This window comes from Cnephaeus nilssonii (genome assembly GCF_951640355.1).
Source record: "Cnephaeus nilssonii genome assembly, chromosome: 8".
NCBI classification, from domain to species: domain Eukaryota; kingdom Metazoa; phylum Chordata; class Mammalia; order Chiroptera; family Vespertilionidae; genus Cnephaeus; species Cnephaeus nilssonii.
In genome coordinates this window covers 84,983,926-85,272,283 of record NC_137079.1, presented here as the reverse complement: position 1 = coordinate 85,272,283, position 288,358 = coordinate 84,983,926, and the positions used below count along the sequence as shown (strand labels likewise).

Below are 288,358 nucleotides of genomic sequence, written 5' to 3'. Positions count from 1 at the left end.
GGTGCAAATGGGAGGCAACCGATGGATGTTTCTGTCTCACATTGATGTTTCACTCTCTCCCTTCCTCTCTCTCTCTAAAATCAATAAACATATTCTCGGGTGAGGATTTAAAAAAAAAAAAAAGGACACTCTGAACTTGTTGACATAAATTCCGTGGGTGAAAAAAACAAACACCAGATATTTTTCTTGAATTTCGTGTTTTTAATCACTAGTGTGGTTTTGATCACCCTTTTTTTTTTTTCTTTGCCAGTCATGCTCTGTCTTACCAAGACATTCTTTGAAACATCACCCCAATGTCCTCTGGGTTTCAATATTAGAGAACATTACCCTAAGATTATATTAGCTGTGACCCACCTTTCAGGCTGTGCTTGCTAAGGGGACTGAGCCATATCTACTTCAACTCTCTATCCTGCATTGGGCCAACAAGGGCTTTGAACATAGTAAATGCTCAATAGTTGTAATCTAGAATTTTGAAGTTGAGCTAAACTAGGTCTGGTCATCATCAATTTATAATTAAAACAAGATTCAGATTAGGGCTTTTTCCTTCCCAAACTCAGCCTCCACAACCCAACTCCCAGCCTACCATGGAAGTTCTACGGCCTCATCCCGGCTCATCTCCCTACTCTGTACCTTCCTGAGTCTCCCAGCTCCACTCCCCACTCAGGTCTTTTCCTAGGCAAGCAGCAACAGCCACCCATGCCTTCCTCCTCCCCTCCACCTGTCTTCCCTGCTCAGCCTCTGCTGCCCTGGGCTCTGGGTACTGCTTTTAAGAAGGGTCAGAGCATAAAAGTCAGGGTTTTTGGTATTTCATGACATCTATAAATAATAGTCATTATAGAGCTACCTTTTACTAAGGACCTCCTATGTACCCAGATAATACGCTTAACACATACCTCAAACGTGTTGTTTACTTAGCCCCATGACAGAGAACCATTCCTTTTGCTAATTAATTTGCTTAAAAGCTATCTAATGAACAGCACAGTGAAGAGCCTTGCTCTGATGGAGCTTCTGTTCCTATGGAAAGAGAGAGACTAAACAAGTAAACAAGGTAATTTCAGATAGTGACTGCACCAGGAAAGAACCGACACTGGGTAATGATGTAGTGGTGCTGCTTTAAATAGCAAGTTCAGGGACACGCTCTCCAAGGGGGTGACATTAGTGCTGAAACCCAAATGAGGTAAAGGAGGCTGGTGGTGTAAAGAGCATTCATGCACAGGGACCAGCATGGGCAAAGGCCCTGAGGAGGGTATGGGCTTATCACATTACTAAGGTTTCTGTGGGTCTGTCTGCTTTCTCTGCTAGAATTTGAGTAATACTATAGATCCCTTACATACTTGCTGGAAACTGGACTTTCTATACCCAGTATTCTCCAGGCTCAGCTGGACACTCTAGTGTACCCATAAGCATTTTCTTTAGCCTACAAGATGCAGTCAAAACTCCACCTCTGCTTGGCCTATATCTTGGTATCCAATAGACTCATTTTGTATTTGTTTTCTCCTAGCTTATTTTTCCATCATCATATCTGCCCTGGCACCTCCTGGCACTTGCGATGCTCAGAAGAGGTCATTCATTCAACAGATATTCCAAGCATCGACCTTATGCAGGCACTGCGATAGGGCTTGGGACCCACCAATTAATGTTTACAACTCTGTGTAGAATTTCCATTTTGAAAATGAGAAAAACTGGAGTCACGGGAAATTAAGTGAATTACTCAAGGCTAAGTGGCATAATTTTAACCCAAGCATTTTGATTCCAAATCCAATGTGTTTTCCAGTGCCTGATTGCAAGATTAAGGTGGGATATATGTTAACAATTTGGTCTTTTACCCTTTGGGTGAATGGTTTTCAAAATTATTACACTTACAAGCTTTAAAAATACAGATTCCTTGGCCCCACCATCAGAGATTCTGACTCAGTTTTTTGGGGGGGGTGGGTGCTGGAACTCTGTAGCACCCTTGGGTGACGTAAGGAAAGGGGCTTGTAGACCACACTTTGAAAACTGGTACTGCTATGGCTCCTCGTTTGTTTTCCCAATTCTCATGCATAGGCAACACCGAACATGGACAATTGTTTTGTAAGTACATTTTATGGTGATTTAAAAATGGACATAGATTTTAAAAAACTGGTGTTTGTGTCATCTTTTCTAATCTGGACAGCATTAACAAACTTTGCTTTGAAACAATTTTTGCTGTTTAATAAACTGACTTGTCCCTCTTTTCTCCTGTCCTGTTTGAAGCCTCTCTGTGGTCACTGTTTCATGCCCTTGGCCTTCTGTCTGTGGCTTCCCGGCAGCAGGCCTCCCGGCCACAAGGATGGCAGTGGCCTCCAGGCCTCCCTGGCTCAGCCCAGCGGCTCCGGCCATGCTCACAGCAGGCTCAGAGCATGACTTTTTGCAGCCGTGGGGAAAAGGGGCTGAGAGAGGCTGGTTTTGGTATTTTCCCATCCTAAAGCATTCTAGCCAAACTGCAGGTTATGACTTCAGTGTACTTGTCATTCTTCCTTTAAGAAAAGAGCTACGGTGTCCATAATCACTCCTCGTCTTTTTTTTTTTTTTTTTTTTTTCGGAATAATGGATTTTCTTTCCATTTTGTTTAGCTTTCTGGCACATCTAAAATCAGATGTAATTCTTTATGTAATTGCTTTGTGTTACTACTCTATTCAAAAGTCACCTAAGGCATGTGATTCACTGTTTATGAATTTTAACAATTTTCAATCACTACATAAAAATACATACCCGTGCACTTGCAGCTCAAGTTACAAAAGAGAGGCCCTGGCTGATGCGGTTTAGGTGCTTTGAAGAGCAAAACTGCAGTGACCCATCCATGTTTTATTCCCACCCAGTTTGCCTCGGCCTCCACGGCCCACTTTCCCCTCACTGTCCACAGGAATGTTTCCCTGGAAACCAGGGGGGAGAAGCAGGGAACCAAGAGAAAACTCTCCTCTCCACGTGATCATGGCTTCTCAGAGTCTCCCCAGAGGCAAGACCTCAGCAGGTCTGAGTGAGGTGCCCCTCTCTCCACCTCAGCTGCACGTTCTGTGGTGGGTGGGCGCTGTGAGTGTTTATTGAGTGCCTACTATGCACCTGGCGCCTCGGAATTGTTTTGATCCGTTACAAACATCTCTTTCTTCAAGCAGATGGGCCGCACGTGCCGATCGTCATCGGCAGCTGTCTTGGTGACTGGGACTCTCTGGGACCCCTCAGCCTCAGGGAGCACCCACCCCACAACCTGGGCTTGCAGGGTTCCCTGATGGGCCCCCAAAGATGACAATTCCTTCTGGCCGTGCCCATTGGTGGGGGCCCCTGGAAACGCTCCCTACAGCCCCAACAGATCCATCCCCCTGCTCCCCACCTCTGTCTGATTTATCTAAGAACTGACCGCAGAGGCTTATCAGCAAGCCTCTCAGCGTCGGAAATGTTCCAGTTCTTTCGCAGGCACTTAAAGGGTCGGTCTGGAGGGGACCTTATCCCTGAATTTCCCTCTAAGCCGGTGGTCATGGATCTTAGTCTCTCTACAGCAGCATGACCAGGGGAAGCCAGCAAACCTTGTTTACTCCAATGCAATGAGGGAACTTTGGATCCTTGGAATCCCTCCCAATTTTGCTTGTGGGGTTGAGGATCAGCCCCCGTCCAGTCACTATCCCACAAACACCCGCGATATTAGGGAGTGGCCTACTTTCTAGGGAAGATGAGACCTCATTCTGGTTTCATAACCTTTCCATTCAGTGGATGGGTGGGGAGAGGGAAGAATCCGGGATTGGTGTGAGCTGGCTTCTAAGGAGGACACCCTGGAATCTACATCATGACTTCCCTGGGGTTTGGTGAACGTGGCTGTACGCCTCCAGGGTGTTTAATTAGAGAGGTGGCGGCAGGGTTGTTAGGGTTTCTGGACAGAGGGACATTTACAACAGGCAAGTAGCTTCATGACACTGGGGCCTGTCTGGGCCTTCGGGGCCAAGCAGGACCCCTTGCAGCAGCCAAGGCAAGGGTACGAGGAGAAGTTCCAGCTCCTGAGAGAGAGAGAAAGAGAGAGAGAGAGAGAGAGAGAGAGAGAGAGAGAGAGAGAGAGAGAAAGAGAGAGCGTATTCTGGCAAGGAGTGGGCAGAGTGTCAGGCGCCAAGCCAGGCAGCTGTGGTTTGGGGCAGGGTTCCAGGGCCAGGAGGGAACTGGAGTGCCAAATGGAAGCTGAGCAGGCGCCCAGTCATATGCTAGACTTGGCCCACAGGGTGAGTTTACACAGAAATGCTCTGGCTGCAGGGCACCTGGGTGCCAAAGAGCTTTCCTCGGGCACTTGGATGCTGGGCTTAGGGCAGCAAGACTGACTGATCCCTCTCCCACTAGCAGCCAAGGTCCCGGATTATGAGACAATAGGCTTGTGTAGGATCCGCTCAGCTACCTAGCAGGGCAGAGTAAATGTGCAGATGTTCCAGGGATATGAGATTACCTTTACCTTCATCCTTCCCACCAGATGCTTTTCCAGGAGGGGCAGCCACTCCTGCAAACTGAAACAGATGAGGTCTTGCAACTGTTCCTGACAGATTTTTTTTAAAAAAATTTTATTGATTTCAGAGAGGAAGGAAGAGGGAGAGAGGGATTGAAACATCAATGATGAGAATTGATCGGCTGCCTCCTGCACGCCACCTCCGGGGACCGAGCCTGCAACCCAGGCATGTGCCCTTGACTAGAATCGAACCCAGACCCTTCAGTCCCCAGGCTGACACTCTATCCACTGAGCCAAACCAGCCAGGGCTAAATTTTTATTTTTATCTCTAAAATACATAGACACACAAAGAGACTGTAGGTGACAGATAGATATGTACATCTATATGTATACAGAGACACACACATATAGATAGGCCTTAAATACAGAGCAGATGAATTCCTTAAATTCAATTTTTGAAAATAATTTCTGCTTGAAACTTATCAAGGCAACATCTCCTGATGGATCTGTATGCTCTCTTTAATTGAATAACAGGATATACCTTTACCACACCCCTCTTTCCTATTTTATTATCAGGAAGCTCAGAGCTAAACTTCATACTTAATTTCATTACTTCCTTAGTTTAAATCTTCTAATTTAATTGTTGTCTTTTTTCAACTAATTTTAGTACTTGTCTTCTATATATATATAGTTCTTTGACATAATAATTTTATGGATATTTATCAAGTGCAATTTTGAATGATTTTAAAAGTGAATAATGAGTAAGTAATAAACAAATGAGTTGAATTTTCTAGAATCTTAAAAATATGCACCAGGAAAGTTGACCAATTGATGAATTATTAAGTTCTGGAAAGGCAGGATTCTATTGTAATAAGCAGTATCCTATCATAGAACCACCTGGCTAGAGTTTGATTATAGGACTCACCCTCTGAGGCTGAGTGTGAAAGTGTGTCCTCTGGTGAGGAATGGATTCCTCAGAAGCACCTGCGGCGGGAGGCACTCCATCGTGGTCTGCTCTGGCAGCGTGGCGCACTTTGTGCCTACGGCCTCAGCTGTATTTACAAACACACCTCGGAATGCTGGCCACATCCTTGCCGGGCAGTTGGGACAATGCTTTTGCAGTCCTTTATCTGATCCACTAGGTCAACGCGGCGCCTCGCCTCAAAGATATCAAGGCAGAGGAAGGCCTGCAGTGTCTCTGCGTCCATTCCTCAGGGTGGGGCAGGAGCGGGAAGCAACCTGATCTGCCCCTTCTACCTCCGGGGAGAAGCATGTGGTGAACTCTCTTTATGCCCAGAGCGAGCCATTGGCACTGGCCATCTCAGGACTACCCAAGCTCGTTTCTCATTTTGGCATCTCTCCTTTACTTATCTTCATCCTCACTGCATTTTTGGAGATCACTTGCTGAGGCAGGAATGTGTGTTCAGAAAACCTTCCACAAACATTTCATGGGGCCAGTAGCTGATGGGCTCCCTAGCTTCATTAACACTAGTCTGAGGGTGCAAGGTGAAGCTCTGCTCTTCTTAGGAGGGGCAGGCATCTGGGGAGTTCTGCTGACCCTCTGTGCTATAGGGTGAGTATGGAGGACAGTACTGCCCCCCAGAAGACTGCCAAGATGAGCCATCCTCTTGCCAAGTTCTCCAGGCAGCGGGCTATTGGGGTGGAGTGAAGGCTTTCAGATCCCAGTCACCTCGGGTCTATCTCCCCTCTGCGCAGCTCGTCAAGCACTGAGTGCTTGTTCTCAGGCCTCATCTCATTGGCCAGAGAAACGTTCTAGAGACAACCTGAGATTGTCTTAAAATAAGTAGAGAACTGAAAGGGGGAAAAGGGATCCAACTTATTTTGTGTAACTTTGGAGGGACAGAGCTAGGATCCATAAACATAACTTACTAGTAGAAGGAAGCAGAATTAGGTTCAAAATAAGGAAGGCTTTTCTATCCCTTAGAGTTGTTCAAAAGTGGATTGAGGCCATGCACAGACCAATGGATAAAGAAAACGTGCTCTCTATATACAATCAAGTATTTTTCAGCCTTAAAAGGAGGAAACTACAATGTGGATAAACCTGGAGGACATTATGCGAAGTGACGTATGCCAGTCACAAATCCTGTATGATTCCATTTATACAAAGTGTCTGGAGTAATCAAATTCATAGAGATAGAAAGTAGAATGGTGATTGTCAGGGGCTAGGGGGTTGGGGGATTGGGCAGTTATTGTTTAATGGGTACAGAGTTATCGTTTAATGGGATGATGTAGAGATCTGTGAACCAATGGTGGTAATGACTGCACAATAATGCGAAGGTACTTAATGCTACAGAACTGTGCACTTAGAAATGATTAAAAGGAAAAATTTTGTTATACATATTATCACAATAAAAAATTAAATAGATAGCATTGGAGATTAAATGGCCCTGTGTGTGACAGTGAAAGAAAAGTGGCTATTAAGCAGCTTATCACATTAGTATGGGCATGCCTCTATGGTAGTTGCTGCTGGTTTAGTTTGGTGAAATAGTGCCAGACACCACAATCTTATTGAAGGAAGAGGCTCATTACTCAGTTGTTGTTATTGTTTTTAATATTTTTATTGATTTCAGAGAGGAAGGAAAGGAACGAGAGAGATGGAAACATCAATGATGAGAGAGCATCATTGATTGGCTGCCTCCTGCACACACCCCACTGGAGATGGAGCTCATAACCCTGGCATTTACCTTGCCTGAGAATCAAACCCATGACCTCCTGGTTCATAGGTGAACACTCAACCACTGAGCCATACCTGGCTGAGCTCATTACTCATTTTTAAAGACAACTAGAAAATAGGGCAGAGGGTTAAGATCCCATAGGAAAGGAGTCTCATTTGCTGCCTTCTGGTATTTATGTGTGAGTGGCAGGGGTGGGGTACTCATTAGCTGCTGGGAGGTTGCATGGTGTAGCAAGAGGCACTGTGGTGTTGAAGAAAGATTATTTCTAGATATTCTAGGTTCTAGTTTTGTAGTTTTTCAACCTTCTGGAGCCTCACTTTCTGTATCTGTAAAATGGGAATAATATCTTTCTTAAAGAAATAGAGAAGTAGTCTATATCTATGAAAATACCTAACACATAGTGATTACCCACAAAAATGTTCATTAATATTGGTCTCCTACAATATTCATTTTTAAAACTTTTTACTCTTAAAACATATTTTGCCATGATTTGTCTGTCAGTGATGTGGTTCCTGCCAAATACATCTTAGCAACCAGGAAATGAAGTTAACACTGCAAAATACATTTTTCTTGTTCTGCATTGACATGTAACCCCACACTATTTTGGATATCCTGGAGTGTTTTACAAAAGGAAGGGTGATTACTTCTTGCTTTGGTTTTATTGAGACCTCTCCCCCACCCCCAACTCCATCAGTAGCAGAGCTGAGACTTGACCTCTTGACCCAAGAGACCCTTGGCACCACTGCATGGCTCACTAAAGTTTCTTGCAGCTCTCATGTAATTACCTCCATCAGAGACTCTTATGGAAGGGGTCCAAGACATACCTCATGAGCATTCTACACACTTGCCAGAGGACAATTTGGAAAAGAAGGCCAAAGCCAACCAGGGGAAGTAAAGGAAGCAATCACCAACACTTAGATTCTGTGGGGTATTCTCCTCTCCTACACATACCTGCCTGTAGTTACCCAGGGCTTGAACTGATAAACTGGTAGCACACAGAATCTTCCATAAAAACTTAAGGAATAGAAACACTGAAATGTGAAACCACTGTTCCCCCTTGTCCACAGATCTCTGGGGCCATGAGGTGCATGCCACCACATAAAAAGGAAAATTTTGGTGTGTGTTGGAGCCAGCATGAAGTACCTCTGCCCACTTCCCACGCTCACTGAGTACAGTTGGCAGCACCTGAAAGTGACCAGATCCCATAGGTTAGGGCTGTCCAGCCTTGCCCACCAGTGCTCCAGGTTTGGATTTACCTGCTCCCCCCTCTGCCTGCTGCCTCTTAGATGGGGAGAGTGATGCTACACTGTAAGTCCCTAATTGTCTTGACATGTAACTCACCATTTTCCTTATACTTCACCCACAGCTTGATGTCTAATATAAAAGGTTGCTTAAACCCATTGGTGATAAAAACCCAATTTGAAGTAATTTAAGCAAAAATGGGGAAATATAGGCTCTTGGGATATCTAAGGGTGAATCTAGGTAGCTAACCTGAGTTCAGGAGCCTTAATCATATCATGATAACATTTTACACTTTCTTTTTTTAAAAAAAATATATTTTATTGATTTTTTACAGAGAGGAAGAGAGAGGAATAGAGAGTTAGAAACATCGATGATAGAGAAACATCAATCAGCTGCCTCTTGCACACCCCCTACTGGGGATGTGCCCGCAACCAAGGTACATGCCCTTGACCGGAATCGAACCTGGGACCTTTCAGTCCGCAGGCCGACGCTCTATCCACTGAGCCAAACCGGTTTTGGCTACACTTTCTTTTTTTCTATATTTCTTATATTTTCCTTCATTTTCATTCTCCCTACTTGGTGACAATGATGGCCATCAATATATTCAGTTTTATATTGTTAATGTAAGAAACATTCAAACCTGTAAAAAATTTTTTTGTGAGTTTGAGCCAAACTCAACGATTTCCAAGAAGCAGAATCTGAATGTATTGAGATAATGCTTTGGAGAATGGTGGTTTTTCACCTATTTTTATAAATTAGCATCAAAGGAGGAGACATAAGTGGGTTACATGAAATCCACTGGCAATAGATTAGGGAGGTGGGAGAAAGCAAAGAGGGGGAACCTCTAGGATTGGATGAAAAATAAAATGATAAGACACACGCTTCTTTTACACAGGTGGGTACAGGACAGTTAACAGTCAACAAAGAACACCATAACAATAACAATGAGGGAATTTGTGGTCTCCACCCTGGTGCCCTGATGCATTGGTTGTTCCCTGAGGGGGACTAGGGGGGGGGAAGGAAAGTTACAAGTTACCCTGACATTCCAAAGGTATGGTATCAAAGATGCAAAAAGATAATAGGCTCAGTTAAGATAAAAGTTGATCTTTGTTAGGAGATGTACCAGCCTAGGACATGACTACCCACCATAGACTGCTTTTTAATTAATAAGTTTTAATTTGTCCTAACCGGTTTGGCTCAGTAGATAGAGCGTTGGCCTGCGGACTGAAGGGTCCCAGGTTCGATTCTGGTCAAGGGCATGTACCTTGGTTGTAGGCACATACCCAGTAGGTAGCATGCAGGAGGCAGCTGATCAATGTTTCTAACTATCCCTCTCCCTTCCTCTCTGTAAAAAATCAATAAAATATATTTTAAAAAAATAAGTTTTAATTTCAGACCATGTTTTGTGGTGACTTTAGATCTCTGAGTTTGCAAGACCTCCATGCAGGCCTTCCCTGAGTTAGTCAGGTTAGCATGTGGCCCCCTTTTCATCCACAATATTATTTTCACAGCTGTCATAAACACTAAGCATGCAGTGTTTAAAAAACTTTTGCCATTGTCAGATGAAGTTCTACAGGCTGATGAAATACCAAAAATAAGATTTAGTTTAAGTTTTCAAGCTTCTTATAGTGAACTAGAAGCCCGGTGCACGAAATTCGTGCACGGCGGGGGGTTGTCCCTCAGCCCAGCCTGTACCCTCTCCAATCTGGGACTCCTGGAGGGATGTGCGACTGCCCATTTAGGCCCAATCCTGGTGGGATCGGGCCTAAACGGGAAGTCGGACATCCCTCTTACAATCCAGGACTGCTGGCTCCCAACTGCTTGCCTGCCTGCCTTCCTGATTGCCCCTAACCGCCTCTGCCTGCCAGCCTGATCACCCCCTAACCACTCCGCTGCCAGCCTGGTTGATGCTTAACTGCTCCCCTGCCAGCCTGTTTGCCCCCAACTTCCCTCCTCTGCCAGCCTGGTCACCCCTAACTGCCCTCTCCTGCAGGGTTGATCACCTCCAACTGCCCTCCCTTGCAGGCCTGGTCCCTCACAACTGCCCTCCCTTGCAGGCCGGGTGCCTCCCAACTGCCCTCCCTTGCAGGCCGGGTGCCTCCCAACTTCCCTCTCCTGCTGGCCATCTTGTAGTGGCCATCTTGTGTCCACATGGGGACAGGATCTTTGACCACATGGGGGCAGCTATATTGTGTGTTGCAGTGATGATCAATCTGTATATTACTCTTTTATTAGATAGGATAGAGGCCTGGTACAGGGGTGGGGGCCAGCTGGTTTGCCCTGAAGGGTGTCCCGGATCAGGGTGGGGTTCCCTTGGGGCGTGGGGAGGCCTGAGCGAGGGGCCTGTGGTGGTTTGCAGGCTGGCCACGCCCCCTGGCAACCCAAGGGGAGGCCCTGGTATCTGAAATTTATTTTCCTTCTACAATTGAAACTTTGTAGCCTGGAGCAGAGCCAAGCCTGGGGCTCCCTCCGAGGCCCGAAGCCATTTGTGTTGGGGTTATAATTGAAACTTTGTTGCCTTAAGCGGGTGAGCCCGGCCAGGGTGTGTGGAAAGCTTTGCTTCCCCTGTTGCCGCCAGCAACCCTGGCCTGCTCTCTCAAGCTCCATTCTGCCGCCATTTGTTTGAATTTGTTTACCTTCTATAATTGAAACTTTGTAGCTTGAGTGGAGGCTTAGGCCTGCAACGGCTATGGAAAGCTTGGCTTACTCTGTTACCTGGGAAACCTTGCTCTCTGTGGCTGTAGCCATCTTGGATTGGGGTTAATTTGCATGCTCGCCCTGATTGGCTGGTGGGCGTGGCTTATGTAGCGGAGTGATGGTTAATTTGCATATTACCGTTTTATTAGAGAGGATGGCTTAAGCCCCTGAGGTAACTGGAGTTTGACTGTTAGAAGAAAGAAAAGATCATTTTGAAACAGGATGTGTCTGTATGTGAGGCCTCTAGAAGGAATTTGGAGAGTCAGGGGACTAATTGAATGCCATTGAATGCCTAAAATAAAGAAATATGGGCTCCAAGACAAGGGAAAAAAAGAAAAGAAGGGCACTTGAGAATTGTTGCAACTTTGACTAGGGCTCTGAGGATAACCACCTTTTCTATGTCATTTCCAGTAACTGTAGTTGGTACCTGGGCTCCAGATAACCATGATGCATGGCAATTTAAACATAAAAACTCTGTCACCACTAAAGTGTATGCAAATGAATTGGCAAGACTCAAACCTGGGAAACCAAGGGTTTGACTCTCTCGTAGGAATCTGGCAGGTCTCAGAAAAGGGAATAGAAAAAGGAGCCTACTGATAATGTGACCAAAATGAAGTTTACAGCATAATTAATTATAATTAAAACACCTCCAAACTTGGTAAGGAACTGTAGAATTACAAGGGAAAGTTGTAGAAAAAGCATTTTTCTAACAAAACACATTCATTGTAGGAAATAAAAAATTTCTGCTCTGGCCAAGATGGAGTAACAGGAAATAGATTTACCCTTCTACCTTTAATACCTGAAAAACTGGACAAAATATATGAAATATAGCTTTCAGATATCTACACTAACAAAAGAGAAAGATGCAAATTGACTGTACCTTTGCGATGCCCACCAGCCAATCAGGAGTGAGTATGCAAATTAACCAAACAAAGATGGTGGGTTAATTTGCATATGCAGGCGCCCAGCGGCTAGGGGCGGGATGCTTGTGCAGGCATTCAGCACCGCCCCAGAAGCTCAGGGCCTCTGGGCAGCGTGGGAAGGCGGGAAGGCAGCTCTGGCTGGAGCGAAGGCGGTGCCGGCAGCCAGGGGAAGGAAGGCCTATTCTTGAATGAATCTTTGTGCATCGGGCCTCTAGTTTTCACATAAAACTATGACCCTTTGAGGAAGGTGGGGGAAAAGAGGTGAATCAGCATTGCTCCAGCTTGCTGACTAGAGGCAATTTCCAGACTGTAGTGTAAGGAGGGAGAAACAGAACTCAACACTCTCATTGCAATGAAGGAGCTAGAACACTCTCAGGTAAAGGGAGATTGGATTTACTAAAACTTCCTGGGGAGCTTCAGGAGAAACAAGCTCCAGAGGTTTGCAGAGGAGGCACTTCAAAACTTTGACTGAGTACTGATCTATGTGCACACGAGAGTAATGTATCTGAGGAGAAAGAATCAGTCAAAAAGCAGCAGGCTGAACATTTTCCAGGGCTCACAGTCAGCTGAGAATAGTTTATGTTCCCACCGCCCGAGTAGAAAGACCTCTTAGTAGAGTCTTCAGAAGGACTCTTCTTACTTAGTCCTGTGTTAGTAGTGAGACTAAATAAGCCCTGGACTAAAAAACTGCTCTGGACCCACCATAAATAGCTTAAAATCAAGCCTTGAAAGGATCTAATTGATCCCAGGTAACTGAACCTATTACCATAATAAAGTTCAACACTGTTCAAAGAAATACAACAAAATCCCGCAAAAGCAATGTAGAATTACAGTGTCAAGCATCTAGTCAAAATTTACCAGCATCCAAAGAAGCAGAAAAATATTACTCATAAATAGGAGAAAAATTGATCAGTAGAAACAGACCCAGAAATTATCGAAATAATAAATTAGCTGATAAGAACATTAAAACAGTTATTTTAAATGTGCAAGAAAGTGAAAGTAAAGGAAAACATGAATGTGATGAGAAGATAAATTGATAATATAAGAAAGACCTTGATGGGGCATATGAAGATGAAAAATACAATATCTAAACTGAAAAAAACTGGATGGAATAATAATTAACCAGACACTGCAGCAGGAAAGGTAAGTGAGGCTGAAGGCAGCGCCATGTGAACTACCCACAATGAAGCACAGAGAGAAAAAAAAAACCCTGAAAAATTAATAAAGTATTACTGAATTTCAGACTACACATCCAAGTGGACTACATATATATATATAATTAAAGTGCCAAGAAAATGGTGTGGAGGTGGGGAAGGAAATATTTGAAGAAATAAAAAAAAGTTATAACTTCGATGAAAAATATAAACTGAGAGATTCAAGGAGCTCAACAAACATCCAGCAGAATAAACATTAAGAAAATCATGTCAAGACACATGATAATCAAATTATTGAAAATGAGTGGTAAAAAGAAAATCTTAAAAACAGTCAGATGAAAAGGGACACATACCTGGGAGCCAAAATATGACAATGACAGCAGATTTCTTGTCAGAAATTCTGTAACCCAGAAGGCAATGGAGCAACATCTTCAAAGTAATTTACAACATATGTTGAAGCAAAATGTATGACAATAACACAAAGACAAGAAGGAATAGAAATATGCTGTTATAAGATTCTTATACTTAAAGTGGAATAACATTATTTGAAGTTCAACTGTTATAAATTAAAAAGCATGATATATACCCCATAGAGGACCAAAATTTATGACAGATCACATTCTGTAAAAAACAGACTTTGAAGTGTTAGTTCAATAATTTTATCCTTCTCAAATTTGTGTCTTTCATTCTGGCTTTAATTAGTTATAATGACATTTATAATTTTAAAATTTAACCTATCTCTATAGTTCAACATCTGCTCCTTTTTTATTAAACATTGCAAAGTAGCAGCAAAAAAAGTATTTTCAGCATCATGTTGGCCTCACCAAGCTAAATTTGGCACTGTGGAATTTGTTGATGAGGATAAACTATGTGAGAATTCCTATGCTTGAAGTAATGCTGGCTTTGAGCCATTTCTATTTAAATGACGGGTTTGGAGAAAAAATGTGTTTACAAAATGATCCTGCTATTTACAAACTGTACTACCTTCCATTTGAGAAAATAAGTAAGGTCTCTATGACTTGGAAGTCACAAACGTTGCACATAGCAAAGAAAAGAACATACACTTCTCTGGTGACCTTATTCATTGTGGAATAAATAAGACTTTTGGAAACCATGATGGAAAACTTGCTTACTTAATAAACTAACCATTCTTGTCAGATATGTAGAAAATAATACTGACCTCATTGATTTTTCCACCATTGCATCTCTCTGTTCAGAGCTACAAGTGAGTCATAGTTGGAACTATGAGCTTTAAACAATGTCAGTTGGGGGCTAGAAATTTGATAGTGGTATAACATGTTAAGTGGTAGTGGGTAGCTTAGAGAGTAAAGTATATAGTTGATGAATACATCTAGCTAGAGGCCCAGGCAGCCTGGCTTAGTGGTAAAAAACAACTGTGGTTAAAAGTCTGTTTAGGAAGGAGTAGGGATCCAAAGAATATCTTAGTTGTGTCATTGACTAAACTTCAAGCAAAGCCATGTAGCTTCCCTGGACCTTAGTTTCTACTTTAGACCAGAGTAGTATTTCCCTAAGTACAGTGCATACCACTAGTTGTATGCCAGTATTTTTTTTCTTCTTAACATAAATTAATGTATTTTTTAAAATATTTAGAACCTCAGAAAGGCCTAGGAATTTGTAGCTTCTGTCACCTCTGGAAGCAGAGGTGGGGAGCTAAGGTTAAAAACAAAACAACTAACCTAGTTGGTTTGGCTCAGTGGGTAGAGTGTTGGCCTATGGACTGAGGGGTTCTGGGTTCAGTTCCAGTCAAGGGCACATACCTCGGTTTTGGGCTCTATCCCTAGCTTTGGTCAGGACATGTGCAGGAGGCAGCCAATAGATGTGTCTCTCTCACATTGATATTTCTCTCTGTGTGTCTCTCCCTCTCCATCCACTCTCTCTAAAAATCAACAGAAAAATATCCTCCAGTGAGGATTAACAAAAAACAAAATAAAACAAACAAACAAACAAACAAACAAAAAACAACAACAACTGTGGTTAAAAGTCTGTTTAGGAAGGAGTAGGATACCCTCAGTGTCCACACAGCCATAAATCTGCCCCTCCTCACCCAGCTAGGCAGAAGACTCCAGAAAAGAATTCTGGAGAAGATAAACCTGTTGGAATACCAAGGGCATGTATGCTGAAAGACACCTATGCAAATAGGGAACATTTGGAAATATATTAGTGACAAGTGTATTAAAAAGTCTTATCAAACCATAGTACTATGATTAACTCTGCAAAGAGTTTTCCAAAAACAAAGAGCTGTGCAGAAAAGGAGAAGTCATCACAATGTCAATAGTGGTTTCATCATTAAAGTAATGTCAACTAAATATTGAGTTTACCCAAATGTCTATATTGGAAGAATGGGAAGATGGGAAATGGAAGTGAGAGCTGAGTAAGGAATATTGAAATTAAGCTAAATCTGAATCTTTCAGAGTAGAAAGTCAATAAATAATGCTAACATTAAAAAACCAAGTAGAAATATTAGGACTTGTTTTTGAAAATAAAAAATTGGAGGCAAATATGAACATAATTTAGAAGCACTGAGAATAGATATATATTTTAAAAATATTTTTATTGACTTTAGAGAGGAAGGGAGAGGGAGAGATAGAAACATCAATGATGAGAGAGAATCATTGATCGCTGCCTCCTGCACACCCCACACTGGGAATCAAGCCTGCAGCATGTGCCCTGACCAGGAATCGAATCGTGACCTCCTGGTTCATAGGTCAATACTCAACCACTGAGCCATGCTGGCTGGGCTAGCCTAGAAAACTTTTAAGCTGTGACTTTTAAAGACAGTCTCTAAATTGATCTAAAGAAACAATGAATTACCACTCTGTTGACATTTGTTTGTTGTCATAATACCCAGACAGCTTAAGTCACATACATTATTATTTAAATTATAGTGAATTATTTAGGAGCTGGTGGTCTAGAGGATTATAACATGGAGACATTACAGGGTTTCATAAACCACAGCTGGAAGATACCTGAGACATTTGAAAACTCTAAGTGCTCATTTATAAAGTTGTATTCCTAAGTTTTTGCTTAGGAACTACTTCTTCCCTCCCTTCCCCTTTAAAATGAATGGTGATTTCTGAAATGGCTGGGACCAGGCTGTGTGTACCACAGTTGCAGGCTTTACTAGTTCCATTGCATGATCCTTGTTAAATTGAAAATATGAGAGGAATTGGTAGGCATCTATTAAGTGAGAAAAATACCAGGTATGGAATGAATCTTTGCTATGTCCTTTCTCACCTTCCCCCACAGGAAAGGAGATTAACTGGCAATCTCACAAATCATGACTGGTCATTTCATGGGTTCCTGGAATCTGGGACCAGAGTGATGGCTGGGAAGTAAAGCAGAATCTGAGGGCTGGAAGAATCTAGAATTATATCAGGAGAAAGGAAAAATTAATGGAAAAATGACTAGATTTTAATCCAATGGTTTGGAACATTCCAGAACCAAGAGAAGGTCTTTATAATAATTAGGGCCAGCTGTGCCTGGGAAATTCAGGTCAAGCCAGATGCCAAACCCCAACTCAAACGCTTACAGGAACATCCTCATCATCAAGAGTTTCCAAACATCCTGTACAAAAATCAAAAGAAGGTAAATTATGTTATCTTTTCCCATTCCGCCCAAATGTTTTTCTCTTGCGTATTGATAACCTCTATGGTTTTCACTGGTGCTTCATATCTGAAGACAGTGCTACTGATGCTGTTATATTGTGCATAATGGAAGAATTCTTTAAAAAGAAAAAAAAAAGAGGCTTCATTAACAACTTTCCATTCTGCTGGAATTTGTTCTTGGATAACTGCCCTTACCCATAAACCACACCAACGCACCCATAAGTCACATATTTTTGGCCAATAAAGAACTATCCCAGCATCTCTCTGAATTGAAGAGGAACTGAGTAGCTGGGGGGAAGAGGGAGAAAAAAGGGAGATTTTTACTGTATTCTCTGTTGTAACTTTTGAATTTAAATGAAAAAATATTTGAGAATTTCCTGCTCAAATATTAAGTACTTTTTTTTTTTTTTCAGTAGAACAATATATTTGTTTGCTGACTGGCTCACCTTAGCTGTAGAAGTTCTAGTGGACATAAACTATACTTCAGAGACTGGAAATTTTTTTTCCCTTCAGGCCATTTATTATTTTCTTTCTGTTGAATTATAAATTTCTCAAACTATATTAAATTGCAGGTCCTTTCATCTCAGGTTTCTTTCACTTCTACTTCAGAACTATTTTCTTAAAGCTACAGCTGAGAGAGAGGAGATTCCCAATAAAGCCATACTGCGTTTTGCTTCAGTAGTAGAAAGCAGTGTAGGGGTTTGCCTGGATCCAGAACTCCCCTCTTAACTCAAGCTGGCCTGCTCCTTCTCCAGGCCAGTTTCCACTGGTCACAGTTGCAGCTCAGAAGGAGGTGGAACAAGACTATGGCCTTGCTGCTATTTGCCATGGTGACTAACTTGGGGATAAATGTAGAATTCATTGCATTCCTAAATTTGACTCACTTCTATCCAAAACCCTTGGGTTGAGGTTGGTACTCAGCTCAAGTTCCCAGGGGCTGCTCCTGTGAGCTTGCCTTGGATGATCTTATCTGGACCAGCCCAGGATTGTTCTCCATCGTGGACATCTAAACCCAGCTTGTTCTGAAACAAGTTGATTTAAAAAAGAAAAGAAAAAAAAAAAGGCTTAGATGTCCTGAGAGAGGAAAAAGAATTCAGAGAAAAATATTCTGAATGAATCTTAGATTCATCTGGGTTCCTTGACCAGAAGAAACTCCAAAAAATAGTCTTCCTCCATCTGTCCTAGGACTGACTCAATGTCCAAGGTAGAGCAGGAAACAGGCCATGTTCAGAAGTGCAGGGAGCTCACACTTAATTTGATTCCTTTCAGTTACATTCCTAGATTTTCTCAATTTCTGTAGCAAGATTAATTTAGAGATACAATAATATTTTTCTTAAGGACATTTTGGCCTTTTTTTAACTTTTTATTTTTATTTTTTTCTTTATTTATTAAGGTATTACATGCACTTTAGCCTTTTTATCAAATTATTCAACAAGGAATAATGAGACTCATACCATTGACCCCTAAGTTTTCCTTAGTGGGGGAAACATATACTTATTTTATTGATTATTGGGCTCCAAAATGAAGTATTTGTACCTAGTGAATATGCAAGAAAATCTTTTGGAGTACAGGAAGAAAATACTTGAACTTAGATTTATTTTTATAGAAAAAAAAGCACAGCAGTTATGATTTACTAGTCCTATCTAATAAAAGAGTAATGTGCAAATTAACCATCACTCTGCTACACCCACAAGCCATGCCCACAAGCCACGCCCACTAGCCAATCAGGAGCAAGTATGCAAATTAAACCCCAACCAAGATGGCTATGGCCATGAAGAGAGCAGGAGGGAGGCTTGGGTTTCCCCGGCGATGGAGGAACCCAAGCTTTCCGCACACCCTGCCAGCCCAGGCCTCCGCTTAAGGCTACAAAGTTTCAATTATAGAAGATAAATAAATCCCAACAGAAATGGCTGCTGCCACCGAGGGAGCAGAAGGCTTGGCTCCGCTCCAGGCTACAAAGTTTCAATTGTAGAAGATAAATAAATCCCAGATACCAGGGGCTCTACTTGGGTCGTCGGGGTGTGTGGCCGGCCTGCAAACCACCACAGGCCCCTCGCCCAGGCCGCCCCAAGCCCCAAGGGAACCCCCACCCTGAACTGGGACACCCTTCAGGGCAAACCAGCTGGCCCCCACCCATGCACCAGGCCTCTATCTTATCTAATAAAAGAGTAATATGCAGATTGACCATCACTCTAACACACAAGATGGCTGCCCCCATGTGGTCAAAGATCCTACTCCCATGTGGACACAAGATGGCTGCCACAGATGGCCAGCAGGGGAGGGCAGTTGGGAGGGACCAGGCCTGCAAGGGAGGGCAGTTGGGGGAAATCAAGCCTGCAGGGGAAGGCAGTTAGGGGTGACCAGGCCAGCAGAGGAGGGAAGTTGGGGGCAAACAAGCTGGCAGGGGAGCAGTTAGACATCAATCTGGCTGGCAGCGGAGTGGTTAGGGGGTGATCAGGCTGGCAGGCAGAAGCGGTTAGGGGCAATCAGGAAGGCAGGCAGGCAAGCAGTTGGGAGCCAGCAGTCCTGGATTGTGAGAGGGATGTCCGACTGCCCGTTTAGGCCCGATCCCACTGGACATCCCTTGAGTGGTCCCAGATTGGAGAGGGTGCAGGCTGGGCTGAGGGTCACCCCCCCATGCACAAATTTCGTGCACCGGGCCTCTAGTATTTAATAAATAGATTGACACTGGTCTCCTCTCTCAGCCCACATGTCAGAAGGTCAGTTGCTTTGAATGACAGAGGAGAAAACCTGAGGAAATCCCATAATTTAGAGAGGTTAACAGCATCACCATCATTTATTTGTTTTTAGTGTACTAGGACACACGGTAGTTTATGTGTGACAGGTTGCATGGATTTACAGGTTTTATAATCTACTTTTGATAAAACAAACCCTAATAAAAATGGGCTAATGGCAGGAAAACATTTCTTGAATGGAATCAGAAAGTAAAGCTAATAACAAAATATAAGCATACGTGCATAACAAGATATGGGAGAGCAGACACCTTTCTCACTCATCAGTCACATGAGGCAAAAATAAGGACAATCTAATTTATCACATGGTCTCAACTAAAAATACTAGTGAAAGCAGAGTTATGGTTATTTTATCTTTGTCTCAACCTTTTGAAATTTCTATTTTTGTAGTTTTTTAACCTACATAGTATGTTAATGGAGTTTTATATGTATATAATTTACAAATAAAAATTTCATGAGCGAGCATGCTCAAACATTTTTTACTGATGGGTTTTGCAATCAAAATAGTTTGGAGACCACTGTCAAAGAGAGGCAAACTAAAACAAAAGAATATTCAATTATTTCTCCAAATTTACAAAACAAATGAGTGAGAGCCAAAAATAAGTTCTGTCCTCAGGTCCCAATCACAGCAGGCTCCCACCTCTCAGGTCTCTATGGTTCTCAAAACTGCTGCCTTTTAACCCTTTGCACTCGCTTGCTTTTTTCTCGATTCCTGCTACCAATGCTAACCATGTCGAGTCACACTCGACATCCGAGTGCAAAAGGTTAAAAATATTATCTATATATATAAACCCCTAATATGCAAATAGACCAAACGGCAGAACAACCGGTTGCTATGATGTGCGCTGACCACCAGGGAGTGTGCGCGGAACATGGCGGGCATTGGCCTTGGCAGGATGGTGGAGCAGGTGAGCGGGGGCATCAGACAAAGGCGGGGCAGGGCAAGCTTCTAGTGTTTACTGAAAATTGTTTGATCCTGTGCACCACAGTCCCACCGGCGCTCGCACCCGCTGCTGGTGACAAAGGAGCCACTCTCACCTGCTGCCAGCACCTGGCACCAGCCTTGGTCGCTTGGCGCTGTCAGCAGGTGCGGGCAGTGGCTGCTGGCCCCAATTGCCCCTGAGAGCTTCTCCACCTTCCCCTGCTCCTGAGGGGCAATTGGGGCAGCAGCTGCTGCTCGCACCCACTGCTGGCGCCAGCCCCCATGGCTCTGCGCTGTCAGCAGGTACGAACAGGGCCAGTGCCATCAGCACATAGGAGTGGCGGCAGTGGGAGCGGGGCTGCCAGCAGACAGGGCACCGGGGGCCACAGCAGGAGGGGCCAGGCAGGGGTGTGGAAGATGGGCTGAGACCCACCCCTGTGTCCACCGCAGCCTTGGGGCCCACAGTTCTTTTCAAGGTGCACAAATTCGTGCACTGAGCCCCTAGTTTCTAATATGCATGAATTAAATTGTGAGGCAGTAAAATAATGCTGTGTGAAGAATGCAAGTTCTGGAGTCAGACAGCCGTGGGATGTGGCCCTGGCCGGCCCTGCACTGACTAGCTCTGTAACTCTCCCACTTTCAGTTTTCTCACCTGTCAAATGGAGGGAAATGATGTCTCAGAGTTGTTGTGAGGGTTGTGTGAATTAATAATTGCAAAGTCTCTGGCACATGGTAAGCTTCCCTCTATCTCCCTCCCTCCCAACCCCCCAGCCATAGTATTTTAATTGTAATTCATTAAATTTAACTCCAGAGAGTGAGGTTGATCTAAATACTTACATAAATTAGCAGTCCTATAGAAAGAAATCATTCCCTTCATCCCAACATACTCACACAATACACCTTACTCTACCTGAGACACCAGCACTGAAATTCTCCCAGCACTCAACACTGGGTTCCTCTAGGATGCTTCATGCTGCGAAAGAGCAAGTCCAACTTCCATAACTCTCTTGGCAATACAGGTTGACCACGTCACTGGGAGACTGAATATTGAAACCATATCCCCCAGGGAGTCATAGCAGAATCTTTTTTAAAAATAAATATATATTTTACTGATTTTAGAGAGGAAGGGAGAGGGAAAGAGAGATAGAAACATCAATGATGAGAGAGGATCATTGATCGGCTGCCTTCTGCCCGCCCCCTACTGGAAATCAAGCCCACAAACCCAGGTATGTGCCCTTGACTGGAATTGAACCCAGGATCCTTCAGTCTGCATGTTGACGCTCTATCCACTGAGCCAAACCAGCTAGGGCCATAGCAGAATCTTAGATGTTGTGGTTTGACAAAGTAGATCAATAAAATTAAAAGTATAATTTTATTTATTTATTTATTTATTTATTTATTTATTTATTTATTGGTTAATCCTTGCCCAAGGATATGTTTTTTTTTTAAAGATGAGAATAATGGAAGTATCCTTCTGCATGATACCCTCAGTCCAATCACAACACATAAATTATACTCCAAATGCTATCTGAATAAATTTTCTGAAAATGGCTACCATACATACCTTGAGGTAATTAAGAAACTGAGAACCTGTCTACCATTTGTTCTTTGGTACAAATTACTTCCAAGGAATATAATGTTTAATCCTATTTTTTTATAGACCCATAAAATATTCCATTTTTTTTCTTACAAATTGAAAGTTTTATATAGCTTAAAAAAGATTGTATGAGGAAGGAAGCAGTGAAGCCCAATGGTCAGGAGCACAGGATTGGACTCTCTCTGACATGACTTGAGCCCCATCTCTTTAAAACTTACCTGCTATGTGACAATGGTCAACTTACCTTTCTGAGCCTCTGATTCCCCATCTGTAAAACGGGTCAAAATTATGAAACAGATCTTGTCACTCCTCTACTCAAAACCCTTCAGTGGTGTCTGATCATACCCAGAACAAAATCCCCAAACCTACAAGGCCCCATATGATCTGGCCCCTGGGTCCTACCCAACCTCTCATACTACTTCTTGTTCATGTTGCTCTAGCCATAGTGGCCTCCTTGATTTTTTTCCTGTACTTGTTCGGTCTCACCTCATTAGATAGTTTTGAAGACTAGTATTCAGATAGCCTTGCAATAGATGTTGCCTCTGCCTGGAATGCTCCTTTCCCAGATTTGTGCATAGTTCATGCCTTCATTCATCCAGGGCTCTGTTCAGAGGGTCTTTCCCTGTCCACCCTCCCCTCTCTCCCATTACCCTTTTCTCCCCTATATCCCCTTCCTCTGTTTCTTTTTCCCACCTAGTCCTCACCACCACCTGACCCAGTGCATTTATTTGCTATTGTCTTTATATTTCACTTGAAGGTCAGCTCAGCTCCATGAAAACAGTGACTTTGTAATTTTTTAAATCATTGTATTCCCTATGCCTATCTTATAACAGGTTCTAAACTAATTGATGAATGAATGGATGGTGCCTTTCTTGTAACACTGTTGTGGAAAATAAAATTTGATCATGCGTGTAAAATACTTGTTAGCACTCAATATTAAAGGGCAAGAGAACAGACTACAGATGTCGTTTGCTTCTGGCTGAATATGGGGTAAGAAAACTAGGAATATAGGGAATTCCTTACCTGTTGTCATGATAAGTAACATAGACACCAATTTAAAAATTCATTATTATGGAATTCTAGAAAAGTCACAATGCCACATAAAGAGGAATGGTGACTCTGACTGCAGAGATTAGACATTTGATAATATGAAAACAGGCCAAACATTCCCCTTTTTTATAGTGCTCATACTATAACCAAACACTCTCCAAATTGTGCCACATCTTCATTTTCATTGATAGCAGCACAAGAAATTCTTCATGCATTGGTACATATGACCCATCTAATTTCCAGGAGCTGGTATTTGAAACTCAACTCTGACACGAATGGACAAATCTACTTCTCAGAGGATCCGAGCTAGCACATCATTCTCCTCCTGGGTTATTGCAAAAATATCTCTCAACTGTGTGCCTATAATTTCTTGCTTGTCATAATAATCCATCTCATATTATCTTCCCAAAGCATGGGAGGGAGCATATTCCTACACATGCTGTGGGACACCATCGCCTGCCAAAGTAGCACAGACTCCTTGCTTTCTGTTCATGGACTTCAACAACTGACTGTAAGTGTCATTCCTGTCTTGTACTAGCCTCTAGTTTCCAGACATAGAGTATCATTCTTTCTGTTCACTGCTCCCTACACAGTTATTTGCATTGGCACCTGCGTGCTAATTCCTTAACCCAAAACTTCTCTCCACCACTCACCCCACCATCAGAATTCCACTCAAGAAAAAAAAAAGGGGGGGGTGGGGAGAGAGAACTCATGGACATGGAGGACAACAGTGTGGTGATGGCGGGGGTGGGGGGTGGAAGAGGGCAGAGAGGGGATAAATGATGATGAGGGGAAAATTCAGCTCAAGGTCTGTTCAAACACACCTTCTTGTAATTTCCCTTTTGAATGCAAAGCTATCCTATGTCCTGCTCCTGCCCTTTGCTTGTTCTTCAGTCGTACACTTAATTCATTTTGCAGCGTTTTAGTTGGTGTTTTTGTGTCTTTCTCTTCTACCATAGCTGAGGTTCTCGAGGGCAGAGACTGTGTTTCAGTTCTTTTTGGTTAAACCTCTGGGTTTTGTATAAAGTGGGAGGAGATCCATGGGGTCTGATGAACACATGTTCCCTCTGCAGCTCAGCTTAGCCTCTCTGGTTGGTTTAATATTTATAGGGAATCCGCTCCGAGGTAGACACTGGACAGAGCTCAGCAGAATCTACCCTCCCATCCTCAGTGAAATGTGTAACCAAACTAATTACATGAACTTGTTTTTGACAAAAATATAGGTAGCAGCTGTGTGGGGAAAGAAATAAACCAAAACACCAGACAAGCCCATATATAACAAATGGTGGTATTAATCCTTTAATAACTTTTGATGTTATGAACTTCTAAAGCTCATATTCTTTCCTTAATGTGCAGTTTCTTAACTAGCACTGAATTGAACTGTCATTGTTTAAAATGGGATTGGGATATGGTGGTGCACTTATATAATCGAGCTTAAAGCAGTGGGGGGAAGAAAATAACTAAGAAAGTTACCAAATGTTAATTGAAGGCTATTTTAAAAAGTAAAGAATTAGAAACTATCTAAATGTTTATGAATTGGGCACTCATTAAATAATTTGGAGTATATCCATACCTTGTAACATGTAGCATCATGGGAAAATATGCATAATATTTAGTTTAGTGAAAAGGGCAAGTTGCAAAACAATATATATGGTATGGTATAGTTTATGTTAAAACAGTTCTATATAAGTGCACAAAAGGGAAATAAAAATATAAGTTGTATGTGTATATGCATATATACATACATACTGTATATAATGTATTTTTTTTTTCACTGAAAGAATATGCACATTAAATTGTTAACAGCAGTTACCTCTAAGAAAAGGAATTAGAGGAGAAGCACAAAGGGAAGGAAAGGGGGTTCCTATTTTTCACATGTCTATGTTATTTGAATTTGTTATAAGTGCTCATTATGTTTGAGATGTAAAAAACAGCAGGCAATCATTAAAAGGAAAAGCAAGTTTTCTGGGCAGAAGTATGTCAAGACTGCAGTGAACACACGGAGGGACTCGGGAACCTGGAGAGGGGAGTGGTCGGGGCCGCACCCGCAATGGGTGCTGAGGCCGCTGCCATGGAACGTGAGCTCAGCATCACCGACCCCAGAACACAGTCCTCCCCAGGAGCCTGCGCTTCCCCGGCCTGCTCACCGCCTGTGGTTTTCTCTCCTGTTGGAAGCATCGAGGACTGGAGGGCCCCCCGGGGGCGTGCAGGCTGGAATTCACGTACCGTTCTCCCCCACGTCTATTCCAGGCCAGTCAGGCAGTGTTTCAATGTGTCTAATCCTCATTTGAATTCTCCTTCAACTCACATTCCAGAAGGGACATCTAAACAAGACCCTTGTTTCTATAAGCATTCATAAAAAACTCGAGGATATCCTTACGTTACTCTTTTGTTCTGTTTTTGTTTGTTTGTTTTGTTTTTGTTTTTCAGATAAAGTTGTCTAAATTCAGTTTTTCTCCTAACACATATCTATTGACTCTCAAATAGTTCTTGCTCAAAGCAAGATTCCATTGGTTGTTTTGTGCAGAGTTGGTACAGAGGACAGAGCCCTGGGGGCTGGCGTTGCCCCAACTGTCTGTACAACCTCGGACAGAGCGGCTTTCTTCTCTGCACTTCAGTGTCCTCATCTGTTAAGTAAAAGGGCTGGAGCAGATGATCTCCAGGGGCTTTATAAGTACTAACATTTGTATTTCAGTCTATGAGCCTCGGAATGGACATACGCTGCCTTCCCAGAACTGTGTGGAGTGTTATGAGACCCACCAATGTGTACGGTATAAATGATTGTTTAAACCCTTTTTTCTCTTGATTGTTCCTTTGTCCTTCTTCCAAAGCAAAAAGCTAACACTTCACGGTGCTCTAAACTGCTGCGGAATCTGACCCGGTGGCAAGTGCAGAAGGCAGCAAAAAGCGATTTGAGGACAAACACCCATTGTGCTGTGCTCAGAGATGGAGGCCAGCACCACATCTGGCACCAAAAAGGTGTGCAGGTTTTTGAGCAAATAAATTATGTCACCAGCTGAGAGAAAAGGCCAATTGGATTAGAGAAAAGCCTGCCTGACATGGACTCTGCTGGCCAGCTTACAGGGTTTCCTGGGACCACGGCACTGGGCAGCCTCGGATTGCCTTCTCGTCCTGGGAAGAGCTCCCTGATTGACTACGACTTCCCTAAGGTGCAGCACGTGAGGAGGCGAGCACCCTCTGAGCCTGGTACCCCCAGCCACAGAATGTTCAAGGAGGGCCGTTTAAATCCATCGCCAAATAGCGCCCTGTGTTTGTCACTTTCAGTTGGGAGGCGAACTAACACTACGGAACAGATGCAAACAAAGCTTTTTCTGTTTAGCAAGTAGATGCTACTAATTTAAAGGCAACACATTGCATTAAACAATGTTTGAACAATCTCAGAAAGTTATTTTGTTGTCTTAAACTAATTTGTCCATACTTTTGTTTATCCTTTAATTGGCTTAATAAGTTCTTTCTTCACAGACACCACAAAAATAAACTTCGGCCAACTTGATCACAGGTGCCCGAATGCAGTCATTCAAATTAATTTGTAATGGGGAAATTATCTTCTTAACTTTCACATGCTATGCTTCTAAAGGTATTAGTCTTCCTTGTTAACTCATATTTTGCTGTAATTTCTTCGATTTCCAATTCTTTTCTTTTTGTGCTGATCCTTTGCTCTTGCTAGACTTTCTAGTTTTAACTCCTCATACTATCTCATTGCCAAATGGCACCAAGCTTGGGTGTCGCTGATATTTCTAAAATGTTGAGCTTTTCCCCTAAATGCGTGTGCTCTCAGCAAATCAACACACGTGAACAAGGATCCAAGTGTGGTTTGTTTTCTTTTTAATGTCTCTTTTTTTTCCTCACCAAAGTAGTATCAGACTGGCCACGCTGAGTCATAGTCAAAGTAAGAAAGAAGTAAGCTGCAAGATGGCATGGCTAGGATGGGAAGAAAGCCTGACAATGGTCAGTGGACCAGGCCTGTGGTTTAGGGAACATTGGTTCACCTTTCTGGGCCTCCGTTTCTCATTGGCAAAAGGAGGCTTTCGAAGCCAACTGGTCTCTGTGTTTCTAGTTCTGTCTTTCCATGTGTTGTGAGAGGCAGCATTTGGGATAGTTGGTATGATTTATAAGCCATTTTAGGTCAACCAGAAAAGGACAATGTAAATCTTGAGAAATACAACTACTACCAGAGTGCCATGAGACTCGTGTATCTGTTTTCTTGGAGAGGTCAGGAAATTGTGGTTTTTAAACAAAGAGCCCTAAATTGTAGTCCTGCACTGATTGATTGACAAAAAAAAAGCTATGCCAGTATTTTTATTTAAAAAAAAACCTATAAACAGCAAGTTTTGAGGTGAAGGAAAACTAAACAAAAATGAAAAATGTTTATTAAAATTATAATTTTTCAGTCACATGATTGTCTCAGGACATAAAAGCCTTCCCTGTTTTTGTTACTAAGTGGCCTGTGATTTAAAGCTGCTGACAATACCAGCCGCTCACAATGACACTGTCCCCCTTTCTTCCCCACACAGCCCTAGCAGACACTCATTTGTATGTACGGTTTCAGCCTGTCTGCAGTGTCTGGCCAAAGGGACAGATACTAATAGCATATGTTAATTACTATCCAACAACTTCCTTTCATTAGAGTGTTTATTACCATTCTCACTTCTGTCCATTGAACCAGCTGGTGCGAAGGTGCGCTGGCAGCCCCGAGTCCACGTGCTGCTTTCCCTCTGGGCTCACAGGACGAAGTAGACTTTTCCTTTTGGATAGTGAAACTCCTTCTGTTTCCTTCTCAGCTGAGAGCTTTCTGAGATGCCCAGGGAAGACACCAAAATAGTAACTTGGACAGAAATGACTTGCTGTTGTGGTCCATCTTCGGAGTTGTTCTAGATGTGTTTTAGTACCATAACATGCTCGGTATCCATCCATTTGTTTAGTTATCTCTTGTCATTAGCAAGCAGCACACACTCCTCATTCTAACCGTGTACATCCAGAAGCTATGAAATAGTTGGTGTATTGGAGAGAGTATAAACTGTTTTTGGAGGAACACCAACCTTCTCTAACTACAACTCTAGACTAGATTTCTCAGAAGCACAAGACACAGTTCACTAAAATTTAGGAGGACAGGGACTGGGAAGAAGGAGGAGAGTAAGACAGACAGAGAAAAGGTCTGAAAAGCCAAAACTTTATCCAGCACAACAAACTATGAATGGACATGTTTTCATCTTTAACACTAACAACACAATTAACCATAAAGAAGTCTTCAGATTTTTCTATTCCGTTGGTTGTACAGGTCCCTTTAAGGTACCCTAAGGAGGGAAACGGATGAGTCACCACCAGAATGACAAAGCAGGAATGACATGGCAAACAAGTGTGTTGCAGTGTTTTCACCCAGCGACATCCTGCAGCAGTCACTTGTCGCAGAATATCAGATGCAGGAGGGAGGTAGAGCAGCATGCTAACGAGGCAGTTCTTAGACAGCTGCTTTGTTGGGAAATCACAGTAGATCCCACTTTCAAGGGGATCCGAAGTTTTGTTCTCATCTGATCAGGCTGCCTTGACACATATATTAGAGTAATGGATTTTTACTTTCATATTAGAACACAGCTTTCAAATACCATGCAAAGTACAGTGATTTTGCCAAGGGAGTTTCAGAGTTGTAAAAGACCTAAGGCTTTTGTAACATCTTTTAAAACTAAAGCAGGACTGAGCTTTGTATTCTTAATCCTGTGAGGAGGCCACATTCCTTTCTCTTCTCACCCCTCATGTCCCAGCTGCCAGACGCAACCGGCTCCCAAGGATTTGTGATGTAAAGCTAACTCCATGCTTAGTTACACTCTCTGCATGGGTCTGGTGTCAAGGAGGTCTGGGAAAGAAAGTCTTTGACAACTGCTGTGATGGACAGATATCACCAGTCAAGGGAAGGGTGCTCTAGTGAGGGCTGTTCATTTCATCAACAAATATGTGTTACCTACAGCAAAGCTGGCATTCAGCTGTTATGCACCAATAATGTCATCACAACTAGTTTTTAAGATATCAAAATACTTCTGTACTGATTGGTAGCACATCACTGCCTTGAGCCTTCCTAGTCCCCGCTTTGCCCCAGATATACCAATCCCTTCCCCAGCCTCTCCTGAATTCCCTAAGGCCAAGTACCTACAAGATTCACACCTGGCCACAGGGACATCCAGGACTCTGTTTCAGTACCAGGGCGTGCATTGTGCAGAAAGGGCAGTGCCGCTGACAAAGGTGTAAATATTTAGACAATGACCCTTGACTATAATGTCCCAGCACTAAGCTGGGTATCAGTGAGAAACAAAAGCATAAAACATTTATGTCTGCCTTCCAGGATCTCTCGGCCTGGTAGAGGACTGCCATGAAAAGGGCTCTGTGCTAAGCTCCAGATTTTGGGATGGTACCACTTAGGTGAAATTGATTTGTAGACTTGGAAACTGAACATTATCATCATGCTAGAGTGGATCAGGTTCTCAGAGACAGATTCATAACAGTCAAGCTCTCAAGAGACCACTATGTAAACCAAAATGACAATTTATTAATTTACAGCGAGAAACAAGAACTTCCGAGCAGCGGTGACATTTGTGTCCCCTTGACTAACACATGCTTTCCCAGTAGGAAACTAAATAGGAAGACAAATCAGTAGTAGGCTAAGTACATAGCCTTAATGGGATATTAAAGGGATGGTTTTAATGCCATAGGGTGTCAGATTTTCTTATGCTCATGCCTTCACCTCCTTTTGGGGGGATGGACTTGCCAAACAGATAGGACTGGATGTTCCTGTGAGCTCACCCAGGTACATCCCCCCACCCACCCTCAGGTTGGAAAATCCTTCCTCTCTGACTTCCGCTTTCTCTTTCTGAGCAGATACCATCCTTTGCTTGATGTGTTCTGTCTTTGGATTTGTTAGTACCACCAACTGGACTCCAACCAAACTTTGCTTGTTTCCTGTCCCTGGCTTGGAAGCCCAAACTCAAATCCTGCGGATTGGATTGGATTGTTATCATTTAACTCATTGGTTCTCAGATTTGGTTAAACTTTGACAGCATCTGAAAAATCTTTAAAAATACTGATGCCTGGTTCCTTCTCCCAGAAATTCTGATTTAATCGACACAAGGTGCAGTTTGGGCATTAGACTTTTTTAAAGCCCCCCAAAATGTGCAACCAGAATCTAGGGCTCCTCCTGAAGAATTGAAATTCAAAGAAAAGAGCTTTGATTTTTAGCAGAGCGTGAGAGCCACTGATTTAATTCTCCGACGTGGAAGATACCTTGACCTGCACAAGCTTTTAATACATGCCAGTGCTCTGGTCCCACTTAAGATGTTGATTTATTTGGTCTGGGTGGGAGCCAGGAGTGGGGCATTTTTACAAACCTCCCCAGATGATTCAGATTGCAGCCAGGATTGAGAGTCAATGGTCTAAACATTAATTTACTAAGCTTATTGTATCAACTAGTAGCCCATTTGCAGGAAGAATCCTGCAAGCGGCCGCTGCGGCCGCGTGTGCTGCTGCTGCCACCGCCGCTGCCCTTGCGGCTGCCATGCCTGCACCCGTGTGCCGCTGCCGCCCGCCCCGCTCCGCCCTGCCCGGGCTTTCCCTCTGGCAGCCACCTTGCTTTCCGCTTTTCCTTCCTCTTCCTTCTAAGTTGTCTTCAGTCTTCACTCCTCCCTCCCTCAGCGTATGCAAATTAACCACCATCTTTGTTGGGTAATTTGCATACTCACCCTGATTGGCTGGTGGGCGTTGCTTTGGCTGGTGGGTGTGGCTCGGGCGTAGCGAAGGTGCGGTCAATTTGCATATTACTATTTTATTAGGTAGGATTCCTCCTTGGACATGGCATTGCACAGAGGGGAACATAGGAGCTACATTGAGAGAAAGGTCTGTAGAGATTGTTCCAGGGGGACAGCAGGCATCTGTGCGTGTAAGGCTTGTGGCATCAGCAGGAAGGAGACCTGGACAGGATGTAGTAGAGGAGCTCAGAGCACGTATCTTTATGTCCATATCAAATTTATGATCTCCTTGCCACGGACAAGGTTTGGGATATATAATCTCAGGGCCATTTTCTACTGTAGCTTAGAGTTACTTCAATAGAAGTCAATGAAGTCACTGAGTGTGCTTGAGGAACCTGGCCTGCTGCATACTTTTCTATAAGGAACCTGACTTCCCTGGCTTCTTTGAGTACTCTTTTGGCCCATCCTCTGCACCCCTCCACTTGAGTCCCCTGCTTTCTGAAGGTTGCTGTCTTGAAAGAGGCTGGGCTACATTTTGGAACATATTCTCTTTAGCAGTATCCATGGTTAGCAGAGACGTGAGAGACTGGAGCGTTCCAGCCTGTCATCTTTCTAAATAAGTTAAGGTTTTTCCATTTTTTTTTCATAATTCCCTAATTTCCTGTTGTCATTTCTAATGTTTCCAATATGCATTAAAATCCATTTGAGCTTTCCAGGTGTTTGCAGCCTTGTCTGATTGCAGGGCATCTGGGAAAGCCATCAGCTCCACTTTGTAAGCAATCTAAAATAAAATGCATTCCTAGGAAAGGAAAAGGCAGTGGGCGGGGCCGTGGGCTACTCCAGTGCCTCCGCCCTCTTTCTCCTGGGACTGCCAGGCACAGGACTGGGAACTAAGTGATTTTGACAAGGGGAATAGAGCAGGGCTACCATGTATGGCTGGGCAGGTGACACACAATTCCAGGGGAGTCACTGACACAGCATTCTGCGGTCATGGCACCTCTGCCACCGCCCCCCACCGCCCTATTCAGCAGTCCTTGCAAAGCACGGTTCTGAAAGAACTTCAGCTGCTTGGTGGCCCCGGATGTCAGTTGCATTTGTGCCTCTGAGACAGCAGCACCGGAAGAGGCCCTTGTTTTCTCTGGGCTTATTGTTCATCTAGGAATTAATAGGTGCTTTCCAGGTCTCAGCAGGATTCCAAAGTCACTTCATCTAGGCCTCTGGGAGCCCAGCTGTTTGGATGATTGAAACAATTTCTATATCCTCTCTCTGATAGAATAAAGGGAACATTAATTTAAAGGTTTCACTAGCCAGATCTGAGGCTGACTTCTCTCTGGCCCTCTGATTTTAAAAATTACAGATTTGGTGATGCCTTGGAGCTATTTCCCAGCTTATTCAAATAAAGATCCAGTATCTCTCAGAAAACAACTATGAAAGAAACCCCCACTATAAGGCATCTCTCTATATGTCATGCAAAGAGCCGCCCTGTTCAGCTGATGATGATCATATAAATATCCGTAATTCAAAATGGTCATATAAAATATCCCTCTTTCTCACTGTAACTGATAAACTTCAAATGAGGATTGTCTTTGTCTTCAAAACCATTAGTCTGTGTGAACACTGGATTTACTGCATCCGCAGGGTCATATATGTATCATTGCCTCATAGATCTCATCTTTAATTGGTCACAAGCAAGATGCTTCCTCACATTTCCAGTTGCTACACTGAAAGATAAGCCCCAATCAAAGAGAATCGGATTCTTATTCTATTTGTAGATATCCGGTACAGTGGACCTGTGAGAGATACTTCAGGTCCTTATTTGATGATATTTATTTGCTGTTTATTGAAACTAACAAAATTTTTCAGGAGGCAACTGTGTTAGCTCTTTGTTCTTGCCTTTCTTTAACATGCATCCCCCTCCCCTTTAAAAAAGACAATCTCTTCTAATTTCTTGATGTTCCCCTGGAAGGTCCATGAAGATTTTCATTTAGAACCATAGACTCTTAGAGCTATCAGACACTCTAGAGACCATCCACCTGACACCAGAACCTACGGTAACACAGCAAGTCTGTGGCAGGGAACACCCAGGTGCCCTTGACTATGTTACCCCTGAGGACCCCCTAACTGTCCACCCTGCCATTACAAACAACCCTAGTTTCCCCATGCCTCCCCTACCTGAAGCTGGACCACATTTTGAGTAATACCCCGAGTTTCACTAGTCCGTGCCCAAACCAGCTAAGCCAGGACCTCCTCGTCCTCTACAATCTGTCTCCCTGGTATTTCTGAAGTCTCCACGTCCTCACGGACAATGTCCTCCTACAGTGCTGCTGTCTGTGCCACGGCCTGGGAAGCAGTGGGGCGCTCAGGGTGCTACGGTTGCCCTGACTCTGCCCCCCCCCCACCTCCCCCTCCTCAGAAAGGGCCTCACTCACCTTACAGTTGTACTGGAAGCTGCCTTCTCAGAGGCTCTCCGATCTTCTCTGTAAAGGACTCACACAAGAGTCTTGTGTGAGTAGTGAGTGATTAAATGTGAATGTGTTGTCCATAAGACAAAAGCGAGTGGCAAGCACTCTGCTATACTCAGAACTTGGATGACAAGGTGCATGCAAGCGCCTGCTTCCCTTAGAATGAGTTCTTTCCAGAAGGCTTCTCAGTTCTTCACTTGGATAAACATCTTCTAGGCCCACCCCAGCAGCTGACAGTTGAACCCCAAGCTAGATGCAAGGTGGGTCCCTATTATACTAATAATTTCCTTCTTCTACATCATGATAATTGGGTGCAGAAGAGTCCAGTTGGCTTGTGAGGTGGGATTGTGATCTGACCTTTGTTATGAGTGCGAGCTAAAATAAGACTCTTGCTCTCTATCCCTTGATTTTCCATCCTGGTAGCTTTCCCCAATCTGTTCCACTGGTAGACAGGTGCAGACCCAGGCTTCATGGGGCCTAATGCTTGTATAATTTTTGGTACCATCTTTAGTAAAAAAATATATATATATATACAAAATGTCAAATATAAAGTCAGTACAAAAATTAATATTAGTTTAGAATGAGAAAAGGCATCACAACAAATTTTAAAGTTTAAAAATCTGAGCAATAATGAAAGCACTCTAAAAATTATAATATATATATTGATTGATTTCAGAGAGGAAAGGAGAGAGAGATAGAAACATCAATGATGAGAGAGAATCATTGATTGGCTGCCTCCTGCACGCCCCTCACTGGGGATTGAGCCTGCAACCCAGGCATGTGCCCTGACCAGGAATCAAACTGTGACCTCCTGGTTTATAGGTCGACACTCAGCCATTGAGCCACGCTGGCCAGGCAGCTGCATATTTTTTCATTGCTTCTTTATAGTGCCATGATTTTGTACTGTCATTTTCTACAGTGATAATAGATAATTCCATCTTTCCCTTAGCATGGTTGATGGAAAAAAAATTTATTGATAGTTAGAAAAGTTTCTTTTGCTCTCACATTAATTGGTCATGTCATGTAAACTTTTAGGATTGGGAGAACCTCTAACACATTTCTTTCATACATAAGCTGTAAGATTTCAGGACAGTTCAAGTTTGCACAGTAACTAATCTTCAATACTCTTGGGATTGGTGACACTCATTAATTGGGGTTATGGGAAAGTTCCATGCAAATGGAGATGGGGTCCTAAAGCTCAAGCCTCCTTTACCTCCTACCCTGGCTGCTCTAGAAAATCAGTAGAAAAATGTCCACCAAATTCCTTCTCCTCCCTGACCCTTCCCCACCATTCTGCTGCGGCCAGGGCTGCAGCCATTGCTCAGATAGAACGAAAGTAGCTCAGAATGTGTGAGTACATGGCAGCTGTGGCAGCAATAAAGAAACTGGAATCAAGCTGAGTTTTTTTTACTGATGCTTAAAGCACTTCCAGTTAATAAGTAGATACATTTATGATGAATCAAGTCACTAAGCAAATGTTAGGAATGAATTAAAGTTCTTATGGCCTCATGTCACTATGTCTTTTCTTCCTGAATTGAGCAGTTTCCAAACCATGCTGCACGGACCTCTGTTTCCAAGAGGTTCCTTGCGTGCTCCCTAGAGTGAAGTGAGGGTGGTGGGGAGGTAGTAGAGTGGCAAGGGAGGGTGGAGGCTCAGTGGCAGGGCTCTGGGCCCCCAATCCCCAGCCAGATTCAATCAGATTCAACTGCTTTATATATTGAGGCTTATGAAAGATTTCTAGTAAATAAAAGTGTTTGGCTTAAAACATGTTTGACATTTTTTTCCCAATCAGTTTATTTTCATAAGAAACAAGCATTATGTACCCTAGATTTTTATTCTTTGCCTTTTTAAAAAATTGTCAATTTATTTGCCAATAATTACTAATTAAAGCCCTTGCATAAATGCAATTAAATGATTTTTCCTGTTTTGCTTTCACTACTTTATGTTCATATACTAGGATGTCAGTTTGTTTCAGGACTGCATTATTTCTGCTTTACTTTTACTTTTCCTTTCAAAGTGCAATTGTTTGAATAAAAACTGTTTTGTTTCATTACTTAACACAGATACTCTGGGAACATCAAAATTTCTTAGTTCAGCAGGGACACATCCACTGGCTGGCATATAATAAGTTGTTGTTTTTTTTAACTTTCCTTTTTAGCTCAAAGAGTTATTCCTGTATTCACTTGAGGTTTGCCCTAGTATTTTCTCTGGATTTCTTTATCAAGCTCTACATTTTGCCAACTCTTCCATTTAAGTGTTTACTTTTGTAAAGTAATTTGCGAATGAGAAATGATTAGCAGTTTTCAGATTTTGTTGGTTTCTCTTTTTTTAAAGGTCATAGGACATGTATTACCTTTCGCTCTTTCTTCTTTCTTATCTTCAAGAACCAGTCAGGAATTACATACCTTAGGCAATTAGTAAGTCAATTTATACTTCAACAAGTAGATACTTGGACAACGTGGTACTTCTGATTCCAAGTTTTCCTTCCTGTTTTTTTGTTTTTTACCCCTCTTCTATGGGTTCCTTAGAGGCTGATTTTGGTTCCTTCTCTTATTCTACATGTTCTACCTGGGAAATCCCAACCACTACCATTGGTCCAGCATTATATGTGCAAGAACATCTGTTTATTTCTGAAGCTGTGTCTATTTTCTTGAGTTCGAGACCCATATTTTTTTATTATTATTATTGTCTAAAATTTTACATATGTCTTCTTTTTTCCCCAATTGACTCCCCACCCCCTCAGCCATTCCCATCCTGGGCAAGCCCTCACCGCCCCAGTGTCTGAGACCCATATTTTTAATGACTAATGAGTTCACCAAGAAGTCCCCAATGACTCAAACACAACATGTCCATATTAAACCACTCTTTGCAATAAAGAATAAATTTGCTGCCACATAATGTGATAAACCATTGTGTTTACTCTATAACATTATTTTAGGAGGGTGAAATATAATACTAATTTATTTAATCTATATATATAAAAGCATAATATGCAAATCGACCAGATGGCAGAATGACTGGTTGGCTATGATGCACACTGACCACCAGGGAGCAGACATTCAATGCAGGAGCTGCCCCTAGCTCACAGGCCCCAATTGCCCAACCAGGGGTGGGTGGTGGCAGATGCAGGTGGTGCCACCAGGGCCCCGATCATTCCACTGGTCACCTCACACACAGGGGGTGGGGTCGGCTGCCGGCAGCCTGGGAAGATCAGCCCTGATCTCAGAACAGGCCAAGGGACCCTACCCATGCATGAATTTTGTGTGCTTGGACTCTAGTATTCTAATAACTATTTTTCAAAGTCAGACAAATTCATAATAGTAAGAGCAGGTCTAAAAGAAAACAGCTATTAATAGAAATAATTTGTTATACTTTAATTGAGGTAGTCAAACCAAGCAATTGGTCATTGTGATAAAGGTTTGTCAGCCCTCTGAGGGTCCAATAGTCAATCCTCTGGTAGGGATCCAGGTACATGTCTAACCTGTGTCATGAATCATATTTATAATACTATTAGAGGCCCGGTGCATGAAATTCGTGCATGGGGGGGGGGGAGTGGGGGATGTCCCTCAGCCCAGCCTGCACCCTCTTCAATCTGGGATCCCTCTCACAATCCAGGACTGCTGGCTCCCAACTGCTTGCCTGCCTGCCTTCCTGATTGCCCCTAACTGCTTCTGCCTTCCAGCCTGATCACCCCCTAACCACTCCCCTGCCAGCCTGATTGATGCCTAACTGCTCCCCTGCCAGCCTGTTTGCCCCTAACTGCCCTCCCCTGCAGGCCTGGTCACCCCTAACTGCTCTCCCCTGCAGGCCTGGGTCCCACCCAACTGCCCTTCCCTGCAGGCCCGGTCACCCCCAACTTCCCTCCTCTGCCAGCCTGCTCACCCCTAACTGCCCTCCCCTGCTGGCCTGATCGCCCACAACTGCCCTCCTTTGCAGGCCTGGTCCCTCCCAACTGCCCTCCCCTGCTGGCCATCTTGTGGTGGCCATCTTGTGTCCACATGGGGGCAGGATCTTTGACCACATGGGGGCAGCCATCTTGTGTGTTGGAGTGATGGTCAATCTGCATATTACTCTTTTATTAGATAGGATAGAGGCCTGGTGCATGGATGGGGGCCAGCTGGTTTGCCCTGAAGGGTGTCCCGGATCAGGGTGGAGGTTCCCTTGGGGTGTGGGGCGGCCTGGGCAAAGGGCCTGTGGTGGTTTGCAGGCCAGCCACGCCCCCCGGTGACCCAAGCGGAGGCCCTGGTACCTGGGATTTATTTATCTTCTATAATTGAAACTTTGTAGCTTGGAGTGGAGCCAAGCCTCCTGCTTGCTCTGTGGCGGCAGCCATTTCTGTTGAGATTTATGTATCTTCTATAATTGAAATGAAACTTTGTAGTCTGGAGTGGAGGCCTAGGCCAGCCAGGGATGCAGAAGCTTGGCTTCCTCCAACACAAGGGGCAACCCTGGCCTCCTGCTCTTCCAGCTCCATGGCTGCCACCATTTCTGTTGGAATTTATTTACCTTCTATAATTGAAACTTTGTAGCATTGAGTGGAGGTCTAGGCCGGCAAGGGCAGGCGGAAAGCTTGGCTTCCTCCATTGCCAGGGAAACCCAAGCCTCCCTCCTGCTCTCTGTGGCCACAGCCATCTTGGTTGGGTTTATTTGCATATTTTGCTCCTGATTGGCTGGTGGGTGTGGCTTGTGGGTGTAGCGGAGGTACGGTCAGTTTGCATATTACTCTTTTATTAGATTGGATAAAAATGGAACATATTTCCCCTGTTAGAGATCCCAGTTTTTAAAAAATTTGAAAACCTAGAGAAACATCTCTTTTGATTAAAATTTGGAACAAAATATCTCTTCACAGGAGACATACTTCATGTGTCTAAAAGTCTAGATTGCGTTCATCCCTTTATAGGCATTCACTTATCCCACAGATATTTGCCACGTGCTTTTTTGTACCAGGCCCAGTTCTAGATACTGGGATACCTTGGAGAATAAGGCAGACAAGGGAGCCTACCTTCAGGAAGCCAGTAAACTACATAAACACATAAGCAGCATGACTTCAAAGAATAGTCAGTAAGGTGGGGAGACAAAGCAGAACAAAGGAAGGAATGTGATGGGTGGGTGGGCTGCTGTTCTACCTAGGGAAGTGAGGGAAGGACTCTCTGAGAAAGCAACCTTTGGACAGAAGCTTGAGTGAAATGAGAGTGAGCTACACAGCGGTCTGGAGGAAGAGCATTCAAATTTATCATAGGTATGAGAGCTGTTAATGAAGAAGCACATATTTTACTGTATCACAAATTTGATTTTTAATATTCTAATAACTATATTTTAATGTCCTTGTATCCTTTGTAATCTTATGTATTTTATATTATGCATTTAAAAACTTTCTTCTGCAGAAACTTCATTAGATTTCCAAGTACCTGGGGAAGACAGATTGATAAAAATGTCTGTCTGCACTTGCTGGGAATTCAAAAAAAGTAAATAAATGTGTTGTGTATTCTTGAACTAAAAACAAAAAAAAACAGCAACAACAAAAAATCCCACTTTTCTTCTGAAAGGGTATCCATAGGCTATACCAAACTGCTGAAGGGATCCGTGGCACAGAAAAGATTAGAGAAAAGCAAGAAGGCAGAATGACTGGAGTGAAGCAATTTAGTCAATGACCTTGGCAAGGTAGGTGGGGCCAGATATTCAGGGTTGGATAGGCCATGCTAGAGAGTTGAGGTTTTACATTAAGGGCAATGGGAAGTTATTAGAGGCTTTTGAACAGGGAGGCAATATGATCCAATTTAAGTATTAGGTCACCCTCACCGCTGTATGGGGAAAAGATTGTTAAGGTTAAAAGTGATATCCTGGAAACTATAAGAAGGCCAGCCCAGTTGAAAGATGGTGGTAGAGGTGGAGGTGGTGATAGATGTCACAGTTATGAGTGTATTTTGAAGGTAGACCTGACACAACTTGCTGATAAACTGGATGTGGATGTGTGAAGACAAAGACTTTTAGCTTTATAGGGTGCCACTTACTAAGGTAGAGAAGACTGGAGAAGAATCAGTTTGGGAGGGGGAAAAGTGGTTATAGAACCCGGAGATCTTTTTTGAACATGTGAAATTTGAAATGCCTACTAGCCATCCACATGGAGCTAGTGAGTAGAGAGCTGGGTCTGAGTATGGAGCTTGGAAAGGGGATAAGGGCTGGAGAACTAAAGTTTGGGGTCCTAGCTCTACAGGAGATATATGGGCCAGAAGGAGATCACCTGGGGAGAGAATATATCCAGTGCTCTGGAGGGCAACATTTAGAGGTCAGGAAGAGAAGGAAGGAGCGGGCAAAGCTGATAGAAAAGCAGCAGCTAGTGAGATGGGAAGATAGCATGGATGTTTAAAGACATATTGAGAAAGAAAGAAGTCATTTGAATTATAAAACATGCCTTAGCACAATGCTACAAAATATTTTCAGAACACAAACAATAATAGGGGAACAGAGTAGTATGCCACGACTTCTGGAACTCCACCTGAAGCTATGACTTAGCCACGGACTGGGTCCTAGATTTAAGGGATTGATATTTGTGACAGGTCGACTGCGGTTGGCCTTTGAGCCTTTTATGTTCTTGGGTACGTTGTTTGGCCACTTTGCTCTTTCTTCTTTTTTTCTGTCTATAAATTGAAATACGCACTGTTGACCTATTTTACAGGAAGATTGTGAAAAATCTCACACATCCAAAGAGGGAAAATGGACCAGAATTTGCTTTACAATATCAAGGTGTTAAACATCAGGGTGGAACTTTACCCAGTTCTGTATTCAGTATGGCTCACATTGGGACCCTAAGATAACAGGTCTGAGTCTATTATATGACTCTAACAGGCTCTGTTCTAGACAAAAATGTGGGAGAGCAATTAGTTGTTAGCTGCTCCAGGGTCTTTTTTAGGCACTTTTATTTATTTTATTTTTTAAATTAATCTTTATTGTTGAAAGTATTACAGATGTCCCCTTTGTTTGTTTATGGTTGTGTTTTTTTTCCCATTGACCCCCTCCACCCCACACACACCCCTCCCAGGCCTTCACCACTCTATTGTCTGTGTCCATGGGCTATGCATATATGCATATAAGTTCCCCGGTTAATCACTCTCCACCTACCCCAACTAACCCTGCCTTCCCTCTGAAATTCGTTAGTCTGTTCCATGCTTCTATGTCTCTGGATCTATTTTGTTCATCAGTTTGTTTTGTTCATTAGATTCCACATATGAGTGAGATCATGTGTACTTATCTTTCTCTGTTTTTTAGGCACTTTTAGCTTTACTTTGTCAGGCCCCATATGGATCTCCCAAGTCTGCCTTCTCCAAGGGTCCCACATGCTGACCACCTTTTCCAAAACTCATCCCTCAATATATAGTTAGGCTTCTATTTCTCATTCCCTGAGGGCTGTGCTTTAGAAATGTACCAACTCCTTGTCCCTACATCCCTCACCAATAGGCACAGAGCCTGTGGGAGTTGTGGGAACAATCCAGTGCTTAATAGGTAGAAATGAGAGTTCTGATCTTGTTTCTCATGCCTCCCATTGAATGTAACTCAGTGTGTTCTCCCTGGTCCCCCTCCCTGTTGTATGGCTGGTACCAGATCCCAGTCTCTTCCACTAAACTTTCCCAAGTCATAAGACACAGATATGGGAAGATCTTTGGACTAGGAGGCAGTGACTTGGGCTTTGGCTCTGCCACTACAAACCTAGAGCAGGTCACTTAAATGCAGTCTAACCTTCCACTTTGGAAAAACTCACAGACTAGGTGAGCTCTAAAGCTCTTCTCACTCAACAATACCGCAGTCTAATATGAGGGACTAAACCTTGGTAAAATGTCAGTGGGTGTTAACTGGGCTAATATATGTTTCCACTTCCGAGTCACATATTTGAATTTTAACCCGAGGAATTTTGTCTTCCTTTATTCCAAAAGTTTTTTGGTGTTGTTTTTTGTTTTTTGTTTTCTTTGTGTGTTGTTCCCCCCCCCCCCCCCCCCAGTATTGATAGCATATGAATTTTGGGGCAGGCCGATGGCAGTATGTTACCTCAGGTAGTTGAGAGCTTTAGTAGCCTTAAACCTTCTCCACTTACATCCATGGACAGTCCTAACTATGAGGACGGTTGTTTCAATGGAAAGAATTTGGGGATTGTTCAGTAAAGAACAATATAATAAAAAAGCATGAGGTTTCAGACCCACAGAGTACATTTCATTCCAGAGGGATCAATTGATGAAAAGGATGAAAGACTGCAGATAACCAATTGTGACCCCTTCTTCCCGTCCCCCACCTGCCTAGGGATGAGCAGATGTGGAGAATCAAGATAATAGGAAAGTCGTCACCAAACATTGCAGTGATCTTGCTCTCAGAGGGCAGAAAGAATCCTCAGGTCTCTGAAAAATTCAGAGGGAAATCTTACTTTTCAGAGTCTGCTTGTCTCAGTGTAGTGATGGTAGGCATGGAAACATATTAAGAGCAAGGATTTGCAGATGCCACCATTATCCTTCTTTCTGAATCTCCAAAACCGTTCAGGCTCCACTTGGGCATAGGCTGACTCCTGTAATCTTTTTAAAGCTGGATCTTGGTGCCATTGCCAAATATATGAAAGGTCTAGTGAGAAGTCCCATTTAGGAGAATGGAGAGGAAAATGCCAACCCATTTCCAGTCCTCAAGGCCCGGAAAAGGAATAGCAAATGGAATTGTAGAACACTGAGTAGTCTCCTTGGGTAGAAGAAAGACATTCACTATCTGCTTGGTTTTGGACATTGTGGGGAGAGACCAAGATCAGACAAAGGGTACCTGAGATATCAGATATGTCACTTAAATATTCAGCTCTCCAAAATGTCTACAATTTAATTAAATGATAGGGTTGATCTTCTAACTCTTGAAGAGCTCTTTTTAATTAAACTTTGCATCTTCTCTCTCTGCTCTGTGGGGGCCTTCCAGGGTGGCATTTGGCTTTGCATGCACTGTCATTTTGGCCACCCATGATGGTTTGGAAAAGTCCCATTGCTGAGTTAATAGAATTCTTAATACTAATATCATTGACTCTTCATTTTTTTACTGATATTCAGAAACTTTCATTAGTGTTAATGAAACTCATGTGTTATTTTATTTAGTCTTTTGCAAGCTGTCTGCAAAATATCTGACTCTACAAAGACTCAGATGTGCATCAAATTCCAGATCAAATTTCAGTTTTTCCATCTATTAAATGGTGTCACAATTCTCATTCTTAATACAAAATTATTTTACACTTTAGGTTAAGATTTAAAAGCTCATAATAATGTGTGTGGCAAGATATCTAAAGCATAGTAGCTAGAATTCATGAGTAACCAGGATACCAATCACCTCACATTATTGTGAGGAAGCTGCCACTACAGATATTGCTTGAGTCTAAGTATTTTTTAATCTTTTGTTAATCCTCACAATGGAAAAATCCATTTTTCCATGGATTTTTAGAGAGTGGAAGGGAGAGGGAGAGACACAGAGAGAAACATCAATTGGTTGCCTCCCACACAGGGGGGCCAGAATCAGGCCTGCAACTGCGATATGTGCCCTTGACCGGAATCAAACCCGGCACCTTTCAGTGCATGGGCCGATGTTTTATCCACTGAGCCAAACTGGCCAAGGTGAGTCTCAAGTACTAATGTTAATGCTTAGAGTGGAGATAATCCATCTAGGGTAAAAAGGAAATCAAATTATAATGTAGACATTAACCTTATAAACTACTCAGGTTTTAACTGAAAGAGGGCTTTGTACACATTGAAGGAAAGTGATTAACAGGTAAGAATGAGCAAACTGATTGGCAGATAAGAGAGAAAAGAATGAGATCAGGAAAGTTGGATGAATGATGTGGTAACTGCCTTCTTATAACATTGACTGTTAATTTGAAATTATGTGGCCATTTTCTGCTCTGTAGAAATGTACTTCACCAAAACACACACACACACACACACACACACACACACACACACACACACACCATGTTTCCACTGAATTCTCTACACAGACATACATAATCCAAATATTTCCATCTAAACTCTTAGAAAAAATTGGTCAGAACAGCATAGATTTCAAATTGGAAACAAAATATGCCAAAATAATTCAGATTTTTAAAATCCAAGATTGACCTTGATGGACTGGTGTTAAAAAATATTGCCATAACCTTCCCAACAAATTTTGTTTTAAACTGTTAGAGTGTGGCAAACAAACTCTTAAACCTTATCATTGGAATTTTAAAGAAAAACAATTTTCAGTATGAGATCTCTGATAATTTATTTTATAGCAAATGCTAAGTCAGAAATAATTTCATTGTAATGTACATATAAGAAACAGGAAATTTAATTTTGAAAGAGTTCAAGAAGTTTTTGAAGGTTTTACTCTCTTCTTTTCATTACAATCATATGATGCATTTGACTTTTTCCTTCACATAAAAGTAGAGTAATTCTGGTTGCTCTGTTTTGCTGTTTTTAAGGGTTTGCTTCTAATAACTTGTAAGCAATTTGAAAATAATTATTTTTATTCCTCTGGGAAAGTAATGGTCTCTCTAATGCATGCTTTGCTTCAAAACTGACTAATGTAAAAATTATTTACATCATTAATTAACACAAGTGGCTTGAAATATTATACTGGGAAATCTGTTCCTCCTAAGAGCAGGATCAGAAACACCTTGACAGGGAAGATAAATCCACTCATAATAACAATTGAACAACCATGGAAGGAAATTGCTGAGATCATTTTCTAGCAAAAAACAAGGAACTACACTATTAAAGGAAAAGAACTATTGTTAGTCTTATAATCCAAAATGTAAACTGGATCCTGAGTCTCACTTTCACTGTAATTTTCCAAGCCTTTGAAAAATTGACCTAAGCTAGGCATGCTGAATACATAAACATAATGGACTTCACTAGGCAGATGTAATAGATGTTATGATTACTCATCAACATCTTCAGCTAGTGGAGGATTTGGGTAGCATTATTTTATACAAATCCAAGCCCATTAAAAATAAACTCCAAGGTCAAATGAAAAAAAATTAGGAGGCTTAAAATGCAATGCCAATCTAAGAAAGTATTGTTTTATATCAAATATAGGGAGTACATATAGCATAGGCTTGGGACTAATTTTTAGATGGAAATTTCAACGATATGTATTGAAATATTTATTTTAAAGAATTAGCTCATGTGATTATGGATGCTAATAAGTCCAGAATCTGTAGGATCAGGCACACAGGGTGGGGGAGGGAGCACATGCTCTCCCCTTCCCCACTGCTGCCACCGCCTCCTTGTGCCACCCCTGGTGCTGCTTGTGTGCTTGTTTGGTTGGGACCTGGAACCTCTGTTGTGAAGTGGCAGCTGAGGAGACTGAGTGCTCGCCTACGAAAAGCCCTAGGAAGGAGTCAAGACTGAGAACAACAATCAGATTAATTTGAAGGCGGCGGCAGGATGGTTCCTGGTGCAGTTGAAGATGAAGAGGCAGGCAGCACTTAGCAAACTAATGAAAGCCTATTGGGAAGGGCAGGGTGTGTCGATGAGGCAGGCCAGATTCTGATTTGACGGGCAGCCAATCACTGACATAGACACACCTGCGCAGCTGGAAATGAGGATGAAGATCCCGCTGGTGTGTTCCAGCAGCAGACAGCAGGTGTCTACTAAAAGGGGAACCTGCTACTTACCCAGAACTCTGTTCCTCCAGACCAAGAAGACATTCCCAGTTAGAAAACCGCCATTTGGTTTCACAAGCCCAGACAGTATAGTTTTCTCTCTTCCTTCATTTCCTCCTTCCCCTTTCCTTCATTGTACATTAAGTAATTTATGTGCACAAGCATTTTCACTTTTAAAAACTAAATGGTCATGGTATGTCTTGATGGACATCAAATGGAGATGGGATGGGGAAAAGCACTGGTACTACGGGAATACCCCTTTGTCCATTAGTGGCATGCTCATGCGGCTCTTATGTTTGAATTCCAGTAAGTTATTTTGCTCACCGTTTAACAAAAAAAAAGAACAATATAAAAATCTTTGCATTAATTGGAGAATTTTAATGCTTTTCATTTATTGTTGTAAAACCAAGAACAATTTTACAACTTTTTTGTACATAGCTGTTATATGTAGAGCAATCTGTCTTTTAAGTAGGGATAAATTACTCTAAAAGAAATAAATCCTAAATAGTTTCCCCTCAAGTCAAGCATCTTGTTGTTTAAATAAACTTCTGTTTAAAATTAAAAAAAAAACGAAAACACCAAAAAAACCCAAAACTATAAAATTACAGTGTCAGTCTTTTTCTATTCAGGCCTCCAACTAATTGGAGGAGTCCCACCCATATTATGGGGGCGATCTGATTTACTCATCTACCTGTTGAATATTAATATTATCCAAAACACCCTCACAAAAACTTCTAGAATAATGTTTGACCCTATATCTGGGCACCGTGATCCAGGCAACTTGGCACATAAAAGAACATCACAGGTGGCTTTCCACAATTCCAGGCCCCAGCATTCCAAATTAGCAAAACATACAGAGAAAGCAAGCTTTTTTTCCCTTGAATCCATATACCAATCCCAAGGAAAGATCTTGATTAGGCACTCTTTTATCCCATGACCATCCTGAGCCCAGAAATGCCCACTACTGTGGTTGATAGACCCAGTAGAACTTCATGAAATGGCAAAGGGACATCGCAAGCCCTTTGTAACTGTTCTGCCACGTTATCCTAAGCCATTTTGTAGGTGGGTTGGTGCTATGTAAATTCCCATCCTGTGCAGTCACATTTTGGGTAAAGGTATTTGTGGCTAAAGTCTGTGGGATAAGAGATAGGTGACAGGGTAGGCAGGGAAGAGCCCATCTAAGTATGAGGGAAGGAAATGTGTTTCCATTATATAATCTATAACCATTCATTGCTCACCAGCTAAGTTTATCCTTTTACAAACACACTTGACAACAAGGACTGCCCTGCCCAAATTAGGTAAAATTGTCTGGCATCTTCTTAATAAAGGATAGGGCTCCCCAGGTGTCAGTATGGGGGTATAAGTTGGGATGTACTATAATAATTTGTTCTTATTTCACTAGCTATAAATATTGGTGTATTTGGAGAGACATTTAAATTTAGTCCTTGATTTCTATTTAAGAGTGATACAAACATTATTTCCAGTTATTTGTATTTAATCTCTAAACTATATTTATGCTTAAGTCAATTATATTAAAAACTAGTGGCCCGGTGCACGAAATTCGTGCATGGGGGGGTGTCCCTCAGTCCAGCGTGCACCCTCTCCAATCTCGGACCTGCATGAGCCCCCGCCAATGGCCACTTCCACCGGGGACCACTCCCAGGCCAGGCGACGTGGCGTGCCTGCTTGCAACCCCTGGCCAGGCGGCCTCCAGGCTGGGCGGTGCCGCAGGCCTGCACGTGCCTCCTCCAGTGGCCGCTTCCGCCGGGGGGCCACTCCTGGGCCACCCCTGACTGGTCATGACTATTACGCACCTGATTGGTCGTGACTGTTACGGCATCCAGGCTAATTAGCATATACCTCTATTATTATATAGGATATACACTGAGTGGCCAGATTATTATGATCTCTGAACACATAATAATCTGGCCACTCAGTGTATATCCTATATAATAAAAGGCTAATATGCAAATTGTCCCCTTGACCAGAAGTTCGACCAGCAGGCAGACCGGCCAACTGCCCATGTCCCCTTCCCCTGGCCAGGCTGGCCGGACCCCATCCATGCACGAATTCATGCACTGGGCCTCTAATACACACACACACACACACACACACACACACACACACACACACATATATATATATATATATATATATATATATATATATATATATATATTGAGTGGACAGATTATTATGCGTTCAGAGATCATAATAATCTGACCACTCAGTGTATACCTAGTTACCCATAGGAAAAATTTTCCCTCTCAATTTCAGATATACATCTGCTGAATAATTGATATATTTCTGGCTTAATTTGTAGTTTATTGTTTCCCTTCTTCCTGTTGTGACTCACCTTTTTGATTCACTGATTGATTCATTCATTTATTAAATACTTACAATGTACCAGGCTCTGTCAGGGATGCCAGGCTAAACAAGACAGGCATGCTTCTTATAGGTCCTATTAAGACAGCTGATTGGAACAAGCCATTCTCTACGTGATATTGGAACCTCAGGGCATGTATTTGTGTACAAACTGCACTCAGGCTCCCTCTGACTCTCATACTCTTATTTTCTTTTGCTCTACTTCCCTCATCGATTTCACTTTTCTTTTATCTTGCAATGTTTTGTTTATATTTGAAAACCACTTAAATCCTTTTTGGAAGAAGTCAACATATACATGAACTAACAGTTCTTATTTGACAGCATGTGTTCAGCTATTTTGTTATCGTAATAAAATGCCCCATTAAAAAACCTTTTCAAGGCATATTATACATAGATAGGTGCACTTGGTAAAACCTGCGTGACTCTTCAGTCTAGATTCTAGTTCCGAAGTGGGCAAAATCAGATAAGAAGCCCTCTTACAAGAATGTTTGTCAAATTTAAATAATGGACACCTCTCTTTTTATTACCATAAGCCTTGATTGTTATTTTTATTATAATATTGTTTAAACATGTAAAGTCATACAATGAAATATAAGCTCCTTATATATATATAGTTATTACATGAATATAAAGCCAAAACAAATTTACTAATTAATTAAATGCAATCCTATCTACTTAACCACAGGGATACTTTCTTAAATGCATCAGTAAGCAATTTTGTCCTTGTGCAAACATCATAGAGTGCACTTACACAAACCGAGATGGAATAGCCTACTACACACCTAGGCTATATGGTATAGCCTCTTGCTCCGAGGCCATAAGCCTGCACAGCACGTCACTGTACAAAACAACATGAGATTAAATCAAGCACAAGAGAAAATGAATGCAATCAAGAGACACTACTAGTAAATACCATATGTATGAGACTGCTGCCAGAGTACCGTGGCAAAGTGTTATATGGCAAACTTTGCAAACTTTTTTTGTAAGTAGAAAGAGTACACTCTAAAATAACAATACAAGGCATAGTATAGTAAATACAGAAACCAGTAACCTAGTCCTTTATCATCATTATCAAGTATTATGTACTGTATATAACTGTATGTGCTGTACTTTTATACAACTGGCAGCACAGGCTTGTTTATACCAGGATCACCACAAACACAGGAGTAATGTATTGTGCTATGAGGTTATAATGGCTGCAATGTCGCTAGGCAATACAAAATTTTCAGTTCCATTATAACCTGACTAGAGGCCCGGTGCACGAAATTCGTGCATGGGGGAGCGGGGTGTGTCCCTCAGCCCAGCCTGCACCCTCTCCAATCTGGGACCCCTTGAGGGATATCCGACTGCCTGTTTAGGCCCGGTCCCAGTAAGATTGGGCCTAAACGGGCAGTTGGACATCTCTCTCACAATCCAGGACTGCTGGCTCCCAACCGCTCGCCTGCCTGCCTGCCTGATTGCCCCTAACTGCTTCTGCCTGCCAGCCTGATCACCCCCAACCACTCCCCTGCCAGCCTTATTGATGCCTAACTGCTCCCCTGCCAGTCTGATTGCCCCTAATTGCCCTCCCCTGCCAGCCTGGTCACCTCTAACTGCCCTCCCCTGCCAGCCTGGTCGCCCCTAACTGTTCTCCCCTGCAGGCCTGGTCACCCCTAACTGCCCTCCCCTGCCAGCCTGGTTCCCCCCAACTGCCCTCCCCTGCAGGCCTGGTCCCCCCCAACTGCCCTCCCCTGCAGGCCTGTTACACCCCCTAAATGCCCTCCACCGCAGGCCTGGTCCCCCCACCCCCAACTGCCCTCCTCTGCTGGCCTGATCGCCCACAACTGCCCTCCCCTGCTGGCCATCTTGTAGCAGCCATCTTGTGTCCACATGGGGGCAGCCATCTTTGACCACATGGGGGCGGCCATCTTGTGTGTTGGAATGATGGTCAATTTGAATATTATCTCTTTATTATATAGGATGGGACCACCGTCATATATGCAGTCCATTGTTGAATGAAACATCGTTATTTGGCACATGGCTATGCAAGCAAAGCTATAAAACTAAAATATTAACAATTTTAATGTGATGAAGAACACTATTTTGCAGAAATTGAATTTCAAGTGCATCTTTATGTCAGACTTTATGTATCTTTTGGTTTCCTTTTTGTGACTTCTATACTGTTAATGGCTTCAGTAGTACTACTGCTAACACTTTTCAAGACAGTATTAACATTTTCAAGACTGTTTTTTTTTTTTTTTTTTTTGCTCAATAAAAGCTTAGCTCATACATAAGCAAAACTGTGAGCAAGAAATCCATGAATGTTAAATTTAAAAGTAGCTCTGTAAAAATGTCTTGTTCTCTCAAAGATAAAGTTAACATCACAATGTCATTGGAATATGCATTACATAGATAACAAATCCAATTACTGCTTAAATGAGGAACCAGAAAATGCTTCACTGTATATTTACTATTATGCTTGTTGCTAATAAATTTTTGCAAGTAGGTACATACAACGACCTTTGTTTGCAGAAGGAATACATACCGACTGCAGAAGAGCAGATTCTTTTGAATGTAAAACTTTGACCATGGGATTAGGGATTTAACTCTCCCAGCACTTTCCTCTTTTCAAACTCTTGCAAAATTTTTGTCTGCATAGTATCCTCATTGGAAGCACAAGTATTGCCTGTATATACTTAGAGTCCCACGTGATTCTGATAATAGTAATTCTCTTTGAAGATTATTGTTGAAATTAAAATGCAATGTTAAAAAAAAACACACCCGGACCCTGAGAAAACATGTGCCATATAGGATGCTTCTGTATCAGGTCTTCCCCTGTGAGATAGAACAGCAGCTTTATAGGGTTGGGAAAGAGAGGCCACCCTCAAGCCCCAAGTCCAAGCTTTCTCTTCTTTCCTTTTCATCACTTGTTACCATTTGTCCCCATCTGTGGATGGACCAATCCATGACCCATTAGCTCCTGTCCTGGATGCAAAGGGGTTACTGTCCACCTTTACCAGATGGTCTGACAAAAGGAAGGCCGTGGAACTCTAGCGTGGTGCTTCTCACACTTTAACATGCACACAAATCCCTGTATATCTTGGTCAAATGCAGATCCTAACTCATTAGTCTTGTGCGGTCCCAAACTGCATTTCTAACGAGCTCCCAGGATCCTTCTGATGCCCCTGGTGTGTGGCCTGGCCCACACTTCGTGAAGCATGGGTCTAAGACCTATTGGTTCTCTTCTAAAATGCACCTGAGAGGAGGCAAACTTTCCATCTTTTGCCCTAACTTACTGGAAAATTGCCTTAACCCTGTGTTTTGCTTGGGACTATGGCATTTTGGCTTCTGGGAAATAGAGCACAGGACTATTAAGTAGATTCAACAGATTACAAAAGTTTTATTTCAATCTGAGAGAAAGCAAAGTTTCAGCAGACCCAAAGGATCTTTATACTTTAGGAATAAAATCTAAAATAACAGCATCCTATACAGCACTGCCTAAAGTACAACTAAACTGAGATATCCATATAACAGCAGCTATCCCAAATATTAGTTTTGTAAAACGTAAGAAATGCATTATATTATGAGAAATTTTATACCATTGGTTGGTATGCAATGACTGTAAGATTCACAATCAAAGTATTAATGTATCAAACTCTAGAAACCCTGGATTACTTACAATTTTATTTGGTGGTAAGTCAATAAATTGAATAATTTAGAAATGAATTGGGTGATTTTATTTTCCTTTTGGGTTGAATTTCACTGACTGACATATAGCTTAATGTTTCATTATATAAGCCTGTTCCCAGACTGATATTCATGGTTAGGAAATATTTTGATTTTTAATTAAATGCTATTATTGAAAGAAACTCAAGATAAAGCTATCTCCATTCTGTGAAACCTATGAAAATCACCCCGTATCAGTTATAAATGCAGTTGGCTGTGAGTAACAGGGAATCCAAATCACTGTGGTTTCAGCAGATGGTAGATTACTCTCTTTACATAGCAAGAAGCTGCAGGTAGGTGGCCTAGTATTAGTTCAGTGATGTCAGGGTCACTATCTTGACAATTCTCTTGGTCTTTTCCTCATCATTACAGAATGGCGGCCTCATTTTTAGATCTCATATCTGCATTTTAGACAAATTTGGAGTTTTTAAAAGGAGAGCTTCCAGAAATAGTGTAATGCAGTAGGCCAGCGCTCCGCTCTCTCAGTTCCTGTGTCCTTCCCTAGTCTGACCCAGCAGGTCATTGCTCCCAGAGGGTCCCACACTGCCGAGACCACAGCAGCATTCCCCTTCCTGCACGCCCTGGGTAAGACCACCTCTATTACGCAGCTAAGAAGACTATTGCAAGGATTCCAGCACTTGTTCAGTCTTTGATTCCTTGACTTCTTTATTTTGATATAATACAATAATTCTTAGCATTAAACTTTGCATATCCTATATAATAAAAAACTAATATGCAAATTGTCCCCACGGGCCCCAATGAAAGTGATATCACGTCAGGATGGTAGAGCAGGTGAGCGGGTGGTGCCAGGCCAAGGTAGGAGCGAGTGGGAGTCTCAATCACCCCGCCAGTCGCCCCACAGATGGCGACCTGCAGGGGAGGGGGGGGGCAGGGCCGGCAAGCGGATGGCACCAGGCCAAGGTGGGTTCAAGCAGGGGCCCCAATTGCACCGCCTGTCGCCCCACAGATCGGCCCTGACCACCAGCCAGGCCTAGGGACCCTACTTGTACACGAATTTCATGCACCGGGCCTCTGGTTTGATATATTTGTTTTGAACTGGCCATTGATTCTTGGATTTATCCTTAATTTCGAATTCTGTTTATAAACACTAAGGCTCTTAGTGGCTATCCCTAAGGAAGGATTCACTTGGCTCCCACGTATTTGTCTGTGTGAGAGTCTTCTGTTTTCCAATTTTGCTAGAAGTTCTGCATTTCTTATCTTTTTACAGAATTGAAATGTCAGATGGCTGCTGTTATGATGTTAAGCTAACCTATATATGGATTTCTCAGTTTACTTGTACTTTAGGCAGCACTGTACCGGATGCTGGTATTCTAGATAATAATTCCTGGCCTGGTCCCCACCACCCCCAGTTGACAGCTTTAAACAGAATAGAAAAGATTTTAAAAGAAAATACTTTTTTAAAATTATATTTTTATTGATTTCAGAGAGGAAGAGAGAGGAGAGAGAGATAGAAACATCAATGATGAGAGAGATTCATTGATCAGCTCTTCCTACATGACCACTACTGGTGATCAAGCCCATAATCTGGGCATGTGCCCTGACCAGGAATCGAACCATTACCTCCTGGTTCATAGTTCCACACTCAACCACTGAGCTATGCCGGCTGGGCATAGAAAAGATTTTGAGTCTTCTTTTCATTATGTCCAGGACCTATATTACTGAAGAAATACTCAACTATAATAATACAAATTTGTAATTTCAATAGAAGGATAAAGTCTATTAATACATATTACATATATAGCAACATCTTTTTGAGATCTATTTTAATGAGTTATTTTTCTGGAAGTTTCTTATGTTTTAAATTTGATAGGGGAAAGAACTTAGAGATATGGCTCTGAATGGGAAGAATTCAGATCTTGGGGCACCTGGATAAAAAAGTTTTAAGAAGGTAGTCTGATCTAGGCCCCTTAAATCTCACTCTGCAGTTGGGGCCAAGTTTGCCTACTCTACCAGTCTTCAAAGATTTGGCTCCACCCACACAGTATGATAAAAAAGATGTTGCCATGAAGAAACCCATTCCAGAATAACTTGAAATACTGCAAGTGTCTGGGCAGGGGTGGTGGTTGAATGACAAGGAGATGGCATTGAAGGAAAAGGTGAGAAACCCTAAGGAGAAATTGAATCTGCTGCTCAGTTTTCATTGGAGGTAACCCTAATAGTTTATTTTACTAAATACTTTCAAGGCGTAAAGACTATAATTTCTATAGAAAGAAAAAATGAATTAAAAATCAGATTTCATCTTAATTTTCTCACATAGTAAGTTTTTTTTTTTTAAAAAGAGAGCAGGTTTTGGGGAACTCAACCTTTCTGCTTTACATGGACAACACAAAATTTACCCATTTAATAAATGCTTATGTGGAGTGTGTCAATTGCCAACAATAGAATTTGTACCATCAGCCTACTTTGATGAAAAATAAATAAATAAACAAACAAATAAATGCTCATGATGGTAATTGTGGTGAAATTGAGTGCTTCTTTCTAAACTAAAAGCATTTCATTAGCAAATCAATTGCCAAGAATATGAACCAGATATTTGAATATTGAAATAAACTTAGAAAGGATAATATTAATATATTTAGAATTCCAAAAATTGGAGGACTGTTTAAATACATACAGTGACAAAAATATGCCCTTGCTCTTTGGAGCAACAAACAAAAATGTGCCAGCTTTGGAACAAGGAGATGATGGGTCTCTAAACACACTGTGTTGATGAGCCACAGCTGGTGACTCTGTTCTGTGTGACATTTCAGTGCTTTCATGTGTGTGCCTGTGCTCAAGTGCCAAGAGCTGCATGTAACTGACAGCTAGGGCTTGGGTGGCTTTCTCCCTCCACTCCAATTGTGGCCCTCAGAACGCCTAGGAGTCATGAAACCATAGTCTTTGCATTGGGAAGGGCTTTAAAGTTTCTCTAGTTAAAGGGTTCCTAGCCTATTTGAGGATGAAGCCCCCTTTTAATCTTAAAATATAAAAAGCTCCAAGGACCTCCATGTGATCGTAGTTATACTTTTAATATCTCTATTTTGAGATATTAAGTAGTGAAAGACTTGTATAAATTCAGTGACATTCATAATTAATGTGTATTTTATTAATCATAACTATCTATAAAATTTGAAAAGGAATGGTATTTATGTTTGCCACATATATTTTTCATTTCCTCTGAAGCAGCACTCGTGCCCATGAATTCACAGACCTCTTAAAATAATTCCACTGCTCACCCTCCCATCTCTGGAGATCTTTCATTCACAAATTGGAAACCCTGCTCCAGGCAAATTACCCACTGATGCTCTACAATCCTTGAAATCCTTCAGTGACTGGAAACTCACTATTCGAAAAGATGTCTCCTTCTGTCTGTAGATTGTCTATCTGACGATTGGGCTTAATTATTTTGAACTCGAGTTCTTATTAGTTACATAACTGTTTCATTATGTCAGCCAACAAATCTAGCCCCTTTCAGAGAACACACTGTCCTCTGAAAACAGTAGACGGCACTGATAACTTCCCTGAGTTGTCTCTTCTCTAAACTTACCTGGGTCCTTGCAGTATTTCTAGGCTTGTGTTTTCTTGAAATTGTTAACTTTTAGTATAAGAAGGTCCCGTGATGATGATGCTCCCTGTGAACCCAGTCTTTGTCCCCCTTCTACCACCATTTTTACTCTTAACTTCGCCCCATCCCTGCGCCACGCCCCCCCCCCCCCCCCCAATGCAGATTTTGTTTTTTAGGCACCAGAAAGGGAGCAATTTAAGTTCTACTCCCACGTGAGGGTAGAACCTAGGTAAGAGTTTGTTAAGAATTAAAAGAGAGAAGGCTTTTTGTGTGTGTTTTGTTCTTTTCACCTTACCACTCCCGTTTCCAATTTCATTTACTTCATATGACACAGCACAGGAGGGTTTGTGGCAGAAGCCCGGGAGCTGGGGCCAGAAGATCGGTGTTCAGGCCTCGCTGCTGTCTCAGTGACCTTGGGAAAGTCCTCAACTGCTGAGCATCTGGTTCACCTTCCATAAAATCTATCCTGTAGAGTAATTCAGATGCTGTTAATCTGCATAATGTTTTAGTATTATAATGTGTTTCCTCACATGCTATCTCACCTAATGCTTAGCTACCTCCCTCATGAGATGTAGGGAGATATTGGAATTATGCTACCTGACCCTCTTCCTAGTGGCCACTCTTCCACCTCCACTGGGTCTTTGATGCAGGTTCTCCTGCCTTGTTTGCACCCTGCCTGAGGCTTTGGTTTGCATTTTTATTGTTTTCCTTAAATCTTCTGCATCTCACTGCCTACCCTCCAGAGATTATATATCCTACTTCTTCAGAAAGAAAATGGAGGTAGTTTGGTCTAAACCTTTTCAACTACCTTTCCCTCCATCTTTCGAATTAATGATGCCTTTATCCTTCCTTCCTGCCTTCCTTCCTGCCTTCTTCCCTCCTTCCTTCTTGTCTCAAAGGAAACCTCATCCTTAATTCTTTCCAGGGCTAATTCATTTCCCTGTGGTCTTGACCCTTAATTTATCACTCATCTCCTCTCTCTGCCTCTCTCTTCACTGATAATCCTCTAATCTATATACATATTGAATTTCCGCGTTCCTAAATTAAGTACACTACCTTTCTTCCAATGGTGAGCTGCTGCCTAAGAACAGATCTCTGGTATAAGGTGGAATATCATAGAAGAAAGAACAAGGGCTTTGAGCTTCTACAAATGTGAGCTCAAATTCTGCCTTGTCGCTCTGCTGGATTCGGACAGTCATTTGGCCTCTCTGAGCATCACTTTCCTCATTTTTGAAATGTACCTGGCAAAGTTGTCCTGAAGATCAAACAAGATAATGGATGTGAAGCCACATAAAGAGCACTTAAGAAATGGTGAGTCTTGTTACAGGTAATTTCTCTCCACTGTAGAAAACTAACTTCAAGCCCCCCACCAGCATGCTCTCCATCCCCTCTCTACACCAGTCAACTTCCCAGAACTGGGGCTGCTCATTGAGCTCCTGTCTCCCTCCGACCATATAGCTGTCCTGTGGGACTCTGCTTAGGACACCAGCTGCCTCTCCACCCTGCAGGCCTCCATTCCCACACAACTGGAATTCCCCAACAGGGTGTATTTCCACAGTTGCTGTTTTGTCGAAATAAGTGGACTACCCCATCCTCCACTCCATGAGACACATAATGTTTCCAACCCTGGTTATAAATTGGGGTTTGTCTACTCATTCCTCAGGACCTAAACTCCTCTCTCAAAGGTCAAAGTCCATTCTACAAGGAGCTCAGCCTTTTCCTCCCTCCTTCTCTTCTTTCTTTCCTCCCTCCCTCTCTTCCTTCCTTCCTTCCTTCCTTCCTTCCTTCCTTCCTTCCTTCCTTCCTTCCTTCCTTCCTTCCTTCCTTTCCTATTGTAGAGTTTAAAGTGACAGCGCGTTTATTAACGAAGCAGCGAGACAGAGCGGGCTACTCGGCAGACAGCAGCCTCAGCCTGTTTCCTGTCTCTCCGCAGCAGAGCATTCTGCAGACTGGCTCTTAAAATCTCTCTTGTGACTGCTTTCCCTCAAACGCCTTCTTTCTCTGCCTTTTCTCATGCCCACTACCCTAATAGCCCCTTTGTCTTTCTATACTACTTCCTTGCCCAGGCAATCTCATGTTCTTTAACAACTTTAGCCATTATCTATTTGCCAATAACCCCCAAATCACTGTCTAACTAGTCTAAGTCCTCCATATTTCAGACCCAGAAGGGCTTCCAACTGTACACGCCCAACAGTGTCTCATGCCCTCCTTCCTCCTACGTGCCCGGACTCTGGCAGGATCACCCACTCACCTACACACAGGGCTGCACACTCAGTCACTACCGACCTGGCTCTCACCCACTGCCCCAATTCCCATTCCATCCATCTATGTTTTAGCAACTTTACTTCTTTCCCATCTGTTCACTATACTTAGTTCAAACTTTCAAAATGGTTTATGTAATTGCATTAACCTCCAAACTGGTCTTCCTTCTAGCCACCTTCACCCCTGGGCCAGAGATACCTTTAGAAAATGAAGAATTGCCATCTTGCTTGACTGTCTTTCTCAGGTCTCCTTTGTCGGGGTCACCAGTAAAGCACTCCAATTTGTCCCTTGCTGAAAGTCCTCTGGCCCCGGGCTGAGTGGGAGGTAGTCTCTGTTTACTTTGCAATTTCAGTTTATCAACTGATGGTTGTCACTCACAGGTCGTCCCAGTTCTGCTTGAATTGGTTAACATACGTAGGTGATTCAATCCCAGAACGTTTCTTTTGGAGAAAATTTTTAGTCATCAAATGACATATACACTCTATACATTAGTCAGAGTTTATAACATTTCAGAGGAAACCTATCACTATCTGATGGCATCTCAGAAATGTTTGAAAGAATCATGGCATAATCATATTAGTGGAGCGATTCTCAAAACTTTTTTCCAGTTAACATTGAACTCCTTTATCCAAGCTAAGGGAAGAAAATAACACAAATAATTCATAGCATTAAATATAGAAATAATGTTGTATGTCACATTAGATATTTTTCTACCTTTCAGAGCAACTTTTCTAAGGAAACTTTCATTTGATTGATAAAAATTAATTCCGATCAAGCAGCTAGTGATAAATTGGGGAGTGACTCAAAAGTTTGGGAATTTGAGGCCTCAGGCTGACTGGGAGACTACATCTGTTGCAGATAAATGTGATTTTACTGCTAGAAATGTTGAAAGTTGGTGATTTGGGGTTTCTTTGTCATTATGTATGGGTCAGAACAACTTTGCCAGGTACATTTCAAAAATGAGGAAAGTGATGCCCAGCGTCTACAAAATATAGTCATTGTTGAAATGAGAGGTCATTCTATTTTTACTCACTTTCACTTTAGTTGCAAATTATTAGTGTAGGAATTTTCACAAAAGGGTTATGCAAACATGCCCAAATTGCTTGAAATATTTTCCACTTCTCTGATTCCCATGGGAAAAGCCACTAGGTTGCATTTGTGGCATCTCAATTGGTTCAAGCAGCCTAATAGGGATTTAGAAGCTTTAAACGGTACGAGTTAACAGAGGGACATCCAGAATTGGAACTCCTGTCTCTATTTCCTCCCTGGCATCTGGAAATGTGTAAATTACCCATGTAAAACATAGCCCGAATGATGGCAGCTAACATCCAACTCTTGTTTGTTTACTATCCCATTTTTACATTTATTTCTTAAAATGATTTTTTAAAAGATTTGAACAGTTTGCCATGACTTTCATCAGGCTGCACAGTACACTATTGTGTTCTTCAAAAACAGGGGTCCATACCTCATCTGGGAGAAATACACTCTTGGGCACAGGTAACTGTCCTGCCTCTTGGGTGGAAGCACCTAATCACTCTGTCAGAGGCACCTCATTGCAAACACAGGCCCTTTCCAAATGCAGTGTAGAAATCAAAACAACCCATTAAAGCTCAGAGGAAAATAGTTGTTAAAGATACATACTGTCTCTGCTCAAGAAGTGAAACTCTTACTGAGATCTTGTTTTGATTTTCTCTTGAGCTTTCTTACATATTCTCATCTATGTGCCGATGCAAATTTCATTTGTCCTAGTTTGTCAATGTAATTTAAGCTAGTCAGGGAAAAAAGCCAAAGTAAGCAATTTGGTGTTTGCCTCTCAAACATTAGTGTGTATGTGAATCGCTGCGCGATCTGGTTAGAGTGCGGGTTCGGATGCAGTGGGCTGAGGGGCCTGGCAGGCTGCGTGCCCCGCCAGCTCCCACATGCTCTGGTGCTGGTCCCAGACCACAGTTGGAGTAGGAAGGGTAGAGTCTAGACTCTAGACTATTAGATGCTCTCTCTGATGTGAACTTTGACTTCATCTTTTCAGGATTCCTATGCAAATGTGTGTCTGTCTTACTTGCATGTAGATATAGCCCAGATTTATCTTGCTGCTTTACCTCTTCTCAAATCTGTTTTTCTCCTGGGTCTTGCTGCTCTTTCCTCTGTAATCCTTAAGGATGAATATCAGTGTCTAGGACTCTGATAGATCACATAAGGAATATATTCAAGATGTGGTTCCTCTTGACAGTTTTAGAAACAAAATGACACACATCTTTCCTTTCCATGTATAATTTAACTGCCATGCAACAGTGTGCTGCCTGGGAAAATGCACTGGGCAGGTAAGAATATGTTAAAAACTCCCTGTGGGTCTTATGCTCACGTGCCTCAGTTTTCTTCTCAGTAAAAATGTCAAGGCTGTTTGATGATTTCTAAAGCCCCTACACATATACAGACACTCTACCTAATCCTTTAGGACTCAGAGTTGGTCAGTTAAATCATCTGGATGAATTCTCACTGGCTTAAACCAATGGATGCTTTTTTAGGAAGGTAATTTTATTAATACTGAACTCGGTTGAACACATCAGGTTCCACTCCCACCTCTGTGCTCCCAAGAGCATATTACTTGACCCATAAGAATGGCATGGAAAAAAAAAGATGGCGACCGGCAGGAAGGTAGGGAGAGAGAGAGTGTGAGTGAGGAACCCACAGAGGAGAGTGTAGATGTGTGTGGTGTGTGTGTGTGTATGAGATAGGGTCAGTTAGATTCTGCAGGTCTTCCAAGGGGCTCCCGAACAGGGCAGCCCCAGACGGCGGAGCCCCGCGCACAAAGAGGACACTTCTCGGCGGTTGGTGCGGACGCAGAGACCACGCCATCTTGGGAAACAGAGCTGCCTGAGACTCGGATCCTGGCTTCTAACACAAACCAGGACCCTGCAGCCACTGGGGACAGAGAACTGCTATCACAGCTCCAGACAAACAAACAAGAATCCAGACTTCCCGGCAGATTTCCGTGAGTCAAAGAGCCTATCCCCCTCCTCGCAGGCGCTGATAGCACCATAGTAACTGATAGACCCGCCCCTCCCCCAAGCTGCTGAGCGCCCACAGGCGCACGCAGAAAGCGCCATAGTAACTGATAGACGCGCCCCTCGCCCAAGCTGCTCACGGGCGGGCGCGCACAGACAGCGCCATAGTAACTGATAGACCCGCCCCTGGCCCAAGCTGCCGAGCTTTGCGCGGGGACGCGCTCCCTCTTAGGGAATTTGGCGCGCGCTCGCGCACGGGACAGAAGCAGCTCCCCGTCGGGGAAATCTGTCAGTGCGCACAGAGGGCTCCCCTTCGGGGAATTTGGGGGAATTTGGCTCGCGGGTCACAGCTCCCCCTTCGGAGATTCTTAAGAGGGGCTTCCCTTTGGGGAATTTGGCGCGCAGGACGGACTCCGCCCCCCTTCTGGGACTTTGGGAGAGTGCACTGAGCCGGCTCACCTTCAGGTTTTTAAGAATGTGCACTCTAGCCGGTTTGGCTCAGTAGAGAGAGCACACACAGGACGCAGCCCCACTTCAGGGAATTTGGCACGCCGGACACAGCTGCCTGGGATCCCTGACTCACAGCGCATTCACACTAAGAGCCAGCGACCCCAATTGTTGGTGCATGCACACACAGGGACCCTGATTCTCAACGAGAAACCGCACAAGGCAACAGAGACTTTGACACTCGAGTCTTGGTGCAGACACAGGGAAACTCTGACTCCTGGCACATGCTAAGGATCTCATTCTCGGCACATACCAACAGTGTGGTGCAGACAGGGCCCCTGATTCTAAATGTGCACACGAGACCACACGGAACACTGGGGACACTGATCCTGGGCAAGTCTGGTTCCCACCAACCAAAGACAGCCACACGTCCTAGTGTCAGTGCACTTCAGTGAAACTAGGGTGGAGCGAAGTCCCCACAGCACACGGCCCAGGTCCACGCAAACAGAAGCTTGAGCTTTCTGGTAATAGCCAGAATGGGGAAACGAAATAACTCACAGAGGAAAGAAAATGTGGAGTCGCCAAGAAAGGAAATTAGTGAAAATGAAGCTTGCAACATGACCGAAAAGGAGTTCAGAGTAATGGTCATGGAATTTATACATCGGATGGATGAGAAAATCAACAACTTATGCAAGAATCAGGAAGAAATGAAAAGTGATATAGCTACAATCAAAAACACCATGGAAAGTTTCAACAGTAGATTACAAGAAGCAGAGGACCGAATTAGTGAGTTAGAAGATCAGGTACAGAAACAAGCTCAAGCTGAACAGCAATTGGAGAAAAAAATTAAAAAGCAGGAGGAAAGCCTAAGGGAGCTTCGGGACAACATGAAACGAAGTAACATGCGTATAATAGGGCTGCCAGAAGGACAAGAAGAGCAGCAGGGATTAGAAAATCTATTTGAAGAAATAATGACAGAAAACTTCCCGGATATGGGAAAGATAAAAGTTACGCAAGTAAAGAGAGTCCCAAGCAGGATCAACCCCAAAAGACCCACACCAAGACATGTCATAATTTCAATGGCAAATATAAATGATAAAGAGAGAATCCTAAAGGCGGCAAGAGAGAGACAGAGAGTTACCTACAAAGGAACACCCATCAGATTGTCAAATGATTACTCATCAGAAACACAACAAGCTAGAAGTGAATGGAAGGAGGTATACAAAGTGTTGCAAAGCAAAGGACTGAATCCAAGAATACTATATCCAGCAAGACTATCAATCAAAATTGAAGGGGAAATCAGGAGCTTTGCAGACAAAAAAAGCCTCAAGGAGTTTATCACCACCAAACCAGCAATGCAAGAATTGCTAAAGGGAATACTGTAAAAAGAAGAAATAAACAGGTAAGAAGGAATACAGACACAAAAATAGATATGACTGCAAACAAATACCTTTCAGTAATAACTTTAAATGTAAACGGACTAAATGCTCCAATCAAAAGACATCGAGTAGCTGAATGGATAAAAAAACACGACCCATATATATGCTGTCTACAAGAGACCCACCTCAGAACAAGAGACTCACACAGATTGAAAGTGAAGGGATGGAAAAATATCTTTCAGGCAAATGGAAATGAAAAAAAAGCTGGGGTAGCAATACTTATATCTGACAAAATAGACCTCAAAGTAAATGCCATAACAAGAGATAAGGAAGGCCACTTCATAATACTAAAGGGAGAAATCCAACAAGAAGAAATAATTCTGGTAAACATATACGCTCCCAATATAGGAGCACCCAAATACATAAAAAAACTCCTGGATGATATCAAGGGAGAGATTAATAGCAACACAATCATAGTAGGAGACTTTAATACCCCACTATCACCACTGGACAAATCCTCTAAACAAAAAATCAGCAAAGAAACAGCAATCCTAAATGACTCACTAGACCAGATGGAATTAATTGACATCTTCAGAACATTTCACCCCAAAGCCACAGAATATACATTCTTCTCAAGTGCACATGGGTCATTTTCAAAGATAGACCATATGCTGGGTCACAGGCAAAGTCTCTTCAAATTCAAGAAGATAGAAATTATATCAAGCATCTTCTCAGATCACAGTGGCATAAAACTGGAAATCAACTACAATAAATACAATCCAAAGAAATCAAACACATGGAGACTAAACAGCATGCTATTAAACAAGGACTGGGTCACCAGAGAGATCAAGGAAGAAATAAAAAACATCATGGCAACAAATGAAAATGAAAACACAACAATCCAAAATCTATGGGACACAGCGAAAGCAGTCTTGAGAGGGAAGTTCATAGCTCTACAGGCCTATTGCAAAAAACAAGAAACAATGGTAATAAATTACTTAACCCTACAACTCAAAGAGCTAGAAAAAGAGCAGCAAGAAAAGCCCAGTGTAACCAGAAGGAAAGAAATAACAAAGATCAGAGCGGAGATAAATGACATAGAGACCAAAGAAACAATACATAAGATCAACAAAACCAAGAGCTGGTTCTTTGAAAGGATAAACAAGATTGATGGACCTCTAGCCAGGCTCACCAAGAAGCAAAGAGAGAGGACCCAAATAAACAAAATCAGAAATGAAAGAGGTGAAATAACAACAGACCCTGCTGAGATACAAAGGATTGTTACAAAATACTACGAACAACTCTATTCCAACAAACTGGACAATCTGGAGGAAATGGACATATTCCTAGAAAAATATAACCTTCCAAAAATCAATCAAGAAGAATCTAAACAGCTCAATAGGCCAATAACTATGGACGAAATTGAAGCAGTCATCAAAAAGCTTCCGGCAAACAAAAGCCCGGGGCCTGATGGCTTCACAGGAGAGTTTTACCAAACATTCAAGGAAGAACTAAAACCTATCCTCCTCAGACTATTCCAAAAAATTCAAGTGGAAGGAACACTTCCAAGCTCCTTCTATGAAGCCAGCATCACCCTAATACCAAAACCAGATAAAGACAACACAATGAAAGAGAATTACAGACCAATATCCCTCATGAACATAGATGCCAAAATCCTCAACAAAATTCTAGCAAATCGGCTCCAGCAGTACATCAGAAAGATCATACACCATGACCAAGTAGGATTTATCCCAGGAATGCAAGGATGGTACAATATCCGCAAATCAATAAACGTGATACATCACATAAACAAATTGAAAGATAAAAACCACATAGTCATATCAATTGATGCAGAAAAAGCATTTGACAAAATCCAACACCCTTTCTTGATAAAAGCTCTCAACAAGGTGGGAATAGATGGCTCATACCTCAACATAATAAAAGCTATATATGATAAACCCACAGCAAACATCATACTCAATGGACAAAAACTAAAGACATTTCCCCTAAGAACAGGAACAAGACAGGGATGCCCACTCTCACCACTCCTGTTTGACATAGTACTGGAAGTATTAGCCATTGCAATTAGACAAGAAGAAGAAATAAAAGGCATCCAGATTGGAAAAGAACAAGTAAAGCTGTCTTTATTTGCAGACGACATGATATTGTACATAAAAAATCCGAAAGACTCCGTCAAAAAACTAATAGACTTAATAAATGAATTCGGCAATGTAGCAGGATACAAAATTAACGCCAAGAAATCTATGGCCTTTCTATACACCAATAATGAACTTACAGACAGAGAGACTAAAAAGGCAATCCCATTTACCATCGCACCAAAAAAATTAAGATACCTAGGAATAAACTTAACTAAGGAGGTAAAAGACCTATACACGGAAAACTACAGGACACTGAAAAAAGAGATAGAGGAAGACGTAAACAGATGGAAGAACATACCATGTTCATGGATTGGTAGAATCAACATCATTAAAATGTCCATACTACCCAAAGCAATCTATAGATTCAATGCACTCCCCATTAAAATACCAACGGCATATTTCACAGACCTTGAAAGAACTCTCCAAAAATTCATCTGGAATAAAAAAAGACCCCGAATAGCCACAGCAATCCTGAGAAAGAAGAATAAAGTAGGAGGGATCTCAATACCAGATTTCAAGCTGTATTACAAAGCCACTGTTCTCAAAACAGCCTGGTACTGGCACAAGAACAGACATATAGATCAATGGAACAGAATAGAGAATCCAGATATTGACCCAAACCACTATGCTCAATTAATATTTGACAAAGGAGGCATGAACATACAATGGAATAAAGACAGTCTCTTCAATAAATGGTGTTGGGAAAATTGGACAGATACATGCAAAAAAATGAAGCTTGATCACCAACTTACGCCATACACAAAAATAAACTCAAAATGGATACAGGACTTAAACATAAGACGGGAAACCATAAAAATACTAGAGCAATCCACAGACAGCAAAATGTCAGACATATGCCAAAAGAAATTCTTCACTGACACTGCCCCTAGGGCAATGGAAGCTAAAGAGAAAATTAACAAATGGGACTACATCAAAATAAAAAGCTTTTTCACAGCAAAAGAAACCATCAACAAAACAACAAGAAGGCCCACTGCATGGGAGAACATATTTGCAAATGCTAGCACTGATAAAGGTTTAATCTCCAACATCTACAGGCAGCTTATGCAACTTAATAAAAGGAAGATAAATGATCCAATAAAAAAATGGGCAACAGACCTAAATAGAATCTTTTCAAAAGAAGACAGAAGGAAGGCCAAGAGACACATGAAAACATGCTCAACGTCACTAATTATCCGAGAGATGCAAATCAAAACAACAATGCGGTACCATCTCACACCTGTCAGAATGGCTATCATCAACAAATCAACAAACGACAAGTGTTGGCGAGGATGCGGAGAAAAAGGAACCCTCGTGCACTGCTGGTGGGATTGCAGACTGGTGCAGCCACTGTGGAGAACAGTATGGAGTTTCCTCAAAAAACTGAAAATGGAACTCCCATTTGACCCAGTAATCCCACTCCTGGGAATATATCCGAAGAAACTAGAAACACCAATTAGAAAGGATATATGCACCCCTATGTTCATAGCAGCGCAATTCACCATAGCTAAGATTTGGAAACAGCCTAGGTGCCCGTCAGCAGATGACTGGATCAGAAAACTGTGGTACATCTACACAATGGAATACTATGCTGCCATAAAAAAGAAGGAATTCTCATCATTTGCAGCAACCTGGGAGGAATTGGAGAACATTATGTTAAGTGAAATAAGTCAGTCAATGAAAGAAAAATACCACATGATCTCACTCATTTATGGATAATAAAGAACATTATAAACTTGAACAAAAAGATAGATACAGAGACAGTAAAGCATCAAACAGACTGTCAAATTACAAGGGGAAGGTTAGGGAGAGGTGGGGGAGATAAGAGATCAATCAAAGGACTTGTATGCATGCATATAAGCATAACCAATGGATGCAAAACTCTGGGGGGTGGGGGCATATATGGGAGTGGGGTGTGGGGAGGGCAATGGTAAGATATGTACACATATAATACCTTAATAAAAAAATTGAAAAAAAAAGAATGGCATGATGACATTGCACCTTCTTTAGTTTATACCCACCTGTCTTCACGGCTGGACTCTGAGTGTCTGAGTCTGGGTTGTAACTTTAGGAGGAAGAGAGGCAGTCATGAAGATCGGGCCTAGTTGCCAAGGCCACAGAGCTTGGCAAGATTAGGTAAGAATTTACCCAAAGCACATGAAATCAGCCTAACTCAAACAGGAAGTAGGAAATGTATCTAAGAAATGAAGCCAGAGATGAGAGCTGGAGCACTGCCAAGGGTGGAACCAAGAAAATAAGGTGATCAGAAACTGGGAGGGTTAGGAACAGTCTAGGAAGCAGAATTTGAAAGGATGGTGGGTAAATGGCTGTAGATGAGTCTATGAATCTCTTAAGGGTGGGACTAATTTTTTTCTTCTTTTTAAAAACAATATATTTGTATTGATTTTAGAGAGGAAGAGAGAGGTAGAAACATGAATGATGAGAGAGAATCATTGATTGACCACCTCCTATATGCCCCCTCCCACCCCTCGCCACTGGGGATCGAGACTGAAACCCAGGCATGTGACCCGACCCAGAATCAAGTCATGACCTCCTGGTTCATAGGTTGACACTCAACCACTGAGCCACACCCACCGAGCAGGACTAATTTTTGAGTTGCTAGATTAAAAGAGCTAGTTGGGGCTGGTTAGAGAGCTTTGTGAGGGCAGACACTCTACTTAATTTTTGCTGAGTATCTCTAACAGGTGCCTGCCTGATAAAATAAAAGAGATGTATTACAGGAAGAATGAATAAATGAATGAATAAGTGAAACAAATCTATATTTAGATCACATAATTTATCCATTCTCTTCATTTTCTTTGCCATTATATGAGTTCATATCCTCATTATTGCATAAACAAACCAAAGGGACTCCCAATTCTACAATATCTTCCTATTTCAATTCATATGGTAGACTGCAGCAGGATCCGTCCTCTTGTTTGTGCCTTAGTTATTCTATTCCATCAAAGAAAGTAAGTCCCTTGACGTCAGAGATGGGGCTCTACCAAGTTTTGTATGTTGATACAGCTAGCACTAAACAAATATTCGTTGAAGTGAATCATCTATGCTCATATATTCAGTCATGATAAAGATTCAATATCCTGAACATTTAAATCAATATCTTTCCTTCTGTATTATTGTTTAACCAGATATCTGAGAGTTACACTTGACTAAAATGTTTTTATAAAATCCACTTCATTCAACTTTCACATTACTTTAGAGCTATACCTTTAAGGTTTAGTTTTTATTTTTTAAGTTAAGAAAACCTCTAATGAAGCAGTGATTCTTCATTATTTTTTTAAAGCAGCAGACCCTGTGATAGCTATGGAATCTCTTCCCCACAAATGTATCTATACACATATACACAATCTTGCATACGATTTCAAGAGATTCAGGAATCCCCTAACGCCCTATGCAAATCCTTAAAGTTGATAGAAGTCACGCCTGGAACTTCTGGAGAAGAATAAAGGTTTTCTGCAGCTAAAAGACTCTCCTCTTTTCCACCCTCAAACTCCTGCCCCCAGCCCCACCAGCTAGCATTTAGGAATGAATAGCCAGTCCATCAACACCCATTTTGAAACCACAAACAGAAAACATGCAAGACACAGTATATTTCATGCTCTTGTAGACAATGGTCTTTATCATGGGATTATAGAAAACAAGAAAGCATTGGCTGATGTGACCACATTTGAAGCCTGGAAAAATAGGCAGGTGCTCTTGCAATTGCCCGCTGATGAAAGAGAGCACTTAGAATTACCTCCTCCCAACCCTGATTGGCCCCTGGGAGCTTCAAAGTGTCCTTGGAGATGTTGAGAGCAAGGGCTGATTCTGAGCCTGAGGAGCCCTTTTTTTTTTTTTTTTTTTTTCTTCTTTTATTGATTTTTTACAGAGAGGAAGAGAGAGGGATAGAGAGTTAGAAACATCGATCAGCTGCCTCTTGCACACCCCCCACTGGGGATGTGCCCGCAACCAAGGTACATGCCCTTGACCAGAATCAAACCTGGGACCTTTCAGTCCGCAGGCCGACGCTCTATCCACTGAGCCAAACCGGTTTCGGCATGAGGAGCCCTTTCTTTTTCTTTCTTTGAAAATTCCTTCCCCTCTCTTTTCAGTTTCAAAATCGTGTATGGATCTGACATGTAGAAAAGGTTGCTAGGAGAAGGGGGATTAGGTCCTCAAAAATAAAAAATGAAGCTAACTTGTCAAATGTCTATTCTAGTGTAATTTCCTGACAGCTTTATCCCAGAAATAAGGGCTTCCAAGTTTCTGTTTCAGGAGAAGGTATTTTAATATCTTTTGCAATTTTGAAATAAGAAATTTTTCTGATGCAAGTTGTCCTGACATGATGGAAGAGTACAGAAAGAATCTGTTGAGGTCTCAGAATTTGCTCACCCTTTCACACACTTTTTCTCTTCACTCTTTTCACTGGGTAATCTGCCATTTTTAAAGGGGTAGTTTCACCAGGATTCGTCCAGCATTTGAAATAGGATCCTCAATTTCTTTATAGGGAGGTAGTGGCCTTTGCTGGACCCCCCAGTTCAGCTTATTACTGATTTCTCAGCCTGCTGAGAGACAGATAGTTTGATAAGCAGCATATTGATGCATAAAAAGCACAATCGTTGATTGTCAATTATATAAGACAATTGTGGTATAAATGACTACATCAATTTTGACTTATGTTACCAGAATAAGTATAATTATGGGGCAGGAATAGTATGTATTTCATCTGATTAACTTGTGAATAAACCAGTCATTCGGCAACAGGCTTTACATTCAATCATTTCATAATGAGAGGGAAGAAAGTTGCAAGCAGAATGATAGGAATTAAGAGGTGTAAATAAAGGTGAAGATCCTGCATTGGGGAGGCATATGGATTTAAAATTAATTCAAGCATCACCTGGTAATAGCATACAGAGAATATCTGTGCATACAAAGTTGCAGTCTTCTAGTAGCCTATTCCTATCAATTTTGCTCATTAATTGGTGCTCTTAGTTATAGTCTTTTACACAACTAAATGGTATGATTTATACCATTCCTGGGCAAAGGAATTTAATTTTGTGCAAAAGAGGAGGGGTATTTTGCTTTAAAATATGACTTATCTCACCCCACTTGGGTGGCTTAGTTGGTTGGAGTGTCATTCCATGCACCAAAAAGTTGAGGGTTCAATTCCTGGTCAGGGCATGCTCCTAGGTTTCTGGTTCGTTCTAGTCAGGTCACGTACGGTAGGCAATGGATTCAGGTTTCTCTCTCATGTCGATATCTCTCTCTCTCTCTCTCTCTCTCTCTCTCTCTCTCTCTCTCTCTCTCCCTCCAATAAACATATTCTTGGGTGAGAATTAAATATATATATATATGACTTATTTCAGTTACACATGGATGGAAAACAACACACAAAGTTTCCACTCCTCAAATCCAAGGCCCCAGCTGTAGTATGTATAGAGGTAAGCAAAAACCACACACAAAATGCCATCAAATAATACTGCCAGAATTATTCCCTTCAAGCAAACATAGGAGTTGAAGCAAATATATCTGGAGAATTTTGGCAAGCTTGGTGAACTGTGTGAATTTAGACAGGCACTTGCATTCCTAGGTCTCAGTTCTCCATTGTAAAATAAGATTATCACTGAACATTTTAATTGTGTCGAGCACTGTGCCTGGCATTTCAATGTATTATCTTTAATTGAGTAAGCCACTTTCCAAAGTAGGTATTATTATCTCCACATTACAGAGGAGAAAGTTGAGGCTCAGAGAAGTCAATTGACTTGCCAGAAGTGATGAAAGAAACTAGTGATGGATCTGCAATTGGAACCCTACTCTACAGGGCTCTGAGGTAGCATTCTTGTCCCTGAGATGCGTGTACTAGTTTGCTTAAGGCTGCCAGAGCTAAGTGCCACAGGCTGAGTAGCTGAAGCAACAAAAATTGATGGTCTTACAGCATCGGAAGCCAGAAGTCTGAGATGAAGGTGTCGGCAGCGTTGGTTTATTCTGGAGTTGTGAGGAAGATGGTTTCCTGCCTGTTTTTTAGCTTCTGGTGGTGTCTGTCAATCTTTGGCGTCCCTTGTCGTCTGACAGGGTAACTCTAATCTTCACATGGCATTTTCCCTGTGTGCATATCGGTGTATAAATTTTCTCCTTTTTATGAGGATACTAGTCATATTGAATTAAGGCCCACCTTAACTCCAGTATGACCTCATCGTAACTAAATTCGTCTGCCATGACACTATTTCCAAGTGCTGTTACATTCAGAGGTAATGGGGATTAAGACTTCAACATATGCATTTAAGGGGCTCAACTCAGCCCATTACAGTGCTTATAAATTTGTTAAGGCTCCAAGAGAGAAGTACACAAAGAATTTTTATAATACGGACGCAATAGCTTCAGATGACGCATATGTCAACACATGAGCATTTTCTTTGGCAAATAGGTAGTGCTAGCTCTTCAGAAACGTAAGAGCTTTACATTTGGCTGGGATGACCAGGGAATGCTTCATACTGTGATAGGATTTGGACCAAATGTAAAAAATGACTTAATCCATAGGGCCAGTAGAGAGAAGAGGGCCTTCCCTCTTCTCAGTGTGAAGAACAGCGTGCATTTGTTCGAAGTTGTTAGATATGTGGAAGAGAAGAGATGTTATCCCTGTCATTGGGGCTTACAATCTAGCTCCAGGGACACAGATAAAACTTGAGAAAGGTTAACTATCAAGGCAAAAGTTGAAAACATGACCTTCTCCAACACATGTGTGGGTATCTGTGCAATATGGTGAAGTACAGTGGCCACATGCGTGACAGAAGCCACAGTGAGCTCCAGTTCATGGGTGAATAATGACATGAACTGGGATTTTTTAAATATATATTTTTATTGATTTCAGAGAGGAAGGGAGAGGGAGAAAGAGGTAGAAATATCAATGATGAGAGAGAATCATTGATCGGCTGCCTCCTGCACACCCTACACTGGGGATGGAGCTGCAATCCAGGCATGTGCCCTGACTAGGAATTGAACCATGATCTCCTGGTTCATAGGTCCACGCTCAACCACTGAGCAACACCGTGGGTCTGGGCTCTTTTTATTTTGTTAAAGCGTGGGCTTTGGTAGGAAAGGGGTTCACAGGCGGAGAGAGTGCTATACACAAAGGTAATAAAGCCTGAAGCCTAAATGAAGGCCATCGGACATGCCAGTGCCAGTCAGGTGGGAACACCAGGTTCTTATCGGGAAATGCTCCAGGTAAGAAAGAAAAACTGGCAAGCTACCTTCATGTTTCCAGAATCCTACACCAAAGCCACTGTCTAGAAAGACCCTTACCAAAGTATGTGATCAAAATTTGTGTTCTGTCAGACGTTGATAGGTGTTTCTCAATTTTTTAAAAAAGCTACAGGTTTAATAAATTTAGGGGACACTAGGTTTATTAACAACAAGATTTCAGTGAGGTCCTGGCAGGAAACAAATGGTACACTCAAAGGGAGTAATTTCAAGAGAGTCTAGTAAATGACTGGGCAGGACAGTAGCCCAGAGCTGATACTAGCATGAAGCTATTAACTATCCCCAGGCCTGAAAGTGAGGGAGAGAAAGGTTACTGTACCTGGAGAGGGATGCCCAAGAAGACCTGTGTTCTTGAGTTGAGGGATAGAGCCAGGCCTTGGTGACTTGGCCAGGCAGAGCCAGAGGAATAAACACCCACCTCACTGTCCTCCCACCTCCTAACCTACAGTTCAAATCCAGCTGAGCCTAAAGGCAAGGGTGCCATTCATAGAGAGCAGCAAGTCAGCCCCCCAGGGCACAAAGCAGGGTGGGGACATGCATGTGGATGTGAAGGGACAAATGGAAAGTTTTTAGCACAGTTACACAGTTACTTCACAGGAGGATTCCTGGAGTATTTAATATGTTAATTTGCTAATGAACCTACAAAGGAGGCTGTGGAAGGCAGTATTCCTAAACTGGCTTCATCACAAAATTTTTATTTTGAAGATCTCCAGGACCAGTGATCAAAGGAAACCAAATTAGGAAGCTTTGATCTGTGGGATGAAATCCAAGCCTCTTGTATCAGTCAAGCTTTTTTCAAACGAAAGTGTCAGAAACCAATCTGAAGTTAGTTTAAGCAAAAAGAGAATTTGTTTGGTTTACAGATAATTGGCAAGTCAGGAGGAAGCCACTATTTCAGGCATGGATGAACCCAAAGCCTTAATGATGGTGAGACCTGTCTGTCCCTCCAGCATTCCACTCTGCCTGTCTCAAGCAAGCTTTATTCTGCACACTGGCTCTCACTATGAGGTGGGCAGTACCACTCCTGACTGCCCCAACCACATCTTCCCAGCTCAGAAGTCTCAGTGCAGAAGGGACTTTACTCTTCTCATGTCCATATATAAATCCTGTAACAATTCTGAGTGCTCCTGACTGGATAAAGTGTCCATCTCTAAACAATACCAGTCATCAGATATTAAGGCCCTTTGACACCACTCAACTCTTTGGAGGGTGGGGGACAGTGACTGAGCCCATTTTTACAAACTCACCAGGATTATGACACCCCAAAGAGTGAGGAAGGACTACTCCAAAGAAATAAAGAGAGTCATAGAGAAGTATGCAAACTAAAACCAAAACTACAATGATCTGCCATATTTCTCTACAGGGCATCATGGCTTCCTTCAACTTGGCCTCAAACAATGAGTTCCAATACCAACTGCTCTTCTTTATGACCTCCCTGCTTCAGCCAGACAGATTTACTAGTTCCTTGAGCACACCATAAATTACCATATTTGTTCCTTAGGCCTTTTGCTTTGAATCCTGCCCCATCTGAATCAAGTGTGAAGACTGCAGTAGAGTCTGTATAGTATGTCCTCAATCCCTCACTCCAAACTGATGTTTCTGTTTTCTCTTCTCTTCACTCCTTGTGCATTAAAACCTCTACCTCATCCATTTGATCTTTATGACACACTGCCCTTTCTTGTTAATATATGTGTATTTTTATATATGTTTGCGTGTCCTATATTCCTATAGACACAACTAAATTGTAAGCTCCTTGAGCTTCATGACATCATCTTAATATCTGCATATTTTGTATCTACCTTGCCTGGCACATTATAGACATTAATCAAATGTGCTTTGATTGTTATTTCAAAAGTTTAAGGTTAGCATCCCACCTTCTCTTGCTTACCTGCATTTTTACCAATCCTTTATGTCTTCTATGCCAACTGGTAGAATGTCACTGAAAAGTGTCTTACCTTAGTTGAGTTCCAGTTTTCTGCCAAACTACAACTAAAAGACAAAACGGACATCATCCAGAACCACAGGAAGGCTGGCTGAGTGGAAATTCTACAACTAGAAGAAAAGAGAAAAGCACACTGAGACTCAGAGGAGCTGCGGAAGTAATGGCAGAGGTACAGAGGTGTGCGCGGAGAGGGCTGGCAAGTACGCAGCTGGCTTTTTCAATCCGCAGGGAGACACAAGCTCCCGACTGCTCTGAACTCCACTTCCGGGTGAGACTCTGGGGACCCAGACTCATATGGGGAGAAACTGGACTGTCTGGCATCGGGGGGAACTCGAGGGCGGCTTTCTCTCAGAGGTGCTTTCAGTGGTTACCGAGGGACACTGAGACCCGGGGGCCTCTTAGGGCAGGGCTGAGGGGAAGCCATTGCTCTTTGCTCTGCCCTGAGACTCCACCCCATCCAAGCTGTGAGCAGAGGCTTTTGCATAAGAATGGCCTGGTCCTTTGAAATCTAAACTTACCTCACAAACTGCAGCTGAGTCAGAGAGACACAGAACATCCAAAAGAAGGCCCAAGGCCCCACAGCAGCTTGCATTGCTTCACAGCTGGGCCTCATTTGGGCACCTCCAAATCCCAAACAAAGAAGAGAAATCTGCAGATCGCTCCATACCTCCTGCTGGGTGGCCTCAGACAGAGGCTAAATTTGCACCTCCTTGGAGATCCAAGAACCAGTGTACCCAGGGGTCAGAGTAGCACCATGCAGATTACAACTCCTCAGATCCATAAAGGACACACTCAGGGGGCAGACTCAATGAACACCAAAGCCCCACTGAAGCAAGTCTTGCCTCATAAGGATGTCTCCAGCACAGAAGTTCTCCCAGCGTAGACACAGCTGATCCTCACAGCCAATTGGCCTGGAGGTCAATTCCTCCCAGTGATACCAACAACAATCAAGGCTTAACTACAACAAGACTGTGCACACAGCCCACAAAGGTGTGCACCAAGAGTGTCCACCTCAGGTAACTGGGGAGGCTGAGCCACTGGGCCCTATAGGACACCTAGCACACAAAGCTACTCTATCAACTCAGGGAAGCAGCCAAAATGTGGAGACAAAGAAACAGGTCACAAATGAAAGAAATGGAAGAAAGCAAACTACTGGATATAGAGTTCAAAACCACGGTTATAAGGATTTTCAAGGATTTTTTAGAAAAGGCCGATAAATTTAGTGAGACCCTCGAGGATATGAAAAAGGACCAACTAGAAATTAAGCATACACTGACTGAAATAAAAAATAATATACAGAGATCCAACAGCAGTCTAGAGGATCCTGAGAATCAAAGATTTGAAATACAAAGAAGCAAAAAACACCCAACCGGAAAAGAAAAAAGAAAAAGAATCCAAAAAATATGAAGATAGTATAAGGAGCCTCTGGGACAACTTCAAGAGTACCAACATCCGAATTATGGGGGTGCCAGAAGAAAAGAGAGAGCAAGATACTGAAAACCTATTTCAAGAAATAATGACAGAAAACTTCCCCCACCTGGTGAAAGAAATAGACTTACAAGTTCAGGAAGCGCAGAGAACCCCAAACAAAAGGAATCCAAAGAGGACCACACCAAGACACATCATAATTAAAATGCCAAGAGCAAAAGACAAAGAGAGAATATTAAAAGCAGCAAGAGAAAAATAGTTAGTTACCTACAAGGGAGCACCCATACGATTGTCAGCTGACTTCTCAACAAAAACTATGCAGGCCAGACGGGAGTGGCAAGAAATATTCAAAGTGATGAATAGCAAGAACCTACAACCAAGATTACTCTACCCAGCAAAGCTATCATTCAGAATTGAAGGTCAGATATAGAGCTTCACAGATAAGAAAAAGCTAAAGGAGTTCATCACTGCCAAACCAGCATTATATGAAATGCTGAAAGGTATTCTTTAAGAAGAGGAAGAAGAAGAAAAAAGGTAAAGATAAAAATTATGAACAACAAATACACATCTATCAATAAGTGAATATAAAAATCAAGTGAATAAAAAATCTGATGAACATAGTAATCTGGTGAATATAATAGAATCAGGGGCATAGAAAGGGAGTGGATTGATAATCCTCAGGGGGGAAAGGGGAATGGAGGGTGTGGGAAGAGACTGGACAAAAATCATACACCTATGGATCAAGACAGTGGGGGGGGGAGGGGTAAGGGCATGGGGTGGGGTGGGAACTGGGTGGAGGGGAGATATGGGAGGAAAAAAGAGGAACAACTATAATAATCTGAACAATAAAGATTTTTTTAAAAAAAGTAGATTGTGCCCTAAGGGTAATAAAAGCCGGTTGGGAATATAAAATAAGAATAAAATTTCTAAAAGTCAAGATAGAATATTATGTGTCAAAACATATTACCAACCTCCCTATAGAGGGGAATTTGGGAACATCTAACAAAGCTACATATACATTTACCCCTTGACCCAGCAATGCTGCTTCTAGAAATTTACCCTGAAAATAGACTTCCATCTACATGAAACAACATATATACAATATTTTTCATTGTGGCAATGTTGTAATAGAAAAGTTAAGCAACAACCTAAATCTTCATCCTTAGAAGGCTGGTTGAATAAATTATGAAACATCTACATAATGGAATACTATGTAATCCTAAAAAAAAGATTGAAAAAAATGTTAAGGCTTGAATGGAGTGATTTACAATATATATTGGTAAGAGAACAAGAAAAGCAAGCTACAAAAGTGTATATAATGTGCTAGCTCTTGTCTATAAAGAAAGAAAATGTAAAATATATATTGTATTTGCTTATTGTTGCCTGATGAAATGCAGAAGGCATGAACCAGAAATTAATGAAAATGGTGGAGGTGATAGGATGGGAGAAAGTCTTCTAAAAGTTTTAACTTTTGAACTATATATTTTACTTATTCAAAAATAAAACTAAATTTCAAAGAATGAAAGAATCCAGGCATTTACATTGAATGCAAACATAAACAAATGATTATAACTGTATATCAGATTGATAACCTAACCACAGAAAGGACATCATTGAAATAATTCAGGTAGTTTTGAAGCCAGAACTCTTACTACATAGTTAGTGAGAAATGTTCTATGGTCAAAAAAACAACAACAAAACAAAACAAAACAAAAAAAACCACACACACCAAAATGATCTTAAATTTTTATAAGTTTGTTGTTGGCAATTATATTGGTGTTATAATTCTGAAACTATTTTTTTCTGGGTGTTGTAAAAGAGAGCAAATGAATAATTACACTGATATTGGAAACCAGAGAGTTTACACTGTAGAAGGAAGATACAACTATAAAATTGGAGGAAATTAGGGAAAATCCTATGACACTGGATTTGAATTTAAAATATCAGTATAAACTCCTTTAAAAAAGAAAGAAGTTAATAACTGGTAAATTTAGATAAAGAATATACAGATATTCATTTTGCTATTTTTTTCTACTTTTCTTTGAGTTTGAAAAATTTCAAAGTAAATAACTGGGGAAGAAAAATGCTAAGAATTGTATGTATTAGTTGAAACATTTTAAATTCCAAGTAACAGAAACCAAACTTAAAAGCGCTTTCGCAGAAAGGGGCATTTATGAACGTACTCAGAGGATGTCATCTGACCCTCTCCTTCAGGTGGCTCTGCATTTTTCTAAATTAGGCTCATCACCTCATGGTGTCAAGATGGCAAGCAGCTCTTGGTTTACATCTAGACACCCCTGTAAAAAGATAGGGTTCCAGAAAATGTCCCAGGCTGTTCTATTTTTACTAACCTCAGGCTGTGCTTGGCCCTTGAACCAATCCTGGGGGCAGAGGGATGTTTGATTGGCCAGATGAGATCTCTTGTTCATCTCTGGACATAGTGATCCACCTCCACCTCTATCCTCAAGTTGAGAGGAGGATGGTTCCCCCAAAAGAAAATCCAGATGCTATTACCAAAAGAAAAACAAATGAGGAAGGTGGTGTCAAACAAAAGTAACAGTTCTGCCAAAACCGGTTTGGCTCAGTGGATAGAGCGTTGGCCTGCGGACTCAAGGGTCCCAGGTTCGATTCCGGTCAAGGGCATGTACCTTGGTTTCGGGCACATCCCCAGTGGGGGGGTGTGCAAGAGGCAGCTGATCGATGTTTCTAACTCTCTATCCCTCTCTCTTCCTCTCTGTAAGAAATCAATAAAATATATATTTTTTTAAAAAAGTAACAGTTCTGCACTATAAAGACAATGAAAAAGTAAACATGAAGGCAAACCAGAGCTATAAGCATTTAATGATATTTACCATAAAGTGAGAGTTATTATCCATTTCAAAACCCCTTGTCATTTATCTCATGACTTCAGTATAACAGAAGACAACTACCACTCTGCCATTACTTCCCATAAACAATTGCAATATGAGGAGCAAACTGACAAGGAAATACTAGGTTGGATCTGACCTTAATTCTCTCAAATAATAATTTGGAGAAGCTGTTCACTGCACCTGTACCTGAAGCCAAGAAGACCCCCTTTGCAGGCCACCTTGGCAAATGAATGGAATAAAATCTCAGTCATGTTGTTACTTATGGGATCTGTACTATTGTTAGGGGACCACTGAGGATATCCTGGTTCCATTGGAATATTTTGTTACTAATTGGACTGGATTATTTATTTATTTATTTATTTATTTATATTTAATCCTCATCCAAGGAAATGTTTTATTGCAGAGAGAGAGAGAGAGAGAGAGAGAGAGAGAGAGAAACATCGATGTGAGAGAGAAACATAGATTGGTCACCTCCGTATAGCCCCTGACCGGGTATCCAACCCTCAATCCAGGTATGTACCCTGACGGGAAATCGAATTTACAACCTTTTGGTGTATGGATGACTCTCCAACCAACTGAGCTACCTGGTCAGGGCTGGATTATCCTTTTAAATAACATATTGTTTTCTTTCACTTTTTGCAATTATTTTATTTTTCAATTTCAATTGATATTCAATATTGGTTTATATTAGTTTCAGGTGTACAGCACAGTGGTTAGACAATTATATAATTTACAAGTATATTGTTGTTTTTCAAAGAGACTCTTCAATAGCTCCATTTTTTTTCCTCTTAACATTCAGAAAAGTTTCTTTCCTATTCATTTGCAAGTCATTACTTCCAATTTCAGTGGTTTATGATATTAAGCATTTATTGAATTCTACTCTAAATCATGGAGCTCGTACACAATTGTCATGAGAAAACAAATGTATAGACTACTGTTATCACACAGACTCCCGGAGCACCCTGCTGTGCGAAGAACCATCTCATCAGTCACTTAGGAATGTTATAGAGAAGTTTACAGCCCTTGCAAGTGGAGCTTTAGAGCTTTTCATATGTGACTGACGTGTCCATCCGTTATTGCTGTTACCCAGTAAGTGCACAGAGGCACTGAGCAGCAAGGTGTTTGGGGACTCAAGGGCACTCTCCTGGGGCCTATAGACAGAGGAGAAGAGGATGCAGCCAAATTTGAAGTCAGACGCCCTCAATCAGCACAGGCCCATGTTCTAGAGAAGAACTGGGCAATGCAGTATCTTCAAGGTAGTGTTTTGGCCTGTGCCCCTAGAAGAATGTTAGCTGCACTGTGACCATGGCCACTGCAATTGATTACACCCTTTGGGTGAAATGCTCTAAGCCCTGTTGTAGTGAAAGTGAGTGCAGGGCCCTTCTAGATCTTGCTTACAGGGATTTCCAATTCTGCATCTGTTTCCTCCCTGGAAAATATAAACGTGGGCATCAGGAGAGTGCCTGCACCCTTGTGGAGAAAATCACAGCCTCTACTTCTGCAGTCATTCTGCATAATCCATAGCTCTCTGTTTGTTTGTTTTTAAATCTAGTCTTTAAAGTTTATCTCATTTAAAGTCTCAGGGGAGTGCTTTACTATTTAAAGAAAGCAAGTGGCAATCTTGGAAAGTGTGAATAATTACTCCATAATTGATTTATTTTGTAAACTTTCATTATTTCACTTAACTTTAAATATTTTGGGCTGGAGTGTATTTATTTTCAAAAAGCAGAGACTAGTTGATTGTTTTCCAAGGTGGCAAGTTATTGATCAGGAGATCACAGTCTCCCCGGATTTCTCCTTGCTGCCCTCCCTTACCAGGCTGTCTTCTCCTTCTTCCTTCGGGGAAACCATCCCCAGCTCCCTTATCTTTCTCCCCTTACTACACTGCACAGCGACCCAGCAACCTCCAAGGGCTAATTTGGGAGGAGACGAGGGAGCTTTGTGATTCATGTCTGTGAGCCTTACCGAGATGATGGATGGCACTGAATGACACATCCAATTTTTGAGGCTTGATATTTGCTAACTATACAGCCAGGCCCCCTTGGCTCTCACTGAAGGGGAAACATAAGCCATTAACTGAGATTAAGTGACTCATTTCAAGGTCAAACAGTAAATCAGGGATAGAATGAGAATTAGAACTATAGCCCCACAGAGCTGCAAAAACAAAGACTTGAAGAGGGGAGGGGAAAAAAGGACACACTTTAGGTAGATTCCTTTTTCTCCTCTGGCCACAGTGACTGACAGCCCCGGCGGTGGATTATTTTCAGGGATTAATAATTCATTTTGAACCTCATAATGAATCAGAGTGTTCCTGTGCGCGGCATCCTTGTGAGAGTTCTGTGCTCTGCTCCAGCGGAAAACTGAAGCCAATTTAGTTTTGCCAACCTCTGCCCACTCTGCTGTCTGCGGCGTTGTTGCAATCAACTTAATTCAGCAAGAATGTATTTAATGCACATTGTGTGCCAAGCACTGTGTTTAAACAAGACCCAATCACTGCCCACAGGAAATTGTAGTCTAGCGATCTAGTCATTCATTACCTTGAGTTATTATTTGTACTATTCTCTCTCTGACTAGTGTGATGACGTGAAGAAGACAAATTTGACTTTGACTTAAATGTATAAAAAATACACCGTGTTCTTGAAGACACAATCGGTTATTTTTTATTCAACCAGATGAGTTGGCAAATGCCAACCTGCACACAGTGACATTAGTGCTACCCTTCAGTTGTAGACTTGGAAAGCATATTCCAAATCCTCCAGTGAAATGTTTTGGCAGGCGTGTTCATCCAGATGCTATTAACAACAAAACCAAAACAATGCACACATCAGTGCTGACTCTGAGGGAGGTCCTTGATGGAAATGTTAACAACTGGAGCTTCAAGTGCTTTTATCCACCCAAATCTCATTTCCCAACCAGTCATAATCTTTTAAGTAGCTTTTCTGTTTTGGGGTAAAGTAGCATAGGCATTTCCTTGTCCAGCTACTTTTTTGCATTTTTCATTACTGTGACATTTTTGGAGGTTATGACTGATCCATGACTTAACTATATAAGAACACTCATAAGAAGGAAGGCTGTTGGAAAACAAAAACAAACAAAAAAACATTACCCAAGGACAAAACCAACTGGAGATCAGAAAGAACATGGTCTATGCAGTTCATTTATTCAACAAAAATGTTTTGACTGCTCCGCTAGACTTTATACATCTTAGATCAATGACTCAGTCTCATTGAGCCTCAGCATTCCTCACCTATGAAATGAGAATAACGATTCCTACTCACAGGGTGGTGGTGGAAATTAGGGACAGTAGCTCTGTGAAATTTCCCAGACCATTGCCCACACGGAGGAGGTACTTGGTAACTGTGGTTTTCTTTCACTTTAGGGGAGAAGGGACATATATATCAGTGAAATGTATTTTTCCCCACTTTCTTCAAATAGTCTTCTCCACCTCTGCCTTCTTCACCTTTACCAGATGCAACCCTGGAGTCTTCAATAGAGAGAAAATAGAGGTCATTGCTTGAGAATGCCTTCTGACCTCTCAATCTGTCCTCATTCTTACTTATGTGGTCTCAGAACATCGCCATCCTGCCTCTTGGCCAGATTAACTCCTCCACCTGTGCTCTGGAGACCATTCCCTCCCAATTCCTGAGGACCCACCATCCAAAACTGGTTTCTCTTCCTGTCTTCAGGCACTTTACTTTCTATGCAAAGAGAATCGTGACTGTCCTCGTGGGTTCTGACTATGTCCTCCTCTCTCCTTCACTTCAAAGCCAAGCTTCTGGAAGGACTGTAGATTGCTCATTCCTTCCCCTTTCTCACCCACCACTCCCTCTTCAAGTCACAGTTCCCTGACTTTCATCTCTCATGCCACTGAAACCGCTCTTGCCAAAGTCATTGTTTATTTCCAAGCCAATTGATATTATTTTACCTTATTCTTCATGGCTCTTTATGACATTTGAAACAGTTTTCTTTCTTGAAACTGCTGTTCCCTTGACTTTGTGTTACACTATTTTGGTCTTCCTCTTCCTTCCCTGGCTACTCAAGGGGTTCCTCATGCATTATGCCCGATGATAACGACCAACTTTTATAGAGACCTCTATGGAGACCTCAGTAAATGTAGGTAGTTTTCTAAGCATTTTACATAAATTATTGCATTTTAATCTTCACAACAGAACCTCAGTGAGTACTATTATTTCCCGCCTTTTATACACAAGGAAAGTGAACTTTTGAAAAGCTAAGCAATCTTCTCAGAGCAGCACATAAAAAAGATGTGGAGCCTGATTCAAACGCAGGCAGCCCAGGCCCAGAAGCTCTTCTTGTCACCACCTAAATGCTCGAGCTCTCCTCAACTCTTTCTGTTAATGGTAAGATTTCAATCCCTTCTTTCTCATTCTATATATTCTTTCAGATATATCTTATTTACTCCCATTCTTTTAATGATGATTCCTGTGTCAGTTCAGATTCTCCAAGAAGCAGATACCAAAATGGAATTGGATGTGTAAGAGATTTATTTGGAGAAATGCCTATAAGAAATAGAAGAGAGAAGGGGAGTCTTTAGACCTTTGTGCTAATCAGACATCTCTGAAAGGAGAGTGGGAAGGAAGGAGAACTGGGTAGGAAGGGCCTCAGGATGCGGTAGTCCTGAAAGTCTGTGTTAGAGAAATCCCACCGGGCACGGTGCATGCTCAGTCATTGGGTGAGGGCAGCCCAGGGAGAGTGTGGGGATGTGAGCAGTGCATTGAAGGCAAAGGAGAAAAGGCTGCCAGCTGCATACCTTGCAGCGGTTAGCTTGACAGGAGATCCGAGCAGCACATCTCCATGATCACTGCTAAGCTCTAATCTATGTTTTAAGTTCTAACCTGTCTTTGAATTCCAGTCTTCTATCCCAACTGCTTGCTCCCCATATCTGTCCCACTCCCACAGAACCTCAAACTCAGCATGTCCAGCACTGAACTCATTTAAGGGCCTCTCTCAAAGTTCCATATTCTCTCCTTCCTACTTCAGTAAATGGCACTACCATCCACTCATCATCTAAGGTCATCACCTTTCTTTTCCTTATGTCTACACATACAATCAGTAACCACATTCTGTGGCTTTTTTTGTCCTAAATTTCTGTTAAATTAGTTCGTCTTCTATACTACTGCTTGCTGCCTTTGTTCAGACGTTCAGCATTTCACTGTTGTAAGAGCTTCATCTAGTTTCCTCATCTCTGCTTTCTTCCCATTGAACTGCCAACAGAGTAATCTCCCCAACTTAAAACTGGCCTCCTAAACTGATCATCTCAGTATGATATAGTGAAGCTTAGAGGTGAGCCCTGAATGCTATGAGAATTCAGAGAGGGGTGGTCAGCCTTGAAAGAAAGTGCAGGGAAGGCTTCCATGAAGACAGCACCTGAAAAAAAAAAAATCACAAAACAGGTGACCAGAGCCTGTTTAAATAATTATTCACTCACCCATGGTTGTACAAGGCCAAGCAAGTTTCATGCTGCTATTAAAACAGTGAATCGCTAAGGGCAAATAACGAAGGCACTTCAATTTCCCTGAAACTTGAGGACCTTTAGGTTTGGGATTTCTGTCTTTTAAGCACAGTCAAGATTGACACATATCTGTTGGATGGGTTTCAAGTTCAGCCACAGCCTTGCCTAGTGCTCCCTGACCTCACCTCACACTTCCCATCTCCTTTTAACTTGAGAGGCAAACTCATTCTCACCTCTCTTCAGAAAGGGATTGTTTATTGTCTCTTCAAAGAGAAACCGGAGAAGGCCAACAGTGCGGGCCTCTTCTGCAGGTACAATGAATTCTTGATGGGTCTGAGAAACAACCGGAGTCTATTTCGGTCTTCAAGGGTGTCAACTTTAGAGAATCACTCAAGTTTTGAGAATTTTGAGTTGAATTTCAGAACATGTCAATAGAGATATGACTTTAATATGCTCCAGAGGATACTAGATATTTTGCTCAGTGAACTGAGTTGTGGAAGTTTAATCAGCTAACTTATTCTTTCTCTGTCTCAACCATCCAGGATATAGAAATGAATACTTTTTGTCTTTCAGAAGAAATTTATTCTGTATTCTCTATGAGGAAATGTAATAGAAACCATAATTGCCCTATCCAGTTTGGCTCCGTGGATAGAGCGTCGACCTGTAGACTGAAGGGTCCTGGTAAGATGGGGCCATGCGGGAGGCAATCAATTGATGTGTTTCTCTCACATTGATGTTTCTCTCTCTGTGTCTCTCCCCCTCCCTTCCACTCTCCTTAAAAATCAATGGGAAAATATCCTCAGGTGAGGATTACCAAAATAAAATAAAATAAAATAAATTTTAAAAAGAAACTATAATAGATTAGATGAACTGATACATGTGAAGATGTTATCAACTATAACTAATGCCAAATATCAGCCTTATAATTTTGATATCTAAAGATAATTTTCTTAGAGGATTTAATTTTAATGACAAGTCATTTATAAACTTGCCTTATATTAGTTTATTTTCTAAAAAAAAGTGATCCCATTACCATCTTTTGACTGTAGGGAGAGAGGAGAAACAGCAGGAGAAAGACAACTGGAGGAAAAGGTCATGGATATTGATTTGATTGTTCAGGCAGATGATGAACTGCCTTTGCAGAGGCATCCCCACGGGCCACAGAACCCATTGATCAATTTAAGACTTTTACAAGTTTTCCTTTTTAGTATTGAAATCTGATCTTTGTTTCACATGCATACATCAGTAGCTTGATAACTTTATTTTGTTAACTGTCATTTTCCCCCCATATTCAAGACTAGCAAAGCAGGGAATAGCTCTATGCTGGTGTTTGTTTTTGCATGTTAAGGTAGCAAAGAAGAGCTAGGAGAAGATGCCTGGAGAGGTCAAATCTGGAAAACAGAGATGGAGAGGATTGATGCTGTAGCCATTGATGCTTTTTTGGAATACTGCGTCAATCCCAGTAGAAAGGGGAACTTTTCTGGTAGACCAAGCTATTGGTTTTCTATGACCCAGGTAAGCAGAGACATCCTTGGGTGTCAGAATCAGTTGTAAATGTGTTTAATAATAAAGTTGTAGAGTTTTCATTAGTAGCAGCCATTATTATTACAAAATAAATGTGAGTAGAGTAAGGATTACTCTCACTCCAGGTATCTGTAGTGATGCTCAAGGCACATGGCAGAGGGACTGTAGAGCCAAAGTGAGAATTACAATCACCTGACAAGACAAGATGCAAGTCCGCATCCCATATTTGCATATTTTTAAATCCTGGGGCACAAAGACACTGCATCAAAGTGAGTAGGTTTATATAAAGGTGTTATTTGTTTTCAAGATATTTAAAACCCTTAGAGGAAAAATCTTTAAAACAAGGGATAAATCTCTACTTTGCTCATTAGAGAAAAGAATGGCAGAATGGTCTGTAATGCATAGATTTTTATATTTTAATTCTTTCTTTTTTTCCAGATATCTATTTCCCCATTTTATTTGTAGTACAGCATGAGTAGCTGGGGGTGAAGATACATTAGGAAGAATTATGTAATATATAATGACATTGAAGATAGTTATTATACCAAAACAGACTGACTCTCAATAAGAAATTTGCTTTAATTTTATTATTTATATTATTAAGGATTTATTTACTGCATGCAGTGCAAAAGGCATTGCAACAACCTATAAATGTTATTCTATACTTTTGCAAATAATTCAAAAGTAGATAAATTCGAAATTTTAATTGGGCCTATGTGACAAACATTTTCTTCAGTAAAGTAGATTCCTCCCTTCTCTAGGCCACCTGGTAATAAATAAGAAGTAAGAAAAGTAAGATACATTGGTGGTTGGAAAATTAAATTTGTTTGTTTGTTTTAGTATAAATATATCACCCAACATTTTTTTGGAGTGACTTAGTTACTGATTCCAAAAATTGTTGTACATGCTAAGAATATAGGGTAAATATATTAACAAATAATCATTCCTGGAATTATTTGAGAAGTGATATCATCCTTATTCTAAGAGGTATGCTATGTTTACCCATTCTTTCTTCCCCATGCTTTACTTGCTTATGACCAGTAAATAATAGAACTGCTTAATTATTCTATTCACTTAAAAAAAATCTTGCCCAGCTGGTGTTGCTCAGTGGTTAAACATCGACCTATGAACTAGGAAGGAGGGCACGTTTTAATCCCCAGCCAGGGCATATGCCTGAGGTTGTGGACTTGATCCCTAGTATGGGGTGTGCAGGAGGCAGCCAATCAGTGATTCTCTCTCATCATTGATGTTTCTCTCTCTCCCTCTCCCTTCTTCTCTGAAATCAATTAAAAAAAATTATTAAAAACATCTTTCTCTTGCCGAAACCGGTTTGGCTCAGTGGATAGAGCGTCGGTCTGTGGACTGAAGGGTCCCAGGTTCGATTCCGGTCAAGGGCATGTACATTGGTTGTGGGCACATCCCCGGTGGGGGGTGTGCAGGAGGCAGCTGGTCGATGTTTCTCTCTCATCGATGTTTCTAACTCTCTATCCCTTCTCCCTTCCTCTCTGTTAAAAATCAATAAAATATATTTTTTAAAAAAAATCTTTCTCTCTGGGGGAAGCTAGATCCCGGGTCCGGGCGAGGCCATGTGCCCCTGGATCCGGGTGAGGCTGGGTCCCAGGCCCGGGAGAAGCCACACGCCCCTGGGTCTGGGTGAGGCCATGCGCCCCTGGGTCCGGGTGAAGCTGAATCCTTGGTCTGGGCGAGGCCGTGTGCCCCTGGATCCGGGTGAGGCTGGGTCCCGGGCCCGGGTGAGGCCACACGCCCCTGGGTCTGGGTGAGGCCACGCGCCCCTGGGTCCGGGGGAAGCTAAATCCCGGGTCCGGGTGAGGCCATGTGCCCCTGGATCCGGGTGAGGCTGGGTCCCGGGCCCGGGTGAGGCCACGCGCCCCTGGGTCTGGGTGAAGCTGGATCCCGGGTCTGGGTGAGGCCGTGTGCCCCTGGATCCGGGTGAGCCTGGGTCCCGGGTCCGGGTGAGGCCGTGGGCCCCTGGATCCGGGTGAGGCCACGCGACCCTGGGTCTGGGAGAGGCCACGCGCCCCTGGGTCCGGGTGAGGCCACGTGCCCCTGGGTCTGGGGGAAGCTAGATCCCGGGTCCGGGCGAGGCCGTGTGCCCCTGGATCTGGGTGAGGCTGGGTCCCGGGTCCGGGTGAGGCCGTGGGCCCATGGATCCGGGTGAGGCTAGGTCCTGGGTCCGGGTGAGGCCATGCGACCCTGGGTCTAGGAGAGGCCACGCGCCCCTGGGTCCGGGTGAAGCTGGATCCCGGGTCCGGGTGAGGCTGTGTGCCCCTGGATCTGGGTGAGGCTGGGTCCTGGGTCTGGGTGAAGCCACGCTCCCCTGGGTCCGGGTGAGGCCGCGCACCCCCTGGGTCCGGGTGAGGCCACATGCCCCTGGGTCCGGGTGAAGCCATGCCCCTGGGTCCGGCCGAGACCAAACCAGAGGGAGTCGGACCTGCATTACCACCATTTGTCCACCATCCAGAGCTGAGGGGTCAGTGCCGACATGTACTCATAAGGAACTGGTGGACATTGATATTGGGTCTCAAAAGAACTGTTGGTCCAGTAAGAAACTCACTACAGACTGATTCATTTGCCTGTCAGCATAACTATTATTGCTCGTCTCACAATCAGTTCTTATAAGTATATCTCTAGTGACACATGATTTCGCTCATCTAGGGGAAATGATGAACAACATAGACTGATGAACAACAACAGAACCAGAAACAAGGAGGCATCGATCGGACTGTCGGGCCTCAGAGGGAGGATAGGGGAGGGTGGGGGGAGGGGGGAGAAATCAACCAAAGGTCTTGTGTGCATGCATATGGGCCTAACCAGTGGTTAAGTTCAACAGGGGGTTGGGGCATCCGTGGGGGGTGGGGGGGTGTGGGATGGGAATGGGGGGATGAGGACAAATATGTGACACCTTAATCAATAAAGAAATTAAAAAAAATAAATAATTTCCCAGACCAAAAAAAAAAAATAAATAAAAAATAAAAACAAAATAAAAACCTCTTTCTCTTTGAATGTTGCCAGCTTTTTAAACTGCATTATTAATTCTTTTTTATAGTAACTCCCAAAGCAGTAGTTTTAGGCTTGGTGTCATGAGCCATTGGTGTGTCATCATCATCTGTGCAAGAGAAAGAAAGGGATCATAACTCATAAAATGGGATGTGGGTGGGATTGAGCATAACTCACAGCCAGCCCTGCAGGTGTGCCTTGACCAGTAAAACATCTTTGATGCCCATGGGCATCAAGTATGTCCCTTCAGAACAAAGGTTGAGGTCGTGTTAACCCAGATGTTCTGCCAGCATGGAAGACAGTGTTATTACTACAAGTGGGTATCTCATAAAGGCCCCGGATGATGAAATGACAATGATGATGACAATGAAGGTTTTAGTGCAGATGATAATGTGCCTTTGTTCTCAAGTAGTTCCCAATTTCCTCTACTTCATCTCTTCTTAGCCTAAATCCAGAAAAATTGGGAAGTTGAAAAGCCGAAGACTCCTTTGTCACAGGAAGAGCAATGAAAGGTAAGAGGTAAGATATACCAACTCTTCTCCTCTGCTTGTTTTACCTGTTGCCCTGGATAGAAGTAGGAGCTGCTTTCACACGTCTGAAACCCCTCCAGAGTATTAAGTCCAAGTTCAGCATGACCAGAGAAGATATGGGTCTTGCTCTTTAGCAGACACTGTGCATTGCCTACTCAACAGCCAGCCGTATCCCCAACTCTTCTCTGTTTACTCTGCACCCATGTGTTCAAAGAAGTTAGCTGCTCCCCAGCTCTGGGGGGTGGGACATATTGGTCAAAGGCAATCATAGTGGTCTACTTCTCTTTGTCAGTCACTGGTTTAAGCACTTAGCACATTGACCTAGTCCATATCTGAGGGTAAGTCTGCTGGGGCAAGTCTAGGAAAGCTTTTCCTCATTTATTAAACATAAAAAAGATGCCTTTGTTGGAGAAGTGTCTATTTAGGTCAGGCGTCCTCAAACTACAGCCCGCGGGCCACATGCGGGTGTTTTTGCCGTTTTGGTTTTTTATTTCAAAATAAGATATGTGCAGTGTGCATAGGAATTCGTTCATAATTTTTTTTAAACTATAGTTTGGCCCTCCAACGGTCTGAGAGACAGTGAACTGGCCCCCTGTTTAAAAAGTTTGAGGACCCCTGATTTAGGTCTTTTGCCCATTTTTAAATTGTATTATCTCCCTTTCGTTAAATTGTATGAGTTCCTTATATATTTTGGAAATTAACCCCTTATCAGATGTATCATTGGCAGATATATTCTTCCATACAGTGAGATCCCTTTTCTATTTGTTGATGGTTTGTAGAAGCTTTTTATTTTTATGTAGTCCCATTTGTTTATTTTTTCCTTTGCTTCCCTTGCCTTAGGAGATGTATTCAGCAAACATATTGCTATGAGATATGTCTGAGATTTTGCTGTCTATGGTTTCTTCTAGGATTTGTATGGTTTTCAGAGAGATGCAAATTAAAATGACAATGAGGTATCACCTCACACCTGTCAGAATGGCTACCATCAACAAATCAACAAATGACAAGTGCTGGCCAGGAAGTGGAGAAAAGTGTACCCTAGTACACTGCTGGTAGGAATGTAGACTGGTACAGCCATTATAGAAAACAGTATGGAGTTTCTTTAAAAAATTAAGTATGGAACTGCCATTTGACCCAGCAATCCCACTTCTAGGAATATATCCTAAGAGACCTGAAATACCAATCAGAAAGAATGTATGCACACTATTGTTCATAAGAGCGCAATTTACAATAGCTAAAATCTGAAAACAACCCAAATGCCCATCAGTAAATGAGTGGATAAAAAAGATGTGGTACATTTACACTATGGAATACTATGCAGCAGTAAAAAAGAAGGATCTCTTACCCTTTGAGACAGCATGGAGGGACCTGGAGAGTATTATCATAAGCGAAATAAGCCAGTCAGAGAAAGACAAGTATCACATGATCTCACTTGTATGTGGAATCTAATGAACAAAATAAACTGACAAACAAATAGATCCAGAGACATGGGAGCATGCAACAGATTCTCGAATGGTAGAGGGAAAGCGGGGGTGGGTGGGTGGGAAGAGATCAACCAAAGAACCTGTATGCATATATGCATAACCCATTGACACAGACCAGTGGTCGGCAAACTGCGGCTCGCGAGCCACATGCGGCTCTTTGGCCCCTTGAGTGTGGCTCTTCCACAAAATACCACGTGCGGGCGCGCATGTACAGTGCGATTGAAACTTCGTGGCCCATGCACAGAAGTCGGTTTTCAGCTCTCAAAAGGAATTTCAATCGTTGTACTGTTGATATTTGGCTCTGTTGACTAATGAGTTTGCCGACCACTGACACAGACAATAGTGGGGTGAAGGCCTAGGGCAGTGATGGCGAACCTATGACACGCGTGTCAGCACTGACACGCGTAGCCATTTCTGATGACACGCGGCCGCTGAGGCGGCCGCATGCCGAGGATGAAACATTTGCTGCTCCTGAGGATGAAACATTTGCGAAATAATGTTTTTTCCTCAAAGTGACACACTACCCGAGTTATGCTCAGTTTTTTGGCGAAGTTTGACACACGAAGCTCAAAAGGTTGCCCATCACTGGCCTAGGGTGAGGGATGGGGGCAGGCTAGAAGGGATCAATGGGGGGAAGGAGGGACATATGTAATACTTTCAACAATGAAGATTTAATTTTTAAAAAATCAATAAAGTATCTTTTTAAAAAATCTTAACAAAAAGTAAAATAAAGAAAAAAGAAAAAAAATATCACCAAGTCCTTCAGTGTCCTGGTAAGACTTGAAGGGCCACTGGGATGATGAAGAGGAGTTGTGTGCAGTCATGGAAGGGATGTAAAGGTCTAGGGGCTTTGTATGTAGACTTTCAAGCAATCTATTATTTTTAGCGAGGTGTTCATCATCACTGCCCAAGGTTCCTGTAATTCTAATTCCTAAGAATTTTAGAGATTTTATGGTATAAATCATCTCACTCCTAGACTCCCCTCACAGCTGGTTTAGGATTCAATTTTCACAAGTCTACTAAGTTATCACTCATCCATCTGCTTTATAGTTTTGTTTTCATGGGTATATGCTTATCTTTTGCATTTATTATTTATTTATTTATTTATTTATTTATTTATATTGATTTTACAGAGAAAAGAAAGGAAAGAGAAAGAAACATCAATCTATTTTTCTACCCACCTATGCATTCATTGGTTGATTCCTTTAAAAAAATAAAAAAATATTGATTGATTGATTTGAGAGAGATAGAAAAAGAAACATCAATTTGTTGCTCCTCCCATTTATACATTCATCGTTTGATTCTTGTATGTGCCCAAACCTACAATCTTGGCTTTTGGGGACAACACTGTAACCAACTGAGCTACCTGTCCAGGGCCTAAATGTATTTATTTTTAAAATTTTACTGTCATTTTCAAAGGGTTTGGGGAAAAATTGGAGTAAATGTGTGCTACATTATCTTAAAGCATAAGTTAATAAGGAAATATTTGCAAAGAAGAGCAACATGATAAAAACTGAGGTCATCTATAAAACACAGGCTAAATTAGAGAGACAGAAACTTAAGTCATGGAGTCAGGACAGCACATAAAAACCCAAAAGGGAGCCTGGCTGGTGTGGTTCAGTTATTGAACATCGACCTATGAACCAGGAAGTCATGGTTTGATTCCCAGTCAGGCACATGCCCAGGTTGAGGGCTTGATCCCCAGTGGGGGACGTGCAAGAGGCAGCTGATCAATCATTCTCTCTCTCATCATTGATGTTTCTATCTCTCTCTCCCTCTCCCTTCCTCTCTGAAATCAACAAAAATATTTATATTTTTTAAAACCCAAAAGGGAGAAAATTAAAGGTTTTAAATATGGTTGTGGAAAAGATAATGAAAAGAAAGAGCAAGACCTTTAAAAAAAAGAAAAAAGATAAAGAAAGGAATTTGTTGACCCATTGACCAAAGGGAAGAAAGAGAAATTTGTGTGCTGTTGAACTTGAAACAGAATGATTGACAGCATCCTATGAAATTATAAGGAACTAGAAGCCCGGTGCACGAAATTCGTGCACAGCTGGGGGGGGGGGGTTGTCCCTCAGCCCAGCCTGTACCCTCTCCAATCTGGGATTCCTGGAGGGATGTCCGACTGCCCATTTAGGCCCGATCCTGGGATCCGGCCTAAATGGGCAGTCGGACATCCCTCTCACAATCCAGGACTGCTGGCTCCCAACTGCTTGCCTGCCTGCCTTCCTGATTGCCTCTAACCACTTCTGCCTGCCAGCCTGATCACCCCCTAACCACTCTGCTGCCAGCCTGGTTGATGCTTAACTGCTCCCCAGCCAGCCTGTTTGCCCCCAACTTCCCTCCTCTGCCAGCCTGGTCACCCCTAACTGCCCTCTCCTGCAGGATTGATCACCTCCAACTGCCCTCCCTTGCAAGCCTGGTCCCTCTCAACTGCCCTCCCTTGCAGGCCTGGTCCCTCACAAATGCCCTCCCTTGCAGGCCGGGTGCCTCCCAACTGCCCTCTCCTGCTGGCCATCTTGTGGTGGCCATCTTGTGTCCACATGGGGGCAGGATCTTTGATCACATGGGGGCAGCTATATTGTGTGTTGCAGTGATGATCAATCTGTATATTACTCTTTATTAGATAGGGTAGAGGCCTGGTGCACGGGTGGGGCCAGCTGGTTTGCCCTGAAGGGTGTCACAGATAAGGGTGGGGGTTCCCTTGGGGTGTGGGGCGGCCTGATCGAGGGGCCTGTGGTGGTTTGCAGGCCGGCCACGCCCCCTGGCAACCCAAGGGGAGGCCCTGGTATCTGGAATTTATTTTCCTTCTACAATTGAAACTTTGTAGCCTGGAGCGGAGCCAAGCCTGGGGCTCTGGCAGCCATTTCTGTGGCAGTTAATTCACCTTCTACAATTGAAACTTTGTAGCCTTAAGCGGGTGAGCCCGGCTAGGGTGTGCGGAAAGCTCTGCTTCCCCAGTTGCCGCTGGCAACCCTGGCCTGCTCTCTCAAGCTCCATTCTGCTGCCATTTGTTTGAATTTGTTTACCTTCTATAATTGAAACTTTGTAGCTTGAGTGGAGGCCTGCAATGGCTATGGAAAGCTTGGCTTGCTCTGTTACCTGGGAAACCTTGCTCTCTGTGGCTGTAGCCATCTTGGATTGGGGTTAATTTGCATACTTGCCCTGATTGGCTGGTGGGCATGGCTTGGCTGGTGGGTGTGGCTTATGTAGCGGAGTGATGGTTAATTTGCATATTACCATTTTATTAGAGAGGATAATGAAAAGCAGGAGGCCCTGGCTGGGTAGTTCAGTTGGTTAGAGCATTGTGCCAACATGCCAAGGTTGCAGGTTCAATCCTCAGTCAGGGCACATACAAGAATCAACCAATGAATTCGTAAATAAGTGGAACAACAAATCAATGTTTCTCTCTCTCTCTCTCTCTTATTCTTTTTTCTCCCCATCCTCTCTCTCTAAAAATCAATTGATACATTTAAAAAATTAAAAGAAAAAGAGGAGGAAAAGGTTTTGAGAGTAGCTGATGGGTTCTGTGTTTTTTGTTGTTGTTGCTGTTGTTTTATTTGAGAGAGAGAGAGAGTGAGAGAGAGAGAGAGAGAGAGAGAGAGAGAGGGGGGGGGGGGGAGAGAGAGAGAGACATTGATGTACAACTGCTTGCCTTCTGCACTCATCCCAGCTGGGAATTGAACCCACCATCTGTCAGTGTACAGGACAATGTTCCAACCAACTGAGCCACACCAGTCAGGGTGGGTTCTGTTTTTATAATGGTGACCATTGAAAACAAGGGGGAAAGTATATTATTCTTCTAGAGTATGAAAAATATTTGGAATATATAATCAAGAATTTCTAAGTGTAACGTTGGAAATGAATAAACTCAGAGATTTAGGTGGCAATGTCCTCTCTTTGTTCATATGAAGGTCACAATTTTTGAAGAAAAGTATTTTTATTTTCTGGGGAGAGTAAATCAGAGGATTTCTGATTTGGGAGTTACCAGGCATAGTTTCAGTTTGGGGTACCACAATAAAATCAGAATGTTAAGAAAAATCCTGCAGCTTTTTCACCCTACTGTTAGCCAGACTGCCTTTTTAGTCAAGAGATCCTAAGAGCCTTTTAAAAGAAATCTGACTAGCCCAAGAGGAAAACCTAAATATACAGGCAACAGAGGCTCCCTGTGCCAGTTCCAAATCTCCATAGAAACAGAATCAATAGGATATATGTATATTTATTTTAAGGAATTGGCTTATACAATTGTGGGCGCCAGATAGCCCCAAATCTAGTGAGCAGACCAGCAGACTGGAAACTCAGGCAAGAGTTGATGTTGCAGTCTTCACTCTGAAATCTGAAGAGCAGGTCTACAGGCTGGAAACCGAGGCAGGATTTTGCTTGGGAAACCTGTTTTTTGCTCTTAAGGTCTTCAGTTGATTCGATGAGACCCATTCACATTATTGAGGGTACACTCCTTTAAAGTCAACTGATTGTAGATATTAATCACATATATAAAACTAGAGGCCGGTGCATGAAATTCGTGCACTGGTGGGTGGGGGGGGGGGGGGTCCTCAACCCAGCCTGTGCCCTCTCACAGTCCGGGACCCCTCGCTCCTTACCACCCGCCTGCGCGCTGCTCCTTACCACTCGGCTCGCTGTTCCTTAGCACTGCCACAGAGGCGAGAGAGGCTCCTGTCACCGCTGCTGTGCTCGCCAGCCGTGAGCCTGGCATGGGAGCCGCGCTCCCCCTGTGGGAGCACACTAACCACCAGGGGGGCAGCTCCTGCATTGAGCGTCTGCCCCCGGGTGGTCAGTGTGCATCATAGCGACCGGTCGTTCTGGTCATTCCGCCGTAACGGTTGCTTAGGCTTTTATTATATAGATACCTTCACACCAATGTCTAGAGTAGTGTTTGATCAGACAACTGGGCACCAGAGCCCTAGCCAAATTGGCATATAACATTTAACCCTCACACTCCTTATTGAAACTGCCTACCTAGATTGCCCCTACACCAAAGCCCACCATCAATGAGGCCCACTCATGGTCTGCTTTTTAAATGCCCCCATGCTGAAGAAAGAACAGTTAACCAAGAATCAGTAGATATCTGAAGAAAAGTAAACAGAAAAAATTCAGGGAGAAGAAAACAGCAACAAACTATGATTGATATCCTGAGGGAGATAAGAGAAGATAATTCAATTATGAAACAAGAAAGAAACTACTGGAGAACAAAGGAGGTCAGAGAACAAAAAGGAGCTCTTGGAAATTATAAAAATCATAACAAATGAAAAACTCGGTAAGAGAGTTTTAATATAAAAATGAGGAAATCTCCAAGGAAGTAAGCAAAACAACAAAGAGATGGAAAATTGACAAGGAAAAAAATAAAAGGAGGTCAATTTAGGAGGATTGACATCTGAACAAGGTTCCCAAAGAAAATGGAGAAACTATCAAAGAGGGGAAACTATCAAAGAAATAATTTTTTTAAATTTCCAAGCATTAAGTGTCATGAATTTCCAGATTGAAAAAGCTTACCAAGTTCCCAGCCCAGTGGATAAATATATATCCACACCAAGCCACTTCACCGTGAAATTTAAGAAAACAAAGATAAGAGAGTAAAGCTTTGGGTAAGAGGGGGGCAGGTGGAGGGGGGAAGATAGGTTACATACAAAGGATCCAGAATCAGACTGACTTCAGGCTTCTCAACAGCATCTGTAGAAGGCAATGGAAAAACGTGTTTAAAACTCTAAGTAAAAAGATATTTTAACCTAGAATTCGATTCCCAACCAAACCTAACAGATTTAAGGGTAGAAGAATAATGTTCTCAGAAATGAAAGTTCTCCAAAAATTCACTTCCCAACCACTGTTTCTCAGCAAGTAGTGGAGAATGTACTCCTTTTTTGAAAAAAAAAAAAAAAAAAAAAAAAAAAGGGAGGGGGAGTAATAAAAAAAAGCGGGGGGGGGGGAGGGGTGGACATGAAATTTAAGAATCAAGGGATCTAACAAAAGAGACAGGCAAAGGGAATGCTTGACAGGATAGTGAAGGAAGATCCCAGGACACAGCTGCACCAGACAGAGAATAAGGTCAGAGGGCTCTGGGAGACATGTCCCCACAAATAAGAAATTGAGAGGGCACCTGGCATATTAAGGGGAAAGTTACACCTCTTGGGGACAGAAAACTAAGCAAATTAAAAAAACAAACATACAAGAAAATTATTAAAGCCAGGAAAAGCGAAAGGTTATTAAAGATAAGTAATAGCGTCAGTACTACTTGGCTCAGGTATTAACACTATCTAATTAAAATAATGTATTGTAAATAGTGAATATTGTTTAACCAAATTACATATTTGTGTGGAGGACATATATTTGTGGTGCAGGCAAGGAAGTGGAGAAAGAGAAAATCCTAATTATGCATTATAGAAACAGATAAAATATAATACCAAAAAATCAAGAAGCAGTAGTCCAGTAATGTTATTTAAAAGATTACAGGCAAATTACAGTAAAACAAACGAAGAGTTAAAAGGGTTTGTCTTGTGGAGGAAAAAAATAGGAACAGGAAGAGGATTGCTGTTTTTCATAATAAGCTTTGTAAAACTGTTGGATCCTTCTTGCAAACCTAATTTTGATAAAAATTCAAAATTAGAAAAAACACACACCCAACTTCCCAAACCTGTAGGATAAAACCCAAACTCCTGGCAGTCTAAGAACTCGGCTTATGAAGTCAGAGTGACCTGGGTTTTAATATCAGCGTTGCCACCTACCAGCTATGTAACCCTGGGCAAGTTATCAAAGTTTTCCAAACTCTGTGAAAAGGGGATAATAATAGTTCTCATGGTAACGGTAAATACTGGCTGATTCACAGCCCTGATTGTAAAGAATGAATAAAATAACCCGTGTAAAGTCTAAGCTTTATGCTTGATACATACTTAGTGATCTATAAACTTTCGGTAATGTTTTTTGCTATTATCAAGCTGACATTCAAGGTTCTTTGTAATCGCTCCAATTTGCTTTTCTAACCTCATCTTTTATTATTCTCCTAGACAGACTCTAAGCTGGGGCCAGGCAGTTCTCAACCTTTCTGAAATATACCAGGCTCCCTCCCGTCTCCCTGCTGCTGCTTGTGCAATTGTTTGTTTTCCGTTCATCACCCTATTTTGGTTGAAATAACAATGGAAATGAAATAAATGTATTACACCCTGTAAATAACTGGACAATATTTACATTCATAGGATCAAATTCCAAGATGTAAATATTTTCTCTCAGGGCTAAGAGCTGAAAGGAGGACTTCCATTTTTGCTCAAGACATGTTAATCTTGCCATTGCTCAAGGTTGCCATGGCTCCTGTTTGGTGCTTCCAGGACTTCAGCTTATGCCACTACATCTGAATAAATGAAAATAACCCCACTTGACGGAGATGGAGACAGGCAGGGTAAGATTCTTGTGAGATAGGTCAATGCTGGAACTAGAACTGTAAGCCAAGATTTTTGTATCTCAGTGACAAACTGAGCCTGGCTGTCCCTGACATTGCCCATATCCAGCTTCATTTTTTTCCTGGGGATCAGAGAACAATTTATTTTGTAAACAAAGAGATACTCTTTTCTCTTTCCTGTGGTATAATTTAAATGGGGGGAAAATAGTCACCATTTGCTTGTAGTTTTGTGTGTGATTTTTTTTTTAAATAAAGGCTTTGATTTTGTATGTAATTTGTTAGAGCCAATTATTATTATTTTTTTTTAATTTTAATCCTCGCCCAAAGATTTTTTTAATTGGTTTTTAGAGAGGGAGGGAGAGAGAGAAACATCAATGTGAGAGAGAAACTTCAATTGGTTCCTTCTCGTATGTGCCCAGACCAGAAATCGAACCCACAACCTAGATATGTGCCCTGACCAGGAATCAAACCTGCAACCTTTGGTGTACTGGACGTCACTTCAACCAACTGAGCCACTCAGCCAGGGCATTAGGGCCAATTATTTTATTAGAAAGACTTCATTACACTATACAATATGTCCTAGTCTAAAAAGCTAAAGATGAAACCAATGAAAATTAAGCGACTTAACTTTGACAAGTCACACTGTTCTGTCAACTTTGAGTTTTCAAATTCATAGACATAAATAGAAGAGTCCCTTGAACATCAATGAAAATCTTGTACTTATGAGAATCACTAACCTATCTCTAATGACATTTATGTCTCATGGTATTTTCTTGGTTCTAGTCTAGCCTCTTAGAGACTTTCAGTCTCTGGTGGATACTGGAAGTAAATAGAAATATGGGAATAGTGTTCATTGCTCTTGATTGCTTAAAATGGCCACCAGATTTCATAATTGTATAAATAACTTTGCAAGTTTTTTTTCCACAGATTTAAGTAAAAGGAGCGATAATATTATCTTCCTTCTTACCATCATTCTAAAATGAATTCAGGTAGATTATTAATAATCTTATGCAAATTCAACAGAATTTCATTATTTATTATTCTTGCCATCGATGTTTTGTTGATACTTACCTGGCAGGGGAGATGCCATAACCATGAAGGTGGTTTTCCCAGGGTGAGGCTTATCCATTGCATTCCAGATGTGCTGACAGCTGAAATTTCTCCAAATGTGGGAAACTTGACTGCATAATTTGTGGTAGTGGGGTAGTATTGATATTTGCTGACACTTTGTGAATGTCCTTACGACATATGATAATAAATCAGTTGTTATAAGATGTATATTTGTATGGACTAGAAATATTCTCTTCCCTCATGGGGTAAATAATTTGTGAAAGGTTATTTCATATGAGCTGTGTTAATTTTTAAAATATCAACAATGAAGTGAGAGATGAGAACATTGTAATGCAAAATAGAACATTTAAAACTCTCACGTTCCCTTTGCAAACCCTTATTTCCTTGGCTTTCAGGAGGGATAAGGGACATTTAGGTGAGCAAAATATCCCTAACACTTACCCTTGCGTTTCAACCTCAGTTCTGTTTCTATGCTCTCCCTCCCAAGCCAAATACTATTGCTTAGGTTACTTCAGGAACAATTAGAGTGCAGTTCAATCTTCATTTTAAATAATTTCTTATAAACTGAGTATTAACCTATCATTGCCCTTTATTTCTTATTACCTTCTTGCTTATTAATATCTTTGTTAATTTAAATATATTTGCTTGCTTAAATCTCATGGTAACAAAGTCTTGGATAGTAGACAAAAATATGTTGCCAATGAAAAGTTGCCAACTACAGGTTGGGACTGTTCTTAAAATAAGAAGGTCAAATCCAAAAAAGGACCCATAACTAAGTTCCCAGGACCCTCAAGTATGCAGTGGATACCAATGATTAAATATGAAAGTAATACTGAATATGTACCTTTTATGGTTCAGAAATTTCATCTAATAATTGCATCTTCCTTGAGTTCAATACTACGACTTCAAATATAAGGGCTGCCAACTTTTCAATTAACAGATTGGGGAACATTGTTGAAAAATTGGCAGTTGTCAAGTGGTAATCCCACTAATGGATATTATGTATGATAAATTAATTCTGAGGCTTAACTTCTGTGTGGAGTAGAAAACAATTAGAAAGACAAAGAGAAAAAAGACAATTGCACAAGGTACAAATTTAAAAAAAATTATTTATAGCCTCTGATAAAGAAGAGGACAAGAAGACAGACATTTCCAGAAATATGGCAAGTGACACACAAGATGACTATCTTCCTAGATTGCCTCAAGTGTCCGAGTGACATGAAATGCTGCCTTGCACAAGCACATGCCGTGAGTGCAAAAGCTTTTTGTTCGTGATTTTACTGCTATCTGTGCAGGACTCATTCAGTTACATGTGATGACCTCTCACTTCTCTATAGCTACATCTACAGAATGTTTACTTTGGGTTTTCCAGAGCAGCAGTCTAATGGCCAACAAGGCCTTACACCCCTTCCCACCAAGTGGTACCCAAGGAACCCTATTCCTGATTGCAGTTGATAACTGATTATTAGGTTTAATAATTCCTAATTCCTTTTCTTTTCATATTCAACTTTTTCCTTCTCTCTTACAACTACTGGTGATACACACATTGGGGTAAAACACTTGACACATTATTTCTGGGTTAGTATTCCTCACGTGTGCTTTTTAGACGTTAATTCAACCGAGTTCCCTGAGGGCCTACAAGGAAGCACTGTTGTTTTTTGTTGCTGTTTATTCTGCAGAAGGAAACAATGACAATGGAATAATGATGACAGACAGTAGTAGTAGAAAGGAATAATAATAATAAAGAAACGCTCCTGATTTATTCTGAGCTAAGAAGCTTTTCTGCCTTTCCTCACACCTAAATTCACACTAGTAAGTTTTTTAGGTAAAACTTGTTTCCTTGAGGAGGTTAATATTCTAATTCATAACATTAGAATATGTTCTTATTAACTGTTTTCTTATAGGTGTAACATTATATTAAGTTAAAATACAATCATATAAGAAAAAGTCCACTTTCAGCTTATTTGATTTGACAAAAAATATTATTTTGTTATTTATTATTAAATAATAAAAATATTATTTTTCTTTTTAGACAAAATTCATTCATAATTAGACCAAAATAATTCTAATTTGACCCATTGGCTTTCAAGTCCTATAATTGATCATCTTTCTTATAGAATATTAATGTATTGAGACAATTTAAAACATAGCCACTTAGCCTTTAAAATCTATACATAAGTGGATATAAAACAGTTAAACAACAAAAAACCTCAGCCACTGGTTGTTTTAACTACATTTACTGAGGCCAAGGAGTACATTTGCTAGTGATATACAAACAAAGCAAAACAAAACAAAACAAAAAACATATAAAACATTCTTTGGGAGGAATAATGAAGTAGATGCTTGAGATTTATCCTTTCTTCCAAATTCCACATCAAGGCAAAGAGAATTTTACTCTTAAAGGCAGATGCTGTAGGCCTGTTTTTGCAGAGAGGCAAAAGACTTTCCTTGAAGTGTAGTGCAGCACAAATCTTTTTAATCGCTAATAGGAACAGAAGCAGCGAAGTACAGAAATCAAATTGATGAAGATACTCTCATCTAAAATTTGTATTTTTAAATAACTGCAGACAAAGAAATGAAAAGAGTGAGAATGTTCCACAGATATCATATCAGACAGAAAACATTTAGCATGGGCCAGTTTGGAATGGATGGAGAAACAGGAATGATAGAAGCAAAGGAAGCATCATAACACATGAGTAAAATCAGGTGAAAAACAGTTTCCTCTGTCAGCAGTGCCATTCCACCCAGCAGATGAACAATCTAGACCCGTGGTCGGCAAACTGTGGGTCGCGAGCCACATGCGGCTCTTTGGCCCCTTGAGTGTGGCTCTTCCACAAAATACCACGGCCTGGGCGAGTCTATTTTGAAGAAGTGGCATTAGAAGAAGTTTAAGTTTAAAAAATTTGGCTCTCAAAAGAAATTTCAATCGTTGTACTGTTGATATTTGGCTCTGTTGACTAACGAGTTTGCCGACCACTGATCTAGACTAATTGTGGTAATCTTCTTTACCTTGCCAATAAATTTAGGAATGGACATGTTACCTAGTGAGAAAGGTCTGGAGGGTGGGGTGAGGTCTAGGAAAGGTTTCTTTCACTCTTGTGGGAAAAAAAAGAAATGAACTTCCTTCTTTCATTGGGAATATACTCAACCAAACCTATACTCGAAGTTGGCAGAGTGGATGAATGGAAGGAATGTCAGTATTTGATGACATTGCTGAATAACTAAATCAACCAATTTTGAATCCTGCCCTACCTTTATACTTCCATTTATGAGAATGTTTCCTTATGTTTAAACCTAAATCAGAATTTTCTGCTGTTAACCAAAAATTTTCTAATTGATAAAATAAATGAAGACTATTGGGTATTTCAACAAAACTCTTTCATGGATGTATTTTAATTATGGTTTCCATCCCTGGCCCCATCCACTGTCAGGGTACATACAAGAATCTCTCTAAATCGATTAGTAAAACATTTCATTATGGTTTCCATAATAAATATTTATACTTAGTTCATCCCACAATTTGGGTTCTTTTTTCAATTCTCAGTGATCTTGAGTCCTAACTCAAGAATTCCTTGCTGGAGGAACATGGTGGCCCCCTCTGCGTAAGAACCCTGGAGCCGGGCTCTGCTGTGGGCCTTTTATATATAAACTAGTCGTCCGGTGCATGAAATTCATGCACATTAAAAGGGGGACCCAGAGTCAAGTCCCCGCCCACCCACATGCACCTCAAAATTGCGTGAGACCCAGACCCAGCCGCCCCCCCCCCCCAATTGGGCTAGATCCAGACCCGGCCAGTCCCACCCTTGTCAAGCCCCGCTGGGCATGGGGAGTAGCCTCAGGTCCCCTGGCCCGGCACCAGGATGGGAGGCATGGCCTGAGGTCCCCCAGATGGGGCGGGGGGCGTGCCTTGAGGTCCCCCGTCAAGCCCTGCCAGGTGGGGGACATGGCCTGAGATCCCCTGTCAAGCCCCACTGGCAGGGGGGCACAGCCTCAGGTCCCCTGTCAAGCCCCACTGGGTGGGGGGGGGGCACGGCCTGAGTTCCCCTGACTCAGCACTGGGGGTGCACCCATTGAGCCCCACTGCGTGGGAAGCATGGCCTAAAGTCCCCTGTCAAGACCCGCCAGGCAGGGGGGAGCAGCCTCAGGTCCCCTGGCCTGGTGCTGGAACGGGGGTGCGGCCTGAGGTCCCCCAGCCTGGCGCTGGGGCGGGGGGAGCAGCCTGAGGTCCCCTAGCTCAGCACCAGGTCGGGAAGCGCACCTTGAGGTCCCCTGTCAAGCCCCGCCATGTGTGGGGCGTGGCCTCAGGTTCCTCGGCCTGGTGCTAAGGCAAGATGTGTGGCCTGAGGTTCCCCAGCCTGACACCAGGGTGGGGGGCATGGCCTGAGGTCCCCTGACAAGCCCTGCCAGGTGGGAGGCACGGCCTGAGGTCCCCTGTCAAGCCCTATGGGGTTGGGGGAGGGCATAGCCTCAGATCCCTGCTGATTGCTTGTTAAGGCTTCTTAAGGGAACTTGGCCTCAGCTGTGGGTGCAGCCATCTTTGTGATGGAGTGATGGTCAATTAGCATATTCCCTCTTTATTAGATAGGATTTTTTACTTTCTTTCATCCAGATCCCCTTCCCTCTGACAGCTGTCAGTTTGTTCCATGTACCCATGCCTCTGTTTCTATTGTGTTTGTCAGTTTATTTTGTTCATTAGATTCCATATAAAAGTAAGATCATATGGTATTTGTCTTTCTCTGACTGGCTTATTTCACTTAGCATAATACTCTCTAGGTCCATCCATGCAGTTGCAAAAGGTCAGATATCCTTCTTTTTCAGGGCCAAATAATATTCTACTGTGTAAATGTACCACAGTGATAAGCTGAATATTCATAACAGTCCAGGTCTTATTTCCTCTTCCTCCATTGAAATTCATTGGAACAAATGGAAGAGCTAGCCATTGTCTTTAGTACTTGGCTCTTCCTCCTCATCCAAAATGAACATTTATGTCTCAAGAAGAAATAAAGAGGCTGTGTTTTTAAAAAACAACAACAACAGAAAAAGAATCCCTTTATATTGTTTATTAGAAAGATACCTTAACCAATTGACTCAATATCTTTGTAACCAAGATTTTGGTGTTCAGTATGAGAGGATAAGCAAGTAGCATCAGTTACAGAATAATGCTTAAAGCATCTATGAATGTGTCACATGTTTTTTCTCCTAGATTATATAACAAACTAGAGGCCTGGTGCACAAGATTCATGCACAGGTAGGGTCCCTAGGCCTGGCCTGCGATCGGGGCCTTCCAGCTGCGGGCCAGGGCCTCCCTTCCCTGGCTGCCAGCTGCTGGCTGGGGCCTTCCTTTGTTCTGCGCCACCCCCTGCTGGTCAGCGCACATCATAGTGAGTGATCAAATTCCTGGTCTCCCAGTTGAACTCCAAGGGAACACTTTGCACATTAGCCTTTTATATATATAGATGACTAATAAAGATGTCATAAACCAGCAAACTTGATATTTTAATAATGTGACCAGAAACATAAGTAGAATTTATTTTTCTCCTCACCTTTCTCCATCTGGAAGCTATCTTATTAATAACTTAGTATCTTCTCCATTCTATGCTGTTAATTGAGAGCTAAGCATTCACTATAGATATCGACATTCGTGTTGCTGGAATTATGAACAACGAATATTAAAGAATAGTTTTATTATTTCAGGGATCTGCAAGCCAATATTTCTGAAACTGAAAAATTATAGATCTTTCAGAAAGAATATCATTGAATTAAAATTTGACCTTTTAGCATGTCAAGAACCACCCCTACAATGACTGCAATCTATGGCAGGTTTGAATAGTAAAGTGAAGTAAGATGACCTCTAACCTAGGGTTTCTTACATCCTGTGGGGCTCCTTTGTGTGTATCAGGACTCCTCTGCCACATTGCCAGGACTCTTTTATCCTTAATTTGACCCTAATAACAAATAGCACACAGGTAACAAAGGGGAAAATATGGTAGGAGAGACAAGGAATTCTTGCAGCTAGCATTCTTAGGAATACATTTTTTTCCTTTTATACTTATAGTCTTTCTATAATGTTTAACTGACCTAAGTGCACCTTATAGTGCATCTAAGCTATTTCAACTTCTTGACCTCTGTTACTTCCCACTTGAAATTAATCTCATGCTTCTGTCTGGGTTACCATTTTTGGGGGGTTGGTTTTTTTGCCCATAGTTCTGATTTATTATCCTCTGACAGCCAGAATAATTCTTTAAAATAATTTGCATGCATGTCATTTTCCATCATTTTACTCTCAACCTTTCTGTATCTTATGCTTGTAAGCAGCATGTAATTGGATTTTTGTTTTCTTATCCAGTTTGACAATTTTAATTAGAACATTTAGCTAACTTATAGTTAATATAATTATTAATATATTTTGGTTTATATCTTCCATCATATTTGCTTTCTATTTGTTTCTTCTGTTCTATTTCCTCTTATTTTCTGCCATCTTCTGGTTTTATTATTAACATTCTAATTTTTTTCTTTATTAGTTTTTGTTATATATTCTTTTATTATTCTTTTACTGCAGAGATTACAATATTAATGTATCAAAGTCTAATGTTAATTGGTATTTTTACCCTCTTACAAGAGAATGTAAAAGTTTTAGAACCTTTAAACTCCATTTGTTTTTCTCCCAACTTATATGTCATCACTATTTTAATTTCATATTTATTGAAAACTTCACAAGAAATTGTTATTTTTTTATTTTTTTAAAATATATTTTATTGATTTTTTTACAGAGAGGAAGGGAGAGGGATAGAAAGCTAGAAACATCGACCAGCTGCCTCCTGCACATCCCCCACTGGGGACGTGCCCACAACCAATGTACATGCCCTTGACCGGAATCAAACCTGGGACCTTTTAGTCCGCAGACCGACGCTCTATCCACTGAGCCAAACCGGTTTCAGCAGAAATTGTTATTTTTATAGTCAATATTTATTTATATCTATCCATATACTTACCTTCTCATTGCTCTTTATTATGTTCTGCATCTTTGGGCTTCCATTAGAAAGATCATTTTCTTTCTGTCTAAAAAATATCCTTTGTGTTATCTTTACTGTGAATCTGCTAATATAAATTTTATCAATATTTGCTTGTGTGGATATTTATTTCAGCTTCATTTTTGAAAAGTATTTTATTTGGCATATGATTCTAGATTGATAGTTATTTTATTCCAAGATTATGTATTAATTATTCCATTTTTTCTGGTTTTCATAGTCTATAAAAAAGTTAGCTATAAGTCTAATTTTTGTTGCTAAAATTGGTTGCTTCTTTTTTTCCAATGATTTAAAGAATTTTGTCTTTGGTTTTACTATGATGAATGGGTGTGAAATTCTTTTATTTATTCTGTGTGGGCTCAGGATAAATAAATAAAAATGAATCTGTGTTTTGATGTCTTTCATACATTTTATAAAATTCTTAGCCATTGTCTCTTCAAATATGTCTTCTGTCTTATTCTCTTTCCTGTTGGTGCTCTAATTACATATATCTTGGTGTCTCCCTGCATGCTCTATGGCTCTTACCCTCTGTTCTGCATTTTCATACCCTTTTCTCTCCATTCAAGATATTTTCTTCTGTTCCATCTTCCAGTTCAATAATTCTCTTTTTAGCTTTACCTAATCTGTTTTTAATCTCTTCCATTAATTACTTAAATTTTAGTTGCTGCATTATTTTTCAGTTATAAAGTTTCTACTTGACTTATTTTTAGGTTTCCAGTTCACTTGTAAAATCTCAGTCATGTCTTTTATAATCTTGACATGTTAAATACAGCTATTTTTAAGTCTGTGCTCGATGGAGTCTGGTGGGTTTGTTCCTATTTTCTCTTGTTTATCTAGGCTTCCATTCATGTTCTCCACCTTGTGTACTTGGTTATTTTGGGTGACAGACATTTTTAGAGAAATTTGCTTCTATAGGCATCAAATTTGCTTCTATAAGCAATTCAGTTTCATGATTAAGAACATTTAAAGCTGGGACTCAGTTCCTGTGAAGGTCAGCTGACTCTCAGCTTATCCTTACTACTATAGTAAGCCTCTTGGAGTATTAACTCAAAGCCTGAACAGTTTACCAGGTTAATCTCCCACCCTTTTGTGAATTCCATTTTTTTCTTCAGCTTCACAAGCCTGTCAAAAACACCACTTAGTCTCTCAACCTCTCATCCACTTGTAGAATTGGTAAAGAGCTCTACAGGAAAAGTTCCTCTGTCATGCTTATATCTGAACTTGGCTCTGTAATTCTTAATTGACTTGTTGGCTCCCTAATGCCTTCAACGAATTTTTTTTTAACATTTTGTCCATGGTTTTTTATTGTTGTTCTCTTTGGGAGTGTTTGTTGAAATTATTCAGTTTACTATGTCAGATGTCAAAAACCTAATCTTTTACAAAGTAAGTCAAATATGCCACCAAAACTATATGTAGAATAAAATCCAATGTCTTTACAATGATCCAGAAGATCCCATGTGATCTGGTTCCCAGCTACTTCTCCTTAAAATTCTTAGTAAACATAAAGATCAACACAATGTAAACTTCTAGAATAAAAAGATTACATGGTCTGTTTATTATATAACCTCCATAAAATTTAGCATATTATCAAAGCAATATAATACTTATGATTAAATTTGAACATACGCTAAAAAAGAAAAATCCCCATGTCAATGGCTTTACACAGTTTATTTCCTGCTTACATGGAAGAAGTCTGGAGATAGGCAGTCCAAAGCTTGTCTAAAGGCAGCAAGTATCATGGACCCAGGCTCTTCCTATTAGAGTAAGGAGGAGGGAAGTTAAGAAAGTGCCCCTCCATTTTAGGAGACTTTTCAGAAGTACTAAATAACTCCTCTACTTTCTTCTCATCACCTGGTCACAGGGCTTCACCTAGATATAGGGCAATGGGGAAATTTCGCCTTTTAGCTGAGAAGCAGTGTGACAAGCTAAAAAAATTGGAGTACTTTTGGTAAAGAATGGGAAATAAGATACTGGTTTGCAATAATCTTTGCTGTAAAAACTGAGCACAATGTTTTTCTGAAATTGGAGTTTCTTGGATTGCCTTTTTTAAAAATCTTTATCTCTTCAATTACTACTCAAAGACTAATTTATCCAGTGCTTATAGCATTAAAATACACTATTTCAATCTCCAAAATATTCTTCATACAAAATCCTACAATTAACACTTCTCCACCAAGCAAATCAATCTGTCCTCTCTTTCTTAAGCAAATGTGGGAATATTTTCTTTTTAATGAAATCCTCTTTGGATAAGTGAGAGATGGGGCAGTTTCCCCCGAACACCCAGGTTGTCAATCACGTATCTCCAGGGACTTCACTGTGGCTTCTAGAGAATGTGAATACTTCCCTTAATCAATCCATATATATATATTTAATTCATGTACTGTGAGTGTCATTGTCTTAGTCCACTCAAGCTGCTACAACAAAATGCCACACAGCTGTCAACATAAGAAACATCCAAACCTGTAATTTTTATAATAGTTTATTTGAGCCGAACTGATGATGTATGCCAGGGAGCAAGATCTCAAATGGTCCAGAGAATGACAATTTTGCAGCTTTTTTAGGCATTTGAAATTTAGGAGGGAACGTAAGGAAGATTACATGGAGGTGGAAAAAAGCTAGGCCAGGATTGGATGATAGGATAGTTAACAGTATTATGTGCTCTCTAGAGTGTGGTTACACTGGGTCATCAGCCCTCAATCCTTTGAGCTTCCCCAATTTGCCAAATAAATCCCTTTCTTGCTTAAGTTTACCAGAGGCACTTACTGCTGCTTGCAATCAAAAACTTTACCTGAAACAGTCAAAGAAGATAAGTGGAAATAAATGCTGAAATGAAGATCTGAAATGAGATTCACTGAGAATATATTTGTAAAACAGTAGGTATTGCGGACAAACAATTCTAGTTAAAACTGGAAACAATTTAGTGCAAATCAGTATTCAACCATCTCAGCACATTGCTAAGAGCAAATATAACCACACCGGGTTTCCAAAAAGTAAGAGTAATATTCTTTTTCAAGGATAGTACTGACATTACAATTTTGAGTACTGAAGAGGGAATGAATGGGTTTCCTGCAAGGCAGAGGTTTACCTCTGTTTTCACTGTGTAAGATCTTCGTGTCTTTGATAATTTCACATCTTTGGCAGGACTAAAGGATTTCTTAAATTCAAATTGAACTCCTTCGACTTGGCTAGTCCCTCCCTTCTCTCTCCTTCCCCTGACTTGCCCTGGGGGAGTCTTTCTTTTCATTGCCAAAGATTAAGTTTCCTGTGAAAGCCTTGAAGGCAATAGACCTCTATACTGGAACTGAGATACGAAATTGTCCAAAAAGGGAGGAGCAATCCCAAAAGTTAAGTGAGAAAACTTAAATTCTTATATTGGGAAAGGTCTGATTTCAAACTGAGTTTCTTATTGACTTTTTTTTCTCTTGTCATTAAAAACAATCATCATTTAAATTGAATGAGAAACTGTTATTCTTCTATTTTACCAAAGATGCTAGGTTGTGTATGTTTTAAACATCAAGCAAACATCTCCATAGAAAATGGCTTGCTGCCAATATCTGGTGTGCCCAGGAATCCTAAATAATCTCATTCTTAAAGCTCATCCTTACATACCAGACTCTTCACATACTAGAATAATAAACATAATTTAACCAAACATCTACATTGTTTAAAAGGCAAGCACCTGTGTTTTAAAACCAACGTACAATGCGGGAATGGAATGCCCTTTATCTTTACAATAGGTTGCAAAGTGAAGTACTCTAAGCCATCCCCATTAAGAATAAGAGAGCAGCTGAAACCGGTTTGGCTCAGTGGATAGAGCGTCGGCCTGCAGACTCAAGGGTCCCAGGTTCGATTCCGGTCAAGGGCATGTACCTTGGTTGCGGGCACATCCCTAGTAGGGGGTGTGCAAGAGGCAGCTGATCGATGTTTCTCTCTCATCAATGTTTCTAACTCTCTATCCCTCTCTCTTCCTCTCTGTAAAAAATCAATAAAATATTAAAAAAAAAAAAAAGAATAAGAGAGCAGTCTTTGGGTAGAATGACCCTTCTCCACATGTGCAGCTGGTGGTGACATGCCAGACTTTTAGAGCAGCCCACAAATGCCAGTTCTTTGTTGGTGGGTGAGCGATTCAAGAAGGAAGGCTGAAATAGGATTCAGTCCTAATCCTGTTTGGGATGCTGGTTTTATTGGGTCATAGTTTAGTGGTTAGAAAACAACTTCATATCCCCACAATAGCACAGATTCATTCCTCCCTCCTCAGAGCTATGCACATGAAAGGCACCACAATGTTAGTAATGTGCAAACATCAAATGTAATGACTGCAAATAAAAAAGGCCCACAGTACATATTGTAGACCTTAACTATTACCTTGTTATTTTATCAGTTGTTAATCTTTCCACCCTCATATGTGAAATAGATTACAATAGTTTTATGTTCTATCAATTGGTGTGTGAAGTCTTAAATTGTGCCAAACTAAATTGGTTGCCAGTTTAGACATGATGATAAGGGGGATCGTATAAGAATTATGCATTATCAAAACTGTATTACCTCAACTTTAGTCAGCTGTTCAGTCTATTAATCCAAAAAGTTGTGAGAAGCCTGAGGCTGGATATGAGGGAATATGATTCAATGCGCAAGAACTGAGCTCCAGATATTAGCTCTTATAAAATAGCCCCTTGAAAATATCTTTTCTTTATGTTTATTTGCCATGGGAAATGGTATCAATTTTAGTTCTGTGTGAGAAAATTTAGCTTGGAGGAAAAACCACATAGGTTATTATGTCAGGTCTCCCAAGTGGTTGGATGACCCGTCAATAAAGAAAAAGCAAAAAAACAAAAAACAAGGGGTCCTTGGCTTTTCTTATAATTGCTCAGGCTTTGATTCTATTGAAGTGACTTGAAAAGCCATTTTATGAAATGACTCTCTAATATTTGATAAATGAGGCAGTCTTATAGGCCTATATGGTCATATCAATCATGTTTCTCAGCTGAAACTATATATATGTTCACCTGGGATGGTCATTAAGCAACCCTTTCAAGATGACAAGAGTTCAGTTCTTCTGTCTCATTTACAGAAAGAAGAATAATGGAATAAAGTCTGGAGAGTTCAAAGGAAAAGAAAAGGGTATGCACACATGCACACACACACATCTTTCTAACCTTGAAAGGCAACATAATTTTTGGCAAAAAGTCACTTTCTAAGTGGCAGAGTAAATAGGGAATATTTATTTCTAAATCCTCAGGACACTTTGATGAGACAGTGGGACAATATTATCTTAGGCCCTTAATGATTGAGAAAATTGAGACAAAGGGATGATGAAAAATATATGAAATACTACACTATTAGTCTCAATTAAAACACAAGAACTTGCTCAAATATCCTCATTCAGAGATATGAACCTCTAGTGGAGAGTGAATTGAACCATATAGATACCAGATATTCAGTTCCATCTAGATCTAGATGTTATTTCCATTCTATTCCAAGTGAGAGAGCACTGCTTTTAACCACAGACTAAGATAGCTCTGGCAACCAGACTGTCAGATCTCTCCCTTGGATTTCTCCTGTTCACCCCAACCCCCACACTCTATGCACTCCACACATACCTACCAGCTGCCCACAGGATCCAGCTGCTGCAGGGCAAGTTTTCGTATGATGGACAGCCATGGCAGCAGGAGAAGCCTTCAGGAAAATTGTCCCTTTGGCCTCAGTTCTGACTTTTGACACTGACACAGGTCTGGCAAAAAATAACACATACCCATTGTAGAAAACATGAAAAATACACAGAAGTGGGTTTTTTGTTGTTGTTGTTTGTTTTAAATCACTCAATCTCACCACCCAGAGTGATGACTGACAATATTTAATTTGGTATAGTAAAAAAAAATTTTAGTCTGAAAAACCATGTAAATATTCATTAAGTTGAGTTCACACTGTATATGCAATTTTGAATTCTACTTTACTTCCTTTTTTTTTTTTACTTAACTTTATATTGTGAGCACTTCTTCATGTCATAAAAGCATTTTTTGTAATCACCATACACATCCTATATAATAAAAGAATACAGAATTCAGACAGTCCTCGGGTTACATCGGACTTGAGGTACGTCGTTTTGTGGTTACGTCGCCATCTCCCATTTACAGTATTTATAAAAAAAAAAAAAAGTTCCGTCATTTCAACATATGTACATATGTGCTTTTTATTTATTTATTATTATTTATTTACCACAAGTAAAGGTCAGGAATTATTATCTTTCTTTTAAAGTTTTTTTTCTGTTTCACTTCATTACTGCTGTGTATGTGCTCCATGTGAGTGACCTAGGTGCTTATGTAGGTGGGTTCTGACTTACGGTGAAAATCGCGTTATGTCTCGCTTTAGGAACGGATCTCGATCTCCGATGTAACCCGAGGACCTACTGTAATATGCAAATCGACCAAACAGCAGAACGACCAGTCGCATGATGTGCATTGACCACCAGGGGGCAGATGCTCAATGCAGGAGCTACCCCCTGGTGGTCAGTGCGCTCCCACAAGGGGAGCGCCGCTCAGTCAGAAGCTGGGCTCACGGCTGGCGAGCCCAGCAGCAGTGGCGGGAGCCTCTCCCACCCCTGCTGCAGGTGGGTGGTAAGGAGTGAAGGGTCCTGGACTGTGAGAGCCCCAGACTGTGAGAGGGATGTCTGACTGCTGGCTTAGGCCCGGCTGAGGGACCCCTCCAGTGCAAAATCTCATTCACCAGGCTTCTAGCCTCTTGTATATAAAGTAATGATTATAAAGAACAAGGAGAAAACACAAAACTGAAGGGGAAAAGTAAACAATCTAAAACTTGAGGATGGAAGAATGATCATTCCAATTACTAATTTGCAAATCCTACAAGTTATGGAGGAGGATGTTCACGGGAAAAATTAGGAACTAGCACAAGAAGAATGAAGCTACTTTGATAAATGTATAAAATAATAAAAAGATCTTCTTTAGCAAAGGTATAATGTATAATATTTAAATACCAAGAAAACAATGGTTGATGTGCAGTATCAAATTATATTGTTACGATAAATGTAGTTTTATTAAATAATAAAAGGAAAATAGTTACATTTTTTAAAGATGCTTAGAGAAAATATGCAAAAAAGAGCTCATTAGCTATAAGTATAATATTCTTATTATGGTATTGCAGGTTATGACATTAGATTTCCTTTGTGAGCTTTAGTGAGGACATGGGAAAAGTGGTAATGGCAGAACTGTCCAATTCCCCACCCCGTCCCAGGTTAAACATTATTCTCAAGAACAAGAAAAGAATGTGGTAGTATTTAACCTCTAGCAAAGTATTTTGTGTTCACTAGAGCTTGTTCCTCGCTTTGTGTCAGAGATATCTCCCACTTCCTAGTTATAGCTAGGTGGGAATGGGCTAGACCTCTGGGCTAGAAAGACCTGGGAGGAAAGAGCTCAGATAAGAACCTTGGAGAAGATTGTGGCTTATAAGCACACTAGGGGCCCAGTGCACAAATTTGTGCACCTTTAAAGGAACTGTGGGCCGCAAGGCTGCAGTGGGCACAGGGGTGGGTCTCGGCCCATCCTCTGTGCCCCTGCCTGGCCCCTCCCGCCATGGCCCCCAATTCTCTGTCTGCTGGCAGCCCCACTCCTGCTGGCAGCCCCGCTCCCACTGCCACTGCTCCCACTTGCTGACGGCGCAGGCCCTGCTCACACCCGCTGACGGTGCGGAGCAATTGGGGCCAGTGTCAGCAGCAGGTGTGAGTGGCGGCTGCTGCCCGATCACCCCTCAGGAGCAGGGGGAGGTGGAGAAGCTCTCAGGGGCGATCGGGGCTGGCAGCCACCACTTGCAACTGCTGACAGTGCAAGCGATCAGGACCAGCACCGGGTGCTGGCAGTAGGTGCGAGTGGCGGCTCTGGTGCCGGCTGCAGGTGCAAGCAGGGCCATCACCAGCAGCGGGTGCGAACGGTGGCTGCAGGCCCCGATTGCCCCTCAGGAGCAGGGGGAGGTGGAGAAGCCCTGAGGAGCGATCAGGGCTGGCAGCTGCCGCTTGCACCCATTGATAGTGCTGAACGATTGGGGTTGGTGCCGGGCGCTGGCAGCAGGTGCAAGTGGTGGCTCTGGCACCAGCAGCTGGTTCGAGTGGGGCCGGTGCTGGTGTGAGCACCTGGCAGGACTGCAGCGCATGGGAGCAAAGAATTTTCAGTAACTACCAGAGGCTCGTCCCGATGACAGCGACCAGCATCCCACCTTGCTCTGGCGCCCCCACTCACCTGATCCACCATCCTGCCATGGCTGATGCCCACCATGTTCTGCGCTCTGCCACTTGCTGCCGACGCCTGCCATGTTCCACACGCACCCCCTGGTGGTCAGCGCATGTCATAGTGACCAGTTGTTCAGTTTTTCGGTTATTCCGCCATTCGGTCTATTTGCATATTAGGGTTTTATATATATAGATAGGTGGCACTAACAATATTCTTTAAACATTCATTAAGCAAAAATTTCCTCAATAAACTTTATTGACAGCCTAATATGTGCTATGCCAAATGATATAACTGGAAATTAATAAATGCTATCTGCATAAGAAAGTCAAAGAGAATATTGCCTGAATAAATTTAGAAAAAGGCTTAGGCTAATATTTAAAAAATGTGTAATAAGTGGGGTGAATAAAAAATAATTCTGGTTGATTTAATTTCAGAAAGCTTTCTGATAGGGAAAAATGTGAATTAATAAATTGAAAAGGCAAAGTGGAGTAATAGTCAGGAGACCACTCTCAGGCTTGCATTAGTCATACAGTTTTGAGCAAAACATTTAACTTTTCTGGACTTCAGTTTCTCTATCTGTAAAACAGAAATCAGGGGTCACAAACTAAAATAAATAAAATACTCTCCTAAAGAACTCATGGGTTTAAGAGGAAGTTACAATGGAAATAAAAATACATTTTTACAATATTTTTTATTTTTCAGTTACAGTGAAAATGCAATGTGATATTAGTTTCAGGTATATAGCATAGTGATTAGATATTTATATAACTTACAAAGTGATCATTCCAAAAAGCCTAGTATCCTTATAACACGTACATGGTTATTATAATACTAGAGGCCTGGTGCACGAATTCATGCACCAGTGGGGTTCCTCGGCCTGGCCTGCGGGATCGGGCCAAAACCAGCTCTCTGACATCCCCCGAGGGGTCCCGGATTGCGAGAGGGCGCAGGCCAGGCTGAGGGACCCCATTGGTGCACGATCAGGGCCAGGGAGGGATGCGGGAGGTTGGCCAGCTGGGGAGGGACCGCGGGAGGGCTCCAGGGCGTGTCCAGCCCATCTCGCTCAGTCATGATCAGCTGGGTCCCAGAAGCAAGCTAACCTAATGGTCAGAGCGTCTGCCTCCTGGTGGTCAGTGCACGTCATAGCGAGTGGTTGAGTGGCCTTAGCATATCATTAGTATATTATGCTTTGATTGGTTGAATGGCTGACTGGTCAACTGGACACTTAGCATATTAGGCTTTTATTATATAGGAGGATTATTGACTTTATTCTCTATGCTGTACTATACATCCCTGTGACATTTTTTATAACTGGCAATTTGCACATCATAATCCCTTCCTCCTTCTTACTCATCCCCCAACCCCCTTCCTATTTGGCAACCATCAAGTTATTCTTTGTATCTATGAGTTTGTTTCTGTTTTGTTTATTCCTTTATTCTGTTTTTTAGATTCCACATATAAGTGAATACATATAGCATTTGTCTTTCTTTATATGACTTATTTCCCTTAGTATAATACCATACAGGCCTATCCATGTTGTTGCGAATAGCAAGATTTCATTCTATTTTATGGAAAAGTAATATTCCATTATATATATGCACATCTTCCTTGCCCATTTGTCTATTGATGAACTTAGGTAGCTTCCATATATTGGCCTTTATAAATAATGCAGCAATAACCATAGGGATGCATGTGTGTTTTTGAATTAATGTTTTGAATTTCTTCAGATAAATAGCCAGAAGTGAAATTGATGGATCTTTCTTTGCCTCTTGTTATAGCTTTTATTATAAAGTTTATTTTGTCGATATGCGTATTGCTACCCAAGCTTTTTTTTTTTTCATTTGCATTCCATCTCTTTATTTTCAGTCTGTGTGTGTCTTTTGGTCTGAAGAGGGTCTCTTCTAGGCAGCATAAGGATAGGTATTTTCTCTTAACTGTTCATTCGAGTGTTTAATCTATTTGTGTTTAAAATAATTATTGGTAGGTATGTCATTTATCAAATAATTTGTGATTAAATTGGGGCAACATAAAGTATTACTCTATTTTACTCAAAATTGGGTAATTAACCATTTTTGTATGTCAGTTATGACTTGAATAAAGAGGGTGTTTAGAAACTCTTTAGAAACATTAAAGATGACATTATCATGTGACCTCATTCCTATCTATAAATAACTGGGGCAAGGAAGCACCTTCCTGCCTGGCCAGGTAGCTAAGTTGGTTAGAGCATTTTCCCATATACCAAGGTTGCGGGTTTCATTCTGTCAGGGCACATACAAGAATCAACCAATGAATGCATGAATAAGTGGAACAACAAATTGATGATCCTCTCTCTCTCCCCCCCCCCCCCTCTCTCTCTCTCTCTCAATAAATAAATAAAAAAAGAAAGTACTTTCAATTGGATCTTCTCTTCCAATTTTTGACAGGAAGCTTTGTTGGCATCTTTGCAGTTAACTTTATATTTAACTCAATGAAAAGGCTGAGTCAGTTGTATACATATTTAATTTTCTTGATTTTGACAAGTATTTATATATTTCATGTAATAAAATGAATCAATTTTGTTGGGCTTTTTCTTTTAAATTCCATATCATGCTTTACTTTGAAATTCCACCATTTGCTCATTAATCAGTCTAACTTTATCATTCATATAGAAAGGTTTTGTAAACACCTTCCATATGTAAACAGTACTATGTCCTTTAATGTTATGTGGTCATGATATTAACAGGATTTTATCTTGTGCTTCTGACTCCAATTTAGATTGCATGCAGCTAAGATTTTCTTTTCTTCTTTTTAAAAAAACTATTAAAATCAGAAAAGATTTTGGCTCTTAAAATTAATAATTTCCTGTTTTTCTTCTACAATGAAATTACCTGGAAATGTCAATTTAAGTATAAGTTACTAAAACCTATTTTATTAATTTTCTTCTCCTTAAAGATAAATCAATTATGCTCAATTAATATTTGACAAAGGAGGCAAGAACATACAATGGAGTCAAGACAGTCTCTTCAATAAATGGTGTTGGGAAAACTGGACAGATACATGCAAAAAAATGAAACTAGACCACCAACTTACACTATACACAAAAATAAATTCAAAATGGATAAAGGACTTAAACATAAGATGGGAAACCATAAAAATCTTAGAAGATTCCATAGGCAGCAAAATCTCAGACATATGTCGTAGCAATATCTTTACCAATACAACTCCTAGGGCAATGGAAACTAAAGAGAAAATAAACAAATGGGACTACATCAAAACAAAAAGCTTCTGCACAGCAAAAGAAACCACCAACAAAACAACAAGAAAGCCCACTGCATGGGAGAACACATTTACCAATGTTATATCCGATAAGGGTTTAATCTCCAACATTTACAGGAAACTCATACAACTTAATAAAAGGAAGATAAACAATGCAATCAAAAAATGGGCAAAGGACCTATATAGACACTTTTCAAAAGTGGACATACAGAAGGCCAAGAGACATATGAAAACATGTTCAAAGTCACTAATCATCCAAGACATGCAAATCAAAATGACAATCAGTTACCATCTCACACCTGTCAGAATGGCTATCATCAACAAATCAACAAACGACAAGTGCTGGTGAGGATGTGGAGAAAAAGAAACCCTTGTGCACTGCTGGTGGGAATGCAGACTGGTGCAGCCACTGTAGAAACAGTATGGAGTTTCCTCACAAACTTAAAAATGGAACTCTCATTTGACCCATTAATCCCACTTCTAGAAATATATCCCAAGAAATCAGAAACACCAATCAGAAAGGATATATGGTATGCACCGCTATAGTCATAGCAGCACAATTTACAATAGCTAAGATTTGGAAACAGCCTAAGTGCCCATCAGCAGATGAGTGGATTAAAAGCCAGTGGTACATCTACACAATGGAATACTATGCTGCTGTAAAAAATAAAGAATTCTTACAATTTGCAACAGCATGGATGGACCTGGAGAGCATTATGCTAAGTGAAATAAGCCAGTCAGAGAAAGTTAAATATCACATGATCTCACTCATTTGTGGAATATAATGAACAACATAAACTGATGAACAAAAATAGATCCAGAGACATAGAAGCATCGAACAGACCATCAAACCTCAGAGGGAAGGCAGGGAAGGGTTGAGGGGGGGTGGGTAAGAGATCAACTGAAGGACTTGTATGCATGCATATGAGCATAACCAATGGACACAGACACTAAGGGTGGTGGGGCAGGCATGTGCTGGGGGGTGGGAGAGGCTCAGGAGAGGTCAATGGGGGAAAAAGGATACATATGTAATACTTTAAACAACAAAGAATTTAAATAAAAAAGAATATATATATATATTTATATGTGTGTGTGTGTGTGTGTATATATATATATATATATATACACACACATACACACAAATGATAAATCAGAGCAGAGGGAGATGAATGACCAAAGGAAAATTCCATACTCAGGAGTGACTTCAACAGCCATTTCTGTTTCCTTGAGCATTGAGACGTGCAATATGCCTAAGTATTCGGGAACCTAATCTTTAAATACAAAGAAATATTGGCTGCTATAATTTGGGATTATGATTTGTTTGTATTCCTTGACTTGGTTTGGGTTCATGTATGGTAAAAAGATGAAGGTCTTATTAAAATTATTATACAAACAAATATCAGAAATGTGTTTATTTCTATAACTAAGTATTCAAAAAGATGTGTAAATACTAGTACATATTGGTCCTTAGAACATGTTGGAAAGATTGGGTTATTATTGCCTCTATTCTAAAGGCTCTCATGTTCAATAAAAGCTAATTGCTAAAATGGAAAAACATTTATCTTGACTTGTATAGACAGCTTTCTTCAATTATGTGATTAATGCCTTTTTTTCAACATCTGTTTTTGATCAATGAAGGATCATCCAACTTATCAAATTGTTGTTCTGTTATTTATGTCCAATTCCTACATGGCCACAGTATGGTTTCTAAAATGTACATTCTTTCTTAGACTATCTCTGCATCAGGAGAAAATGCTGCTCCTAGATTCTTTGAAGATGTCGAATTAGAAAAATTAAAATGAGTATTCTGTATAATTTTAACTTGGGAGTTAGAATTGGCAGGAGACTGATTTAACAATATGTATTGGAGGCAGCTGTGAAGGGTGGTTGCATTGCATCTTCTTAATATGTTTTCATTGATTTTTATTATTATTATTTTTAAAAAAATATATTTTATTGATTTTTTTACAGAGAGGAAGGGAAAGGGAGAGTTAGAAACACCAATCAGCTGCCTCCTGCACACTCCCTTCTGGGTATGTGCCTGCAACCAAGGTACATGCCCTTGACTGGAATCGAACCTGGGACCCTGAGTCCACAGGCCAACGCTCTATCCACTGAGCCAAATTGGTTAGGGCTGTTTTCATTGATTTTTAGAGAGAGAGGAAGGGAAAGGGATAGAGAGATATAAAACATCGATGAGTGGGCTGCCTCCTGCATGCCCCCTGCTGGGGATCAAATCAGGCATGCACCCTAACCGGGAATTGAACTAGTGACCTCTTGGTTCCTGAGCCACACTGGCTGGGCATTAGCCCAACTTCTTGACAAGTTGTAAGATTTCAACCTCTCTGCACCTCACTTTCCTCATTTGTAAAATGGTGTAATTATAGTTCCTACTTTATACAATTGTGTGGCTCAAGTGAGATGAAACACTTAAAACATTTAGAACAATGTGAATAGCATGGAGTAGGCATTGAATAAATATTAGATATCATCTGGGGAGACTTAAAGAGGTATATGATTATGGACTTTAAAAAATTAACAAATTATTTCTTTTTTTCAATATCACTTCAGTTTTGTAGCAGAAGTTAAAAATGATTTCTTTAAGTTGTAAAAAAATTCTCCAAATTAACACATTCATGTCAGAAAAGATGGACTGTAGAAGAATCTGTAATATTTACATTGGTTCAAATAGAGGAAAAAGTCTTTTATCCTCTTCATGTAGAAGAAAGGCTATATGCAATTAGTGTGTGTCCAGTGTATCTTCCTCAGCATTCAAAAGCATTAAATGGACACTTACTAATTTCCAAGAGAGTTTTCAAAAATACAGTCACTATTGTACCACCAGTGTGACTCAGTGGTTGGGTGTCAATCTATGAACCAGGAGGTCACAGTTGATTCCTGGTCAAAGCATATTCCTGGGTTGTGGGCTCCATCCTCAGTGGGAGGCAGCTGATTAACGATTCTTTCTCATCAGTGGTTTCTATCTCTCCCTTTCCCTTTCTCGCTAAAATCAATATAAATAAATAAATAAATAAATAAATAAATAAATAAATAAATACATAAATACAGCCACTATGGAAAACAGTCTGGCAATTCCTAAAATTAAGAATAGAGCTACCATATGGCCCAGCAATCCCTCTCCTGGGTATATAACTGAAAAACTAAAAACAAACGAACATGTATTAGCAAAGATATAGCACCCCTATGTTCATTGCAGCATTATTAACTTGGCCAAGATATGGAAACAACCCAAGTGTCCTGAGACAGAGGAGTGAATAAAGAAGATGTGGTTCATATACACAATGGAATACTGCTCAGCCATAAGAAAGGATGAAATACTGCCATTCGCAACAACATGGATGGACCATACTAAGTGAAATAAATCAGTCAGAAAAAGCTAAGAACCATATGATTTTACTCATGTGGGATATACAACTGAAACTCAAACAGCAGCGTGGTGGTTGCCAGAGGGAAGGGGGTGGGGGTGATGGGGTCATAATATATGGTGATGCGAGAAGATCTGATTTTGGGTGGTGGGCACACAGTGTAAATACAGATCTTGCAACATGGAAACCCACACCTGAAACCTACATGATCATATTAACCAATGCCACCCCAATAAATTTAATTAAAAAAGGGGAAAATTTTTTAAATTGATTTTTTGTTGTTGGTGTTGTTGTTAATCCTCACCCAAGGATGTTTTTTCCATTGACTTTTATTTATTTACTTATTTATTTTTTAATATATTTTTATTGATTTCAGAGAGGAAGGAAGAGGGAGAGAGAGAAACATCCATGATGAGAGAGAATCATGGATCGGCTGCCTTCTGCAAGTCCCCCACTGGGGATCGAGCCCACAACCCGGGCCTGTGCCCTTGACCGGAATCGAACCTGGGACCTTTCAGTTCGCAGGCCAACGCTCTATCCACTGAGCCAAACCGGCTGGAGCTCCATTGACTTTTAGAGAGAGTGGAAGGGAGGAAGGAAAGAGGAGGGGTGGCGGGGGGGGGGGGGGGAGAGAGAGAGAGAGAGAGAGAGAGAGAGAGAGAGAGAGATCTATGGGAGACACATTGATTGGTTGCCTCTCCTACATGCCTGTGACCTGGGCCAGGGATTCAACCTGCAACCCAGGTACAGCACCTTGACTGGGAATCTAACCTGAGACCCTTCAGTCCATGGGATGATGCTCTAACTATTGAGCCCACCAGCCAAGGTTTTTAATTGATTTTTTAGAAAGAGAGGAAGGGAGAGGGATAGAGAAACATCGATGTGAAGTGTGAGAGCGAACATCAATCAGCTGCCTCCTGCACATCCCCCACCCACAACCCATCCCCCACCCACAACCCAGGCCAATCCAGCCAACTCAGGCATGTGCCCTGACACACTGGGAACTGAACTGGCAACCTTTTGGTGCAAAGAATGACGCCTAACTGAGCCACACCGCCAGGAATGTAATCTTAATGGGTCAGTCTGGAATTTACTGGTTAGTACCAATGAGGTAATTTGCCATGTGACTCTGTATTTCCTCCACCCCCAGAAGTTGAAACAACCTGCCTGATAACTCCCTTTCTTTGAGGAAAGCTAACCTTGCCTTACACAATGCTGTCTTTTCTTCTGCTAATAACTTTGTTCCACCCAGTTTCTGCGTTTAAAAGCCTTCGGTATTGTACAGCGTCTTGGAGCACCTCTCTGCTTGCTAGGTTGGATGCTGCCTGATTCATGAATTGCTCAATAAAGACAAATTAGATCTTCTAATTTACTCGAATTTTTGTTAACACCATGCTTAAAAATTTACCTTTTTTTTTCAGTTGACATTTATAAGTTGTAGATAATATTGTATGACTGAAGCACTGGTTAGTCAGAATAATTCCTGGAGTAGAACGGTGGCATATTTTCTGTACACATTTTCCTTTAATATCTACCTTTGCCACTCACAGTCATTCTGAGTGTATTTCCTTCTTGTTCTTTGAGGGCTTTACTTCTGGAGAATTACTTGGCTTTAAATACTGACCTATTTCACAGTTCTCACAACTTGGTAAATTATATTGTAATGTTCAGTAAATTTTCTATTTTATGATAGGAAAAACACTAAACATGGTGAGATCTACATGTTAGTTTGCAATGTCACAATAACTAGATTTAAGTAAAACACTGCACTACACATTAATATCTTAGCCAATAGAGTAATTCAGGGCTACACCTTCAGAATGCAACAGGCGAAATTCAGTCTTTCAAAAGGCAAAGGATAACTCTACGTACTGGGTTCAAAGGATTTATGACTTCGTTACACATAGCAGTAGGCATTTAATATTAATGTAAAAGAAGTCCAGACTTTATAAATTAAGTGGTAGTAACATAACACTTAGTTTTTTAAGTGCTTCTTCTTGTTTTAATGTGCTTGCATTCATGTATTGCTGGTCATAGACATGTTGGCAACTAGAGAGGAGTTGGGGAAAGACACACCCACACACACAGATTTTTTTTTTTAACTCAGGTTTCCATAATTGCAGAGTTGCTCTTTATATCTTAATGGGATGCAAGGCAGCTAAAACAGGAATTTGAAAATGATATGGCAGACAAAAAAGGAAAAACATTTGAAAAGACCATATTTTCTTATCTTATGTTATCCTAGAAAATCTTTTTTTAATAAAACTCTTTCAAAAGAAATAACATTCCTACATCAAAACAGCCAAAACAGCAATACTGTTTACTCCTGGTTAGTAGTACAATTATCTGCTTTTATAGGATTATTCAATAACTTATTCTTTCAACTTTGGGTAAAACTTTATTATAGGTGTTTCTTCTGCTTCTAACCATATCAGCAGGATCATAGAGGGTATTAAGGTGCCCGAGGGGTGTTGAGCTGTTGTTTGGGATAATTTTTAAAACTCTGACCTAAGGCAACATTTTGAGAGACCAACAGCATTTTCTTTCACACTGTGGTCCAAAGAAACACATTTTGCCCTTCTATATTCCACTGCAGTTGCAATTGGTTAGGATAGTTTACATTTTCCATTCAAAAACTGTTGAAAAAGCACATCAGATTTGCATTTCAACAATGAATGGCAACCATTACAGGCATGTCACCTGAAACAAAAGCATTTGGGGTATTAAAAAAGAAATACTTTTGTAAAATACACAAATGGTCAATTATATAAAAATACAATCATTCGGGTGTTAACGAATATCACAAAACAAGTAGAATCTTTTCAAACGTATTTGATTTTTATTACATATCACTTTCACTATTTCTCAGCACCAAAATTTTGTACCTAGCACAGAGCTCCACATGAGTAATTTAAAGTTAAAAAATTTTTTTGTAGTCCTGCTTTTTGGGGTTAGTGAAACCACAGAAAAATCAACACTATACCATAGTTTTGATACAGGATATACTTGGGATATTGAGGGTGTACTTCTGTCCAACAATATGAGAAAATGGTGACATGAACTTTTGAGAGATGGAATGAGGGGAGAAGTTTAGAGAAACCTAAAGGCTACAAGTTGATGTGACAACTACGTCTGTCCCGATTCTGCACAAGACTAGCCCTTTATGCTTTAACAAGCGCCTCAGAGAGGACTGTAGATGTTACTCTGCACAAGTTCCTGAATCAGGTCTAACTATCCGGGTTTAGTCCCCCAACTTAGAACCTCGTTAAAAAAATAAAATTCTCTCTAGGGTTTGCCATATTATTATTATTTTTTTTAAATTCCCGGGCCAGAAATACCTTTTCGCCTACTAGTAAAAATAAAAATAAAAATGCTTAGATATAGAATGTTTTAACATGTTAATGCCAGGGAAGCACCTTCACTGAATTGCCTCCAATCAAAGGTAGCAGTGCTTCTGCAGAAATACGCCCCGACCCAGGCAGGTGTTGGTTTCTAAACTCGAAGTGCCACTGGTTCTTTCCTAAAAAGCAGTCTTCACTTGTCACGGCCCCCGTGCGGCCCCCCAGCCGAGGCCTACGCTTTTTCTTAAGTCAAACCGGTGGGGGCTGCAGCCGGGACAACGCCATGAAGAGCCGTGCCCGGCGGGAGAGGAGCTCCACCTGTGGAGGTCAGGGAGCTGACGGAGCCCGGCGGCTTCTCCCTTCAGGCCAGGGCGTCGGCCGGGCGCTCCAGCTCCTGGCACCCACCCGGGGGGGCCGGGCCGTTAGCTGCCAACAGCGGCGGTGTCTGCGCGGCGGGCCGGCCCCCGCCTGGCCAAGGGCGAGGGACCGCATGGCAGCCGCCACTGCACCACACAAAAGGCAGCTCCTAGCGAGAGGAGCCACCGGCCTTCCGCGGACCCCGCGGCTCCCGGCGCCGGGGCATCCTCCTGCGAGGCGGCCGGGGCGGCGCGGGCCGGGGAGGAGCCCAGGTGCGGCGGGTCCGCGAGGAGGGCTCCGCCACGCGCGAAGAAAGCCTGACTCATGTCGTGGCGGTGGCGGCGGCGGCGGCGGCGGGCTCCTGGGAACTGGAACTCGTGATGCTGTTGCTGCGGAGAAAAGCCTCATTATCCATTCCGCAGGGGAGGACACCTCCCAGGGCGCGTACACCCGACACCGGCTCCGGCCACCTCCCCGCCACGCTCCCCTCTCTGCCGCGTGCCCGCCCGCCCGCGCGCGCGCGAGGGCCGCGTGTGAGAAAGAGCGGACACACCTCGCCCGCGCGCGCCCCGCATCCCGCCCCACCCCCACTCGGGCGGTCTCGCGGGCCCACCCGATTCGCTCCCCGGCGAAGTTTCCCCACCCCCACCCCGCGTCTCGGCGCCTCCGCCAGTCTTCGGCAATTTCCGCCAGAACGCCGGGCACCAGCCGAGGCCCGAACCCCCGTCGCCTACTCCGCCGCCGGACCCGGCTTTATGTCTGCGGCGCCCGGACGCATGCGCAGACGCCATCTTCCCTCCCCGGCCGGTCTCCTCCCCCCGCCGCCGCCGCCGCCTTCTCCGGCCGGCGTTCGCCCCTCCTCCTCCTGCGCTCGGGCGCTGGTCCCTCCTCTCCCGACGCCGCGAGAGACCGGGGGATACCGTGGAGCCGGAGAAGAGCACTAGTAACAACCACCTCCGCCCCCTCCCCGCCCGTTGCCCTCCCGCGGCACTCACCCGCCCCGTGTGCCGACACCGACCCACCCCACCTCTCGTCCCTTTGAACGGCATCGGCTGCAGTCGCTGCACCAGCCCGTCTGGCCACCAACGCCGCCGAGTGAGGAGCCGCCGCCGCCGCCTGCGGCCCCTCCCGCCCGGGCCGCGGGAGCAGCGGGGTGAGGACCGGCCGGCTGCGGAGGAAGAGGACGAGAGCGGCTCGCACCCTCCGCGCTAGCGCACGGCTCGCCGCCCTTCGGGGAGGCTCGGCGCCGGCCCCGCACTCCCCGAGGACGTGTGCCCAGCCGGGGCGCCTGCCCCGAGGGAGGAAAATGCTCGGGCTCCATGGCTGCCAGTGATGGAGCGGTCCCTGAGCGCCCGCCGCCGCCGCACCCCGGCCGTGCTCCGCGAGGACCCGGCGTCTCTGCGCGCCCGCCCGCGCCTCGTTGCTGGGCTCACCGTACCGGGCGCCCCGCCGCCGCCCCGCTCGGAGCCTCGTCGCCGCGGCTCCAGCCTTGGCCAGCGTTTCCTCCCGGAGCAGCCACCGCGAGCCCAGGGGGTTTGAGAGGGTCCGCGGGGCGTGGGGGGAGGGCCGAGCGGGGACTGCGGGGCCCGGAGGGGAGGTTTGAGCGGCACTGAGCTCGCTGCTCGCCGGCGGCGGCGGCGGCGCCGGGGGCGGCGAGGGGAAGGCGACACTCGCTCCGCGCTGCCTGCCTCCGTGCAGCGCGATCGGGAGGGTTTGGCTGCGGCCGCCGCCAGGGCAGCGGGAGGAGGGGTTGCGGTAGCTTCCGAGTCGTCCGGAGAAGGTGGGCATTTCTGGGTTTTCCCAGCCCCTCTCCCGTCCCCCCCGCCCCTGCTCTCCCCCTCCCTCCGGCCCCGCACCCCACGTGAAGCGGAATATAAAGGGGGGTGTGAGACGAGAGGGGAAAGTGAATGGTGGAGGACTGAAGGGGTCCCCTCTTCGGGTCCCCGCCCGCCCTGTTCACCCTCGTTCATCCTCCCTTCCCGAAGCTCGCCCTCGAAGGCAGGAGCGGCCAGTGCCTTCGGCGGCGGCGGAGGAGGAGGAGGAGGAGGGCTCACGCCGGGCGGAGCGTCGGGCCCGTTTTCCTCCCCGGCGTCTTGCACACAGAGATCACCGAGCCGAAGGAAATTGCACTCGCCTCCTCCGCCCCCCGAACCCAACACAATGCATCAGCCGCCCGAGTCCGCCGCCGCCGCGACCGCTGCAGACGTGAGCGCCAGGAAGATGGCGCACCCGGCACTGTTCCCTCGAAGGGGCAGCGGCGGCGGCGGCGGCGCCTCTGCCCTCAATGCAGCAGGTACCGGCGCTGGTGGTAATGCCACATCTTCCGAGGACTTTCCGCCCCCGTCGCTGCTCCAGCCGCCACCGCCTGCAGCATCGTGTGCGCTGGGACCGCAGCCTCCGCCTCCACAAAGCCTGAACCTCCTCTCGCAGGCTCAGCTGCAGACACCGCCTCTCGCACCAGGCGGAACTCAGATGAAAAAGAAAAGTGGCTTCCAGATCACTAGCGTTACCCCGGCTCAGATCTCTGCCAGCATGAGCTCTAACAACAGTATAGCCGAGGACACGGAGAGCTACGATGATTTGGATGAATCTCACACGGAAGACCTGTCGTCTTCAGAGATCCTTGATGTGTCACTGTCCAGGGCTACTGACTTAGGAGAACCTGAACGGAGCTCCTCCGAAGAGACACTAAATAACTTCCAGGAAGCCGAGACACCTGGGGCAGTCTCTCCCAACCAGCCCCACCTTCCTCAGCCTCATTTGCCTCACCTTCCACAGCAAAATGTTGTCATCAACGGGAATGCTCATCCACACCCCCTCCATCACCACCATCACGTTCATCATGGGCACCACCTCCACCACGGGCACCACCATCCTTCCCATGCCGGTGTGGCCAGTTCATCCATTCCTGGAGGCCCACCCCCAAGCCCACTATCCAGAAAACTCTCTACAACTGGAAGCTCGGACAGTGTTGTACCAGCTGCACCAACTTCTGCTGTATCATCGGGTGGCTCACCTGCATCTGTAATGACTAACATCCATGCTCCCAGTACTCCCGGCAGTATAGGTATAAATCCTGCCACTGGCACTAATACAGTGAATAATGTTAACATTGCTGCTGTGGGTAGTTTTAATCCCAATGTGACAAGCAGCGTGCTTGAAAATGCTAATATAAATACAAGCAATATTCCTAGTGCTGTTAGCGGGAGTGTTGGGCCTGGAGTTCACAGCGGTGTTAATGTGAATATCTTAAGTGGCATGGGCAATGGTACTATTTCTTCCTCGGCTGTTGTTAACAGTGTCCCTAATGCAGCTGCAGGGATGACTGCGGGATCCATTTCAAGTCAGCAGCAGCAACCAACAGTTAACACTTCAAGGTTCAGAGTTGTGAAGTTAGATGCTAGTTCTGAACCCTTCAAGAAAGGTAGATGGACTTGCACTGAGTTCTATGAAAAAGAAAATGCGGTCCCTGTTACAGAAGGTGTGGTTATAAATAAAGTGGTGGAAACTGTAAAACAAAACCCCGTAGAAGTGACTTCTGAGAGGGAGAGCACTAGTGGGAGTTCGGTGAGCAGTAGTGTCAGCACACTGAGTCACTACACAGAAAGTGTGGGCAGTGGAGAGATGGGAGCCCCGACTGTGGTGGTGCAGCCGCAGCAGCAGCCACCACCAGCTCTTCAAGGTGTGGCCCTTCAGCAGATGGATTTCAGTAGCCCTGGTCCACAGAGTATTCCGGCCGTTAGTGTGTCACAGAACGTTTCTCAGTCACAGATCTCACAAGTACAATTACAGCCTCAAGAACTGAGCTATCAACAAAAGCAAGGTGTTCCACCAGTACCTCTACAAGCCACGATCAATGCTGCAGCTGGTATCCAACCGTCACCTGTTAATGTTGGGGTAACTTCAGCGTTAGGTCAGCAGCCTTCCATTTCTAGTTTGGCTCAACCCCAACTGCCATATTCTCAGACGGCTCCTCCTGTGCAAGCTCCCCTTCCAGGGGCACCACCCCAGCAGTTACAATATGGACAACAACCGATGGTTTCCACACAGATGGCTCCAGGTCATGGTAAACCAGTGACTCAAATTCCTACTTCGGAGTATGTGCAGCAGCAGCCGATCCTTCAAACAGCAGTGCCCTCTGGTCAGCCCAGTTCTGCAGGCGTGGGAGGAGGAACCACGTTGATTCCTATGGTTCAGCCACAGAGTATCCAGTTGCCAGTGCAGCCCCCAGCAGTCCAAGCACAGCCTGCAGGGGCATCTGGCCAGCCTGTCGGCCAGGTTCAAACAGCAGTATCTGCTGTACCTACTGGCAGTCAAGTTGCAAATGTTGTTCAACAAGCAAACGTACCCACTGCAATGCAGCAGGTCTCTTCCCAAGTCACACCTTCAGTTGTTCAGCAAGGTGCTCCTCCATCTTCACAAATAATTCCACCTGCTCAAACTGCGGTTATTCATCAGGGAATTCAAACTAGTGCTTCAAGCCTTCCTCAACAATTGGTCATTGCACCCCAAAGTACATTGTTAACTGTGCCTCCCCAGCCACAAGGAGTAGAATCAGTAGCTCAAGGAGTTGTCTCACAGCAGTTGCCTGCAGTTAGTCCTGTACCCTCTGCTAGTGGTATTTCTGTTACAAATCAGGTTAGTTCAGCTGGTCCTTCTGCAATGCCTTCTGTTCCAACAAACTTGGTTCCACCGCAGAATATAGCACAAACCCCTGCCACTCAAAATGGTAGTGTGGTTCAAAGTGTTAGTCAACCTCCCTTGATAGCAACTAATATAAATTTGCCTTTGGCACAACAGATATCACTAAGTTCTCAGTTCTCTGCACAATCATTAGCTCAGGCAATTGGAAGCCAAATTGAAGATGCCAGGCGCGCAGCGGAACCCTCTTTAGTTGGCTTACCTCAGACTATCAGTGGTGACAGTGGGGGCATGTCAGCAGTTTCAGATGGGAGTAGCAGCAGCCTAGCAGCCTCTGCTTCTCTTTTCCCGTTGAAGGTGCTACCGCTGACGACACCCCTGGTGGATGGAGAGGATGAGAGGTAAGATCATGCCCTATTTCTGCAGACATTCAACGGGTTCAGAGTTTATTTAGTAGCTATGTATATATATATATATGCACAAATTAGTCTAAAGCATTTTTTTTTCACTTTTGTATGTGAAAATTCATTTTTGTGATGTTTTCTAGAGCAAGAGTGTTATGGCATGGTTTCAGAGTGGATAGGAAATGGTGTAAGTAATATGTAAACATTTGAAATAAGTTATTGAGCATTAAGAATAGGTTTGGGAGCACTAAGTGGTTTTTATTTATAAAATGCTTTTTTAAAGATTATGAACAGAAACTTAACTTTTGCTAACCCATATAACAGTTAATCTATTCTTTTGAATTACTAAAATCCTTACCATCTTCTCTTGGGAGGGGTGTGGTTCCCACATTTGTTTCTCCCTTACTAGACTGGACAATCCTTTTCAGTTCTATGTTTATCTTAGTCTGTGAAAGATACTGTTACCTGCTTTTCCTAGTCAGACATTATAGGAAAGATGACTTGATCTGGGTTATATAGATTGCTTTCATACTGTAATTAATCAACTTTGTGTACTTATTTAATGCTCATTTTGTCTGAACAGTGAAGGAGGAATGGGAATCTTCAAAAGTTTGTTGTTGTTTTTTTTGTGGGGGAGGAGGGCATACACTGTCAAAATAGCCAGATTTATTTTTTTGGTAGTTTGCTGTACATTTTTGCTTTTGCATAGTAGATCGAGGTAGCCATTTTAAGAGTAAAGAAAGTAAGTCTTGGGGGGGTCGAATTTATAGAGACATGGGAATAAGACTTTGTTTTGCTAATCTACTCCACCTGTTCCCTTCTTCCCTTATAAAAAACCCCCATAAAGCCTGAAATATATTATTAAACTAGTGTTTTCTTAATTGAATTGGAACTAGTGTGCTAATCACACTTACTGAATTAAATTATGTCTTTAAAGCCCACTAGCCAGAAAAGTTGTGAAGTCTCTCATGATTCTAAATTGCTGTAAACTAAGTTGACTTTAAAGAAATGTTTTCACAGATTTGACTGTCTGACTAATCTTGATCAAAATAATATCAAAGGAGTTATGACAAAGGCTATACATTTTCCCTGTGGAACTGTAAGCTTGAAAGACATTTAATTATTTTAGTTTTAGTCGGAGGCTTTTGTGATTGAATTTTCATTAAGCCAGTTGGAACATTTATATCCTAAATGTATATTTGGGGTTTTCACTTTGGAAGAATTGGGGATATTTGAAAAGATTGCAGTTTTAGAAAAAGACCAAGTGTTTCAGTCAGGTTTTCATGATATTTTAGTTACTTAAAAGAAGGTAAAGGCGTGGTTTATTGAATTATATTTAAAATCTTATTTTCAAGATTTTCATTATTTTTCTAATAGTCATATAATTAAAATATTGTTATCTGACCAAATGTATTCTGTACCATATACAAAACTGCACTTTAAAAGATAGATCTTTTGTAGGAGGTAGTTTTCTTAATAGCCTATTATAATTATTGTTAAACTTTTAATTTTATCATATGCTAATACTCATCTGTAATTGCTAATATTCACCTATAACTTTAAAGAATTATTTGCCCCAAATATTAATGTTTTCTAAATCTAAAGGGTGAAGTCCCTATAAAACTAGGTGTATTATATGGATGGTAAATTTAGAGAAATGGAAGACCGGTGAAATATATAAATGAAAACCACATACTGTATTTTGAATTCAAACCTGCCATGATTTTTGTTAATTAGCATTTGTGGTCTCCTGGCATGACTTTCCCTTTTTTTCCTCCTGGTGGTTGGGCATGATAGAGCTTCCCACAAATTGCTGTTCCCGACAATTAAAGTCAGATGTTGCTACCTTCAACTAGGTTTTTAACTGTAGGGATAGAGTCCCAGTTTAAGGTATTAGTACAAAATTAATTTTTCCATTTAATAACTGGATAAAGATTAATTAGGCACAAATTATGGTATAGAAAGGTTTGGAATTAAAGGGACATAAAGAGATACTGAGAAATCTGATTAAATATTGGTAACTTAAATATTGTTAAGGTAAATTTTGTAACTTGAGTTGACTGATTTGAATTTACTACACATTTGAGCTTTTGTTAACATCAAAATGAAGTCATCAAACCTGGAACATTTTTCTTTCAAAGTTATTTTTTAAATTCTGAAAAATGAAATGTTTCATCCCTAAAATACTCTAAAGGTCAGAAAGGATAAATATATATATTATTTTCTTTATTGTGTTTGGCTACAGATTATTTCTTTTGTCACTATAGTTGGGAAAAAGAAATGTTTTATTTAAATTGCACTTGGAAGGAAATTTGAGAATATCTACAAGAGAAAAAAAGTGATAATAACTTAAAAAATGATTTTTCTCTTCTCATTAGTTTCTGTGTCACTTGCATATTCTGGGCTTGGTCACCTGTTTGTCTCTCATGGGAAAAAGGGGTACATTGTAATTTAAATATTATGACTTAAAAAACATGTTAACAAACTTTTGGGTGGTAGGACAAGTCAAGGGTAGTTATTCTTCAGCAATCTTTTGTAATAACACTCTTAATACTTTAAATTTTAAAATGCTTATTAGACATGTGGAAATGCTTTTTGGTTGCTAGGAGAGACTATAAACATTAGAAACATGGATCAGACAGTAAGATTACATATCTTGTTTTTAAAGTAATTCTCATTAAAAAGGTCTTATTTTCTTATTTTAGTCTTTGGCATGAACTTACCTTTTCAACCCAGGGAAAGATAGAGGTATTTGACACTGATTATTAATATATATATATATATATATATATATATATATATATATATATATTTGTGTTTTCTGATTATTAGTATAGCCTCTTATGTGAAATTATTCAAACTTCTATTCATTCTTCAAGACAGCCCAGATGTTCCCTCTGAAGCATTCTCCTTACCCAAGGAATGTTGTTTCCTTAGCACTTTTTGGTGTTCTTCTGTATAGGCACTACACACATTCAATTTATGTTTACTTATCTTTCCCATAAGACTGAGTTCCTCCAGGGCAAGAACTAAATATTTTTTGAACAAGTTAATGAGCAGACCTTTCTATGCCTTTTCTATCATGATTTAAATTTTATACTGTCATATGTCAGAGATGCAGGATCATATAATTTATGCAACGAATTGAAAATGAGTAAGATTTGCTTTTTGTACAATCTTTTACCTCACCATTCCTTGAGGTGAATTGATATTGACCTTCTAAATAGAGTGCCTGTTATACAGTAGGCCCTCAAATATTTATTAGGAGAAATGAGAATTATTTATAAAATAGGAGTTATATTCATTTTGCCTATTTTAGAGGATGGTAGCATCAGCTAAATACATTAACTGTGAAATACTAAATTATAAGTTTTAATTTTATTTAGGGTGTACCAAACAAAGAGTCAAATAATTTACATGGCTATCAAAACAAAAACTTTTCCTGCCCCCTTCCTTTCCATTTTCCCTTTTCCAGAAGCAATCACTTTCACCTTCTATAAGTGATTATTGTGATAATACCTTGTAGTCTCTAAATAACTTGTATTGGTTACAGGCATGGACTCTGGAATTAGACTGCTTAGGTTTGTCAGTTACTCGTTTTATGTAACGTTGGATTACTTAAACTCTGTGTCTCAATTTACTCATTTTAAAACATAGGGATTAGTTGTACCTAATTCATAGGTTTGTTATACGAATTAAAGGAATTTGGAAAGCCCTTAGAACTGTGTCTAACTCATATGCCCTACATAAGTATGTGTTAAATAAAAAAGCTCTTTTGTTTTTGGCCTTATTAGCTTCTTGGGTAGAAAAATGAAAATTTCACTTTGTTGTCATCACGTACTTAGCAGTATTCCTTCCTCTTAATAGTTATGATGATTATATCACTGTTGATTATTCAGTATTCCTGTAAAACATGATTCCTTTCCCTCTCCTGTACAATGCCCTGCACTTGCCTGCCTTCTTTCATCCCACCCCAGCTGTCTAGTAAATATAGTATACTAGTATATGTAGTATATATATTTCTATGTACTCTTTAGCATATAGAACTGTTTGTGAGTTTTTCCTCCCCCTCTCCTCCCCACCAAGATTTCCTGTATCAGCATAGTCTGTTTCCTTCAAGTGCCTTTTGCCCATTTTTGTATGTTTTGGGCTTCACCTTTTGTGATAGAGCCTTTTATTAGGTGTCCAGTAATTCTTGGTTGTCTGTTTATATTTAAGTGTAGGAGACTAAAGAGCTAATAAGGAATTCTTAGTTATATATCTGTATATCAATAGTTATGACTAATGCAACTTTCCATCAGATGCCTTTCAAGATGTTCAGACATATCAGGTATTGTTATCAGTTTTATCTTCCTGAGGAAGTCTCTAAAATCCCTCTGACCTCCATTATGGACCGATCGCCCTGTAGATTTGGTACACAACTTTTATCATGGGATTCCCTTCATTTTCTTCTGTGGTTGGATCTCTATTTTTGCAGTGACCCATGTAGTGTTTATTTTTGGTTTACTTGATGTTTTAAAATTGCTTTAGTTTACTTTAACATTTATTTTATTCTTTGGTTAGGTAAAGAATACCAGATGGGAAATTGTGTTATTTTATAATTTTGTTCCGTTGATATTTAGCTTCCAAATTGCTTTTGAGGCGTTTGAAGCCATTTTGATTCCTCCTATATATGGTGTGTGACCTGTATGTGTTTCGTTTTTCCTTTCTTTTTTCCCCCTTGTTTCCTCTCCTTCCTTCTCTCTCATTATTGAAATCTCTGAAAGCTCTAAAGATTGTACTTGTTTCCAGAGTTCTGAAATTTTACAAGAATGTTCTAGTGTGGGTCTCTTTTCATCCATGGTGCTGAGTACTTGACCTGACCTTTCAGTCTGGAAGCATCTTTTTAATCCTGGGGTTATTTTCTTGAATGAGGTTGAATGATTCTTTCCATTTTTCCCTTCCCCTCCTTCTTTTTTTCTTTCTCAAACTCCTCTTATTGGGATAATGGACCTTCTTGACCAGTCTTCGAATTTTCTTTCCTATTTTTCATCTCTCTCTCTTTTTCTTTGCTCTACTTCTATTGAGTTTTCCTTTATTATATATTTAATTTCCAAGAGCTTTTGTTTTTGTCTTTGTTCCTTTTAAATAATTTCCTGTTCTAAAAACGATAGTACTTTCTCTAATATAATGAATATATAAATGATAGGTGTCTTTTTTTAAGGATTTTTTTCCCTCCCTGTGTGATGTATCTTCCACTTTTCTCTCTTTCTTTCTGCTTTTTTTTTTCTTCCAGTTTTTATTTGTTTTGGTCTTTATTTTTCAAGTTATAGCCTTACCTTAGGTGGTTGGTGGTTTGTGTAAGAGTAGGGGGATAAGCTGAAACCGGTTTGGCTCAGTGGATAGAGCGTCGGCCTGCGGACTCAAGGGTCCCAGGTTCGATTCTGGTCAAGGGCATGTACCTTGGTTGCGGGCACATCCCCAGTAGGGGGTGTGCAAGAGGCAGCTGATGGATGTTTCTCTCTCATCGATGTTTCTAACTCTCTATAACTCTCCCTTCCTCTGTAAAAAATCAATAAAATATATTAAAAAAAAAAGAGTAGGGGGATAAAATGCTGATTAGAAAGTCTTTTTTAACTTCACTGTGTGGTAAACCAGGCTGGGTTGTTTGGTTGGAAGACTTTTGATATCAGTGTCTTCGGGTATTTCCTCCTAGCAGGTTAGATTCCCTATAGAAGGCTCTTGACTTCTTGCATGAAGGCCTTATCTACATTTTGGGGGAAGAGGAGAGGAGAATGGGGTAAAGAGTCTTGAGGAGTCTTAGCATCCTCATTAATGTTTCTTCACTCTGTTTTCAGTATGTTCTCCTGCCTACTCCTGTGCCTGATTTCCTCAGTCTTGGGATCTTGTGTTTCATATTCTCCACAGAATGTATTTTCATTTTTTTTTTTTGTTTGGGTTGGAGAGGGGCATTTGGGATCTGTGGGGCTTGTTGCTTAAAGAGACTTAAACAATCGTCCTTATTTTAGCACTCACTCTCTCTCATCCCACATCAGATGTTATATGTGGTACTGCCAATTCCTGAATCTTTTGGGGATTTTACAGTTTAAATTGGGTTTATTCTTAGTTTTCTCCACTATTTGCTAGAGATTTGATTTCCTAGTGTTTTGCTAAGTCATTTGTCACTCAGCCATCTGTTTTCCAGCTTTCAAATTTTTGTTGCTATTGTTTTCTTAGTTTTTGTGACCTTGTATCTTTATATTTTAAAAAATAGCCCTTTTGACACTTTTGTGGGATTTTTAGGAAAGTAGAGTAAAAATATGTGTGTTTACTATTCACACCTATCTTAACAGTGGAATACTACATTATTAAATGTAAGAACTTTGTGAATTTTAATAAAGTATTTGCTCCAAGATTTGAGCTATAAAATTTATAACGTAAATTTTAAGAGTGGAATTGCTTGGCTTACTTCTAACAGAAATAAGAATAATACTTCAATTCACAGAAGTGATTAAAATGTTAGAATTAGATTCAGTTAATATTTATTGTCACATTTAACCATCTCAACAGCCTTATGAATTAATTTTTTTCTATTTTACTGGTGAATAAACTGAAGCTTATTTTGTTTATTAGAGAGGTCAAGGGAGTTGTCTGAGATTACACACATAGCAGTAAAGCAGAGCTAGGATAAAAAGCCATTTTTTTAAAATAAAAATCTAGTGCTGATTCTACTACTCAGAAAGACAAGAAGAGGTAATGCTGATGCCCATAAATAATAGAGTGGCTGAAAACATGAAAAAAGGGAGGCTTCATTGATGTGTGTATTAGTACAAGTAATGGAAATTGTTATAGAACATACCAACATTTACTTACGAGCTCTTGGCAAGAAAAAAGTGGGTAAAGTCATCACAGTGCTGTACCTGGATGCATTAGAAATTCAAATGTTAAATGAATTAATGTTAAATTTTATATCTTTTGAAAGTTATATGAAAATTATCTTTTCAGGAAAATCATTTAATTTTCTAATAATTTGAATTCAGTCTTTGTAATATGGCTTCAGAATTGCAAAACAATTATATTTATTTCTTGTTTAGAAAGTTTGTTTTAAAAATATGAAACTGCAAAGCATGATCTGTTCTGATCCTGCAATATTAGCATCCTAGTGGTTTTTTTCCATGTCACTGTGTTGTTAGGGTTGACTATGTCATGGTAAGAATATGCTTTAATGGCTTATTGAAAGATTACATGAGGGAAAAAATTTAAGGCATGTTTACATTTTATTTTTATTATTTAAAAAAAGGGTTTTTTAAAAATTGATTTTTAGAGAGAGGAAGGAAGAGAGAGAGAGAAAGAAAGAAAAATGGATGTGAGAGAGAAACAGATTAGCTGCCTCCTGCACAACCCTACTTTGGGGGGTGGGGAAGGAGGTTGGGGGATCATCGAGCCCGTAACCCAGGCATGTGCCCTGACTGGGAATCCAACCAGCAACCTTTCAGTGCACAGACGAAACCAAACTGACAGAGGCACACTTGCCAGGGCTGTTTACATTATTTTAAAGAAATATTTATGAGTTTTAGATTTTATAATGATTTTTTTCTGGATCACATATATTAAAACTAGAGGCCCAGTGCATGATTGAATCATGCACATGTAGGGTCCCCTACACGCTTTCGCTTTTCGCGGTGGAGCTGGGTGCCTGTCCGCTGAGGGGGGCTGCCACGGACACCTGGCTACCCTGCCGTTGAGAGGCGCAGCTGGGTGTCCGCAGCAGGCCCCCTCAGCGGCCGCGGATCTGGCCGGGAGTCCCGCCCCCTGCGCCTCTCAACAGCAGGGTAGCCCCCCTCAGTGGCAGCGGATCCGTGCCTCTCAATGGCCAGATAGGCCACCCCGAGTCCCGCCTCCCAGCCTCCCGCAGCCCAATCGTGGGCGTAGCGGAGTGATGGTAATTTACATGTTACTCTATTATTAGATAGGATGTCCTCCTCCTCATCTGTCTGTGTCTCTTCCCACTCCCCTACACTCCCTTATATTTGTTGTTGTTGTTACAAGTCAGTTTCACCTGGAAATATTGACTTTTTGGTGACATTAGGCCAAATTGACCTTTGTTTTATTTCCTTCCTGAAACACTTGCTTTCCATGATATCCTTAGTTTCTTCCCACGTTTCTGGCCATTTCTTTTCAGTCTCTTTCAGATTCACTTCCTCCATCAGACTCTCAGAGTTGGAGCTTCTTTGGGTTTCTGAGTTCTCTTCCCACTACCTTCACCCAGGTAATCATCTGTTCTATGGCTTTAAATACAGTCTGTATGCTTTCAACTCCTGAATGCATATCACTAGCCCACACTTCTCCTCTTAGCTTTGACTGATAGATAATATCAGTCTGCCTTTATAATATCTCTACTTGCATTCTTATAGGCCTCAATCTCAACAGATCATAAACTTTACCTAACTTCTCAAATTTTCTCCTTTAGTCATCCTCATTTTAATTTCTTACTCTGTAAAGGCCTCTCACTAGCATTCTGCAAACATTGTTGCCTTTCTCTAATATTTTATCTTGTAGTCAAAATGATATTCTTAAAATGGAAATCTTTTCAGATCACTCACCCAAAACCCCTTTAAAGCCTTCCATTTCTTTTAAGGAAATACCTTTTGTTTTTGTTTACTTCTGGCCTATGTGTCATTTTCTCCCTCACTTTCTGCATTCCCGCTGCTGTCCTTCAGTTCCTTAAGTTGCATGTATTCTTACTTTTTCTTCTAGGCTTTGGCACATTCTGTTCCGTACCTGAACATCCCCTATATCACCTCCCCTTTATTCCTTCTTAAAGCTTAACTGTCACTTTTTTGAGAGGCCTTCTCTAACCTACCAATCTAAGTTGAGGTTTTCTGTTAATATTGTTCAATGTTTATTTTAGTTTGTAATTTTTTTAATTAAAAAATTTTTAATCTTTACCCGAGTATATGTTTTTATTGATTTTAGAGAGAGAGGAAGTTAGGGTTGGGGAGAGAAACATTGATGTGAGAGAGAGAAATCGATAGGTTACCTCACATAATCTCACCAACTGGAGAATGAACCTGTAATCTAGGTATGTGCCCTGACCGGATATTGAACCCGCTACCTTTTGGTGTATGGTGTATAGGACAGCAGTCCAAAAACTGAGCCCCGTGGTCAGGGCAATAGTTTATAATTTTTGTTTTTTTCGTGATTATCTGCTTGATGATTTTAAGCTTCAGGATGGGGATGTTTGGTTTGCTACTATATAGCTAAACTATATTTCAGACTGTAGGTACTTACAGTAGGTACCCATTTATTCATGAATGAATGAAGAAAAATATTTTTAATATTGGCATAAGAGAAGGCCAACTTATTGTTTTAAAATACTTTTGTGACATATTTGAAAGGTAAATAAGTTCTTTATATATGATCATGTGAGACTACTATTTTTTCCTTTAATAGAGATTATTGAGAATTAATTGGTTACTTTTGGCTGTTTGTGAGCCAAAAAAATCAATGTGAAGTTGCTGCTTTTAATAAGCATTTTGTTTTATATTTATGCTGGTCTTGTATTTACTGATGGTTATGCCAATGAAATTTCTCCAGCTTCAACAAAACAAAATAAAATAGAAGCCCATTTATTTTAAAATTAAAGTGTCAGTATTCTTTACCTACTTTTGACTGGGTCAGCTATTTAGCATATAATGATTCTTAAATATCTAAGTGCTACCTTGGAAATCCTTTGGTGCAGTTTCAGTTGTTGAAAATATAAACATTTACCTTATAAAATGACACTTTTTGTGTTAAGAGAGTTTTCGTTATTAAACAGTTTAGTAACCTTTGAGTTAATTATTTGTTTAAAATTCCTAGCTTATCTGTTTTATTAGATTATTGTAGTTACTTGTTATTAAACCAGTAAGTATTGGATTATGTTAAAACAGAGGAACCATGAAAAAGGTTTGGCAGTGATCAGAATTAACAATAAATTTTATTGATTATAAATGGGCATTAAACGGGAGTAAAATGCATTAAAAGATGAGGCCTTTAGGGAAGGGAAAATGTAGAATCTGATGTGATAGTGCATTATCCTCAGAGGCTAGTTCTGAGAGTCCCTGAAGGTTTTCTTATACTTTTTGTGGACATAGTGTTAAATTTGATTGTCTGGATCAAAACCATGTTTGTGTTGACTGAGGAGAAGATGTACTGTGGCTTAATTTTTATTGAGTATTATCTTTAGATCATGGTGAATTGGTATTGCTCTTTCACATCCTTGGAGCCATAAGGAGTTACACCTCTTAGGACAGAAACTTCTTATTTTTCCAGGTCTCCCAGATTATTTTTGTATAACGGTTCACTTCTCAGGTTGGAACTCCTGATACCCTGTGTATATGCCTGAGTATTCTTTTTCTGAGTAAATTGTAGATGGACTGATTATACAATTGCTTACTGTTACGAGACTTCATTTTCTCCTAGCTCATTTAGTTATGTATATTTTTAGGTTATTAGGCTTTCTTAGTATATAATCACATGGTAACAAACAACATATTGGACTTGTTAGGAATTTCTTTGGTTATTAGGCTTTCTTAGTACCTTTCTTAGACTTCAGTCACATGGTAACAAACAACATATTGGACTTGTTAGGAATACTTTGAAGGTATAAATGTACAATGGAAATGTCTAGCATTGCATTTTTATTATTACGTCTAGGGGTGATAGTTATGAAAACCTTATTCTTCTGTGATTTTAGGGGGTTGTTTTAACAAAGCATTTTGAAATATATTATGTCCTCTTGAGTCCTAGCAGTCTTAAAAGTTAGTAAGATGCTTTTGTTCGTTTTTCATAGAGGAAGAAATTGAGTCTTCGGTTCATTTATTTGGTCAGTAATTAAATACTGAGTTGCTGTTCTGTGTTATGTACTGATTTTAGCTTGTTCATAGACAGACTCTACACCAGTTTAGTAATAATAGTAATAGTAATAGTGGTAGGAGTAGTTGAAATTATAGTACTTATATTCACTTTACATATATCAACTTAATTCTCTGGACAATCTTATTTATTATTAAGTACCATTATTTATCCCCATTTTGCAGGCAAGAAACTGAAGAATACAGAGATTAAGTAACTTATTCAAGGTTACATAGCTACTAGGTGAGGGCTGGGACTTAAGCTGGAATTTAAGTTCTGAGTTTGTGATCTTAACTTTTGTGGTCTGTTGCCTCTGTAGCACATGATTGGAACTTTTTGTTTCCTCAGTCAACTTAAGTGCATTGGAAGGCACTGGGAACTGCAAATATTTCTTATCCCATTATATCCTTAAATACTATTGTTTTTATCTTGGAAATTTGGGTGGGGATGCTAATCTTGTTCTTGTACTCAAGAATATAAACTCCATGAGAGCAAGGACCTTACCCATCCAGTTTACATCTGTATTTCCACTTCATGCCATAGTGCTTGGTTCATAGTATTTTCTGAAATATTTCTTGAATAAGTGAATTTAGACATGTAGCAGGAAAAAACCCTACAAACATCCAACATAGGGAGATAAATACTGCCAAATACTTTGCTACCCTGTTATCAATACACAAAATGGCACAGCCGTTTTGATAGACTAGAAGTAAGATTCAGTTCTTTCCAGATATGATATTGTACCTATTATATTAAACTAGAGGCCCAGTGCATGAATGCATGCACGGGTGGGGTCCCCCAGCGTGGCCTGTGGGGATTGGGCTGAAACCAGCTGTCCAGCGCCGCCTGCTGCTTTTGCTCATCCCGGCCCTGCTGCGCCTGCTGCGGGCTCGTGCCCAGTCAGTCCTGATTAGGAGAGGCTCTCACCACTGCTGCAGTGGCGCTCGCCAGCCATGAGCCCTGCATCTGGTGCCCGTCCTGAGGGGGGTGGGGAGGCAGGACGTGATTGGCCTTCTGGGCGGGTGGTGATATGCTCTTGCTGGCCCAGGATTGGATCCATCCCACTGAGTTTGAACCGGTTGTTGGGAGCCACCTGGTGGCCACTTTTATATTGTTTCTTCCTTGCCAAGCGTCTAGGGAGGGGAAGCGGCCGCAGTGACCAAGGACGACTTCCAGGAGGCCGGTGGCGCTGTCGGGATCATGCCAGCGGCACTGGTCCCTTGGTGCCTGGCCTGTTCTCCGGAGATTAGACCTGCAGGACTATTGAGGGAGTGAGTGGCTGCCACCGGGCTGGTGGGCCACTGGGTCAGTGAGCTGAGTGGCACTCCCGCTGTGGGAGCGCACTGACCACCAGGGGGCAGCTCCTGTGTTGAGCATCTGCCCCCTGGTGGTCAGTGTGCATCACAGCACCCGTCGACCGGTCGTTCAGTCCCTTAGGCTTTATCCTAGCTAATAAAAGAGTAATATGCAAATTAACAATCATTCCACTACACCCACAAGCCACGCCCACCACCCAATCAGGAGCGAGTATGCAAATTAACCCAACCAAGATGGCTGCGGCCACGGAGAGAGCAGGAGGGAGGCTTGGGTTTCCCCGGCAATGGAGGAAGCCAAGCTTTCCGCATACCCTGGCCGGCCCAGGCCTCCGCTGAAGGCTACAAAGTTTCAATTAGAGAAGATAAATAAATCCCAACAAAAATGGCGGCAGCCACAGAGCTGGAGAGAGCAGGAGGCTAGGGTTGCCCCCGGCGATGGAGGAAGCCAAGCTTCTGCAGCCCTGGCCTGCTTTGGCCTCCGCTTAAGGCTACAAAGTTTCAATTATAGAAGATAAATAAATCCCAACAGAAATGGCTGCAGCCACGGAGCGAGCAGAAGGCTTGGCTCCGTTCCAGGCTACAAAATTTCAATTGTAGAAGATAAATAAATCCCAGATACCAGGGCCTCCGCTTGGGTCGCTGGGGGGCGTGGCCAGCCTGCAAACCACCACAGACCCCTTGCCCAGGCCGCCCCACACCCCAAGGGAACCCCCACCCTGATCCAGGACACCCTTCAGGGCAAACCAGCTGGCCCCCACCCATGCACCAGGCCTCTGTCCTATCTAATAAAAGAGTAATATGCAGATTGACCATCACTCCAACACACAAGATGGCTGCCCCCATGTGGTCAAAGATCCTGCCCCCATGTGGACACAAGATGGCCACCACAAGATGGCCAGCAGGGGAGGGCAGTTGGGAGGGACCAGGCCTGCAAGGGAGGGCACTTGTGGGCGATCAGGCCAGCAGGGGAGGGCAGTTGGGAGGGACCAGGCCTGCAAGGGAGGGCAGTTGGGGGCGATCAAGCCTGCAGGGGAGGGCAGTTAGGGGTGACCAGGTGGCAGAGGAGGGAAGTTGGAAGTTGGGGGTGACCGGGCCTGCAGAGAAGGGCAGTTGGGGGGGACCCAGGCCTGCAGGGGAGAGCAGTTGGGGGGGGACAAGGCCTGCAGGGGAGGGCAGTTAGGGGCAAACAGGCTGTGAGGGGAGCAGTTAGGCATCAATCAGGCTGGCAGGGGAGTGGTTAGGGGGTGGTCAGGTTGGCAGGCAGAAGCGGTTAGGGGCAATCAGGAAGGCAGGCAGGTGAGCAGTTGGGAGCCAGCAGTCCTGGATTGTGAGAGGGATGTCCGACTGCCCAATTAGGCCCGATCCTGGGATGGGGCCTAAATGGGCAGTCGGACATCCCTTGTGGGGTCCCAGATTGGAGAGGGTGCAGGGTGGGCTGAGGCCCCCCCCCCCGCCCCGTGCACGAATTTCGTGTACCAGGCCTCTAGTATATATAGATTCTCTCTGTCTCCCCTTCACTGACCTATCAAATGGGTATATTGAGTAGGTGTAAATCATTATATCTAGTAAAGCTTCAATCAAACACGATTCTTGTCCTCAAAGGGAGTGTATACAACATATATGTGGGAAAATTATATGACTATGCAAATGCAAAATAACAGTTTTAAACTACATGAACTATGAAATTAAGAAACTAGAGCTATAAATCTTGAGATCTCATTCAACCCTTGGTTTATATGATAGATGGAGGAACAAGTTCAGAGAGGCTAAGTGAATTCTCAGACATAGTGCTATAAAATGTTTCTTAGATTGGAATTGGAACTGTAGTCTCCAAAATGGCATTAGGAATTGCATTCAAAGTTCACAGATAGGATAAAATTGACCTTTGATTGGTCAGGAAAGCAGTGTTATTTGAACTGACGTTTTGAAAGTTTTGGGTTGAAGGAGAATGTTTCAGGCAGGAGAATAGGAATAAAAATGGGAGGAAGTAAGAAAAACATTCTGGGCATCAGTAAAGCAACAGTTGTACTTACTAAGTTGGTCTCAGGAAGTGATAGGCAGTGACTGAAGATTGAATTGGGCAGTGATTTGGCCCTTATCTCTTGTTGACTAAATGATGTTTGAGGAAGATTGGTATAAAAGGAATCTGTAGTTTGTGCTGGAGTGGGGGTACACCTAGAAACAGGAAAGACCAGTTAGGAAATTATGTTTTTCTGTTATTAATGAATGAAGTAAATTAGGGTGTAGTGATTTCCACTGTAAAATAATTTGGTACAGGAACCCTTTGGTTAGCAAATTTCTCAATTTATAAAAATTCTGTCTGTATTCACTTTCCTAGCTTCTTCCTTAAAGCAATGTGTTTCTCTTCTCATTTTAAGAAAGAAAAATATATAACTTAATTTTCCAGAAAAGCTATTATCTACAGCTATGGTTTTAAAGGTGTGAAGGATAAGTGGTTATAAACTTCAGGTAGGATTTTTTTGGCCATTTAATATTTTCATAGGGTTTTTCCGTATCTAATCCAAAGCAAATGTGCCCCAAATATGTATAGTACTAAAAAGAAATCCAAGTGAATGTGAACTAATATTTTAGGGTGGGTTCTTTACATTTAGTGGTCATAGACACCTTTGCCTGCTTTCTTTTCATACAACTGGATTCTATTGCCAATCTCTTCCAGATAATGGATAGAGGAGGAATTATTTATTTCCTGAGCACTCCTAGGTATCTATCAAAAAGGAAATGGTATAGATTTATTTAAAATGTGAAAAGCATTAATACTATCATTGACACTAAATGTGAGTAATTTGTTTATTTTATTGACATTGAAGTGCCACAAAACTTATTTCTTTATATATTGGCGCCTTTTTTTTTTTTTTTACAGCTTGTCATTTTTAAATTTTGAGAATGTGTACATATAAAGGAATATAATTTTTTAAAAGCACATTTTGAATTGCCCTTAGATTCCAAAGTCTCCTAGGTATTTGAAAGTATGTAATTTATTTAATAGTTATATGCACAGCACTATCTTTATCCTTTTATTTTTAATTAAAAATACTTTTAAAAAATGTGTTTTTGAATTACAGTTGACATTCAATATTAGTTTCAGATGTCCATCATAGTGGTGAAACATTTACATAATTTACAAAGCGATTCCTCCTGATAATTCTAGTACCCACTTGACCTATCTGTCCTTAAGGAGAACCTACAGTTGAACTCAAGGATAAGTGTGGGTGTGTACATGTACATATATAATATGCATACATATACATAGAAAAAGATAACAGGTAACAAGTTCCATATATTATTCTCCTATTATTTTTGGTCCTCTGCTTTAGTTTTTTTACCTACTTATAATTTATTTTCTCTTGTAATATTTATATTTATTTTTGTAAGCTGCTTGAAATATTTTAGGGAATGACAGGATAGAAATCCAACAAATGGGAAAAGTATGACGAAGTAGGATATGGTAAATTTTAAGAGATACTAATAAAGCAGTATTGGGAGTTAGAAGGTGAAGATCACATGCTTTTGAGAAGGTGACATTTGAGAGGAGTTTGATTGCTGTGGGGATTAGTAAGTCATTTTAGTAGAGAAAACACATAAAAAAGGTTCAAGGTACAGGGAGTACTTATAGAAAAGAACTTAGGACATAGTCTAAGTTGGTAGGAGATTGTGTCTATATATAGGAATATAGAAGATAAGGCTTGCTTTGAAAAGCCTAAAGGCAAGATTGAGAAGTCTGGACTTAGATGGATATGGAATGGAGGCCCCTCTTAGGTTTTGTGCTGTGTAGTGGCTTATTCACTACTGTGTTTTAGGAAAGTGGTGACTTTACTTGGAATGTCTAGTTGCTTCCTTAATATGGGGAATGAGAACTCAGTAATTCCTCTTCTGTCAGTGGTAGAAATAGAGGCACATTCTCTCTGTGGTTGCAATCTGAGCTAATGCTTTAAACTAGTGACCTTGGCCTCATTAGGAAAGCTAAAGGAGGTAAGGACCCAGTCCACATATGGTAACACTCCACTTATACACAAGTTGAACACTGGTAACCTAATGCTTTGGAACACAGCTCTGGAATGTAAAAGCTTCCAAAACTGCTTGAAATTGTTGTCACAAAATAAAGCCATGTGGAATTTTTTTGTGAGTATGGATAGTTTTACATAGCATTTCTGGTCCTTTTTTAGACTTTTTTCTTTTTAAGTCTTAGATTTGCTGGCTTTATCATCTCAAAGCAGATGAAGGAGAGGAAGGAAAATAAAATGGGATTCTGAGACATGTAAGGTAACATTAGGAAAGTATCAGTTGTATAGCCTGACATCAAGGTAGGAATTAGAAATTAAAACACACACACACACACACACACACACAAACACACAGAAACATGATACGGTATTGAATGTTCACCAGTTGAACGTTAGATTATGTTTGGTATATTACTTTAAGGAAGCATGAACATAACAGATTCCAGATAGTATTATTGGTTGAGCTACGGGAAAATGTAAAGAGAGTATCTTTTTAGTCATATCTGACTCCACTGTATCTTTTAACTGTTGACAAATCACTTTACTGCTCCATATTGCTTTTTTCCTGTTGTAAAATAAGTGCTTCACATTTTTCCAGCTTACATTACAGGCTAATGAGGTTATTCTGTAAGAAATTAATAACATGTTATAAATAAAAGCTAGTTCTCTACAAATAGAAATTGCTGAGGATACTTTCAGTAGTAAAATTTTAAGTCCTTAATAGATGCTAAAATTTAAGTAAGTATTAGTAATTTTATTTTTAGTGAAATTACTGATGAATAAATGACATCTTAGTTACTCTTTACAAGGTATTTTGTAGACAATTACTAATTTACATATTTTACTATAATAAATATTCTCCTTCAATATTTTCTTTGATATATTTTTAAAATTATCTTTCTCAACATAGTAAATCAAATAATTGTATCAGGGGAAGCTGATTTCTCTTATTTCAGATGTTTTTAATTTCTTTTTAAAGAAATGGATAACTCACGCCACCTTCTTGCATAAGGAAGTTTTTGCTTATGCTTAATATTAAATTAATTTTTTCTTAGTTTTGTCCTTTTAGACAATTTTGTTGTGGTATTTTCAGCAATGAAGGGTTCTATTCCTATTGAGGAAATACTCTTATGTTTTAAAAATTACTTTTTAAAGATGGTATTCAGTGAAACATATAATAGCAAATTTATTTTGGAAAAAGAAGCTTATTTTTAAGTTATCTTTTTGCTTGATTTTTGCAAGAGTTTTGCTTTGGTTCAGGGTGGTTGAAGTGAATTGAGAAAAATTTCTGGTTTTGACAATAGCGCTGTGTTGTCCATTGCTCAGATGCTGATAAGCTATCAGTAGTCTGGGACTTTTCTTCCTCTCTTAAAGGGCTTTATCACTGTAGATTGCCTTAACTTCTCTTTTAGAGTCAAGCATAGAGCCATGTCTTACCTTTGGTTGGTACTCCTGATTTGGCTGATTCCTAAGCTCTTCATCATCATTGTGTTATTTTCCTCTTTGGGGGATCTACCAAACATTATTTACCAGTTATTCTCTGAAATGACAGCAGGATTTGTATGTTTGTGCAACCAGTTATATTTTATTAGAAATTTTTACCAGTTGTAAGGTTCCAGGGAGAAAGGGTGGGTCAAGATCATGAGAAGATGTGATAAGTCCAAACTAGGTATTTTATGTATTTGTTGTCTCCATTCTTTTTTGTTGGTTTGTTAATCCTCACCCGAGGATATTTTTCCCATTGACTTTTAGAGAGAGTGGAAGAGAGAGGGAAAGACAAAGAGAAACATCGATGTGAGAGAAACATATAGATTGGTTACCTCCTGCATGAGCCCTGACCGGGGAAATCTGAAACCAGGGTACGGGCCCTTGACTGGATTTGAACCCGGGACCCTTTGGTCCGCAGACTGATGCTCTGTCCACTGTGCCAAACGGGCTAGGGCTCATGTCTCCATTCTTGTACCCTATAATAATAAATTATGATGCTGCATCCCAATTCTTTTAGGAACAAATATGTTTAGTGCTTATTGAAGATACATAATATTTGAATTAGCAACCTCTTTAGCTCTTCTTTGGTGAATTTATATAAGATTCATGATAAATCCATAGGGGTGCTGAGTAATATGTGACAGATAATTCTAAAATTTCTTTTACTATATAATTGGCTGAAATATTACTATCAGTAAAATATTGTCAAGTTAAGTAACTTGGTCACATAATTACTGAATGATGGAGCTAGTATTCCACTAGGTGATTTGATTCCAAAGCTTATACTCTTAATCATTCTGGTAATTGCCCTGGCCCACTGATAAGCAGTAGTAAGAGGTGGCAACTGGCAATTATTAAAAAACAGTCGCTAGTCTACCAGGCATTTGGCTCTATAGACATAATTGGTTCTTTGTTACAGAGTTGTGCAATGACTAATGTTCCTAATGATGATCCTTTCAGTTTTAATTTAGTTATTTTCTCTTACTACATTTTGAAAATTAAAATTTCCAAATTTTTGTGAAAGAGTGAACTTTAAATTTGGAAAATTTGCTTAGGAGGAATAAAGTTTCTGAAGAATAAATGAATATAACATAGTTTTGTGACATGAACATTTCAATAAGTCAGATTGGTAGCTTTTCATTAATGTCAGTGAGCTTTTACTATAAGCTGTTGATATTTAGGTTATTTTTTTAATGCGTAATATCAAATTACATTATAATACTTTTTAAAGTAGAAAACTCACTTTAATCATTTGAACCATAATAGCATATTTTATGACTCAGATCTTTAATTTGTAATGGTTATAGCTTATATTTTTATTGTATGCTTATTGGAACAAGAAAATGCTAATTTATATGAATGCTTTTATATAAAAGTTGAAAACCAGGATTTGCCTTGTCTTTTTACTCATTGTTATAGAAGAGGGAGTTTATTTTTTTAATATAAGAAATTGCATTAGGTATTCTTTTAATTAAAAATTTTTACAGTAGTGCTACTTTCCTTCATTTTCATTATATTTTTTCCTGATTTATAAACATTGGAACTATAGAAGCAATTAGGATTTTTTTTTGAATTGTAGTTAACAGTAAAGATCTATCTTAAAGGACATAACAGTTTGTTATTTAATAGTAATGTATCACGAATCTTATTCACGTGTTCCATAATAAATAGCCAAAAGTTGCTGAAAGCCAGTAATTTTTACAAGTTGTATAAGTTAATGGCATTCAAGAAATTTTACTCATTGATATGCTTTTTTTTCTTTATTGATTAAGGTATTACATATGTGTCCGTATCGCCCCATTGTTGATATGCTTTTGATAGCTTAAATTTGCCATTTTCCTCAATCCATGTAGGCAATCTAATTGAAGAGAGTGTTTTAAAAGTAGGGTTACTTTTTGTATAACGGGCAGGCTAAAAGATCCACTTTGAGTTTTTTTCTCTAATATTTAAAGGTTTAGTTGTGTTTCCAGTTGTACTCAGATTCTTAGCTCATGAAAATCTATCAGTAGCCTACTAAGTTAACTTATTAAAAAATTACTCCAGTTTGCAAAAACAAAAACTTTTAACAAGTGGACACACAGGCCTAACAAAAATCAAGTTGTGCTGTATTTGAGCTTATTGAATATGTTATGTAAATGCAGTTAATGCCAATTGTTTGAGTTAGAGGCTTAACACATGAGTAGGGGAGGAGAAACAGAGAATTGAAAGGTAATAGAAGAACATTAAAAGGGGTGGAGAAGATGTGGTAGTAATTGATAAATTTCCTAAACAATTTCGTTGCCTGCATCTATAAATCTAGCTATATAAATTACTTTAGAAAAATTACCTTGGCTAATTTAAACAATTGTCTGTTAGCCTAACACTTTTCTCCTTTACTGGCATTGTGATGATTTATTTAAGAAATATTTATTGAACGCTTGTTATGTATGTTAGCACTGAAAAGGTACAAAGGATACAAAAAGTCATAATTTTTGTCTGGTACCCTGAAGCATCATAGGATGTTGATATATCTGAATTATTCAAATTATATTATGCTTAGTTGTCATGCTATATGTGGTGTTCATGACAGCTTTTTTATTCAAATAAGTTGATTAAGCTGTAGATTAATGAGCATTGAGCATAATGAGTTCAATTTAATGAGCATTAGCCTTGGCATTTATCTGGTATCTAATGTTGTTTATATGACCACTTCATTGTATGACCTTGGTAAATGTAAATGTTTACCAAGGTATTTCCTTGGTATGAACAGGTATTTCCTTACCTGTTCAATGGGAGCTACTTTTGGTACTTTTGTTGGAAGCTTTAAAGTAGATAAAATATGTAGTTGCACCTAGCTCAGTTCTTAGTTTTGTAAAGGTGACTGCTCTTATTACTGTGACAGATGAGAATGATTCCTTTCTTTTGAGCACTGTTAATTAAAAGTAAAAGCTTGCCTACACATTCAGAGACTTTCTACATACTTTATTTAGCCTTCTAAACCAGTGATTCTGTGTTTTTGTGGCATTTTGGTATAGCCTTTCTTACCTGGGGCTCCATAAAAAAATTAATCCATACAGGAAAAGAGTGACTGCTTTCTCAGTTTTCCTAAGAATAGTGCATAGATGCATGAGAGAAAATGAATTTATTACATGTAATGGAGTCATCAGGGATTCTTTTGCTGAATTCTGGGCTGCTAGGACTATACTATATCTAATTATTTGAGAATTGCTTCAGAATTATTAAATTTACAGACATAAAAGTTGTTGCAAAGTTCACCTTCCTCATTTTTGATGGGGAACAACAGTACAAGAATGTAATGCCATGTAGCAGTTTGTTAATACTCCAAAACAGACCCATTTCCCTAATCAAGTGATTTTTAAAATTTTTCATACATTATTTTAGGTGGGATAATGCCCTTAGGATCATATGCTTCATATTCAATCCCATTTGGAACTGAAATTAATCAGTTTTTAATTAAGATAATGAGTTAGTGCCCAGTTTTTAAGTTTTAAAAATTCATTGAGCTGAATTTTAAAACCTAGTATAAAAAGTTTCAAAACTAGTGATTTTTGGAATACTAGTTAGTTCATCAAGTGAATAAAATTAGTTCTATAGCCGAGGAATTTGGGGGAATGCTTTTTGTTATATACATCTTGGAGGTTGACATTGCATTTTAGTTTATTAAAGACTGAGAAATTCAGAAGAGAGACAGTTTTATTTATTAGCTTCAACTCTTTTGATCCTGTAACACCTATTAATGTTCTGCAGAATCAGTATTCCTTGGAACATTTTTGGAAATGTTAACCTACTTCATTTATATATGAGAAATGTTCTAGTCATGCAGTTAAGTGATGACAGTCTTCAATTTGAGTCTGTCTCTACATTTATTCTACTCTAACAGTTCCTTTTTTGCTGTACCATCCTATTTTCGTAAGTATTTGGTTTATTTTAGAAATAAAAGTATAATTGTTGTAATGTGAGAGTATATACCAAGGGAACCATATGCCAGAGAAGAACATATTTTGAGAAGTATAGCACTGACATATTTGCAACCTCATTTAATTGGCTCTGTCATTGTAAATGGTTTGCAGACCTTAGGGATAGACTTCATGAGTTAGTATTTTCCTGGGAGAAATTCCTAAACAGGATAGAAAAAACTAGTTAACTCTGTAAACCAGTGATTCTCAACCTTTCTAATGCCGCGACCCTTTAATACAGTTCCTCATGTTGTGGTGACCCCCAACCATAAAATTATTTTTGTTGCTACTTCGTAACTGTAATTTTGCTACTGTTATGAATCGTAATGTAAATATCTGTGTTTTCTGATGGTCGTAGGCAACCCTTCTAGCGGTTCTCAACCTGTGGGTCGCAACCCACAGGTTGAGAACCGCTGCTGTAGAGCCTGAGACCATCGGAAAACACAGACATTTACATTACGATTCATTAACAGTAACAAAATTACAGAAGATTTTTCAAAGGGGTGAAAAGAATGCGTGTTGGGAATGTTTCTGAACATAAATTGGTAGATTAAGAAAGGTATTTTTGGCTCTTTTAGGAATATCTTTGAAAATAGACCACCATAAAACTGCAGAAATCAGAATTTAAAAATACTAACTGCGTTTGACAGTTTCAGAGATTTGATTCAAGTTTTGAAGAAAGAATAGAAAATTTTTTTTCTATTTAGAAATACTATAATCTGGTATTAACTTCTGAATAAAATTAAAGGAGTGGCATTTAAACGTGGAACAATATACATACGTTTTATTTTATATTTTTAAACATTTTTTATTTATTTTTTATTTTATTTATTTATTTATTTATTTTTTAATATGTATTTTATTGATTTTTTACAGAGAGGAAGGGAGAGGGATAGAGAGCTAGAAACATCGATGAGAGAGAAACATCGACCAGCTGCCTCCTGCACAACCCCTACCGGGGATGTGCCCGCAACCAATGTACATGCCCTTGACCGGAATCGAACCTGGGACCTTTCAGTCCACAGACCGACGCTCTATCCACTGAGCCAAACCGGTTTCAGCTTAAACATTTTTTAAAATTGATTTTAGAGAGGAAAGGAGAGGGAGAGATAGAAACATCAATGATGAGAGAGAATCACTGATTAGCTACCTCCTACACACCCACAGTGGGGATGGAGCCCACAACCCGGGCACGCGCCCCAAACCATGACCTCCTGGTTCATAGGTTGACACTCAACCACTGAGTTACATTGATAATGGAGATACAATGACATGAAATTTTCTCATTTGCTAAATTGAGAATTTGTGTTAATAGTAGTTCAAGGTCTTAGTCCAAAAATTTTTATGGCTTTTACAAAGATTTATGATAGCCTATACAATGTTAACTAAACTTCACATATCTCTTATTTCAAATCATATTTCCTAAATAGTTAACTTAATGATGGTATTCTTCTACCTTTTCACCATTTTCTCTTTGGCATTATTTTCCTTTTTAAGATATACACTGAGTGGCCAGATTATTATGATCTCTGAACGCATAATAATCTGGCCACTCAGTGTATGTCCTATATAATAAAAGGCTAATATGCAAATTGTCCCCTTGACCAGGAGTTCGACCAGCAGGAAGGCCGGCTAACTGCCCATGTCCCCTCCCCCTGGCCAGGGCTGGCCGGACCCCACCCATGCATGAATTCATGCACCGGGCCTCTGGTATATATATATATATATATATATATATATATATATATATATATATATATATATATATATACTCTCTCTCTCTCTCTCTCTCTCTCTCTCTCTCTCTCTCTCTGAGTGGCCAGATTATTATGCGTTCAGAGATCATCATAATCTGGCCACTCATTGTAGATTGTGACTATAAAGATCTTATTCCCAAAATATGTGGAAAGTAGAATTAGCTACGAAAGCTGTGAATAGTCAGTAACATACCAGAATTAAAGATTTTTCCGAGGATTTTTATGAAATTCTTAAACATTTACAAGACCTATCCTTCTTTGTTAGGCAAGTCAATATATATGTAAACTAGAAATTGAAATTAGAATCTTTCTTAATTTTAGTACTTAACATGTGAGAGGGATTTCAGATTATCATTTCAATATACTTTAGATATAGGCTTTTCAGGTTCAGTAGAAACGTCTATTCCTAGATTATTTATGTTGCTGATACTGAGTTTTGCTACAATTTACTTCTATGTTTCATTGCGTTGTCAAACTTTCATAGGTTGATAGAAATGGCAAAGCAAATAACTGTCAAGTGATCTATGTTTAAATGAAATTGAAGGGCCCTAGCCTTTTGCTCAATGGTTAGAGCATTGGCTGTGTGGGAGGCAACCAACCAATGTGTCTCTCTCAAGTCGATGTTTCTCTGTCTTTCCCTTCCCTTCCACTCTTTCTAAAAATCAGTGGAAAAAATATCCTTGGGTGAGGATTAACAACAACAAAAAAATTGAAGGAAAGAATCTTAGAATTCTACTAAAGCAGAATCTGTTTATTCTAGTATTCTATAATATTTTAAAAGAAAATATTTGTTATAAAGACTATTATGATTAGAAAAGTATAAAATTAGTTAAAACTCAGTCCAGGAAATAAACATTTTTGAATTTTCTGCTGTGCATATACAACTTAAGTTAAGTGTTCTTAGGTGAGTTACTTCACTACTTCATGCCTTAGTTACCTTATCAGCAAAATTGTGATGATTAAAATATTGTATGCTGTCATAGAGTTATTGTGAGGATTGAATGAGGCAGTATATATATGAAATGCATAATACATGACATATACCAAGCTCTCATGTTAAAAATCAAACAGGTTATGAATATTTGTTACTGATTTTGTAAGTGTAGGTAAATTACTTGGGAATTTTATCATTTGATTTTTAATTAAAAACAAATGTAAGAGGGATATTTATGGCACTGAACTTTTTTTGCTATGGAAATTTTTAAAGAAACGAACAGACGTTTTGATTTCTTCCATTTTTATAATGCAGGAATGAAAATTCACACATGATAAATTAAATTTGAAGACCTTTTTTTTATCCACCTATTCTATCACATGCTTTCTGTAGTCTAAAGTTAATTTCCATAATAGTTGTTTGATGTAAACATCATTCAGTTTTTCTGTTTGTAGGCAAGATTTTCTCTTTTGATCTCTTACATACTTTTCTTCTGAATCAGTTCTCTGTATAGAAAGCTATTTACCAAATAAGCATAATCAAGATTACCACCATCTGATTACTGATATTAGTACAGAACATGGCATGATACTCTCATTTTCATTAAGATTAGTTTTTAGAGAAAGATTGGAGTGAACTTTTCATATCAATAAAAACTGTAGATTTATTTTTCTTCTCAATATATATTCCATAGGTATGTTAACTATGGTACCTTATTCGTAACTCTTTGTTTTTTATTTTAACTTTCTCTTTTCTAAAATTAAATTTATTAGAGTGACATTGGTTAATAGGATCATATAAGTTTCAAGTATACATTTCTTTGATACAAAACCTGTATATTGCACTGTATGCCCACCACCCAGAGTCAAACCATCTTCCGTCACCATATATTAGGCCGCTTTCAACCCCTCTAACTTTATTTTAAAATAATTTGACCTACCAAAAAGTTGCGAAATACTACAAATAGTCCCCATTACCTTCATTCAGCTTTCCCTATGTTCATATTTTATATAACCAAAAGACAAATATAGAAATCAGTAATACTAACCAATCTGTAAATATTCCACTAAATGACCTTTTTCTGGTCCAGGATTCAATCTAGGATCTTATTTGTGCATAATTGTCATGTGACCTTAAGTCTCTTTCAGTGTGGGCTGGTTCTTCATTCTCTGCCTTTCATGACCTTGTCATTTGTGGAGTACTAGCTAGTTAGAATGTCTCTCAATTTGTGTGTCTGATGTTCTTTCATAATCAGATTGAGATTATACATTTTTGGCAAGGATACCACAGAATTGATGTTATGTCCTTATCAATGCATTATAAAATGAGGTACATAATATTGATTTGTCCCATTACTGGTGATGATATCATGATCATTGATTAAGAAGGTGTCTGCCAGGTTTCTATACTGTTAAATTACTCTTTTTCTCTATAAATAGCAAGTGTCTTATGGGGAGATATCTTGAGATCAAGTAAATATCCTGTTTCTCAACATACTTGCACCCATTAATTTTAGTATCCCTGTACCCCTTGATGATTCTTGCTTGATAAGAACCTTTTGAATTTAATTCCTTAACATCATTTTGTTGACTGGTATATTTCTTGTCATAGATGGATAAGAATTAAAGGAATTAATGTAAAGACAGCCTAATTTATAAAACATATCTTTTTCTTTCTATAGTCTTTTATACTCATCTTTTTCTGAATGCCCTTAAGAATATAGCACAACACAAAAATCCTGGAATTAAAAATGTGGTAGAAAGTTGATTCTTTTTTTTTCTTCCTACCTATACTTCAATATACTGTATTCTGGTCATCATTAGAACAAAGCTAAATATTTCCTACTAGCAAAACAGGTAAAAAATATGCTAGAGAAGTAAAAGTAAAGGGTTGAATTAATAATGAAAAGAATTTGCCACAGTGGTTTAGAGATTTTTCTTAAACTCACTTTCATTAAGATTTTCTTTTTATTGTTAAATATAGAAGCCTTTTTTTTCTTTTTTAAATCCTCACTCAAGGCTATTTTTATCGATTCTTGAGAGAGAGGAAGGGAGAGAGAAACATCAATGAGGAAGGGAGAGAGAAACATCAATCAGTTGCCTCCTATACATGCCCAGACCAGTCGAACCTGCAACCTAGGTATGTGCCCTGACTGGGAATCGAACCCACAACCTTTTGGTGTATAGGATGATGCTCCCACCAATTGAGCCACTTAGCCTGTGCTATAGAAGCCTTTCTTATTCAAGGGAGGCAGTGGCAAACAATGTTTTTGTGTTTAGTCTTCTTAAACCTGATGTCTTTTTAAAGGCAACTTGAACCTGAAGCTGACTTCCTTGTTTTTTGTCTTTTATTCTGTAGTGGATTACCTACTCTTAAATGTATATTGTGTGTTATTTCTTTTTTATTTGTTCTACTTCTTCATCTTGGAACATGAAGACACAGCTGGGTTAGCTATCTCTTGTCTTTTAACAATTACTTGACATTTAAACCTAATGAAATAATTTGAATCCTAATAACATTTTTGGATAGTTTTCCAAAAGGAAGACAAAATATATATTGAAAAAATCTTGGAATTTGGTTAGATGTTGAGTTTTTAAACATTTATAATAGGGCTTTTTATTCTCAGGACAACCTCTTTTAGGAACTTGCTTTCTATGATTAAGTGTGTATCCTCAAAATGCTATGCATTCTTTAAAGTTCTAACTTTCGTCTATATTTTGATGTTTTTACGGTGTATCCCATTTGACAATATATGTAGGATTGTGGTTTAGAAATAATCTTCTTTTCCTCTAGAGCCAATACAGTACCTTTGCTAACTTGTTCTAAGGAAGTTGGGTTTTGCTTGTTTGCTTTTTGGCAATGTCACTCAATTTTTAAAATTGAAAATTTGAATTTGGCAACAGCTGTTTTTTTTCCTTACTAATTTTAAACCTGGAAAAAGAACATTGGAAAATCTATAACGGGTGCCGTAATTTAGCTAAAATTTGGATCATCTCAGGATAATACCTTTGAAATTTCAGCTGACCATACTAAAAAATTAATCCTAAAAGCTGATCCCCAGAAGAGATCCATAAAAGTAATATTTTGATAAGTTTTTATTTTCTTTAGGATTAGGAAGTTGAACTCTGTAGTGTCTACTTTAGGTATCAGCCACTTGACAAAATTCTTCTTTTTATTTCTTGGTCAGTAGGCTTTATTCATTTATAAAACATTTACTAAATTTACCTAACTTGGTGTGCCAAGCACTCTTCTATGAGCTGCAGATACCAAACTCTTTCTATCAAGGATGTTCTTTCATTTTCTTTTTAATGCCAGCTGGGCTGTTCTGGATACTTGGAGGGATCTGTGAGAAATTCTTTTTCTTCGTAGATGTGCCTTAGAACCAGTAAAATGAGTGATAAAAGATGAATAGGAAAATATATTCCATCATGCTTTCAATTTAGCATAGAATATCTTGTTTTTATTTTATGAGTAATCTGCAAATCTATAAGTTAGCAAGTTCAACTTAAGATCAGTTAGTTATAGCACAAGTGGATAAAAATGATAATCTTTGTAAAAATGTGTTACCTTCTATTTCATTGCTTAAAAATGATTAGGTGTAGCTTTTCCTCTTTCTTCAATATGAGAAATGCTTAAAACTAGCAGTATGTGCTCATTTAATAGTTTAATATTGAGAACAAATATTGCAAATCATCTAGTTTGTACATTTCAGGATAATTTCTCAGAGTGGATTTATATATAAACTATTTAGATTTATTGCTTCTGATTTGAATATAAAAATTTAAACATTTATGGGAAATGGTAAAATGGTTTTATTGATGTACTGGAACGCCTGTTTGACTTCCTTTGTGACATTTCAGCATTGCTGGTTTTGTTGGCTTTGGTTTAGAATTTATTCTCTAGTGGAGCCCTGTGTAGAGTATTTACTTTTTTTCCTCTTGAAATATCACTTAGAAAAATGCTATCTATTAAAATAGAATTAGGTAAGGTCCTGCTGTGTCATTTTTATGAGCCTCCATTAAATCTCACAAAAGATGCTCTTTCGTTTTTGATTAATGATCTCATTTTGTAAGTGCCTTTACATTTTCTTTATAAATGGTACAATATTAAACCCACAGTCTCCATATAGTATTTACTCCTAAAGCAAGAGTGATACCATCTCTCCTCAATGATTCAAAATAATGTCTATTTAGGGATATCTGTTTGCTTATTCATTTTTGAGTATAAATATGTGGAATCTACAAGTTTTGGTACTTCAGGCAAAAGAAAGAAGTTGTATCCTGAAAGGAGTCTGACTTGGGAGAAGTTTATAAGTGGATCTATATCTCCAGCCAACTCACTTGTCCCATAACCTAAGGGTATTTATTTTTTTGTTGTTGTATTTTTAATTTATATATTTTGCAGGGTATGATAATCAAAGGTTTGGAGCTCCTACTGAAAGAGAAATTGTAGACTTAGCCCAATATCAATTTGAGCAAGATATGATTTCTTGGGGGTTGTTTTTATTTTCAAAGTGAAAGGAGTCTGTAAACTTAAAAAAAAAATAGATGTATTTTTTTGTTCAAAATGAATGTTCCCTTTTTGCCTGTATTTTCATTCAGATATGTTGCTACTGCTGATTAGCATTCAAGAACTGAAGGAAAACTGGGAAATTTGGAAAATCATTTTGTTTATAATTTCTGAATATCTTTTTAACTATATCTTAATGTTAAATTTTAAGATCTCATTAGTTTGGAAATATTGAATATTTTTCCTGGTTTATATTGAAATATTAGATTCGAAAAGGATTGATTTGTCAAGGAAATTGATTAGAAAAGAGTAGAGGATGATTGTTTAATAGTTTTAATGTAGCACATCTTGTTCCATATAGGTACAATGAAAACATAAATAAGATAGCTCTGGTATATTAATTTTAAGCCTTTCACATCTGTTAAAGAGCCACCCTGTAGGAACTCCAGCTATGGAATACTTTGTTAATCTATTTGGGATTTTTGGATTCTTGAAAATACCTAATTAGATTGTATTTCTTGAGATACTTAGTATTCAGATCTTTATCTAATTTGTATTCCTTTTCTCTTGTCATTCCTCACATAGCTCTCCAATGTGAATATACTGTAAAGTACTGTTTTAAGCTACTGCTCAAATATAGTCTTTAGTTTCTTCAAAACTAAAAGACTTCAGGACTTAAACTCTATTGGAAACTTAAAATGAAAAAAAAAAAAAGCTGGCACAAAGCCTCATAAAGTATTTTTGTAGTTATTAATTTGATACCTCTTGCAATATGGCTGTTTCACCCCTTGACATCTTTTAGATTTCTTTTTTTCATAATTTCTTTAATTTTTGGAAATTATAGATTTGATGCTTAAATTTGTAGTTTTTTTTTTTCTTAGTCCAAACTATGTTCATTTCTCACTTGTACAGAATTCAATATATTCCTAAAGCAGAAGTGTTAGCTCGTTCTTTCATCTTTAGGCTTAAAAAAAATTTAGTCCAAATGTTGTTAGGTAATGGAATAACCATTCCTTTTCAGCTATTCGTATATTTCCAAACTGGCTGGCAGAGCCAGGAGGAAGTTGAAGGCACTAAAACATTAACTTTGGTTGGTTGCTACCTTCATAGTGCTGAGACTACAACCTTTTTGGTTGGTTGATAGAACAAGAGAGCACAATCCTCGTTCCACTAACAGGTAAGGAACCCTTGTGATAACCAGTTGGTGTGAGAGAGAGATTACTTGATAGTATTTTTTTTCTTAATTTATCCCACCATATACTGTGTCCCTGAAATAGGATAGTGTGAACTATGTTCCATACAGCAGAAATATGCAGCACCTTTCTATTTAGAATAAGGTCTGAAATTTAATAGGGATGTATCACTCGATACCACAAAGTACAGTTGATCTGTTTTCCACTGTTAAAATTTATCCTGCAGTCCCTATAACTTTAAATACATGTCTGCCTATCTTATTCTCCTTTCAGCTTTTCCTTGATCAGTTGCTATATGCTTTGAACTTCTTTCTCTTGTTTACCTTATTCCTATAACAATGCATACTATTTTCAGTATCTTTATCATCATCTATTATTTGGGTATATCTTACTGCTTTAATTTCTGCATTGTAGACATTAATGATTATTTCCCGGTCCTTCTTGACCTCAAACCAAATGATCATATGTTTAAAAAAGATTTTTAGTCTGTATTACCTATGTCCACTATCCTGCCTTTTAACTTTTAAATATGAGTGCTTGAAGAATAAATCTTTTTCAGTGGCCGTAGTCATAGCTTGATAAAATTTAGGTTTAGCTTTGTATTGCTATGATGTGGGACTGTAGTCATTTAAATTACTGAAGACTTAAAAACCAAGAACAAATTCAGCTTCTTAAACAGTTCCCAAGGATTATTAGTATTCCTGTTCATATGCTTGATTTTTCTGTTTCTACTTTTCAATCCATCTTCTTCTCTTTTACAGAAGAATTAACTGGGACTCCTCCTTTAATATATTTGAGGCCGAGTGCCTTTCCCTGTCCCATTTAGAGAACTATGATCTTGTTTCCATTCAAAATTTATCATTTTTCAATTCAGTCTTCACCACTTGAAGTTGAGTGGTTTGTCACAGAGTGTGTTATGTTTTAGACCAAGATAGGTCCCTTCTTAATCGTTACTGAGGAATTAATCATTTGTGGGGACAGACTTCTGAAATTCAAATTAAGAAGGCACTAAAGAAAGTGCACAAAAGTAGCTCCTTTTTATCCTGAGGATAAGTCATTACAAACTCAAATGACCAGAGAATGTAATTTCTTAATAAGAATTTTTCTCTTAAATCTATATTCAGCTCTCTATTTCAGTGCTTCTCTCCTACCAGAGGTGCAAGGAGTGATCCTAGAACCACAGATACAGCCAAGACCACGGAGAGCTTTTGACGTCAGGGGTCCACTTTCTCCACTGAACCCTTGGAGGCAGAATATCCAGCTTCTGGAGAGAGTGGGAAAGGATAATAAACAAGTGGGTGCTTTCCATTATTTACTTGGGTTTATTTATAGATTGGAGTGTCCTTCCATTGCCCATTTAATTCTACTGGTAAACTCCTTGGGTTCATATTAGAACTAGGTGGGGCTGCAATCTGTTTGTTTTTCTAAGAATGCTAACTAGTGCCCATTCAAAAAAGCAACCTAAAATTTAATTTTCTCTCCAGGTAATTAAAGCAGTGGGTAATTTGGGCACTTGATTTAGTGAATGACTTTGTAGTCCACAGGACTTTCAAAAAGGGAATATTTGCCATTTTAGCTTTTAATGGTACTAGTTGACATCTAAGTGCTCTTTTATATTCCAGTAATTAAGAAGTTTCTGTATTTCATCTTTGGGCAAACTGGACATCTGAACTCACCTAACTTACATAGTCTGATGTCCAAGGTATTATTCTACCCTGTTAGTGAGAAAGTTTTGGTCTTTTTCCTACCTCAAACTTTAGGACTTCATATTAATTAGATCTTTTAGAAGATGAAATGATAGTACTGTTATGATTTTACTGTCAAATCTAGGTTTCATTCTTTAATAAGATAAATATGAATGAATATAAGTTTCAGGGTATAATATCCCTGAAAGGCTATGTTAAATATATTCATAAGTAGTTTTCTAGTCCCTAGGAATACTGTTATTTGTGACAAAAGCCTTGTCCTAGATTTTTCCCATGGCATTAAAATGGTTTTCTCTTAGTTTCTTCGATGCCAAGGGTAGGATTTGATTCCAGGAAATTCTTATCATCTACAATGGGTAGAATGTGAACTTGGTGCCTTTGGCAAGTTTTTTTTTCCTTGGTGGATTCCTTCTGTGACTCCAGGTATCTTGATAATGGGAGACCGGTTTATTTGTTCTCTAATTGCCCAGATTTCTTTCAACTGGTAAACATCATACTTCTTCAGCAAAAGGAACTCTCCTAGCAGAGCCTTCATGGATGATATCTGTCACACATGCAGCACCTGCAGTTTGGAAGGCAGTGGTGAACGGAGCCATGCAATATATCTAGAAGACACAAGGATGAGAGAGCCACCTGATCTTGTCGTTTATAAACTTTAACATTTACTCTGGTGTACTCTTGGTCTGGAAATGGAGAGGCTTAATTAATGAAATAATTTTTTCAGATTGGATTTTACATGGCCATGAAAATACTCCTTTCTATTCAGAAGACTGAAATAGAGGAAGCATGAGAGACTCCTTTCTTTTAAAAGCAGCTCTCTGTATCTGTTTCACTTAAAAGATTTGTGGGATTGAAAATCACCTTAAAATCAAGCAGGCAAACATTTTTTTGTAGTATGAGAGATCCAAAAACCTTAGTGAAACTGTTGTGTGTTTTTTCCTGACACTGAAAGAAACTAGAAATAAACTAGAAGCTAGAAATTCTTAATTACTCCCAAATTATTTTTAAAATTAAGGCTACACTTTTAGCTTATCTTTTTCTGGTCTTGAGTCATATTTTCATTTGTCAAATCAGTGTAGAAGTAGAAGAGACATCTTTTGAGATGAAAGTAGCTTTTGCTCCTTCTTCTAAAGTACCTAAAATACTTGTTAAACTTGAGGAATTGTTTTGCATTGAAGACATAGTGAAGTTGGAATGATACTGAAACAAAGCAGGTAGTAGTAGTAGTACATGTAGTGTTGCAAGATCATTATCCAAACTACCAATTAATTGATCAGAATAGTTATCAAAAATTTTCTACTTCTCTTTTTGATATCTCTTAACTGGTCAGTTAAAACTATTAAAGTAGTTTTTAAAAGTTACCCGATGCTATCAGTTTGTTTTATTTGGTATAAATTTTAAGAATGGAAAGTGTAGAATTATTAATATGGAAGCCTCTAAAATGTTTTAGGAATCTAGAAACATTTGCCAAGTCTTTCTTGGCTATTTATTAGACCTGTATTTGCCTCATTGATTATAAATAAATGTTTGTATGTGTAGTACTTAAAAGAAAGTATAAAAGGTCAATCTAAACTAAAATTTCTTTAGAGAGCTCTGAATTTTCATAAATGATTATAGCTTTTTATGCTTGATTTGTTTTTGTTAAATGTTAATAAGAAAGTCTTTACAAATATATAAATTTAAAAAAATAACTGCTCAACATTTTAGAAAGAACTTAGGGGAATTGAAAGTGAGATTTCTTGGAAATTAAGTTAGTTGAACTCTTTGAACCAGTTTATGGCCTGTGAGATTATTAGCCTTTTGTTTCAGTTTTGAAAGATGAAAATGATTTAATCTCTTAATCTCATGCTTTGATTAAATTTTAGCTCTGTTTCTTAAAGTGTACAAAAGAAATGTAAGTGCATTTCTATTCACCTCATGCCACTAAAAGCTATTTAAAACTGAAACTTTTTGTATATTAATGTAAATTGATTTGTTTATTTAAATTTTTATTTTAATATTTTTTCTTACAGATTTTACATATTTTGTCACAATATGCAATCTTACATTTTTCAGTGTTTATTTTATGAATATTATAAGCTATTTTTTTCTAGAATGACTGTGTAATATTTGTATTATGTGATCATTTGAAAACTAATAAATATTTTCTCCTTGAAAAAAATGCACTTACGATAAATGGCTTATTTTTGTTTCAGGAGTAGAAATTGAAAACTACAACAGTATTTTTAAGTGTATTTTAATTTTATGTGTCTTTCTCTAAGTATTTCTTAATATATATCCTACCCTTTGTATGTTAACCTTTTTTGAGAAAACAGTTTTTAAACTGTTAAAATGATTATCAGGTCACCCAGTGCCAAATTTATGAAAATAGGTGATCTATTTAGTCAGTTTTTGCATTTTCATGATTTGCTTCATCTTAGCTTTGTTTCAAGAATTGGATTTTTTTAGATGCCATTTTTAATGTCAATTTTGCAAACTAGGAAAACTCTTGAGTCAAAATTATACATATTAGGAGTAATATGGTTAAATCTTCTAAAAGCAAAATTGATCAAAATATAACATCTTACAAAATAGCATGCAAAAGACAGCTCCTATACACAGAAAAACACATTTGAAATTAATGACTTAATTTATAAGAGCTGTTAACAGGAAAAGAAAAATGTTTTATATTTTAGTGTTCTGCTTGAGCAAATAATTATAGAAGGTAAAATATTAAGAGTCTCTTGCTTTTTTAACCTGATAGGATACAAATTGGTTTTAATGATTCTGGTTTTTATAGCTACCTAAACTTAATTGAAGCCCCTGGAACAATTTACCTTTTCTAAAAAATGCAGAGTGTGCTAGAAGCAAGACGATTTTTCTTTTGATTTGAAGAAAACTTGATAAGAAGTGGACTCCAAAGCTTAAAAATAAACATTATGATGGGGTGGGTCCTTGGCAAGAAATAAAAGTTAAATTAATGACAACTTTTGGATCAAATGAAGTAATTTGGCTTCTCAAAGAAATTATACTCTAAAAAAAATTAGAAATGGAAATTATAATTTAGAATAGCTACTGCATTTGGGGAGGTGGGAAAGGAAGTTAAAATTCTTGGCTTTCTGGTAAGTTTGAAAAAGATGAGTAAGGATTCTGTGAATAAAAGTTTGTTTTTAGAGTTAAAGCAATTAAAAAATATACAGACTACATTTCAGCGGGAGGCTGTATTTTACTTGAATACAAAAAAATTATATGTGTATGAAAGGGTAAGGTATGGGAGGTTAAATAAAAATCTTGCACCAGAAACTTCAAACATTGTAAAAATAATGGTGAAATGAGGGTTTTAAATAAGTTAGTTTTTATTACATGGGCTTTTCCCTACACCATCAGTAGCTTTAAAATAAAGACATTACAGAATGTTGAACATGGGTTACCTTTATATCTTTGAGGTATAAGAACATAGGCTTAATCATCGATTGGATTAACTGTAGATACAGTTTTGTTCTTTAGTGAGGAAACAGTTTTTTAATAAGTTCTGTCTTAAAAATGTATATGACATAAGCAGTGTGGTTTACAGTTTATTGTAAATATGTGCACAGATCTTATTTTGCTATATTGAAACAATTGAGCAAGATGTCAGTTGCTTAGATGTCCTAAGCAATCTCTTGCTTTCTTTTTATTCAGATATTTTTTATTTCCCATTAAACAGACTTCATATTAATTTAGTTGTAAAATGTGAAAGATTTGTGTTTCCAAAAATATGCACATAGGTGCTCTAAAGCACCTCCCTCCCCCAATATGTACATCTAAGGTAATTAGGTTACTGCGGTAAAAATGTTAGGGAACTTTGAAGTATGCATCGGAGTTATCAGGAATTATGACCAAAGGGATCTCTACTCCAGAGGTAAGGTATGGCATAGGTAGAAAAATGTTCAAAATGTGTTCAATGTAATGCCTGATGATAAAGTGAACTATAACAGATATCTTTGGATTTTCAGAAATATAGAATTAGAAAAATAATTTTCCCTAGTGATCTCTCCCAGAGAAGAGAGATGGATAAACCACAAATTTGTTTTTGTATGATTTTGGAGTACATTTCAAAACATATATCCACAGATATTCTACCCTTTGTGTTCTTGACCTCATTTATTCCAGGGCATCTCCTCCTATCCTTGCTCTCTTAGTGTTTATGATCCATATTTAATTTAGTATTTCTTAGACTCTGAACATTTTTAAAATATTGTACTTTTCATGGAAAGTTGAGTACGTATTCCATGAAATTATTGCCTGGCTTCAGTTTTGCTGTGAATACCTATTTTTATTAAATGATGCCTAGAACTTAGAAAACAATAGCTGCACTAATTTTTACTTTGGTTTGAGAAATTCAAGTTTTATAAATATTCCCTGTAACTATAAAACACTGTAACTCAGGGGGATCTTTATACTATGGGTTAAGAAATAATATTTAAAAAAAAAGAAATAATATTGGTTAGTAGATAAAATCATTCAGAGAAGAAAGGTATACTATTATTCTTTAAGGAATATTAAGTAATTCAATGAGTCAAGTGTTAGCATATTTAGTATATCTAGAAACAAAGGAAAATGCAGTATTCAGTCCAATTAAGCTATAAAAATTATTAGTTTTTATCTAGATTAAATTACTAATTTACTCAGTAGATGGTAACATGCTAAACACAATGACCTTCCATCCTATCTTTTAATTCTTTTTATAAGAACACCAGCTCCTGGACATTTGCTTTTAGTAAAAATAGTTTGCTATGCTATATGCTGTCTACTTTTGCCTTAGGTAGAGCAAATGATGATGATATGAACTACTAGGAGAACTCACTACTTAATAAGGTAGCTGGTTCCATGTTCAGAATGGTATAATGTTAAGAAGTTGATCCAGAATTTACTTTTGCGTCATTTTTTAATTTGAAAATTACTTTAGAAATAATCTAGTTTAGCACCCTCATTTTATATAAAAGATAACTGATATCCAGGAATATCACATATATTTCTAATATCACATAATTGATAAAACGTCTGGAGGGCTCAAGTCTCTTGACTGCAAGCTCAGAGATCTGTACTTGCCTGTGCTTTACCCCCTTCTCATGTAGATTCTACTTCTGCAAAACACTGAGCAAGTCTGATTTTTTCAAATATGACAGTCTACAGGACTTTTAACATGACAGTGTTATATCTCAATTCCAAGCCAAGTTGTTTTTTTCTACATATTAAGCACCTATATTTTCTTCCTTTTTTGGTTTTTAAAATGAAATCGTGTACATAGAGTTGTTTTCATGAAGATAACACTAATTAAAAGCTATACAACATTTAACAGCAAATTCAAATGCAAACAAAGAATTCCATTTCATCAAGCTTCAGAAACCACGAATCTTTTAGTCCTTTTCTTGTACATTATTCTGTATCTACATTCTCTGCATCTGATTGAATCCCTGGATTTTATTTCACTTTTCTGCATGACATTCTCCACAGAGATATATATCATTGGCTGCTGCTTTGGGGGTTGGATATCATTCTGGGTGTCCATTGTTAGTCCATAGCACCCAAGCACCTATATTTTCTCGCTCTTGTTCATGTGGTATAGTTTTGAGATCCTTAAAAGTTTTGTGATCTTCTCTGAACATCAGTTTATCATTGTTTTCCTTAATATGTGACACTAAATCAAGATAGTACAGGTGTGCTCACCGGGTGTTTGGCTCTGGAATACCACTTTGTTTATCCTTACATATTTACCCATTAAGGTGCTTAGTTTTATGCATGTTGAGATTCTGTTGAGTAAAAGAGTTATATAGTGATATGCAAAATATTTTGTTTTTCTGAAGATTAGGCAAGTAGTATGTTTATACAAAGGCTAATATTAACAGTTTAGTGGAAAAGAAAATTAACTCAAATTAATGGCTAAGATCCTGAGAAATCATAGTAAAAAAAAGTACAATCTCCGTTTCAATTATTTTTATTTGCTGAATTCTGACGCAAATAACCATAAATTCTGTATTAAATGACCTTTGTAATATATAATGTTATTTTTTCCCCGTTTTTTTGCTAATTTAAGGGTAACCAGGCCCATTGGAACTAAACTATTGACATATGATTGACATTGAGAAGAAAGTGAACTTGTATTTACTAACAATTAAAATGAGAAATGAAAGGCAGTGCTTTAGTAGAAAAGTATAGAATCTATACCAAACAGCAGAAGATGACAAAGGGAAGTAGTCCTAGAAGCCTTAGGTTGGGGCCTAAGTTTTAATGCAAGCATAGTTTTATCTTGCCCCTTGAAATATAGCGCAAGTACTCTGCTATAGCAATGGTGTTTTGGTATAACAACATTTTTTTTTATTTCAAGAAAAATGAAAAATGATTTTAAATATAATGTTACATGCAATAAACATTAACATTTCAAGAAAAAAAGATTTTAAATATAATAATATTACCAAAACTGTACTAACATAGTATAATGTTACAAAAATTGTAGGAAATATTAAAAATCTATAAACAGCATTTTAAATTACCAGTTAAATATTTAACATTTTTCTCCCAAATTTTAAATTGAATTCCAGGTAGTTGTGTGTACCTCTTAAGGGTACAAGTACCCTTGTTTGAGAAACACTGGTTTGATATGTAGAGAATATTCTACTTTACCTGAATTAGAAAGAATTTTAGGGTAAATGAGTGAGAAAGAAAGGAATAGATATTTAACATGCCTACTCTGTACACCTTTGGCTAGGTGCTTTACAAATATTTTACCTAATTAATCTAGTTGACCTGTGAGAAAGGTAATTTTTCTATTTTACATGTGAAGATACTGAAGTTCAGGAGTAACAAAAACTGCCCAGGGGCATATCATCAGTAAGAAACAAAAACTGCCCAGGGGCATATAATCAGTAATGCCAAAAAAAGATGGCATTCGAAAGATCTGTCAAAATTAAAAGAATTCTCTTGTACCACTGATTACCAAACATCTTTGCCCCAAAGAAGGCATACGCTTATGAAAATTTCATGTAGAACCTCAGTGTTGAAAGTAGATAAAAGGGATATTTTACTTAGTATGCATTTCTTGATTGACTTTTAAAAAGTTTTAGTTTTACAGAAAAATAGACCAGAAAGTACAGAGTTCTGTCACACATGAATACCAGGTGTCCCTTCCCATACTTTCCTCTATTATTAACATCTTGCTTTCCTGTGGTTCATTTGTTACAAATAATGAACCTAGTATTGGTATGTCATTATTCAAGTTTATAGTTTACATTGGGGTTCACTCTGTGTCATACAGTTATCTGGCTTTTGCCAAGTACATAATACTGTGTCACAGTTACAGTGTCAGATAGAAGTCTCATTGGCCTACAGATGGCTTGTGCTCACCTACCCATCCCTTCCCTCACTCCCACCCATGACAACCACAAATCTTCTGTCTCTATTGCTTTTCTAAAATGTCATATAGTTGGATAGGTAACCTTTTTAGACTGGCTTCTTTAACTTGGCAATATACAATGCCTTTTAAAAAAATATCATCTTTGGCAAGGTGTCCACATGTCTCGCCCATTTAAAAATCAATTATTTGTCGTCTTGTTGAGTTTTAAGCAGGTTTTTAAAATATTTTGGATACCAGTTCTTTACCAGATAAGTGTTTGGCAAATAGTCTGTGGCTTGCCTTTTCATTTTCCCTGCTAGTAGTGTCTGTTACAGAGCAGTTTTAAATTTTGATGAAGTCCACTTAATCACCAAACCAAATGGTCCCCTAGATTTTCTATGTTATTTTCTGGAAGTTTTACAGTTTTGACTTTTACATTTAGGTCAATGATCCATTTTGAGTTAATGATCCTTTTTTGAAAGGTGTAAGGTGAATGATTGTGTATGTGTCCAGTTCTAACACCATTTGTTGAAAAGACTGTTCTTTCTCCTTTGAATTTTCTTTGCTTCTTTTCCAAAGATCAGTTGACTATATTTGTATGAGTCTATTTCGGGGCTTTCATTCTGTTCCATTGGCCTCTGTACTTCTGCCACAGTACCACACTGCCTTGAATACTGTCGCTTTTTGGTCAGTCTTGAAGTTGGGTAGTGTCAGTCCTCTGACCTTGTCCTTCAGTATTGTGCTGGCTGTTCTGGGTCTTTTGCCTTTCATAGAGCTTTTAGAAACAATTTGTCTCTATAAAATGACTTTCTGGGATTTTGATTGGGGTTGCATTGGATCTAAAGATCAAGTTAGGAAGAACTGACATCTAACAGTATTTAGGCTTATTAACATGGAATATCTCTCCATTTATTTATATCTTTGATTTTTCATCAACATTTTGTAACATTTTCTTTCTATCATCTATCTATCTATCTATCTATCTATCTATCTATCTATCTATCTATCTATCTACCTACCTACCTACCTACCTACCTTTGTACATATTTTGTTAGATTTATACCTAGATACTTTATTTTTTGGGTGCTAATGTTAATTGTGCATTTTTAATTCTAAATTTCAATTGTTCTTAGTATATAGAAAAACAATTGATATTAGCTATATCTTGCAACCATGCCACAATTATTTATTGCAGGAGTTTTTTTTTTTAATAGGGATTTGCAAACAGTTTTATTTTTTCTTCTCTTGTTCCCTGTATTAGGAGGAAAGCATATAGTGTCTCACCACTACGTATGATGTTAGCTATAGGTTTTTTGTAGATATATATATTTTTAAAATAAATCTTTTTTGTCCAGATTATTACAGTTGTTCCTCTTTTTCCCCCCATAGCTCCCCACCACCAGGTTCCCACCCCACCCTCTGCCCTTACTCCCTTACCCCCACTGTCCTCATTAATAGGTGTATGATTTTTATCCAGTCTCTTCTGCACCCCCCTCACCCCTCCCCCCCCCCCGAGAATTGTCAGTCCACTCCCTTTCTATGCCCCGATTCTATTATATTCACCAGTTTATTCTGTTCATCAGATTTTTTATTCACTTGATTTTTAGATTCACTTGTTGATATGTATTTGTTCATAATTTTTATCTTTACCTTTTTCTTCTTCCTCTTAAAGAATACATTTCAGCATTTCATATAATCCTGGTTTGGTGGTGATGAACTCATTTAGCTTTTTCTTATCTGTGAAGCACTTTATCTGACCTTCAATTCTGAATGATAATTTTGCTGGGTAAAGTAATCTTGGTTGTAGGTTCTTGCTATTCATCACTTTGAATATTTCTTGCCACTCCCTTTTGGCCTGCATGGTTTCTGTTGAGAAATCAGCTGACAATCGGATGGGTACTCCCTTGTAGGTAATTAACTGTTTTTCTCTTGCTGCTTTTAATATTCTCTCTTTGTCTTTTGCTCTTGGCATTTTAATTATGATGTGTCTTGGTGTGGTCCTCTTTGGATTCCTTTTGTTTGGGGTTCTCTGCGCTTCCTGGACTTGTAAGTCTATTTCTTTCACCAGGTGGGGGAAGTTTTCTGTCATTATTTCTTCAAATAGGTTTTCAATATCTTGCTCTCTCTCTTCTGGCACCCCAATAATTCGGATGTTGGTACGCTTGAAGTTGTCCCAGAGGCTCCTTACACTATCTTCATATTTTTGGATTCTTTTTGCTTTTTGCTTTTCCAGTTGGGTGTTTTTTTGCTTCTTTGTATTTCAAATCTTTGACTTGATTCTTGTGATCCTCTAGTCTGCTGTTGGATCTCTGCATATTATTTTTTATTTTAGTCAGTGTATGCTTAATTTCTAGTTGGTCCTTTTTCATATCCTCGAGGGTCTCACTAAATTTATCAGCGGTTTCTAGAAAATTCTTGAAAAACCTTATAACCGTGGTTTTGAACTCTATATCCAGTAGTTTGTTTTCCTCCATTTCTTTCATTTGTGACCTGTTTATTTGTCTCCGCATTTTGGCTGCTCACCTGAGTTGATAGAGTGGCTTTGTGTGCTAGGTGTCCTATAGGGCCCAGTGGCTCAGCCTCCCCATTTACCTGATGTGGACACTCTTGGTGCACCCCTTTGTGGGCTGTGTGCACAGTCTTGTTGTAGTTAAGCCTTGATTGTTGTTGGTATCACTGGGAGGAATTGACCTCTAGGCCAATTGGCTGTGAGAATCAGCTGTGTCTACGATGGGAGAACTTTTGAGCTGGAGACACCCTTATGGGGCAAGACTTGCTTCAGTGGGGCCTTGGTGCTCACTGAGTATGTCCCCTGAGTGTGTCCCTTATGGGTCTGAGGAGTTGTAATCTGGATGGTCCCACTCTGACCCCTGGGTACACTGGCTCTTGGATCTCCAAGGAGATGCTAATTTAGCCTTTGCCTGAGGCCACCCAGCAGGAGCTACGGAGAGATCTGCAGATTCCTCTTCTTTGTTTGGGATTTGGACGTGCCCACCTGAGGCCCAGCTGTGAAGCAATGCAAGCTGCTGTGGGGCCTTGGCCCTTCTTTTGGATGTTCTGGGTCTCTCTGCCTCAGCTGCAGTTTGTTAGGTAATTTTAGATTGCAAAGGGCCAGGCCATTCATATGCAAAAGCCTCTGTGCACAGCTGGGGTGGGGCGGGGTCTCAGAGAATTAACAGGGTGGAGCAAACAGCAATGGCTGATCCTCAGCCCTGCCCTAAGAGGCGCCTGGGTCTCAGTGTCCCTCGGTAATCGCTGGAAGCACCTCTGAGAGAAAGCCGCCCTCGAGTTCTGCCCGAAGCCAGCCAGTCCAGTTTCTCCCCGTATGAGTCTGGGTCCCCAGAGTCTTACCCGGAACTGGAGTTCAGAGCAGTTGGGAGCTTGTGTCTCCCTCCGCTTGAAAAAGACAACCACATACTCAGTTGCCAGCCCTTTCCATGCGTGCACACGTGCGCGCCTCCGAATCTCTGCACTTTACTTCTACAGCTCCTCTGAGTTTCGGTGTGCTTTTCTCTTTCCTTCTAGTTGTAGAATTTCCACTCAGCCAGCCTTCCTGTGGTTCTGGATGATGTCTGTTTTGTCTTTTTGTTGTAGTTTTGAAGTGGTTGTGCGAAGCAGCAATTTCCGGTGTTTACCTATGCTGCCAATTTGGTTTCTCCTTTGTAGATATTCTTGATCACCTTGAGGAAGTCCTCTCTGATTCTAGTTACTTCATAGTTTTTTTTAAAAAACCTTGAATTGATAATGGCTTTTGCCAAATGGTTTTTATGAATCTATTGATACGATCATATGATTTTTCTTTTTGGCCTGTTGATGTGATGGGCTACATAAGTGGATTTTTGAATATTGAATCAGCCTTGCATACATGTAACAAATCAAAATTGGCCATGGTGTACAGTCTTTTTACTCATTATTGGATTTAGTTTGTTAATATTTTGTCAAGGATATGTCAGTCTTAATGAGAGATATTGGTCTTTAATTTTCCTTGTAATGCCATTGTCTAATTTTGATATTAAGCTGGCCTCATTGAATGGATTAGGAATTATTTCCTCTGTTTCTACTTTCTGAAAGAGATTGTGGAGAATTAGTATCATTTTATTAAATATTTGCTATAATTCATTACATATTTGATGAAACTATTCTGGGCTTGGCTCTTTCTTTTTGGAAAGTTATTATTGATTCAGTTTATTCAATTTAGTTTTTTTCTTGTGTAAGTTTTGGTAGGTTATATCTTTTAAGGAGTTGGTCCATTTCATGTAAGGTATTAAATTTGTGGGGAGAGAGTTATTCATAACATTCCGTATTATCTTTTTAATGTCCACAGGATCAGTAATGATACCCCTTTCATTTCTGGTATTAGTTGTTTGCGTCTTGTTTCCTTTTATTTGTTGGCCCGGCTAGTGATTTTTCAATTTTATTGATAAAATAATGAGATTTTTATTTTGTTAACATTTATTTATTTTACTGTTTTCAGTTTCATTGATTTCTGCTCTAATTTTTATTTCTTCTGCCTGCCTTATTTTATTAGGTTTATTTTGCTCTCTCAAAGTACTGATTTTGCTGCTTGCCAGAATTATAAGTTGTATTTTCATTTTCTTTTTTAAAGTTTCTCATGAGACTTTTTCTCTACCAATGTGCTTTTTAAAAATGTGCTGTTTAATCTCCAATATTTTGGCCTTTTCCATGTATCTGCAAATATTTGGTGTCTGTTACTGAATTTTGGTTTGTTTCTGTTTTGCTAGGAGCATACTTTTTTATGATTTCTGTTCTTTAAAATTTTTTTGTTTTATGGCCCTTACTTTTGGTCAGTGTTCCATGTGGGCTTGGGAAGGTGTATTTTATTGTTATTAGATGAACTATTGTTTAGATGTCAATTAGATCCAGTTGATTGATAGTGTTGTTCAGTTCAAAATGTGTGTTCTGATTTTCTACCTGCTGGATCTGTCAGTTACAGATAGAGCAGTGTTAAAATATTTAAGTAGCATAGTGGATTCATCTACTTCTCATTTCAGTTCTATCAGTTTTTGTCTTACCTATTTTAAGGCTCTGTTGTTAATAAATACTTATTAAGGATTGTTATGCATTCATAGAGAATTGAGCCCTTAATTATGTAATGCCTCTCTTTATGTCTGATAACTTTTCCTTGTTCTGAAGTTTGCTTTTCCTGAAATTAATGTAGCTATTCTAGCTTTCTTTTGATTAGTTTTATCATAGTGTAACTTTCTTCATCCCTTCACTTTTAATCTCTCTTTATCCTTATATTTAAAGTGGGTTTCATATAGACAACCTATAGTTGGTTGTTTTTTTTTTTATCCACTTGATAGTCTCTGTCATTAAATTGATATGTTTCAGCCATTTACATTTAAAGTGATTATTATTATAGTTGAGTTAATATGTATATTTTCTATTGATTGCTCTTATACTTTTAAATTTTATTTTTTCTTCTACTCTTCTACTCTCTTTTGATTTTGAGCATTTTATGAAATTCCATTTCCTCTCTTAGCATATCATTATACTTCTAAATATATTTTTTAGTTGTTGCACTAGAGTTTGCAACATACATTTACAATTAATCCACCATCAAATAACATATTTCTTCATGGGTAGTGCAAGGACATTATAACTGAGTATTCCCACATCCTTCCTCCCATCCCTTATAACATTGCTGACCTTTACTTCACTTTTCATAAGCTATAATCATCCAGTATATTGTTGCTGTCATTTTGAACAAACTGTGTGATACAATCAATTTAGAATTTAAAAAAGTAAAGGTGTTGTTGTTTTTTTGCCTTTTAAAATTTCTTTTCTGATGCCCTTCCAGAAAGAAATTATGCAGATCTTTTCTCTGGAGAACTTATTTTAGCATTTCTTTCAAGGTGGGTCTACTGGTGACAAATTTCCTCCATTTAAAAAATTAAATATTTTTATTGACTTCAGAGAGGAAGGGAGAGAGAAAAGGAGAGAGAGAAACATCAATGATGAGAGAGAATTATTGGCTGCCTCCTGCACACCCTGACTCGGGATAGAGCCCACAACCCGGGCATGTACTCTGGGAATTGAACCATGATCTTCTGGTTTATAGGCCAATACCCAACCACTGAGCCATGCTGGCTGGGCAAATTTCCTCCAATTTTGTTTGAGAAAGTTTTTTATTCCCTCCTTCACTTTTGAAGGATAATTTTGCTGGATACAAGATTCTAGATTGGTAGTTTTTTTTTCTTTCAGTGTTTTAAATATTTTACTCCACTCTTCTTTCTTGCATGGTTTCTGAAGAAATGGCTATGTAATTCTTACCCTTATTTCTCTGTAGCTAAGGTTTTCCTTTCTCTACTGATACCACTGGCTTCTTTCAGGATATTTTGTTCTTTGTTTTTTATTTTCTGATGTTTGAATATGATATGCCTAAGTGCAAATATTTTGGTATTTATCCTGTTTCATATTCTCTGAGCTTCCTGAATCTGTGGTTTGGTGTCTGTTAATACATTTGCCACATCATACTTATCCAATATTTGACTATTGATGGGCACTTAGGCGGCTTCCATATATTGCCTATTGTAGATAATGCTGCAATGAACATAAGGGTGCATGCATATGTCTTTTCTAATTAGTGTTTTATAGTTCTTTGGATAAATACCCAGAAGTAGGATTGCTGGGTTCTAAGATAGTTCCTTTTTTTTTTTTCTCTTATAGGGTTTTTTACTGAATTTATTGGGATGACATTGGCTAATAAGTTATATAGGTTTCAGGTGTACAATTTATATACATCATCTGTACATTGTATTGTGTGTTCACCACCTTAAGTCCCCTTCATCACCATTTATTCCCCTATCTCATACTGTTTTCCACAGTAGCTGCACCAGTCTGCATTCCCACCAGCAGTACACAAGGGTTCTCTTTTCTCCACAACTTTGACAACACTTGTTTATAATAGCCTTTCTAATAGGTGTGATATCTCATTATGGTTTTGAGTTAGATTTCTCTAATGATGAGTGACTTGAGCATCTTTTCATATGTCCATTGTCCATTTGTATGTCTTTGGTGGAGAAATACCTATTCATTCCTCTATCCATTTTTTAATTAGATTGTGTGTATTTTTTTCTGTCAATTTGTATTGAGTTTCTTATATATTTTGGATATTATCACCTAATTGGATCTAACATTGGCAAATGTCCTTCCTTCGATGTGTAAAGAGTTTTGTTTGTAGTCCCATTTGTTTAGTTCCCTTTCTACCTATCACTGGCTACAGTGGTGGTTTTTTCTTCTGATAAGCTCTGGTTTTCTGTATTTGCCTGGTTCTTCAGTATTTGGGGTGGCAGTTTGTCCTGTGACCTTGGTTCTCTGATGGATCTAAGAAGACCTTTTGGCTTTTAGTTTAGCTATTTTTTCCTTTTTTCATTGTGTTCAGGGGGGTGACACCTTGTACTGGAAACTAGAATGCATTTTTAAATATTTGAATTTGCCTTCAATTTATTTTGAGTCTTAACAAGTAATAGTGCTTTATTAGGAGGCTTCTAAACCTTTGTAGTTATTTCATTGCATTCATTTAGTCCTATTGAAGTATCTACCTACTAAAGTTCATCTATCTCTCAAGCATTGACATTATTGAACTGTTTTCTACCCCTCTTTTTAAAGAACTTTTTTTCATTGTCCTCTATAACTAAATTGTAATTTAATTCTAATTACTGGATCTATCTCTTGTTTCTTGTCAAGGACTTTGTGGCTTAAGTATGTTCTCAATGAGCAGATCTTCTCTACTAGGATCACTCCCATCAGCATCTAATTATGCGGTCATGTATTATTTTAAGAAATGGAAACCACCTGACCCTTTTCTCACACTCTACTACTGCTCACTTTTATTACCAAGAATTGTCTACTCATGTTGTTATAATTTCTCAAATTTTATTTACTTTTCAATCTATTCCAATTTTGCCTTTGCTTCTATTACCCATATAACTGCTCTTGTCAAGGCCTCCTAGGGGCTCCCTGTGGCAGATCCACTGTATACTTACCTCCCCTTCCTACTTGACCTTTAGTAGAATTTAATGTAGTGAAAGCGTGTTTCTGAAACGTGTTTTTCTTGACTTTCTTCTGGTTTTCTTCACAGCCTTTATTTTTTAGTTGCTGCTGCTGATCTTACTCTTTCATCCAACTGTGGAATGTAGTTCAATGCCCAGTCCTTGAGCTTTTTCCTGAACCTCTTCTCCTTTTACACTTAGATGATCTTATCTCATTCATTCCCTTATTAACTCTCCTCAAGTTTTTATCTCTCAGCTACTTCCTCAGCTCCAGTCTTGATATCCTCTTAGATAATTTTTAAAAATTAACATGTGCAAACTTGAGCTATTTTTCTCTTAGTCTTCCTTGTCTCAGTGCAGCACCCGTGCTCACCTCATTATGGTAAAACCCATGGAGCAGTCTCTTCACCTGTCATATACATTCTATTCATTATCCGTTAGTCTAATTGTTTTTGCATTTTATTTTTTTAGTCATTTTTTGGCTTACAGGAAAATTAAGCAGAAAATACAGAATTTTCATGTTAATGCCTTTTTTCCCTTGTTTCATCTATTAACATCTTGCATTAGTTTGGTACATGTTATAGTTTAACCAGTTTTCATATATTAAAGCCCATTGTTTACATTAGGACTTTATGTCATACAATTCTGTGGGTTTTGCTAACTGCATAATGCCATGTATCCAGCAGTGTGGCCTTATAGAAAAGTTTCACTGCCTTTAAAAATCTTCTCTACATATTCATCCCTTGCCATCCCAATCCCTGGCAACCACTGATATTTTCTTTTTTTAATTTAAATCAGTTATTTATTTTTCTTTTAAAAAAATATGTCTGCATTTATTTTAGAGAGAGAGGAAGGGAGAGGGATAGAAATATCGATGACAAAGCAACATCAATTGGCTGTCTACCACATATCCCCTACTGGGGATCAAGCCTGCATCCTGGGCATGTGCTTTGATCGGGAATCGAACCAGTGATCTCTTGGTTCATAGTTTGACACTCAACCACTAAGCCACACTGGCCAGAGCACTTTTTTTATCTTTCAGTTACAGTTGACATACATTATTATATTAGTTTCAGGTGTACACTAGTGATTAGCATTATATAACTTACTAAGTGATCATTATGATACATCTCATACTCATCTCACACCATACATAATTATTAGAATACTAGTGTATTTGTGCACTGGTGGGGGGCATGGCCTGTGGGGATTGGCCCGCTGTGGGAGTGCCACTCATCTTGGTCAGCCAAGCGGCACTCCCACTGTGGGCGCGCACTGACCACCAGGAGGCAACTCCTGTGTTGAGCATCTGCCCCCTGGTGTTCAGTGTGCATCATAGCAACTGGTCGACTGGTCGTTCTGGTCTTTCCGCCATTCAGTCGCTGGGCTTTTATATATATAGATTATTGACTATATTCCCTATGCTGTACTTTATATCCTCATGACTATTCTGTAACAGTCAATTTGTATTTCTTAATCTCTTCATCTTTTTCACTCATCCCGCTAACTTTCCTCCCATTTGGAAACCATCAGAATGTTTTCTGTATCGTTTTTGTTTTGCCTTTTCATTTATTTATTTTTTTTAAGCTCAATTGTTGGTATTTTTTTGTCTCTTGTTTTGCTTTCCTAGAATGTCATATAGTTGGAATCACACAATGTGTAGCCTTTTTTTTTTTTACTGGCTTCTTTCACTTAGTAATATGCAGTTAAGATTCCTCCTTGTCTTTTTGTGGCTTGATAGCAAAAATGTTTTTATCACTGTATAGATTTACTATAGTTTGTTTACCTATTCAACTTTGAAGGACATCTTGGTTGCTTCCAATTTTTGGCACTTAGGAATAAAGCTGCTGTAAATATTCATGTGCAGGTTTTTTGTGGACATAAGTTTTCAACTCATTTGGAAAAATAACCTAGTAGTGCAATTGCTGGATCTGATAGTAAACCTATACTTAGCTTTGCAAGAAACCACTAACCTGTTATAGTCTCACCAGCAGTAAATAAGAGTTCTTGTTGCTCTACATCCTCCCCAGTATTTGGTTGTGTCAGAGTTTGGGATCATAGCCACTTTAATAGATGTATAGTGGTATCTCATTGTTTTACTAGTAATTTGTTTAATTCCCTAATGATGTCCATTTTTGAGTATCTTTTCCATCTGTATACTTTTCCATCTGCATAAATCTTTGGTGAAGTGTCTGTTCAGATCTTTTGCCCATTTTTAAAGTAGTTTTTTGTTTTTCTGTTGAATTTTAAGACTTTTTTGTATACTTTACCAGGTAAGTGTTTTGCAAATATTTTCTTGTCTGGCTTGTCTTTTCATTCATTTAACAGTGTCTCTTGCATAGCAGAAGTTTTACATTTTAATGAAGTACACTTAATCAATTTTTCTTTAATGGATCATACCTAGATTTTCTACTGTGTTATCTTTTGGGATTTTTATTCTGTAGTTATAGTTTTGTCTTTTACATGAAGGTCTGTGATCCATTTTGAGTTAACTTCTTTGAAAGGTCAGTTGTGTGGTTTAATACCATTTGTTAAGACTGTCTCTTCTCCTTTGAATTTTCTCTGTTCCTTTTTTAAAGATCAGATTTACCTCCTAAATGTCTCTCAAACCTGCTCACTTGTTACTCTGTTCATCTATCAACCTCTACTCCAAGGCACCATCATCTCCTGCCTGAACTATTGCAGTCGCCCTACTGGTCTTGCTTAATCTCTTCTGTGTTCTTCACAGAATATTTGTTATAATGTTAACCCTTTGCACTCGCTTTTTTCTCGATTCCTTGATTCTAATGCTAACCGTGTCGAGTCACACTCGACATCCGAGTGCAAAAGGTTAAACCATAAATAAAATCATACACATTTCGTGCTTGATACGCAATTGCTTTCCTTTGTAAAAGCAATTCTAAAATCTTTATTATGGCCTATAAGGCCCTAAATGATCTTGCCTGATTTTTTTTTAAACCAGAGGTTATTGTGTGTTGTTTATATTATTTCTTAAACTACAGTAGCTGCCTCATAGTAGACACTGGACAAATAATTTCCATGAGGAAGACATAGGCAGCCTTTGAGATGCCCAAATCTAGTGAGGGAGATTCACTCATAAGTAGGTCGATTGCATTGACACTTTAGTGATGTTGAATAGCTGTTGAAGTTCTGGAAAGTAATCAATGAAAGATTAAAAAAGAAAAACACCTCTCTATGCCTCAGTTTCTTCATCTGTGAAGGAGCTAATACCTCATGGTTGTTTTGAGGGTTAAATGGTGTAATATATGCATATCATTACTATGTGCCAGGTTGAGTAAACATACAAGTCTATTATATAAAGGCTTTCTCATTTAAAATTTTATTACATTAGAAAACACATTTTGTAACATGCAGCTTTCTCAACAAATATCTCACTCCTGTATTACAGAGAAAGACTTCGTTCTCCTGATATCATATATAAATCTTACCTTTCATCACCCATCCTTTCCTCTTCCACCTGTGCTCTACCTCATATTACCTCTGCTTTCTTAGAGGTATTAAGATTTTTTTCTTTCTTTTTTTTTATCTTCTTCCTTTCATCTAGATCCTTGTATGCATGCAAACATATTAAACTCTTTCCAATTAAAAATTATGTCTAACTGTAGCTACTGCCTCACCTCTTCCTCCGTTCCCAAACTTAAAAACTGACTATAACATTCTCTCCATTTCTTCAGTGCCACTCACTTCTCAGCCCACTTCAGTCTTGCTTCTACATCTTAGTAACTTTATTCAAATAACAGTATTGATGTTATCAGTGACATTATCACCAAATCAAAGGGACAGTTTTCATACCTTGTCATACATTTGCTGTCAGTAGCACTCACCACGATGGATGCATTCATTCTCTTTACACGTTTTCGGGTCTGTGAGTCTTGACTCCTCAGATTTCCTTGTATTTTTTCGGCTGTTCCTTAGTCTCATTTGCAAATTCATTCTCACTCTATCCAGGCTTTATTTTATATATTGCAGTTTCTAAGGCTGGGTCCTTGGGTCATTATCTTTCCATTATTTTGGTGTCTGTAGCCATACTGTATATTATGAAAGGCCCCCATATCTGCCGGTTCCCTTTCCATGGTTTTAGTTACCCGCAGTAAACCATAGTCCAGAAATATTCAATGAAACATTCCAGAAATAAACAATTCATAAGTTCTAAAATGTGCATGTGCACTACTCTGAGTATTGTGGTGAAATGTCATGCCATTCCGCTCCGTCCCATCTGGGACATGAATTATCCCTTTGTCCAGTGTGTCTACCTGTTAGTCACATAGTAGCCATTTGATTATCAGATTGACTACCAGGGTATCTCAATATTGTGTTCAAATAACCCTTATTTTACTTAATAGTGTTTCCAAAGTTCAGGAGTGGTGAGCTGGAAATTTGGATAACCCGAAGAGAAGCCGTGAAAATACTTGACTTAATAAGGAAAGAAAAAAAAAGCCGTGAAAGTTCTTGACTTAATAAGGAAAGAAAAAAATTATATGCTGAGATTACTAAATTCTGCAGTAAGAACAAATCTTCTATCTGTGAAATTGCCTAGTTTACAAATTTAACTATCATAGGTATGTGTTTATAGGAAAAAAACATATGCAGGATTTGGTACTATCTGAGGTGTCAGGCGTTCACTGGGGGTCTTAGCACATATCCCCGTGGATAAGGGGGGCATACTGTATCTTTATATTGATAATCCAAGTTTAATAACACTCGTCCAACTTTATAGATTGAATTACCTACTTGGCATCTCTTTGTGCCCAAGTGCACTTCAAACACATTTTTAAAATTTATGGTCTTTACCCCTTCAAATCTGGGCTTCCTTTACCATTCCTGCTTTTAGTGAACATCACCTGTGCCCATCCAGTTATGCATGCCGAAACGCTAGGTATCTTCCTGCATATCTGTGTATTCCTTACACCTTTACCCAATTTTTCATCCAGTCCTTTTGATTTTTGTGTCTAAAATATTTCAGCAGCCTATTTCTGTGTCTCCACTACCCTGGCTTAGTCCATTATTTCTTAACTTGAACTATAGCAGTTCTAATTGGTCGTCTTACATACATCCTTGTGCTAATTGAATCATTCTTCACAGTGCAGCCAGAGTGATGTTTCTCAAAATACAAATGTAATGATGTCGGTCTTAAAACATTCAGTTGGTTTCCTATTGCTCTTAGGATCCATGGGTAGATAGCAACAACAATCCTTAATCTAATCTGTGAAACCAGAAAGAGCAAGGTCCTATATCTCTCCAGTCATACCTTTGGCCACTTTTGGGTGTTTTTGTCTCTCTTGCTCTCATTCTTTGTCTCAGTCCAGTGATCGTTTCAGGAACACATCAGATGCTCCTGAATATGTTAGATCACCATCCTGTTTGCTCCCATAGTGCCATGTGCGTGCTGTCCCATTGCTTATAGGCACGTTTTTACAATTCTGTGGACCATTTCTGTCTAGCTAAAAGCCCCTGAGAGACCAAGGGTCTTGTTTGCTTTTGCTTGCTGTTTGCCAGTGCTTAGCACAGTTGACTGGCTTATTCCCTTTATTTCATGGAATCTTAAGATGCCACTCCTATTTTTCTTTTCCTTTAGTAAAAAACAAAAGAAGTAATCAGTGAAAGGTAAGGTCACAATAATGTTATTGAAATAATTTTCTGTAAAAGCTGAATTAACTTGAACTGTAACATTCTTCCAGCCCCCTGCCTTTCCATGATGGTAAAAAACGTTACTTGCTAAAAAAAATTTTAGAGTGTATTTATAGACTCTGATACTTGAAAATAATTGGTACTTAATGATTCTATTGTTACTTCATGAGAATATGATATTCTCAAAATGGGAAAATTAGATGTTTCTAACTTTGCAAATAAAATATTTAAGCTGGTTTCAATTTGGCTTTAGGTGTTGGTTTGAAGCCTTTCTGAACTTGCAAGCAGTTCTGACTTGTGAGCATCTTTGGGAAGGGATATTTAGTAATCATTGAGAATTTTTTTTAATTTAGTGTGATTTGTAGTGAATCATTGCTTGTTTGTTTGTCTAGCTCTTTATTTTGTTAATTGATTCATCCTTTTTCCCCTCATACTTTTGTTTCTTTTAGGAAGATGACCCACTGTCAGCATTTCTGTTTCATTCCTTTGTTCAGGAGGTTCTCTGCATCATTCCCATAGCGGGTCTCAGAGGCCTTTTCCTTCCAGATCTACTTGCTGTTTTGACTCAATTTATGCTCCATATTAGAGAAATTTAGATTAGAAAGAGTTGGTTTGCCATTTAACATTGTATGTTTCTCAAAGGAAACTTTAAAGATCTGTCACAGAACCTTTTTATAATGTTAGGGCCTGTCTTTCTAGATTCTGAATAATAAACACTCCTAGTAGCCTGGCACTTGCTAGTTGGAACAAAATAATCACTTCAGCCTTTTGTAATCACTTAAGATACTCATTAATTGTGAGTCATTGTTTTGAATATTGTACATTATAGATCTTTTTGTTTTTCTTGCTTGAATTGCCTAATGTTTTTTAGAACAGTTATGGCAGTTGTTAACTTAGAGTATATTTTTATTCTGAAAATTGGGTAATGCCAGAGTTCATCGCTGGACAACAATTATTTATTCCCAGCCAATCAAATTGGTAGTACAATGTCCTTTTGTAAAGCAAAAAGTAACTGAATTATAGAACTTCTTTTTCTTGCTGAGGTACTGATAAGATTATTTTAAGAAAATGTACATGTTTGAATTAATAGGAAACTACCTCAGACATCATAGAAAATGTATAAACATGTATCTGTTGCCAAAGATGGAATTGAATTTCTATATTAAATTTATAATATTCTTTTGAAAGCAGAGAATAACTTTCATATTTATTTAACAAGTTAAAATTCAGTCACTATTATTACATTAAATAAAATATATCCATGTAAAATAGCTTATTAAATGCTTCCTAAAATTTCTAAAGTTTTAATTATAAGGACTCAGTGATTTTTTCATAAGTATGTTTTTATTCAAAAATTTTTTAGTATGTAGCCTATTTTTAAAAAGTTGATGGCATTGTACTGTCAAGATATACATATTCTAATATAAGTCTTTTCTTTATGGAAAATGTGACAATAATAAATTCTTGTGGTTTTCAATATTGTCTTTAAAAGAGCATTAGAAACAATCTTGTAATGGTTAACAGGTTTTTAAATATAATCAGCAGCTGTGCTTCCACTCTCCATATGAACTATTAAATTAGAGCCTTGGTATCTTATTTCCAAAATTCAGTGCATTAAACACAAAACTCAATAATCACCTCCTAGCAGTCACTTTCTTTGTTCTCTGAATTCTGTATTGATGGTGGATATAGAGCCATCTGAATGAAGATGGTTTATGCGTGCTGTGTAATTAAGTAGTCTAAATTTCAAAATCTTTGTTTAAATATATTACATTCATTGCCCTATAGTACAGTTCCTTAATAGGAATGTAATATATCAGTATTGCAAATTTAGATTGCCTTTTTCACTCAATCCATTAAAAAGTCAGGTTACCTATGATGAAGAAGAGGTTGTTCCAAAAGATTCAACACCTCTTTTACATTTTTGGAAATGTGCTCAATTGTGGCATGAAGGCTCTACTAGGAATGAAGACATTTATATTTAAATTCTATATTTTTTCAGCGAAAAATGGAATACTACTTATTGGCCATGCTTTTGGGCATCATCGTTTTTTTTCTATTTAAGCTTGGCTCTTCTTGATAGGAAAAGGAGAACAAAATATTATATAAATTAGTTTCTTATTGCTCACCTCTATAAATCAGAATTATTTTTAGGTCACCCATAATATAGGTACATAAGTTCAATGTGCAGATCTGAGAGGTTTCTTAGATCATTGTCAACATTTCAGTACAATTCACAAATGATGGGGATATTTCTAAACACCAGTTTGCAACATGCTTCATCATTTTTTAGAATCTTCATTAAACTCTACAACAATATAAATCTGATTTTGTGGTCAATTTATTTTGACACATTTTCCTTATGGCTGTCAGAGGTGGGTCACAAAATCATCTAAGTGATTCAAATGGCAGTGATTCCTAAATCATAATACTTCAATTTTAATAACATCTAGCATTTATGCAGAAGTTTTTGGTGATATTTGACTAGTTCCTATAGTCTGAACTTTCACCTGATTGGAAGGTGTTAAATTTCTGTCATTTAAAGAAATGGATTAAAAACCTGATATGATTCTTTTGGGAGATTTTGAAACTGGTTAAAAATTTGATTTCCAAGTTTTTGAGTGTGCAAATGAGGTATTTTTTAAAAATTACTCTTCTAACATTTTTTAGTACATATCACAAAATAATGGAATGTTTTGAGACAGTCACCTTTAAAATTCCTTTCCCATTGGAGTTACTCTCGAAAAGCAGCCACATGCTCACGAACTGTTATGGCCGTCCCTCCACATTGAAGGTGCAGGGACAGTGTTTGTTATGAAGATTCTGTTTCGTGGCTTAATCTCTTGCCATCACAGACAAGGTCAGCGAATTTTGACTGTTGTTCTTTCTGTAGAAGGAAAATCCGTAGTTCATCTTTTAAGTTCAACACCTCTTAAATTCTCAACAATAGATAACTGATAAACTGTAGGGGAAAAGAATTCAGCTACTCCTTATCTCATTAAAAATATCTAAGTGATTCTTCTATTTGAAAGTTAAAAAAAAAGTTAACCATGTTGGACCATTTAGTGAGCACTTCTTAGTTCAATGTCTTTGATGCAAGAACTGACTGAATGACCAATTGAGTAATTTTGCTGTTGAGATTACATTTTCTCCAGTACAACTTTTAAAAAATTCTTCACTTACCCACAAACACAATGTTTTATTATGAAAGCAGAATCTAGCAGATACCGTAGGCTGAGACATATAGGTGTTCTCACATCCAACCTTCTGTACTATAATTTGCTCTGATACTTCTTTTTTCACACATGAAGCAATATTTTTCAATAATTTCCTGGCAATATTTACTGATTAAGAATTGCATCTTAATTTGTCACTATACTTTATTAAAATATCATTTTAAATATTTTACCATAGGAGGAAGAACAAATCTCCCAATGTATATAATTTTATTTATTAGTAATCCTTAATGAGTATTGTAAGATGTTGAGAGAACTAGATTGAGTGTTGTGTGGCTTTAAACATGTCTATGGAAAAAATATAGATGTTTGTCTTTATGCTCTGGATGTTTAATTTTTAGATGTCTTGCTAATAGTGATGATTTCATATTTTCATTAATTATAATAATGACATATATCTAGGACTGTGATTGTCAATTTTGGTAGTGGACATTAATCTATATTTCAGATAGAATTCTTGATAGTTTGTGGGTTCTTTCATTGATCTGATTAGTATGATGTTGTGTTTGTGAGATGATGTGGCTAATAGGAAAAGCGTTCAACTCTGCCATTTTCCTGTGTTTATATTACTAATATTATTCTAATCCTATATTCCTTTGCAGGAATATTTTAAAGCCATTTCTCCAGTTGGCATGAGTTATTTTATTTAAGACAATATAACTCACTTAATCAGGTGTCCATAAACTGCAGTAGAATTTAAAACATTGAAAGTAATCAGGTAAGATTGCTACTGAAAATTCCTAAACCTTGGGGCAACTTACCATTGAGAAAAACCTTAACTGCAGCACAACTTGAATGCTATAGTTGACGGAGACCATCTGACCACGGGGTGGGCTGAGTGAGCCAGTGTCAGCTTGCATATTAAATATCAGCAGAGCTCAGAGTCTTAACTTTTTGCTGTTTTTAACATAAAAAGGAATTTTATTATTTTCTTCCTGCACCAAATAGATTGTTCCTGTTTTGGAGTTACTAGCTTAGAGTTTGGTGAAAAAAATTAATATTTTTCTTTTTCATAGTCCTTCAAAATTAAAAAATGTACATGTCAATTAAAATGAATTTCAGCCTTACTCAACAGTTCATGATTTTTTCATCACCCAATTCCCTCAAATTGTTTCATTTCCAAGTTTATCAAACTCTTTCTGAATTAAACCAATGTACAATGTTAGATAAATATTAAGGCAAAACTTGATGATAGTAATAATACTTTAGTCATGCTACTTTGATAGCTAGATACTATAATTAGGACTATGTGAATAAAATAATTTTCCTATTTTTATCTTGGTCCCTTTTGTTTAATTAGAAATACTTTTTGTGAGTTAACATTATTTACCTCCACTTTGAAGAAGTATATTAATTTTCTTCTGGGATTTATAATATCTTTTTTCCTCAAAACTATTTTGAACGTACTAGATTGGTTTAGTTTGTAGACATTAAAAAATACTTTAAATATTGGAAAATAAAAAGCTCATGTTTTGATACATTAAGGAATAATGTTCTTATACATTTTCAGTTTGAAAATTTAATGATTACCTGTTTTTGATTACCTGTGTTGTAGAAATTGTAGGGGATAATAATTTACTCTGGGATATTTTCTAATTTATGTTCTCTATTAATTTTCTTCAGTTTTTACTAATATTTTAGTGTGGAGGAAATACTTTTTTTACAGTAGCGATTTACCATTGCTCTTCTACATTTTAGATGTAATGGGCCCAATTGGCATAGCTCATGGGTTGAGCATCACCTATAAACCAGGAGGTAACAGTTCAATTTCTGGTCACAGCAAATTCCTGGTTTGCGGGCTCAATCTCCAGTGTGGGGTGTGCAGGATGCAGCTGACTAATGATTCTCTTTCATCATTGATGTTTCTCTCTCTCTCTCTCTCTCTCTATTCTTTTTCTCTCTCTTTTCCTACTTCTCTGAAATCAATAAAATTTACTTAAAAAAAACAGGTGTAATGGTCATAGATAAGTAGACACTGTAAGAAAATAAATATTAGTTTGTGAAATGGCCTATAGAATAGGTTGTATAGAGAAGTTTTGAAAATTAGCTTCCATTTTAGTTATTTAGATGATTAAAAGGGATATGTGTATATTAATTTGAGAGAGAGAGAGAGAGGGAAACAAACATTGATCAGTTGAGAGAGAGAGAGAGAGAGAGGAAAACAAACATTGATCAGTTGCCTTCTATACATGCTCCGACCTGTGCAACCTAGGTATGTGCCCTGATTTGAATCAAACCCTCAATCTTTTGATGTATGGGATGACGCTCCAACTATTGAGCCACCCGGCCAGGGCTGTGTGTGTGTATTTTATATGCATACACACAATCTGGATCTAAATATATTATATATATACATGTATTTGTGTCACACAAGCACATGCATACACACACGTATATGTGTGTATAAACTCTTCATTGGTCCCAGACTAGAAGGGAGCGTGGTAGACCAGACGGCTGTAGTTGTAGGTTGCTTTTTTTAAAATATATATCTTATTGATTTTTTACAGAGAGGAAGAGAGAGGGATAGAGAGTCAGAAACATCGATGAGAGGAATAGATCAGCTGCCTCCTGCACACCCCCCACTGGGGATGTGCCCGCAACCAAGGTATATGCCCTTGACCGGAATCGAACCTGGGACCCTTCAGTCCGCAGGCCGACGCTCTATCCACTGAGTCAAACCGGTTTTGGCTGTAGGTTGCTTTTTTAGAATTGTTGGTGTGTGAAAGATTTAAGAGATCAGGAGGTGGCAGGAAGAGGGGTAAACAACTGGATAGAATTGGGGAAGAGACTGATATCCCTTTCTTCCTTTGTAGTGGTAATCGACCTGCTTTTGCTAAAATGTTTTATTTTCTACTTTGAGAAGCTCCTGTACGTAGTGTTGCTGTTTCTAGAAATAGGAAGGGAAAGGAAGGGAATTACAGAGGCAGAGTGCCTCAGTCTGCTATTTTCTACTTAATGGACCCCTCCCCTCCCCTCCCCTCCCCTCCCCTCCCCTCCCCTCCCCTCCCCTCCCCTCCCCTCCCCTCCCCTCCCCTCCCCTCCCCTCCCCTCCCCTCCCCTCCCCTCCCCTCCCCTCCCCTCCCTTTCTTTTCTTTCTTTCCCTCACCTGAGGATATTTTTTGTGTGCTTTTTAACATTGATCTGAGAGAGAGCGTGAAACATCGATGTGAGAAACATTGATCAATTGCCTCTTGTTTGTGCCTGACAAGGGATCATTGGGGATTGAACTAGAAACTTAGGTATGTGCCCTGACTGGGAATCGAACCCGCAACCTTCTTGGTGTACTGGAGGACTTTCCAACCAACTGAGCCATCTAGCTGGGGCTTCTTAATGGAGTTTTGATGGAGTGTTTTTAGTATCTCTTTCTACATTTTGCTACTTTTAATGTTAATCAAATAGTATTCACTCATAATATTAATTTTTAGTTAGCTTTTTAGTTACGTTACCAACCTTTTAGTTATCCATAGTTGCCCACATGGTGAAAGGAACTTTTCCAAAACTTTTCTACTATATTTGAAGAGTTTAGTATAGGTTATCCTTAAAGTTTATCTATCCAAGATCTTTTAATTGGTGTCTGAGTTGTTCATGCTTACTGAGGTAAACTTGTCATCTGAATTATCTTCTCCCAAAGTTCTTTTTTAAAAAATTTTTTGTTGTTCTTAATCACCTGAAGATATTTTTTCCATTCATTTTTAGAGAAAGTGGAAGGGAGGGTGGGAGAGGGGAGAGAGAGAGAGAGAGAGATCGACGTGAGAGACACACATCAATTGGTTGTTTCCCACATGTGCCCTGACTGGGACTGGGGATCGAACCTGCAACCCAGGTAGGTACCCTTGACAGTAATTGAACCCAAGACCCTTCAGTACACAGGTTGATGCTCTATTCACTGAGCCACACTGGCTAGGGCTCCCAAAGTTCATAATTAGCTAACTCAATAGCAAACCTAGAAGGAAAGGGTGGAAGAGATAAGGTTCTCTCCTGTGGTTCACATGGCACTGGCTGGTATTGCTTAAGGTAGCTGTAGTTAGATATATTTTGTCTCTTAGCTGTTAGGGTTTCCAATGGTTTATGCAAATTCTGAATCAAAATGAAGAAATAGCCTGGTTTTATATGCTGATTTCTGTTCTAGTCAATTCACAGTATCTCGGGAATACTTTCTATTGTTAAATACTTCTAGTATTTTGTTAGACCATTTTCTTCCTAACCCATTTATGTCCACATTCTCAAGTTTGAAGACCTATTTTTAATGTCAAAAAAACTTACAGATCTTTGTGTTTTTTTATACACAGTGACTAAGAAAATACATGAAAGAAACCTATCGTATCTTACAGTGAGATTGAAATTAATTAGCATTGTATTGGTCACAAAAGCATCAATGTGCATTCGAAAAAGTAAAATAGGTTCCTGTTTGAGATACACAGGGTCGAGGCAATCATTGCTGTCAATCACATATTAGATCCTGTGCACTAACTTATTGTCACTGAGCCCTAGGAGTTGACTATAGAGTAGACAGTCATTACCACAACATTCAAGAAGTGTTAGGACAGGACAGGTAGAGGATTACTGTGTGATTGGTCACAGTTAAATCTAACCTGGTCTAGGGGAGAGGAAAGACCTGCCAGAGGTGACTTTAAGCTGATCTCTAAAGAGGACTGATGAGAATTAGGACTGGAAGTAAGAAAATAAACTGGGAGGCAATTTCAGCATTTAGGCAAGTGCTAATTTGGGCCTGAATTAGGACAAGGCTTTAGAGATAGGACTAAAGATACTGATTTAAGAAAGATTTAGGAATCCTATCTTGCTAATTGATCAATGCAGGTGTAAGAAAGGGATAAATTAATAACCTGGTTTTCTAGGGGGGAGGTGGTTCTGTTTCACAGAAATAGGGGATGCAGAGAGAAGGCACAGGTTTACAGAGGGGGAAAGTACTTTTAAGCATGTTGAGTTTGAAACAAATATCCAGTTAGAGATGGCCAGTGAGCATTCAAATTTGAGTCTGAAGATTGGGATAAAATTTTAAAGTGAAGATACTGATTTGTGAGCTGTCATCTTAATGGTGATAATTAAATGTATGAGAACAGAGGGGATCACCCAGAAAGTATGTATAGAATGAAAAGAGCACCCGAAACAGGTAGAACTTTTGGGAACATTAGCATTTGAGGGATTGGAAGATTCTAATTATGGCCTTTGACTAGGCAAATTCTCTTTACTTGAATTGCTATCCAAGCTCTTCACCTAACCAAATCTAATCAGTCTTCAGTATAAGTAAAACCTTTCTTCAACATGAAACTGTTTCTACTTTTTCTAGAAATTAGAAAAAACATTTATTGGTTGTAGCACTTATTTTTTTAATTAAAATTTATCTTTTTATTGATTTCAGAGAGTAAGGGAGAGGGAGAGAGAGCTAGAAACATCAATGATGAGAGAGAATCATTGATTGGCTGCCTCCTGCATGCCCCACACTGGGAAGCCTGTAACCTGGGCATGTGCCACACTGAGCCACACTGGCCAGGCACAAAGCATTTATTTTTAATCATAATCAAATACTTCATAGAGTCCCAGATTTTTGGCTTGATTGGTTCCTAATTTTTAAAAAAGTGTGTGTGTGCACGTGCATATGTGCATCTGCATTTCCTTTTGTTTAGAAAGCTGTCTAGATATAGTAGTTGCATACTGAGCAACTACTGTATGTCAGCAATAATTATATACTAAGTGTTAGAGATAAAGAAATAAGGTGTAGCTCCTGATCTTTGGGTGCCAACAGCCAACTGGGGGAAATAAGACAACTGGGTGAATGTGTTACGAAGTTCATAGCTTCCTTTATTTGTCCTCCCAAATGGAATTAAGAATTTATTACTGAATTAACCTTATTTCTCCCTCCTTCCACTATATATATATATATAAAATAGAGAAATATGCTAATTAACCAGGACTCCATAACGGGTCGACTGGACAGGGGGAGGTTGCGCGCACAGTGTAGGGGGCAGGGCGGCAGGGGCCTCGGTGCGCCTGCGCTGGGGGAGGGCCTGATCAGCGGCTGTGGCTGCTTCAAGGGCCGGAGAGGGAGGCAGTGCCGGCCGGTGACACCGTGTGATTTCGAATCTCGCACTGGGCTCCTAGTAGTGACATAAGCGCAACCATGGAAAAGTAGAAAATTCTAGGCATTGATTTTTGTTTGTGTTGTTTGAAAATGTTTGAAATTACACCTGGTGTACAACTTTCTATAATTATTAAAGTTAGCATTTTTTCAATATTATCACAAGTTCTTCAGATACATTTTAATTTGCTGTATACAAGCAATATATGGATGTACCAGAGTTTGTTCTCTTATTGCCAGGCATTCATTTCATTTTTCCACTATTTTATTATAAATAGTGCTTTAATGAACTTTCATATTTGTGCATTAATCTTTTTATGCATTTAGGATTGTTTCCTTAGGGTTAATTCATAGAAGTGAAATTACTAGGCAAAAGAGCTTTTAAAACTCCCAATATATACTGAAAAATTCCTTTTGAAAAGGGCTTTGACTATACTTTTACTAGCAATGTATGAGAGTATTAATTTCCTTGCCAAGATTACCTTTTACTTTTTTTTTTTTGCTAATTTTCTAATTTGATGGGAGTATCTTGTTTTAATTTGATCTTTGATTATTAATGAAGATAAATATGTTAAAAGTATAATCATATTTCTTTTTTTGCTTGTTCCTTTTTTGCTTTTAATTCTAGTAACTAATTTTGTGAGCAATTGCATACTCTTACTGTATCTCCTTAGCTTTTATGTATTTTTCAGGGGCAAGGAGGTACAGGTATTTTAGTCTGAAAAATGTATTGAAACTTTCCTACCTTCCCCCTTTGAAATTATGGTAAACTACTCATAACCTAAAACTTACCATCTTACCCATTTTTAAGCGTACAGTTCAGTAGTGTCAAGCACATTTGCATTGTTGTGGATCACTACCATCCTCTCCTCCTGATCATTTTGACTCCTCCTTCAGCATAATGACATAGGCTTCAAAATTCACCAGTGTTGCCTATAGCATTCTTACTGTTAGCGAACCATTCTTTCGATTGCTATTTTTATAGTAATTTTGTGGAGATTTGTTGGCTTGGCTGGGTGTGGAGGCACACTGTCAGGTGCCAAAGCTAAGATTTCTAGTTTATATTGGGCCTTGGGTTTTTACTAATAATTTAGAGTCCCCTATGCAGTGAGTATGGATTATTAGCATTAATTTCCATTTTCACTAAACTTATTTTGTTCTGCCGAGACTGATGCTCATCTTCCACTTCATGCTTCTCACCTGGGGCCTCAGGAAATATTTATTTGGTGGTGGTTCTTTTTTTTTTTTTTAAGTTTATTCTAATTTTTTTTTTTTTAATCCTCATCCGAGGATATTTTTCCATTGATTTTTACAGAGAATGAAAGAGAGAGGGAAAGACAGAAATACCGATGTGAGAGAAACACATTGATTGGTTGCTTCCTACACGAGCCCTGACCATGGAGGAGCCTGCAACCAAGGTACATGCCCTTGACTGGAATCGAACCCAGGACCCTTGGGTTGCAGGCCAACACTCTATCCACTGAGCCAAACCGGCTAGGGCTATTGTTCTTTTTGACTAGACACTTCTCAGAAATTATGACCCATGATGATGGGGCTGTGGTAGACCTCTGTCTCTATGTACTGGCAGAAGGCACAGGAGGTACAAAGCTCTGCTGTGGGCAGGAGCTTAACCTGCTCAAGGATCAGGAGGGCGGCCTGGTGACTGGGGATAGGAGCAAGGAGGACATGGGTGTGAGAAGTAGCAGAGGTGATAAGCAGGGGCCAGGCTCTCTAGAGCTATAGGAGTGAGGTTCCTATTGCACTGTGACTAGAACCCTATTAAAGGATTTCAGTTGGAGCTGAGATGGAGGGAGCAACATAGTCTGATATGTTTTTAAAAGATCACACTGGCTGCTGGATGGAGAACTAACTGGGTTACAGAGGAATAGGGGTGAAAGCAGCACGATGTGTTGGGAGGTAGTTGTTACCAGGTGGCAGTGTTACACTGGTTGGTTTTCTCTCTCTTGAACTCAGTCCATATTGTGACCATGTGTAGCACAGCTGGCCAGGTTTACTCCATGGAAAAGTGAAACTTAGGAAAACAAACATTGGAACCATGGGTTCATTAACAACATACTTTAACCAAGCTAACTAACCCCAGTCTAAATATGGTTTGTATATGAATATCAAAAGTTCACTGTCAATTATCTTTGAACATCCCTCTGAGGGTAAATGAACTTTAAAGGATTTAGTGAATTCAGAAAGATACTTGTATTTCTATTTTATACACGAGGAATCCTATATAATAATAAAAGCCTAATATGCTAAATGTTGGGTTGTCCGGTTGGCCGTTCAATCAATCAAAGCATAATATGCTAATGATATGCTAAGGCCACTCAACCGCTCGCTATGACATGCACTGACCCCCAGGGGCAGACAGTTGACCTGTGGCTATGACGTGCACTGATCACCAGGGGGCAGACGCTCCGACTGTAGGTTAGCTTGCTGCTGGGGTCTGGCCAATCGGGACTGAGTGAGATGGGCCGGACACACGCTGGAGTCCTCCCATGGTCCCTCCAGGGCTGGCCAACCTCCTGTGTCCCTCCCTGGTCCCGATCATGCACCAGTGGGGTCCCTCGGCCTGGCCTGCACCCTCTGACAATCCGGAACCCCTCGGGGGATGTCGGAGACCTGGTTTCAGCTTGATCCTGCAGGCCAGGCTGAGGGACCCCACTGGTGCACAAATTCGTGCACTGGGCCTCTAGTAGGCAGTATAGTTATTAATAGTCCTGAAACAAAAAGCAAAACATTTGCCAGTTTTTCCTGTCAGCATAATGCTTTCCGTTTAATCCCTTCCAAATCTGTTATAACTTCAGGGTATAGATGAAATTTATGAGTTTAATGCAAATTTTTGGCATTTATTATTTTGGTGCCCCAAATTAAAGGTCATGTAATTCCTCCAGGAAGCTGTGTCTGACTCCTCAAGACTGGGAAAAGGCCCCCCTTAGATGTTCTTTTAGCACTACCTTTCCTCTATGGTAAGCATCTACCATGCTGAGTTACAAGGCTCGTTGAGGACAGACACAATGACTGGGGAGAATAAAGGCAAACACAGGGTATCAGGAAAGCAAACCAGAAGGGACTTAGACACATGTAATTTTTGAAGTCTTGTGAATCTTGTTTCACTCCATAATGCAGATTTGTTTGAATATGAAGTAGTATCTTAAATTACCTAACACTGAGTAAAATTGACATTACAGAAAGCCGTACATGCTTACAATGTGGCTTCATCTATTTTTGGCATATTATCTTCTCTAGGGTGAGGAGTTAAAATTTTAAGTTAGTTTCCTGTTTTGGCTCTAGGGTATAACCTCAATACCTACATGATTATACTTTATAAGTTTTTAAAAAAATAATTTAAGATATATACTTTGTAAAATTTCAAAAATAATTCAGATTCTTAGTTCTTCAGTATAATATATTACTCTGACTCCTTGCCTTCTTAGATCTCCCTAAGCTTGGTCTTTTATTCCTTTTTGAGCCTTCCTTATTTTGACACTTTAGTTTTCTTCTGCTATTTTTATCTCCTGCCTTGGTTATTTACCCTTCCTCCTATGAGCTGCATATAGACATGTAAAAGTTATCTTTTTAGTTCTGTTCCTTTCTGTCAACTTACTCCTGAAGCATGTGCCGCAGTTCTTAAACTAAACTCTGCAGATGACTCCAAATCCTCCTCACCCTCCCATTGCTCTGTTCTGTGTAGCCGATTAACTGCCTCCTATTTTGTATGAGCTTGTTGCTTGCACTAATGGTTGCCCTGATGTTCTAGTTATCTAGGCTCCAAAGCTTAGTCACCTTTGCCTCTACTTTCTCATGCTTCCCTCATGCTTGTTCTCGAGTCCCCAGTGCCTGGTACACAGCATACACTCTGGGTTATGCTGTTCTGTAATTTGATTCTGTAGTATGTTTTGCTTTTCCCCTTCCATCCCCATTATTACCACCTTAATCCAGGCTGTTAACCAATTTGGACTATTTGTGGGAGACGCCTTACTGACCACCCAGCATCCACTCCCCTCTCCCACCTTCCCAGTTATATGATTAAACTTATTAAAACATTCCCTCTCAATACCCAGTTCAGAAATCTTTAGTGGCTTCCTATTCTTCTCTTCTAGCTGTCTACTTACTTAATACTTTTAACGTATTACCTTAACATACCCTTGATTTTTCTTATGCATCCTTTTTACCTAGAATTTCCACTCCACTCTTTCCCTGGAACTTACCCATCCTGGAACATTTCAAGTTCTACCTGATTGGACATGATGTTTTGGAAACCCAGTACATATTTGTTTGTGTACTTTAAAAACGCCACCTTAATCTTTTTTTCTTCTTCATGTCAGCAAGGCAGAATGGTTGGAAGAATGGACTGGAGCTGCATTGCCTCCATTCTCATCCAGTTCCACCCCTTACTAGTTCTGTACCTTGATTAACCTCTCTGAGCCTCATTTTTCTTCATCTGTAAATTGGGAATAGTAATACTACCTAGCTCATAGGGATGTTGTGAGGAATAAATGCTTAAAAGTCTGCCCACTGCTAAATAGATGTTTGCTCTTATTATTACATGTTAGAAAAATCATATTCCATAATCTCCTTAAGGGTAAAGAATATCATATTCTTTAGAATCTATTTACTTAGTAGGCATGCAATAATTATTTACTGAATGAAATTGAAATTTATTGAAAAATGCAGTTGTCCTATAATAGCTACTTTTGGTTTTGAAATAAGGTTGTTTAAATTTGTACGTAAGCAGTTTCAGCAGTCATTAGGTGAGGTCACATGGTTTCCGGGATAATTTAATAGCAGAGTATACTGTTTCCTTGCTTAATTATGGTTTGGAAAAAAGACAACTATGTAGTTTAAAAATATATTCTTTAAACAAAATCATATAAAGGTGAAATAATGAAACTTTGAACACTAAAACACTTAAAACATAAGCTTCAGTATTTTAAACTTTAAAACAGCAACAACTCAGAAATACATTGGGCAACAATTTGTGTGCAATAGAGATAACCTTCTAAGTGAAGACATCCCAGAGTAGAACTAGCAAGTTATATATAATTTTCTTAGAACACTAGTTTTAGACTCTATGCTAGGATTTTTAACTTTCATATGCATTTGGCTTTTCTAGCATATATTTAATAAAGGTTTTGAGTAGCTCTTAGAATTGCATAAAAGATGCCCAGTACTAATACTTGCTGTTGGGCTTGTATTTTAAACTTGAATACATTGAGAATTGTGGTAATGCTGTATTAACCTTAAATATTTGACATCATACCAGGTAATGTTTTAAAGAAACAGTAAACATTATCATTGGGGTGGACATTTAATTACTATTATCAGTCTGCTTAAAACTTTTAATAGGGACTTAGCTCTAAAACTAGACCACAGGTGAAATAAAGAGTAATGTTTGGTTTCGATGGGAAAGAAAGGGAAGAAATATCCATTAAATGTAGGCTTAAGTTTTCTGGTTCCAAGAAGAGAAAAATTGAGTTTTCACTAGTAAATAGAAACCCGACTAAATGCCCTAAGAAAGTAAAATTATTTTTTTCACTTTAATATTTTATTACATTTGGAAAGTAGTTTTTTCCCTCTGTAGGTTTTACAGAGGGTTTGAAGCATCAGATAAAAAACCATTGGCAATGCCAATTAACGCAGGAGCTCAGATTCTCAGTGTGTAATCATTATGTATAATAAAGTCTAGATATATTATCTTACATATTTAACAAAGAGCTAAAAAATCAATTTTCATCTTTATGTTCGTTTGCTTTAGGATTTAATACCTCCTAATTAGTCATGTATTTACTTAAAATATTTCAATAATAAAGTAATTTAAGTATTTCTAGTTGAAATAAAAATATAGATATATTTAAGAATCTATAAAATTAGGTTTTGTAATGGACCAATATTTAAATGAAAGGAGGAAAGGTATCAAGTAATTGTAATAAAATATTCATCAGCTGTAGAATGAGCTACTCGTCTACTTGCCAAGTCTTACTTCTGTTTCTGTTTATAACCTTCGTGTGGAGACATTGAGAGTTTATGCTGTAAACTTCTCTATTCTCTCTGCTTTGGAGTTGGAAGTACTGAAAGATTTTTGTATTCTAATATACCTCCCACAAAAAAAAAAATTGAAGTAAGTTCTTGGTAAAGTAGATGATTTACAAACCTATAGCAATGGCAATATGGAAATTCAAGTATATTTCTATACGGCATCTTGGAGTTTCTGTGGAAATCATTTATTCTCTTGCCACGTTAACTTTAGTCTAGATATGTATAGTTGAAAATAGAACCCCAGCAGATTTCTAGAGACTTTCATCTTTAACTATATCACTTCTCTGCTGCCTGTTTTTTCCTGTATTCTTTAGGATATATGCTTGTGAACATTAGAAACTATCAGAAGGAACTAGGAAGTAAAATTGCTGAAGTAGCAACCTTCATATTGATAACTTGAAAATTGATTGTAGATATATCTCTGTTAATGTGAATCTTGTACATATTTTTATCTTCAAATTTAATTGTGGTTAATATGCACATATTTCTGACTGATGATATAGTTTGGTTCAGTTGAGGCTTATGTCAAGTAAACTAGTCTCACCTATTTGAATGAACTCTATTTTTTTATTTATGGCTGTTACTAGTTCCAATGATCAATGAAACATTCTGAATGCCTTTTTGTGGGCTTAGTCCTGTGGCAATACAAGGGAAGTTTATTGTTCTTATTTTAAACAGCTTGCAGTTTTGTTGTGAAAAAAATGTATGCATGAGAAATAATTATAAAAATAGCAAACCATTAAGGACTAGGTCATGAGGCACGTGGGGGAAGAGCTAAGTGGATTCAGAGCAACAGAGTTGGACTTTCTGAAGGACTCTGGAGCTAGACTGTCTGGGTTTGAATCCTGGTTTTACCACTTAGTTACTAGCTATGTGAGTTTAGTTAAGTACCTCGACTCTTGTTTTTTGTTAATCCTCACCAGAGGATATTTTTCCATTGATTTTTTAAGAAGGGAGGGGGAGAGACAGAGAGAAACATCCATGAGAGAGAGATACATCAACTGGTTGCCTCCCGCCTGCGCCTCAACCAGGGCTGGGGATCAAGCCTGCAACTGAAGTATGTGCCTTTGAATGGAATCGAACCTGGGACCCTTGAGTCCGAGGGCCCACGCTCTATCCACTGAGCCAATTGGCTAGGGCAAGTACCTCATCTCTTGCTTCAGTTTCCTCATGTATCAAATGGAGATGATAATATAACTTACCTACTGGGATTGTTGATTAGTGGCCTTCCTCAACTGGGGTTTCTTGAGAAAATAAAAGCCCCGCTGACTTCGGGCTTCTGTTGTAGGTAATGACTTGACTTCTCCGCAGTTCATCTGGAGGGACACTGGTTATGAACCGCCCTGGAGAGCTTTGAGAAAACAGCCCCTCACACAGTTCTGTTTGCAGTGGTTCCAATGAGGAACCCTAGCTGAGGCTCAAATGAGTTAACACAATAAATCATGTGGAACAGGGTTTGAAAGTGTTGGTAGTTGTTGGACTCTGTAAAAGGAAGCTGATTTAATTAATCAGAGGTAAAGAGCTTTTCAGCCTGAGAGAAGTGAAAGGTTACCTGAAAGTGTTTTCCATCTCAAACAAGTATCTCATTACTTTGTGTCTCTGGGACCAAGATGGGACTTGGAAAACAACAACTTAGTCATCAACCAGGAAAGCATGGAACATTTGAAAGGAGGATTACACATAGGAAAAAATGGTTCTTGATAAGTATGTTACCTGTATCAAAGTCATACAAATGTACAAAATCATGTTGAAACTATGAGTGAGCAAGAAATGGCAAAGTAACCATATATCAAAAAGGTAAATTTATACACTTTTTCTTGCGGTTACATTTTTTTTTTTAAGCAAGTCAGAGAGAGGTATTTATTTAATAATAGAGGCCCGATGCAGGAATTTTGTGCAAGAGTGGGCCTTCCTTCCCCCTGCTGCCGGCACCAGCTTCCCTCTGGCACCCGGGACCTGGACTTCCCTCCGGCTGCCTGCAGGCCCCTGGGACCAGGGCTTCCTTCCAGCTGCCAGCAGGCACCTGGGACCCGGGCTCTGCTCGCATCCCCGGCTTCGTCCGGAAGGACAGAAGGACGTCTGGAAGGACGTCCAGTTTAATTAGCATATTATGCTTTTATTATTATAGATGATCTACAGTGCCACTTGAGCACAATTTTAGTTAAGTACTAATTGATTACTGAGTATAAGGTCATTAGTGCCATTGGGAGAGCCATTTCAATGTTGTATCACCCCACAGTGCATGCATAGTGTTCATTTCTCTCTCTCTCTCTCTCTCTCTCTCTCCCGTGCGTGTGAACACACACAATTGCAACGTACTTGTAAATTTATAGGGCTTTGATTTACTTGATATGCTTACTTATAAGTTAGGTGTTTTATGTTTGTTTGTTTCTACTGCAGTTGGCTCCTAGCTCATTATCCTACATTTAGAGTTCCTGGGCCATGCATTTTGTCCTGCATGTCACTGCTCTGATCATTTTCTTTTATTTGTTCCACCTAGTATACCTCTTCCCCAGCCCATCCTCTGGGATCAAGTTTGACCTGAGGGAGGATTTTAGAAGATCCAGTTCAATTCTCAAGATTGAACTGTAGGGGCAGTTGTTGCTAATTTGACATCTTATCATTTACTAGAGGCCCGATGCACGAAATTCTTGCAAGGGGCTCAACCCTTGCAGCCACGGTGGCTTGCCTCGGCCCTCGCAGCCCCAGCTTTGTCCAGAAGGTTGTCCGGAAGGATGTCCAGAAGTTCGTTCGGCTGTCTGGTCTAATTAGCATATTATGCTTTTATTATTATAGATAATTGGTATAGTGCTTTGTTCCAATGATTAGTTCCCCACCTTGCACCCCAACTCAGGTACCTGGGCTACTTCTCTTTACAGAGTCCTTGCTTTGATAAGTCTAAGCCTATTCATAGAATTCAGAGACTGACCCTCTCGGATGTGTGACATTTGCAGTTTCCCATCTTTTGGGGACATCTGTTAATTTATGCTGAAACCCCGTGATACCAGCCACTTGCCTAATTATTACTGTTGCCTATCAAGGTTTTGTCTGTTGTCTACTACTAAATTTCTGTCACTACCTCTGTTGGTTCACCACCTCCCAGTTTCTATTTTCAAATCCTTATCCCTTCCAGCAACATTGCAGGAACCTTTATCACTGCCTAAAAATGACAATGACAGAGAGTGAAATGTTCTTCATAAAATTTCTCTGGTGAAGGAAAGCCCCAGCCGAGTGGATTCCATTAAAAATATGAGATAAAGTAAGGCCATAGAAAAAACTGAGAAAGTTTTTTATTTTATTTTTTTAATCTTTATTGTTCAGATTATTACAGTTGTTCCTCTTTTTCCCTCCCATAGCTCCCCTCCATCCGGTTCCCATCCCACCCCAGGCCCTTGGCCCAACCCCCCCCCCCCCCAACTGTCCTCATTCATAAGTGTAAGATCTTTGTCCAATCTCTTCCCGCACCCCCCACACCCCCTCCTGAGAATTGTCAGTCCACTCCCTTTCCATGCCCCGATTCTATTACATTCACCAGTTTAATCTGTTCATCAGATTTTTATTCATTTGATTTTTAGATTCATTTGTTGATAGATATGTATTTGTTGTCACTTTGTTGTTCATACTTTTTTATCTTTACCTTTTTCTTCTTCCTCTTCTTAAAGAATACCCTTCAGCATTTCATATAATACTGGTTTGGCGGTGATGAACTCCTTTAGCTTTTTCTTATCTGTGAAGCTCTTTATCTGACCTTCAATTCTGAATGATAAATTTGCTGGGTAGACTAATCTTGGTTGTAGGTTCTTGCTATTCATCACTTTGAATATTTCTTGCCACTCCCTTCTGGCTTGCATAGTTTCTGTTGAGAAATCAACTGACAGTCGTATGGGTACTCCCTTGTAGGTAACTAACTTTTTCTCTTGCTGCTTTTAATATTCTCTCTTTGTCTTTTGCTCTTGGCATTTTAATGAAGACGTGTCTTGGTGTGGTCCTCTTTGGATTCCTTTTGTTTGGGGTTCTGTGCGCTTCCTGGACTTGTAAGTCTATTTCTTTCACCAGGTGGGCCAAGTTTCCTGTCATTATTTCTTCAAATAGGTTTTCAATATCTTGCTCTCTCTCTTCTTCTGGCATCCCTACAATTTGGATGTTGGTACACTTGAAGTTGTCCCAGAGGCTCCTTATACTATCTTCATATTTTTGGATTCTTTTTTCTTTTTGATTTTCCGGTTGGGTGTTTTTTGCTTCTTTGTATTTCAAATCTTTGACTTGATTCTTGGGATCCTCTAGTCTGCTGTTGGATCTCTGTATATTATTTTTTATTTCAGTCAGTGTATGCTTAATTTCTGATTGGTTCTTTTCCATGTTTTTTGGCATTCTCACTAAGATCCTTGAAGGTCTCACTAAGTTCCTCGGAGGTTTCTAGAAGATTCTTGAGTAACCTTATAACTGTGGTTTTGAACTCTATATCCAGTAGTTTGTTTTCCTCCATTTCTTTCATTTGTGACATGTTTCTTTGTCTCCACATTTTGGCTGCTTCCCTGAGTTGATAGAGTGGCCTTGTGTGGTAGGTGTCCTATAGGACCCAGTGGCTCAGCCTCCCCAATCACCTGAAGTGGACACGCTTGGTGCACCCCTTCGTGGGCTGTGTGCACAGTCTTGTTGTAGTTGAGTCTTGATTGCTGTTGGTATCACTGGGAGGAATTGACCTCCAGGTCAATTGGCTGTAAGGACCAGCTGTGTCTACACTGGAAGATCTCTTGTGCAGGAGACACCCTTATGGAGCAGGACTTGCTTCAGTGGAGCTTTGGAGCTCACTGAGTCTGCCCCTTGAGTGTCACTTATGGATGTGAAGAGTTGTAATCTGGTCTGGTCTCACACTGACTACTGGGTACACTGGCTCTTGGATCTCCAAGGAGGTGCAAAGTCAGCCACTGCCTAGGGCCACCCAGCAGGAGCTACAGAGAGATCTGCAGATTCCTCCTCTTTGTATCGGGTTTGGAAGTGTGCAGACGATCCCCAGCTGTGGAGCAAGGTAGGCTGCTGCTGCCAGCCTTGGGTCTTCTTTTGATAGCTTTGGGGCTCCCTGATCCAGCTGCTACCTGTTTGACAGGTTTTAGGCTGAGAAAGGACAGACCATTCATATGCAAAAGCTGCTGCGCACAGCTTGGGTGGGGTTGTAAATTGGGTAGGGCGGGGTCTTGGAGAATCTCCAGGGCAGAGCAAACAGCAATGGCTGCCAGTCAGCCCTGCACTGGAGAGGTGACTGCTGGGCCCTTGCATTCCTGCCCCGATGACAGACAGTCCAGTTTCTCCCCATACTCTGGGTTCCCCAGAGTCTTGCCCGGAATTGGAGTTCAGAGCAAGCGGGAGCTTGTATCTCCCTTCTGATTAAACAAACAGCACACCCGGGTGCCAGCCTGTTCCGTGCCTCCACACCTCCACACCTCCTACCAGTCTCAATGCACTTTCTTCTTTACCTCTCTGGTTGTAGTACTTCCACTCAGCCAGCTTTCCCGTGGTGCTGGATGATAGTTGTTCTGTCTTTTAGTTGTAATTTTGATGTGGTTGTGAGAGGCAGCAAGTACAGGTGTTTACCTATGCTGCCATCTTTGTTCGTCTCAAAACTGAGAAAGTTTTAGCATTAAGAACCCAAGTGGGCCCTAACCGGTTTGGGTCAGTGGATAGAGCATCAGCCTGTGGACGGAAGGGTCCCAGGTTCAATTGCAGTCAAGGGCATGTACCTTGGTTGCGGGCACATCCCCAGTAGGGAGTGTGGAGGCAGCTGGTCAATGTTTCTCATCAATGTTTCTAACTCTCCCTCTCCTGTCCTCTCTATAAAAAAATCAATAATATCTATATATTTAATAATATATATATATTATATATAAATATATATATAAACATATATATTTATATATATAAATCAATTATATATATCTATATATATATCTATCTATCTATCTATCTATATCTATATATATATATATATATATATATATATATATATATATATAGATATATATATATATATATAAATAAAAGAACCCAGGTGGGCCCTGGCCGGATTGCTTAGTTGGTTAGAGCATCGTTCAATATCCCAAGGTTGTGAGTTTGATTCCTGGTCAGGGCACATACAAGAATCAACCAATGAATGCATAAATAAGTGAAACAACAAATTGATATTGATCTCTAAAAATCAATAATAAAAAATAATGTAGATGAAAGGTTGAGGTTATAATTTAGAAATTGTAAGATGGAGTGTGAGGAGGAGAGTGAGGGAACTTAATTGCGTGACTCTATCACCTCTGAAATTTAGGTAGAGATGTTGGCTATTGATAGTGAAGTAAATTGCAATGGCTCCAACAGAATGAAAAAAGGAAATATGTAATGGTTTATATGGGGAATGGATATATAGTCAACCAAGAATGAATACAAGGCTTGTTGAACAGCTGTGGAATAAGTCTCATTATGGTTCCTGCAACATTTGGGAGCCCAGAAACAGACTGGCTAATAATTAGTCAAGTGTGTTTATGAAGTTTTTCTAGGATTACATTCCAGGATTAAAAGCAGTTTACAAAAGTATATCCAGCATGACAAAATAAAATTAAGTATATGTTGTGGCAAAGGAGAAAAAAAGGTTAAAAAGAAGAAGATGGAGCTTAAAATGAGTATAATACTCAGACAAGATATGAGGGAGTCTAGGAATGGACCATAAATAAGCCGAGAGGTTTTTAGTAGCTCTAGCAAATGCATTAATTAGGCAAAGCACAAGGAGTGTTGGCATTGAGAAAATACTGGCCTGAGGTCTTCTCTGAGAACCTGTAATCTAATGAAAATGAGAAACATTGACCAGCTGCCTCCTGCACACTCCCTACTGGGGATGTGCCCGCAACCAAGGTACATGCCCTTGACTGCAATTGAACCTGGGACCCTTCAGTCCACAGGCTGACGCTCTATCCACTGAGCCAAACCGGTTAGGGCCCATCTGGGTTCTTAATGCTAAACCTTTCTCAGTTTTGAGACGAGCCAAGATGGCAGCATAGGTAAACACCTGTACTTGCTTTGGTTTGGCAGAAATAGCCCTAGGGAAAATCAGTCTTGACTATAAGAAAGTATATAGAGATGCTTCATTTTTTTCTGGTGTTGGAAATGTACAGATGTTAGTGGGCAGAAATAGATTGGATTAGAACAATTAGAGTCAAACTCCATTAACAATGAAAACACATATGTCATTCAAGTACTATTCTTTAGGAAGTACTTATAAACTTTAAATATTTCAAAATATTGGTTTACCCATGCTCATCAAGGCAGTCAAGTTCTATTCCTGCTCATTTTGGGCTTACATTCAAATTCAGATTGTCGAAGCATTCTCAGACATCCAGTATTTTCATCAGAAACAATTACAAGGAAAAAGTAGAGAATACTTCCCATGAAAAATACTCTGAAAGAATCTAGCTCTAGCATCTTACCTAATGCCAGTGAAGTGATTGGGTGATCGTAATACAGGGCAGTGAGAAGTGGAGAAGTGGTAGGCAGTGGTACAGTAGCGAGCATAACCATATGTCTACTTTTAAAGACCAAAGCTGATTGGTATTTTCAGTGAGAAAGTAGGTAGTTAAAGTTTTACATATAGGTTTTACATCTCAGAACTAATTAAGGAGTTTTACCCTGACTGTAGTCTTATTTAATAAAAAATTTACATTTTCTTAACTTGACTTTGCACCATTTTTTAATAAGAAGGATTAGAAAATATTCTTTCATGTATTAAATGCATTAATTAAGTCGGAAGCTCCTGTTTTAATTAGTTGGAGGATGGATTACTTTGCAGAAACATTGCACAAACAAGTTGCTAATTATTCTCTCAGATATTGGCTAGCGATGAGACCTTATGATCAAGTAGCAAAGGGTGAGCAGATCTAGGAATTATTTTACGTCTGACTTACTGAATAATAACTCAATGAATCACATTTTCTGAGTAAGGTACTTAGGATAAAAATATGAAGGCATGGCCTCTGCTCTCAGAGTCTAGTTTATCGGAAAATTAGCTACTACAGTGTGGTAAGTTCTCTGATTAAATGCTTGTATGCTGGGAAAGTGGTGAATCGGGAGCTGGAGAATTCTAGAGGATGAGACATTTAGTTGAATTTTGAGAGAAGTTACTTGCTTGGTAAAGGATCTCCTAGATCGAGGAAGTACAGAGACCTTACACAGCATAGATCTTTGAAGTGGGAAGGGCACACCCTCCGTGTGGTAGGGAAAAGGCAGGGAATGGCAGGAGGTGAGACCAGAGGGGTAGGAAGGGGCTAGAAGAGGAAAGAACTTTTGTGCTAGGATAAGGAGTGTCACTCTTAAACGCTATATGGAAACGTGGGAGGATTTTGAGTAGAAAAGGTTTAGGATTAAATTTGCACTTTGGAAAGACGGCTCTGGCAGCACTTTAGAGAAGGGATCGGATGTGGGGAACCATATTGTTGGTGACTAGAGGATCTGGGATGCTGTTGTCATTAGGAGGTGAGCAGTGGTAGTCCTGAGTTAAAGCGGGGATAGTATGGTGAGGAGCTAGATGATCTGGGATGCTGCTGTCATTAGTAGGTGAGAAGTGGTAGTCCTGAGGTAAAGCGGGGATAGTATGGTGAGGAGCTAGATGATCTGGGATGCTGCTGTCATTAGTAGGTGAGAAGTGGTAGTCCTGAGGTAAAGCGGGGATAGTATGGTGAGGAGCTAGATGATCTGGGATGCTGCTGTCATTAGTAGGTGAGAAGTGGTAGTCCTGAGGTGAAGCGGGGATAGTATGGTGAGGAGAGAATCACATTCTGAGGTGGAGACGCAGTGCCCGATGAGATGTGAGAGATGATGGAAAAAAGGGGTTGAAGATAATTGGTGACCTTCGGATTCAGGCCACAGGCTTTTTGTTTTGTTACTTTGAAGTGAAGTTCGATTTAACATGAACAAAATTAACCATTTTAAAATGTACAATTCAGTGGTATTTACTACATTCACAGTGTTGTGTAATAACCACCTTTACCAAGTTCCAAAACATTTTCATCACTAGGCCCTGACTGGGAATTGAACTCACAACCTTTTGATGTACGGGACAGTGATGCTCCAACCAGCCGAGCCGCCTGGCCAGGACTCCTCTTTTTCCGTTTAGTAATTTTGCTTGGTTGCTATAAATCTTTATTTTCCAGAGTTCTGACGAAGTTGATTCTGATAGTTTTGCTTATTAGGGGGAGAAGGGGTTGAGTTTCCTGGAGGGATGGGCCTACTGCATCATTTTTTTGCTGATGTCACTCCCACAGGTGGCTTTTTACAGAATAAATTTGATGGAAGAGGTAAAGAGTGAGCTACAGAGAGAGATTTGAGAATTATCAGATGTAGATAGCTACCCAGGGAGAGCATATTTCTTGAGCAGTTTCCAAGGGAAATATTAGAATTCATGTTTATATATTTTAAGAAGTTTTTTTTGTCATTTGATATGGAATTTATATAAAAGAAACATATAACTCTTAAGTAAATTATAAATATAAATACCTATGAATCTACGACCCAACTTAAGAAAACTAAAACATTATAGTTTCTTTGAAACTTTTGTATTATATGCCATCCCATTCTTCGCCTTCCCCCAACTTCCCACAAAGGTAACCACTGTATTGATTTTGGGTGCTGCAGGGGGGCTTATATTCCTGTGTTTTCAAATAACACAGACCACAAAACAGCTTAGCTAGATATGTACGTATCCCCAAGCAGTGTGTTGCTTAATTTTATTTGTTTATGATCTTTATAAAAATGGAAACCTGTAGGGAATCTTATATGTTTTACATTTTTCATTCTCTATTGTTTTAATAGTATCCTATATGCCATTCTTTTTAATGAATGCATAAAACTTAAACGTGTGTATGTCCTACAATTTATCCATTCTCTTCTTTTTTTGAGTTTTTATTTTTTACAATCTTTGTTGTTGAAAGTTTTACATATGTCCCCTTTCCCCCCCATATCCATTCTCTTCTTGATAGGCAGTTAGTTTTAGTTATTATTATCTTTTGGCCAGCATGAACAGTGCTACTGTGGACATTTTTATTCATATACACAAGACATATACTACAGGGTAGTGTTTCTATAGGAGTGGAATGCTGAGTCATGGAGGATACACAGGTCATTCTAGTTCCTATTCTAGTCATATTACATTGAAATTTTAGATAATTTTCAAATTTTGTTCTTTAACATTGTAAGCATTTAAGACTAAAATTCTTTGCAACTTGTTACTTTACAGCATTTTCTTACATGTCTACATTTTCTTTTCATTTCAACTGTTTTAAACTTCCATAATGATTTCATTTTTGATCCACAAATTATTTAGAAGTGCGTTTTGAAATTATCACATGTAGATGTTTTTAGTTTTTTCTTTCTGTTAATAAATTATATATTAGTGAATTGCATGGTGATCTGCAAAGTTGGTTATATAATACTAATTCTAGGAAATGTAGTCTTTCTGGTTTAGCACATGAGCACTTAATGTAAATGCTCCATGTAGAGGATACATAGCCTTTAATTTTGAAGTTGAGGATTTTCCGTGTCCATTAAGTCAACTTTTAAAATTTCTTAGTTTAGATATTTAATATTTAACTAATTTTGTCTGCTTGACCTAGCAATAATAGAGAAAAGTAATTTATACTTTTTGCCTTATAGTTTTATCAAAATTTGCTTTAGATATTTATATGTATTCAGTGCATACAAGTTTAGAATTCTTATATATTATTAGTGCATTGAAGCTATTTAACACTAAAGATGCCTTTTGCCTACTTTGTCTAATTTTAACAAGGTTATTCCACTATTCTTCAGTTGGTATTGCCAATGATTTCATTTTTCCATTTTCTGTCTTTTAGAATTTTCCACGTTTTTTATATTTTACTGTGTCTCTTATATATACTAAATAGAAGAATTTGGATGACAGGTGGGACATTTCTGTTTTACCCTCGTTTACTGGCTTAGGGTCTATATATTTTACTTATGTTTCTTTGTATAATAACAACAAAATATAAGGTTAATAAATATCTTAAAATCCACATCTTCAAGAAAAAAATACAAATTTGGCATTGTTATTTTCTATAGACAATGTTTATTTTTCTTTAACTGTATTTTTATTAGCTGCTTTGCTTACTATTTCTTCTTATTACTCAGACCTTTTTAATGGAGCATTTTCTTTTTAAAAATATTTTTGGAAGTTTCGTTAGTGAATGTTAAATGGTGGTAATTCTATTTTATATTTATCTGAAAATGTCTTTATTTTACTTCAGTTCTTGAAAGATCTGGGTACCCAATTCTAGGTTGACAGTTTTTCTGGTCATCTGTTCTTTCTGCAATAGAACATTTTTGAAATGTCTTTCTAATGAAAAATGTAATCTGAAGTTTAATATCTGTTATATGTGGGCTTAACAAGAATAATCTCACGACGAAGCCTCCTAATAACCTTGTACAAAGTTTTTATTAGGTTACTGGCAGAATTGCTATACATTTAAAAACTGAAATATGAGTAAGAGAACTTTCCATACACATATGTGGTGACTGCCCTTAGGTTTGTGGCTAGAATCACTATAATGCTTATTATTGTGTATGGCTTTTGTTTGATTATACTAAGCACCCTTTTTCAGAACTCATACATTACTAGTTGTTGATAACTGGGAAGGCTGTCTGCATTTCAGTCTTTTAAAATCTTCTTTTGTAACTATTACCTTGATTTAAGTCAGCATAAGTGTATTTTTAAAAATAACGCGTCACCTATTTTCTCTTCTCCCCCATGCTGTTTCCAGTTCTTGTCCATATATTTAAGGGGGGAAAAGATTAACATAACTGTAATCAGAGGATAGATATCATTCTGTGTTCTCTTTTCCACCTAGTATTATGGGATGAATGCTTCCCACCACAAAGGGTTTGCCATGAATCAGCAGACAGTTGGCAAAGCCCAGGTGTGTTTTACCTCCGATGGGGGAGAGCCTCCATTTTGGGCCTTTAGACATTCCAAATACTCAGGTAGATTTACATAATCAGTCGACAGTGCAGAAGGTTATAGGGCTCCTGAAACAAGCTATGGAAGTTTTATAAAGGTTAAATTGGTTTGGTTGGTTAACCAGATTATGTTCTCAGCTCCCCCTTTGGTAAAAACCATAATGTCAATTCACCTTCTTAAATTTCAGAAACATACTACTTGTGCTTGGTTTTCAAACAATTTTATTTAATACATAACAGTTAATTCAGTTGTTTCCAGTATATTTTTAGTAAATTGTTTTATTGAAGGATTATATGCAAAGAAGTACCCAAAGCGTAAGAGTACAGCTTGATGCGTTTTTACAATGTGAACAGAGCCATAGACCCAGCACCCATCTCAAAAAATAGAATATTAGTTTTGGCTATATTTTGTACTCTATACAAATGCACTCTTTTAGGTCTGGCTTCTTTCATACATTATTAGGTTTGTGAAGTTCATCTATGTTGTGTGTAGTTCATTCCTATTCTTTGTATAGTGTTCCAGCATATGTCTGTGCCACAATTTTTTTTAATGCTTCTCACTCCTAGTGGACAGTAAATATTTCCACTCTGATGCTATTACAAATAGTGCTGCAGTGAACATTGTCACACATATCTTTTGGTAACTATATGTTTACATTTCCAAATAGAATGACTGGGTTATAAAGTAGTATCTACTGAAACTGTTAAAGCATGGTTGTACCAATTTACATTTTTACCAGCACTGTGTCTTGTACATTTTAGACATTCTAATGGATGTGTAGTGGTATTACTTTCGGTTCTAATCTGCATTTCCTCAACTACTGTAGTTGAGCACCTTTTCAAATGGTTATTGGCCATTGGGACATCTTCCTTTGTGAAGTGCAAGTCTTACCCACGTTCCTAATGGGTTGTCTGCCCTTTTTCTTGATTCCCAGGAGTTCTTTCTACAATCTAAATATGAGTCCTTTGTTGTGTTACAAAGATCTTGTACTCTGTTGCTTTTTTTTTTTTTTTTTCACTTTTCAGTTTATTTTGTTGATTGTTTTGCTTCATCCCAGGCCAAGAGATTCTAAAGCTATCAAATAGACAAAAAGCAAACTTGGAAATGTTAGAGGAAAAGCTGCTACTTTTACTACTTTTACTACTCTGCTTAACTCAGCTGCATCATCTCTGACAATGAGTCTTACTAGATGCCCAAATAAGAAGTATTCTTACGCTATTTAATGTTCAGGTTCTGACCAATAAGAAGACAACTTTCTTTGGTGACTGTTCACTTTCTATGATTGATTATCGCATCTGGCCCTGGTTTGCATGTCTGGATGTGCTGGAGTTAAATGAGTGAGGCATTTGAATACGTTGTGCATATTTTAGGACAATGATAATTAGAATAGTTTATGTTTACCTTTTTTACTGAACAAAAATTAAGATATTTTATGCAACTTATGAATAGGAAAAACCAGAGTGCAGGGAAGACTTGGGCATGTCATATACCTACATTCACCACTGCTTCCCATCTGGGGGGTTAAGTAGATTTATTATTATTATTTTTGCCAGTTTGTTACTACACTATGATAATTATAATAATGGTAAGAGAAAAGGGAGGAGATGGAGTCCATATTCATTGAATTTTTTTGTATCACTCATGCCATATGTATATCTTTTCTTCTTTAGTTCTCACTGTAGTCCCACCTTACTTTTATTTTATAAATGAGGAAATTGAATTTGAAAGTTGTTTAGGTGACTTCCCAAGGTATCAGAGAGAGTATATAAGTGTTGGGTCAGGAGTCAGGACACAAACGCTCATGTGTTCTCTACAATTCTAGTGTCATTTAATGTAAGATATCCTATGGTGATTTTCTTTATGTAGTTCAGCAGGCAGACTGGGTGCCTACTCGTGTAGCTTGATGTTAGATGTGTAAAAGAGGCCCCTCCCTTCAACTAATAGTGTTGCTGCACTATCATTCTCTGTTGTTTCAAAGGCCTATGATTAGATTTACTTCTAGGATTTGAAATGACTATTATGCCATAAATCACAAAACATGTTTATCATAAGTATCACTTGTACTTTTGACAATTTCTATAACTGTCTGCCTTCCCCTGCCCGAACTCCCATCCTAGACCAACATAGCATGTATATATATATATAAAAGGCTAATATGCTAAGTGTCCAACCATCTGGGTAATGACGTCACGTAGCAACGCCCAACTTCCTCTCCCTAGCGACTAGCCTCCTTGCAGTTTCTTCAGCCCAGGAACATGACTTGCTTTATAGCCAGGTGGAAACACTTTACACTGTAACCAAATGTCTGTGAAGCGTTTTCTTGTGCCTCATCTCATTTGATCCTCACAGAAGTCCTGGAGTAGGTAGACTCAGTGGAATCCTATTTTCATTAGCCAGAAAATAGAGATTTAGAAAGCTTAGAAATTTTACCCGACTGAAAAGAAGAAATGATGGACCTTGAAAATGACTTCCGGTTTTCTCACTGCGCAGAATATAGTCAAACGCTGCAGTTAAATATTTTACTCTTTGTTCTCCCTGTGTGATCTACAATAATAATCTGCTTCATGTTGATATTTACTGCTGTGTTGTTGACAATTACCTGAAAGAGAAGTTGGGGTGCTTCACTGGGCTGGAAAAAGTTTAGCTAAATCAGAAAGCAGATCTAATTAAGCAAGTTTATTCTATATCTATAAAAGGCTAAGTTGACTTGCGCATTCACGATACATATAAAGCTCTCACTGGCGCCAATCACACGCGTGTGTTTCCATCTGTCATTGTCAATCGTGAATTTGGTTGACACTTCTATTAGAGAAAGGGTGAATAGCTATATTAAAATATTTCTTCTAATTAATTTCCTTTCAATGTGCACCGAATTCATGCACCAGGCCACTAGTATAATAATAAACGAATATGCATTTTTCCTCTTCCAGACTAATTTAAAATAACTTATCATGTACTTACAAACCCAACATTCAGAAACATTATTTACTTCTGTGTTGGAAAGCACTATTTGTAATGCATAGAAGATGGTCTATTTTGGGAGGGGAGTAGGATAGTATTATCAATAGGAAATTATTCTGCATACTCATAAAGGGTTTGTAGAAAAAAATGGAAATCTCATTATTGTAGATAGTAGAAACTTTAGAGGGATGTTTGAACATTCCCACTTTGTACTATAGAAATAATTTCAAACTCTCAGACTACTCAAACATTAAAAGTTCAGATATTACTTATTTTGAGTTACTTTTACCTATTTGTATTCTTTTATAATTTTGCAGACTTTGTGATAGTATGTCTGTTGTATTTGTTAACTTTTTATTCTGTATTTAAGTAATATTTGAACAAAAAGGCCCAGCCCGGCCAGTGTTGCTCAGTGGTTGAGCATCAACTCATGAACCAAGAGGTCCAGGGTTCGATTCCCATTCAGGGCATATCTCCAGGTTGTAGGCTCTATCCCCATTAGGGGGTATTCAAGAGGCAGCTGATAGTTGTCTCATCGATGTTTTTATTTCTCTATTTACCCTTCCTCTCTCTAAAATCAATAAAAACATTTTTTTAAAAAAGGTCCAGATTCTTGTATATAAGATGTCTATGTTTAAAATTGGGTTAGAAATTAAGTTATATAGAATCTTAGGTAAATAAAATTTTACTTAATTTAAGATAGCCTGGGTTGCATATGTAAAAATAATTCTCAAAGGGTATGGGCAGCTTTTAAAAAATAGGATATAGTGTGTTAGCGCCATCTACTGCTGATTGAGCATAATTACTTACTGTAATTATGTTTACATTCGGATTTTTCCCAGTGCCATAGTCTTCAAGTCCTGCATATTACTGTAGGTAGTCTCACTTACTTGAGCACTCTGTAGAATCTGGATGTTTGGGGGTATTCAAATGATATTCTGTCTGTGTTCATGGTTTCCCTTTTTGAAGATCTTGCTTCATAATTCTTATAAAAGTACCAGTGGCAAATTTTCTATAATGTTCTTGACAATTCCCAATTTTAAAGTTAAGGCTAGCATCCTTGTTTTTAATTTTTTCTAATTGATTTACTATTGTTATGGAACTAGTGGATTAAAATTGGGGTTTAAATTGAACGCCCGATTTGTAATTGAAGGGCTGTCCATGGAAAACTACGTCTCAATATGTTACTTGTTATTTAATTAATCACAAATCTGCATACCGCAGAATTGAGTGTATTGGTAGTTTAGAGGAAAACAAAATACTATAGTCATTTTCTTGGAGTTTAATATGCTAATGGAAAGGACGTTGCACAAATAGGTTCACACAATACACTGATTAAGAGCATGGGCTTTGAAGTTAGACTCCTGAGTGTAAACATTGACTTTACCACTTGTTCTACTTGTGACCTTGAGGCCATTAATCTTCACCTCTCTGAGTCTCAGTTTTCTCATCTGTAAATTACACTAATAATAAAAATAGTACTTACCTCTTGGGGTTATTGTGAAGTATAAATAATAAATACTTCTGAAGCACATAGCATAGCTTTTGGCACATAGTAAACATGCAATAAATATTAGTTGCTATCATTGTCCTTATTAATATTGTACCACTGTTTATATGTTCATAGTGAATATGTAAAATTATTTCAATAAATAATTTTTATTTTAGTAACGAATACCTGTTTTGAAACCTATAATGTTTGAATAAAATATGTTAAGAATATAAACATTCCAAATGTGTACTGTTAGTTTCTGCGCAACAGTTAGCGTAGAAGATGGTGTGGTAAAGTGGAAAGAACAAGGCCTTTTGAGTCTCCAGTCCAGCTTGTCAGTTACCAGCAGTGTAACTTGCAGCAAGTTATTTAGCCTCTCTAAAGCTCGGTTTCTTCATCTGAAAAATGGGTTGTTTTGAGGATTAACTGATATAATGTGTGTATAAAGCCATCATTCTTGGTAGACTTAGTACTTGGTAGACTGACAACATAAATGTTAAATCTGTCTTTCAATAACAATATACTACAAGTTTCCTAACATGTACATATTTTTATAATTTTGCTTTATATTATTCATATTAAAAAAAGATATTGCTCTGGCCAGTGTGGCTCGGTTGGTTGGAGCATCTTCCCGTGCACCAAAGAGTGCGGATTCGATTCCTGGATGGGGCACATACCTGGGTTGCGGGTTCAATCCCCCGTTGGGGTGCAAATGGGGGGCAGCTGATTAATGTTTCTCTCACATTGATGTTTCTTTATCTTGTTCCCTTCCTCTCTCTCTCTCTCATCAATGAAAAATATATCTTCAAATGAGGATTAAAAAAAGATATTAAACATCTTTCATATTTGTTGGAGCTTGAGAAGGATTAAAAAGAAATTGTGACATCCTCAAGAAGTATAATTGAGGAGATGGGATATAAATATGTAAAGGATTTTATTTTAATTTGAATAATGCAATAATATTTGTATGTAATTGTTAAATTATACAGAAAATATGTTTTTAGGATTTCGGAGATTAGTGGCCTCAAGGTCACAAGTAGGACAAGTGGTAAAGGAATATTTTTTATCCTGGACCAAAATTACCCATTAACTTTATTATATTTTATTGTGGTAGTAGTAGCCTCTTGGTCATTGTAAGAGGACATGAAGAATATAAAATCCACTTATGGATTATTAGAAATGTTTATTGATTACATGTTGTCTACCAGCATTGTGAACCAAGTCTATGGAAAAACCAGTATTTAAGGTGATGGTGGGGATGTGTGTGGTGGTAAAATGATCAGCTGAGTGTTGTTTCTGAGCATGGGAGATGCTCATAAATATATAAATGAATGAATGAGTGAATGAACAAATGCCTCTGCATCACAGTGATACTAAAGGAGACCAGTGTTCTTATTACACACTAATTTAAATTTCTGTGTATATTATAAATAGCTAATTCCCTCCTGTGTCCTCTGGGACTTTCCTTCATCAGGATATGTGTTCACCTGTTATATGTCTTTCCTCTTTACTGGTGTGAACCAGCAGTCCCAGCCCAATTCCAGTCCTCTGTCTTCCTACATGGCTGTGGTGTAGCCGTTCACTCTTCCTCACCACCCTGCCACCCACGCTTCTGAAATTGTCCTTTTGCAGATATCACCAATGTCTAGCTGACTGTCAAGTCTCAAGTCCAAAGAACACTTTTTGGTCCTTACGTTATGGATTTCTCTGTCTTTGCATTATTGCCTGTCACTTCCTGCGTTCTCCGGCCTCCCATGCACCGTTCTCTCCTACGCCTTCTCTCCTTTGGCCTTCTGCTTTTAAGTCTCATTTTGCTATTTGTTTTTTCCCTCCCCAGCCCTCTTAATGTTGGTGTTTCCTTAGGTCCTATAGTTTGTCCTTCCTTCTTTTTACTCTAGGTTTTCTCTGCATTCCAGGGACCTTACCCATATGCTAATGATTCGGTGCCTCCATTTGAGTTTCAACCAAGTTCAACCACTGGTCTTACAAGGGGAACACAGCATGAGCTTTAGCCCCTCATCATGTCCATCACTCGTTAACAGACTACAGCTTCCCTAAGAAACATACAATGTGTGTAAAATAAACAACCAAGAACCATAAAAACTTACGTAAAGGGGTCATGTTTGGTATGGAAACTCAGTCTCAAGAAGTGCCTCCTAACCCTCTCTGCCCCTGAACCACTCCTCTGTAGAAATTCTGGAGCTGCCCTGAGTGTCCCCAAATGCCCTGTGAACACATCTACTTGCATGTCCCTTCCAAACTGGGCTCCTCACTTACCACTCCTTTCAAACAACCTGCTCCTCCTGTATTCTGCCCAAACTGTATCATCAGACCAGACCCTCAGATCATCCTAAACTCTGCTTTTCCTTCAGCTTAAATAATCAGCTAGTCCTGGGATCACTACTGCCTTCCTTAATCTTTCATCTATGGTGGGATTTACTTCATTATAACTATTTGATTAATGTCTGTTTCTTTCACTAGAATTTTTATGTGTCAGGTACCTACCACAATTTTTGTATGGTGGTAAATGCTCAACTAATGCTTTCATATGTAGAAATAAATGTATCAGCAATGCCTAGTTCCCAAGGAATTAATAGCATCACCTGACTGTCCTAGTAAAGCAAAAGCACTGTAAAATAGGTTGTCTAACCTTAATTTAAAAAACATATTAATGAATGTTAAATTAAAGTGAAATATTTTAAGATATTGTTCCTAACCTAGCCAGTTTGGCTCAGTGGATAGAGCATCGGCCTTCGGACGAAGGGTCCCGGTTTCGATTCCGGTCAACAGCACGTACCTGGGTTGCAGGCTCCTCCCCGGCCTGGGCCCTCCCTGGTCAGGAGGCAACCAATCGATGTGTTTCTCTCACATCAATATTTCTCTCTGTCTTTCCTTCTCTCTTCCACTCTCTCTAAAAATCAATGAAAAAATATCCTTGGGTGAGGATTAGGAAAAAAAAGATATTTTTCTTTATAGTTTCTTAATTTAAAAGAGTTTTATATGCCATTGATGCATTTTGGAACTTAAACACTTCTAATTCTTTCAGTTTTAAAGATGAAATCCAAGCTTTCTTCCTTTCAGTCTTGTCATTGATCCAGTTCCCTCCCTCCCTCCCTCCCTCCATCCCTCCCTTCCTCCTTCCCTCCCTCCTTTCCTTCCTTTCTTCCTTCCTTCCCTGAAATTTTTATGGGTTTATTTGAGCCAAACTGATGAAATGTGTTGGGGAGCAAGATCTCAAATGCTCCCCAGTTTTCCCCATTTAATAATATTTCTCAGTATTATTTTTGTTCATTAGATGCTCTCAAGTGGTGGTTTGATATATTTTTGTTAATTGTATAACTGTGGCTTCCATTTGTTGATATTTTTGAAATGAATTGTTCCCATTATACAGCAGTCGTTTCAGGGCCAGCCTAGAGGGGTAGAGCCTTTCCATTTCAGTCCTAAATAAATAGCCTAAGAGAGGATGTGTGTTCCAAGTTCTAAGTGGTAACAGCTTATTTACATAGCTTTTCCAGTGGGTGTAGCATTTGACATAAAAGAAATATTCGGATAATCGAAACTTAAACTTTCGGGTAGCTAACCTTATTTTAACCTTCTAACCTTATTTTAAATTTTTGAGATGATTATGGCCTGATGTCAACTCAAGGTCAGCAGTAGGGTGATGAGATGTCTTATATGGTGTCTACTATTTAATTAATCTGCCTTGTTAGGCTGAAAGCTATCTCTTCCTGGACTGATATAGCAGCTTGCCCTTTTCATTTGCTTTTAATCGCCTGAGTCCCAGAATGCCAGATAATCAAGTTTTAAGAATTGTGTGATAAATAGGAGTCAGTAACTCTCAAACAAGATCTAAGAACCAGAGTTATTTCCTTGGTGCAGCGGCTTTATAAGGACGTTTCCAGCTGTTCAGAGTTGGCTTTCATTCCTGAGTGTCTAAATTGTGTACTGAACGTCCATGTTGCTGATTACCTATATGCACTTCCCATTCATGTATAGTTCATCTAGTTCTGGTGTTTTCTGGGATCAGTCTTGTGCCATTTATATCATTGTAGTTTATTTTTCATGGGTGTCACTTGTTTTTTAACCATTTCTATAACTCCCTGCCTCCCCCTGCCCGAACTCCCATCCTATACTAATGTGACATGTAATAATAAATAACTGTGCTCTGTTCATAGAGCCCTCTGGGGCAGAGCAAGAGGCCGTAATTTCTTTTCTTTCAATAATATCAGACGGCTTAAACGTTGGTGATGGAGGTCCTGACTGAAAAGCCTCTATTGACACAAACATGCACATACATACACACAGTACATGTGTATGTTTGTGGTTATATACATTAATCTTGTTGCTGTTGGTTCACTACCAGAGTCCCTGGCTAGCGCTGTTCGTAAAGAATATTAGCGTCCACGTGTGCATACTGGGCTCCTTCGTGGTGTGTGGGAGGCAGGGAGGGCTAGATACCGTGGTGGAATGTGGGAAATAAACTGAGTGGGAGTTTTCCATAAATAGTTTGATGCTGGCTTATGTTTTGGCATGTGCTGTAAATTTTCGATCACTGCCTTAATTATATAAGGAATTGCTATGCGAAAATGTGAAAAAATTCATACTCCATTCTTTTTTTTAAAATTTTGAGTTGCCATATTTGTTCTTTGTAGAAGCAGTAGAATATTTACATTCTGCCATAAGGCTGCTAGATTCCAGATCTGATTCAAAAAATTATTCACTTATGCCTTGGGACTTAAGGAACTGCATTTTCAGAGAGACACATTCAGCAGGCTTGAAAAAGATGTATAAATCCCACTCCAAGGGGATTCGGGACTGACCTACCAATGCAGCCCTCTGGTGCCCAGATGAACAGAGGAGCCCCTGGGACTTACCACAAGACCCTGGGACTTCCTACTCTTTTTGTCCACACTAGTGATTACAGCATTAATATGCTACAACAAGACAAAGTTGGTCACAGCTTTTCAGCCCAGATGTCAGTACCTCTGATGAACAGAATGGCCCCAGAAAACCCCCAGCCAGACCTTTTTAACCACTTATGCCTTGAGCATGTTACTTAGTCTTTTTGTGCCTCAGTTTTCCTGCCTATCAAATGGTAAAAAAGAGTTGTTGTGGGGGCTACATGAGGTAATCCTATCTAATAAGGAGGGACTATGCTAATTGACTGCCCCGCCCTCAAAGGTGGTGGCACCCACAACCAATAAGGAGGGAATATGCTAATTGATTGCCGTGCCCTCAAAGATGGCGGTGCCCACAGCCACAAGATGGTGGTGTCCAATCCCCTCAGCCCTGCCAGGGCGGCAGGCATGCGGCAAGGCTGGGCCCGCCCCCAGGTGGGCCCGGCTGCTCCACATGCCTGCCTCCGGAGTCCCCCAGTCCCTTCAGCCCCCCATCCGCCCAGGGCTGGCCCGAGGCTCAGGTAACCAGGGTTGGCCGAGGCTTGCGCTGCCAGCAGTGGCAGCAGCAGAGGTGTGATGGGGTATCGCCTTCCCCTGATCGCTGGGTTGCCTCCCACCCCTGAGGGCTCCTGGACTGTGAGAGGGGGCAGGCCGGGCTGAGGGACCCCCCCTCCAGTGCATGAATTTTCATGCACCGGGCCTCTAGTAGATGTATAAAGGACTTAGAAATGTGTGGAGTTAAGTAGTGTAATATTATTATCCTACACATTTTTTTTCCCTGAGGAAAACACTGCAAATGAAAGTAAATTTTAATATATCTTCAAACTTTAGACTTTTGCAATCTTCTGACATCTCCAGGAGAATGTTGTGATTGAACTATTTGAGCAATTTTAAGTTCTGTCCTAGCTTTCACAAGGAATCTGGTGAAATTATTTTACCTTTTACATAAGGACTCTATTTTAAAATAGAACTAATACTTGCTGTATTCACCATGGTCTCCTCTCTTCTCTTTTTTAAACACATCTGGCTTCCAGGCAATGTTTTAGGCACTGGGAATATAACAATGAGAAAGCACGCATGTTCCTGTCCACTGTTAATAAAAGTGTAAGAGGGGAGTCAGACTGTCTGACCTTTAATCAGACAGGTGGTTAAATTCTACTAAGCAGATCTCTGAGAGCATTTGACAGGGCGATGGCACCTGGCCTAGGAGTTAGGCTCACTTTAGGAACTTAAGATGTGAGCCAAAGTAATCAGTGTCTTTCACTAGGAAAGGAGTGAACAAGGCATGGTACGCATTTCAGGGAGAGATAGAAAGGAGCCATAATATATATGAAGAATGTGTATTTAACAAAAAGAATGAATTCTAATTTTTTTGCAGTGATGGTTTTTTCCTGTTAAATATACAGGATGTCTCCCCAAAATGTATACATACTTTGAATAATTATTAATTCCAATGGGTTAAATCTGAAAAGAAAGAAACATCAATTGAGCTATCAGCTGTTAAAGTTTGTATAAATTTTTTTGGGTACCCTATGTTTTGTCTAGGAAAATCCATATGTCTTAACATTTTTACATTTACCGTATTTTCCGGCGTATAAGACGACTTTTTAACCCAGGAAAATCTATATGCCCAGTCGTCTTATATGCTGGAAAATACGGTATCAGTAACTGGGGTAGTCTAAACTTTTAATAAATTCTTTATATTTAAGAAATGTAAAAAACAATTTTCATATAATCTGTAATTCCTAATATAGATAAATCATAATAAAATTTGACTCACAATTAACTATGATTTTAAAATTAAAGATTTACTTCAAATATAAGACATTTATTCTTGATGACTTGGGCGTCAGATCATGTGGGTTAGAATAATCTTCATCACTTTCTAAAGATAGAAGCACATTATCACTGTTTTTGTAAATTGGCACCACTTATTAGATGATAATAAAAGACAGAGAATTTTGTTATTCTAAGTTTATTGAAATTACAAATTTATAATTTTTGACTGATTTAGAACTATTCTGTTTTATAATTTTAATGTATTTTTTTGTGTACTTACAGTCTTAGAAATAAACTACATAAGTTGCTCTATGGTTTGTCTATAGTTTATATACGGTTAAAGTACAAAGTTGAATAGACTGTGTAAAACCTAATTTACATCTTCTGTCAACAATCACATTGAAGCTAATTTTTAGAAACTCCATGTTCTTTAAGACTTAAACATTTTTTATTAGAATATTGGTTTTTAAAATTTTTTCTTTATTTTATATTTCCCCCATCACCATATATCTCCCTTATATCCTTTTCCACCTGCACTCTCTTCCCCGCCCTGCAATCACCACACGGTCGTCCTTGTCTAGAAAATTAGTTCTTTTTAAAAATATATATGTTTTTATTGATTTCAGAGAGAGAAATGGAGAAGGAGAGGGAGATAGAAACATCAGTGATGAGAATCATCTATAGGCTGCCTCCTGCACGCCCCCTACTGGGGATGAAGCCCGAAACCCAGGCATGTGCCCTCACTGGTAATCCAACCGTGACCTCCTGGTTCATGGGTTGACACTCAACCACTGAGCCATATTGGCTGGGCTAATCTATATCTTTTAAATTATGGTTATGTTTCTGATATGCTTATTTCTGCCTTCTCTTTTTTTTCTTCTTAACCATACTGGAATTTTAGCAGTTTATTTTTATAGTCTTTTCACAGATCCAATTTTTGACTTTGTTGATCTTCTAATATATATTTGTTTTCTATTTTAATAGTTTTTGCTGTTATCTTTATCTCCTTTTCTGTATTTCTTTTGGGGGTATATTTTGCTGGGTTTCACCCTCAGTAATCTTTAGCCTTTATTCTAACATCCAAAACTGTACATTTTCCCTGAGTGTTACTTTACTTGCATCATGCAAGTTTTGATATAAGCTATTGTTATTGTTCATTTTAATCTCATAATTTAAAAAAAAATTTGTTTCTGCGATGTTGACCCCTTTGCATTATATTTTCTATTATAAATTTTCTTTAGGTTTCTAAAGTTTAATCTACTTTTAAAAAATCCAATTTGTACATTTACTAATTATATTTGTCTGTTTCATAATTCATACCATCCTGCTTTTATTTATGTTAATCTGACCTTTCACTGTCCTTTGGTTGAGTTTATTAGCCTCTTTCTATCTCTGAAGTAGCATGCGGATGGTATAGGAGAAAAACAAATGAAGAACCATGTGTTTCTCTTTATTTCCTACCCCATCCCCACCTCTGCTCCAGTAAGTGGTATATTTATAGGCTAGAGTAGAGATTTTTGGACACAGTTGCAGAAAGTGCTACGAGGTCTCTTGGGCATGGAAAAGCTGTCAGGCAGCTAGTTTCTGCATCTCTATCTCAGACTTTGAGAGCCACTTGCTTCAGTTTTGCTTTGCCGGCTGCTTGCTTGGTTTTACCTCCCTTCCTGTCCTTCCCTCCCTCCCTCATTGGCTCCTTGTCTCCCTCCCTTCTTTTCTTCCTCCCTGCTCCCTGCTTTCCTGTCTCCATCCCTTCCTTTATTCTTTCTCTTCCTCAAATCTTCTTCCTTCTTTTCTTGAATCTTCATTACACCCCCCCCCCACCACCACCACCACCACCCACCCACACACACACCAGCATGCTTCACACACACAACCAGCATGCTTCACACACACACACACACACACACACACACACACACACACACACACACACACACACCAGCAGGCTTCAAAAGTTGAAAAGCCCCTACTAGGCACTCCTGATTTGGGGATTAAGGAGAAATGATCAACAGAGGCCATATGTTATGGACTTGTTATGCTCTAAGAAAACCTAAAGAATATCTCCTAAGCCTTTTAAATCCCTTTATAGTGATTATAACAAATCACTATATTCAAAGTACTTTTGTTCTCTCTCAAGCAGTGAGTCATCAGAAGTAAATCGGGTGACTGCCCCTTTAAGTAGAAACTGCCCTGCGCTGGTAGAACTTGGGGGGGGGGGAGCTTGTGGGGAAGCTCTGCGCCCGCCCCCCCGCCCCCCCGGAGCGGAGCGTCAGTTGGTCCCGGGGGCGGCGCCGCTGTGCGGGGGAAGGCGCCCGCTGTGCGCTCCGGGAGCCTTGGTGTAGCCGGGCCCGCTGTGAGTGCTCCCCGGGAACTCAGACACCTGGGGGCGGGTCGTCCCTCTGACGCCCTGAATGCTGTTTTTTACCTTGAAGGGCAGTTGGCTTCTAAATAACCCACTTTGGAGGATGAAATCAGGTTCAGTTTTGCCATTGTGTGTGTGTGTGTTTCTAGTTGGAGCATTTTAAAAGCTAGTATTTAAAGTTTACTTAAAACTGTAAATGATTTAGGATTTTGTATTGAGCTTCTCGCTCAGAAAATATTATCTCCATTTATCCATACTTGAAAATGATGCTCGTGTACTTAGTATATTTTCTTTAATCCTCACCTGAAAGTATGCTTATTGACTTTAGAGAGAGGGCAAGGGGGGAGAGAGAGACAGAAAGAGAAGGGAACATCGATGTGAGAGAGAAACATTGATGGTTGCCTTCTGTATGTGCCCGGATTGGGGATCGAACCTGCAACCTAGGTATGTGCTCTGACCTGAAAACCTGAATCCTTTTGGTGCACCAGAAGATGCTCCAATGGGGCCACGCTGGCCAGGGCACTTCAGTGTATTTTCAACATACGGGCCTTTGAATTTATATGTAAAGCATCAGTTGCATGGTTCTTTTGAAATGTTCAAATTTTTTGTGAATGCTTCTTAGAGCTGGTGAATTCTAGCTGAAGGTTTAAAATACATGTGCTGTTTCTCTCTACTGTTCCTATAACTTAGACTGATTTAAATGCTGGCAAACGTACTTACCCAACTGTATAGTTCTACATAAATTTAAAATACTTCAGAGTAGTTGGTATTAATTATTCAACTTAAGAATTAATTTACAATTATAATTTTAAAACCATTTAAGTTTTAAAACGAGCTGTTAACTTGCTTAAAATTAGAGAAAATAGTTATAGGAATTTTGCAGTTAACTTACTATAGAAAGACAGCTTATAATTAGTTTTATTTAAAGGGGGGGCTCAAAAGAATACTGGACAAATAAACTTTTAAGTCTTCCATTATTAAATACGTAGATTCATGAATATTAATAGTTTGAATAAAAGATATATTATACATTAGAACTGAAATTGCAATTAGGAACTTTTCTGCTTAGCATAAATGAAAATTCTTTTTTTAATCAAATTTAGTGGGGTTACATTGGTTAATACAATTACATAGGTTTAAGAGGTGCAATTCTATAATACATCATCTGTATATTATATGTGTGTTCATCACCCCAAGTCAAGTCTTATTCCATCACCATTTATCCCCCCTCTACCCTTTCCTACCGCCTGCCACTCCCCTCTTTCCCTCTGGTTGTCTGTGAGATGTTTTTTTCCTTCTTAATCCCTTCATCTTTTTCACCCAGCCTCCCTCTACCCTTCCCTCTGACTGCTGTCAGTCTGTTCTTTGTATCTATGAGTTTGTTACTATTTTGTTTGTTAGTTTATTTTGTACATTAGATTCCCCATATAAGTGAAATCATATGGTATTTGTCTTTCTCTGACGGAGGATTTCACTTAGCATAATAATCTCAGGGTCCATCCATGCTGTCTCAAAGGATAAAATTTCCTTCATTACAAGTGAGTAGTAGTCCATTGTATAAATGTACCACAACTTGTGTGTGTGTGTGTGTGTGTGCACGTGCGCACACTTTGGGGCTTGCTCTCTCTCTTTTTTTCTCTCTTTATTGATTAAGGTATTACATATGTGTCCTTAACCCCCAAGTGCCCCTCCCCCCCACTCATGCCCTCACCCCCCTGGTGTCTATGTCCATTGGTTAGGCTTATATGCATGCATACAAGTCCTTTGGTTGATCTCTCCCCCTTACCCCCATCCTCCCCTACGTTCCCTCTGAGGTTTGACGGTTTGATTGATGCTTCTCTGTCTCTGGATCTGTTTTTGTTCATCAGTTTATGTTGTTCATTATATTTCACAAATGAGTGAGATTATATGATATTTATCTTTCTCTGACTGGCTTATTTCGCTTAGCATAATGCTCTCCAGTTCCATCCATGCTGTAGCAAATGGTAAGAATTCCTTCTTTTTTACTGCAGCATAGTATTCCATTGTGTAAATGTACTACTGTTTTTTAATCCACCCATCTGCTGATGGGCACTTAGGCTGTTTCCAAATCTTAGCTATTGTAAATTGTGCTGCTATGAACATAGGGGTGCATATATCCTTTCTGATTGGTGTTTCTGGTTTCTTGGGATATATCCCTAGAAGTGGGATTACCGGGTCAAATGGGAGTTCTATTTTTAGTTTTTTGAGGAAACTCCATACTGTTCTCCACAGTGGCTGCACCAGTCTGCATTCCCACCACCAGTTCCTTTTTCTCCGCATCCTCGCCAGCACTTGTTACCACTCATCTCCTGATGGACACTTGGGCTGCCTCCAAATCTTGACTATTGTAAATAATGCTGCAATGAACATAGAGATGCATGTATTCCTTAGAATCAGTGTTTTGGGTTTCTTTGGATATATTCCTTGAAGTGGAATCGCTGTATCATAAGACAGTTCCATTTTTAATTTTTTGAGGTAACTCCATACTGCTTTCTACTGTGGCTGCACTGTCTACATTTCCACTAACAGTGCATGAGGGTTTCCTTTCCTCCACAGCTTTGCCAGTACGTTTTCTTTTTGCTTTATTTATGATAGCCATTCTTACAGGTGTGATGTGATATTTGCCCTTCTCTGATGATGAGTGATGTTGAGCATCTTTTCATATGTCTTATTGGCCATTTGAATATCCTTTTTGGAGAAGTGTCTCTTCAAGTCCTTTGCACATTTTTTAATTGGATTGTTTGTGTTGTTGGTGTTGTTTTATAAGTTCCTTATAAATTTTGGATATTAGCCCCTTATCAGATGTATCACTGACAAATATGTTCTCCCCTTCAGGGGGTTGTCTTTTCATTTTGTTGATGGTTTCCTTTGCTGTGCAAAACCTTTTAGTTTGATGTAATCCCACTTGTTTATATTTTCTTTTGTTACCCTTGCTGGAGGAGTATATCAGATAAAATATTGCTATGAGAAATGTCTGAGATTTTACTGTATGTTTTTTAGGATTTTTATGGTTTGAGTCTAACATTTAAGTCTTTAGTTTTTGCCCATTGAGTATTATGTTGGCTGTGGGTTTGTCATATTTGGCCTTTATTATATTGAGGTATGTCCCTTCTGTTCCACTTTGTTGATAGTTTTTATCATATATTGGTGCTAGATTTTATCAAATGCTTAAATATGTTTGCTATTACAATGTAATTTTTATCCTTCATTTTGTTTATGTGGTGTATGATGGTAATTGATTTGCAGATCATTATATTATATAATTTATTTTGTACATTAGATTATATAGTTTATTTTCTACATTAGTGAAATCATATGGTATTTGTCTTTCTCTGACTTTCTCAGGCTGGTTGACAATGAGGATCAATCCAGACCACAAAAATTAATTTGTGTAGTTATGCAAGTTATCAACCTTGCATCCCAGGAATAAATCTCACTTGATCATGATATCTTAACTTTTTAATATATTGCTGGGTTGAGTTTGCTAATATTTTGTTGAGAATTTTAGTTGTTATCTATGTTAATCCGGGATATTGGCTTATAGTTTCCTTTCTTTGTATTGTCTTTATCTGGTTTTGGAATTAGGATATTGCTGGACTTGTAAAATGAGTTTGGGAATGTTCCCTCCTCTTGAAATTTTTTGGGATAATTTAAGAAGAATAGGTGTTAGTTATTTGAATGTTTGGGAATATTCTCCTGTGAAGCTATGCAATCCAGGACTTTTGTTTATTGGGAGATTTTTAATTACTGCTTCAATTTTACTAGTTGTAATCTGTCTATTCAGATTCTCTGATTAGTTCTTGATTCAGTTTTAGAAGTTTGTGTGTTGCTAGGATTTTATCTATTTTGTCCAGATTGTTCATTTTGTTGGCATACAGTTGTTCATAATATTTTCTTACAATCCCCTTATTTCTGTGGAGTCAGTTTTTACTTCTCTTTTATTTCTAATTATATTTATTTGGGTACTCTCTCTCTTTTTCTTACAAGTATTTGTCAATCTTGTTTACCTTTTCAAAGAACCAGCTCTTGGTTTCATTTGTCTTTTGTCTTTTTTTTTTAGACTCTTTCATTTATTTCTGCTCTGATCTTTATTATTTTATTATTTCCGTTCTTCAATTCCCAATCAAGGGTATCTGGGTTGCAGGTTTGATCCCAGGCCCTAGTCAGGGTGTGTGCAGGAAGCAACCAATTGATGGGTCTCTCTCACATTGATATTTCTCTCTCTCTCTCCCTCCCTTCCACTCTCTCTAAATATCAATGGAAATAAATGTCCTCGGGTGAGGATTAACAACAACAACAAAAAAGTGATTATTGATAGGTATGTATTTATTGACATTTTATTCTTTATAGCTGTAAAGAATAAAATGCTGCCTCCTCCTCCTTCTCCTCCTCCTCCTCCTTCTCCTCCTCTTCCTCCTCTTCCTCCTCTTCCTCCTCCTCCTTTTCTTCCTCTGCCTCCACCTTCTTCCTCAAGAAGGCACTCTAACATTTCTTGTAATCCTGGTTTGTTGGTAACAAACTCCTTTAGCTTTTTCTTGTCTGCGAAGCTCTTTATTTCTTTTTCAATTTTAAATGATAGCCTTGCTGGGCAAAGTAGTCTTGGTTGTAGGGCAAGCATGTCAAACTTGCCACCCGAAGGCCTCATGCAGCCCACAAAGAATATTTTTGCAGCTCAGCCAATATAACAGTATGTAAGAAATGTTTTAATAAAAATTTTGTAACATAATTTTTACAATATCCTGTTATACATAGTTATTAATAACGAACTACAACATTTGCTAATGACTGATTACTATAATCATGTTGCATTCATTTCCCTTATGTGCCTTACATGCTGGCACACCATTTCTCTCCATTAATACTAGCAGCGAATATTTTAGCAGCCAATTGCCACATCATTAGTCTTGGACTAACTTGTTTGGTGTGCGCCACAGGAAATATTTCGCTTTCGGAAAACAAGAAAAATAGGTTTATTTGCATTACGCTTATTAATTTGTGTAGTTATTCAGTGTCTGGTAAGTTAATGTTCAAGAAAAAATATTAATTTTTATTAAAATGTTCTATTTTACTCATTTGTTTTATCCCTTTGTATTCAGCATGTCTCTATCGAAATAAACCTACGTTTCTATGAAAATTGAAGCTTTTGTTTTTTTGTGGCCCACATAAACTTAAACCTTGTTTATTTGGCCTGTGTTAGACTTTAAGTTTGACATGCTTGTTGTAGAGCATTGCTTTTCTTCACTTTGAACATTTCATGCCAATCCCTTTTGGCCTGAATTGTTTCTGTTAAGAAATCAACTGACAGTCCTATGGGGGCTCCCTTGTAGGTAACTGGTTCTCTCTTGCTACTTTTAAGATTCTCTCTTTTTCTTTTACTTTTGTCATTTTAATTATGATATCTTGGTGTGGGCCTTTTTGGGTTCATCTTGTTTGGGACTTTCTGCACTTCCTGGACTCGTGAGTCTTTCCTTTAGGTTAGAGAATTTTTCTTCAATAGGTTCTTAATCCCTTGTTCTCTCTCATCTCCTTCTGATACCTTTATGATGCTGATGCTGTTATATTTCATGTTGACCTAAAGGTCCCTTAAACTATTTTTATTTTTTTTAATTATTTTTTCTTTTTATTTTCTTCTATCTTGTGTTCCAAATCACTGATTCATCCAACCGACTGTTTATTCCTTGTAGCATATTCTTCATTTCAGATATTGTATTCTTTGTTTCTTTTTTAAAAAGTTTTTCTCTTTTATTATTATTATTATTTAGTCATCACCTATGAATATGTCTTCTATTGATTTTAGAGGGAGGGAGGGAGGGAGGGAGGGAGGGAGGGAGGGAGGGAGGGAGGGAGACATTGATGTGAGAGAGAAACATCAATCAGTTGCCTTTTGTACACTCTCTGACTGGGGATCAAACTTGCAACCTAGGTATGTGCCTTGATCCAGAACCAAACCCGTCACCTTTCAGTGTACGGGACAATGCTCCAATCAACTGAGCCACACCAGCCAGGGCTGTATTCTTCATTTCTGACTGATTTCTTTTTTATGATTTCTATTTTATTTTTTATGTTACTATCTCTTTGTTTAATTTCTCATTGATTTCATCTATTCTTCCCTTAAGTGTCTTGAACATCATAACCATTATTTTGAACTCTATATCTGGTAAATTTCTTGCCTCCATTTCACTTAGCTCTTTTTCTGGAGATTTCTCATTGTTCTTTCATTTGGGGCATGTTTCTTTGTCTCCCCATTTGACTTTGGCTGCCTCTTTATGTTTGTTTCTATGTGTTAGGTAGATGTGCTATGACTCCCTGTCTTGATAGGGTGGCCTTATGTAGTAAATAGGTGTCCTGTGGTACAATTTCCTTGATCACCTATGCCAGGTGCTCCAGGAATGTCCCTTGAGTGGGTTATGTGGGCCCTCCTGTTGTATTTGAGTCTTGATTGCTATTGGCCCATTTGTGTGTAGGGTCAACTCTCAGGCTGGTTGACAATGAGGATCAATCCAGACCACAGTGGATGAACTGCTGCAGGTGCTAACCACACAGCATGGAATTTGCCTCAACAGGTCTGTTGCCTGCTGAGATCTCTCTTTGCATATGTTGCTTGTGGAGCTAATTGGAACCTGCTCAGATTTTGTCTAAAGCTCGCCTCTGGGTGTGTTGATTCTGGGGCCTCTTGGGAGGGACTCTAGTTCAGGTCAATATCAGATGCTGCCTGTGACTGGCCCTGGATAATTTGTATGGATCTGCAAAGCAATCCACAGTTTGTGGCTGACTCTACCTTGTGGTATGCGAAGGAAGGTTCAAGCTGCACCAAGGCTCACTTTCACCAGCACTGGGATTGGAGGTCAGTCAGCAAAAGTCCCTAGGAACCCTCTATTCGCCTCCATCTGTCTTCACCTGCTGGCTGCCTGTTAGGCTCAGTCACTGAAAGAGCCTCTGGTAGTATTCAGGTTGCATGCAACAGGTTCTCAGTGAGTCACCAGGTAGAGGCGAGGTGTTTTCCAGATCTGTATAGGTTCAATCTTGGTGCCAGTGCTGTATCTGAGGCAAATGTCCCAGGGTATACCAAGTCTAGTTGCCACTTGTTGGGTGCTCCCACACTTTTGTGGTGGGGTGGGGTCTCAGGGAATTGTCAGGGTGAGGCCAGCAGATTGTATCAGGCCTAAACAAACCAAGATTTGTGAAGGGAAGGCTCTGCACGGGTAGGGCGTGCAACAGAAAATTTTCCCTTGTCCTAACGCCACAAAATTCATTCTGTCCCAGATTCTGCCAGGAGTCTAATCTCAGCAGTGTGGGGCCCCTGGGAGTCAGGAAAGGGGGAGGTGCTGGTCAGATTTGGGGGAAGTTGGAGCAGGTGGCTCCGGTCCCAGAGCCACACAACTCAAACTGTCCTGGATTCTGCCCGGATCTTGGCAAGGTGGAGCCACCAAAAGTAAGAGGGTGGGGGCCTCTGAGAGCTTGGAGAGTGGGGCTAGTGCAGGGGTCCTCAAACTTTTTAAACAGGGGGCCAGTTCACTGTCCCTCAGACCGTTGGAGGGCCGGACTATAGTTAAAAAAAAAAAAACTATGAACAAATTCCTATGCACACTGCTAAGTCGGCTGCTAAGCAGGAGAGGCAGCGGCGGCAAAAACACCCGGCGGGCCGGATAAATGTCCTCGGCGGGCCGCATGTGGCCCGCGGGCCGTAGTTTGAGGACCCCTGGGCTAGTGGATCTACCGTGAGGAGGAGGTGCCAGTCAGGTTCACAGGAAAGTGGAGGCAATTCCCCCCTTAAGCCACTGACACCCCTTGCGTCTGCCCAGACTATACATCCTGGCCCCTGGCTGCTAGCAAAGCAGAAGCTCCACAGGGTGGGCTGATAGGGAGAATAGAAGGTGGGGCTGTTGTATTTCCCCCAGGCTGATGCTGTATGAGGGCAAGCTCCACACAAGAAAGGTGGTGCCTGCAGTGTGATAGCATAACCCTGCATGGGGGTTCCCAGAGGTTGTCCCCTCAGCTCTTTCCCCAGAGCCACAAACCCCATCCTCTCCTTGCCTAACCCTAGTCTGCTCCACCCTCTCGCCACCAGAGCCCAGGATGAATAGCTGCAAAAGAGATTTTGGGCATTGGCCCTTTAAGAGTGCCTGAGTTTCTACCAGACTCCCATCTCTCTCTGGCGGACAGAAACCCCACTGCTTTTCACAGCCAGATGTTATGTGGGCTGCTCTTCCTGGATCTGGTGCTCTGAGTTGGGAAGCCTGGCATGGGGTTGAGAACCCATGCTCTGCAAAGTGAACCTTTGTAGCTTGCACCTACTACACTGCCATCTTGGATCAGTATGATTTCCTAATGGGTCTGAAGGGACCTGGCCATCCCTGATATTTCCAGTGAAGTGAACCAGATTAAAGCCAAATTAAAGCAGTGTGGTCACCTGACCTCTAGGAAGCTTAGTATCAAATGAAAATTCTTGAATCTTAAAGGAGAAATAAGCTTTTTTTTTTTTTGGCCTAAATTAACCATTGCATGTGGTTCATATGATGACAAAATTTTCTAGTTATTTTAAGTGAAAAAATCCATTGATAAAAAATTCTAATTTTTATTTATGGTTTCCTGAAGTGTTTGTAAACTTTGTAATAAAATAGTCACATAATTTTAGAGCAGTAAGAGAACTAAGAGGTCATTTAATATCTGAATACTCATGGTCAAATAATGCTTGTATTTATAACAATACTAGAGGCCCGGTGCATGAAATTCGTGCACGGGAGGGGGGTGTCCCTCAGCCCGGCCTGCACACTCTCCAATCTGGGACCCCTCGGGGGATGTCTGACTGACTGCGGGATCGAGCCTAAACCGTCATTCGGACATCCCTCTCACAATCCAGGACCGCTGGCTCCTAACCGCTTGCCTGCCTGCCTGCCTGCCTGATTGCCCCTAACTGCCTCTGCCTGCCTGCCTGATTGCCCCTAACTGCCTCTGTCTGCCTGCATGATCGCCCCCAACTGCCCTCCCCTGCCAGCCTGATCGCCCCCAACTGCCCTCCCCTGCCGGCCTGATCGCCCCTAACTGCTTACTCCCCCATGCTGGCCTGATCTCACCCCTAACTGCTTGCTCCCCCACCAGCCTGATCTCACCCCTAACTGCTTGATCTCCTGCCGGCCTGATCGCCCCTAACCGCCTCTGCCTCAGCCCCTGCCACCGTGGCTTTATCCAGAAGGAACTTGGACGTCCAGAAGATGTCCGGTCGACCCGGTCTAATTAGTATATTACCCTTTTATTAGTATAAATAGGTACAGATGGAAAGGCTTTGAAATAACTTAGATTTTAATTGCTGAAAAGTAGACAGCCAGGGGTGGTTGTATAAAATGTAATTTTATTAGGATTAGCTTGTGATGATTTTTAAAAAGACACACTTTTCTTAAACCTGATAAAATTTGTGATTCACAAATATATCAGTGAACTTATATAATAAAGTGTATATGTATGTGCATATATATATATATGTACATGTGTGTGTATTTAACTGATACCATGTTTTATTGGCAATTTAAAATCTGATAGCAGACTGGTCTGAGTGAATAAGCTTTTCTAGGGGGATTTATATCTACTTTTAGGGATTTAGGGAGAACCCTAAGAAAAACTAATTATAAATTATGTGTAGAATTTATACATAATCCTGGTATCCTTGTTTCTACTGTAGCCGTTTAGTGGATTATTTGGACATTTTAACTTTTAGACAAAAAAGATAAGAGATTGTAAAAATATTTATTTGCCTAATCATTGTTTTTGATAAAACGTTTTATTTTCTACTTTAAAAAAATTAATGCCATTCTTGACTCTTTGTAGTACAAGATTTTATACTGTAAAAATAAACACTTGGCAAAAGCTACACAATTAATTGTGGAGCTTATCTAGAGAATGGAGAGAATGGCCAAAACAGATACCTCAAAACAAAATTAATTGCCTTTCTTCCAAAATTCCATTATACTCTCTTCATACTTGTCTTGAAATACTTATTATAGTGTCTCTGTGTGCCTCTTTTACTACAGTATACATTTTTAGGGTAAAGGCTATGCATTCTCATGTTTCTGTCCTCAGCACCTGGTACACTTCGCAGGTTCTCAAATGTTTTAAGAGGATGAATGGGTGAGAGGAGAGAGAAATCAGAGATGTCATTGGTTATGAGTGTCTGAAGGATTGGTACCAGTGTGCAAAGTAAAAAATGCTGATTTACCTGAAAAAAGAGAAGGGACAGTCTGGGGTTGTGAAATAAGAGAGATGACAGTCCTTGTTAAATCAAAGAAATAAATTTAAATGAAGTCATAGAACAAAAAGTGCAACAATCTCTCTTTGCCCTTTCCTAAAAGCTTTATAGTATAGAAGGAAACATAAATGCTATTGAGAGGCAACAGAAAGACAAAATAAAAATTTAGCCAAAAGATCAAATTGATTACCTTTTCAGAAATACTTTACACAGATATTCTGTTTTTATCTATATAGATGTCTATCCTATTGGGTCTGGTGGTTAAGACCATGGAAACTGGAAATAGACAGTCTCGGCCCCTTTGGGGCGGTTATTTGACGTCTAAGCCTCAATCACCATGTTGTTAAGATGGGGATAATAATGGTACCTTCTGTACAAGGATAACATGGGGATTATTAGATGAGATAGACCAATCAAAGTACATAGCACAGATTTATATAGGAAAGCTCTCAAGAAATGTTATTACTTTGAGCAATATTCAACCGTTTTTAACTTACATATAGAAGTTTCATATGGTTCAACCATACTACCATCATCATATTTTTCTGTAACTGGTATTCATATTTTCACAGAATAAACTTCCAACCCTTATATTTCAAAGGATACTTAGTCATTATTTAATAATTTTCTAAAAGAATTATAGATGGTGCTCTGAAAATGTCTGTGGTCCTATATTTTTATCCAATATTTTAAACCTAGCCTTTTTTATGTTCAACCTGGTATTAAAAAAAATTTAATTATTTAGGTTCAGTGAAGAGTTTGAACAATCTAAAAATTCTAACATAAATTTAGTAAAGATACTATAGAAATTTACCCTTCTTCATTTATTCCTACTTCATAGTTTAAAATTGATCGCAAACAATACTACCTAGTGGGCAATAAACATTTTGCAATTCCATTTACTTAACATAGTTGTTTAACTACCAGAGAGGAAAGTGTGATTCATAACTGATGCTAAGAATTTATTCTAAGTTCCAAGTGTTCACAGTTGCATTTGTACATCTTATGTTTGAAGAGGGAATTTCGTTTTGACTTTAGAAACAATTTTATTAAGGTAAACATTGATAATTTAATACATTTCTATAAATTTTAGTGAACATTAATATCAGTATTTAATATTTTAAAACTATTGCATTGATTAATATTTTTCTAAATAAGCACATTTTGAAAAAGCAGAATTTGTTTCAAAGTATGAAGTGGTGAAGTGCTTTTGAATAGTTACCACAAGGTGGCAGGATTGTATTTTTGTACATTATTTTTGCTTCTATTTACAGCAAACCTTACATTATCTAAAATAGAAGTTTTCCATGTGGTTAACTGTTAAACATTTTACATACCAGAACTTTTAAATTTTAACTTTTCTGATGGGAAACTTTCTAAACTATATTCTATACTTTCCTGAATCCTTAGAAGACTATAACTTAACCTTTATTCATGAACCATTTGAATATCAGTTATTGGATTGTGATTACGATGAAGTGATAGATAAAGGTGGTGTGGAGGGAATGAGGACAGAGTCCCAGAGACTCTGTATCTTCTGCACTTTAAGGCTGTGCCTGACATGGCTTGCTTTTTGCACATGTTTTCCTGTCAAATTGAAGTGAATCATGTCAAGTGCCAGACGCTGGTGTGGTAGAACATGATTGCTTTCTGTAAACTTAAATGGCAAATGAAGGCAGACATCGCCTCGTCCCAGGGGGTTTTGCACCACGTTATTTGGGGAAGGAAATAAAATACGAGGCTTAAGAATTCTTCATCAAAGGCCACTCTGTTAAAGGCAGCCCCAGACCATGAGGAATAGGATCATGTGGTTGTGAGGAACATTAGGAATTAATGTAGCTGCTTGTAGAACAACTTTAAGAAATCATTCCTATAATGTTTTAGACTGTGCATTGTACATAATTTGCATGAATAATATTATATGAGATGTGTCCAGACATGAATCTGTGTCTCTGGTGGGTCTGTGTTCCTGCTCTGGTCCCTGGAGAGCTTCCCCAAGAGCAGTCTGTGCCCCAGGAGTGGTGCAGTAAGCTCTGGGGGAAAGCTTGTCTCCTGGACTTCTCAGTTTATTCATTTCTGGATGCTGCTATTTTTGCCAGAGCCTGTCTTTCTCCTCTCCTATACTGCCAGGTCTGGAGTTGTTCTGTGAATCTGTTAGGAAAGATTGGACAAGAGAAGAGGTTTTCTTCTGGATTTGGTCCCTTCCTTAATGATTTGCATATTTTTTCTAATTTTAAGAAGATATTATATGTATATATAATTCATTAGATCAAATTTCAGAATGAATCAGTTTTAATCCAATATAGGCACTAAAAAAGCTACAGTTGAGCTTCACTGATTAAGGGAATAAGGAGAGGACACGGTTTCCAAGAGCAACCCTGTGTTTCTCTGGCTCTCTAACATGTTCCTCTACCTGCCTGTCACTTTCCTCCCTTGTTAGTTATCACCAACTTATGGAGGGTTTCCCCCTCATCTTTCCTTCAGCCCTTCTCTGGTAAATGGGGAACCTTTATAAGAGTGCCAGAGAAGCCACAGGAAATGACTGATATATTAGCTTCACCTGAAATGGATATTAGAGCATAGACATCTGATCCTTTTACTTGATCCTTTCTTCTTAGTTCTTGATAATACATTTTTAAAAAAAACTAATGGTCGATGAGGCAGCAGAAGTTTCATAATTTCTCTAGCTTGTAATTTTTGGATGTATACATTTTCCTATTGGCAAAAGGTACTGTATGTTTTTTAAGTAAAAATGAACTTATTCAAGATTTGCAGACCGATTTTGTGGATTATATAAAAAATTCATGCCTTAAGAAACAGTCTTAAACCCTCCCTGTTGCTTGGGGCAATTTTTGTGTAACTGTATATGCTGAAACTAAATTACCTCTATCTCTGAGATTGCCTGAAAGATAATGCAAGAGTTTAGTTTGTATTAACATCTTCCTACACATTCTGCAAAAAAACAACAAAAACAAAACAAAACACACACACACACACACACACACACACACACACACACACACACACACCTACCTTAACTATTAGTAGAAACAGCTCGTTCAAAGTGGTACCAAATTTGAACATTTAACTCCAGGATACCTAGAATCTTACTGAAAAGATTTAAGGAATTAGCCAACAATTTAAGTATTTTTCTCATTTTAAATGTGGTTTTAAGATACTTTTACTTCTTTGTTATGAAGGAAATGGGGTTAAAAATGCATTGTAGTTGAATTTTAAAAAAAGAAGTTAGAGGTGGGTTAGGAGTAGTTGGTTACATACCTTGAATGCTCTGCCAAAGATTGGGTATTTACCCTATAGGTAGTCTGTAATCAATAAAGGACTTGTAGCTGAATGTTAAGAAGGCATGAAAGTTAAGAAAGTTTTAAGAAAATTAGCCTGGAAGATGAATTTACTTGGATCTGGATGGATGGAGATTGGAACCAGGTTGACCAGTGGGATGATATGATAGTAATCTGGAAGTCTTATGATATGGGTCTGGATTAGGGTGATTGTAGTAGGAATATAAAAGAAATAAAAAAACAGAGATATTATTAGGGAAGAAGGAACAAGACTGTGTTTAAGAAAAAAAGTATTTTATATAAAATTTCTATTCCTGGGCTGAAGAAATTCCAAGGATGCTAGTGGCTAGGGAGAGGAAGCTGTGTGTTGCTAGTGACATCATTACCGTCATTACCTGGCGCCCACAGCCACTGTTTCAGGGCTGGGCTGGGCTGGGCTGTGGGCCACATTTTGCGCCATAGGGTCATGGCAGCATTGGCTGCGATTTGGTGGGCTGTCGTTCTGGGGTGGTGGCGGGACCTATTTCCCACTTGGGGGAAGCTGAGTGTTGGTTTGTCGGCACCAGGTCTGTGGTGCCGTTTCTTTTTAAATGTCCAGTGCACGTCATGGCAGCTCTTGCATTGAGTATCTGCCCCCTGGTGGTCAGTGTGCATCATAGCTACAGGTCAGATGGTCGAACGGACACTTAGGCTTTTATGTATATAGATGGGTGCTGGATTTTATCAAATGCTTTTACTGCATCTATTGATATGATCATGTGATTTTTATCATTCATTTTGTTTATGTGGTATATCAGATTAATTGATTTGCAGATATTGTACCAACCTTAATAAATTTTACTTGATCATGGTGTATGCTCTTTTTAATTTATCATTGAATTCGGTTTGCTAATATTTTTTGAGGATTTTTACACCTATGTTCATCAGGAATATTGGCCTATAATTATCTTTTTTTGTAATGTCTTTCTGGTTTTGGAATCAGGGTAATGGTAGCTTCATTACATGAGCTTGGAAGTATTCCCTCCTCTTGAGGTTTTTTTTTTTTTTTTAATAGTTAAAAACTGATTGGTATTAATCCTTCTTTGAATGTTTGATAAAAGGCCATCTGGTCCAGGTCTTTTGCTTGTTTGGAGTTATTTGATTATTGATTTGATTTCATTGGTAGTAATCAATCTTTTGAGATTTTGTTTCTTCTTGATTCAGTCGTGGAAGATTGTACGTTTCTAGAAATTTATCCATTTCTTCCATATTGTCCAATTTGTTGACATATAATTGTAGTATTTTTTTTTTATAATCCTTTGTATTGCTGTGGTGTCAGCTGTTAACTTCTCTTTTATTTCTGATTTTATTTATTTGGGTTCTTCCTTTTTTAATTGATGAGCCTGATTAACGGTTTATCAATTTGGTTTTTCTTTCAAAGAACCAGTTCTTGGTTTCATTGATCTTTTGTATTGTTTTTAGACTCTATTTTGTTTATTTCCACTTTGATCTATATTATTTCCTTCCTTCTCACTTGGACTTTTTTTTTTTTAATATATTTTATTGATTTTTTACAGAGAGGAAGAGAGAGGGATAGAGAGTTAGAAACATCGATCAGCTGCCTCTTGCACACCCCCTACTAGGGATGTGCCCGCAACCAAGGTACATGCCCTTGACCGGAATCGAACCTGGGACCCTTGAGTCCGCAGGCCGACGTTCTATCCACTGAGCCAAACCGGTTTCGGCTGGACTTCTTTTTTCTTGTTCCTCTAGGTCAGTGGTCGGCAAACTTATTAGTCAACAGAGCCAAATATCAACAGTACAACGATTGAAATTTCTTTTGAGAGCCAAATTTTTTAAACTTAAACTTCTTCTAACGCCACTTCTTCAAAATAGACTCGCCCAGGCCATGGTATTTTGTGGAAGAGCCATACTCAAGGGGCCAAAGAGCCGCATGTGGCTTGCGAGCCGTAGTTTGCCAACCATGGTTCTAGGTGTAAGATTATATATGCATTCATGTTTAATTGTCACCATAGGATATGTATAAGTATTTTCCATGCCACTTAGTTTCTATTATTTTTTGGTGACAACTCCCTAGTTTCTTTTGTTTCTAACCAGGAGATTACAAAGTATAGTAGTTATACTTAACTAGAGGCCCGATGCACGAAATTTGTGCACTGGGGGGGGGGGGTGTCCCTCAGCCCAGCCTGCACCTGGGATTGAGCCTAAACTGGCAGTCGGACATCCCTCTCACAAGCCGGGACTGCTGGCTCCTAACTGCTCACCTGCCTGATTAACACCTAAGTGCTCCCCTGCCAGTGCAATTGCCCCCAACTGCCCTCTCCTGCCAACTGCCCTCCCCTGATGGCCCAGTCACCCCCAACGGCCCTCCCCTGCCAGCCTGATCTCGCCCCCAACTGCCTTTCCCTGCCGGCCTGATCGCCCCTAACTGCCTCTGCCTGCCTGATCACTCCTAACTGCCCTCCCCAACAGGCCTGATCTCACCCCTAACTGCCCTCCCCTGCAGGCCTGATTTCACCCCCAACTGCCCTCCTCTGCCAGCCAATTTGGTTCTGATTGGTCGGTTTCTATGCCAGTCAGCATCAAAAGCTCTGCCTCCTAGACAGCCATTGGCTCCTCGCAATTCACCCAGATTTGGTTCTGATTGGTCAGTTTCTATGCCAGTCAGCATCTCCGGGCCTATCTCTGGGCCTGGTCATAGAGGCGGGGCTGATCAGCAGCCACCCCAGGCTGCTGGTGAGCGGCTTAACTGCTGACCTCTGGGAGAGAGAGAGAGGCTTGGCTGCTGGTGAGGGAGAGAGAAGCAGGGTCTGATCACCCTCCTTCTCTATCCGGGCCTCGCCAGCAGCCGCTGCCACTGCTGATCAGCCCTGCCTCTCTCTCTCTCCGAGAGGTCAGCAGTTCAGCCCGCTCGCCTGCTGGGTGCACAGCCTGGCAAATGGTCAAGCCTCCTGGTCGTTGCGGATGTGACGGACCCCGGGTTTTTATATATTAGGATTTTCTCTAAAATTCAATTCAGCAGGCAATGAGTACCTTCTATATCAGGCGTCCTCAAACTACGGCCCACGGGCCACATGTGGGTGTTTTTGCCGTTTTGTTTTTTTACTTCAAAATAAGATATGTGCAGTGTGCATAGGAATTTGTTCATAGTTTTTTTTTAAACTATAGTCCGGCCCTCCAACAGTCTGAGGGACAGTGAACTGGCCCTCTGTTTAAAAAGTTTGAGGACCCCTGTTCTATATACATAGCTAAGCATTTTAAATTTGTCAGTATATCCTTAAATATATTAAAATGTAAGCTATGTATATACATGTGAAGTAACTCAATTATGGGTACAGCAAACAAATGAAAAATGACTGATTTTTGTTTTCTTTTTTCTTTCTTGGATTTGATTTACTATTTTGGCATTGTTCTTTGACAATTACTATGACTGGATTGCATTGAAGTTAAGGATATATTATATTATATCTTTATTATATCTTAAGAGCAAATGAATATAAATTTGTAAATATGTTTTTCACAAAATACTCTACTGTCACACATTTAAGGATTTAGACATTTCTTTGCAAAAGGCCATCTTGAAAGAGAGAACTATTTTCTTATATATAAACTTACTAATGAAATTCAATAGTTAATCTGAATTTATTCCTATTGACACATCTCTAAGTTCAAGTGCATAGTGTTTTTTACACATGGGCTATTTAACCACCTTAACTACTAATTCAAAGTTGCATGCAAGCAGTCACTTAGCTAGAGCTACTGTTTCCATAATTCTGGATAGACAAGGGTAATACAGGTATGTGAGGAGTTTGACTATGTCAAATGAGGTGAATTTGATTTATAGATGTTTGGGCATTACCATACTTTGAAGAATTTCTATGGGCTTCATTTTTGTTGTTCTTTGATTTACTGTTCAATTCTATTTGCCAGTATTTTAGGAATTTATATCTATAGTAGATTATTTTAACTACTTCAAGTAAATAAACTTTGTATTTTGCTATATTCTATAACATTATTATCAATGATGATTATTTCCTTGTAATTTTAAAAGATTTATTTGAAGATTTATTTGTGACCATGGACTTTTAAACTGAAATCCCATAATTTTAGGAAATATAGTTTTTATATCCATTTATTCTATGCTTATCCTTATACACAGATGGTGATATCTGTTTTTGTTACTCTGTCAAGTAAATTTGATTCCTTTGATCAAACACTGGAGAAACATGCAAAATTATCTTCCGTGATCAACTTTAGTTTTAGAATTAGTGGGGCAAGGACCAAATTTATTAAGTTAATCTCTTTTCATTGAAAAGAGTGGCATGATTTAAATATTTTTTAAATTTCAGAAGTCTTTATAAGTAACATGCATCTAAGATCTTATTTGTAATTATACATTAACTTTTTATAAATTATATATTTTACACATAAGCTTTGCTTTTCACAGATAATTAAAGAGTTTTCAAATATTTCCAGATATTTACCATATTAATGGACTTGTATTAGTTTTTTTCCCCTATTTGCTATTCTCTTCTACTCCAGTTTTATAACTTTTAAAATTGTTTTTTGCCCTTTTGGGCTCTCTCTAAATTCTTTATATCCTCTTTTTTAATGTGGAAATAGAGTCTATATCAAGTACTCTAAACACCCATATAAATAGGGTAACTTCTAATATCTTATATCTTATAATAATCTACTTTTAAATTCTATTTATATATCTTTATATTGTACAAGGTTTGTTTTTATTTGGAATTTTGGGGTGTACTTGTGCTTATTGCATTTGCAGGCCTATAAATGATGTATTGAAGTAGATGACCCATCTAACTAACAAGTGGTATGGGCCATAGTATATCTTGAAGATTTGTTATAAGATGATTACAGAGCAGGACTCAGAAGGTTTACTAGAAATACATCATTACTACTTTCTTTTGTTGTACAAAGTCTGCTCTTATTTTCCATACAGAGATTAAATAAATTCATTGTGATGTATTGTTCATAGAGCCTATTTTCTACTACACAGCACTTGCTAAAAATAATATGTAAAATAGATGTTTGATTTTATATAACTTGAACAAAAGAAAGTGCTTAGTTAAATTATAGTAATTGTTCTTGTTATTTTGCTGAAATAATATTCCTGTATATGTATGTGGAGTCAGCAGTCTGGATTATTCTTATTATGTAATGGTTTCTATGTAATACGTACTTATTTGTTAATAGTGATAGAATCATTGGAAATGATGATTATATTTTGATTACGTATCTTTCTTTAAAATCACTCCCCCACACCCAGCAGAGACCCTTTAATTGGATTTCTTCCTAGTCTATGCTTTTTCCTCCTTCCATTCAGCCCCCACACTGTATCTGGAATTACCTTTCTAAAGTCCAGGACACTCCCCTGCAGTAAACCCTTCAATGGCTGCTACCATATCTTAGAGGCAGGGTTGATAATTAGCTGGGTTGTACTAGTTAGGTTCAACTGGCTGTTTACAGCCGGCGTCCATTCTGATTGCCTGGAGCTCATGTGTTGTGGGGAAATTTTCAGATTCTTTAGCAGTGTTTTCAAGATTTGGGGGGACTTGGAATGTCTCTGAATACCCCTGCCTCCATTCCCCACCATTCTGTAAGTATTTCCAATGTCCCTACTTTTGGGGGACTTTCCATAAATATGCTTTGCCTTTCTGCCTGTTTTGGACATGCTCTTCATGGTCTTTGAAATGTTCTCTTTTTTCCCTGGTGTAACAAATGATCTTAAGATTATTCTTAAAGATTAAATTTAGGAGAAAATTCCTTTGTGAAACCTCTCCTGACCACTCAACATCCATAATACTCCTTCTTACCCTCTCCCATCCCCATCTTTACTTGGTTACCGCCTTCTTTGCTCTCTTGGCACCTGCCATACCTAGGATTTTCTCATTACTTTGCTCTATTATTGCTTGTAAATCTACCACCCCTCCTGGACTATGGACCTATCATAGTGCTTAGCACAGTTAGGCACTAAAATAATTTAAGTGTAGTGAAAATAATTTTTTTTTGAATTAGACAAATATGAGTTCAAATTTCAGGTTTGTCTTTAATCAGCAGTGTGACAGTGGACAAATTCATTTTGCTTAAGGCTCACTTAACTTATCTATACATGTGATGATAATATGGGTGGGTTAACTATTAAACGAAATAATATGTATAGTTTTTATACCTTGCCTAGTACACAGTTCAATAAATGTTCAATAAATATTCTGTTCTCCTAGCTAAATTTGGTCTAGATATTTTGTTTTGCCTTTATTTTTCTCTTTGAACTTTAATTTGTAACAAGAAAATTATCTGAATTTGAATCTGAAAATGTATCTCTCTTCTAGTGCTCTGTGATAAAATAGGTAAGTTATCACTCCTGCTCTAAGGAAAACCATTGTTTAAAATTTCTTCCAGCTTTTTGGAGGAAAGGCTGCTTTACTCTTCAAAGAAGCTCAGTGACTTGCACAATGACTGGCACAAAATGTTTGTGCAGTAAATATTTGTGGAAGGGAGCTATGGTGGGAAATAAGAATATCTTCCCTTCCTTGTGCTGGGCATGAGGTCATTGATTTCCTGCTCACAGGAATCACACAGAGAGACGACATACTCGTAGATGCTGACAGGGACTTTTCTTTGAGAAGAGACTAAAATGGCAGAGGGCCCTAGCCAGTTTGGCTCAGTGGGTAGAGAGTTGGCCTGCAGACTGAAGAGTCCCAGGTTCGATTTCGGTCAAGGGCATACCTAGGTTACAGGTTCGATCCCCTGCCCTGGTTGGGATGCAACCAGTTGATGTGATATCAGTGTTTCTCTCTCTCTCTGTCTCTCCCCTCCCTTCCACTCTCTCTAAAAATCAATGGAAAAATAGCCTCAGGCGAGGCTTAACAAAAATAAATAAATAAAATTTGTTTAAATAAATAAAGGAGCAGAGATAGCCTATATTAAGGAAGCTCCCAGGACAATAACATAGTTTGGGACATCAAATAAGTAGGTGAAGAAAAAAAAAAGAGGGGGTTCTCTTTAAAGACATAAAACAAAAAAAATTAGGAATCACTGAATAATTCATCATATCATGAGAAATTAAAGCAAAACTTGAGTTGCTCTTTTACTGAAACAATGAAGTCACTTATGAATTGGTTCTTGGGATAATTAGTATGTTAGAAAAGAGAAGAGCAAGTTGTAAAGATGATTTTCATAGTTGAAAAAAATTTCTTTTGAATATAATAACAATACTGACTAAAATACCATCATAGATGCTTTTAAGAGTAGTTTGAAAGTAAAACTTTTAATTAAAAAGGATAAGTCAGCATCATTTTGCTTACCTCTCTTAGGCCATTATAGAATAACTAATGGCCCAGTGCATGAAATTCATGCACATTAAAAGGGAATTAATTAGAGGAAATATCTTAATATTGCTCTTTGCCCTTTCTCTATAATAAAAGTGTTAAAGATGAAAGAAAATTAGTAAAATGTATATGAAAATCTCCCTCCTGTCAGAGTCTGGGGCTCACCATGGGACCGCGAGTCAAGTCCCCGCCTACCCGTGCACCTTAAAATTGCGCGAGACCCAGACCCGGCCGGCCCCACCTCCGTCAAGCCCCGCTGGGTGGGGGTTGCAGCCTCAGGTCCCCCGTCAAGCCCTGCCTGGTGGGGAGGTGTGGCCTCAGGTCCCCCGGCCCGGGTGCAAGGGCGTGACAACCATTTGCATATTAGCTCTTTATTATATAGGATGCTATTAAGAGAATACAGGTGATTTTTGCTGATATCAGAATCTTAGGGTCAAATCTTATACAAAATAGTGATTCAGAAATAATAAAATAATCACCCATTTAAAAAATGAAAGTAGAAAATTTGATCCAATTTATAGCCTCCTTCTTTAATTAACTTGTATATCATTGCTGGAGGTTGCAGTTTTCTCATCTACACCCGACAGTTGAATGCTTGGGAAATCATAGAGATGGTGGAAACTACTAAGCCAGCCATCACTCGCACTGAAAGAGGCAGCTTTTGCAGGACTCGGCGGTTTCTGTTCAAGGTCATCATGCGTAGATAGAGCTATTTGTTTGCTTGTAAGAAAGGTTGTTCCTAATATTCTTTAAATGATTTGCTCTTTAGTCCATGTACTCAGCAATCTTTCCATTTCTTCTTTTTCTTTTAAGTCGTTCTCATTGACTTCACAGCACTTGAGGTTCCTCTAGCCATAGATGTTTCTTTTATTTTCACTATCGTCTGTCATCTTTGACGTTCCCAATGTGGACTTCTTTATGCCTCTTGTCTGGAGATATCACGTGGTCTCCTGTTTCTTTCAAAACACCTCATTTCCTGCTTCTCCTCAATAGTTGAAAACTTTTCTTTTGCATGAACTGCTTGATGTTTCTGGACCAGGGCAATTAGACATGTTTGGAATGCAGAATGAGTGCTTTTTTATATAGAAAAATTAACATTTGCTAAAAGAATAGCAAAATACAATCTTATAGTGTAACAGTAGTGATGAAGTGACATAGCTGGTATATGGTTGAGGGGTGTGTGTGTGTGTGTGTTTTTCTAGGTGGCTTGGATTCAGTGGGTGTAGTTTCCTGCATTTACCTAGTATTTCTTGAGGACATGAGCACAAGTAAACTGTGAATTGAGCATTATGGTCAAATTGTTTTCTAACATATAAATTGTGTTGGAACAAATGTATGTTTTCTAAACAAGCTTTATAACAGAACAGGTTGCACTTAACAGGCTCTTTAAGTTTAAAAAAGCCTGATCTATAGTTCTAGGAAATTTTCTTGAATTATTTTATGGGATTTTCCTCTTTTCTATATTCTCTGTTCTGTTTCTGAAACTTCTATCATTCAAATGTTAGCCCTTCTAAACTTCCTTTCCTATTTTCCCCTTCTTCGGTATTTTGTTCTAGTTTCTGAGGTATTTTTTCAACTTCACTTTCCATTTATTCTAGTGAATTTTCACTTGTGCTTTCATATAAATTTTTCAATTTACAAGATCTCTTTTTGGAATTTTTATTTCATTTTTTTATGAAGGTTACTGTTCTTCCCTTCCCTCCTTACTATTATTTTATCTATGTAATCTTTTAAGATCTTTAATGTTTCTTTATTTCCCTACATAATCTCTGTTTTTCCCAGGTTGTTCCTCCTCTCCCCCCACCCCCCTCGCCGCTCCTGTGTTGGTTATGAGGATGGTTAGCCCTTGCTTAGTTATTTAGTTATGCAAGATGAGGGTGGCAGTTAGGGTCTGTGTTTTATAGGCTCATCTTGCCTGCACTGTATACTTTGAGAAGCATATGGTTGAGAAGTATTGGGTTCTCCAATGTATATTAACTTATCTTCCGGACTTTCTTTAATGCTTGCTTAGGTTTCAGTCTGTTGAACTAGACATCTCCCCTATTTACTCTATCCGTGTATGTTTAAAACTGCATTCTCAATCTCTTTAATAGTTTATAGATAGAAACAGAGATAAATGAGTGTTGCCAACCTATTAGATTTACTCAGAAGTAGCTTTAAATAGCTTTGCAGTACAACAAAGTAAATTCCTTATAAAATTAATTCTCATTGTTTCATGAAACTACAAACCAAGACTCAGGAAAGAGCTCTCACTGCCTATGTAGTGGTTATACTCTGGAGGCAGATAACTCTATAGAAGGACATCACTTGGTTAAACTTTCAGACAGAAAAATATGTTAGTTTTTTAAAAAATTTTAAAATAAGTTATTATTGACTTTAGAGAGAGAGGAAGGGAGAGGGAGAAACATCCATGTGAGAGAGAAACATTGATCAGCTGCCTCCTGCACACTCCTACTGGGAATCCAGCATTTCTGAACTGGAATCGAACCAGCGACCTTTTGGTGCATGGGACAACACTCAACCAACTGAGCCACACTAACTAGGGCAAGATTTGAGTTTTTATTGGAAGGTGAAAAGCACCCCAAAATAATCTTTGATGAAATTAGGAGAATATAAGGTGGTATGTAATAACTATTGCTATATTGCTATTAAATGCCCAGAAGTGCTTCTTAAATGCGTGTATGTGTCATAATGCTGGTCTCAGTAAATATTCTTCTCCAAGAGCATGCTGGGATACCAACATAGCAAAGCAAGGGAGAGCTCTTGGGTCATATATTGCTTACTGCACGATCCTATGATACTTCATAGTGGCTTGACTTTATTGGGACTCTTGAATGTCAGATTAACATTTTCTCCTCTTGTTCTCTCTGTTTAGAAAGCTCTTTCATGACTAATTGCTTCATTTCTTTCACATCTCTACTCAAACTCACTTTCTCAGGGAGGCCTTCCTTGATAACTGTATCTGAAATTTTATCCTCTCTGATAATGCATATCCCTGCTTCCATTCTTTAATTTATCGCTCTAGTACTGTCACTATCTCATATGTCATGTATTTGCTCATTTGTCGTGTTTACTTTCTCAACCCCATTTGAATGTAGGTAGTTTATACACATCATTAAAAAAAATCTTTTCTGTTCCAAGCATACTTCATTGTTAAAACAGGTTAATTACTTATTTAACCTAGTTATCCTGATTTTTTAAATAAATCTTTATTGTTCGGATTATTACAGATGTTCCTCTTTTTTCCCCCTATAGCTCCCCTCCACCCGGTTCCCACCCCACCTCCTGCCCTTACCCCCCCCCCCCCCCCACTGTCCTCATCCATAAGTGTAAGATCTTTGTCCAATCTCTTCCCGCACCCCCACACCCCTTTCCCCTGAGAATTGTCAGTCCACTCCCTTTCTATGCCCCTGATTCTATTACATTCACCAGTTTATTCTGTTTGTCAGATTTTGTATTCACTTGATTTTTAGATTCACTTATTGATAGATAGGCATTTGTTGTCACTTTGTTGTTCATAATTTTTATCTTTACCTTTTTCTTCTTCTTCCTCTTCTTAAAGAATACCCTTCAGCATTTCATATAATATTGGTTTGGTGGTGATGAACTCCTTTAGCTTTTTCTTATCTGTGAAGCTCTTTATCTGACCTTCAATTCTGAATGATAGCTTTGCTGGGTAGAGTAATTTTTGGTTGTAGGTTCTTGCTATTCATCAGTTTGAATATTTCTTGCCACTCCCTTCTGGCTTGCATAGTTTCTGTTGAGAAATCAGCTGACAATCATATGGGTGCTCCCTTGTAGGTAACTAACTGTTTTTCTCTTGCTGCTTTTAATATTCTCTCTCTGTCTTTTGCCCTTGACATTTTAATTATGATGTGTCTTGGTGTGGTCCTCTTTGGATTCCTCTTGTTTGGGGTTCTCTGCACTTCCTGGACTTGTAAGTCTATTTCTTTCACCAGGTGGGGGAAGTTTTCTGTCATTATTTCTTCAAATAGGTTTTCAGTGTCTTGCTCTCTCTCTTCTACTGGCACCCCCATAATTCAGATGTTGGTACTCTTGAAGTTGTCCCAGAGGCTCCTTACACTATCTTCATATTTTTGGATTCTTTTTGCTTTTTGCTTTTCTGGTTGGGTGTTTTTTGCTTCTTTGTATTTCAAATCTTTGACTTGATTCTTGTGTTCCTCTAGTCTGCTGTTGGATCTCTGTATATTATTTTTTATTTCAGTCAGTGTATGCTTAATTTCTAGTTGGTCCTTTTTCATATCCTCAAGGTTCTCACTAAATTTATTGGCCTTTTCTAGAAAATTCTTGAAAAACCTTATAACTGTGGTTTTGAACTCTTTATCCAGTAGTTTGCTTTCCTCCATTTCTTTAATTTGTGACCTGTTTCTTTGTCTCCACATTTTGGCTGCTTCCCTGAGTTGATAGAGTGGCTTTGTGTGCTAGATGTCCTATAGGGCCCAGTGGCTCAGCCTCCCCAGTTACCTAAGGTGGACACTCTTGGTGCACCCCTTTGTGGGCTGTGTGCACAGTCTTGTTGTAGTTAAGCCTTGATTGTTGTTGGTATCACTGGGAAGAATTGACCTCCAGGCCAATTGACTGTGAGGACCAGTTGTTTTCTACACTGGAAGATCTGTTGCACAGGAGACACCCTTATGGGGCAGGACTTGCTTCAGTGGGGCTTTGGCGCTCACTGAGTCTGCCCCCTGAGTGTGTCTCTTATGGATGTGAAGAATTGTAATCGGGATGGTCTCACTCTGACCACTGGGTACACTGGCTCTTGGATCTCCAAGGAGGTGCAAAGTCAGCCACTGCCTGAGGCCACCCAGCAGGAGCTACAGAGAGATCTGCAGATTCCTCCTCTTTGTTTGGGGTTTGGAGGTGCCCAGATGAGGCCCAGCTCTGAAGCAATGCAAGCTGCTGTGGAACCTTGGGTCTTCTTTTGGAAGCTCTGGGGCTCTCTGACCCAGCTGCAGTTTGTTAGATTGCAAATGGCCAGGCCATTCATATGCAAAAGCCTCTGCACACTGCTTGGGTGGGGTTGTAAATTGGGTGGGGCGGGGTCTCAGGGAATCACCAGGGCGGAGTAAACAGCAATGGCTGCCCGTCAGCCCTGCCCCAAAGAGGCCCCTGGGTCCCTTGTCCTGTGACACCGTGCAGAACAATGATCGCTGCAAGCACCTCTGAGAGAAAGCCGCCCTTGTGTTCCAGCCCGATGCTAGACAGTCCAGTTTCTCCCCGTATGAGTCTGGGTCCCCAGAATCTCGCCCGGAACTGGAGTTCAGAGCAGTCAGGAGCTTGTATCTCCCTCCCGACTGAAAAAGACAACAGCGTACCCAGTTGCCAGCCCCTTTCACACGCACCTCCGTACCTCCGCACTTCCACACCTCCGCACCTCCTACCGGACTCAATGTGCTTTTCTCTTTCCTTCTAGTTGTAGAATTTCCACTCAGCCAGCCTTCCCGTGGTTCTGGATGATATTCGTTTTGTCTTTTAGTTGTAGCTTTGATATGGTTGTGCGCGGCAGCAAGTTCAGGTGTTTACCTATGCCGCCATCTTGGTTGTCTATCCTGATTTGTTTTTTAAAAAAATCTCTTAATATAACCTAATTGGTCCCCCTCCATGCCCCCAATTTATTAAAGATAATCAAAGTTGTTTATAATTAAATCTGTTTTTTACTTATAATATCTATTTGAGGTATTATGTAAGGTATTATATATTACAAGTTTTATGTAATTTGTGCAGAATTATCCTAACTTGGGGTAATAGATGATAGGACTTAAGCCTTCTCACTGACACCATTTTTATTTTATTTATTTTTTAAAATTTATCTTTGTTGAAAGTATTACAGATGTCCCTTTGTTTTTTCCCCATTGACCCCCCCCCCCACTCCATCTCCGCCCCTCCCAGGCCTTCACTACTCTATGGTTTGTGTCTATGGGCTGTGTATATTTGCATATAAGTTCCCCAGTTAATCACTGACACCATTTTTAATGGCCTTTATAAAACATCTGGTTTTATTTAAAATAATGATTGAATTTTAAAAATATATATATGTAGTATTTATCTAGTGAAATGAAGGATTTAATATTTTGACATTAAAGTGAATTAGATGAATCATTTTGTGTATTTTTTAAACAAGTTTTTTTTAAATTATTTTTTTAAATCCTCAGTCAAGGATATTTTTTCCATTTATTTTTTTAGAGATAATGGAAGGGAGGGAGAGAGAGAAAAAAATCGATCTGAGATGGACACATTGATTGGTTGCCTCCCTCCCTCACCTGCACTGGGGCCGGGAATTGAACCTGAACCTAGGTACTTTCCCTTTGACCATAATCAAACCTGCAAACCTTTGATCCACAAGCCGATGCTCTAACCACTGAGTAAAATTGGTCAGGCTCATTTTGTGTTTCAACTCAATTTACAAAACTGTTAAAATTAAAGCATAATCACTTAAGAGTATTTGGATCTTGGCTCTATTTATATAAATACTAGTGACCTGGTGCATGAAATTCGTGCACATTAAAAGGGAATTAATTAGAGGAAATATTTTAATATTGCTATTTGCCCTTTCTCTATAATAGAAGTGTCAGAGGTGAAAGAAAATTAGTAAAATGTATATGAAAACCTTCCTCCTGTCAGAGTCTTTGGTGCTCCACGGGAACCAGAGTCAAGTCCCCACTCACCGATGTGCGCCTCAAAATCGCGTGAGACCCAGACCCAGCTGGCCCCACCCCCATTGGGCTAGATCCAGACCCGGCCAACCCCACCCCCATCAAGCCCGGCCAGGTGGGGGGCGCAACCTCAGGTTGCCTGGCCTGATGCTGGGGTGCAGGGCGTGGCCTGAGGTCCCCCAGCCCAGGCCAGGGCGGGGGGTGAGCCTTGAGGTTCCCCGTCAAGCTCTGTGGGCGGGGGGCATGGCCTGAGGCCCCCTGTCAAGCCCTGCCAGGTGGGGGGGATGCGGCCTGAGGTCCCCCAGCCTGGCACTGGGGTGGAGGGCACAGCCTGAGATCTCCCATCAAGCCCTGCTGGGTGGGGGGTGCAGCTTGAGGTCCCCCATCAAGCCCTGCCGGGCGGGGGGTGTGGCCTGAGGTCCCCCAGCCTGGCGCTGGGGAGGGTGGCGCAGCCTGAGGTCCCCTGTCAATTCCCCCCAGGTGGGGGGCGCAGCCTCAGGTACCCTGCCCTGGCCCAGCGCCACGCAGCCTCAGGTCCCTACTGATTGCTCCTTAACCTTTTGCACTCGGATGTCGAGTGTGACTCGACATGGTTAGCATCGGTAGCAGGAATCGAGAAAAAGCAAGTGAGTGCAAAGGGTTAAGGCTCGTTATGGGAACTCGACCTCCACTGTGGGCGCAGCCATCTTGTGTTACGGAATCCCTGCCTCCACTGTGGGCGCAGCCATCTTGAGTTACGGAATCCCTGCCTCCACTGTGGGCGCAGCCATCTTGATAGTTACAGCATGACGGTCAGTTTGCATATTCCCTCTTTATTAGATAAAACTAAGGGCCCAGTGCATGAATTCATGCACCTTTAAAGGAACTGTGGGCTTCAAAGCTGCAGTGGGCACATGGGCTGGTCTTGGCCATCCTCTGCGCCCCTGTCCTGCCCCCCCTGCCACAGCCCCCAGGCTCCGTCTGCCGGCAGCCCTTCTCCCGCCTTTCCCATGCACTGATGGCGCCGGCCCCGCTCACACCCGCTGCAGCATGGAGCGATTGGGGCTGGTGCCAGCAGTGAGTGGGGCTGACGCTGTCAGCGGGTGCGAGTGAGCGGCGGCTGCTGCCCCAATCGCCCCTCAGGAGCAGGGGGAGGTGGAGAAGCCCTCGGGTGATCACCGCTCGCACCCGCTGATGGCGCCGAGTGATCAGGACTGGCGTCGGGTGCCAGCAGCCGGTGTGAGTGGCAGCTTCAGTACCAGCTGCGGGTACGAGCGGGGCTGGTGACAGCAGTGGGTGTGAGCGGCGGCTCTGGTGCTGGCAGTGGGTGCGAGTGGTGGCTCTGGTGCCAGCAGTGGGTGCGAGCGTGCGGCGGCTGCTGCCCCAATCGCCCCTCATGAGCAGGAGGAAGTGGAGAAACCCTCAGAGGCGATCAGGGCCGGCCGCCGCTGCTCGCACCCACTGATGGCGCTGAGCGATTGGGACCAGTGTTGGGTGCTGTCAGTGGGTGCACGCGGTGGCTCTGGCACCAGCAGTGGGTGTGAGCGGGGCCGGCGCTGGCAGCATGTGTGAGCATCGGGCGGGACTGTGGCAGTCTGCAGGAGCAAAGAGTTTTCAGTAACCACCAGAGGCTTGCCCCAATGTCAGCGACCGGTGCCCGCCTCGGTCTGGTTCCCTCACTCACCTGCTCCACCACCCTTCCGCGGCTGATGCCCGCCATGTTCCGCGCTCTGCCGCCTGCTGCTGATGCCCGCCATGTTCCATGTGCGCCCCCCTGGTGGTCAGCACGTGTCATAACGACCGGTTGTTTGGTTGTTCCGCTGGCTGGTCTATTTGCATATTAGCCTTTTATTATATAGGAGCATAGGATTATATTACCTTGGGCAAGTTGTTTGTCCACTCAAGCCTCAGTTTTCTTCTCTTTAAATGAAGAAAGTAATGGTACCTACTACCTCAGAGTTGTTGTAAGGATTAAATAAGAAAATGCCCATATAACCAGTTTATTGATGTCTTAAGTTTTCAGGGCTATAAATAATGCAACAGTTTTATTTTTCTCATAATGGCCACCAGATTTGAGCTTTGGAAACCCTTTGTTTTTGTCATATAGAGGGGCTTTTTCACATATCTCACTTTAGTGCTATAACTTTCCAGTTACTTTTGTTTACTTAAACAGCCTCATTTTGGTTTTTAAGACTTGATTCTGTTACTTAATAACTTTGTCATATTTGCTTCCTCTTCTGCCAACTCAAGCTCACCTGTGTCTCTTGCAGTTTGGAATAGAAATGTGAGAGCCTGGTCTGTTCTCCTGCCTGTGGATCCCCTTCTTCCTTCTGTGAAGGAGCTCGCTTTGTGTGGAGCTGGGCTATCAGGAGAGGGGGAAACAGGTGCCCTTACCTCAGAGCTTGCAGTGCTGTCCTTGGTCAGCCATAATGGTTATTATATCTGTGATCTGTGGGCTTGATATGGCCCCACAGATACGTGATGGCCCCAACAAGCCCCACAGAGAAGCCTCTTCTTCCCAGCCCCTTCCAGGACATGGCCTCACCTCACAGTTGACCCTCAGCTGGTGGCTTTATGCTGCATTCTTCTGCACCTTCTCCATAACTGTTCACTGAAATGTCTACACTTGATCTTAGCCAAAAGGCCGAGAAGCAATTCACTGAAATGTCTAACTCATTGGGGAGAATAAACATGTTATGATTTGGTTTTATTTTTTCTAATTATTGCTACCATTGTATTCTGTTGAATCTCCTTTTTACACTGGCAGCAGGCTTCCTTCTCAGCATGACAACCTATTTCCATGACTTTCCAGTAAAGTTTGGTTATTTAAACTGTTTTTTGTGGGTTGTTTTTTTTTAAGTTCAGTATTTCTCATACTGGAACTTGATTCTCTAATGATATTGTCATAACTTTTTACTTTGACAGATGGTTACTAGACTTATCATGGTGATCACTTTGTAGGGTATATAAATGATGATTTACTATGTTGTACTTGAAATTAATGTAATATTGTATACCAACTATAATTTTAAAAATAAAAAGAATCTACAATAATAAAAGCAATATGCTAATTAGACCAGACAGCCGAACAACCTTCCAGATGTCATTCTGGACATCCTTCTAGAAGAAGCTGTGGCAGCGGGGGCCGAGGCAGAGGTGGTTAGGGGTGATCAAGCAGGTAAGCAAGCAGTTAGGTGCAATGAGGCAGGCAGAGTGGTTAGGGGCGATCAGGCAGGCAGGCGAGTGGTTAGGGTCAGTCAGGCGGTCAGGCAGGCAGTCAGGCAGAGTGGTTAGGGGTGATCAGGCTGGCAGGTGAGCAATTAGGGGCGATCAGGCAGGCAGGCAAGCAATTAGGGGCATCAGGCAGGCAGGCAGAGTGGTTAGGGGTGATGAGGCAGGCAAGCAGAGTGGTTAGGAGCCAGTGGTCCCAGATTATGAGAGGAATGTCCGACTGCCAGTTTAGGCCTGATCCTGGGGGATCGGGCCTAAACTGGCAGTTGGACATCCCCCAAGGGGTCCTGGATTGCAAGAGGGTGCAGGCCGGGCTGAGGGGACCCCCCCCTCCCACCCCATGCACGAATTTTGTGCACCGGGCCTATAGTTAAAAAATAAAAAGAAACTTGATTCGTGTTAGAATCAAAGCTCTTTTCTCTGTCCACTCCTACTCCCAAAAAGGAAAGAAAACTTTAGCCTAGATCCTGGCACCTTGCTATGGGGGTGTTGTTTGGCTCTTACATGCTTCCTCCTTCCTATACTCAGCAAGTAGTGCACCGTCGTTGGGTGGGTAGGAAGAACAGAGGCAGAAGTCTCTGGGTGACAGCTGTTGTATTATCCCACTTCTGTGTGTTGGTTACAGCCACATTTTTGTCCACCTCTGTTTGACTGGCTGTTGGCTCTTTCCATGAGGCAGCCATTCACATGTGGACTCTCCCCTAGGGCACACTTGGTTTTCTTTGGAGAACCCTTGGCACTGGAGATCAAAGCTGATCTCTTCATTCTCCACCCCCTCCACACTCACATCACCTCTATCCTCTTGCTTCTTGGTCTAAAAGTAGGCTGCTCTCCTAGACATTTTCTTATAAAATGGCTCAAGCCTAGTAACCTTCTGTGGTGTTCATAGACTCGTGAACAATGCAGGTGTCTTTGCCATGCCAAATGGCTGCCCCAGTGGCATGCGACCCCTCCATTCCACTGTGTCTTTTCAATACATAGTCTTGAGGTAATCTCCTCCACTCCCATGGCTATTTACTGCTACCTAACAACTCCCAAGTATTTTCTCAAGCCAGACCTCTCTTAAGTTCCCAAATCATATTTCCCACAGTCTAGGGTGTCCTGTCAATGTTATTTCCCAGAACCAGCCCCTCTCCCGAACTTCAGCATCATCCTGGTTAATGGCATAACCTTCCAGCCATTCACATAATTCACAAAGAAACCTGGGAGTCCTCTTGACTCCCATACCCCACTCATAAACCAGTCCTGTCAGTTCTATCACCCAAATATCTTACGAATTTATCCCCATTTTCTATCAACCCTCCCCTTCTTGGTTCTGGCCCTCATAATTTTCTTCCTTTTACTTCAAGTTGCATCTCCTTTAGTCTTGTACACTGTGATCAGGGTGACCCTGCTAAAACATAGATCCCATTATCATATCATTACCTGCTTAATACCCTTTGTGTGGACCCCAGTTTCTCTCAGACTGAAGTCTGGTCTCTCTCACATGGCCTATGAGGCCCCAGCCCGTGTTCAGCCATTTTTCTTTTTACTGCTTCTCTTTATACTTCCCACCCCTAACCCCCAACTTCCTACTTTCTAGCCACACTCAACAGCTGATAGGTATCCAAACTCATCCTGCTGCTTCATGCCCTTTTCGTGGAGTGTTCTCATTCTCTTTGTACCTTGTGGTCCAACTGGACAGTTCCGCTTATTTTTTAGGGCCCATATGGAGAGTCTTCTGCTCTTGGAAACATCCCTTGGATTCTTTTCTGCTAACCATCATTCTTTATATATACCCAAATGATACCAGACACCACGTGTCTTTCTCTCCGCATCCGCAGTTACCACTGAATCATTGAAAGCAGGGACTGTGTCTTATTCGTCTTGATAATTTTAGTGTCAAACTTAAATAAATACGGGTGCTTAGTGTTAAATAAATATGAATAAATGAAGGAAGGAATACCTGAAGAGCTAATTCACAGAAAAGTGTTTTATTCTAGTCTATAGTCTGCTAGCCAAGATGTATTATTATAGTGACCACTTCTTTTATAGTGTTTGGCAGCAAGTTTAAATACTAAAAAGTGATCATAAGTGATCATTGTAAATTTATATTTCCCACTCCATTGACCTTAGTAGCCCACTGAGTACTCTGTTGTTTTCATTATATTGTCTTCTTGCTCTTGCTTGTGAATAAAGGAGAATATAATAATGTCAAAATTCTATTCTGGGGGAGAGCTGGGTAGGAGATCCCAGCTGATTTACTAAAAGCAAAGACCCGTCAGGACTGTACTGGAAAGCCTCAGAGGTTCTCAGAGTGGCATGCCGCTAAGGCCGTTTTCTCCTCGTTACTGGCCACAAGCCTTGGAAAGGCAACCTGCTTTACTTCTCTAGGAGTGAGCTTCCTTCTCTCTGGTCCACTTGCATTCCACTTGGCCCTTCTCACAGCTCTCAAGAGCTCTCCAAGTAACTGTCAGGGCTTATGAAAGTTTGAAAATCAGTCTTAGGCATGGTCACAAACACATGCCTGGCAGCAGCCTGTGTCTGTGTGTGTCTGGCGAGCCTCTTCCCAGGGACTGGAACTCGCTGGCACTGGGACCGATCTGAGTGCCCATCCACCTCTCCAGCATCGTAATCTAATAATACGCAGCTCAGGATTATTGGCTCTCACCAGGAGCTCAACATCTCTGCTCAGGACAAAGCCTAGAAACCCGGTACGCAGGCTGCCTGGCTCACACACTGAATGGGTCTTTGGTCTCCACACAGACGCATGGCCTGGTTTCGTCGCCTGTAAAATGGGCAGCTTTGGAAGATTGCCAGGATTCCATTGAGATCAGCAGGAGGGCTCTCCACTCTACCATCTCTTTGCTCTCCCAGCTCTAATATTCCTTAGTTTAGATCTACATATGTGGATCTGGAATTCCTGCTCTGCCTGTCTAGACGACTGTAGATTGAATCAGAAGTTGGTTCTATGCCCCACCCTATAATTACTCAGATAAACCCTGGACAAAACACACAGGTCTTTGATCTTCCTTTTCTAAACCTACAGCATAAGGAAGTTAGAACTAGATGATCTCCAAGGTCCATTTCAGGTTTAAAATTCTGAATAGAGCAATTAAAGAAATCTTCAGGCCCCATTCAAGTTGCCAAACTGGAGTCCAGAGAGACCATAAAATGGAAATGTGTCCCTTGATCAAAGCAGAAGGTATTTATTAAATACTCACTGTGTCCCTGGCACACAGTTATTTTTCCCATTTTGTTAATGCTTACCTAAGTCTGTACTGCACTAGAAATTCCAGTAGCTGTGTAATACTCTAGAATTTATCTTCACCTTCATACATAACACTGTTTAGTTGAACCTATTGTTTTAGGATCTCTAAAGGATCGGACTCTAATGGCCCTAGGTGGTCTGTATGCATAGAATAGTGGTTAAACTAGTTCCCGCTGGCCCTTCTTTCTATACTGCTTATCCTTGTTATCTTCTGGAATTTAACTTGAAAAATTAGCTTAAATTAATGAGTTACTTTTAAAAAGTAAAGTTTGAAAAGAAGAGTTTGAACCATCTGTTTTCTATAGCTTTGCATAAGTAAAATAAAAATAGTGTCCATTTTTGGTAGGAGACTTGCATGAGGTTCTCAAAATAGCATATCATAAGCAGGATGGTTTTTCCTGGCTTTATTTAGAGTCTTAAATAGAATATAATTTGGCTTCTAAATCTGTGATGCCTCGTTTTTACCCATGGCTCCTGATTTTCATAATCCACTGCCATTAAACACAAGTGATAATTTATGAAGAAATTTGGCTTTGAGGAGCTTATTTTCCCAAAGATAAAAAGAGTGTAAGCCATTTGAATCCTATTGCTTAAAGGCAGTGATGCTTTTTAGCATATGGGCTCCTTTGGAATTAGTAGTTTGTGTTACTCTTCTGTTCATCCAGGTACTTTACCATGAAGCAAAACACATTAGTGTCATTGTTGGCAGAAGCTATGGTCTTCACGTCTAGCAGGAAGTTGGCTAGTTCAATTTGCTGAAATTTTAAGAATTTTTACATCTGTTTATCAGGGCTGTCGTCTGATAAACTTTTTCTTTTTTTCATAATGTTTTTTTTTTATTTCAATTTTTAATTTCAGAGCAGACTTGAGAGCTTGTTATCTATCTCAGGCCTCTTAATCACCAGAAGGCAGATTTTACTCTCACATTCTCTTAGATGTCTTATGAATTGCTTTCCATGTTCCCTCTTCACCTCAGTTTGATTTTCAAAGAATGTGGCAAAATGAGGTTCTTCTGGGCCTTCAATATAATAACAGGTCATCTATATATATATAAAAGGCTAATATGCTAAGTGTCTGACCATCAGGGTAATGACATCACGTAGCAACGCCCGGCTTCCTCTCCCTAGCGACTAGCCTCCTTGCAGTTTCTTTTTTTTTTTTTTTAAGATGGCTATTTATTATTATTTTTTTAAAATTTCTTTATTGATTAAGGTGTCACATATTTGTCCTCATCCCCCCATTCCCATCCCACACCCCTCCCCATGGATGCCCCAACCCCCTGTTGAACTTAACCACTGGTTAGGCTCATATGCATGCACACAAGTCCTTTGGTTCATCTCTCCCCCCTTCCCCCACCCTCCCCTATCCTCCCTCTGAGGCCCGATAGTCCGATCGATGCCTCCTTGTTTCTGGTTCTGTTCTTGTTCATCAGTCTATGTTGTTCATCATTTCCTCTAGATGAGCGAGATCATGTGTCACTAGAGATATACTTATATGAACTGAATGTGAGATGAGCAATAATAGTTATGCAGACAGGCAAATGAATCAGTCTGTAGTGAGTTTCTTTCTGGACCAACAGTTCTTTTGAGACCCAATATCAATGTCCACCAGTTCCTTATGTGTACATGTCGGCACTGACCCCTCAGCTCTGGATGGTGGACAAATGGTGGTAATGCAGGTTCGATTCCCTCTGGTTGGGTCTTGGCCGGACCCCTCCTTGCAGTTTCTTCAGCCCAGGAACACGACTTGCCTTATAGCCAGGTACAAACATTTCACACTGTAACCAAATGTCTGTGAAGCGTTTTCCTGTGCCTCATTTAATCCTCACAGAAGTCCTGGAGTAGGTAGATGGGAGACTTGGTGGAATCCTATTTTCTTTTCATTAGCTGGAAAACAGAGATTTAGAAACTTGACCCGACTTTCAGAAGTAAGAAATGGTGGACCTTGAAAATGACCAGGTTTTCTCACTGTGCAGAATATAGTCAAACACTGCTGCAGTTAAATATTTTTACCTTTGTTCTCCCTGCATGATCTATAATAATAATCTGCTTTGTGTTGATATTTACTGCTGTGTTGTTGACAGTTACCTGAAAGAGAAGTTGGGGTGCTTCACTGGGCTGGAAAAAGTTTAGCTAAATCAGAAAGCAGGTCTAATTAAGCAAGTTTATTCTATATTTATAAATAAACTTTATGGTTATATCTATAAAAGGCTAAGTTGACTCTCGCATGTACGATATATATAAAGCTCTTGCTGGTGCCAATTGCATGTGTGTGTTTCGATCTGTCATTGTCAATCGTGAATTTGGTTAACACTTCTGTTATAGAGAAAGGGCGAAGAGCAATATTAAAATATTTCTTCTAAGTAATTTCCTTTCAATGTGCACGAATTCATGCATAGGGCCTCTAGTAGATAAATAAGCATTACTGATATGCAGCTCATAAGATGCCATGTAATTAATGGCACCCTGCACTCTTCAGAGAGGGGGTGCCATCTCAGCTTTAGAGAAAACCAGGCATAAACAATGCTCGAAGGATATTTTTTCCATTGATTTTTAGAGAGAGTAGAAGGGAAGAAGAGAGAGGAAGAAAGAGAGAGAGAGAGAGAGAGAGAGAGAGAGAGAGAGAGAGAGAGAAACATCAATGTGAGAGGGATGCTCAATTGGTTGCCCCAACCAAGCAAACCTGGGACCCTTTGTTGGATGGGCCGATGCTCTAACTATTAAATCACACTGGCAAAGGCTGTGTAGTAAGATTTTAAACTACAAATTAAATTTTAAAATAGATATAGAACTGTTTATGTTATTTATTTCTCCCCGAGTGAGTTCTGACAGTTTGTGTCTTTCTAGGAATTTGTCCATTTTGTCTTAAGTTGTTAAATTTATTTAAATAAATTTGGTATGTTGTATGTTTATTTTGTTTTATTTTTAAATTTTATTTATTAAATTGGGGTGACATTGTTCAACATGAGCATATAGGTTTCATGTGTGGGTTTCTATGTTGCAAGATCTGTATATTGCACCATGTGCCCACCACCCAAAGTCAGATCTTCTCCTGTCACCTTACATTAACCCATTCTTTCCCCACCCTCGTCCCCCTGGCAACCACCACACTACTGTTTGTGTTCACGAGTTTCAGTTGCATATCCCACATTTGAGTGAATTCATATGGTTCTTAGCTTTTTCTGTCTGTCTTATTTCACTTAACATGATGTTCTCAAGGTCCATCCATGTTGTTGCAAATGGTGTTACTTCATCCTTTCTTATGGCTGAGTAGTATTTCATTGTGTATGTGTACCACATCTTTATCTAGTCCTCTGTCGTGGTACACTTTGGTTGTTTATATGTCATGAATAATGCTGCAATGAACATGGGGTGCATATATCTTTGTGAATACATGACTTCAAGTTTTTTTGGGTATATACCCAGGAGTGGGATTGTTGGGTCATAAGGTAGCTCTATTCTTAATATTTTGAGGACTTACCAGACTGCTTTCCTTTTTTTATTAATACATTTTTTATTGATTTCAAAGAAAGAAGTATAGAGAGATAGAAACATCAATAATGAGAGAGTATCATTGATTGGCTGCCTCCTGCATGCCCCACACTGGGGACCAAGCCCACAACCTGGGCATTTACCCTGACCAGGAATCAAACCATGACTGGTTAATAGGTTGTCGCTCAATCACTGAACCATACTGGTCAGGCCAGACTGCTTTCCATAGTGGTTGTACCTGTCTACATTCCTACCAGCAGTGAATGAGGGTTCCCTTTTTTCCATAACCTCTCCAACACTTGTTATTGCTTGTTTTGTTGATAATGGCCACTCTAACAGGTGTAAGGTGGTATCTCATTTTAGTTTTGGTTTGCATTTCCCTAATTGCCAGTGAGGTTGAACATCTTTTCATATATTTACTAGAGGCCCAGGGCACAAAAATTCGTCCACTTGGAGTAGTCCCTCAGCCTGGCCTGCGCCCTCTCGCAGTCTGGGACCCCTCCGGGGATGTCCAACTGACGGCTTAGGCCCGCTCCCCAGGGGATCGGGCCTAAGCTGGCAGTCAGACATCCCTGTGGCAGCCCTGGAGCCCTTGGGGGATGTCTAACTAACAACTTAGGCTGTTAGTCGGACATCCTTAGCACTGCTGCGCTAGCCAGCCGTGAGCCGGCTTCTGGCTGAGTGGTGCTCCCCCTGTGGAAGCGCACTGACCACCAGGGGGCAGCTCCTGCATTGAGTGTCTGCCCCTTGGTGGTCAGTGCATGTCATAGTGACCGGTTGTTCTGCTGTTAGGGCCAATTTGCATATTATCCTTTTATTATATAGGATTGGCTGTTCATATGTCTTCTTAGGAGAGGTGTATTTTTAGGTCCTCTGCCTACTTTTTGATTGGATTGTTTGGTGTTGAGTTTTATGAGTTCTTTATATATTTTGGAAATTAAACCTTTGTCAGAGGTACTGTTTGCAAATATCATTTCCCATCTAGTCGGCTATCTGTTGGTTTTGTTGTCTGTGTCTTTTGCTGTGCAGAAAGAAGCTCTTTAGTTTGATATAATACTATTCATTTATTTTTGCCTTTACTTCCCTTACCTTTGGGATCAAGTTCATAAAATGTTCTCTATGACCCAGGTCCATAAGTTTGGTACCTATATTTTTTTCTATGTAATTAATTATTTGGGGTCTCGTATTTAGGTCTTTGATCCATTTTGAATTAATTTTTGTACATGGGATAAACTGTAATCCAGTTTCATTCGTTTGCATATGGCTTTCCAGTTTTCCCAGCACCATGTATTAAAAAGACTACCAGGATCTTTACTTCAATGTGCATTTCTGGCTCCTTCGTCAAAAATTATCAGTCCATGTATAGTGTGGTTTTATAGCTGGGCATTCTTCTGTTCCATTGATCTGTGTGTCTGTTTCTCTGCCAATACCATGCTGTTTTGATTATCATTAGCTCTGTAGTATAATTTCAAGTCAGGTAGTGTGATACTTCATTCTTTTAACTCAGGATTGCTTTAGTTATTCAGGGTCTTTTGGATTCCATACAAATCTGATTATTTCTCATTCTATTTCTTTAAAAAATGACACTGGGATTTTGATGGGTATTGCATTAAATCTGTGTATTCTTTTGGGTAATAAGGCCATTTTAACTATGTTGATTCTGGCAATCCATGAATATGGGATATTTTTCCATTTTGTTGTATCTTTTTCAAACTCTTTTAATAATGCTTTAATAATAATTTTTAGTATATAGGTCTTTCACATTCTTTGTTAAGTTTATTCCTAGGTATTTTATTCTTTTGTTTGATATTGCAAAAGAAGTTTCCCCCCCCCCCCCATTTCTTTTTCTGAAGTATACAAGAAGGCAATGGGTTTTTGCAGATTGATTTTGTATCCTGCAACTTGTTTGTTGTTTCTAATAGGTTTTTTTGGTGGAGCCTTTAGGGTTTTCTCTATACAGGATCATGTCATCTGCAGAAAGTGACATTTTGAGTTCCTCCTTCCCTATTTGGATGCCTTTTATTTCTTTCTCTTGCCTTATTGCTCTGGCTAGGACTTCCAGCACTATGTTGAATAAGAGTGGTGAGACTGGACATCCTTGTCTTGTTCCTGATCTTAGGGGAAAAACTCTCAGTTTTTCGCCATTGAGTATGTTATTTGCTGAGGGTTTATAATATATGGACTTTATTATGTTGATGTACTTTTCTTCTATTCCTATTTTATTGAGTGTTTTAATCATAAATGGGTGTTGTGTCTTATCAAATACTTTTTCTGCATCTATTGATAAGGTCATATGATTTTTATCTTTCCTTTTGTTAATGTGGTGTATTACGTTGATTGATTTGCATGTGTTTTGAACCATCCTTGTGCCCTGGAATGAATCCCACTTGATCATGATGTATTATTTTTTGGATGTACTGTTGTATTTGATTTGCTAGTATTTTGTTTAGGATTTTTGCTTCTATTCATCAGGGATATTAGTCTGTAGTTTTCTTTTTGTGTGTGTGTGTTATCTTTGCCAGGTTTTGGTATCAAGGTTATATTGGCCTCATAGAATGTGATAGGAAGTATTGCCTCTTCTTCAATATCTTGGATGAGTTTGAAAAGGACAGGTTTTAATTCTTCTTTGAATGTTTGGTAGAATTCACTGGTGAAACAATCTGGTCCTGGACTTTTCTTTTGGGGGGAGTTTTTTGATGATTGTTTCAATTTCCTCACTGCTGATCCGTCTTTTTAGATTTTCCAATTCTTCATGATTTAGTCTAGGAAGGTTATATATTTCTAGGAACTTATCCATTTCTTCTAGGTTATTGAATTTGGTAGCATGAAATCTTTCATAATATTCTGGTATGATCCTTTGTATATCTGTGATGTCTTTGGTGATTTCTCCTCTCTCATTTTTGATTTTGTTTATATGGGTCTTTTCTCTTTTGGTTCTCTATTTTATTTAATGCTGCTCTAATTTTATTAGATCCTTTCTTCTGCTGACTTTGGGTTGCTTTTGTTCTTCTTTTTCTAGTACTTTAAGATATGATGTTAGGTTGTTTACTTGGGATTTCTCTTGTTTCTTGAGATAGGCCTGTAATGATATAAACTTCCCTCTTATTACTGCTTTTGCTGCATTCCAGAGGTTTTGGTATGTTGTGTTATCATTTTCATTTGTCTCTATATATCTTTTTATCTCATCTTTTATTTCTTCTTTGAGCCAGTCATTTTTTTAGTAGTATGTTATTTAATCTCCACATATTTGTGAATTTCTTTACTTTTTGCAGTTGATTTCTAATTTCAAGGCATCGTGGTCAGAAAATATGCTAGGTATAATTTCAGTTTTTCTTACTTTGTTGATGCTAGTTCTTTACCCCCACATATGGTCTATCCTTGAGAATGTTCCATGTGCGCTGGAGAAGAATGTATAATCTGATGTTCTGGGATGCAGTGTTCTGTAAACGTCAATTATGTCCATTTGGTCTAGTGTTTCATATAAGGCTGATATTTCTTTATTGATTATTTTGTGTGGTTGACCTATCTAGAGCTGTCAATGGAGTATTAAGTTCTCCAATTATGATTATGTTTTGATCTGTTTTTCCTTTTAATTCTGTGAGTAGCTGTTTAATATATTTCAGTGTTCCCAGGATGGGTGCATATCTATTAAGAAGTGTCATGTTTTCTTGGTGTAATGTTCCCTTTATCATTATAAATTGTCCATCTTATCTCTTGTTATCTGGAAATCTGTTTTGTCAGATATAAGTATGGCTACACCTGCTTTTTAAAAACAATATAAAATCTGTTTTGTCAGATATAAGTATGGCTACACCTGGTTTTATTGATTTCAGAGAGGAAGGGAGAGGGAGAGAGAGATAGAAATATCAATGATGAGAATCATGGATTGGCTGCTTCCTGCACACCCTCCACTGGGGCTTGAGCCTGCAACCCATGACTCTTCAGTCCGCAGGCCAACACTGTATTCACTGAGCCAAACCGGCTAGGGGTACACCTGCTTTTTTTGTGGATGTTATTTGCTTGGAGAATCATTTTTCACCCTGTTACTTTGAGTCTACCTTTGTCTTTGCTGCTTAGATGTGTCTTAGATATAGGCAGCATATGGTTGAGTTTTGTTTTTGATCCACTCTGCTACTCTGTGCCTCTTTACTGGTGAATTTAGACCATTTACATTTAGGGTAATTATTGATGTATGAGGATTTCCTATAGCCATTTTCTCTTGTTTTCTGATAGCTCTGTGCCTCCATTAGATCTGAAATGATTTTTGGCCTGCAATCCATTTCATTTGATTAACATAGCCACTTCAGTGTTTTATGATTGATAAAATGGAATGTGTGCCTTCATATTTGAAGTATATTTCTTATAAGCAGCGTATAGTTGGGTCTTGCTTTTTTTATTGAACCTGACTATTTTTACCTTTTAATTATGATGCTTAATTGAGAATATTTACATTTACTGTGATTATTGATAGTTTTTTTAAATTCTGTTTGTATTCCTCTTTCCCTCTAATTCTACCTTCTTTTAGATTGTATATTTTCTTATGATTCGGTTTTCTCTCCTTTATTGATTTATTAGCTATAGCTCTTCATACTGTTATTTCAATTGTTTTAGAGTTTGTAGTGTACAATTGACCCTTGAACAAAAAGGCGTTTAGGGGCACTAACCCTCCTGTGGTCAAAAATCACATATAACTTTTGACTTCACAAAACTTATTTGTCCCTTGATATCTGTGCGGGATTGGTTCCAGGACCTCTGTGGATACCAAAATCCATGGATGCTCAAGTCCTCTATATAAAATGGTGAAGATTAATGCATGCATATAGTTGGTCCTCTGCTTCTGCAGACTCACAACTACAAATCCAAAACAGTACAGATATCTATTGAAAAAAATCGTTGTATAGGTGGACCCGTGCAGTTCACACCCAGGTTGTCCAAGGGTCAACCGCACATCTTTAACTTACCACAGCCTTCTTCCAAGTGGAAGGCCTCTTGGCCTGTATTCGATTTTTGTCATACATTTTACTTCTACATATGTTATAACCGCCCCCCCCCCCCATACATTGCTATCATTTTTGCTTTCTCTTTTTAAAAGAGATTTAAATAGGGATTTATTTATTTTTATTTAACCACTTACCAGTATTTACCATTTCTGCTGCTCCTCACTTTTTTGTATACATCTAGATTTCCTTCTGGTATCCATTTTCCCTTCTGCTTGAAGGGCTTATTTTAAAATTTCTTATAGTGTAGGTTTGCCAATGATGAATTGTTACAGCTTTTAGATGTCTGAAAAAGAATGATTTTTGACTTTATTTTGACGGATATTTTTTACTGGACATTAAGATTTTTCTTTTAGCAGTTTAAAAATATTGCTGCACTGTCTTCTGTCTAGCTTCCAACCAGAAGTCTGCTACCATTCTTATTTGTTGCTCTGTGTATTACTACTTCTTTTCTCTGGCTGCTTTTAAGATTTCTTTCATTATTACTGGTTTTAAGCTATTTGATTATGATAATTATGATATAACTTGTAGTTTTCTTCACAGTTCTCTTGCTTGAGGTTTTTTAAAAAAATCTTTATTGTTGAAAGTATTACATAGGTCCTCCTTTCCCCCCCATTAACCTCTTCCAGCCCACTTCTCCCTCCCCCAGTCCCTCACCACCCTATTGTCTGTGTCCACTGGTTGTGCATATATGCATACAAGTTCCTTGGTTGGTCTCTTCCCACCCACCCTCCCCTGCCTTCCCTCTGAGGTTCAACAGAGGTTTGTTTGGCTTCTTAGATCTGTGGATTTATTGCTTAAATAAACTTTGAGGAAAATTACCATTATTTCTTCAAATTATTTTCCTCTCTCATTCCCCCTTTTTCTTCTTTAGGGACTTTACTACATACACGGAGTGGCCAGATTATTATGATCTCTGAACGCATAATAATCTAGCCACTCAGTGTATATCCTATATAATAAAAGGCTAATATGCAAATTGTCCCCTAGACCAGGAGTTCGACCAGCAGGCCGGCCGGCCAACCGCCCATGTTCCTTCCCCCTGGCCAGGCTGGCCAGACCCCACCCATGCACAAATTCATGCACAGGGCCTCTAATACACACACACACACACACACACACACACACACACACACACACACACACTGAGTGGCCAGATTATTATGCGTTCAGAGATCATAATAATCTGCCCACTCAGTGTATATTTGCTTGAAATTGCCCCAAAGTTCAATGATTCTTTCTTTTTTGTTCGTTTGTTTGTTCTTTTCAGTTTTATTTCTCTGTTGTATTTCGGACGAGAGGCCCGATGCTTGAAATCTGTGCAAGGGGCTCAGCCCTCGCAGCCCCGTCTGCCTCGGCCCTTGCTGTCCTGGCTTCGTCCAGAAGGTTGTCAGGCTGGTCATTCTGCTGTTCGGTCTAATTAGCATATTAGCTCTTTATTATATAGGATACTTTCTGTTGCTAATATATCACTAATATTTCTTCATCCCTGTCTAATCTGCTGTTAATCCCATGCAGTGTATTTTTCTTCTCAGACATTGCATTTTTCATCTTTATTAATCTAATTTGGGTTTTCTTTATACCATTGATACCTCTACTTAATATGCTAATGTTTTCCTCTACCTTTTTGAACATGTAAAATAGGTTTATAATAATTGTTTTCATGTCTTTGACTGGAATTATATTATCTTTGTCATATCTGGGTCATTCCAATTGATTGGTTTTCTTTCTCCTTATGAGTCATATTTCCTTGCTTGTTTGTATGCCTGGTACTTTTCATTAGATACCAGACATTGTAAATTATTGGATGCTGACTGTATTTTATTTAATACCCTTGAGCTTTGCTTTGGGACAAAATTAAGTTACTTGGAAACAGTTTGATCTTTTCAAGCCTTCCTTTTAAACTATATAGAAGACCCAAACACCCTTCAGTCTAGAACTAATTTTTTCCCACTGCCTTGATAGTATTCTTCTGAATATTTCCTCTAATTAATTCCCTTTTAATGTGCAGTGTCTCATCCAGTGTCTAGTGAGAATAAACCTGTGTTTACAAGTTTTTTGTTTGTTTTTTTTTTTACTCAAGCTGGTAGTAACACCTACTATTCCAGACCCTATGTGATTTCCAAAAATTGTTCTGCCTGCTTCTGTTGCGTGGCTTTTCCCCAGTCTCATTCCTAAGGTAGCATGTGCTGATAAGTGCTCAGCCGAAACCTGGGAGCAGAGGGACCCTCTGCAGATCCCATTCTCTCTCTCTTATTTTTAAAATACAGTGTTTTGTGTTTTTTTTAATCAAAGCAATGCCTGAACATACTGAGAGATCAAATAGAGTGAATAGAAAAAAAACAATATTAGCAGGTCCTCATTTTTCAGTTCTTGAGTATATTCCTCAGAAGCAGCCACTTTTCATTGTTATGTCTTCTCATATTTGCCTAAACATGTCCATGTAAAGTGTTTATATTGTCACTTCTTCCTTTTTCAATTTTTATATTTTCTAATCAAGCTACACCTAATAGATTACAATTTAGCACCTTTAAACCATTGTTACCACACATTTTTTTCTTCCCACCACCTTCTCAGTAGTTAACCTTTTTAAAAGTTAAACCAATAAAAAATAATATAATCATGTAAATTTTATTTATAAGCATACTATTTTTCTTGCTTCAAACTGTCTTCAAACTTATCTAATTGCTTCATCAGACCCATCATATACCTGTCAGTAGCTCCCCTGCCCTGTGCCTGTTTGTGCCCACTGAAGCGCTCTGGCTCAAAGGCTCATCTTCCTGGGCTCCATTACAGACCAGTTGCTGCCTAGGCTTGCTTAGCAGCTGAGTCCTGAGGTTTCCTTTCCCATCATTCTGTTGTTGATTCCCTTCTTTCTCTCCAGTGTTTGAGTCCCTGGTTCATGTGTCGTCCCCCCACCACCATCCTCTCTCTCTCTCTCTCTCTCTCTCTCTCTCTCTCTCTCTCTCTCTCTCTCTCTGTCTCTCTCAACTTTTGGAATATACAACATTTCTTATTTTTTAAAAATTATTTTATTGTGATAAGTACATTAAACCTGAGATCCATGCTCTTCAAAAAGTTTTAAATGAACAACAGCACAGTATTGTTGACTGTGGGTACAAGGTTGTGTAGCAGATCTCTAGGATTTATTCATCTTGTTTAACCCCTTTTCTAGATTTGTTTCTCAGTTTTGGTGTCTGAAATGTCTGAAAATATTTTTATTCTACTTTTACACTTGGATGATAATTTGGCCAACTGAAAAATGTTTTTCTTCCAGAATTTTAAGGGCATTTTCTCCATTGTTCTCTGGCAGCCAGCATAGCCAGCCATTCTGATACTAGTTCCTGTGCTTGTAATTTTTTTTCCTTTTCTGTTTGAAGCTTTTAGGATTTTGTCCAAGTGATTTGAGTTTCATGATAGAAACAAGTAGGGCTTGTTCATTTATTGTGGTGGCCATTTGGTCATGTCATTTAGTTCTGGAAAAAATCTTGAATTATCATAACAATAAAGAGCGAACATGCTAATGGTCGGGATGCCGTAATGCATAATGACGGATTGCAGGAGGCTGCCTGCGCATGCATGGCCGGACGTTGCCCCGAAGACGGGGTGGAAGCGGGGAGGTGCCCAGAGGAGGTGGGACCATCCCGTGCTGGGGAGGGCGGGGGTGAGAGCCCGTAGCGCCCCTCTCACCAGTCCTTCGCCACCCACAGCTCGCACTCAGAGCGCCCCGCCGCCCACCTGCCAGGGGAAGGAGCACAGCGCAGCAGGCGGGAGGCTTCTACACTCTCTTCTGGCACCATGACGGGGTGGAGCCGCCGCGTTGCTCCGGAGACAGGGCGGAAGCGGGGAGGCACCCGGAGAAGCGGGACCAGCCCGAGGCGACTCGAGGGACTGAGGGCGGGGCTTGAAGTGGCCAGAGGGGTCGGGGGCTGGGCCAGGCACGCTGGAGCTCTGTGTGGAGAGGTTCAGGTGTCAAGGCAGGGCAGCGGGTGGGTGGGCGGGGCTGTGTGATTTCATGCGCTGGGCTCCTAGTCTATCTATAGAACAGAGGAATGTGCAAATTAGCCAGGACTCCATAACATCACGACCGAACAGCAGGGACCTGAGGCTGCATGGTGCCTGGGTGGGGTGAGGGCCCTCAGGCCGTGCCCCCTGCCCCACAGGGCTTGACAGGGGACCTCAGGATGCTCCCCCCCACCCTGGAGCCGGGCCTGGAGACCTCAGGCCACGCCCCCGCCCCGTGGGGCTTGACGGGGGACCTCAGGCCGTGCCCCCCCGCCCCCGCGCCAGGCCTGGAAACCTCAGGCCGCACCCCCCGCCCCAGCGCCGGGCTGGGGGACCTCAGGATGTGCCCCTTGCCTGGCAGGCCTTGACGGGGACCTCAGGCCATGCCCCTCACCCGGCAGGGCTTGACGGGGACCTCAGGCCACGTCCCCCGCCTGACAGGGCTTGACGGGGACCTCAGGCCGCGCCCCCCCACCCAGCACCGGGCTGGGGGACCTGAGGCTGTGCCCCCCACACGGAGGGACTTGACGGGTCTGGGGCTCACCCAATGGGGTTGGGGCCGGCCGGGTCTGGGTCTCCTGCGTTTTCGAAGCACGTGCGGGTGGTGGGCAGGGACTTGACTCTGAGTCCCGCAGTGCGCCCCAGACACTGACAGGAGGGAAATTTTCATATACATTTTACTAATATTCTTTCATCTCTGACACTTCTATTATAGAGAAAGGGCAAATAGCAATATTAAAATATTTTCTCTAATTAATCCCCTTTTAATGTGCACAAATTTCATGCACCAGGCCACTAGTTTCTTTTATAATGTCCTTTCCTCTGTTCTTTGTATTTGGAATTCATTCTATTTTGATGCTAGACCTCCTAGAGTCATCCCATAGTCTCGTCTCAATTCCACTTCTTCTTCTTCTTTTTTTTTGTATGGCACGCTCTTCAGATTTTATTGTGCTTTTTACATGACCATTGAATACTGTTGGGCACTGTGTCCAGAGCTTTGGATTGTAAGACCTGGAAGGGCAAACCTGTGCAGTAAGCAATTCACATGGAGGGGCTGCCCTAGGAAACCAGCGACTGATGACCTAGTTGCAATTGTTGCAAAAACACATTCATGACTGAACCCTGTTCTTGGTTGCTTTCAGCCATTGGTCCTTGACCAGCCGGTGCCAGGAGAAATAACAAGACCAGTTAAAATCTCTCGACCGTCCATGGGTCACAGGCAGGAAGCCTGGATGGTGGTCGCAGCTCACTCACGTCCACAATCCGGGGCCAAAAAGTAGATTGTACAAGCCTAGTAGCACAAATCCAGGTCTTTAAACCCCTTCCTTCTCCACACCACCTCCTGGATGCTTCCCTCACACAGGGTTATTCTACTTTTTGATGGAGTTTCTCACCTTTATCTTCCAACTTTTCCATAGAAATCAAGGAAATTTAAAATAAGTTTAAATTTTCTTGTTTTGATTTCTTTTGAATTGCTTCTTGTTCTGACAGTATGTGGGACCCGACACTAAAATATTACTTGTTGTTTATCTTCAAGTCACCTTTAACCGAGGACCCTATACTTTCATTTGCTAGACCTGGTAACCCTATTCCCAGTGTCTAGTGAGAATAAACTAGGAAAGGGGAAGTGACCTGCAGTCCTAGACAACAGTGATTTGGTCAGGTGCAGGGTGGTATGCTTTAGCCTCTTCTCTAGCAGTCACTTTAGATTTGTAAAGAGTTTGGACAGGGGAGATGTAGAGTATCCTTTTTGAGTGATGGATTCCCAAACTGTTAACCTGTATTAGTCAAGACAGATCAAGTTTGGAAGGAAAGCACGTTACTGAATTAGAAACAGGTCCTGTCCTTGCTCCTCTTCTCATATCCTAGGATGTGTGCTACTGATACGCAGAAGTGATTAAACTGGAACCCAGGGAAAAAGGCTCTTAGGCAAAATGGAACAGAAAAACAAATACAACAACAACAACAAAACACCTAATTTCAAATGTCCAGGCTGTTTCCTGTGCTCCAGATTCCTCCCTGGAGACCTGATCACTGCCCAATGCTGAAGATGGTTATTATCTTCCACGCCCTCAGGAGTCTCTCCTGGAGGCATGGTGGTGTTCTCCAGTCCTATCTGCTAGCCTTTGTTGGGCTCTGGCTGGGCATTAGACTCAGATGTTTTGTCTTGCAAAGAGAAGAATCTTTGAGAGTAATTAGCCATCTGTGCTTCAGCAATTTCTGACTTGTGGGTTTTCCTCCATGGAGCATTCCTCCAAATTCTTTGCCTTCTTTTTCAAATTATCTTTTTAGTTTTCATACAAAAATCTATTTTTAAAGGAATCTAGCACATTTATTGAAAGATATGAAAAGAAATATGTTTCTAATCTTTTTTGTTGCATATCTTTTGGCCCTGCACATATTCCAGAAGTATATACACAAATGTTCAAGGATGTATATACAAAGACATTTCTTGCAATTTTATTTAAAATAGCAAAATATTGGAGATGACTATAAGATATATGGGTTAAACATTCTTGTGTTTTGGCTTCTATAGCTTAATACAATGGAAGATCAGTTGAAATGAATGAAATGAAAAACAAAACATTTCTGTTTGTGTTAAGAACGTCATGAATAAATAAAATTCAGTTAATTCAGCAATTTAAACTTCAGCTGGGAATTTTAAATTTATTTCTGTAGATGACTTTAAGGTGTTGTGTTTTTTTTCAGCTTTTTAATTGTTATTCTGTTAAATGTATCTTTACTGTTGAAAGTATTACAGATGTCCACCTTTTTCCCCCCATTGGTCCCTTCCACCCCGCTCCCACCCCCTCCCCAGGTCTTCACCACACTATTGTCTATCCATGGGTTATGCACATATGTTCTTTGGTTAATCTCTAGCCTAAGATGATGCTTTAATTTTTCCTGTGCAGTTCAAATATGTAAATAAACTTAATTATAGATAGTTTTAGTGATAACTTTAACCTTTAAATATAGAAACTATTTGTAGTAAGTAATAATTCTGTCTAGCATTCATAGATATAGGGACCATATGCCTGTTCCTCAAATTATGATTTTTAAGCTTCCACTTACTCTGCTTTTTTTTTTTTTTACTAAAAATGTGTGCCTTCCTCAAATAAATTTCTATCATGAGATAGTATACATATAAAAATGTAAATATGTTAACAAATTTTTCTTGTTATTAAAAAAAAAGCTTTGAAATTTGGAGAATAATGTGAACCTTAAAGTAAAAAATGTTATTGCTTTATAGTCAATCACACTTTAGTTTTTAACCGAAAAGAGGGTTGCCCTTTCCATCACCTACCACATTCACCAGCTTTGGTTCCTAATCACTGTGTACAGTTTTTAAAACTAAATGCTCCCTGTGCCAGTAGTGGGTCAATTTAAAAGAATGTCTGAAAGGCTCAGATGACAATTAAAATGTTCTCAATTAAAAGGATGCTGCTTGAGGGAGAATGCTTGCTTGAGAGAGAAAAGACAAGACACTCTGTGTGTGTGTGTGTGTGTGTGTGTGTGTGTGTGTGTGCGCGCGCGCGCGCGCCATAGTCAAATTTTATGTTGGAATTATTTGTGATGACACAACTTGTCCATGGATTAGAAAGCTAGTGTTTTTTGGTTTCTGGTTTTATACTATTATGCCATTAGAGGGCAGTATTGTCGAGGTTAAATTTGACTTTTTAACTGCATTGAGTTGCAAACTTTATAATTTATAGTAAGCAAATTTAAGGTCTTTAATTTTCAGTATTGTTGTTACCTCAAATGATGCATCCCTGAAAATATTTCAAGTTAATACAGGAAATATATAACGGGTTAAGCTATTTTATACCAGATCTCTTGATTTGAGTTTGGAAAAGGGAATTATTTGGTCATTGTGGACAAAAAGGTGAAATACATATTTTACAGTTCCTCAGCCCCTCTGTAGGATTGAGCTTATAAAAATAGCCATTAAACTCCCAAAATTTGCATTAAGGACTTACTGAAAACAGATCTAAGTAGGATTCAACCTGTAGATTGATTTTTCTAGCTGTAAGTGGAAAAAGAAGTGATGGCTATGTTAAGGCTTCCGGCTTTTAGGGATATTTGGGGAGGATCCCCTTGATTTTATCTTGTAGATTACTTTTTGCTTCAATATATATGTGCCTAGCTGACTATGTAATGTTTTTTGTTTTACAAGTAATAAATCCACGGAAAGGTAGTATTTCTCAAAAAGCAAATGTGATTTTTTTCACTCTAAGCTCAAGTGTAAAATTCACTGGCTTTTAAAAAGAAGTATTATTACAGTAGGGTTATTATCTTTATAAATAAAACCGCCTATAAAATCCTCCCGTTACTGCTGCCTGTAAGAACTAGATAATTGAAATCGAGACACTGGAGCTCCTGCAAGTCTTAGCGGTGGGACTGGGCATGCCCAGTAGCTCCGGCGGTTCTGGTTGCAAATAGGAAGCTTTTGCCGATCTGCAGCCACGGGGACAGGCAGCTCCAGGGCCGGGGTCTGACTTCCAGAAACGTAAGCACGTGCGGGGCCCCGATCGTGTTTTTCCGGATCTCTTGACGTTTTTGCCGAAGCAGCGGTCCGGCTTTTCGAAGCGGTGGAGGTCTCGGAGGCCCCGCACCCGGCCCCTGCGAGTGCGGCCTGGGCCAGCCCACCCGAGGAGCGGGAGCGGGAGGCTGGGGGCGGGGGATGGGGGAAGGCGGCCGAGCGGGAGGAGGGCGGGGAAGGGAGCCGGGAGCCGGAGAAGGGGCGGCCCCGTCGGCGTGCTGGCCAATTGGCGCGGCTCTTCCCTGAATATATTTTGCGCCGGGACCGGAGCCCTAGTCTAGATCCTAGTGGAGCCCGGCCGCCGACCGGAGAATCTGCTCAGCACCGCGTAGTGATCGGCATCTTCCCTGGATCGCCGAGCCCCAGGAGCCGGGTCTCTGTAAATTAAGGCAGCTGTTTTCCATTTCTCCCTGGCAGCAGCAAGCTAGAAGATTTTTACCTAGCTCAAACAAGGCTGCTGATATTCCCTCCTTTTTTTTTTTCTTTTTTCTTTTTTTTTGCCGCGAGGGTGTTTTTGGCTGCAATTGCATGAAATCCCAATGGTGTAGACCAGTGGCGATGGATCTAGGAGTTTACCAACTGAGACATTTCTCAATTTCTTTCTTGTCATCCTTGCTGGGGACTGAAAACGCCTCTGTGAGACTTGACAATAGGTAAATGTCGGCTGGGATAGGTGTTTTTTTTTATTTTTTTATTTACTCGAGATACTTGTAATAATGCAGGTGAAAGAAAGAGAGCCAGGCAAATTCCTTTGTCCATTGCTGAGAGACTCTGGTGACATGGATGTTGCTTCTTGCAGTGTTTAGAATAGCCTTCTTTTCGCCAGCCTGGCCAGAGAACAGGCTTTTAGCACATTATGTAATTTAGCCCTTTGTGGCTCACTAAAATAGGGAAATGTCTGGGTGTTCGTTATAAAGAGAGTGACTTATGTTTTCTGGAGGATAATATGTTACATAGCCTTAAAGAATGTTTCAAAAAGGATGCTAGAAACATCACAGAATTAGGAAATCCTTTTTGTGTGTTTGTTGGACGTTTAAGATAATTCCATTTATTGATCCCCCCCCCCCTTTTTTTTTTTCCAGCTCCTCTGGTGCAAGTGTGGTAGCTATTGACAACAAAATCGAGCAAGCTATGGTATGTACTGATTAAAAATCATTTGTACTAATGTGGGCACAGTACAGAAAGCGAGATGTCTCAGGATGGAACCAGTGCATTCGTAGTTAAGATGATGGTTGCTCTTCATACATTCAGAAATGCCTGCACTGCCTCCATTCCGCCAGGGCCCAGCTGCGAGCCGAGGCTGCTGTGGAGAGAGAAGGGGGCGCTGAGTATGGAACGTTCTTTCCAAGACCGGTTTCTCGCCACATCGGGGTTTGTGCAGAGGCGTCCCTTCTGCTGGGGAAGTGCCTGGCCCTGCGTACCCTCCGGTCGGTCGTGAGCACATCTCTAGGGATGCGGCTTTGCTAGAAATCCTAAGGTTTCCTGGGGATCCCGGGCTGGGCGGAGACCCCAGGAGTGAGGATCTCTAGAAGGGGCCCTGTGGACTGGGCACAGATGGACTCAAGTGGGACCGGTTACTGCACAAGGAAGACGAATCCGAAAAAAGTTTTGTCTTCCCAGCCTGCGCTTGGATGTCTCCTATTTTTTATTTCCGCCTTGGCCGTTCTTTGTTATTGGAGCAGCGCCTGTGGCTCTTCTCACGGGATTCTCTGCCCACTGTTGCTAGGCAAACTCCGAACCTTTTAATTCGGAGCTATAAATAAATCGAGCTCTCATTGGCTGCAACGTCTGCCCAGGTTTCTGTGATGTCAGCTTAATCACGAAAAGTGGGGGGAGTAAGGGTGGAGGGAGGAAAATGCGGCAACATGCTCCGTAGGAACTGGCTGCAGCCGGTGCTGCGGGAGGCGGGCGGTCCGGCGGCGGGGGGCGGGGCTGGGGGCGGGGAAGTGGCTGCAGTTGCTGTGGGCCTGGCCGTCCCTGCGCCGGCTCCTGCTGGGGACTCGGAGCCCCGCGCACTTCGCCACCTCAAATGGGAAACGTGATGGTTTGCGTTGTTGGCTAAGGGCTGCAAAAAGAGCAGAGACTTAAAAAGTTCATCAGTTACACATTCAAGTGTTGTACTGTTGTGATTGCATTCAGTAGATTTCCCCCTTGCCATTAAATGAACAATAAAGGCAGGTTATGTAAATTATTAGGGAGAACCAGGCAAAATTATACTTTAGAAATACGGAGTCTGGGAAATAGTAAGTAGGAAGTTAAACCCTTTTCTTCCTCTCCCTTTCAGGATCTGGTGAAAAGCCATTTGATGTATGCGGTTAGAGAGGAAGTGGAGGTCCTCAAAGAGCAAATCAAAGAACTGATAGAGAAAAATTCCCAGCTGGAGCAGGAAAACAATTTGCTGAAGACACTGGCCAGTCCTGAGCAGCTTGCCCAGTTTCAGGCCCAGCTGCAGACTGGCTCCCCGCCTGCCACCACGCAGCCGCAGGGGACCACACAGCCCCCGGCCCAGCCCGCCTCCCAGGGCTCAGGACCAACTGCGTAGCCTCCTGTGCCCCCCGCAGAACTGGCTGCTGCTGTCTGAACTCTACACACCCGAGATGATGTACTAGGGGGCATCCACCTCCACAACCACCCATTTCATTGCTCGCTGCAAAAGAGACGTGAGACTGATATATGCCATTATCTCTTTTTTTTCCAGTATTAAACACCCATGTGCTTTTGGCTTGAAGAAGTTTCTTAGTTGGGTGAATTAAAGGTGAATAAGAGAATTAGCATGGATATACTGGGACCTCATGCAGCTTGGCAGATGTTTGAGAAATGGTTTAATTCATGCTGAGGAGCTGTGTGCCTTTCCACCCCGTCCCTGCTCCCTGCCCTCACTACCAAGAGTTCTCTGCTTGCACATAGTGAACGACACGGGGTTGCGGAGCGGTGGAGCTCCACTGGACTGTCCTCTCTCCTCTTCTCCTCGTGAGGAACTTGCAAGGGAGGTAAAAGGAAAGACTGGTGCAGAGTCTCTTCTAACAGGAGGGGAAACAGTTCATTGATGGTCACCAAATCCATAAAAAACAACAACTGTACTGTGTGCCTCTTGCTGAAACAGTGGATGACACAAAACCATTAGAGTGACTAAAAGGTGACAGGTAGCTGGGACCTAGGCTATCTTACCATGAAGGATGTTTTGCTTATTATATATTTGTGTATGTAGTATAACTATTTTGTACAATAGAGGACTAACTACTATTTAGGTTGTACAGATTGAAATTTAGATGTTTCATTGGCTGTCTGAAGAGGTGTGGATTGTCTTTATATAGAGGTTACATTAAAAATGCTACGTGAAGAAAACCACACCTAAAGAAATTTTAAGAATTTGGCCCCGTTAGTCACTTTGTGTAATCTGAAATCTTATAGCTGCTGAATATCTTGAAGTAAATTCCTGTTCACTGAAGTGTTTTGATTGAGCTGGTTGAATACTTTGAAAAACGATCAGTTTTAGCTAGAGATGAATTTCCCAGTAGGGGGTTCTGCCTATTACCTGTATAGTAGTTATATGCATATGTTTCTGTGCATGTTCTCTACACAGTTGTAAGGTGTCACTGTATTTAACTGTTGCACTTGTCAACTTTCAATAAAGCATATAAAATGTTGATAAACAAGTGTTTTCATATTACAATGTTAACATAATTGCAATCATTCCCACAACTATTTCTAGCTAAAGTTAAAACAATTTTGACCAGTAAAATCTTGAAGAAGGATAAAAGGGTTGGACAAAGTGGGAGTGCTAGTGGTTTGCCTATAGAAGTAGAAAGACATAGACAGTGCATTATTTCAGCCGGTATGGGTAGAGAGACATAGTGAAGGGAGACAAGAGCTTAGTTCTTCAGACTAGCGTGACCTGGACAAATGGCTTCACCTCTCAGGACTGATGTGGGCTTTGGAAAGAAATAGTCTCTAAGTTCCCCTGTGGCTTTAAATTTCTAGGAGTCCATGAAAGTCTTAATCTTCCAGTGTTCGCCAGCTGTGGGGAATGAGCCTTATTCTATACATAACCCCACTAAGCAGCTTTAGGATGAAAAGATGGAAGTTAAAGAAGCTAGTTTCCACTATAAGAACACCCTGAGTTGAGATGTCTTTCCTATTGTGGGTTGAGGTTCTATCTCCTGGGAATGTCCAAGCAAAAGACGGGTTTCCTCTACTGAATTTGAAGTGGGTCTAGATGAACAAGGGTATCCCTCCCAGTTGATTCCTTAAGACTATAAAATAGGTCAAAGTGTAAAATTTAAAACCTAAAGCAAATGGGCACCTGAGAAGTGAGCCTGAGGGGTCCCACTCTGTTCTAGGAGCAATGTCCGCTCCTGTGACATTAACAGGCTGGATTCACCAGCTCTGTAATCTGCCCGAGGACCTCAGCAATGGCCCCTTCCCATGCCCCTTCCACCCAGTGGGAATCGGCATTCCCGAGCTCTAAGGCTTATTTAAGGCCTTGCAGAACAAGGACTTAATTTTTCTGAATCCTTCATTCTCTAATGTAGAGCTGCTGGGAGATGGACAGGCAAATGGAACATCAGAGTTCCCTGAAAAGAAATGGACAGAGTGTGTGTGTGTGTGTGTGTGTGTGTGTGTGTGTGTGTGACAAAGCTCAAAGTGACTGGTGTGGCCACACAAAGCTCATGGTGAACAGTAACTGCTGATCACCATAAACCTGTGGCAATGGTCTAGGGCAGTGGTCTGCAAACTCATTAGTCAACTGAGCGGCAAACCGCGGCTCGCGAGACGCATGTGGCTCGCGAGACGCAGTTTGCCGACCACTGGTCTAGGGAAATTGGAGAGGACTTAAAAAATTCTTTGTCATATTAATTTAAAGATTATATAACTTTAGCTTAAAGGGATATTTATGTAGTAATTATATTTCCTTTGAGAAGAAAACTATAGTGAATAAAATCTCTACTCATTTTATCTTTATGTTTTCAACGAAGATCCTCAATGTCAAAGGTGGTAATTGTGGAAAATTTGAAAAATTTTATGTCAATATATCATTCAGATAATAGAGAACTTTCTTCTAGGTTGTTTAATGGAATTTGGGCCTTTTTATTTAAAATGTGGCACTCCTGTCCGGCTAGTGTGGCTCAGTGGATTAGCATTATCCCAGGCACTGGGAGGTCACTGGTTTGATTCCCTGTCAGGGCACATGCCCAAGTTTCCTGCTTGATCCCCAGTAGAGGCTGTGCAGGAGGCAGCCAGTTGATGATTCTCTCTCATCAATGTTTCTATCTCTTCCTCTCTCTATAAAATCTATTAAAAAATATATTAAAAAAAACAACACAAATAAAATGTGGCACTCCTGTGACATTTTGGAGCTGAATATTGTATGTGAAATAAGAATGAGTTAAAATCAAAATGTGTTTTTCCATATATGTTCGTTTTAGTAAGATGCTCAAGTGAGAAATTTTCAACCTTTTTCATCTTGGGGCACGTGTAAACTAATTATAAAAATTCTGTGGTACACATAAAAACATATTTTTTGCTGATCTGACAAAAAATAGGTATGATTTTGATTCATTCACACCATACAGCTATTGTTGTGTTGGCTGTTATCATTTTTTTATTTGACAACCTAAGGGAAAAGAGGTGAGTGCCCCTGAGTAAATAGTCAGGTATTGCATGTTTTAAAAATCCTTAAAGCACGTTGCTGCTTTAAGTGATTGACTTATATTTCAGGATGTTTAAGGTAATTTAAAAAGGCATTTTACTACTTGTTTACAGACATGAGTAGGTCTTTGTTAGTCTGTGAGTTATTATATAATTGATTATATCACACTTAATGTTCAGTGGAGCAGGAAGGATTTAACGGGAATAAAATGTTGTACCAGTGCTTCGTGTTCATGACATCAACAATTGCAGCAGGAGACACTGCTGATCAGTGACGGAGTAACAGAAAGAATTTTACATGATTTTAATGAATGTCTGATTTCTGTTTCAAGTTAACAATGTTCATAATTCATTAATTCTGTGTGTTTTTGCATACTTTTAAAGCAAAAATTTATTTTTCATTATGTGATGAATATGCAATGCCAGAATTAATTTGAAATTTATGTAAGAAATGTGTAAAAGTTAATTATAACTAAAGTTAAAAATGAACATTAATTTCAATAAACAGTACTCTGTCCTTGCTTTATGCAAAATAAGTAGTTGGAACTACTAGGGGCCTTGAAACACACTGCTTTTCAACAGCAATATGACATAAAGATTAGGAACAGGCAGAGAAACTGAAGTTATTTCTTATGGGAAAAAACTCTATGTAAACACAACGCCGTGAAATGCCAGGCAGGCCCAAAATCACTGTGATTGGTAATCAGACCTTATTTATCAACGACTATTGGAAGGTTCAGTGGCCATTTTAAAATGGGCAGAATTACTACAACATTATAGTATAAACCTGTGCTTCAATCCAGGTGTTTTAGAAACATGTCTATGGGAATATAACAGAAGTTCCTTGAGTCAGAGAGGGTAAGACAACAGGAAATCGTCGTGAATGTGGCAGTTGGAGGGTGTATGCTCCATCCCCAGACTAATGGGATCAGTTGCAACTTAGCTCCATTCAATTGTTGCTCTGTGGGAAGTCAAGCACAGTGTTGCCAGATCTTCCCATTTTTCAAGATCCAGGCTCTATCTGAAAATTTCTGATTGTTGGACACTATGCAGACCAAACAAAAGCACACCTACTGTGCTGATTTGGCTCACAGACCTCAAGTTTCCACTCCCTACTTTCTATATTTGTCTCAACAACCAGACTCAAGTCCTAAATGGCCACTCATCCTTCAGCACAAAACAAAATGAAACAACCTTTTATATATATACAAGTCGTTCCATTGACTGGTCGTAATGGTCACTTAGGCTTTTATATATATAGATATATATTAGATATATACTAGAGGCCTGCAAGAGTAGGCCTTCCTTCCCCTGGCTGCTGGCACCGGCTTCCCTCCAGCACCCGGGACCCTGGCTGCTTCCCTCTGGCTGCCTACAGGCACCTGGGACCTGGGCTGGCTTCCCTCCGGCCCCAGCTTTGTTAGGAATGATGTCTGGAAGGATGTCTGGTCTAATTAGCATATTACCCTTTTATTTTATAGAAAGGTTTTTATTGATTTGAGAGAGAGAGGAAAGGAGAGGGAGAGAGAAACACTGATGAGAGAGAAATATTGATAGGCTGTCTCCTGCATGTCTCCCACTAGGGATCGCTGCAACCTGGGCATTGATCTGGTGACCTCTCGGTGCATGGGACGAAGCTCAACCAACTAAGTCACAATGGCCAGGGCACAATACAACCTTTTTGATTAGAGAATGTGGGCACAGGCTCTGGTAAAAAAAAGCTATGTGTTACTTGATTGAGAGGCGTTAATTGAGTACCTTCCACATGCCGGCGATCGTATAGTGAACACGCCGCACTCTCTCTGTCCTCAAGGGCAGCCCCAGGAGCTGCCTTTAAGATAAATGAGGTACTTTGCTTTCTGGTGAAAGCTGCCTTATGTGATATAATAACAATAATTCTGAATTCCTTCTTGGATGAATCCTTCGGCAAGATTATTTCTGAGAGTTCTTTAAAAACACTTGTTAAATTAGTAGCATTTGCTCATGGTGGTATAAACTTCCCTACATTTTATAGCTGACTCATTTAGGGACAAAGACAGTGTTTGCAAATGTTTGTGCTACAAGGTTGTATGTATCTCATATGCCCCAAATTTCCAGGAATAACATATTCCAATGAAAGGAATCTGCCCTATTGTGTCAAGTACATTCAGTTCATGCCCTGATAGTGACTGGTAGTTACTGCAGACTAGGAGACCAAGAAAACAGAAGATTTCGTTTCTCTCCTTAAGAAAAAAGCAGATGTAATGATGACCAATTGGTACCAGCCCGGGACTGAGGGTATTCCTGGGAAGTGGGACTTACAATGCTAACATCAGGAAAGTCCCAGGCAAACTAGATCCCATTTCCTCTTTTACTTGGACACAGCTAAATCACATCTCCCAGCCCCATGAAGTTAGGTGTGACCATGGGCCTCAGTTTTAATCAATGGATTAAGAGCTGAAGTGATCAAACACTTCCAGTCTTGGCCATAAGAAAACTGTCTCTGGATCTGCTGTGCTCCTTCCACTAACACTGACCTGGTGGACAAGACTGGTGTCCTTGGAGGTGACAGAGCCTCTGTCATCCTGGGTCCCTGAATGACTCTGGAGTGTCCTCCCCTACGATCCTGGATCCAGCCAGCACAGTCATGAGCAACAGTGTGTCAGTCATTAGGCATTTTAGAATCTGCTTGCTTCCGTGGCTAACCTGAACTCATGAAAATGAATACTCTGAAGTGGGGTGCTGCTGTCAAAAAAACCTAAAATGTGTGGCATTGACTATGGGGTGGTGAGTGGTCATGAAACTATTGGAGGCTCAAGAGGTTGGGATCCATATTGTGAATTGGCAAAACTTTCCCGTGATAACTTATAATGGTGCCTATGTGTTAGTGAGCATGTAGCTCTGAGCATCCAGAAAGTTAGTGACCTGTGGCTCTTTGCTGCGTTTGGCAAAGGCTTTCAAGAAAAGAGTGAGATCAGGAGAAAGGAAAGGGAGTAAAATGCAGAAATTTGGGCTGTCTAGTATTGGAAACACCTGTTGTTTCTAGAGTTTAAAATAAGACTGAAAAAGCAGTAAAGGCCCTTTAAGACTTTTTGGTTAGACAAGGCACTTCACTCCTTCAGCAAAGATGGGATAAAGGGTGTGGACTCCCCATGTGCGCCTTTGGTTTCAGATGACTTCTAGGTGCTCACTGCTCAGCTGATGGAGTAGGCAATCAGAGTTCTAAAACAACACAATCATGTCCAGAAAAATATTTTAGGTTTTGCTACTGACACATTGAATTGATGGGATAAAAATAGGGAAGAAGCCTACTAAGTGTGTGCGGGACTTTTATTGCCAAGGAAAACACAAGCCAGGTTTCATCGTGTTGTTGAAACCTTCAAATGACCCCAGACTCCCAAACTTGCAGGAATTGGAATTAGGTGAAGCGAATGTCTCAAGCTGTGTAGCTCACAAGGAGAACATTCTCCTCAAAACCCACTTCATGTGTGGCCATGGAGGAGACTGGACAAGAAAGCCTCCCAGAGCCAGGAGCCTGGAGTTTTAGAGAACAATGAGCCAGGGATTTCTTCCCAGAGAGCAGAATCAGAGTCCAGTCAAAGAACCCCCACTGCCAGGGCAAAGGGGCCTCAACATCTCACCAACAGGATTTTGTAACTGCTGAGGGCTGGGGCCTACGGTGTCCCATATGCCTCCTATGGGAGTTTTATCACAGTTATCACGCCAGGGCGTGATAAATTTGTCTTAGTTCCAGATGTTTGAGAGCCATATTCAAACCGGTGCCTCACCTGGAGATCTTGGAATTTGAGTGGGATATATAGCTGGATGGGACTTTGGGCTGCTGCCTCTGAGGAAAGTGAGGGTGTTCTATGAGGGCAAGAAGATTAAAAAAAAAAAAAAGTATATTTGTATCTAAAGGAGGGCCAAATAAGACTGGTAGTCATTTATTTAAAAAATGTCCTCTTCCTGGGTGAACAGATTGCAGTTCCCAGACTCCCTTGCAGCTGCATGAGCCCACATGATTGAATCCTCCCAAAGGAGCATGGGCACAAATGCTGTTTTGTTATTTCCTGACTCATAAAAACTTCCCATGGGCAATCCTTTCTGCTCTTTCACCTTCAGCCAACTGGTTGGAGACAACTCTACTACCACTTTGTAAACCTCATGTTGGAGATGGCACAGTCTTACCAGCCTGGGTCCCTGAATGATGAAGTGGAGCAGAACCCCTTTCTTACCTCCCTACTCCCCAACCCGGAGCTACTTAAAACTGATAGAAGAGAGCAAGAAGAAATTTCAGTTACATTTCAGATATATGATTTTTAGTCTGTTAACTGGTACACAAACATGGGCTAAAGGAAGCAACACTACAATGTAAAGGACATTGGAGCAGTAAGTAGAATTAGATGAGTTAAATACATCATAGAGGGATTCTGGGAAGAGGTAAATCTTGAGGTTGACTTTGAAGAAGCTGTAGAACAACACATGAGAAAAATAACTTTTTACATAGTTATCAAAAGTAATTGCCTTCCCATGTAATAAGAATGAAATATCTTCCTATGAATCTGAAAAAAAAAATACCTCTATGCAGTGAGAATTGGCCTGCTGAACTTGTAAAGTGTAACTTATTTTGAGAAACACCAATGGCAAGGAGCCAGCTAAGATCAAAGGTCACAGTTTTGTTAACCTCAGGCCATATCAAGCCTACTGACCAGAGCTGCCTCTCAGACATGTTTTTACAGTGTTGTTGTTTTTTGAGGGGTGGGGGTGGGGGTTAGAGATATCCCTTCTGAAACTTGGATATTGTTCCAAGTTCCGACAACCTTGAGTCTATCTAGATTCCTTCGTGACAATAATCAGCTGTTGCTGAGTCTTAGCGGTTGTCCACTGTGGCCTCCAGTCTGCCAGAGCCCACCATTCCGGGGATGGCCCCACAGAGTCAGTCGCTGGCATGTGCCACTCATCCGGGTACCTACCTGGCTTAGGTAAGCATTTGAGGTTGTGTCCCAAAGCCAGACTCTACACCTGATTCATAAAGTTTTGTGACAATTCATTTAAAAAATGTTTTTAAAGTTCACATAATTTGGACCCTTGAAGAAGAAAACAACTAGAACTTGTTCTATTATCTGTTTTGTTTTGTTTTACTTCATAGATCCAAGCTGTTGGAAATGATGGACGGAGTTCAGCTTTTCCCTCACAGGTATGGAATGGTGGCGTCGGGTCACAGCACGGAGACTTGCGCTCTCCTGGGGAAAGGAAAATGGAACCCATGTGTTGTGTTATTATTCCATGTTATTGGGCAGTTAATATGTGCTAATCAATTGAAATGACAGTATCTAATTTTTCCTCACATCAGCCCTGTGAAGAATGTATTATCCCGAATTACAGAAGTCAGTCAGTGTAATGAGCTAAGTGTGATGTAAACCAGTGTGTCTGACACCAAGCTTTGTGCTGTTAGCCACCATTTCAACCACTTCCAAAGCCAGGCAGCCCCATCCTGTGGAGCATGCCTGGGGCCCATGGCTGCCCCAGTGCTGGTATTCTGTCCATTCCTCAGTGTGTGTCCCAAAGAGGGCTGCACGTGGCAGTACAAGTTGGGGCTGGCACATGAATCCCGTCTCTGCTATTGAACAGCGATAGACAACACTGTGCCCTGAACTCTTCCCAGTCTGCCAAGCTGCTTGGCTAGCAGAACCCAGGGACTTCTGTGTCCTTGTGAGGGAATTCTGCACCACAAAGGGAAGAGTAGGTGCCAACTACATCAGAGACTCTATAGGTGAGAATACACAGCACAAAGGCAAGTAGCCCCCTTCTCCCTGTTGGGCATGGCGTCAGACAGAGCCACTGTGTAGATGAGACAGCTGCCTTTCCCATTCTAATACCATGGCCACTTGACCCAGAAAAGCCAGCACTGGAGGATGAAATATTCTTATGAAGATTGTTACTATTCATTCATTCATAAAACCCACCACACTAATTAAGCACCCATCATATACCAAGCTTAGGGACTCGCCCCCCGGTACTGTGGGTACAGCAATGAAAACACTTCTACTTTTGAGGTGCCCCAGTCCAGAGGCACAAATATATTAAAAACTAGAGGCCTGGTGCATGAAATTCCTGCATGGGTAGGGTCCCTAGGCCTGGCTGGTGATCAGGGCCAATCAGGTTCCCCCACCTCCCTGCCTCCCTGCCTCCTCCTTCCCTCACTCCCTTAGTGTCCTGCTGCCACCACTGGTTGCCCACCATATTCTGCGCCACCCCCTGGTGATCAGCGCATGTCATACCTAGTGATTGAACTCTCATTCTCCCGGTCAAACTCCCTAGGGGACAATTTGCATATTAGCCTTTTATATATATAGATTCTTCTTTTTTTTTAAATATATTTTATTGATTTTTCACAGAGAGGAAGGGAGAGGGATAGAGAGCCAGAAACATCAATGAGAGAGAGACATCGACCAGCTGCCTCCTGCACACCCCCCACCGGTGGATGTGCCCACAACCAATGTACATGCCCTTGACCGGAATCGAACCTGGGACCCTCCAGTCCGCAGACCGACGCTCCATCCACTGAGCCAAACCGGTTTCGGCATATATATATAGATTATTATATTGCAAAAGATATTTCCCTCAATATCATGGAACAAAGTGGAAGGAAGAATTAATTCTGCCTGGGAGGTGGGTAACAAGACACAGCTTCAGAAAGGAGGCTTTGGCCTTGTTCCAATTTTGTTTTGAGAAGAGGTGTTGGAATATCATCTGCTGTTGACTGCTGAGTGTTCATTCTCCTCCTTTCTTTGGGAACCCCCTGTATGACTACAGAAATGATCTGCTTGACATCCACCCTTTCCTGGCCCTGGTGACCCAACCTGGTGCAGTCAGAGTCAACTTTAGCCCACAAAAGACTCGGAATCTTGTCCCTGTCTCTCTCTCTCTCTGCTGGATTCAGTTTGAAAATGAACTGCTAATAGTGCTGCAGCCATGAGCACAGAGCTGGGGCTCCTGCAGGAGCCATGATGTAGATTCAGAAGATGGAAGAAGCTTAATGAAAATTGGGCAGAGATGTTGATCTTTGCAACTCATCTGAGCCCTACAATCACCCGGTCTGAAGCTACACCGACCCCTGGGCACTGTTCTTTTCTCTGAAGCTGGTTTTAGCTAGGTTTTCTGTGGCTTGCAAACTAGAGGAGCCCTAACTAATACAGGTCCTTTCTCTGTTTCCCTGTCAACAGATTAGGATTCTGTTCAATTCCCCCCCCCCCCACAGGAATAATTATTGTTGCATACTTTCAATTCTCAAAGTTCTATAGGAGAGATAAGTCCGTTGTGAGATAAAGAGCTAGAGGCCCCTTCCCATAGTTTCAAATTGCGTCCATCAGCGTGTGAAAAAGCTTACTCATACCATAGGCAAGGACGTGTTCTTTAGCGTACTTAACTGGTCCTTGTGCTTGAGACCATTCTGTGAAATGACCAACAGTAATTTACATGGAGGCAGTTGTCAACTCTCTCCGGGGAGGTCATAGAAGGCTCCCCAGAAAGTGATGCTTGAGCTGTGCCTTCTAGGATAAGATGGAGATTGCCACGAGGGAGAAGTGGAGGAGAGGGGAGGAGTGTTGGAGGCATCTTGTGAACAGGCAGAGGAATGGCAACTGCTGCTTCCTCCAACTGTAGTGTTGGCTGATGGGGTCTGAGGGGGGAAGCAGAGCTCAGGCCGGTGGGGTCTTGTAATCACACTAAGGAGCTGTAAGGACGAAACATAATATAAGCCCATTTATAAAGATTTAAAGTGGAATGAGATTGTGTGCAGAGAAATCCGTTATTGAACTGTTGAAAGAGGTCAGGTGCAAGAGAAGAATCTAAGAAACTCGCCAGGAAGTAATGTGTCAGGGAGGGGTGGAGAAGGGGTGTGGGATCCTTCCAGCTCAGGTGAGTGGTGGGTGATGGTGCCATCCCAGGACTGGAATAGAAAGGTAAACCAGTCTGGGAGCTTGAGCACTTTGAGTAGGTAGAACGAGGAGCCATCAGATAGGTATCTACAAGGAGGTCCCTTCTCGCCAGCCTGACGGACAGCTCTGGGCCCGTGAGAGAGACCTGGGCGAGTCAGCAGGGAGTTGGTGCTAAATAGTGCAGTGCTCTCCTCCTGGGCGCAGCCAGGCCACGTTTCTCATCCATGCTGGCCATAACATACAGCCATGGAAGGACTGTCCGTGGGACCTGCAGGCGGGGCCCTAAGGAACTTGGCACAGTCCGGGCATCCCACGCTAAGTGGGAGGACTGAGGATGTGGGAGCACAGAGCTAAGCTGCAGGAGCCAGGCCCTCTGGGCGGCTGTGTGGAGCAGGGCTCCTGCTCCCCAGACTGCCTCCCACTCAGAATGAGCTATGAAAAGAACAAAAAGGAAACTCTACCTGCTAGGCCCCAGACGTTCTGGGGAGGAGGGATGTTAGCCTGCCTTGATTAACAGCGGAAGTGAGTGAGTTTGGAGTCATTTCTGGGAGTGGAGGTGAGCCGGGGGGCAATGTGCTTCTCGGGAAAAGTCTAGTCCAGGAAGAAAGGTGGAGGATGAAGCCTGGGAAAACCTGGCTGAAGAACCACCTGCAGAGGAGGTGAGAACAGTCAGGTGAGGAGGTGAGAGGCAGGTGAGCCCCGGGAGGCAGGGAAATTTAGGAAGAGTGTGGGTGACATTATAATGTGCTAGAGAGATGTCAGGCCAGAGTAACAACAGAAAAGTGTTCACAGAGGTTATCAAGTAAAGAAGGTGATACGCTCAGGTGGGCTGGAGCAGAAAGGTGCTGTGAGGGGCCTGAGTGATGGAAGGGGGTCAAGGGGAGCTAATGAGTGGAGTCAGCGGTCTAAGGAACGTGTCTAGAAGAGAAAGAAGAGAGGTAGAGAAACAACTAAACAGAAGGTCAAGGGGAAAATGTAAAATAGGATTATTTGCACGTGCTTATCAATCACAGGTAATGACTGACACTCCCTGAGGAAGCAAGAAGAAATTGGAACACAACAGAGGTGGCAGAATCGGGCCTCTCAGAGAAAGGACAGGAAAGTGAAGGTGGATGCAAATACGGATCAATTGCAGGTGGTGGTGGGGGTGCGGGGGGGGGGGGGTGCGGGACTGAACATCCCCCTCCTATTAACCTAACTTGTCCTCTGTGATTTAGGAAGTGGGATCTGCCCAGAAAGCTCAGATGGCAAAGTCTGGAAGTTTGAGAAGAGCACTGAAGATAGAATAACAAAGAGGACTGGTGGAAGGAAATGATTAAAGACAAGGACTTTTTTTTTTTTTTTTTTTTTTACATTTTTTATTTCTTTATTGATTAAGGTGTCACATATTTGTCCTCATCCCCCCATTCCCATCCCCCACCCCTCCCCATGGATGCCCCAACCCCCCTGTTGTCCTTAACCATTGGTTAGGCTCGTATGCATGCACACAAGTCCTTTGGTTGATCTCTCCCCCCTCCCCCCACCCTCCCCTATCCTCCCTCTGAGGCCCGATA

General features: G+C 40.1%; 1 protein-coding gene across 7 annotated transcripts; it reads left to right on the top strand.

Moving 5' to 3' along the window:
* Positions 1-125,628: 125,628 nt before the first annotated feature.
* Positions 125,629-277,776, top strand: TSC22D1 (TSC22 domain family member 1; the record flags this gene model as incomplete). 7 transcript variants are annotated; one of them, XR_013813861.1, is made up of 3 exons in its annotated part: positions 125,629-128,510; positions 159,688-159,857; positions 160,740-162,334. XR_013813861.1 is itself a non-coding variant. In XM_079778953.1 (3 exons), the coding sequence occupies 3 exons, from the start codon at positions 125,629-125,631 to the stop codon at positions 275,777-275,779; spliced, it is 3,192 nt and encodes a 1,063-aa protein (XP_079635079.1). In that variant the 3' UTR covers positions 275,780-277,776. The 7 variants fall into 7 exon arrangements, 5 of the variants coding, with proteins under 5 accessions (XP_079635079.1, XP_079635081.1, XP_079635080.1 ...); XR_013813862.1 differs by lacking the exon at positions 160,740-162,334 and adding an exon at positions 158,392-158,547 and having other exon boundaries at positions 159,688-159,794; XM_079778953.1 differs by lacking the exons at positions 159,688-159,857; positions 160,740-162,334 and adding exons at positions 274,320-274,371; positions 275,522-277,776.
* Positions 277,777-288,358: the final 10,582 nt, after the last annotated feature.